General features: G+C 37.3%; 8 protein-coding genes and 1 non-coding gene across 16 annotated transcripts; 3 read left to right on the forward strand and 6 right to left on the reverse strand.

The window, feature by feature from the left end:
* Positions 1 to 10198: 10198 nt before the first annotated feature.
* Positions 10199 to 74085, forward strand: btsz (bitesize). Of its 4 annotated transcripts, none has more exons than XM_069502086.1 (10): positions 10199 to 10658; positions 31359 to 35221; positions 38008 to 38034; positions 38265 to 38490; positions 63315 to 63442; positions 69765 to 69959; positions 70496 to 70750; positions 71244 to 71413; positions 72012 to 72220; positions 72573 to 74085. In XM_069502086.1, the coding sequence occupies exons 1-10, from the start codon at positions 10199 to 10201 to the stop codon at positions 72704 to 72706; spliced, it is 5667 nt and encodes a 1888-aa protein (XP_069358187.1). In that variant the 3' UTR covers positions 72707 to 74085. The 4 variants fall into 4 exon arrangements, with proteins under 4 accessions (XP_069358187.1, XP_034829865.1, XP_069358189.1 ...); XM_069502088.1 differs by lacking the exon at positions 10199 to 10658 and adding an exon at positions 21491 to 21648; XM_069502087.1 differs by lacking the exon at positions 10199 to 10658 and adding an exon at positions 21496 to 21656.
* A 1454-nt stretch (positions 74086 to 75539) lies between these two features.
* On the forward strand, positions 75540 to 78636 carry bou (boudin). The gene is made up of 4 exons (XM_034973981.2): positions 75540 to 75736; positions 75837 to 75992; positions 76428 to 76568; positions 76948 to 78636. The coding sequence occupies exons 1-4, from the start codon at positions 75673 to 75675 to the stop codon at positions 77148 to 77150; spliced, it is 564 nt and encodes a 187-aa protein (XP_034829872.1). The 5' UTR covers positions 75540 to 75672; the 3' UTR covers positions 77151 to 78636.
* Positions 78637 to 79324: 688 nt separating this feature from the next.
* On the reverse strand, positions 79325 to 107203 carry LOC117987016 (coronin-2B-like). The gene is made up of 12 exons (XM_034973977.2): positions 106879 to 107203; positions 100077 to 100274; positions 97088 to 97204; positions 95056 to 95205; positions 94664 to 94828; positions 93889 to 94095; positions 93019 to 93123; positions 92765 to 92902; positions 91951 to 92053; positions 87222 to 87388; positions 86616 to 86771; positions 79325 to 85881 (listed from the first exon to the last, which is right to left on the reverse strand). Exons 1-12 carry the CDS (start codon positions 107005 to 107007, stop codon positions 85759 to 85761), a joined length of 1758 nt encoding a protein of 585 aa, XP_034829868.1. The 5' UTR covers positions 107008 to 107203; the 3' UTR covers positions 79325 to 85758.
* A 2135-nt stretch (positions 107204 to 109338) lies between these two features.
* Positions 109339 to 119482, forward strand: LOC117987018 (probable phosphoserine aminotransferase). Its single transcript, XM_034973980.2, has 8 exons — positions 109339 to 109591; positions 109679 to 109809; positions 114458 to 114573; positions 115482 to 115643; positions 116988 to 117082; positions 117620 to 117789; positions 118308 to 118574; positions 119186 to 119482. Exons 1-8 carry the CDS (start codon positions 109541 to 109543, stop codon positions 119289 to 119291), a joined length of 1098 nt encoding a protein of 365 aa, XP_034829871.1. The 5' UTR covers positions 109339 to 109540; the 3' UTR covers positions 119292 to 119482.
* A 762-nt stretch (positions 119483 to 120244) lies between these two features.
* On the reverse strand, positions 120245 to 239008 carry uif (sushi, von Willebrand factor type A, EGF and pentraxin domain-containing protein uif). 3 transcript variants are annotated; one of them, XM_069502084.1, is made up of 36 exons: positions 238839 to 239008; positions 169362 to 169440; positions 163970 to 163994; positions 141235 to 141316; positions 140624 to 140937; positions 139399 to 140520; positions 139118 to 139297; positions 138849 to 139031; positions 138425 to 138709; positions 138057 to 138334; positions 137275 to 137705; positions 136856 to 137172; positions 136590 to 136771; positions 135582 to 136467; positions 135000 to 135493; positions 134692 to 134905; positions 134114 to 134584; positions 133187 to 134028; positions 132147 to 133030; positions 131320 to 131699; positions 130996 to 131161; positions 130506 to 130757; positions 129878 to 130419; positions 129577 to 129789; positions 129339 to 129494; positions 128903 to 129044; positions 128506 to 128577; positions 127816 to 128006; positions 126811 to 126984; positions 126173 to 126349; positions 125641 to 125802; positions 125010 to 125134; positions 124131 to 124281; positions 122587 to 122785; positions 122065 to 122381; positions 120245 to 121650 (listed from the first exon to the last, which is right to left on the reverse strand). In XM_069502084.1, exons 2-36 carry the CDS (start codon positions 169431 to 169433, stop codon positions 121619 to 121621), a joined length of 10713 nt encoding a protein of 3570 aa, XP_069358185.1. In that variant the 5' UTR covers positions 169434 to 169440; positions 238839 to 239008; the 3' UTR covers positions 120245 to 121618. The 3 variants fall into 3 exon arrangements, with proteins under 3 accessions (XP_069358185.1, XP_034829863.1, XP_034829864.1); XM_034973972.2 differs by having other exon boundaries at positions 122056 to 122381; XM_034973973.2 differs by lacking the exon at positions 128506 to 128577 and having other exon boundaries at positions 122056 to 122381.
* On the reverse strand, positions 226873 to 226945 carry TRNAR-ACG (transfer RNA arginine (anticodon ACG)). Its single transcript has one exon. It is a non-coding gene; the product is annotated as a tRNA-Arg (tRNA).
* Positions 239009 to 252647: 13639 nt separating the features above from the next.
* Positions 252648 to 257579, reverse strand: LOC117986835 (cytochrome b5-related protein-like). Its single transcript, XM_034973757.1, has 5 exons — positions 257364 to 257579; positions 255890 to 256302; positions 254526 to 254714; positions 253628 to 253852; positions 252648 to 252942 (listed from the first exon to the last, which is right to left on the reverse strand). Exons 1-5 carry the CDS (start codon positions 257577 to 257579, stop codon positions 252648 to 252650), a joined length of 1338 nt encoding a protein of 445 aa, XP_034829648.1.
* A 3781-nt stretch (positions 257580 to 261360) lies between these two features.
* LOC117986833 (cytochrome b5-related protein-like) lies at positions 261361 to 269628 on the reverse strand. Of its 3 annotated transcripts, none has more exons than XM_069502112.1 (6): positions 269623 to 269628; positions 265266 to 265486; positions 263933 to 264345; positions 263480 to 263668; positions 262916 to 263140; positions 261361 to 262582 (listed from the first exon to the last, which is right to left on the reverse strand). In XM_069502112.1, the coding sequence occupies exons 2-6, from the start codon at positions 265479 to 265481 to the stop codon at positions 262288 to 262290; spliced, it is 1338 nt and encodes a 445-aa protein (XP_069358213.1). In that variant the 5' UTR covers positions 265482 to 265486; positions 269623 to 269628; the 3' UTR covers positions 261361 to 262287. The 3 variants fall into 3 exon arrangements, with proteins under 3 accessions (XP_069358213.1, XP_034829646.1, XP_069358212.1); XM_034973755.2 differs by lacking the exon at positions 269623 to 269628 and adding an exon at positions 267912 to 268078; XM_069502111.1 differs by lacking the exon at positions 269623 to 269628 and adding an exon at positions 265999 to 266029.
* A 14038-nt stretch (positions 269629 to 283666) lies between these two features.
* LOC117986836 (ommochrome-binding protein-like) lies at positions 283667 to 285691 on the reverse strand. Its single transcript, XM_034973758.2, has 2 exons — positions 285610 to 285691; positions 283667 to 285256 (listed from the first exon to the last, which is right to left on the reverse strand). Exon 2 carries the CDS (start codon positions 285254 to 285256, stop codon positions 284414 to 284416), a length of 843 nt encoding a protein of 280 aa, XP_034829649.1. The 5' UTR covers positions 285610 to 285691; the 3' UTR covers positions 283667 to 284413.
* Positions 285692 to 288358: the final 2667 nt, after the last annotated feature.

Genomic DNA, 288358 nt, shown 5'->3' on the forward strand with positions numbered 1-288358 from the left:
TGTTATCGTCAAGAGAGGTGTCAGGAGGTAGGTAGTAGCAGTTATTTATAAAATGTAGGAAATAAATTAAATACGGGATCATACTGCGTAACGGAAGACGTAATTCACTAAAAACTTAAATTGTTCTACATCAGTAGTAACTACAACTTTGTTACCAACCATTCTCTGCGATCTTCACACTTAGCAAACTCAATGTCAGTGCAAAAAGTTGATAAAATATTAAACGCAATCGTGAAGAAAGTAATCTACATCTTATATAATTAAAATTATTTTCATAATCTTTTTCTGGTCATTTGTTATGTAGGTTAAATACCAATTTGAGTAGGTTCATGTATTACTTTTTAATTGCAGTAAAATATATGGTGCGACGGTATTGTCTCTAACTCGATACAAATGAGAATTTTATCAATACTTAGCGGGGAGGCTTGACGTAACACATTGACCATAGTTCGCGACAGGTCGAGATAGCAATCGGAGTATGAGGCGGTGGGACACCCTGCAAGCTCGCACGTCATCGCATTCATGCGCACCCTTAAGGCCCCCTCGCTAACCCGCACCCGGTGCGGGTTAGCGAGGGGGCCTTAAGGGTGCGCAGTGTGTTACAGTAAAATGGACCTAAACAGCCTTGAATTGAAGTCAAATATTCAATGCCACTGATTTTAATTTCGCAATGTTTCCGCTTGGAGCGCTGGCTGTAGAAGTGTAGACAAACTTGAGCTTTAAAACAAGGCCTTTAAGATCCAGTTTACTGTAACGCGGAAGTATTTCGACTCTCGAATTTGGTTTGGTTTGGCGAGACGTAAAATCTTGTACTACGGCTACTTGACTTGTCGCAAACTATAGGTATATCAAACATGAGCGTTTTCAGCAGCTGAAGCGCCTGGTTTTCAGAAGCTCTGGCTTCCATCCAAAGCTTGGCGACTACTCGGGCTTCAACGGAAGCATTTGCATATATTTTGAGCATTTCATATCATAAAGAAGCTTAAAACTTCTTTTGCTGCTAACGCGGCGGCAAGAGTCAGCTAGACAGTTACCCTTCTTGGTTTTGTAACTGTAGTTAGTAGGTATATAGATAAGTACTACCATTACAGGTGATTCTTTGCTTTGCTACTACGTGTTTCTGCGTCAATTAGCGTAGAGTTTTTCAAGGTTTTATGTCACTACCGCGTACCTCAGTGGATAACGGCACGTATTTTTATTTTAGTTTAAAAAAAATCTTATTTATATGGTACTGTATAAGTAGATGATTACATACGATGGTTGTGAACGGCATAGTGACGTAGAATATCCTTAAATAGCAATCAATCTATACAAATATTATTGCTGACTTTCATACGCATCTGGATCATAATAATCTCTGCAACTTGTCTCTGCAATAATCCTTTATATACCTAATTAATATCAGTATTACCATTCTAAGTTTTATGAAAGTAGGTACTTGCACAGTGAAACTAAAGATTCCAACGCTATTTTAATTTATTAATTATTAAGTAGATACAGACTACAGCAATTGGCGGGACACTAACTAGTAATTATTTATAGGTAAAGATATAGATGGGCTTAGAATGGAAAGTGCTTTATGCTTGGCTATTGATATTACTTGAAGACTACAAGTAGTTATCTGCACGGCCTATTATTGACTGTACCTACTTCAGATTAGAATACATAGAATACATACTACAATAGCTACAATATTCATTAGGGTTCCGTACCTCAAAAGGAAAAAGGAACTTCGTTGTCTGTCTGTTTGTCTGTCCGTCTGTCGTGTCTGTCAAAATAACCTAAAGGGTACTTCCCGCTGACCTAGAATCATGAAATTTGGCAGGTAGGTATTTCTTATAGCACAATAAAGGAATAAATCCGAAAACCGTGAATTTATGGTTACATCAACCACATCACTGGTTACATCACAAAAATAATGAAAAGGTAAAAATGAACAAATAATTAGTATTTTCAATTTTTCAAAGTAAGATAACTATACCAAGTTGGGTATCATAATGATCTAAAACAGAATTTTGTTTATTTTTATGCAAAATAGTTTTTGATTTATCGTGCAAAATGTCGAAAAAATACCCGAGTACACCTCGGTGCGCGAGTCGGACTCGCACTTAACCAGGTTTTTACTATCATAGTTTTAAAAAAAAAATTTGATTTATTTACACGATGACTTAACAAAATAAATTCTGCGAAGTTGTATGTAGGTATAGATTTTAATTATATTTTAATAGCCAAGCTTAGGTAGATACTTAGGTACCTATACCTACGTGTGCTGATAGAATATTGCCATTTACTTGTCCTAGATATTGTCTAAGCCATGTTGAGCAAGAATTGGCACATCCTGTCTTTTGCTGCAAATAGCTGTATGACATAAATATTGTAATTAAATCGTTAGCGATTGCTGCAGTTTGATTTTATACAAGTTTTTATAACATCGCATGTAAAAACTTGTGACCTTTGCATAATTTTATGATGCAATTCTTAGACATAGATTCACATACCTACTTAGTTGTATCTACTTCCTCCGAGCTCAAATTAATCTATATATAAAAGGAAAAACTGACTGACTGATCTATCAACGCAGAGCTCAAACTACTGGACGGATCGGGCTGAAATTTGGCATGCAGATAAAAGCTAAGAATTCTACGTGACATTTGCGAAGTGCATTGTGCTCGGTGTGGCACTACTGAAAGCCATAAAGCAAATTAAGAAGAAGAAAAGCTAAGAAAGAATTTTTGAAAATACAATCCCTAAGGGGGGTAAAATAGGGGTTTGAAATTTTTGTCGTCCACGCGGACGAAGTCGCGGGAATAAGCTAGTTTATTATCATATATTTTAATGGACAGAAATCGTTCAGTTACAGTTCGATTAGGTACAAGTAGTACAAGTGAGTGTAGAATTAATCCATAGAACTAGATATTGCAAAATTAGAAATCTTATTCAGCTGTCAGCAATATCTAGATTTTAGATACTTAGGTATAGTTGCATAATAAATAGAAATTATTATTTATCCTCCTTATAGATTCACCTACTAATACAAAAATTTACAGGTACCTACCGTCAGCACAAAAAACATGTTTAGACAATAAGCATATTAAATAGCTACTATTGTTTATACAAGTGTCACTGTTTACTTATGCAATTTTATGTTCACCCATCGAACTAAGTAACTTTATTTTATATTTCGTTGTATTCACCAGAATTATTATTATAAAATAAGTACCTAGTAGGTACGAGGTATATTTCAGAATTTTACAATGTATGTCACGATTCTCAATTATTTCTACTCTATAGATTTTTCTTAAATGCGAGCATCTAGTAAGGGAAAAAAATCTATCACTATTCCAAAAGTTACCGTTCTTACATTATGTTATAGGTAGGTACCTACCTGACGATCAAACAGGAAGGTTTTACTAGGTACTCTACAACTTATCTACGCATAGGATTTCAATACGAATAATGTGAAAGCAGATAATATTACTGCAACCTTTCCGGCAGCTGATTATGTAATAGCCTATAACTAATCTTAATAAGATTGTTTACTACCTATAGATCGACCTACCTGAGCTCTTATTGTAAATCAAGTTAACTATAGTATAATAGTATAGTAGTTAGCGTTAAGTACTATTTATATACAGGCATACTTCGTCAACAGTTTTGACATTGTAGTCAAATTAAATGCGATTCAATCGGTGAATCGCACCTTTAGCTTTTCAGAGTTACTTATGTGCATTTTAATTAGAAATTAAGTATCCCCTGCATTCCTGAGAATTCTCCATAATGTCTCAAAGGTCTGGGTGATGTCTGTGTCTGCTAATCCGCAATTGGCCAGCGCGGGTGGATTGTGGCCAAAGTCCGGCTTCTCATTCTGAGAGGAGACCCGTGCTCAGCCGACAATGGGTTGATGATGAGATCTATAGAGCGCACTTTGAGAGCGAGTTAAAACGAGACAGGTTTATGTGAGAGATATACCTCTGTCTTGTTTTAACTCTGTCTTAAGTCTAAGTAAAGTTAGTAGAGTGCGCTCTATAGATCTCACCCTGGGCGTTTGTGCACTCATCCGTATTCGGTTTGTATCCGTGATTTTTCGAAGTGGCCGTCATACAAATATGTACTCATTCTATTCGTATTATTACGGATTCAGTGATTTTACGGATGAGTGCACAAACGCCCTAAGAGTTCACACGAGTTCAGCGAAGATTGACATAGTTGCGGGCGAGCTTTTGTAGAAAAATAAGCAGGATAGATTTGGTGTTCTTTTTAATTACGATATAGGCTTGCGCTTGACGACAGTCATGCTGTAAAGAGCAATGATGAGGTCTAGGTTGGAGCGTGCTTGCCTAGAAGATGCCTATTCACTCTTGCCTTGAAGGTATTTAGGTTACACATGGCAGGAAACACGGACGGACGCGTTTCAGCTATACACATAATTCTTGCATTTCTTTGTTTACTAAATCCTTGACAAGTGTATTTATACCTACAAAATAGTTGGTCTACACTTAGTGTTGTCTTAGGCATATACAGGGTTACAGGAAAAGAGGACACGATCCCGTTAGGGGGTTATAGTACAGGACATAAGCTATCAAACGACCCCTAAAGTGCTTATGCGAAAGTGTATTTTTATTGCCGCTATAACAACAAATACTAAAAATTACAAAATGGCCGCCATAAAAATTAAAAAAAATTAAAAAGTGTTATTTCTTGTACGATGGTACGGAACCCTTCGTGTGCGAGCCCGACTCGCACTTGACTGATTTTATATTACCTTTTGACCTCATTGAAAAATAATCTTTAACCATTTTGCATTAAACTCGTTTTTACATTGATTCTGATTTAATTCTTTGGCAATAGCATTTGTTGAAATTTTTTCTTGATTTTATGGTTTTTTTTTGTAATCTTTTGGTACCAATGGATAGCCAACAAAACGTAGATGTTTTTAAAATAATCCGCAGGATAAGTGCCACAGTAATTTTTACAGAAAATTTGCAAGTTATTCAAAGTATTAAATTTAAAAATCGAAAACTTTTACAGTTTTTGGGCTGTACTTTTAAAATGCTTGAAGATTTTTCTTGTTTTATAACTGTTTATTATTAACAAGGATATGCACTAGCATGAAATAAAAAAAAATCTGATGAAATACATTGTTTCTTTTTTTTACTAATTTATAAAGTGGCAAACACCCCTTTACCTAAAAAAAATAAAAAAATTAATAACTCGAAAATGATACACTTTTGCATAAGCACTTTAGGGGTCGTTTGATAGCTAATGTCCTGTACTATAACCCCTTAACGGGATCGTGTCCTATTTTCCTGTAACCCTGTATAAGTCATATCTAGATTCTAGGTACTAACTCATAATAACTCTGGGCCAAGGGCGTGAAATTGATCTCTAATAACTGACGGGTATGTTGTTATGGTCTCATGGCAATTGGTTTAATTACATATTTTCCGGAGTAATAAGTACCTACCCTTATTATAAATGCGAAAGTATGTTTGTTTGTTGGTTTGTCCTTCAATCACGTCGCAACGGTGCAACTGATTATTGTGATTTTTTGCATGCGTATATAGATAAAGACCTGGAGAGTGGCATAGGCTACTTTTTATCCCAGAAAATCAAAGAGTTCCCACGGGATTTTTAAAAAACCTAATTCCACGCGGACGAAGTCGCGGGCTACATCTAGTATTTTAAAATAAAAAAACTTTAGGTCATCATCATCATGATCAACCCATCGCCGGCTCACTACTGATCACGGGTCTCCTGTCAAAGAGAAGAGGTGTAGCCATAGCCTACCACGCTGGCCATGTGCGGATATGTGAACATTATGGAGAACTCTTAGGCTTGCAGGTTTCCTCACGATATTTTCCTTCATCGTCAAAGCAAGTGATATTTAATTACTTAATACGCTCCGAAAATTTAAGTAGATGTGCGTACCCGGGATCGAACTCCCGATCTCCGATTAGGAGGCGGACGTCCTAACCACTAGGCTATTACAGCTTTTAGGTACTTACTTAATTAAGTTAAGGTACTTAAAACCGACATAAATTTTTATCGATGTCACAATTTATTCATCAACAGTTACGTTTTCAAAGAAGCATAAGTAAGTATTATGATGAGTTCACGTTCCCATAAAAATTCGCTCGGGTTACAGATTTCTCATGCCCTCAGACAATGCGGTAGGTGTCGTATGTAAGTCCATGGCTCTTTGTTTGTATGCCTTATCTTGTGCTTTGTATCGTTTAAATGGTACCTTCAACTTGTCACCACGTCCGGTTTGCTAATTGCTTCTTCGAAATTAGCACGGCCTTTATAATATCAAACACATTAATTTCTGAGATAACAAGTATCCTAATGTGTATCTCTGGGATGCAAGTCTCGAGATGATATCTGTGACTTCCTGCTCGTGGATTTAAGAATTTTAAATTCACCACAAACATCAATAAATGTATAATGTACTAGCTGACCCGCCCCGGCTTCGCTCGGGTGGAATTTAGAAAATCGAGGTGGGGGTTGAATTTCCAAAAATTCTGAAATACATATTTCTTCATTTGTTGCCGAAAACCCAAATACCAATTTTCATGCAGATAACTTGAAAAATGACGGACTTTCATACAAACTTCCATCCCCTATTTAACCCCCTCGGTAGTAGAATTTCCAAAAATCGTGAAATACGTATTTTTTTATTTTTAACCGAAAGCTTAAATACCAATTTTCATCGATGTAACTTAAAAATGACAGACTTTCATACAAACTTCCACCCCCCATTTAACCCACTTAGGGGTGAAATTTCAAAAAATCCTTTCTTAGTGGATACCTACTCTTTACAAAGAACACACCCTCCAAATTTCATGTCTCTAGGACCAGTGGTTTAAGCTGTGCGTTGATACATATGTCAGTCAGTCAGTCAGGACTTTGAATTTTATATATATAGAAGATTATTCTCCGTTTGGACAAATTGTATTACTACTTACTACCTACCTAGTCATGTAATTTTATCCAAAATCATACCTAAACAGCGCAATACGTCGATGTGCATATATTCCTTAAAGTTCTTAGTTCACTACGACTTTCGCAAGACCAATTTAGGTTAACAGATGCTCTGCGTTCAAATTCAGGTTAACGCAATTCCGTTAATTAGTCTCCTAATTGCCTAGGCTAGCTATTAGATAGATTAACCACTTAAGATTCTCACTATGGTAAAAAGTATGGGTAAGTATGGGTACCATGAACGCAGTAAAAAATATACTTAGCTGCTGGAAAAAAAGAAAGAAAAACTGCGAGATATTATAAAACTTGAGATAGGCAAAGCTCATATTATATACTAGCTTATCCCCGCGACTTCGTCCGCGTGGATTACACAAATTTCAAACTCCCTTATGGGTTGAATTTTCAAAAATCCTTTCTTACCGGACGTCTACGTCCCTAGCTTCCCAAAGCCACCATGATCCAAACAAACGTTCCTCCCAGTGTTGGGGACAACAAACTTTCTACTTTTATAGACAAGAAATATCAGATTTTATAAAAATATAAAGTAGGTCTGGCACGCACTAGCTCTCTCTCTCTATAAGTTGAGATCTAAGAAACAACTCTAAATTGAACTAACAATAACCAAATGCAATGGATGAATGAGCAAATTAATGACGGCCAATAATAATAATAAATAATTAATTAGTAAGCAATAGAATATTCATTCTATTTTATTAATTAAGTTAACTGATTTTCTTTTTAATAAATTAAGTAGTAGGTAACTAATTAGAATCAAAAGCATGATTGGATAGGTAATTTCTATAACAGTTTTATACAAGGTAGTTAGTGTAACTGTTACTTATGATGGTGTTTATGAAAAATATTCCCCGTTTTGTTAGCGGAGTAAATGTTATCTTTTATATCTTATCACTAGACCAAGGAAAACGCAATGTTTGCATTATCCGTTGTACCTAGTTGACGCTTGCACTAAATCCATTATTATAAGTACGAAAAATTTTCTGTCTGCCTGCTAGGTGCTTTACACGCCATCTGTTCCTTCCATTTTGAAAAACCTAAATCCACGCCGACGAAATTGCGGGCATCATCTGCTTTGTACAGAGATTCTCGTAGCTTGCGTCCTGGAGACGGATATAGGCTACTTTTACTGCCGGAAAATCAAAGAGTTCCCACGTGATTTGTGGAAACGTAAATCCACGCAGAATAAGTCGCGGGCTTCATCTAATTTCCGATATATCACAAACGTTCTGTTGTTTTCATTAACAGCTATGGTTATATTTTTAGAGTTCCGTACCTCAAAAGAAAAAAGGAACCATTAGGTATATGATCACTTCGTTGCATAGCTTCGTTGTCTGTCTGTCGTGTCTGTCAAGAAACCTACAGGGTGTTTCCGTGACCTTGAATCATGAAATTTGGCAGGTAGGTCAGTCTTATAGCATCATAAGGGGAAAAATCTGAAAACCGTGAATTTGTGGTTACATCAAAAAAAAAATGTGTGTTCCTGAACAAATAATTAGTATTTTCAATTTTGCAAAGTAAGATAACTATATCAGGTCGGGTATCATATTATGAAAGGGCTTTACATGTAAATTTTAAAACAAATTTTTATTTATTTTTCATGCATAATAGTTTTAGATTTATCGTGTAAAATGTCTAAAAAAATACCCGAGTACAGAACCCTCGTCGGTGCACGAGTCTGACTCTCACTTGGCCTGTTTTTCCTGTTTTAATTTATGCAGCGTCAAGTACTTACTGCGTACTAGAGCCTTACGTTACTAGAATCTAGCGCTCTACTCGACAGTTGAACGTACTAACCTGTAAGATACGGTCGCCTTTCTCGCGCTTATAGCTACGTCTATCGCGACCTTTCGTGAATAAAACTGTAATCGTTCATACCTTACAGATTTCAAAATGAAATTGAGCAGTTCTTGTGACCATACAAAAGTTAACTGGTGTAAATGAAAATAAATAAGTGCCGTACTTACATGGTTTAGATCTTGAAGTGATAACTAAGTGACGTAAATGTTTGTTTAGTGAAATTGATGAGATAGGCAAAGATGCGGTGTACAATACGAGTATATTAAATTTCTTGGGTTTGCGGTTGCGGATTACATTTGAAGGTATTTTTGTTGTAACATTTTGGTTTTCATAATAATCGTCAGAATTCACAACCCATCGCCGCGGTCGCTATTGAGCACGGATCTCCTTTCAGAGTGAGAAGCATTTAGGCCATAATCCACCACGCTGGCAAAGTGCAGATTGGTAGATTTCCCACACTTTTGAGAATATTATGGAGGTTTCTGAAGTTTACATGTTCCTTCACGAAGTTTTCCTTCACCATTAAAGCAAGTGATATTTATTTAGATACCTACTTTAAACGTGAGAAGAGTGTTACCGGGATTGAACCCCTTACCCCCGGAATAGGAGGCCGAAGTCTTACCCACTAGGTTATCACTACATTTTTTGTGGTTACTAGTTCATAAATTATGGAAGTAAATGTAGATAATATAAAAAGGCTAGGGAAGTTCTGCACGAAGCAAAGGTCACACGAACAAGTCAATCGGAACAAATTACTTGTGCCAAGGAATATTTTATGCAGCACAATTTCTTTGCTCTCTATGTTATATAATTAGGAATAGGTAATTAACATAAATATATATAAAAGTACGTAAGTATACTTAAGTGAATGAAAATTGTGTAAAAAGTTAATTAGATTACTTAGGGGGCGTACGAAAATAATTACATATCTACCTAATTGAGCAAGTACTTAAATAAGTACTTAATTAATTTTGTCGTAGAACTCAGAATTATTAAGTATCAAGAAATAAATAATATTAATGAAATTAACGAAGCATGCCAAATAGATAATACGTACCTACCTAGATAATAAAAATAATAAGTTTATTGAAATGTTTATTCAAATTATGTACTTTGGTAAGTACTTACTTACCTAAACAAATTTGACTTACCTGAACTAACGATCTATTTCATTGTAAGCCTTGTAAGCAGATACCCAGTAAGTGTCTACTTATTAATGTCACATAACGCAGATAAAAGTTGAATGATTAACAATTATTTCCAGTTCCTCTGATAGCAAATAACTACTGAGCTATAAAAATATTAGCACAAACTGATAATTCAATTGAAGAGAATTTGCACACAATAGGACTCGTTTAACATTATTTTTTTTATATTGCCAGATCGTGCCAATGCAGCAACAATGCAGGCCGCAAGAGACTCGAGCAGACAAAAGCGGAGCGTAAAAAGGCGGAATTCCAGAAAAAAGTCCTTATCGCCATCAGACCTAAAATGTGCTCGAGGGGACACCAAAAGCGAGAACAAATTGAACGGTAAACGGTCGTTATCCGAGGGGTCAGTGAAAGTGCGACATAAGAAAAGCAATATACAGAGGACTTTGACCCACCCGATATCGTGTGCCGATTTCGAAGATGTCTCAATGGATGAAGTGTTTACTATGAAAAGTGTTGTGCCTCCTGAAAGTGACGAATCTAATTTGCCACCGACGAGCAGTGATAGAGATACCGAGGATGATGTGCGTGTTCTGCCAAAACCTGTGCCACCTAGACCCCGATGGGACTCGGGGAGCGAGATGGATTCCTTGGTGACGATTGCTGTGAAGAAAGCATCGGCGCGACGACGCCGAGCGCCCACTAACCTTGGTAAGTATCTTTGAAACATTTGCATTAGAACAGGCGTATCTAATAATGCTAAGCATTACAAGCGAGATCCACGGAGAATACGAGCAATAGGTACGTTATCGAATACTACCTTATTACAAAACACCTTTATCTTTTGAACCAGTTTCCAGTATGCTACGAACCAGAAACCATTGTAGTACTTAGTCCATGAACATGATTCTTGCGACATTTTAAAAGCATTTCGTGTACTGTGAAATCCTAGACTTCATCAGGCTTCTTAATTATATTGTATCTTGTCAGAAATAGTCTAAGATAGAAATGAGTTGAAATAGCATTAAAATCCGGATAAAATTAAAATATTTAAACAGTTACAATCCGGGTATCTTCAAACAAGAGTGAATATCCAGAAGGCTATTAGAACATAAGCACGTAAATTACATATGTACGACGTCGCGGTCAAACTCAAAAGCTAGTAAAGAAAAAAAACCGGCCAAGTGCGACTCAGGCTCGCGCAATGAGGGTGCCGTACTACGGTCGTATTTTTTCGACATTTTGCAGGATAATTCAAAAACTATGATACAAAAAAATAAATAAAAATCTGTTTTAGAAAGTACAGGTAAAGCCCTTTCATATGATACCCCTCTAGGTATCGTAATCTTTAAAAGTTGCAAATACTAAATATTTGTTCAAAACACATTTTAATTTTTTTTCTTGTATTTTCAGATTTTTACTCTAATGTCTGATATAAGAACTACCTACCTGCCAAATTTCATGATTCTAGGTCAATGGGAAGTACCCTGTAGGTTTCTTGACAAACCAACAGACAGACAGACAGACAACAAAGTGATCCTATAAGGGTTCCGTTTTTCCTTTTGAGGTACGGAACCCTAAAAATACGTGGATAGGACATGTTTATTTAATTTATTAAGCTTAACAAGTTCACCAAACTCCATAACCGGTTCAGGGTGGCCATTCTACCGAGAAGTGCCGGCAAGAAATCCAGTGGATACTTACCTACTTTATGCAGCAACTCGCAGCCATAATATCATACGAGTATTATAAAATTAACATTAAATAGATGATTACTGTTGCGCAATTCATTATATTTGCTACAGTGCATACTTATCATTGGAATAAAGACCAAATATATCGTAGTAGAGCTGACTTAATATTCTATCTAGTATGTTTACGTGATGTGTATCTAGTCTTATCAGTATCATTATATCAACCGATAGATGTCCATAGGTGGACATAGGTCCACCAAAATTGTGGAAGAGCCTACTCTTCCACAAGCCACAATTTTGCACCGCCTGAACCCAATGGTTCCTTGCGACTCGTTCGATGTCGTCTGCCTACCTAGTGCGGGGGGTCTTCTAACGCTATGCTTTCCGGTGCGAGGTTGCCATCTTAGCGCCTATTGGGACTATGTGCCCTGCTTATTGCCGTTTTAGCTTCGCAACCCATTTAGCTATGTTGGTTACTCTAGTTCTCCTACGGATCTCCTCATTTCTGACTTGATCACATAGAGAAACTCTAAGCATAGCTTCTCTCCATCATCCGCTGAATGCCTCTGAGCTTTCTTATGAGGCCTATAAATATTAAATCTGCTAAGTTAAAAAAAAATTGTGAGCAAATGAGCAGGCTGGCCATCTACTGATGTTAAGTACTTACGCCGCCCCTGAACATTTGCAGCATCAGTATTTACTTTTTTTTTTTAAGAATATGAGCCAAGTTAAAAGCTGACTAATATTCCCCTTTCCCCTCCAAATAAGCGTAAAGCTTGTGCTAGGAGTAGGTACGACAATAGTGCAACGGGTGGGATTTGAATCGGCGACCTTTCGGTTTTCAGTCTACTCCTTTAACCGTTGAGCTATCGAGGCTCTATTTAATAACATCCACATAACAAAATGCGAGTTTAAAAAACTTTTTTTTCAGTCAATAAAAGGCTTAAAAGGCTTATTTATTTAATCAATGGTTTTTGGTGCAAACTCACGGTAGGTGAAGGTAGGAGATGTCTTTTCTAGTTACGTTTTTCGTCCCATTCCTGTCCATATTAAATGACAGATTTGTTTACTTGAAAAAATACACCCCCTGAATCTAAACAACTTTCTAAAGAATGTTTATTTTATTAAGTGAAATATCCAACAATTAATACGGCAACTAAAATTTTAATCGAAGTATACAGGGTCAATTAGAATTTCTCTTTTACGTAATTATACGTTCTTTTGTTCACTACAGATAATATAATTCTTTAGACAGAGTAAAGAATTTTTGATAAATCGGTCAAACTATAAGTTTAGGTAGACGTTTAGTCTTTAGAATTCAGCTAAACTAATTTCAATGTTTGTTACAAAGCTCAACCCTTTTGTACCTAGAGAAGAAGTAGAATAAGTCGTAACATAGGATATTAGACAAAACCAGATAAAATAGTAGCCCCATATGGAAGACAGAAGAAAGCAAAGAGCTCCTTCGGTATTTTGAAAAACCTAAAAAAACTAAGAATAGTAGCCCCATTCAGAAGACAGAAGAAATCAAAGGCTTACTGCGGAATTTTCGAAAAACCTAAAAAAACGAAGTACCTAGTAAGTACGTAAATATTTAAAAAATCAACTTGTTGAGAAATAGTTGTCCAAATAGCATGGTACTTTCTTACAATAAAATAATTAACAGCTAAAAATTGCATTCTTAAAAAGCTACGAGTAGTATACCTACTTTCCTATTATGGAAAAAGACAGACAGTAGACTAAACTAATCAGGAACCGTTTGACTAACTGCAAGTGGGCGCTGACCTTACCTCTAAGGCTTTATGATTACAATAGGTATTGTTACAGATGGTAAATAATTAGTAATAGTTTCTTGCTGGTTCTTCTCGGTAGGAAAGGCATTCCGAACCAGTAGTAGATGCATTCGACTATTCGAAAGTACTTGTAAAAGTCTATTTGAATAAAAAAGATTTTTTTTCTTTTTTTTTAATCATAGCGTTATGAGAGCTGATAGGCAAATTAAAGGATGTGCTTTGATAGTTTGTAAGTTGGTTCGAAACGTTCACTATTTTTTTTCGATGGATTTACCTACTTAAATTCAAAACATGAACGTTATGATATCATCAGTGGCAGAAATATTAAATAATCGAGCTGCTAATATAAAAATTACAAGCTTTCAAAGTCGTACTTCATCTCGGAATAACTCCAAATCTGCAAAACCTAGAAAGCTCCGTCCCTAATGACCTCCCTGGCGCAGTGGTAAGCGCTGTGGTCTTATTAGTGGGAGGTCCCGGGTTTGATTCCTGGCAGGATTGGGAATTTTATAATTTCTAAATTTCTGGTCTGGTCTGGTGGGAGGCCTCGGCCGTGGCTAGTTACCACCCTACCGGCAAAGTCGTGCCGCCAAGCAATTTGGCGTTCCGGTACGATGCCGTGTAGAAACCAAAGGTGTATGAGTTTAATAAGAACTGCCATACTCCTTCCAGGTTAGCCCGCTCCCACCTTAGACTGCATCGTCACTTACCATCAGGTGAGATTGCAGTCAAGGAATAACTTGTATCTGAATAAAAAAAAAACTGAAATTATTACCTACAATATTAGGGGATAAAAAAGTAAAATGTTTCTGGTAGCCACTGACGTCACGTGCAAGATGAAGGCAACAATCATCAACTCTATTCATCATTATAAATTTAGAAGAATCCGGCTGTAGGTACTCACGTATTTAGTCGACGTAAGCCCGACTAGTTTAGTAGTATGAACCGAGTAGTAGGAACCACCGGGTGCTTTTTCACAGGGACTCAGCTCTATTCATCATCATTTATCCATCATCAATAACTTCATCATTTATTCGCCGATTTGAGTTTTTTTGCACCGATTTAGTAGTTATGATCTGTATTTAATTTATATATTATAAATAAGTGTTATTTCTTCTTTCTTAATTATATTTCAAATATGTACTTACCTACTTAATTGCTCAACTATTGGTTATTGCTACATAGACATACCTAAGTATTTATATGATTATCATAAAACCTGTGAATGGAAATCAAATAAAATATTGAAAAGTATAAGAAAAAGCTTACTTACACTAAATAACTACGTAGGTAATGGCGTGGTTCCTGTTTTATCAACGTTTTAAATTTTAGGGTTCCGTACCCGGAGGGAGGGAGTCAAAAAGACCTTATTACTAAGCATCCATTGTCCGTCCTTCTGTCCACCCATCTGTCGGTCAGCTGGTTATCTCGTGAACTGTAATCTGTGACTGTAATAGATAGAGAGTTGAAATTTTCACAGAATGTGTATTGCTATTGCCGCTATAACAAAAAATAAAAAATAAAATCAAAATGGCCACCATGCAAATTAAAAATTGTTATTTATTATACGAGGTACGGATACGGAACCCTTCGTGTGCGAGTCCGACTTGCACTTGACCTATTATTTATTTATTTTGATCTGGACTCTAGGTGCTCTAGGTTTAAGGTCCTTCCTTCCTTTGCTAGATAAAAATGCTTATTTTTTACGCACTAAGTAATTGTTGGTAGGTACTCTTGCTACTCTACCTACTGATCTTTGTAAGTATGTGGCTTAATATACTGTTGAGCTTCAAATTCAATCAATTATTTTACCTTTTATATTGGAGTACGTACTTAAATAAGTAGCTATTTTATTTTGATGAGGTAGGTATATTATATTCGTCATAATAAATCCTGTCTGTTAAGTTTATAGTGAACTTCGAATGAATTTTATTTAACTTAATAAAATAATATCTCATTTAGAGGACTTTTGTAAAATTCAATGTAGATTCAACGCTTTTTGTTTTTCTATTGATTACGCATTTGTTTCGCATATTATAAATCATACACCGCCATCTAGGGAAGAATGCGTAAAAAGTTGCATATGCTACAAAGTTGTTCCAAGTGGTACATTACAGTGGTACATACAGTTCGACCACGGACCAATAGGAGAAGACTCGGGGCAGTTGTACACGGGACTTTAAACAGATGGCGTTCTAGGTGTCGAAAATCGAAATATAAAATTATAATTTCTGCTCGTATAAAATTTATACGAAGTAAATGTAGATAGTAAAATTGTTTTTAACTGTAGCTTAATATATTTTAATATTGTAGGCACTATATGTATATAATGAACTCACATTTTTTTCCTCTTTCATTTGAAATCCCACTTGACACGACAGAAAAAAAATCAGTGGTTCCTATTTTTGTAACCGACTTCATTGGATGTAATATCCGCCATAATGATGTTGTTCGTATAAATTGTAGTTTATATAATGTCGCCCGAATCGATTGATACCTTATTTGTCGAAAATCGAAATCAGCTCAGTAGTTCAGGTGCTATGGTAGAACACATAAATAAATATAATATATGTATTACATATATAGTATATACATAGACTGCTAAAATCATAACCACTCCTTATGGCTTTGCCGTATTCGGGTAATTACTTACTGACTGAGGTGCGGAGGAAGTGCTTATCAACATCCCGTAGGCAGTGCGTGGGGCCGCCCTTGGGAAACGAGCCAATGCAACGTCATTTCAATGCGTAGGTTTTGGTAGGTCACACCATAAATGTTTATGAAACTAATCCTACCTATGCTTCCATAATCCATACTTCCATATCAATATTATAAATGCGAAAGTGTGTCTGTCTGTCTGTCTGCTAGCTGTTCACGGCCCAACAGTTTAACTGATTTTAATGAAATTTTGTACAGAGTTAGCTTACATCCCAGGGAAGGACATAGGCTACTTTTTATCCCGGAAAATTAAAGAGTTCCCACGGAATTTTTAAAATCCTAAATCCACGCGGACGAAGTCGCAGGCATCCTCTAGTATAATATAAGTGAGCGACTATCACACTTTACCTAAAGGTCTGGGCCCTCACAGGCTCTACCTCTATGCGTCGTTGTTTAAAATTATTTTCTTGAATAAAAAATAAGTTCTTGAATTTATTTAAGTCTAACACTAAGTAGGAGACCCAATGTTAAATACCTGCCTACCTAAAGAAAACAATATTGGTGTACCTACATAATATTATCTCTATTCTCTACAGTCTACTGTACCTACTGTAGACAAATTATTCGCGGTATGCTCAAATTAACAAGCTCGCGTTGATGTCTTTTGTATAGGAGTTCCCGTCTTCCTGTATAACAAACAAAATTGTAAACTAATATTTTTTTATTTTCATAATCTCATAATTTTTATTATAGCAGTTAATTGCAATTGCAATCGACAATTTCTACTAAAATCTATTTTTGTTGATATATGTTTGAATAAACAATCTTCGAATTACGTAGATACACAAATATACTTAGTGGACTTTATTCAAACTAAATTACCTGTTTAGGTAGGTGCATGTTTGCCCAGGTATATAATAATTGAGACGAGAGAACTTCCTTTATTCAAGAGAAGATTGAAAAACTGCTAAAGATCGCAATCGGGTTAAGAGGCGGGGGACGGACGACCCGCACACCCGTACGTCACCCGCGCTATCTCACTCCGGGTTAGCGGGGGGGCTGTGCGGGTGTGCGGGGCGTTCCATCCTCGATTGCCATCTATACCTGTCTCGGTAAAAGTAGAAAAAACCGGACAAGTGCGAGTCGGATTCGCACACGCAGGGATCCGTCCAAGAATTGACACTTTATTTTTTTATTTTCATAGCGACCATTTAATTTTTTTTATTATTTACCTATTTTTTACTATAGCGGCAATAGACATAATATACATTCTGTGAGAATTTCAAATCTCTATCTATTAAGGTTCACGAGATACGGTCCGTTAACAGATAGATGGACGGGCGGACAGACGAACGGACGGACAGACGGACGGATGGATAGCGGAGGCTTAGTAATAGGGTCCCGTTGGCAGCCTCGGGTAGGGAACCTTAAAAAAGAACTCGCTTTTTAAAACTGTATTTATAAGATAACTTGTTCTAACCTAATAATAAAGTGCCCAAAAAACTGTTCCGTTATATCACGCAGTAAAGCGATTACCTGCAAGCGAGAAGTAGGGTGCTTGTCCTACCATTTATACCTCTTACTACTGTATTATACTGAACATATAGTGCGTAGGTACATTTTGAGATCTCACTCGCCATTTAGCTCTACCTGTCAACTGCCATGTCAAAAGTACGATTTTAGGTCTTATTTCAAGATGAACCGTACTCTCAAATGACAGTTGAGAGAGCTAAAATGGCGAGTGAGATCTTAAAATGTACGTACTTTCCGTGTGTGGTTAACTGCAGTCATCTTGTTATAACTTAGAACTTAAACAAAGTAACCATAACCAACCATTAGTTCTGAAGTGGTCTCTGTATACAAAACTGTTTTACCACGCAAGCTGTTTCGTCTAGTTCGCCATTGCAAGTTCATTGTTCCGATAGTTCTGGGATTCGGAAAAGTCGTAACCGCCGGTAATCTGTTCCTGTTTTTTATACACCGAAGTTTGGCCCTCGACAGAGGTAAAGCTTTTTTTGTGTAGTCATCACTGGGGTGCTTACGACATTTTACTATTTAGTTATGTTTTGTTGTTGGCGTTCATATTGCCAGTGAGTCACGATATTAGTTACCTGCACAATTCGATAAAACATTATCGATAACTTTTAAATATTATCTCCACTTTGAAAGACTATTTTGTATCCATACTAATATTATAAAGACGTAAAGTTTGTAAGTTTGCTTGTAGGAAGTAATCTCTAGAACTACTGAGCCGACTTTGAAAATTCTTTCACTAATAGAAAGCTACATTATTCTTGAGTGACATAGGCTACATTTTATTTTCAAAAATATAGAGATCCCTACAAAAATTGTAATAAGCTACCCATGCGAAGCCGGGGCGGGTCGCTAGTCAGTATTTTTTTTCTAGTCCGAATGATCGCTATCAGCTCTGATTGACTAATACTCTTTCGGTATTGGTCAAAGTCCATTGTCGCGAGAAGCATCCAGCATACAATAAATTCAGCCAAGCACAACAATCGAGATTACAGTCAGCTTTTCCGCAATCGAGCAGCGCTATTTTTATACTGATTCTATAGAATAAAGTTCTATTAAACGCTCGGAGGGCCGCTGCTCGCATGATATCTTACATACCTAGATTAAAATAGACTAAAAATATACTTGTAACTCTGCTTTCATTAATATCAGTATCCTTATTATAAACGCGAAAGTGTGTTTGTTTAATTCAAAAATTCAATATGTTGGCTATTTTCAAATGTAAATGTTTTTACTTTTTAGCTATTTTCTGGCAGAGCAGTCGTGTTTTTTTAAAATTATCACTTGTTTTATTGAAGATTATTATAAGTATTGATTCTATTAGCTAGCTTCGCATAAAGTGCGAAATGGCTCTTTTGGCACTTGAATGACATTGACAGGGGGCGCTGTTGGAAAACAAAACGACAAAGGCTTAGACTATCAAAGAGGACATCGTCTAGTCGATTATCGGGCCCGGATTTAAATCGGACGTTCCAGTGGCAGAACATTTTATGTGAAGCTATTCAAACTTGTCGGAAACCGATTTCGTGTTAAAATGTACAGCCACTAAAACATCAAGCGATAAACGACAAACGACAAGTGGAAGCGTGGGGTAAGAACCTATGAAAGAGAGTATCGATAAAAAAAAATGTCGAGCAGAGCCCACATCACTACACTAGCGGCACGCTATGATGGCCGGTTTGACACATTACAATAGTGATGTGGAATGTCAATTTATTCTCGAACAAAAAACAATTAAGTTTTGTTTTTGTACCTGATTAAATAGGTTTAATAAAACAAAAATGTATATGTTTATTTAATTTATTTGAACGAACTGAATATTTGAACGAAAATGAATATACATACTTTATATGCACACAAGAAACATATGAATACAAAAGATACCGAAAAAGGTGCCACAAAAGGCCATAATTAATCAGATTCGTCCATACTACTATTTTCACTGTCGTCACTGCTATCATCACATACATTAATAATTATATGTTCGTTTTCTATAATATTATCTATTTTCACATCTCTTTCATAATCTTCCCTTATTAATTTAACAGTTCTATTCACAACCTTTTCCCAGTCTCCTTTAGTCACATGTTCACAAGCTTCTTCTAATAATTTTAGCATTTTTTTTGTGGTAAATGGGGGTTCTGTATTGTGTCTTGCAGCATATCCCTTAATTTGAGCCCACACCAACTCAATCGCATTATACTCACAATGGTAAGGCGGTAACCGTATAACTCTGTGCCCATGTTCTAATGCTATTTCGTCAATGACGTATCGGATCTTGGTTGGTTTGTTTTCTTTTAAAAGACGTACTAATTCCGCTTTTAACATATTCATGTTTGCATCTACGCCATTTTTACGAAGCCATGCGACGATATCAGCTTTCTTTTGGGATTGGGCAGGTGGCTTGTCAATTTGCATCGAGTGGTATGGGGCGTTGTCCATAATTATAATAGATGGTTCAGGGAGGCTACACAACATTGAGGTAAACCATTCAGTAAACTTTTCTCCATTCATGTCTTCATGATAGTCTCCAGTGGTTTTTGACGCAAAAGCCATGAGAGAACCTTCGACAAACCCGTTGATGGTTCCGGCGTGACAAATTATAAGTCGCGATCCTTTTCCTACAGGAACTTTGGAAGTAGATGCTGCTGTGTCATCGTTCCAAGAACGGCCTACAGTATGGTTAGCATTAAGCCATGTTTCATCCAAGAACACAACATTTTGCCAATTTTTGATTTCTTTCACTTGCCGTAAAAAAGTATACCTTGCCATCGCTATATCAAATCTTTCCATCAATATTTTGCGTTTGTTACATTTTTTGTATCGAAATCCAATGGTCTTCAAAATCTTCGTTAAAGAACTTTCCCCACCGAAGAATAATCCAGCTTCCTTCAGTGAATGCACCAACTTTTTTCTTGTTGGATACTCCTTCTGTAAATAGTAGCCGTAAACATGTCTTCGGATAGCATCGGCATCAAAGCTATCGATGCCTACGACTGGTTTTGCTCGTTTTCTCTTTTTTGGTGTGTGAAGTTTATTTTCTTCTGTGCCAGTCTCGCCATATTTTTTTTTAGTTATCCGTCTAACAGTTCGTTGTCCAATATTAAGCGCATCAGCTACGCGTTCAACCACTGACGTTATAGGTAAAATTGGCCCTCCATTTTGAGCTTCACGATCGAAATAGTTACGAAGGCGTATTAGGAACTCACGTGTCTGACTATTTAGAACAGTTCTCTGCGTACGTTCGGTCATATCGACGAAATCCACAACAAAGGGCTTGAACAGAGTCCAAATTAACGAGCAAGGGTCAACAGTAATGCAGTATCAATATTTGAAATCCAAAGCCAGGTCAAAACTATATCACAATCGCATTGCACTGACAGTTTATACTTTTCGAAGCAACGTCAATTCGAAACTGCTTTGTTTTGCATTGAGCATTGACGCGAGTTTGCCGGAGGTAGTAGTTGTGCTAGCCAGCGATCCTATGTGACGATCGTATTAGATTCCATTTTTAAAAATTTATTGATATTTTTTTGCGATTTCAGAGGTTTGTCCACATAGTGAAAATTGTTCATATTCACAAGTACATTCACCCCTTAAATGGTGCAAACTGATTTTTCTACACTTGTATACATTTAAGAAATCAATTTAATAAATAAATTTTGAGTCCTAAACCTAAAACTACATTCGATAAAATTTATGAATCTCTGCACATCACTATCGTCAATAAAGTAATACAATTATTTCCTTCAAAGTCGTTATCAATTAATACGGAACTTCATGAGCGGACAAACGTCAAACCGGCCATCATAGCGTGCCGCTATTATAGAACAGCGAGCGCAGCAGTCGGCCGGCTCCCTGCGCACATCCGCTTGTGCCTTCAGCCCCGCGCGCAGCTTCGAGCAAACAAAACACATCCAAAAACTTTACACATCAACTCCATACCCGAGTTCCTTACTCATACACCGTGTCGTTTAGTTAACTTGTGCCAGTGTTCAGTTTTGTGACCGTTATACCAAAAAAGTACGTAGGTACGTACAATAACTCTTTTAATTTCGTTACTACAGTGCATTTTTTCTTATGTTGTTCTATGTAAGTATCTATTATAGATGCGAAAATGTGTTTTTCTTGTTGGTTTGTCCTTCAATCACGTCCCAATGGAGCAAAGGTTTGACGTGATTTTTTGAATAGGTAGAATTGGGGTAGAAGGAACCTCGTTAAAGACCGGACCGAAGAGTGACATAGGCTACTTTTTATACCGGAAAATCAAAGAATTCCCACGGGTTTAAAAAAAAAACTGAATAAAGGAAAACTTATCTGGGTATATATTACGGAAGACTATAAGTATCCATGTATATACCTAGTTACTTTTTGTTTCCATAAAAATAAATAGGTACATTAAATTAAAAATTAAAAGACTATTAAAAATATGCCATGTGTGTTTTATATGACTTACTAAATATATATAATCGCTCTACAATACTTCTGCTTCAGTGTTTTTCTTTATCTTGTTCTAATCAGAAAACACCAAGAGAAATAGGGAAATGGTTCGTCTAATAAATGCCTAACCTACTTAGGTACTATTTCGAAATATGCTAGCTTGTTCTGTGACTAATACCTACAACATTATCAAGTAACTAACAATGACTTTGTTACCGTGTAATATATATGTATAATATATGTATGTATAATTTGTACATTAGCAACAAAGCTAGGTTTGCAGTTTGCACCCGTCAGTACAAGCGGCTATGGACGGATGCAAGCCTAGCTTTGTTGCTGACTGTATACCTAGTCGTCACAAACTAAAAGGAAATTAGAGAAGCAAGAAGCCATAAAAATCCAGTAAAAAGTAAGACCTAAGGTAAGGTAATAAGTACCTAGACCTACCTATAAGTACGTAACAGGTTGAGATGGCAATCGGGGAGGAAACGCCCTGCACACCCACACAGACGTGTGTGGGTGTGCGTGGCGTCCCCCCCGCCTCATACCCCGATTGTCATCTCGAATCTCGAACTGACTTGTAAGTAGAGTAAGTAATACATAATTGGATAGTGTAATACTATCTTTCTCGGTAGTACTTCTATACTATACTATACTATGCCTATCTAAATAAGTGAATTAGAAAAGGAAACCCTTGAGTTACCTTTAAGTGGATTAGCAGCTTTGGGTGTTAGAATGTATGGTCCCTACATAAGTATTCTACCACGTATGTAATGTGTAGGTAAACTGATACCGGACGATGCTCTACATTTCCCGCGTTGGTTATTATAGAAACTATCAAGCTATTTTGACTTGTTTCAACTGTCATCAAACTAAAAGTAAATCATCAATCATCATCAAATCAAAAAAAAAATTACTAGATTATGCCCGCAACTTTGTCCGCGTGGATTTAGGTTTTTAAAATCCCGTGGGAATTCTCTTTGATTTTCAGGGATAAAAAGTAGCATATTATGTCCTTCCCTGGGAGCTAACCTAACTCTGTACCTACCAAATTTCATCAAAATCGGTTAAACTGTTGGGCCGCGAAAAACTAGCAGACAGACAGACACTCATTCGCATTTATAATATTAGTATGGATAGTATGGATTTATTATTTACCTACTTTATTTCCTCGCGTTTATTCGCCGCGGACGAAGTCGCGAGCATAAGCTAGTAAAGAGATAAAATGTAATTTTGTTTTTCTGAGTAATTGAATATTCTAATCTCTGCATCTTGGAATTTTCGATAAGATTATCTGTGTACCTACCTATATATAACAATATCAAGGTACATATTATTATTATAACATTGATAAGCATTTAGGTATATTGCATTTGATTGTCCGAACGATAATAATAGAGTTCAAACTCCAAAATAAAGGAGAGATAGACTGAAAATCATGCACTTCGTATAAGAAAGAAAATAAGGAAGAAGAGAAGGAAGAAAAACGATAAGCTGTGATAGCCCAGTGGTTAGGACGTCCGCCTACTACTCGGAGGTCGGGGGTTCGATCCCGGGCACGCACCTCTAACTTCTCGGAGTTATGTGCGTTTTATAAAATCAATCGTCATCAAACATCGATGAAAAAACATCGTGAGGAAACCTGCACGCCTGAAAGTTTTCCATAATGTTCTCAAAGGTGTGTGAAGTCTACCAATCCGCACATGGCTAGCGTGGTAGACTATGGCCAAAACCCTTCTCACTCTGAGAGGAGACCCGTGCTCTGTAGTGAGCCGGCGATGGGTTGATCATGATGATGATGATTGATTTTCTCTGCGTTCTAGGGCCTACATTGTCCAAAGGTTGTCTATCGCCTTTCAGCGTGGCAAAACTGCCAGCTTGATTGGGCACCTTTGACCCAGAGCTAAGCAGGCCAGGAAAATAATCCTGCCCGGTGCCCATGCGCAGCTTGTAATTCCGTGATCAACCCATCACTGAGCACGGGTCTCCTCTCAGAGTGAGAAGGTTTTTGGCTATAGTCCACCACGCTGGCATGCGAATTGACAGATTTCACACCGTTGTAAACATTTTTTTTTAATTTATAGACTAGCGCTTGGCTGCAATCAGACCTGGGTGGCTAGTGATGATGCAGCCTAAGATGGAGCGCGCTTGCCTAGAAGATTTCACACTTGTCTTGAAGCTTACATTATGGAAAGCTCTCAGTCATACCTACAGGTTTCCTTACAGCAAGTGATATCGAATTGCTCAAAACGCACGTAACTCCGAAAAGTTAGTGACATATTTGACAAGGTTGCATGGAAAATGTCGGCTTTGTAGTAGAATCTGTTTTCCAAACCGGTGGCTCGGTGGTAGAGTCTTGACTCTTGAGTCTTGCCATTCATAAGTAGCACATGCTGTCCTATCACACGAGTAGATCGTCTAATCTACTCGTGTGGTCCTATATCGTAAGTCCTACGTGAAATAAATACATTCATTTCATTTCATAGGCCGATGTCTTAAGCCACTAGGCTATCATGGCTAATACTGCTTGTCATCAATAATGCTCTGAATCTCATCAGCTCATCAGCTTGTAATAACTCTGCCATGGGTAAGTCCACCCATACTAATAAGTCTGGGCGAGTCGGTTAATAATTATGAATAATAAGTTAATAAGTCGGCTAATATTATAAATGCGAAAGTGTGTCTGTCTGTCTGTCTGTCTGCTAGCTTTTCACGGCCCAACAGTTTAACGGATTTTTATGAAAGTTGGTACAGAGTTAGCTTACCTCCCGGGGCTTAAAAGTAGCCTATGTCCTTCGTAGGCTACTTTTCATCCCGGAAAATCAAAGAGTTCCCACGGGATTTTCAAAACCTAAATCCACGCGGACGAAATCGCGGGCATCCGCTAGTAATTAATAAAAAAATATTTTTCAAGTTTAGTTGCAAACTTGCTCCATACCATTAAATAGCTTTAGGCACGGCGAATAAATAAGAAATCAATTTGTCATGGGTTGGGGAAGATGACGTAAGGTACAGCCAGCATCACGGTCTGTTACTATGGCATAGATCTCCTGAGGATGGCCTAGAAAAACCTCTACCCATTTTAATTGAGCGATTTCGTGACTACGATGTACTCTATTCATCGATATTCCTACGTGTTTTCTTATCTATAATTATAAACACAATATAAATTGCTATAGAATAGAAAAAATAATAATAATTATGTAGGTTTATTATGAAAATTGATGTAGGCAACCACATCCAATACTTATAAATATAATTGAAAAAAAAATTAGATAGATGCACTGAAACAGATCTAAGTATTTGCATTTAGCACAGAGTTAGAGCGATCACGCACTCATCCGATCCGAATCCGTGAAAATACGTTCGTAAGGATGATGTTATAAAATGACTAGATGATGTCCGTGACTTCGTCCGCGTGGATTTAGGTTTTTGAAAATCCCGTGGGAACTCTTTAATTTTCCGGGATAAAAAGTAGCCTATGTCCTTCCCCGGGATGCAAGCTATCTCTGTACCAAATTTCGTCAAAATCGGTTGAACGGTTGAGCCGTGAAAAGCTAGCAGACAGACAGACACACTTTCGCATTTATAATATTAGTATGGAAGTATGGATTATAAAGAAGATATGTTATTTTATAGATAGGATAAATATTTTATTGTACCTATAGGTGTAATTTATAATTTAATTCAACTCGTCCAATACTCCTCAGTGCTTGAAAATCTAAAGTCTTCGGACAGTGCATGTTGACAGTGATGATATAATATTATGCATCCGAGACATGGTCGCTATTATTTATGGGTCTCACATAAGAAAGCTCAGATCCATCAGAGTCACTCAGCGAACGATGGAGAGAGCTATGCTTGGAGTTTCTCTACGGGATTAAGTCAGGAATGAGGAGATCCGTAGGAGAACCAAAATAACCAATACAGCTCAACGGACTACGAAGTTAAAGTGGCAATGGGCAGGGCACATATTTATAAAAAAAGATAAACCTTGGGGTCCTAAATTGTTAGAATGGCAACCTCGTACCACAAAGGGCAGCGTTGGAAGACCCCCACTTAGGTGGACAGATAACATCAAACGCGGCGCTAGTTGCAGGCGGCACAAGACTGGCGTGTGGATGAGACCTATATATATATCTAGCAGTGGACGTCTGCTTGACATAATATTATGATCTGTATAGAATCTTTCGATCATCAGTTTGATATTCAACAATGAGAAACTGTAACGCGGGCACATTTGGAGCTTGTTGCCAAATAAACTAGTTCGGGCTCTATATAAAGAAAGGACAAGCTTAATCGCCTTAGCTCGGCCTCGCTGCCTTCTCTCCTCCCACGCGGGAGCCTTGGCCAGCGCCAACGTCCTAAAACGTGCTTTAATTGTTTAGTTGCATTCGATTTACCGATACACTACATATACCGATCTAATATTTTAGTCATTTAGGTACATATAACTACCCCTATTATAAATGCGAAAGTGTGTTTGTTTGTTGGTTTATTGGTTTGTTGGTTTGTCCTTCAATCACGTCGCAACGGTGCAACGGATTGACGTGATTTTTGCATGGATATAGATCTGAGACCTGGAATGACATAAAGGCTACTTTTTATAAAAATCTTTTATCCCGGAAAATCAAAAAGTTCCCACGGGATTTTTATAAAATGTAATTCCACGCGGACGAAGTTGCTGGCATCAGCTAGTTTATAATATTACTAGATGATGCTCGCGACTTCGTACGCGTGGATTTAGGTTTTTAAAAATCCTGCGGGAACTCTTTGATTATCCGGGATAAAAAGTAGCCTATGTCACTATCCAGGTCTTAAACTATATCCATGCAAAAATCACGTCGATCAGTTGCTCTGTTGCGACGTGATTGAAGGACAAACCAACAAACAAAGATTTTTGTTTATTTTTACGCAAAATAGTTTTTGATTTATCGTGCAAATGTCGAAAAAAATACGACTGTAGTACGCAACCCTCGGTGCGCGAGTCTGACTCGCATTTGGCCGGTTGTTTTTTAACCGACTTCAAGAAAAGGAGAGATTTTTTTTATTTTTTATGTATGTTCCCCGATTAGGTACTCGAAAACGCCTGGACCGTTTATGAAAATTATTTTTTTGTTTGAAAGGGTATACTTCAAATGTTTGTACCACCGGCACCAAAAAGTATTATTATGTAACTTTTTTTTTTTTAACGCTGGGAAATGCGTTTACGCATCCCCCCTTCCTGGAAGCCAGCCAGCTAGCCAGCCAGCCAACCAACTGGAGGGAAGGTATGTGGGACTCGCCGGCCGATAGGCGACCGGAATACCCACTAAAACCCAGCGGCATTCCTGCATGTCGCCTGGTGACTGGGTCACGGGAACGGGTCCCAAGCAAACCACCGCGACCCAGTCAGCGACGTCCGCCGAGGCGGACCCTCCACCGAGGACCCCGCTCACGAGGTCCCCACACCGCACGTCCGAGGCGCACCGACCAAGTGCGTGCGCCACCCGACCCGGGGACGGGGCGACAACTGCACTCCGCGCACGTCGCCCGCGTCCCATCCTCCGCCTCGTCCGCTGTGCCCTCTGCTAGTCAGAGGGACACGCGGAGAAACCTTCCCCCTGCCAGGTCATTAGCCATGGCTAACAATATCCCCGAAGAGAGATTATTAGCCATGTTACCGGGGTGCACCGGCCCGAATACTGCTCTTCCCCTCCCCTTTTGGATGCCCGAGGCATCCAAAAGGGACCAGCAGCACCCAGGCACACTGGGAGGTTACCTGGCTGGCACCCCATTATTATGTAACTATATTAACTCTTACTACATAATGATATTCGGTAATAAATTAAATTATTTTCTAATTTTTAGTGTTTGTGGCTAGGTATTGAAGTCGGTTTTTATTTTTTTTGTAATAGCAAATAAGTAATTATAACTACACTAGCGGCACGCTATGATGGCCGGTTTGACACATTACAATAGTGATGTGGAATGTCAATTTATTCTCGAACAAAAAACAATTAAGTTTTGTTTTTGTACCTGATTAAATAGGTTTAATAAAACAAAAATGTATATGTTTATTTAATTTATTTGAACGAACTGAATATTTGAACGAAAATGAATATACATACTTTATATGCACACAAGAAACATATGAATACAAAAGATACCGAAAAAGGTGCCACAAAAGGCCATAATTAATCAGATTCGTCCATACTACTATTTTCACTGTCGTCACTGCTATCATCACATACATTAATAATTATATGTTCGTTTTCTATAATATTATCTATTTTCACATCTCTTTCATAATCTTCCCTTATTAATTTAACAGTTCTATTCACAACCTTTTCCCAGTCTCCTTTAGTCACATGTTCACAAGCTTCTTCTAATAATTTTAGCATTTTTTTTGTGGTAAATGGGGGTTCTGTATTGTGTCTTGCAGCATATCCCTTAATTTGAGCCCACACCAACTCAATCGCATTATACTCACAATGGTAAGGCGGTAACCGTATAACTCTGTGCCCATGTTCTAATGCTATTTCGTCAATGACGTATCGGATCTTGGTTGGTTTGTTTTCTTTTAAAAGACGTACTAATTCCGCTTTTAACATATTCATGTTTGCATCTACGCCATTTTTACGAAGCCATGCGACGATATCAGCTTTCTTTTGGGATTGGGCAGGTGGCTTGTCAATTTGCATCGAGTGGTATGGGGCGTTGTCCATAATTATAATAGATGGTTCAGGGAGGCTACACAACATTGAGGTAAACCATTCAGTAAACTTTTCTCCATTCATGTCTTCATGATAGTCTCCAGTGGTTTTTGACGCAAAAGCCATGAGAGAACCTTCGACAAACCCGTTGATGGTTCCGGCGTGACAAATTATAAGTCGCGATCCTTTTCCTACAGGAACTTTGGAAGTAGATGCTGCTGTGTCATCGTTCCAAGAACGGCCTACAGTATGGTTAGCATTAAGCCATGTTTCATCCAAGAACACAACATTTTGCCAATTTTTGATTTCTTTCACTTGCCGTAAAAAAGTATACCTTGCCATCGCTATATCAAATCTTTCCATCAATATTTTGCGTTTGTTACATTTTTTGTATCGAAATCCAATGGTCTTCAAAATCTTCGTTAAAGAACTTTCCCCACCGAAGAATAATCCAGCTTCCTTCAGTGAATGCACCAACTTTTTTCTTGTTGGATACTCCTTCTGTAAATAGTAGCCGTAAACATGTCTTCGGATAGCATCGGCATCAAAGCTATCGATGCCTACGACTGGTTTTGCTCGTTTTCTCTTTTTTGGTGTGTGAAGTTTATTTTCTTCTGTGCCAGTCTCGCCATATTTTTTTTTAGTTATCCGTCTAACAGTTCGTTGTCCAATATTAAGCGCATCAGCTACGCGTTCAACCACTGACGTTATAGGTAAAATTGGCCCTCCATTTTGAGCTTCACGATCGAAATAGTTACGAAGGCGTATTAGGAACTCACGTGTCTGACTATTTAGAACAGTTCTCTGCGTACGTTCGGTCATATCGACGAAATCCACAACAAAGGGCTTGAACAGAGTCCAAATTAACGAGCAAGGGTCAACAGTAATGCAGTATCAATATTTGAAATCCAAAGCCAGGTCAAAACTATATCACAATCGCATTGCACTGACAGTTTATACTTTTCGAAGCAACGTCAATTCGAAACTGCTTTGTTTTGCATTGAGCATTGACGCGAGTTTGCCGGAGGTAGTAGTTGTGCTAGCCAGCGATCCTATGTGACGATCGTATTAGATTCCATTTTTAAAAATTTATTGATATTTTTTTGCGATTTCAGAGGTTTGTCCACATAGTGAAAATTGTTCATATTCACAAGTACATTCACCCCTTAAATGGTGCAAACTGATTTTTCTACACTTGTATACATTTAAGAAATCAATTTAATAAATAAATTTTGAGTCCTAAACCTAAAACTACATTCGATAAAATTTATGAATCTCTGCACATCACTATCGTCAATAAAGTAATACAATTATTTCCTTCAAAGTCGTTATCAATTAATACGGAACTTCATGAGCGGACAAACGTCAAACCGGCCATCATAGCGTGCCGCTAGTTTAGGTATGTAAGAAATTTGAGTTTATTTAAGCAGCATTTGCGTTTGAATTCAAAGAAGGAAACAAAATGTAATAATGGTTCGTGTTGCATCTCGCTTTCGAGTCACGGCGCGCGGGCCACCCATCCGTGCTGCTTTCTACGGCAGACAACACTAGCCGACATAGTGATACGTAGTTATAGTTCGCGACATGTCGAGATGGCAATCAGGGAGGAAACGCCCCACACCCTCACAGCCCCCGCGCTAACCCGATGCGGGCGAGCGCGCGTGACGTGCGGGTGTGCGGGTTGTCCCCTCGCCTCATACACTGATTGCCATCTCATTCTGTCGCGTACTACAGATATTAGGGTTTCAGGGTAGTGAAATGAGACTAGCTTATGCTCTCGACTTTGCCCGCGTGGACTGCACAAATTTTAAACCTTGTTAGGGGTTGAATTTGCAAAAATCTACCTAAGCGATGTGATTGAAGGACAAACTAATAAACCAACAAACACACTTTCGCATTTATTATATGGGTAGTGACCAGATGATTTTTGATATTCCGGGATGAAGAATAGTCTAAGTCAGTCTACAGGATGCAAGCTATCACTACCTAGTACCTACCAAGTAGATGATGCCAGTAACTTTGACCACGTGGATTAAGGTTTTTTTTAATCTCGTGGGAATTTGATTTTCCGGGATAAAAGTAACCTAGGTCTTGCCCCGGGATGCAATCTATCTCTGTACCTTTTCAATGGGCAGTGAAAAGCTAGCAGATTGGTAGGAAGTGTGTATTAAAATTATTAAAAATATTTCCTACGAAAAGTTTTTAAATCTGAATAGGTATTAGGTTAATGGATTTTAAAATAAATTTATCTTCAAAATACTTAAATGATCAAAGATTGTTACTTCCTTAGTTTATCGTTTAAAATAGGTAATAATTAATTAAGCATTAGACAACTAAGTAATTGCGTTGGTTTCTTAACAATATTATGTACCTTGGTACAAGAACGCCTTATACTTTGTGAATACTAATTTTATGTCCGAGATTGTTTGCTGATTTCAATGAGTAGAAGTGGGTTAATTTTCTTCTATGATCAATGATCGTTGAATTGAAATACTTAAAGTAGGTGATAGTTATATCCACATAAGAAGCTGAGATGATTTCTAATTCCGTGGTTATATCTGTACCTATATAATAATCTAACTATTTTTTAATTTCCAGATTGGGGCGTCAGTTGTGAACCAGGAGAAGTGAGCGAGCCCGAGGCCGGTCGTATGCGTCCCGAGGACTACCGTCTCGTATTCCTGAGTTCGGACTCGTCGTGCCGAGAGGACACCGAGGACTCGGCCTCGACCTCGTCCTCCGCTGCGCCGCCCGCGCCCGATGACTGCGACTGGGACTACTTCGAGCCGGGCGCGGCGGCGGCGCAGCCACTCCCGCTCTCGCCCCCCAAGCACGCGCCGCAAGTGTGCCAGCGCGCCTGCTCCTGCGGCGCTGAGCCGCGCATAGTAGCCGTCCCGGTCCCCGTGCCAGTGCCGGTGCCCGCCGCGCTCTGGCCGGCTCTTCTCGCCTTCCCCACTTCCGCGCCGCCCACGCCCCACTGGAACACATATCCCGGATTCCCACCCCTCGATGCCGCGACCCTCGCTCGCTTCACGACGGCCGCCGCCGTCGCAGTCACCGCCGCCGCCACCGCGTCCGCTCTACCGCAGAATAGACTCGAAATGACCGTAGAGCGAACCGATAAGGCTATACAGTCCGAGATACAACTACCTACGTCGACCGATACTGATAACATCGATAAGAATATCGAACGCGCAGTCGAACATAAAACGTTGGACGGAATCAAGGTGATCGCCGAGGACTCTGTGTCGGTTCTATCGGGGTCAGTAGACACAATGCCGGACCACCTCGAGGCGGAGAAGGCGTTTCCGTCTTCGAACGAATCTGCTAATTCGAGTGATTCGGAGGCTGGAGTGGCTCGCAGAAGTTATGATCTCAGAAGTGGTGCCCCCGAGGAGCCGGCGACGACAGACGAAGACTCCGACGACTCGGGGGGAGGTGGGGGACAGTTTTCGCGAGTTTTCGTCGTCAATCCTGCGGATTCTTCTTCGGATATGGAGGACAATGCCGACAGCAGTGGAATCGATTGCGATGACTCTTACGACAAAAAATCTGATAGCATAGAAATAATGGCCGCGGATATGGTTATGCACAATGGCCTGAACATGGAAGCGGAATCTAACGAAAATGTGCCTCAAAATAATAATGAAAATATCGTTATTTTGGAGACGGTGAATTTTTCAGAACATTACCCTGTGAATTCTTATAGTAACAATAGTGATGAAAATAGTGAAAGTTCGACAAGAAAGTCAAATTTTATTAAATTTTGTGATGAAAACATGCTCCGAAGTGAAGTTTGCGAAAAATTTAACAGCTTTAACACAGTGAGTGATAGTTTAGATTACCAAAGTAACGTAGACAATAATCAAAGTAGTGGTATTTCGGACAATATTGAGTGCGATTCATTAGATAACTCTTTCAAGTCTGATTGCAACATAAAAGTGTCAGTCGAGTTGTCCGATTGCAACTATGACAACAATACATTAGTTTCAAATAGATCACAAGGCCAACCGAGAAAACAATCATTCTCACCGGAACTAAACCAACAGGAAACAAGTTTGCCGACCTTATCGTCACCGAGGGAAGAAAAAATTGACTTATTTAAAGGTATCGAACGCACGCTGAGTGAATTATTGAAGAAAGAATTAATGGATGATCAAGGGAAGGAGAAAATACACGGATCGCGGCCGGTTTGCGACCAAACGGGGGGGAGCGCGGGCACACCTGTGCCGACAGCAGTTAGCCGCTCGCGCACGGCCGGAGCGGACGGCGCCGCGCGTTTCACGAGCCGCGTTATGATAACGCACGACAGCGTCTCCGTGGTCACGTCCGACACGACGCGGCTCATGCGTGACATCGTAGTGCACCACACCAACTCGCAGAACGAGCCGGAACCGGGCGCCAGTGAACAACCAAACGAACCGAACGAACGATCGCTGTCAGACGACGAATCGCCGCAACCTTCGGGCGGAGTTACTGTAGTGAGCAATTCCGACACTCTCTCGGCGGTCGTGTGCCTCGAGGAGGGGCTCGCAGACGATGACTCGTGGGTCGAGGACGTCAGCCACGATGACGACGACGCCACGTCGGCCTCGGACTCGGACTCCGGGGATGAGGCCACGCTGCCCACCCGGGGCGAGGAGTTCGCGTACTGCCGGCGCTCCTTAGACTTCACATTACACACCATAGTGGAAGAAAGTTGCGAAGAGAGCGAAACCGAGCCCACAATAAAAAAGCGGCCGATATCAGCCACTGAACTAGATAAATACTTTTTCTACGACTTAGGCGATGGAAGAAACGTTCGAGACGATGAAGACGCTGTGTCGGAAACGTCTAGCGTGTGCAGTGAGGATGGAGAGTCAATTGTCGATACCGAGCAACCGAAACGCAGTGGTGACAGTGATGAACTTGTATCGTCACGCTTAGAAAAATATTTTTTGTCCGGCTTTATGGGTTTTACTCAGGAAAGACGCGATTCCGACGGATCGGGAAGTGTGGGCAGTGACAGCGAAGGTAAACAGAGTCCGGAACAGAGGCGAAAACGATTAGTTCGAGCTCGAGGTACGCCTCGATCGCATTCTAATTCCTTGGATAACCTTTTGGCCGGAGACGAGCCGTCTCAAGATCCCCAAGAAATTTCAGACGGTTCGAGTACTGAAACTGAAGATCGCCATGAATCCCTCGAAAGGCTTGACATGCAAGGTGAAACAAAAAGAAAAAAACAAAATAAGAAACCGCGAGGATCGCCTGATGAAAGGCGCCAGTCCGTCGAGTTCCCGGAAGAGACTCGGGATGACACAAGGTCGGTGTCAGAGGGCGAGGACGGTCGATTGACCCCAAGAGTGGAATTCCCACCCCTCGGTTCTGAGCTTTCTGAATCCAAGAAACAAACCAGCAGAGATAGCGGTTTTGTAGGCAGCTGTGATGATTTGTTAAGAAGTGGTGATTCGAGCTCAGAATTCAATAGAACTCATGAGCCCAAAACTGAATTAGAAGAAATAATAGAAGAAGTGAGGCCGGATGTAGATGAACGAATCGAACGACCACCTTCCCGACCTCCTCCGAGTCCCCTGACGCGAAAAGATAGCTTTAACAATTGGTCTTCTGACGAGGAAACGAATTTAATGATGACAAAAATGCGACAGTTTTTTAAACAAATGGTCAACTCCGCTAATGTAAAGTCGACAAATTTGGTGGTATCGCCGAACGCAGAAAGTCCCCGGCCACCGAAACCACCACAACTTCTTTACTTTGAAAGTGAGTTAACAAGGTTAATGAAAACAGTTCCGGGTATAAGAGACGAGGAGGTGCGCGAAATCGTTGAATATTTATCGAGCGAAGACACTTGGAGTGACTCTTATGACTCGTCAGATTACGCCGGTTCCGACTTGGAAGGCACGGCTAACAGGTCAGCATTGAGAAAGCAAATATCGGACAGTTGCCGCGAGATAATCGACGAATTCGATCGCGGCACCAGCGAGGCAGGATCCCTCGAGCGGGATGCGGTGGGCGCGTATCAAAGACTGGCGGCGACTCTGGGGCGGGCGGGAGACGGCTCCCCGCCGATGTTCGGGAAAGTGATGCGTCACATTGGCGGGAGACTAGTGGCTTTAATGCACGAGGTGTCGGCCGGTGCGTCGCCGAGCACGGACGACGACAGTGCGTCAGAACCGGGTGCGTTAGCGCGTAGTCGATCTCATGACATTCTCGAAGCTACGGCTAGCAGGGGCAGTGTCGCGAGTGACTGTGAGAGGTTTTCGTGGCGCGGCAGTTTCGAATCGGCGTTGCTCGCCGCTGACTCTCGGGGAACGTTGGGTGGTGACAGATGCGAGGCCAGGCGGTCCCCGGCGGGGGCCGAGCTGGCGGCGCAGAAGTCGCACTCCAGAAGTTGTGGTGCGATCAGTGGAAGTGAAGATCGATTGTGGCGGGGCAGACGGCGAGCTTCGGCGCCCGATGCAGAGGTAAAAGATAAATAACATACCTACCTACCTAATCTTACCAGCTTTTGACCGAAGAAAACGGGCCGATTTAGAACCTTTTTGTAAAAATATCGGTAATATTCTCCAGGACCTATTGTTTTCCCGGGATATAAACAGCTTTAACACAGATGAACCTAGATGACTTGATGGCTACCTGCCAGCTAATATCAAAATCTGTTTAGCCGTTTCGATGGTCACAGACAGACAGACAGACAGATAGACAGACTGACAACAAAGTGATCCTATAAGGGTTCCGTTTTTCCTTTTGAGGTACGGAACCCTAAAAACGTTGAAAGGACATGCACAAGGACTTGGTAGAATTTTGCAACTAAGAACTTACTCCTAACAAAAATATTTATTGAGTACCTACCCACTTAGTTAATTTCCTAAACGTTTATGATGTCTATCTCGGTAGATATTATGAAAGTCTGTTATCAGGATGCTTTCTTTTAAAATCGATCAAGAATCAAGATATCATTCATACGTTTGTTATCTCAAGTAGGTAGGTACGTTTTGATCTGATATTTAGAAAATTAATGTCAACGTCAGTTTTCCAAAGATAATATGGAAGCCACTTAGATGATTATAATAATTATGATAACATATCACATTGATTTTATGGACGAGAATATTTACATAAATGACGGGTAAGTATCTTGTGGCACACATATTGGCTACTGTTGTACGGTTGTACCTATAGGTATTATGGCCTCTCTAGCAGCCATAGTGGCCATAGAGATGTATAAGTATAACGCGTAAAAACTCCGCACGCGCCATTTTAACGCTTTGTGTCAAATTTCCAAAGTACGTTTTTAATCCGTATTTTAAAGGTTAATCATGGGTTAATCGTACTTTTGACATGACAGTTGACTCATTGAGTTAAAATGGTGCGTGAGGAGTAATTTTTGGGGTTCCGTAGTCCGTACCCCAAAAAGAAAAACGGAACTCTTATAGGATCACTTCAGTGTCTGTCTGTCAAGAAACCTATATATGGTACTTCCCGCCTCCCGTTTACCTAGAATCACGAAATTTGGCAGGTAGGTCTCATAGCTCAAGTAAATGAAAAAATCCGAAAACTGTGAATTTGTGGTTACATGATGCATCACACAAAAAAAATGTGTTCATGAACAAATAATAATAATTAGTATTTTTAACTTTACCTACTAGCCACAAACGCAAAAAATTAAAAAATAATTAAATTTTTTTAGGTACCGAATATATTATGTATAAGTATATGTAATATATTCGGTACTAAATTAAATTATTTTTTCATTTTTAGTGATTGTGGCTAGGTATTGAAGCCGGATTTTGTTTTATTTTGTAAAAAAAAAAATTTTCACAATTTTTAGTGGCCCATTGTTTTAAAATAATATGCTATGCCTGGTTAAAAATCTACTGTTTACTATTACACTGATCGCGAGAAATTTACTCTTATCCGTGGAAGAGTTAATTATCTATCTTCGAAGATGTTCATCAGATCTTTACCAAATTTATATGGGACCACCTTGAAAGTATATCCTTTTTAACAAAAAAGAATTTTCAAAATCGGTCCAGGCGTCTTCGAGTAATCGGGGCACATACATAAAAATAAATAACAATAAAAACGATAGGCTACTTTGCAACATTTTTATTTGTCAAAAATTATATGGTCTTTTTGACTAACAATGGCGTCGCTGAGTAACTTTTATTGAAGTAGATTTTATAAATTCGACTGCTATATGACAATTAACGAACCATTTATGTAGTCATAACTAAATTGTTCAATCTATTTGTAATTAAGTATGTCTATTTACTTAATTACACAAACCCAATTGACTGATCATAAAACACAAATGATGTCTAAATAAGGATTTTCTAATGTATTCACCTATTATCGTACGTAATTGGAAGTAACTAATTATTAGTAGGTAATTGTAGTTTAAAATTTGCATAATTTTCATACAATAATAATGTAAAATACATAAGACTGCGTAATTTTTCCAATTAATCTCCTAGATAAGCCTAGAAAGTAGAAACTATTCAATTTGTATAATTCTAAGTAAAACTTTTGATTATAGTTAAGGATATATCTTATATTATGTTAATAGTTAATTAGCTATGTACTTACACACATCTCTGATCTCATATTATCTAAAAAATATGTAGGTATTAGTTAAAATATAAATATATTATACTAGGTGATAGCGGCCTTCGTCCGCTTGGATTTAGGTGCGTAAAACCCCGTGGGAACTCTTTTCCATTTTTCGGACTCTTTGATTTTCTGGGATAACAAGTGTCCTTCCCGGGATGCAAGCTATCTCTGTACCAAATTTCGTCAAAATCGTAAGACGTACGTTTTTTAGCGTTTAAACTATCGTGAGTGATTTCCATTATATATAATATCTGTCCCGTCCCGGCTTGTTGTTAGCTCGACTAGTCGGGCTAACGTCGACTAAACACGTGAGTAAAGCCGGGACAGATATTATATATATATTTTTTTTTTATTTATTTTTTTTATTTAGACAAAAAAAAGCGAATAATTCACACCACACTTCCAGACCAAAGCACTAGACAACGTAAGTTTTTAGTAAGCCACCATGATCCAAACAAACGTTCCTCCCAGTGTTGGGGAGAATACGCAGAGAAACTTTCAGCTTTAATAAAATAAGGAAGGTCTTGCATGCGCTGGCTCTTAGGCTATTTCTAGTTATTACATAATGTTTTCCAGTCTCTAATTCTCGAATTAATTTTTACCATCGATTTTACTTGCGGCTTTGAACGCGTTGAAGTCGCGTGAAGGAAATACGGTCTTACAAGTAAGTAAAATAGGTAATGGGTTCCGTACCCAACAGCTAAAACGAAGCCCTATTAATGTCACTCTGCTGTCTGTCCGTGTGTCACGGCTCTCTAGCTCGTAGACGTAAATGAGTTAGAAACCTGAAATTTTGGTCAGAACGTTGACCCAAAATCGAATATTGAATTTGAAATTCAATTAAATTATTTTTTCAACATGTTCCATGTCTTAAATAACTGTTTCTCGTAACAGTCGGAGGAAGAACAGCGCGCTGGGTCGCTACCCCGTCTGCCGTCGGTCACGGGCACCAACACAGTACCGGCTGGCCCGGTGAAGTCGGCCCGCTATCGGGCTCCAGGGTTCCGGACGGCGACGCGAGCGGCGTCCGCTCCCGGCCTTCATGTTCCGCGGAGAAGACGGCCGGCCCCACCGCAACCTTCGGCACCGTCTGCACCCGCGTCCGCTCCTAGTTTACAGGGTAAGTTTTAATTTTCAGTACTTTTAACGTCCGCAACAAACGTCGATACTTGCATCCTGCTGTGTAATGTGTATACTGTACACAAACAGATGGGCTATGGAGTGATGCATGCCGCCGCGTCTACTGGGTATTTACCTGTGTCAAAAATAAATTATTTCTCAGTGATTATTAATTTGTGGGTCTTCCAAAATATTCTAAAATCCACACCCTTTGTTAGTTTTAAGTGTAATAACCATTTTAAATTATCGATTAAACCAAAAAGCACATCAAACGATTGTGACGTCACATTTCAGTATTTAGTAGTGTTCATTTCATAGTAGCCCGCTTACCAGCGCGCGTTTTGACGTTTGATACAAGTTACTGATTTGACTAGTTGTCAAATACTTGCAGTGTGGGTGGGTGGTGGTATTTAACCTTTCTTATTGATTAGTCAGATCATAGCCTATGTTCTGACTTCTGAGTGATAAATAAGAAAAGTTTACATACCTACTCGGAGCCGGAAGTGCAAAATGAACACGTTACTTGAGCATTGACGCATTTTCCAGTTATACTTGCCTCGCTGTAGCTAAACGTGTGAACGCTACATAAAATGCGTTAATTTTCACTTTAAAATTGTACATCTCATAAATAATTGTGCCCATATGCGAGTGTAGATTTTTTATTCAACGAAATTATATCCATTTACGGATACTCTTATGACATTTTACTCGTAGCTTTAGTTAAGACATCCGCCGCCTATTTGGAAGGTCGGGGTTTCGATCCCGGGCACGCACCTCCAACTTTCCGGAGTTATATGCGATTTAAACCTTAAATATCGTGAGGAAACCTGCATGCCTCCGGGAGTTCTCCATAATGTTCTCAAAGGTGTGTGAAATCTGCCATGGCCAGCGTGCAGGACTATGGCCAACCCCTTTCTCTCAGAATGAGAACATTCTGAGAGAAGACTCGTTCTCAGTAGTGAGCCGGCGATGGGTTTATGGCGATGATGAATGACAATTTACTTGAGAGAATCGCATTTCGCCAAATATTTATGCAACATTTTGTAACGTAGAATCCATCTTGACATAAATTACCTACCTACGGTCACACATAGTGTTTGTGTACTCTTTGTAAATTACGATGTTTCAAAAGAGTTAAGCCTACTTGAAAAGCATACCTAAGTGTTTCGATTTGTATGCCGCACTCTTTCAAATTATAAGTAATAGGTATTTGTTTATTAATATGCAATATTGGCTAAAAGAAAAACCTAAATACAGCAATCCTTGAATTAAGTTAACATTACAATATGGTATCAATACATCTTTGTAATATTATTATACCGGTCACATTATTGTGAGTTTCGAAATAATGATTTATAGAATGTATTGTAGTGTATATTTTAAGCCTGTAGTTTAGGGTATAAGACATATTATTGTCTAGGAGATAATGAACGCCATTACAAGCACCTAAAAGGCACGTTTACTAAACATTTATTTTAACTATGAGGCTTATCACATAACAGTTAGAATGTTTAAGATGGAAATTTGTAGATAGATGCAATTTATCTGAGACTTTTTATACTAATTGAACTCTCATAGTAAGTTCACAATTCCGGAAAATTAATAAACATAGCTAGATATAGAAAACGAAAATCTAAAATTACGAAACTTATTTTAACTTGTCTAAAGGTACCTAATGTAAATATCGTGTCGAATATGATTGATGCCGCTTTGTACAGTTTTTTTGCCTCTTTTGTAAAATTAGGTTATTAGAAGTCATGTTTTCTACTCCAGCTGTTCCTCGTCTAAGATCTACTCGTATGTGAATATAAAAAAATCTAAACTGTATATTTTGTTTGACGTAAAGCTAGACTAGTTGTAGCCAGTGTACTTGGCTTCTTCTCAAAAGTACATTATCGGCTCGGCACGTTTTACTTTCGCCACGGTCGGTTGTATAATAAGCAAATGTCAGAAATTACAAGTTGCCCTAGTATCTTCGGAGTTCCAGATGCTGTTTAAATTGTAATCGTTTTTAGGGTTCCGTGCCCAAAGGGTAAAACGGTACCCTATAACTAAGACTCTGTTCGTCCGTCTGGCTCTCCGTCTAGTTACAGTCGTACAGGCTGTATCTCAAGAACCGTGATAGTTAGACAGTTGAAATTTTCACAGATGATGTATTTCTGTTGCCGATAAAATAACAAATACCTTACTAAAAAACAGAATGAAATAAATATTTAAGGAGGCTCCCATACAACAAAAATTTTTTTGCTTGTTTTTATAGATACGGAACCCTTCGTGCGCGAGTCCGACTCGTACTTGGCCGGTTTTTTATTCTCATAGCATCGTATCTTTAACATTCTTGCTTGCATAATAGCTTGAGAATACAACCTTACGACTATACTTATGATTCTGACCTGTTTGCAATGTTCTGTATACAATATACATACAAGTAAGTGGCCTCCGATTAGGCACAATACAGTTAAGTCGTCAAGCGCAAGCCTATCTCATAATTAAAAATATATACGAAAGGCTTGGGCTGCCGGCTTTGATCCGTCATCGTTCACGGTAGAAAACGTTTGTTTTTTTTTTTTTTTTAAGTAGGTAGGTACATGACTTGTTCAGATTTTTAAACTATATTACATTTCATTTATCTTAATTAATGTAAGACACAGTATGGTTGGGAAGTGAAAAGACATATTATGAAGTTACAGATAGACAAACCTAATATTGTTAGTTGAATTTCTTTCGTCATAAGCTCCTGAGGAATGTAAAGAGATAGAGATAGATGATTTTTCACGCGCTTTCGACACTATGAACCATAATCTTCTGCAAAGTAAATTAGAAACATGCGGCGTTCGAGGTCCGTTGCTCGCTTGGTGCGTAGACTATCTCCGTAATCGTACATTCAATGTACGGATTGGTAACGCCTACAGCGACACCCGTGTGGCTAGTGAAGGCACGGCTCAGGGCTCCGTCCTTGGCCCGTTGCACTTTTTGTCGTATGTGAATGACATGAGAAACTGTATCCAGCATTGTTCATGCTACCAGTTCGCGGATGATACTTGCATCCTTTTCGCTGACCGGGATCCTGATAAGATATGTGATGCATTGCAGACGGACTTCAACACCCTGACCATGTGGTGTCACGATGCGGGTTTAGTTCTTTATGTCAAAAAAACCAAATTAATTCACATCAGATCAGCCTATCTAAAATATCTCCCCTTTAAAAAAATTATAGCTCACGATCATGTCTGTCTACACAGTGATAATCTGAACTGTTGTAATTGCCCTTCGATTGAGCTAGTCGACCGCTATACCTATCTCGGTCTCACCATTGACTGTAAATTCAACTGGGGTTTGCACATAGATTATGTATGTAATAAACTAAGGCAATTTCTCGCTAATATAATTGTCTTGAATCGACGGATTCCATTTAAAACCAAATTAATGCTATATAACTCGTTTGCTCTAACCTACGTACAATATGGTCTCAGTAGCTACGGTCGAACTTATAAAACTTACCTCAATAATATATATAAGTTACAGTTAAGAATTTTAAAAACTATTGTCTCTAGTTCCATTAAATCGAAATACGACGGCAATGGACTAGGGCTATTTAAACATTGTAAAACATTACCCGTTCAGGAACAGTTTAAATGCTCATTACTAAAGGAGGAGTTCTTCAACGAGAAGATACTCCGAAAAATAGAACATCCTGTACAGACGCGTGTGATGACGGCTAACCGCCTGCACACTACGCGCGCTAACAATACGGCGAGCGAACCACCGCGTACTTGGTTCCGCGATTCATAAATGAACTACCTCCAACGCTGATTAAAAAAATACATATTAAAAACATTAAGTATAAATTAAAAGAATATTTTTTAGCAAAGTTAGATGGCTGAGTCTTTTGTGTCTATGTAGATTATATAATTATTTATATTAGTGCTAATCCTATTCACCTAATAAATTTAATAAACCTACTCACGATTATAATATTATGTTACATACTTACGTGATTCTTCGCGTTATATACCTACTGTAGATTATTTCTTTTAAGTAATTAGTTAATAGGTATCTTCGTTGCAGATAGGCACCGAGGACAAACCTCTGTGGTTTTTTCGGTGTTTTTAGTTTAAGCTTTTATTTGTATGTATTTTTATTTGATAATAAATTTAAAAAAAAAAAATATATACCTAGGTATACCTACCTACTTAAATAACGTCTAATTCCAAAGAAAAGTAAGCTAACTTTGGGGTTTCTAATTTAAAGTCATTGAACTTTTTAATCGAAATGTTAACCACGCGCCAATTAGCGGTCACAGTTTGTGGTTCTACATTTTCCATCGGCATGGAGTAAGTATAAAATCTTATTGTATCTAGTCCTAGAAATTATTTTTGACCTCTTCGATACGTCAAGGTAAACATTAGTGTCATACACTAGAATAGAATAGAATAGAATGTTTTTTTATTCATGTAAACTTTTTACAAGTACTTATGAATAGTCAGGTAGTTTTAATTTACCACTGGTTCGGAATGCCGTTCCTACCGAGAAGAACCAGCAAGAAACTCGGCGGTTGCTCTTTTTAATTTTTCACTACACCCTTAATTTATGTGTATTTGTAAATTGTGTCTGATAAAATAGCTGAGTTTGTTGTGGGCTCTTCTCTGACCTGAGTGCGTTTGGAACCCTCGTAGATTTAGTTTTAAGTTCGCGCAATAATTATCACCGCTATATCTTACAAATCCAATAACCGACCATCAAAAATTGTAATTTATTACCTATTTTGAATAAATTATTTGAATTTTGAATATAATGCGCTTGAGTACCTACTTAGTTATAGCTTTAGCATCAACTTTTAAAACCTAACCTAACCTAAACCTAAACCTAAAGCCTACCTATAACAAGCAACCTATCTGACAGTACAATTTTTGTGAAAATCTGTTAAGATTTGACCTTATATTAACAGGGTTATATCGACAAAAATTACTATTCCCATTTCGAACTAACCCTAGGTATTGTTCGGTATAAAAACTATTACAGACAGAGACAGATAGACAGACATATAGACGGGCATACCCGAAATATATATAAAAAATAGTTTTGGGGTCTATATCGATAATAATGCTTCCTCCGATTAAAATTTTCAAAATATATTTACTGTAATAATATATAATAATATATAATATATATAATAATCGTCCAGTTAGTTTTATCATTGTTAAGGATGGGTGGCCTGGGTGATCGCATTTTTTCAGCAGCTGAACACTGAGTTTAAAATATCCCATATTATATATGTACATAATCTACATGTTCCCCTACTACAAAATCATGCGCCGTCCGAACAACATAACCAGGTTAAAAAGTGGACCTAACCGTTGTTTAACTACATATTATCTATTTTCACTCTTCGCGGCTTTGATGTCAACACACCGACCCTAATGTCTAACTATAACTACTTACTACTGCGGCACAATGGATAGAACTCACTTATGAGTGGGAGGACCTTTTTTATGTTGACGGGGGAAGATCGCTTTGGGGAGAAATTGGGTTATGTGCCTCTAAACAACGTGCACCGGTGCCTCTCTTGCGCGACGCCCATTGTGCTCATCCGGGGGGATGAGTGAGGAGGGCTTAGATTCGACTACCAGCCGGCAGGACTTTTAAATTGGCTTAGGTCTGATGTAAGAGGCTTCTGCCGTGGCTAGTTGCCGCCCTACTAGCAAAGCGATTTAGTTTTAGAGTTACGGTACGATGACATTTTGAAACCGATTAGGTTTAATAAACTACTCCTTACATAGCCTGCTTACCTAGCTCCTTAGCCTGCTTCAATCTTATGTTACTGATCACAGGACACAGTCAAGTCAAGGACTAATAGGTGAGATTAATATAAAATTAATCAATCCTATCTGTACCTATCGATAAGTTACTTAGCAATGGTGTTATTTGTCAAAATAATTAATGTCCTTTTTAACCGACTTCAAAAAAAGGAGGAGGTTCTCAATTCGTCGGAATTTTTTTTTTTTTTTTTTTTTTTTTTTTTTTATTTTTTATGTATGTTCCCCGATAACTCGAAAACGCCTAGACCGATTTTGAAAATTATTTTTTTGTTTGAAAGGGTATACTTCAAAGTTGGTCCCATTTCAATTTGGTGAAGATCTGATGAACATCTTCGAAGATAGATACTGGAACTCCTCAACGGATAAGAGTAAATTGCTCGCGATCAGTGTAATAGCTTAGTAAACAGTAGACTTTTAACCAGTCATAGCATAATTCCATGGGGCCACTAAAAATTGTGAAATAAAAAATTTTTACAAAAAAAATAAAAACCGACTTCGTTACACAAACACTAAAAATTGAAAAATAATTTAATTTATTACCGAATATATTATGTATACAAGAGTTAATATAGTTCCATAATAATATTTTTGGGGTCGGTGCCAATGAGGTGCCATTGTGGAGTCCCATAAAAATATGAAGTCTAGACGATTCGCGCAGCTAAAGCTAATTGGCACCGGCACCAAAAAGTATTATTATGGAACTATATTAACTCTTGTATACATAATATATTCGGTAATAAATTAAATTATTTTTCAATTTTTAGTGTTTGTGTAACGAAGTCGGTTTTTATTTTTTTTGTAAAAAATTTTTTTAAAAATAACAATGTTGTCAAGTAACTTATCAACAGATTTTAGCTAGGTAGATTGATTATTTATTATTTTATTATTCATTTCGGCCATGGAACTATGAATACCTTGGCCGTAACTTATCAAATAAAAAAATCTGTCTAATTCCGAAAATGCTTTACTTTTGTCATCGTATGCTATCGATATTCTTGCAATACAATTTAATCGAGATATCGAATATTAAATTAAGCGAAAGTTGACATTAGCGTTAACGACAACTAATCAATTTTCAAATTATTTTTTATCAGCTGTGTTTGTAGCTACATTTATTCTTATTTTTTGCACCACTTGTCGAACCATAATCCGCAACGTACTCGTAACACCTTTCAAAAACTCCGGATACCGGTTTCCTGATAACATTTCCGGTTTATCCGATGTAACCGTACCTATATAGGTACTACCGCTTTACCTACCCAGATTTTGGCTTCGATCACAATCGGTTTCGGCTTCTGTTTTTACAGTTGAGCTTATTAGTTAGACTGACCTTACAATGCAGGCTTAAGTCAGCCGAAAGCATTACTCAACTTGAATCGACCCGGATGCAAAAATAATTGTTTCTGAATTATTTTTCGTAAATGTTCATTGTACATTGGCTATAAAAGATTGTTATGTACTATGGTTCTTCAAACAATTGAATAACTATCTACTCGCTCCGACGTCCTTACTACAGACACAGAGTTGCAACTTTGTAATTTTGTTAGTCGTTGAGTTGGTAGAGTGGTCTCCAAATCAGTGTATGATGTTTTTATGAAGTAAGAAAATATAAGAATTTGGCGTAATTAACCTATAGATTAGAAATAACCTATAGATTAGATATACCCTATAGATTAGCAATAACCTATTTTTCATTAGTCACGTCAGAGTTGTCTCTAAATTAGTGTATCGTTCGCCATTTTAGCTCTATTTGTCAACTGTCATGTCAAAAGTACGATTTTAGTCAGGTGATTTTAATCCTTTATTTAAACTTGAACCGTACTTTTAACATGACATACACGCACTATAATGAAGTTTTTACTGAACCACCAACCACCAATGAAATTTTCAATGAAGTAACAAAATATGTACCTATCAGAAATTAGCGGGATTAGAGCCAAATTACTGGAATAAAAACAGTCTGGAAACTACTCAGTCACGGACAAGTTTAAAAACTAGTTGACGGACCTTCAATAATGGAAAAGCACATGAAGAAGAAGCAAAGCAAATCTGACAATAAATCTTTTCTGTTATTTTCTTTATCGAATAGTCTACTCTAGTCAGTTTTAGTTCTGTATATTTATTAGATACTTGTTGTATGACAACATTTTACAGTAGAGGTGACCATTGTAAATATATAAATGGAAACTAAAGTACGTACGTGTCAATTGGTAGGTGATTGGAATACTTAAAATGTTGGCACCCATAAACATGAACAACCTATGAATGTAACTCGATCCCTAATCAATCCTAATGATTGTGACGGTTTCTAGATTATCACTGGTGAAATAAATCATGTTTCATTTCAAGCCTCGAATGACGTATCTGGTGATCTTATTGCCTAATTTCACGGCTAAATGGCTACTGTTCATTCTATCCGGTTTCAGTTTAATTGTATTAAAACTACACGATGCCCGCGACTTGTCCGCGTGGATTTAGATTTTCCGGAATAAAAAGTAGCCTATGTCCTTCCCCGGGATGTAAGCTGACTCTGTACCAAACTTCATCAAAATCGGTTAACTGTTGGGCCGTGAAAAGCTTGCAGACAGACAGACAGCCACTTTCGCATTTATAATATTAGTATGGATAGTATACTGTTGTGCCGAGCTACTACTTACATTATGTTAACAGAAAACTAAAAAGTTAAAATTGTGGAGGTGGACCGATATCAGAAAGCTCTTTTCACAAGAAAAGTGAAAAGGTAACCATGATTAAACAATTTCAAAGCTTTTTTGATGATGATTATGATTGAACAATTTCAATTTTAATAGATACGCCAAAATAGAAGTCTATTTTGGCGTATCTATTAAAATTATACTATAGCAAATCGTCTTTTTTTAGGGTTCCGTACCTCAAAAGTAAAAACGGAACCGTTATAGAAGCATTTCATGGTCTGTCTGTCTGTCAAGAAACATAATTATAGTGTACTTCCCGTTGACCTAGAATCAAGAAATTTGGCAGGTAGGTAGGTATTATAGCACAAATAAGGGGCAAACCGAAAACCGTGATTTTGTGGTTCACCATCACAATAAAAATGTGTTCATGGACAAATAATTTGTATTCTCAACTTTCAATAAGGTTACTATACCAAGTAGGGTATCGTATGAAAAGGTTTTACTTGTACATTCTAAAACAGATTTTTATTTATTTTTATGCATAAAAGTTTTTGATTTATCATGCAAAATGTCGCAAAATACGACTGTAGTGTAGTACGGAACCCTCAGTGACTCGCACTTGGCTGGTTTTTCAGATATTCTATCCATTTTGTTAGTAATAAAATAAATTCCTTATGAGTTATGACTGACTGATGAAACAGTGCACGTGCTTGCCCGCCTGTTAGTCTCATAAATGGATTACTTATCCAGATATAAGTCCCGCAAATTGCTAATGCGCGTGGCCGCTATTTTGGTGACGTCAGCACTAGACTGAAGTTTCGAGCGGATGGTATATTTTTATTTCGGCTGACGTCAAAATGACGTCATTTCGATCTTAATGAGACATGGTTCCAACTTCCAGTGCAGTAGCAATTTGGGGGACTTATAAGTACCTTAAAATAAACGAGAAATTATCTTCTATGAATTTAATTCAAAAGAAAAAGAAAAAGAAAAATGGAAAAGCATTGTGATAAAATGCACAATTGTGCGACGGCTATTATTGTATATCGAAGTGTTGTTAAATGCTTTCACTTGACTCTTTCAGACATTCCGCGAGATTCAATCGAACGGGCAATAAAGTTGAATAAATAAAATTGTTATGAAATAATGGCGGCATGCATTCCGATATTACACAACCAGTTGAAGTTGATATCGCGACGACCTGAAAGTTACGATTGGTGTTGTATGGCAACTAAATACCAGCCCTTTGACGCATTTACCTACACGATTTATTTTAGTCATAAAATAGTTACATTCTCCGATTAGTCATAGGCTGAAATCTATAGAGCGAACTTTGACTTTGCTCAGACTTAGGATTGAGTTAAAGCGAGACAGACTTATGTGAGAGATATAGCTCTGTCTCGTTTTAACTAAACTTAAGTAACGATTAACCTACTCTGAGTACGGCTGTTAGTATTATGGATATATGTACATACTTTATTAATCGAAATATATAAAAGTATTGACTGACTGACTGATCTATCAACGCACAGCTCAATCTACTGGACGGATCGGGCTGAAATTTGGCATGCTATAGCTAACATAAACGTAGACATCCGCTAAGAAAGGATTTTTGAAAATTCAACCCCTAAGGGGGTAAGATAGGGTTTTGAAATTTGTGTAGTCCACGCGAATGAAGTCGCGACAATAAGGTAGTCTACAATAAACAGAATCGGAGAGAAACGTGAGGACTCCATGTTACTTATGGACTGTTAAGGGGTTCCTTGCTGCGTAAATACGCACGCTACGCATACTACGTACCTACGCTAGACGCAGCGTTATGTGGCCAGTGTGTCTGTCTGTAGGTATGTCTGTCTGCTAGCCTTTTACGGCCCAACCGTTTAACCGATTTTAATGAAATCTAGTACAGAGTTAGCTTACATCTCGGGGAAGGATATGGACTACTTTTTATCCCGGATAACTAAAGAGATCCCACGGGATTTTAAAAACCTAAATACACACGGATTAAGTCGCGGGCATCATCAGCGGGGCGATTGTCTAAAACCTGCATCAATCATTATTACAATCTCAATTGTTCTGTTTGGCTGAATTTGTGCGATTCTTGTTGCAACAATGAGCAACAATGCATTGTGGCCAATAGTGAGCGAGCATTAACCAATCAGAGATGATTGCGATCGTGACATTGTAGCTGTCAAACAACCGCGGTAGGGCCACTGGTATCTAGGTAATCATTTTATTATGCAGAAGCGTTCACTAGATATGCAGCGTTGCTTGCTGTGGACATTGCAGATTTAGGTAGGTAAAGGTGTGTTTGGTAAACCAGACCACCTGTCGCCATATGTTTGTATGTGCGTGTGTCGCCGCGGGCAACGATGTGGGCTTCATTGCAAGTATCACCACGCTTCACGCGTTTCCCTGTAAACAGAGAATTCACATAGCGCGACGCGACTACTTTTAATTAGGTACCATAAAAAATTAGGGGCAAACGCAGGAAAAGTGTGCAATCGCATTTTTTAATTTTAATTTAACAAAGTTACTCGTACTTATTAAAGTTTATTTTATTTTGTAAATGGATACGAATGACGCGCATCACAATATGAAACGCTTGCAGTATATTTTGACTAATTACTAAGTATTGCTATTTTTATGTATATTTTAGGAAACTCGATTTAAAACTTAAACTGCTTACTTAATCTACCAGATTTTTTTTATTAAAAATTAGTGGTGTGCATCGTACTGCATCTCCATGAACGAGCCCTTAGAATATGATCCAAAAGCCGATCTTTGCTACGGATCAGTGTTTGATCTTGCGGTTCATTAAACGTTTGGCTCTTAAATCCATATTAATATTATAATTAAAAACCTAAATCCACGTGGAAGAAGGGGGGGGGGGGGGGGGGGTTTATCTATTGGTCTAAGAAGTAAAGTTAGGTACCTTTGCGATCTTGGCACTAAATGACCGTCTGGATTCATATCAGTATAGGTACCTACTGTTAAGAATAGTGTTCGTGTTGGTATCTAAATTAGGGTCAACGAAGTTAGCAGTCATATTTTAAAGAAACGTTAAATTATGACCAACGCGAGGTTATTGTGCTGTAGTATAGTCATCGACCGCAATAAAGAGGGTGGGAACCCTAACGCAATGAGAGGCAAGCTGTCGACTCGTGACCGCCCGAATAAGGCTTATATTTCGATGAAGTAACATGCAAATCTCATGCAAATAGCGTGGAGTGCACCTCAAGCAATACTACGCTCCAAATGTCACACAGATTAACTCATTGATTAGCAACACTGTAATGGTGCCGCCAGATGCTTGCGACATACAACATACAGCAAGCAGCTGCAAAGACGGCAAACACAACTGAGTATATTTTTGGCTTACTTGTCAATGGCAAACGCTCCCAAGTGTTGGCAAGCATAAGCAAATACCCGTCCACACGCTTGCCATGCCAGTGCTTGTTGTTTGCTATTCGTCGCAAGCATGCCGAACCGCCATAAGGTACCAGCTAGGAAGTATATTCGTAATTTTGAAGTGACTAAGCGCAGCGTGCAAAGTTGCAAACACATTAAGAAATTAATCTGATCGTACGGCATACTAGATTGAAAAGAAAAAAGAAAAAAAAGTTTATTAGGTAATTCTGAATCGCGGTTACCTATTTCGCATTAAATATGTAACGTTTACAAGTAATTGTCGCTCACTAAGGTATTAATTATCTAATTGTACCATCATCCAACATGGAACGATTGATTCCTTTCCGTGTTCAACGATGTTCCTATGTGATCGTAGATATGGCACCTAAGTTGTTTGAATTTTTACGTAAAGATACGTTCAATTCAGTGATAGTTAATCGAGCTGGCATTGATTAAAAAGTTCATCATCAAGTTAGGTACTAATAATTTGGACGGAAGAGAAATGATATCACACATTGAAAACAAAAATGGCACTAAGGATTTTAAGCTTATTTCGTGGTTGTACGACATATTTTAATGTAAATAACGGGTTCAACTAGCAAGTATGTGGAATCCAGTGGTAGAATTATGCAAACCAAGACAGCATCGTACAACATCGAAAGTTAATAGTGACGTTGAGAGTGTTTTTTGCCGGACAGCTCGTGAAGTTCCAGCGAAAAGAACAAGAAAGGGGGCAGTTCGCTACTGCTCTTGTCAGCTCGAACTTCATTCCCAGCACCGCAGTCCCGTCGTGACCACGACCCGTGCAATTGGGTTGAAATATCGACAAATAAAAACGTCAAATTAATCGTGGTATCGTGTATTTACATAAAAAAAATAGCACTATCCATAAATTGGCAGTTATCTTCTGTAACCGGCGGGAAAATCACATCTAGTGCCTCGTCATACTTTGTTGCTAAACCAATAACCGGCACTAAACAGAAAGAATCTTTGTTTGTTTGTAGACTGGCTGCAATCAGACTTGCTGGCAAGTGATGATGCGCTTGAGATGTAGCGCGCTTGCCTACTCTTGATTTGTAACTACCCATATTAAAATTAGAGGGAAAAACTGAAGCCAGATAGTCCAGCATTTTTGCCTTTTTAATTAAATAATTGACGTCGTAGGTATACCTACTAAAACAAAGAAGATTATTTTATTTCAACTCCATTTTACTTGATCTTGACCTTTGCAAGCCTTGTGTTTTTTCCTGTTTCTGTCGCATCAGTTGTTCACGTTTCTAAGATTTATTCGAGGTCTGTGTTTAAGTTTTTGTCAATTTGCGATCTTCAATCAGCGTAATTGAAACTGATTGTTTATAAAATCTAGTAAATGTGCGGTAGACGTCTCAATGAGACTCGCGCACTACCTACCTATTGTATAGTTCGCGACAGGTCGAGATGGCAATCGGGGTATGAGGCGGGGGGATGTCACATCCACACGTCACCAACGCTCGTTAGCGCTGGGGGTGTGCGGGTGTGCGGGGCGTTCCCTCCCCGATTGCCATTTCGACTTGTCGCTTACTATACCTACATACATTGATAGTACTATTTGAGAAACCTTTCAAAGGTTTTTCTTCGAGGAAGTTCCAAAAACAACTGCCCAAAATACCAACTCAATCGTATGAACCATGTGCGAAAGCATGGGCAACGAACAGATAGACAAACAAATTCTTTTTATAGGTGAACAAGTAGGTATATTAAATTAATTGCCTGTAAACTGAATAAACTTAAATAAAATGCGTAGGAAGAACACACCGTAACGCTTAAAGTTAACTTGGTATAAGGAAGGCAATTTATGTCAGAACTCAGAAACTAAGATGTATCCGAGGTCAACCAGTATTGTAGTGACGCAACTGCCCAGCACAGTAAATAGGTACATTTTAATAAAATTTATTAGGAAGGTAGGTAGTAGGTACCTACATACTTTGAGATCAGATTTTTTAAAATAGTCACCTACACAATAACAACCAAATAAGCCGGCAATGCATTTAATTTCGTAAAATTAAAACATACATAGGTACTTTTTCAGTATTTATATTACCAACTACCAATATCAACTAAATCAAATAAAATTATTATAAAAATATATAAATTAAAATTAAAATTGCGTCTGTCGAGATGGCTATCGGGGTATGAGGCGGGTGGACGCCCCGATTGCTATCTCGACTCGTCGCGTACGTGTGTACAACACAACAGTGGGGGCGAGGAACAAGTTTCCTGCAATGACATAGTGCCGCTGTGGGCCAACTACTACGCCTATATTAGGCGTTACACAAGAGCCACTTGGGGCCTGACAAGAGCCGCTTGGGGCCTTCAATGATCACCACAATACGTGGTGCCGACAATGCATAGCTAGAGAACGTCTCTAGTCTAATAAAACTGAATAATCGCGTGCAGCAACCGCAAACTGCGCGATACCGAATACGGAGATTAGCGCAGCCCTCCGTCAACACTGCCATACTGTGTAGAAACGGACTCTCCCGTCGTATAGACTATAGGTACTCGTACATCCGTGATCCCACGGAGTTAGTGATAAGCTGGAACTACCTATCATCAGTAGATGATATAATTTTTGGCTCTCTGATATTATGTATATTCATCTGATGTAGGTCATAGGAGAGGGGGGGGGGTGTCATACAGGTACATATATATTTAATTTTGAACTAAAGAGTTGTAAATAAGTTAGGTTGCTTGTAGGTTCTTTAACCATGTTTTTAAAGAACACTTTATCACTTTATGTTGCTGGAATCTAATTTGTTCTGCAGAAACGTCAGAAACCCATAAATATTAAAGTCAATAAAATATGTAAAATTACAGCGTATGAAACAACAAAGTACAACATAGTGTTCACAGTCTGTTACGAAACAACTAGCTACATCAGCTACATGAAATGTTTAGTTTACAACGTGAGTTTACGCGCCAGTCGTTGACCTAACCTGAGAGATAAAGTTGAAAAGGTACTTACTTCCACAACATTGTTTCTTGTCATATTAACGAGCGACAACTTCAGTGCTATAGGGCACCAGAGTTTCGTTTTGTATAGAGTCTATATATGTATGTATATACAAGGAAAAGGTGACTGACTGACTGATCTATCAACGCACAGCTTAAACTACTGGACGGATCGGGCTGAAATTTGGCATATCTCTTATGACGTCGACATCTCCTAAGAAAGGACTTTTGAAAATTCAATTCCTAAGGGGGTAAAATAGGGGTTTGAAGTATGTGTAGTCCATGCGGACGAAGTCGCGGGCATAAGCTAGTTATCAAATAATTTAGGCCATTCATAATATAAAACTACACATTTATAGAACTAACCCTGCTTCCAAATTTTTAACTCAAAAACTTACATGCTTGAAAGCATGTTATCGCATTAAATATGAATATTTAATGCGATAACTTTCGTAATAGCAGTACCTACTAGTTAGGTTGGTATATCTAGAGCTATTATTATTCATTAATTACAATCTGCCATAAAACACGAACAAAAAAGAACATTCGATTTGACTATAATAGCCATCTTTTCACTCTATAATTAACACGGAAGCGTTAAGCGTTACAATCGTTGGTCAAAATATGTAGGCAAGATTAAAACATAATAAAGGCTTCATTAACCATGGTTTTAATATTTTATTGTGTTAACTTAGTTACTCGTTAATTTATGTACCTACCTACATGTTAAGAAATAGCAGAAAATCATTAGAATGGAACTAAGCATAATGCATGGACATCAAACTGTAACTTTTACAAATTGTTGTAAAATAACTCTTTTTTTAAATGAAATTATAAATTCAAAGTTTAGAAATTTAAATGCAGTTTCTTTTAAAGTGATAAATATTATTCTGATTTCTAAAATCAGAATAATAATATTATTAGTCTTACTTTTACCTCGTGAAAAATTTCTTTAACGTACAGTATAGGTAAAGTCCTTTGGTGTTACTTTTTAACACTTTTTCATATTAGATAGATACATTACAGAAATACGTTAACATTTTTAAGACTAATAAAAACATCATTAAGCTAATAAAGGTTCCCGCTTAACCACTTTCTCGTCATCATGGGAAAACAGCATTCGAATGTTCACCCGTGTTTACCGCCTAGATGAGAACTTTCTCTGACTCCACGGTGGTAACTCGCTAAAGCTGATTGCAGATTACAGTTGCAGCGCACTAGTTGCACGCGCACGCGGCGAATGGAAGATATTTTTCCGTCTTTGCTATTTCCACACTCCACGGTTAAGGCTGCTTTTATCCAGCCGCTTCCTGCTATTCGTTTGATGTCGCCTGTCTAGGGGGAGTCACCAAAACTGCGATTTCCGGTGCGGGTAGCCGATTTCTGGCACCTTGTACCCGTAAGTTTATCGGTCTATCGTTCATTTGTCGGTAGGTACTGGAAATGTGACGTCATGTCTAATGCTCATGTTCCGCTCCACCCAGTAATCATTGAGGGCTTTGCACTCGAAATTGTAGACGAAGATAATATTTATATACCTGGGGGTTGGGACACACGATCCAGCTAGGTAGGTTCAATATTGAGAAAGAGCGCATGCGCATCATTATGCGCAGAATCTAGCTCGGCTGGGTAGCGTTTGGTAAGATGTCGAAATGTTTCGTCCAAAATTTCTCAGTGCCTGAAGATCAAAGTCTTCGTCGAACCGTACGCGTGTGTGAGTGATACTGATGAAATATGGAACCGTGACAAATGATCGTTCAGAGTCATTCAGCGGTCGATGGAAAGAGCTATGCTCCGAGCATCTACTATGTGATCAAAACGACATGTGGAGATCCGTAGAAGAAACAGAATAATCGACATAACTCAATGGGTTGCGAAGGGCGCATAGTTCGAAGAACGAAGATAAAGAGCAAAGATAGACGTTGTGGCTCTAAGGTTCTAGAATGGCGAGCTCGCATCGGAAACTGCAGTGTTGGCTGTCCTAGTGGAACGACATCAAACAAGCCGCAGAGAGCGTCTTCCGGCTTCAGGCAGGGTAAGACCGCGGCGACCGCAGTCCTTACAAGAAACCTATGTCCAGCAGTTGAGGGCTACTGACGTCTATCAGTCGACTTAGCGACAACGATGTCTGAAAATTTTCATATCCCATCAACCGCATTTATTTGGTACGTGTGTACTGTGTAGGCGGACGTTATTAGCACTTTCAGTAGTTACGAACTATACGAGTAAATACGTTACGATGCGCGTGCGGTATTTGCGGTTCACATATTTTAGTGTGCGCTCTGCTTCTCTTTGTTGTCAATAAAACTGACACATGATGCATTGTTCATACACATTTTCTACAATATACTCTAAAAATTAATGAAGGTATTAAGTATCGTTTTACGATTACAGTTTCTTTTTAATATACTTAGAGCGACATTTACTTGTTCACTTTCTTTGAAAGATACCAGCATGGATAATGTAATAAAAGTCTAACTTAGAGTGATTTTTACGTTTTTAGAAATCTGCAAAATCACGTTGACCAAGAAAGAAATAGTAAACTTCACACACCTTTGCGAACATTATGCAGAACCCTTAGGCATGCAGATTTCCTCATGACAGATATATAATATTCTTTCATTAATGATCTCTAGATTAGGAGTTCGACGATCGCCGCTACTTACCTAGATACTTGAATCAAAATAGGTACCTGGTGCCAACCTACTAAAATAACCAGTTAAATATTTAATTAAGTTCATCCGCAATCCTACTACCGCAGTTTTTGTATTCTTTTGCAATCTGAATTTTTTTACCTACTTACCTATTTTTTTTTTCATATTCAAGTACAAAAAATTATGACCATTTTTAGATATTAAATTGTTTATGGTCAGAGTAGTCAACGATGTATGTATACCACCTTAGGTATCTACATAATATCTTAAAATTTAAAATAGAGGACCTAGATAGGTATTTTGTTCACCTTAAACTGAGATATAGTCCGCGACAGGTCAAGTTGGCAATCGGGGTATGAGGCGGGGGGACGCCCCGCACACCCGCACGGCTGTGCAGTGTGCGGGTGTGCGAGGCGTTCCTCCCCGATTGCTATCTCGTCCAGTCGCTTACTAGGTATAGGTAGGTACGTTACGCAGCCTTCAAACAAAATTATTGCTAGTGTAGTCAGTATGTCTACCGTAGCAATAAAATGAGGATCAATAATATAAAATTCTATGATAGCTTTAGCATATAACACTTGATATACTTGTTGCCATAAGCCATTACACACGAGTGGCGCCTGCGCAATTACCAATACCAATTACGTTGAGCAACACTCGCGCGGATTTGATGGTGACTGTGATGTAATTAGTCCATAAGCTGTTATTTATTAGCTAATCAGCACGCGCCGAACTTCCGACTACCTGAACCAACCAATTGAAACAATTGAACCAACAAATTGAAATTCTGAATGACGTCATTGTTTTATTCGGCGTGTTTTACACGTACTCACCTGGCTGGTAAAGCTTGAAGAAACACCAACTGCCATGCATGAACTATTGTACCTACTACCTACCTAAATATACAGACTAGTTCAGAAATCAACCTAACGGTCTTTTCTTACATTCGTATGAGCCGTAACACACTGTCTAATATAAAGGCGAAAGTTCGTGTGTGTGTGTGTGTGTTTACTCACGCAAAAACTACTGGACGGATTTGGCTAAAATTTAGAATGGAGATAGATTATACCATAGATTAGCACATAGGCTATTTATCATCCCGTAAAATCCATGCTTCCCGTGGGAATGTGAAAAACCACACTTCACGTTTTTACTCCTTCATGCCACAACTAATGAACTGATTTAGCTGAAATTAGGATAAAAGATATTAATTAGGGTAAGCGAAACCGTGGCCGAGTTTGTCAAGGCATCGGGCGCGAACCCAGAAGATGCAGGTTCAATTCCTGCCGGTTACGCAATTTTTGATATGTATTTAAAATAACCCATCATGTTTCATTATCTACATGTCTGTCGATTTTTCTTTTGAAAAAGACGATTCCCTTACTTAGTGTGCTGTGTGCAGCATGCAAAAAAAAATATGTTTCACTATGGCGGTGTGCTACGTATATAATTGTTTGAGTTTGTTTCTTCACGTTTTGAGGCCAAGGCTTATCTGCGTCGATTGGTTATCATACTTATTAGTAAACTTCTAACTTACACAATCATGACACTACATGGGAAAATCGATTGATAAACAATGGTCAATACTCAATACTCACTTATTGTATATTGGTTGTGTTATTGTTTTGTTGTTCATTAGAAAATTCAACTTTGCATTATCGGTTACTAGCTGATGCCCACGACTTCATGCCTAAATTTAGGTTGTAAAAATTCCGTAGGAATTCTGATTTTCAGGGGTAAAAAGTGTAGGTGACCTATAGAAATGTCATTCTAAAGGTCATCCATGCAAAAAATAACGTCGATGTGTTGTTCCGTTGTGACCTGATTGAAGAACAAATCATCATGTGGAGACAGACTGTTTTTTATCCCGTAAAACCGTAGGATATTTTTAAAACCATAAATCCACGTGGAGGGAGTCGCAGGTATCAGCTAATATGTGATAATAACTCTGCTCTGAATCGATAACACTATTAAATATAAAATTTGCTACTGTACTGTACGTAGTTAGATGGCCGTGACACACATATCACCTGAGACCAACCAAAACCATACCAAGTCGTCAATGATGACGAAACAGAAGCTAAGTTTCTGTAACATGAGAATCTTAAAGGTCCTATTTATAAAATACAAGTTAGACGTTTTTATTACCAGCCGATAAAATCAGTTGATGTGAAAATATTTTATTAATTCTTATAATATTAAATCATGAAGACAATAGGTTCATGAATGTTAATTATAATAAAATATATCTACCTACCTATATTTAGAATAGTAAAGTAAAAATTGATAAATAAATAAATAATTCTCTATTTATTTTAAAATTTACAAACCTTAGAATAATACTGACTCCATATTCTCAATAATTATACTTAAAGGAGGATGGAGGACTAGTGATCGCTGCGCTCGTAGGTTCAAATCTACTATGTCGTACCTGTTAGTCCAAAACATTTTCCACTTAGTTCGAGAATATGTTATCACGTTTTAGCGTTTAAACTATCGCGAGTGAGTATAGCCGGTATCATCTAATCTATATCATGTTTGATGGCTAAAATACTTTCATCTGACAGCCCTAACGTTATGAATCGTCCTGTAATGAAACAGCCCTAAATATTGCATAATTTGCTCGACCCATGATCTAATTAAAACCACCTATATGCTATTTGTGTCCGTTTCTACGGTTAGACCACAAATTTTCATATTATACTTACATAAATAATATGTATATATTTTAAATAATTTGATTTAAGTATAAATTGATAAAGCTGTTTAAAAACTATTTATTGGATTCCTTAAGTATTTATTAGTATTTCCTTTTTAAGTATTCATCAGAATATTTTATCTAAATCTACTTATCTCCAATTATTGTTACAACTGCACACTAACTAATGGCATAAGATAGCTTATACGTTAATTTCGTTCATATTTTTGCGCGTAAGCCCACTGTAACATTGAATTTAAATATATTTTATGGGTAGCAACTGTATTTTATGTTGAGTTGATTTCCTAATCATATGCTTTCATTTAGGTACCCACATAAGTTTATTTTCAGAACTAGTTTTATACCTGTAATATAAGCAAAAAACGAGGGTTCCGTAATACAGTCGTATTTTTTCGACATTTTGCACGATAATTCAAAAACTATGATGCATAAAAATAAATAAAAATATGTTTTAGAATGTACCTACAAGTGAAGGCCTTTCATAATATGATACCCCACTTGATATAGTTATCTTAGTTCGAATATTGAAAATACTAATTATTAGTTTATGACCACAATTTAATTTTTTTTGTGTAATGTAACCACAAATTCACGGTTTTCAGATTTTTCCCCGAATGTCATCTATAAGACCTACCTACCTGCCAAATTTCATGATTCTAGGTCAACGGAAAGTACCCTGTAGGTTTCTTGACAGGCCGACAGACAGACAACAAAGTGATCCTATACTATAAGGGTTCCGTTTTTCCTTATTAGGTACGGAACCCTAAAAAAGATATTATTAAAATGAGATAGATAAGTATTATGGATATTGGATATAGTTTCCTCAATTAATTTTAATTTGTCTTTGTGAAATTATCTCTCATGATCTTGTGGTTTGTACTTACATCAAAACATGTTTAATATAGTTGTTGTTTAATATTATGTAATATTTTCATTGGGAACATTTGAGTGTCATGAATAATTAAGTCGTTTAAAATACATTATAATTTATACATACCTGAATGAGCGAGCCTTATTTAAAGTCGTGGACACTTGGAAATAGGTTTAGTCTCCGTAGGGCGGTGAAGCAATCAGTTTATACTTAGTGATATAGTTGGTGAATAATAAAAGTTTAAACATGAGTGAAGCGAATGGAAATAAATCTAAAAATAAGAAAAAGAAAAACCGCAAAGATTCAGACGTAATGTGTTGGAATTGTTTCACATCAGAAGGCAGCGACAATGATACTAATGATACTATAGATATAGAGCCAATATCTTTACCAAAGGTACGGGAGGAACACAGGGAAAAATTAAAGGTGTATTCTTTTTTAGCATCGGAGTTATCTAAGCCTAAAGCAGTGTCTCTTAAGCAAAAAATTTCTGAACCCTATAAGATAGGAAAAAAGATTGATGAGGAGATTTTAAAACAACAATCACTAGACCCTAAAAATATTGAAAAAGAATGTAACAGTTTAAATCATAACATAGAATCTTGTCAGGGTATATCTGATGAGAAAAGTATGTCTGTAAGTATTACCACAAATAAAAAAGATGACAAGTTAAAAAATAATGAACAAGATGATTCGAAAAACAATTTAAAGCTTTTTTCAGAAAAACCACTCGAAAAAATTTCGTCGCACAATGTGATGAATGTAAAATCAATTACTCATCCACAAGTGGAAACAAGTTTACCTAAAATAAATGAATCAAAAATTAATAATGATAAAAAGGAAAATACTGACATTATTATAAAAACGACAAATCAGAATAAACTTCTGTCAGACAACTCTTCGTTAAATTCACAGCAGCAATTTTCAAATCAACAACTTCAAAATCCCGAAAAATGTAATGATACCAATGAAAAAATTAGAGATGTCCAGAGAAGTAGTTTTGAACAAACTACTCCAACGACTGTATTTAAACTGAAAGAATTAGAAAAATTTACCCCATTATTAAGAAGCAAAGTGATAGGAAAGACATCCGTTGAAAAAAGTAGTGAGGAATTAAGCCCTTACAAACAAAATCCTTCTTCTAAAACTTCAATATCACCATCAACCTTTAAAAAAACAAGCAATATATTAAATTTGAATAAAGCTTTCGAAAAGACCGACTTTACTGATAAGTCTGTTGAAAAAAAAGTAGTTCCACGCGAACTTCCAAAAATAACTCCCATAAAATTTAGAAATATAAACACTGACTCGAAAATTCCAGTGTTGAAGCAGTCACCTGCTATAGTGATTAATAAAACTGTAATAAAAGATAATTTAACTGTTAGAAGTAAAGATTTTAATGAAGTAAAATCTGTTCCTACAAAAAATACTAGAGAAATAAGTATAAATGGGGAAGATACACGTTTAAAAAGAGACACAAACGAAAATACTTACCAGGACAAAATTTCGTTAGAACACAAAGAGAAGGCTTTCACAGATAGTAATAAAATAGTACATAAAGTACAAATATTAACTTCGACTCCCAAAGAAAAATGTATAGCTGTCAGCAAAACTCCTCTCGAGGATGATGTAGTTAAAAGTGAAATAAATTTGCCAGAAACAAAAGAAGAAATAGCACTAAGTAGCGATAAAATTGACAACGCGAGTTCTAATGGCTCAGAATCTGGATACACAGGATCTTTAGCAACAGTACAAGAGTTTGTTATCGACAAATCTCAAGAGATATGCATAAAGAATGAAAATATTGAAAACGAAGTCAAAGATACGAATAAAGACTTAACTTCATACTTATTATCAAATAATACAGTAAATAAAAAACCCCCAACACATTCATCATCATTGTCAACTGGCATGAACAATGTGGGGAAGAGACCAATTAAATCTTTGAGATGGAGTACTCTCTCTATGGTGCCAAGATCGGTCAGTTTTGAAGGTATCTAAAACATACTATTATCGAAGAGCTAAAATTGCTCACTTGCTAATTATAATTCGTTATATCAGTGGTGGTCTTCCTAGTACCATGTACGTTTTGAAGCTATTAAGGTTCGTACGCACCTGAGCGGCGCGGCGCGGCGCTTCAGCGAGCTGCACGTCGCGGCACAGAGCTTCAAAATATCATTTCTATCATTTTGTATGGCGCATATCGCACTAGAGCGGCGCTGCACAGCGCTTCACCGCGCGTTGCCGCGCGGCACGGTTGGAGAGAATATTTTGAAGCGCAGCGAAGCGACGCGCAGTGCAGTGACGCTAGTGCGACATACCCAGCGGCGCGGCGCGGCGCTTCGCGCTCGTACGCGAACGGGTATAAAAGTGACGCGCAAGTGACGCGAGGTGCCGCGTACTGAAGTTGTAGTGCGGTAGGCACCGTCGAGCGGCCTGAGGTGACGCGTTCTGCAGTCGGACTGAAGCGCCGCGCCGCGCCGCTCAGGTGCGTACGAACCTTTAAATTAATGCGTCAGGTTCTAAATTGACTTCAATATTCGTATATTACGCGTGCAGTAGACTAGCATAACGTGTCGCCTGTTATACGTAACAGGAAACAATCGTGCCACGCAGGATGCGATAATATTTGGATTAATTGTTTCATTAAAACAAATACAATTAAATTATACATAATTTAGTTTAGTTTTATGGCAGTCACAGACAGTCAAGTTTTTGTTTTTTGTGAATAAAATATGGCAGCTTTAATAAGTTCAGTGCCAGAATCTCGATACCAATCTTTTGAAAGTAATAGCGTTAATGCTAAAAATGAATCTGTGTCATCATATCAACCAGTTAATATTTACAGCGTAAATTCTAGTGAAGTTGAGAATGAAGAGAAAAGATCTACTTTCGACATGATCCGTCGTTTGTGTTGTTTTTGTTGTGTTTCTACACCTAATGATGTTCAAGACTCGATATTGGATGATCCTAATTCTTCGTTAGCTGGGCACGTTGGGCGTAGTTATACATTAATCAGAGAAGAGCATAAACCAGTACAATGTTTAGAACCAACTGTTACGGTTACTAGAGTCATTGACAATGATTGCGTTGATAACAGAATCACCGATAACGATTCCATTAAATCTACAACAACTCTTTTGCTTTTCAACGAACAAGCAGCCAGTGCTATAAGTCTTTGTAAAATAAAAGTAAAAAGACAAAAGTCGTGTGATACTCCATACGACTCGGGGAATAATAGTCGAAGCAGCACTCTTAAAACTGGTGAGAAAGTGTCATTCATTCGTGAGATTCTGTCGTGTCGGGACTCGTTTCTGCGTTCACTGGAATGGTGTGACAACTCCCTGACGAGGGGCAAAAAGTATCGCTACATAAAACGTGATGAATGGCTAGAAATAGAAAACGGTACCCAAAAATCTATAGTGATGTCATGGAGCACTCATCACCTATTAAATAACACTGTTTTCTTTTTTTCCTGTCTACTTCAATGTGATTTATTTCTACTGAATACTATATGCCTAGCCAACAACTTACACAGCACTCAGTGGAATATTGACCACAACTGTACTAATTTAACATTAATCACGTTTGCATTCTAATGCACCTCACAAAATTGAACGTTTACCTTTAGCCAGACAATCTTATAATAAGTATTTTAAATACTTTCAATTTGTGCTATATACTGACCAGAAAATTTTGTTTACAGATGAGGTGTATATGTCAGAGGCGGTGTCTCCTGGCCACGCCACATTGCCGAGACGATCAAACTCTCCGTTGCCTCATGAACGAGAAACGGACCGAGACAGATTCCCAATCAATAGGAGTGGTCTGCAGGTATGTAAATTCTTATTACAACATGGTAAATATCAACTAAAATAGTATCAAATAGCGGATGTATTTTCCTTCTTACAAAATTTGTAGGATGGACAAAAAACGACACTATTCTATTAATAGTTTGATATCACACATCCAGATTGAGTGTTGATTCTTCTTCTATTAGGTACTTTTGTTAATCGTTGTATATAAGAGCTTCAAGTCATGCCATAGATTGGGACCACAGAGTTTTAAATAAGATAATGGAATCGTGGAATGTAGAACTTTAAACTCTAGAATTCTGAGGGCTCCGTAGGCCCGATGGGCTGGATGCCAAAGTGTTTAGTGGAATACAATAAGTACCTATAGTTACTTTTTTTTAAAGAATATTAGCCAATGATGACTAATATTCCCCTTAGCCCTCCAACTAAGCGTTAAGCTTGTGCTAGGAGTAGGTACGACAATAGTGCAACGGGTGGGGTTTGAACCGGTGATCTTTCGGGTTTCAGTCTGCTCCTCTAACCGTTGAGCTATTGAGGCTTTAAACTCTACCTAAACTAACGCTTTTAATTTACAAAAGAATCTTGAAGTAAGTAAATAGTATTTCAAAGAATGGCATGGTACAAAATTGCAAATAGATACATTGTGCTTTATTTCCAAGTTACCAGAGTGGAAAGAACGGATAAGTTGGACGTTTTATCGGCACTTTGGCGTTAGTTTGTATAACTGTAAAGTTAGAAACAAGTATTGTTTCGGAGGCCGCGTTCGCAATTGTATTATGTTACCAGTACATTGTCATGGCGCTTGCGACATGCCCTGCGAACATTTGGGTTTGCAAACTATTCATTGCAGATATATTATTTTAAATTTTAGATAGGGAGCTGGTGCCAAAAAAAGCTTTTGTGTTTAAATTTAAATCGAATTAATTAGCTCGCGTTTCAGCAGTTATAATTAATAAAACTGATTATTAACTTATTACAATAACCAACTCAATCAACATCTGACATAGGTATTATAGGGACCTACATTTTGTTGCTACATTATGATGTCCTGCTCGCGTCTAACATTTTTGAACTAATGCTCCTGCCTCCTTGGCAACTACGATATTATTTGAAAACATTAAAACAAGGTAAAAATCAATTGAGTAGGTACTAGGTGTAGCCTATAGGTACCCACCTACATACGTAATATGATGTGGGTAAATGCGTAGTTTGTATGTTTTAATAGTAAATTATAAATCCTGGATGATTAATGAATAATTAAGAGAGCTTGTTTATTATAAAACTTGCAAACGACAAGTAGGTACCTATATTATTATAATCTTTGTATATAAAATACCTAATACATTAAGGTAGTAGGTATGTACTAAAATATTATTAGAAGTACATTTAAGTTTATTAGGTATTACATAGCTATATATATGTAGGTAAATATAAAGAAAACCTTTACAGACGTTTATACGAGAGACATTGCGATTGACTAATTGTTTGGGTAGAACTTCGGCAAAGTAGATTTTGGTACCTACAAAGGGGCTCACCTTATTTACTAGTATGTAGATGTATTAATATTTCATCATCATCATCATTATCAACTGATAGACACAGGTATCTTGTAGAGACTTCCACACGCCACAGTCGTGCGTCCGCGACCCGTGTCTTCTGAATCCAGCGGCACCCTGCGATTCGGTTGATGTAGTCTGTCTACCTAGAAGAGGGTCTTCGAAAGCTCACCATTCTAACACCTTGGGTCCCCAACGTTTATCGGTTTTTCAAACCCGTTGAGCTATGTCGGTTACGCTGATCCTCCTACGGATCTACAAGTTACTCATTTCTGATTTGATAGAGAAACTTCAAGTATAGCTCTCCATCTCCCTCTGACTGACAGCTTTTCATCTTTGATCGATTCATATAAAAAAATACTATTTACTTATGTTGATGGATGCAGGCGTCAACATAGTTTACAATTTGTGGTTAGTTTAAGAAATGCTGTAGGTAACATTATTCTCCTATACTGCAGATTGGAGTGGGCAGACTCAATAAAATGTATTCAATGCCATATGCGGTTTTCTGACCCGTTTCACATGCACGAGTGCCGCCATTACTTGAGGTGAAATCGTACAAAGTCATTTTATAGAAAAGGTCTAAGTAGTATTTTTCGTATAGGACAATTACCTATCTAAGTACTGACTTGATAAATCAATGATTTTACGTCCCTAACTTAGAATAAGCCCCTCATATAAAAACCGGCCAAGTGCGAGTTAGGCTCGCTCCCCGAGGGTTCCGTAGTACAGTCGCATTTTTTCGACATTTTGCACGATAAATCAAAAACTATGATTCATAAAAATAAATAAAAATCTGTTTTAGAATCCACATGTGAAGCCCTTTCATATGATACCCTACTTGGTATAGTTATCTTAGTTCGAAAATTGAAAATACTAATTATTAGTTTATGTCCACAATTTTTTTTTGTGTGATGTGATTTACAGTTTTCAGATTTTTCCCCTAAAGCCAGCTATAAGATCTACCTACCTGCCAAATTTCATGATTCTAGGTCAACGGAAAGCACCCTGTAGGTTTCTTGACAGACAGACGGACAGACAGACGGACAGACAGACCGACAGACAGACAGACAACAAAGTGTCCGTTTTTCCTTTTCGGATACGGAACCCTAAAAATTAAAAAAGAGAAGGGTTATTAGTAAGGTACGGTAGGTAGGACATAGGTGGTTAGGGTATGTCGTGTTCTATGTAGGTACCTAAGTTAATTTTGTTTTTACGTAGTGGTACGTTAGTATTATTATATGTATATTCTGTGCCGTTGGTAACTCCCAAATTCATAGGTTTTAAAAAACCGGCCAAGTGCGAGGCGGGCCACGCGCAGTGTAGGGTTCCGTAGTCACAATTCAATCACAAATACAATAGATACAATAAAACTTCATAATATCAATTGACTTGAATAATTTTAAAATCTATGTAGATCCACACATCACTAAAACACACACACAAACACTCACTACAGCTCTAAAAACCTACATTCTTTCAAGGTGAAGGACTGTTTTATTTTTGTTATCAGGCAGGCAAAACAAGGACATTCTCAAAGTCAAAATGAGCACAAATTATCAACATGCATTACTTACTTATTAAATACCTATAGTACGCGACAGGTCAAGATGGCAATCGGGGTTGCTAATCCGGTGCGGGAGAGCGCGGGTGACGTGCGGGTGTGCGGGGCGTCCCCCCCGCCTCATACCCCGATTGCCATCTCGCATACCTACTATAGGTAAGTACCTACAGAAAGGGAAGTGTCCATAGGTAGGTTCTATTTTCAAGTCTGTAGGTATATCTAACATAATGTGTATGTAAATAACTGATAAATATCTTAGGTATGTTGTATCTATGTAAAAGTCAGTTCCGTCCAAAAACTAGTTTATATTGGTCGTTAGATTTTGCCTATATTATTTTGTTGTAAAATTAAAGGTCAACTAAAAATAGATACTAGCTATTTGAATTAATAAAATTATTATGTACTTACCTATTCATATATTTACGAAGAGACGTAAAAACCAATTTTACTTCGTAGTTTAAAACAATATTTCGCAATATTAAATTAATATCAGTACCTAAGTAAGTAGGTACCTAGTTGAATAAATAGACAGGTAGATATACCTATCTTACTATCTCTATAATATAAAAATGAATCACTAAATGTGTTGCTGATCGCAAATCTCGAGAACCGCTGAACCTATTTCACTAATTATTTTTTTATAATATTCCTTGAAGTACGAGGATGGTTCTTACGGAGAGAAAAATTAAAAAAATTTGAATCGACTGCTAGGCGGAATGAAGTTCGCCAGGGCAGCTAGTATTGAATATATTGTGATTGGGCGCACTCGTGATGTATAGTATGATGAACGTAATCTAAACGACTAATTAATTAACCAGTTTTTATATTTATTTTATTTAATGTTAATGGCAGCGGCGAGTTGGTAGGCAGAAATTATTGTCAACCAAACAATAACTACGACGGTAGTTATTGTTTGGTTGGCTACGGACGGACGGACTTGGGCTGTTTATTCTTTATTTTAATTTAATGAGAAGTCAATTAACCAGTTTTTATAGGCACGGAGCGATTGACATAATATCTGAATTCTGATTTCTACAATTTACCTACATATTGATATGTCGGTAATACCTACCTATATAAGAACAATTTTTTTCCCCATCTACGAATGGTGAGGTAATAGGTTAGAACTTACAATATTTATTTAGACCGTAGCTATAATATGTCTCTATTAGATAGATGAAATTTAGAATGGTTTTTAGGGTTCCATACATCAAAAGGAAAAAGGAACCCCTATAGGATCACTTTGTTGCCTGTCTGTCTGTCAGTGGTACCTGTCAAGAAATCTATAGAATCATGAAATTTGGCAGGTAGATCACCAAAAAAAATTAAAATGTGTTCATGAACAGTTAATTAGTAACTTTTAAAGTAAGATATAGCTATACCAAGTGGGGTTTCATATGAAAGGGCTTTACCTGTACATTCTAAAACACTAACAGATTTATTTTTATTTTTATGCATAACTAATAGTTTTTGATTAATCGTGCAAAATGTCGAAAAAATACGATTGTAGCACGGAACCCTCGGTGCGCGAGTATAACTCGCACTTAGCCGGTTTTTGATTGATGCTTCGTTAAAATTTAAAAATGTATTTTCTACCTACTGATGAAAATCTATATTAGTAATTAGTTACATCTAATATGTAACTGTTAAAACCTCGATATCAGCTATCGCGAAAACGCCCACTACTAACATTGCCAAGAGTCTTGGGTTTTCTGGACTGTCCCGAAATTTTATTTAGCTACCCAATTTTTCACTCACTGATGATAGTTTAAACGCTATAATACTCAATGTTTCCCGATGATCTCGAAAATGTTAACTAGAGACCAAGAATCTCTTAATTTTTCTAGTGGGACCAAGAATCTATTAATTTTTCTTTTCTTAGATTTTTTCCTAGAGAAAAAATAAAGGAGAGATATAAAATTGTCACTTTTACTTTTATAAGCAATCAGTAAAATCCACGCTTAAAGAAAAAAAAACTGTAGCCATAATAATCTTCCCAGTCAATTCCTGTCACCTTAAACTTCTTGGGGATGCCTTTTTTGTGGCAATGAACTCCCATTGTGATTCAGGTTCACAGTAATGGATTTAAGTTTCATATTCCTCAGTCAAAATTATTCTGTTTAGCCCTGATCGCGGTTCTCGCTCCATAACTCACAGGCCCAAAAAGTTGCGCGAAAATTCAACGCACAGAAGAGGTACCTACCTACTAAGCATTCTCGGCAGTTAGATTACTAGGTAGCATCCATCTTGCATTGACAAAATGCCTAGGTATATCGGCCAGCCTATCGTTTTCAATTGATCTATTGAAGAGACTATGCCACATGTAAATCATAGTTTTTCAAGGCAAGAGGTCCTGTGAACAGATGACATCTTTCTATAATGATCTGCTGCTTTTTTGCCACCTTAGTGAAGAACGGCACGCAACTCTGTTTTCTCCTGTTGTCTTCCCGTACCAAAAATATTTTCTGCGCTCTCTGTTCCGCGAACTTTTTGACTGTCAAAAATTCAATTCATATTTGTATGAAAAAAAAATTAAGTAGGTGAAGGAAACTTAAATGCATTATTAACAACAGTGATGTATTGTGCATCTTATCGCTAAAATTTACTCTTAAACATAACAGCAGCGTACTATTTCCTATGTACACAATAACACAGTCGCGAATGTTGTCATTGTATTACGATGGCATGTCGTGTGGCAGGAGATAATAGTTGTAAACAAAAAACAGTTCAGTCTCATGAGCTCACTGTTTCGACACAATGTGCAAAAGGCTGTAATCTGACATTTCATTGTAATGCATAGTGAGATTGGTATCTTCTTTATTTCTATCTTGCTTAATCGGTTTTGTTTGGCCGATCCTAGTACGTTTATGGTGGTACCTATAGATAAATTGACTGCAGCACGGTGCAGTCGGCAGAATTCTTTTGCGAGCATTATCGCCTTAATAGATGATCGGATATGGTTCAGCAGATTTGGTTCGTACGAACCATATTCGATCATCTTCAAGGATCGTAGGACTGAATATGGCAGATTTGGAGCGGCAGTTTTCATTGCCAACATAAAAAATAAATAATGTTAGCTTGCTGTTTGTGTTGTTGTTAGTTTGAATAGCAATTCTATCAACAGATACAACTTCTGATGATCATTTGAATTTATGTACTCATGTTTATTTCAAAAAGAGGAGGTGTTTTGGGTTTTAACAAATTTTTTTCGTATTTTTCAGGCACGGTCAGAGTCCATGGCATCCGTATATTCAGGGGCCGGGGAAGGTTTACGCGGCAGCGTGACAGTGAAGGGCGAGGTTCAGTTCTCGCTTCTGTACAACTACAGACTTGGAGCTTTGGAAGTGGGCGTCAAACGATGTCGGGATTTGGCGCCGGTCGATGTAAAAAGAAACCGTTCTGATCCATATGTCAAGGTAGGTAAAACTTAACCAAGCTATATTCTGGATGCGCTTCTTTTTCAGAGACCGGAGATATGTCTATAACAGTCGATTTTTCATTATAAGCCTACGTCCAAAACTTTTTTGTAAATCCTCCATTCATCTCCTTCTATCTATACCTACTAATATTCCATTTCTAAATGCGAAAGTGTGTTTGTTTGTTTGTTTGTTCCTACAAACTCCTGTGCTTCCATACTCCTGTACGGATTTAGTAAGGAATAATCATATAAGTAACCAAACTAAGTTAACGACGTTATAAGAGAAGTAGAAATGGGCTGGTCAAGTTATGCAATAGGTGGACGCAGGAGTCTGGTGTTTACGCTACATAACACGTCACCATAGCAGGCTTCGCTGCGGCGGCGGGCAGAACTGGAGGAATTTGATGGCCTTGGTTTGCTCTGGACGCGTCTAATCACTAACAGGAATACGTGGAAGGAAAGACGGGGGAGCCTTTGTCCTCATTTGGGATGACCTCTTTTAGTCGATTAATATCGATCATATATTGTTTCCAGGTGTACTTGTTGCCAGACAAGTCCAAGGCCGGCAAACGGAAGACAAAGGTGAAGAAGAACACCCTGAACCCCGTGTTCGAAGAGACGCTGAGCTTCGTGCAGCCGCTGGCCTCGCTGTCCGCGCGGACACTGTGGCTGAGCGCGTGGCACGCCGACATGTTCGGCCGCAACGACTTCCTGGGCGAGGTGACGCTGCCGCTGGCCGACGTCGTGTTCGACGACCCCGCGCCCATGTGGTACAAGCTTCACGAACGGGTTAGTTCTGCAAATCCTTCTGCATTAGTCGCGCTTAGATGCATCTTCGTACGAGATTCACCCGAGCGAACACTTCAGACGCTCTTTACGGAAGGCCTATGTCCAACAGTGGACGTCCACAGGCTGATGATGATGATGATGATGATGATGATGATGATGATGATGATGATGATGATGATGAACACTTGAGAACAATAAAACAAACAGACATGAACGATCCTGATCCTTCAACTACTGTGGGAGCGCTCACACGCAGGATGTTAATTATTAGTCGTAGGTATACGCTTCTGACATTTTTTATATATTTTTTTTCTTTACTTATTTTATATATTTTTTTTCTATTTTTTTGTCGATAAGTCATTGTCTAATTTCACCCCCTTTCAGGGTTTTATTTTATCGATTGACACGCAGTATAAATTCGTACCCAAAGTGAGTGTGGCCTTACACACCGGGTGTGCCAGTGCTGTGTGGTAATCAGTGGTTATGTTTGCAGACGGAACAGTTTGACGAGCAGCAGGGCTCGCGCGGGGACCTCATCGTGGGGCTGAAGTTCGAGCTGGCGGACGCGGCGCGCGGCAAGGGCACGCTGCACGTGCTGGTGAAGGAGGCCAAGAACCTCGTCGCCACCAAGCCCAACGGCCTCGCTGATGTCTTCTGCAAAAGGTTCCTTTCTCATTTATTTATTTATTATAGGCTTGTGCAGATACAGCTGTGATAGCCTGGTGTTTAAAGCGTCCGCCTCCTATTTGGGAGGTCGGGGTTCGATCCCGGCAAATTTAAGTAAAGGTGTGTGATCATACACACGTCTACTTAAATAGCACATAACTCCAAAAAGTTAGAGGTTTATCAATTGCTTTAACGGTAAAAGAAAACATCGTAAAGAAACCGGCATGCCTGAGAGTTCCCCTTAGTATTCTCAAAGGTGTGTGGTAGTCTGCCTGTCTGCATTTAGCCAGTGTAGCCTATAAAACCCATCTTATTCTGAGAGTAGACGCGTGCTCAGTGGTGGGCTGTTGATGGATTGTTCGTGATAATGATATGATGATGACCCGACCATGAATCTACATATATTTATGGATAGAGCACTTCCAATACGGGTACTTATCGCTATCCCACTTCGACTGCCGAGGTCGAGTCGAAGTGTAATTAGTATACATATAAATAAGGAGCTCGGCGCTCGATGCACCTTCATGGTCCTGACATACCTACCATTTATTTTTTTAATATTAATTGACAATCGGATTAAAAACCTTTTTTACAGTTACCTCCTACCAGAGCGTGGTCGTCTCGCGAAGCAGAAGACGACAGTCGTGCGCCGCTCGCTCAACCCGCGCTGGGAGCACACGTTCACGTACCGAGGCCTCACGCTGCAGGAGCTGGCGACTCGCGCGCTCGAGCTCAGCCTGTGGGACCGCGACCGACTTGCTTCTAATGACTTCATGGGCGCTGTTAGACTTTCACTGGCCACCGGTACGTACTTCATTATCGACCGATAGACGTCCTAGACATAGGTCACTGGTACTTGCAGGGACTGCCACAGGCCACGGTCTTGAGCCGCCTGAATCTAGCGGGCTCCCTGTGACTTACTTGATGTCGCCTGTCCACCTAGTGGGGGGGTTTTCCTTCCAACACTGCGATTTGCGTACGTGTCGCCGTTCTAGCACCTTGAGAATGTCTATCTCCCAACTCATTCTCTAAACTCGGTTGAAATGCTTAGAAAATTTTTTGGTTAGTAGTAATTAGGTTTGTCTATAGTCACTGTGTCGCATATATTATATTAAGGTCTCAAAAAGATTTTATTTTTAATATTTTTTCTTTATAGGTACTTACATGGGTGCAAGTGTTAACTGGATGGACAGCGTGGGCAAGGAGATCACCCTGTGGCAGAACATGATGCAGCAACCCAATCTGTGGGTGGAGGGCTCGCTGCCCTTGCGGCCTCAGCTCATCAACTAAGCAACCACTCCTGAGACTAACTGCTGAAGGAACTGTGTCGAATGCGGCCCCTTGAAGGTGTGATACAAGTACCTAACTGTATAAACACGTTCACACTCTAGAAGCGGCTCTCAAGCCGCGCGAGTCGGTGCTTTATAGTTCCTGTATTACAATGTGGTTTATTTTTACTTTTTTTTATGTGAAGTCTTTAGGCACCATGCGCGATTTTGGAATAGAGGTTGGTCGCATCATCATAATTTTATTAGCTTTTATAATTTGTTCATTTTTAAAGGTCAGGCAGTTGCCGGACTGTAATTTTTTAATGTTCCCTGGAGAGTATTCGATAACGTTGTTGGTAGGTACCTATTTTAGCAATGCTCGAGTACTATCTCATACAAAACGCATACAAATCTTAAAAGGGGTGAGCACTTATTACATGACAGTTTTGTTTAAGATGATAAATCTCTACCGTACCCGACTGGATTTGCCTATAACAAAAGAATAAATGGGTTGATAGAGTTAATCGGGTTAATTGATAAAACAACGTGACATTAGAAAGTTTTACTAATCCACTTTTAATTTTTTTTTGGAGTTGGCTTTTACTTAACAAAAAAAGACGTTCAGTAAATTATTTCAGTAGGAACTATTAAATACTCTTGTTAGGTTAAAATATACTTTTTTTTTATATAAAATCGATATACTTAACACATATTGTTATACCTTGTAAGTATGTCGGCATAAATGTCTACCTAATTATATCCGTAACATCATGTGCCAATCATGTTAAAGTGTACATTTTATTTGTGTTTCGATCTAGTATAGGTTGTAAAAAAATACTGTAATATGTTATTTTTAAAGCCTTTATTCTACTTGTATCTTCTCTTTTTTCTTGCATTCCAACACATTGTGATGTACCTAAATTATTCTTAAGACTTATCTCTAATGACAATAATATCCATTTATAAACTGCCTATTAGGTAAGAAATAGAGTTTATATTTTTAAGTAAGATTCGCATTTAAATTAGAATCATCATAATGTACAAATTTAAGCTTGTATGAGTCCACGTCTGCTCATGCATATTGTGATTTATAATTTACTGTTAAGTTGTAACTTCTAAGCAATTCTTAAAAATAATGACTGCGCATTAAATAATAATTGTATCTTGTTGTTACATTACATCGAATTATACGGAAACGTCTGTAGTTCGTAGAGTTTAAATATTAATTCACGAATTTAAGCCTACCTACTTAAATACATATATAGATAGATACCTACACGTATATTAGAATGAATAAAATATATTTTGTAATACCTTCTTAAGTATTTTTTTATAAATAAAATATTATATTGTGAGTGAAAATCTAAAACGATTTTAAATAAATAATTCTAAAGTGTTGAATGGCCTTTGTTTTATTCTCTTTCTCTCTCTCTTCCTCTCTCCCTCCCTCATTCCCACACAACTTCGTGTTCCTCATTACTGAGGGTCGTGACCCCTTCCACGATGTCGCCCAATTTCCCTCGGTTCTTTGCAACATGCAGGGCTTCGTGGGTCTTGCTATCATTTTATTTTATTAGATGGCAGTTTATTGAAATAAAGATTCAGAAAATAATATTATACTATAGTAGGTACGATGTTTCTATCAATAACTATTATTAGTAAAATATACTTAACTGAGATACCTACCTACTGAATAGGTATTCGTTTTGTGGTGATTAAGTATTAAAATAATTTCAAACAAAGGGTTTATGGTGTGGAGGTCATTAACTCATACCATTATGGTCATGTCATGTTGCACCGGTATTTGTTCTGAGTGTTGCACAAAAGCCCAACTTGAAAAAACCTACGAGTATTGTTACAAAACAGTTCCATAATAATTTACGCAAAACTTTTCACATGGCAAGGCATTCTAAAAAACCCGCTTATGTTACCCATTTCTCCTGTAGGTTCAGATAAAAGCCGAATACACGATCGGAACCAAACATCAACCAAGCGCACCTTGGTTGAAAATTAACAGCTGTGTAGACGCAGGTTGATGTAAATTTTTGGTTGGACTACTGAGTGACCTTCAATCACCGTGGTCGGAAGCGCATCCGATCTACCAAGGGCATTTGCCCTCATCAAGTTGAGCTACGAACGGGTGGACGCCTGTTTGCGCTTTAGTAGTAGGTATACACTGTCAAGTTGATCCAAACACACTGTTGTCCCCGTTAGCCGTGTCCTCGTTAACGGGGACAGTGGGAATTGGATAAAATGATTAAAAACTCATCCCGTTGTCCACGTCATCTGTCACCGTTTAACGGGGACAACGGTAATTGAATAAAATTATTGAAAATCATTCCCGTTTTCCCCGTTCTCTATTCCCGCTCAACAGGGACTGCGGCAATTAAATAAAATTGTCAAAACTATTCCCGTTGCTGAAAGTAAGGTGAAGTTTTGGCAAGCAGCACCATACAAAGAACTATGCAGAAGGATGGAACGCAGTTGGCAAAAAAACCAACCATTTTGAAACTGCTTACAGTTTCATAATATGAAGATGCCAATGGAGTGTGGAACTGTGGACCATACGAAGTAGTACGTCTTAAAAATTCATTGGATCATGTTAGTGATATGTGGTTAGACTCATAGAGACTAGAGTAAAGTAATAATATGAACTGATTAGAAATAACATCTGTGGATTAGACTATGATCCGCGATTGCGGGAGAATGACAGCTACAATGTCACGATCGCAATTATCTTGGTTGATGCTCGCTCGCTATTGGCTCCAATGCATTGTTGAAACAGGAATCGCAAAAATTCAGCCAATCAGAACAATTGAGATTGTAATAAAGATTGATGCAGTGCTTTAGACAATCGCCCCGCCCTACTGGTCTGTCGTCTGTGATTAGCATAGCAAGTAGCAACGGAAATCAAAATTATTTCTTCAAAAATTGTGAATGCACGTCAATATTTTGTAATCATATTTAAACTTAATTAAGTGTAACATTATGAAGAAATTAACCACGAAAACTCTATTATTTTTTATAGTATCAATAGACACGTTAAAATCAGGTATGTCTAATGTCGCTAAGTGATTGGAATCAACGCCCAGTTTGTAATTTTGTTCATTTGTTTTTTTATTATATTTCTGTTGATTGTTTATTTATTTTAGTGCACTCTATTAGCTGTTATCAATGCTCAGGCACAGATTCAAACAAACCATTTGAATGCAATGAATTCTTAGATTCTAATTCACAAGTAGTTCCAACAGACTGTGAGGGAATACATGACGCCCAGTTTTGTATTAAACATGTTGGACGGTTTGAAGGTATAAATAATTTAGAGTCGTGAGATTAAATTAGAGCTATCTAACACTAATTATTTTTATGGCTGAATTATGAATATAACATTTAACCTAACCTGTGCATGTACCTACATTAATGTTTTCTAATTTCTTGTGCCTACTTAAGTACTAACTGGTGGAGTTGGTACCTAAAATATTAACAGTAAAAAGTAATTAAGGTGCATATTTAACAAAATTTAGGTTAATTTTGTTTACTTATCAATAAGTAGATATATTACGTTCGTTTTTTTTTATCAAAATCTTTTTATTTTATACTTTCATTTATCACTATTTTTATCTACACTATACAATTATTTTATTTTTGTCTGCACTAGTCTTAGAAAAGTGATAATGATTGTAATTTACTTAATTGTATAATATCCACTAAATAACATTCATCTTTATATTGTAACTATTTAGGATTGGCTATAGACTGTTACCAGTGTAATTCTTCAGTCACAATGGAGTGTGGCGATGGTCTTATGAAACTGGATGATGGTGTACTGGTGCCAGTACCTTGTGACCATGTGTACAATGCACAGTTTTGTATTAAACGGACAGGTTACTAATATTTAACATACATAGTGTGATTATTGAATAATAATATGTAAAGTAGCTCATTTGGAAGATATGGAAATATTTTTACTTCACTTTTTTTGTGTGAATTTTAGTGTTGTTGCACAAATATGAAGGTTACACTATGCACTAACAATTGCTATTAACACTTGGGTTTTGCAAAATTGCATTTGGTAAGTAGCCTATTTTGGATATGCGTGGTTGACTTATATTCTGTACACATAACTTTTAACAGGCACTAACTATTGAGTACTATTAATTTAATAGCATGAACACAATGCTTGATTTACTTACCACTGAATTAAACTAGAATAAAATTTTGTTTATTCTTATTTATTTATAAAATTATGATTTTATTTTACAGGAGGCATAGGAACAAAGAGATACTGTTCATCTTTGGACTTGGGAAACTATTGCAACTATGTTCAGCAACCAGGAGATAAACTTGAGTATCGCACATGCATCTACACTTGTAGCACAGATGGCTGCAATGGCAGTGCTGCATTAAGAATATCTGCAGCATATGTAGTTTTAGCTTTACTTGTATCCAAATGGATATTATCGTAAGACTTCAGTAGATTGCACTATCTGGTCTACATGCAACAAAGTTTGGAATCAGCTGTCAAACAGTAGATGTATGAAGTTGGCTCAGATTTCAAGCTAACTTCAAAAGATAACTACGGTGGACCCCCGGTAATCCGACATGACAATCTTCGCCAATGCATGATTGAACAAGTTATAACTTGTACGCACCACCACTAATCAAAACAATACACTACGCTCGATGCGTAGGGTAAGTGTTGTTTTGATTCTAATTGCTTAGTTTGAAGAAGATAGCGGTGCGGTTTGATTTACTAATTTTGACATTTATATGTACCTAATGAAGTATGATTTGCACTTCAGAGTACATAATATATATTATAACATGTATGATCTTATCATTGGATCTGTAATTTGTCGGATTACAAGGTACTCTTTTGTAAAAAAATCCGGACTGTAGGAGGCCTTAGGCAGTACTCTATAATCCGACAAATTCGATAGTCCGACACTGCCCTGCAAAATGTTTGTCGGATTACCGGGGGTCCACTGTATGCTGTTTCATTGTGTCCAGATGGATGATTTCTAATATATTATGCATTTTGGTATTTATAGTTAGGTACTCCGTACTATTATATAGGTAAAGATGACTCTTGCTATGACATTCCACTGACCATTCTATTACATTAAGATTAAATTACTTAAGTAAGTTAATTAATTCGTCCAACTTTTATAGATCACAATATTATTTAAATACTGCTGCTAATTTTAAGGCCGCTGCCAAATAGTACCTGTCTGTGTAATGCCGTCCATTTACGTTATTTTTGATGATACTGAACTTTATTTTTTTATATTAAGTATTATAAAATAATTTTTAATTTAAATGAAGTCCTGTTTGTGCATTTTAATTAAGTATATATTTTTTACTTAGTAGCTACAAAAAAGAGCAAGATATGGTAAGGTTCAAATGACTAATAAGGCCCTTCTCACACGGAGAAAAGGCGACAATCTAAACTAGTTGCAACCTATGTTCTCACACAGTGCAACTCATGTTGTAAATGTTCGGTCAATTCAGTCAAATATCTCGTGGCACATGAACCAATCAGATTCTTAATAGATGACGTATAAAATTAACACGTCATCTATTAAAAATCTGATTGGTCGACTGAACATGTCATCTGTCTGATCCACTTAGGTGGAAACTGCATCCAAGTCTAGACTGCTTGGATTTGATTAAAATGTTAAGACGTACAGAAAGAAAATGATGCTGAAAACAAGTTTTTGATATATTTATCCCACACAATTCCTAGACTTTTCATCATCACATTCACATCAAATGACCTCAAGTTACAATGCTAGATCTAATGAAATGCCGTCCATTTTTATGTACATAATATAATATTATATAGATACATTTTTTTTAGAACGTGTGATAGTTCCAGTTTTATATCTTAAGATTATACAATAATTATTTCTTGAAGTGTGTATTATTTTATAATATATACATACATTTTATAATAAATTTGTTTTTTATTTCAATTTATGTTAATTTCAGCTATACAAACAAGTCTTAAGGTAGCTCAGTTCGGTGCTTTCTCCATACAAACGTAGGAGGGAAAATACAACAATATTCGATATTGTACGCACAAAACTAAGAATTATATCGATTTATCTCGTCATTATCTAGGTTTATTGATATATAAAATATTGAAAAAAATATTGATTTAAAAGTTACGAGGCTCAAAAAATTCCTATTTTAACACTAAATTAATGACAACTTTGGACGTAAATAAATAAGATTAGGAATATGAAAATACTAAAACAATTTATCATTAGACGTTGTTTATTTATTCATTAGTTGAAATAATTTTACTTTGCAAACATAAATTCAGCGGTTTTTTCTCAAAAATACTTTTCCTAAACCCTTTTCGCGCGCTTGATTTCAGTGAAAATCATCGTGCCTCTCAACTTTCTCATACAATGTCAAGTGAAAAGCAAACATGTTACCCACGTGCGCTGCCTATTTTGGTCGAGCGTCCTGCGTCACCTTAAGCCCTGAATTCCCATTCCTATCTTTCGCGTAGCAAATTCTTGATTTGAATGAAAAACTCAATAATTAATGTATGTTAGATAGTGATGTATGACATAGCCTACTATTATACCTAAAGCTATAAGGTATAGGGATAAAAGGACAAACAATAAAGGATTCGACAAACATTTATTCAAAATTTGTGCTACACAAGCATGATATAAAAATACACAATAAATATTAAACGTCGACTTAGCCACAAAACTAAATTACTAACTCAGCTTATACACAATAATACTTTCAGATTAATTTTCACTTACCCTAATGTCGATGCATATTTATGGAATGTAATAAAACTGAAAATACATTAGTTAAAGATATTTATACCTTAGATAAAATTTTCATCCTGGCACTAGCCAAAATTTTATTGCTATGCTAAAGTATTTTTTGTCATATTGAGCCAATTGAATTTTTTAAACATTTTTAATCAATGTATTTATTGGATAAAATATGAAATAACTATACCTACATATTAAATAAGTGTTGTTTATTATGAAATCATTTAAAACACTAAAATGTTCACAACAAAAGCAACCATAAAATGCTTTGTAGGTTAGAAGGAGCTTTTTTGATCAGGCTACAATTTAAATTAGTATTTCCCTCAAATGTAGCTTATTAATAAAATAATTTAGATATTGGCAATAAAATATTTGAGAAACTGCTGTATCATCAAGCAATAGATTGTAGCATCTAGCACCTATCTAAATATAAATCAAACAACTAAATGAAACTATCATTTTTTATGTACAAAAATTTCAGGTAACATTTTTTGTACAATTTATTTCAAAATCGTTCTGGCAGTACATTTTTAAGCAGATAATTAATTATAAATAGTTGTAAGTCCTACTTAAAAAAAAGTTTAAAATTAATATTGAGACAATAAACTATTGTATGAAAGAATATTATAAGTTATAAAACCTTGCAAAAGATACAATATAAAACGGAATATCCAGATCATCCTGTGATCATTGAATTTCATAAAGTACCTAATAAAGAATGGCATATTTTTTATGTGAAATGTGAATAAAATATTATATTCGCATAATATTACACTACAACATACAATATGTCAGAGATATATCATTCTTAAAATAACTAAACTAAATAAAATTACATAATAGTAATAGTCAAAAAAATAAGGAACAAACATTGAAATCAACAGTTAACACTAATGTAAATCAGACTATAAAACAATCACTAACAAATTAATTGCATCATAAAACGGCATAAACTATATCATGTGCTGAATAAAATAGTGCTCTACGCAGCCGACACTTACAGCTGAAAGCGTAATAATATAATTAATCAATTTGTAATCTGGTGAGACGTTACTTTAGCAATGTTGTATGTTAAAAAACCATTCAATACTGAAATAGACATCCAGGGTGTAATTAGAACGCTAGCAAAAACTTACCTAGCGCTATTATATTATACTAGGTCCCTATACCAAAACACAATCCAATAACCATTTGCCTTATACTTGTGGTTTTAGTGACTTAAGTATTTTTCAAACCAGCAATGTACCTATGGCTAAAACTCGGGGTCACGTCCCGACATTGACCCCGCGGGCGGCATCTATTTGCGCAACGTTCGTTGACCTTTAGCATCAGTTAGATGTTTTATATGCATTGCGAACTTTAAAAAATACAGGTTTTTTTTGTGGTATAATCGTCAGTATTATCACCTGTCTTCGTTTTTGCTAGAGTTCTAATCACACAACTAACATTTAGTTCCGATTACGCTCATATAATGCTTACTGCTGCCATCAGCGCCAAAATGGCAAAAATCAAGTTGCTTCAAAAACAGATCGGCAACCATCTTTGAAAAATAACGTGCTTAGAAAAATAACGTAAGCAACTTATCGATTACAGATAGATTTATTATTATTATTTGCCGCCGTAACATATTGGCATGACATGCAGTGGCGTGCACAGGGTTTGAAGCCAGGGTAGGCATTAGTTAGGTAGGAACCTGTTTACTGGCAGGTCATAATGAAAAATTTGCATTGAGCTATTACAACTGGGGTAAGCAGTGCATTTATGCCTCTACGACCTGCACGCCACTGATGACATGGAATACGCAAACCCAGGAATTGAGAACAAACAACTCTAAGACGATTTCACACCAATAAAAATAAATATGTGCAACATCCGTAGCATTCGACACAAATTATTTATTGTGTCTCACTTTTCGTCTGACCGTGAACATTTTTTTCGGTGAAAGTTAATGTGTTTATAATAATTTTCGCCACGCACTATACAATATATTTGGTGTGGACTTTGCTTTAGAGCCCATTCACACAGCTTATGCATTGCGTTGTAATAGAACAAAATATGTACTCATAGATAACCATACTTATCTTACAATCTTTTCACTCGACACACTTAAAACGCGTCGTCGAAAAAATTCAATTACTAAAAAGTAATTGAATTTTCAACGCTCAGCGGTAGGAGCGGTAGGCGTAGAATCGAAAGTGCCCTGTGCCAAAGGCTTTATATTGGGTATGTTGGAATATATTTATTTTGGAATTATAATAAATTCAACTTATTTCCTTGCTCTTAGGCCTTTAAAATATAATTATTGAAAACGTCATGTAGGCCAGAAAATACGTAATATCACATTCAATAAAAACGTAGTAGCAGTAGGTACCTACTTCTGCGAATTACTGGAAAAAATTCATATAGAATGAATAAATTTTGAAAAATGTTTCTAACTTTAATTCAGGTACCTACTTAAAATATTTTTTGACCCATTGATAAACAGTATGGAATACTAAAGTGCATTATAAAAATAAATAGGTACTTAATAATATTCTATCAAAAAGTAAATTTTCACCTAAGTATATCACTTTTATTATTATTTAGGTAAAGGTGATAAACTACGCGTAGTAAACCAATAAAATATGCATGATGTCAGTTAATCTAAATCTAAATAAATGAAAATAATATAATCCATTACAAAATAATAAAAAAATCGCAGCCAAGAAAAAGCAACTGCTTATTTTTTTTAAATTAAGCATGTTTAATGAACGAGTGTTGGGTAAGGAACTCTAAACTTAAATACTAACGGCGATATTTATGTTATCTTTTTATGTGATGCAGATCCTAATTCGGTACCGGGCGCGCGGTGGTAGGATCCTGTATGAAGTGGTACAAGTCAAGTTGTCCTAGATGAAATAAAATATACATTTCATTACAGTTGTACACAACTCTAAAGTCTAACTTATAAACACTTGTCTATAACTCTAAATTAAATTGACACATCTAAATCCCTATTCGTTTCCCGAATTCCCAAAAAAATCCTACAGAAAAGAAAGTCAAGGCACGACGATTAGACCCGTTAATTTAATTTAACTTAGAGTTGCATGCAAGCAAATTAGATCATTGTCTTAATTTTTTAAGTTATGTATCAAAAAAACTATAACAAAAAATCGGTGAAGTGCGTGCGAGGCGGACTCGAAGGGATCCGTACCATCGTACAATAAATAACACTTGAATTTTTATGGCGGCCATTTTAATTTTTTTATTATTTGTTGTTATAGTGGCAGTAAAAACACACATGCGAAAATTTCAACTCTACCTATTGTGGTTCACGAGATACAACCCATTAACAGACAGACTGACAGCGGAGTCTTAGTAGTAGGGTCTCGTTGGCACCCTTCGGATACGGAACCGTAAGAAGTAAATTACGATGACATAGACAACATATTTGATGACATTATTATCACATCACAAGTACAGTCCGTACAAATAGACTTATCACGCGCCACTTTAACTATCATGTCAAAAGTATGGTTCACTTTAAAATAAGGACTAAAATCGTACTTTTGACACGATTAAAAACACATACACATAAAGTTAAAATGGCCCGTGAGAAGTCATTTTGTACCCATGATACACAAAGCATACATAAACATTTTGGTCATAACCCATAACTTTGAATATGAAATAAAGAACATATTAATATTTCGACATTTAAATTATTCAATTTTAACCTGAGTTCGATAGTTATTATTTATTATACTTACTTATCAATAATAAGATACTGGTTTTCATATCCCCATTTGATTAATAATGATATTGATCGCATATCGCGCTCTCAATATCGGCAAGGAATGTAAAACGTTAAATTACCAGAATATCTGATACACCTAAATTCTGTCAGTTCGACTGACTTTGGTACCATCCAGTTATCCAGTATTTAACCAATTCAATCATTTTGGCATCATCGCCTTAAAAACATCGGTTTAAAAATTATTATAATAATTTTAGACTTATGTCCGTGATACCACATTAAACAATTTTCTAAAAAGGTCGATATTTTGATCTAGTTGCATGGATGGATATAAACAGGAATGAAGAACTGGAAACTTAATAAGCCTTGTACGATATCAAAACTAAATACATACAGTGTGACAAGACTCTCTTGGCACTAGAATGACATTGACAGGGGGGCGCTGTTTAGAGAACAAAGGCTTAGAATATACAAACAAGAACAAAGGGGACACTCGACGGCAACGTTAGTTCCGATTTTCACCACGCGCCAAGATAGCTTTGTCGCACTGTATGTATCATGCACTTTGCTGAACAACCCGTAAAATTCCTTCAAAATGAAGGAGTGTAAATCGATTCTATATTAAGGTATTTAATTCAAGTAGGTATTAGAAGTGCCCTATTCATATAACATACATATAAACAACAATAACTCTTAAAGTATTAGACATACAGTTGTAAATTTAATGTTGTATTATAGCTTAGCTCTAAATCTCTCGATGTAATAAAAAAATAAAAAGGGTTGTCGGGGGTGTTTTTGCAGAGATTTACAATAATTTGTGTATTTGCATAATTTTACGATAATTTTTTCGAGTTTCTTATTTTTTTCAAAAGTTATGGAAATGTGAACACTTTGTTTTGTAATATAGACGATAGGACAGTATTGTTGCCCTTGCTTGGAATAAGCCCATTTTTATCTCAGTAAGACCAAAGCTTTCGAGAGATATCATTTTTTTCGTACACGTATAAGAATATTTCAACAAAAAAATCAAAATGGCTGCCACAGGTAGGAAGTGGATTGGGCCCAAGTTTATAGTGTATTTGTACTTAAAAGTAGTTTTATATAAGTGTTTAAAATATCGCTAGTTCTTGTTCAGACACACTGTATAATATAGATTCATGGATTCATGCAGCTGGGTCAAAATATTGACATGATATCTCCAAAAACTATTGTATGATAACTATTGTATGATACCTATTGTATCAAGTATGTTATAACTACATGTCAAAGGCGCATTTTATTATTGCGTGCCTTTTTTCACATAATATTACTTCCTCCCGAATCTCAAGATTTCAAAGTGAAGAAGCATGAACTTTAAAAGTTAGCTTGTTTGACAAGCAAATAAAGCTTTATTCTTGCTGGCTACTTTGTTTAGCTATCTAAAGCAGTCAGCATATTAAATCTCCATTTCGAAGGCCTTTAACACTTAGCTCGCAAGCTAGCTAGCTTTAACGAATATAATATTATATTAGCTTTAATCAAATCGTCAATCGTCAATCAAATTATATTGTGTTACAAAAATCCGATCTCGAAAATCGATCGATCGTTATCGATCTTGTTAACTCACATGGATATGCCTTTTTTCAAACAAATATTTGTTTTAGATGATTTGACAGGTCCTTAAATTGTTCATGGCCTTTCTAGATCTCAATGTACATAGATTATAGATTATTTATAATTAATGTTTTCTTCATTCACTACATTTTGGAATGTTATAAGAGACAATTAATAACCAATATTTTATAGAGAGCAAAAGAGAGCACATTTCTCATCATAATTGGGATGATGACTGTGTCAAAAATAAATTATTTCTTAGGGATCACTAAATAGGTCTTCCAAAATTCGTAAAATCCACGTCCATTGTTAGTTTTACGTTTTTCAACCATTCTAGATTATCGATTAACTAAAAAAAAATACGTCAAATTACGCCAAACGTGTATGACGTCATAACTGTGAATTTCATACAAGCTTCCTACTAAGCGACCGTTTTAACGTTTGATAAAAAGCCGCTGGTTTGACTTGTAGTCATCATCCCTATTATGCAGTTTCAATATTATGCTCTTGCGGTGTGAATTTAAAGGAAAGCATACAGCCATTGCTTAATGTAAAAGCCTTTCCACATTGCCCAATCCAATATCGATACCAGACACACTGAGCTGTTACAACAGTCCGCTCATTGCATTTTTTGACATTTAGCAACTCTAGGGGATAGAGTACTGAAGTTGTGATTATCCACTAAAATGGAACTATGCGTAATGGAAAGTAATGGTAAAGTGTAGGTTGGAGAAATGCGCTTGCCTAGATTAAGATACCCATACATTCTTACCTTGAAGGTACTCAAGATATATGTGGCAGGAAACAAAACGTTTGAATGGCATTCCCCTAAAAAAAGAATGTCTAACTAAATGTCAAAAGAAGTTATGGAATAAGTCCTCTGATTTTACGTGCCACAGATCGGATAGTGTGAAAATGCCTTAACTGTTAAGGTGCGCCTCACTACAGCCGCGCCTGAAGCGCCGCGATGTGCTGCTCGAGCTCGCGCACCCTTTGCTGACTGAGCTGCAGCTGCCGCTTCACGATCCTCAGCTCTTCGCCTTGCCGATTGAAAGCCAGGCGTAGCTGAAATTGTAAAAACCGGTCAAGTGCGAGCCGGAAACGAAGGGTTCAGTACCATCGTGTAACAATTACGATTTTTGTGGTGTATTCACGTTTCATGAAAAATACAAGATATTTTAAGAGAAAATCGATAAAGAAAATGATTTTTTTTGTGTACTTTAATCACGTGATCGTAAACGGCTGTAATTGGCCGAGAGGTTTATGATGTCAACTACTCGTAAATAGCTTTGGGTGTATAGTATAGTCAATACGAGCAAGTGACGTAACGATGACGTATGAGGCGCCATATTGTCAGGAAAGTGTTTTCGGGGGATTTTAAGTATTATTTTTTGTTTTCATTTTTTCTTGCACTTATGTAATGGAACGTAAAATATACATTCTCTGTAGAGTTCTTAGACATCAGTGATTAACGTAGAAGTTTTTAAAAACCTGTCGATACCGCACACTATGGTGTAGACGAGAAAAAACAATTCATCCCCACTTTACATGTTAGGGGAGCTACCCCAAAAAAATATTTATCACAATTTTATTTCACCACTTTGTCGGCGTGATTAGTATTTAAACCCATGATAAACTACAGATTTCTAGCACTAATAGTCTCTGAGATTAACCGAGGACGGACGGACGGACGGACATGGCGAAACTATAAGGGTTCCTTGTTTACTACGGAACCCTAAAAATTATTAGTCGTCAAGCACAGGCCGATCGGGAAATAAATTAGTTTAAAAAAACTGTACCTCGTGCTCAGTGTTGAACACATCTCCCTGGTTGATCTGCTTGTAGAGCGGTACGGGCTCGCTCTCGCCCGTCTGCTTGCCGAACATGCGCTGCAGTTGGTGGAACTTAGTGTTTTGGTTCGCGGACGTCTTCTGACATTTCTCCGTTACTTGAACCTGGGGGACGCAAAATACTGCTCAGTAAATACAAAGAAATCGATTTAAACTCTAACACAGTGAAATAATTGCGTATTTTTAGGATAGGTAGGTTTTTTTTCTTTATTTCAACCAAATAATAATTGTACATTTTTCCGCTTGACACCTAGAAACTCCTTTTGAGTTTATGTCGATGTCACACATTATTGTCACATATATAATACTGAACTAAGCTAGATAATAACAAGGTACAAATCAAAACTGAACGGAAAAACGAATCAGATGCCGTCGTGGGTAAATTCATACTTCAACCTTGGGAGGTCGTGGAGTCCACGATTCCTAAACAGAGGTTGGGTGATTGGAAGATTAGGGAAATTGGGAGACCGGTGTTGGAGGTTATGCGGTTGGTGGTCGTGCGGTCGGGAGGTTGTGGAGGACGGAAGTGCCGTCGGAGGTTCGGGAAGTCGTTACCTGCGGCGCGTCTTGGTCGTGGTTGTCCTGCCACGTGGCGAGCGGGCGGTAGTCGGGCGTGGTCTCGCGCGACAGGAACGCGAACTTCTTCCTGTTGTTAGCGTCCTGCGGCTGTAGCGCCGGTGTGTCCTTGTTTGTACGCGGCTTGTGTGTGGATATGGTTACTCCTAAAAATAAACAGACTGTATTAATGCTAAGCATTTAAGTATCAGTGTTCAATATGAGTATCAGCATTATGATCCCGATCAAACTATTACACAATAGGCTACTTGACAATTTTTTTAAGTTGGTCTTAAATGGTTAATATTTGTCCTATTATATCAAAAAAATTAACACTATATTTTTTTGCGCCCTAAAAACCGTAAAACTTTAATTTAAAAAAATATTTTTCTTAGACAGGTGAAAACACTGTCGGCCATGTTTGGCCTTGGACGATCTAACCTATGGACTTGTAACGCGCCTAATATTACGAATAAAAATTTCTGTCACTTTTGGTGCGGGACGAGGAAACACTACATAGACAACTTGACACACTCACTCAACAAAGTTTTGTGTCATTATTAACACACACATATCTAAATCTTCAACACTACTACATTTTACGCACACTAATAAGTTATATACATCAACATACAAAGACATTACGAGTGTAAGACAGTCAAATTGATTTGCGATGCTACCGTATCGATATTTTAAAATATATCGATAGTTTTTCAGAAACAAAAGTAGAAGTAAGAATTTATTACTCGTATTTAATTACTTAAAACCAGTGTTTGGTCAGCGTAGCGTATTCTTGCATACATTCACCTCACTTAATAGGTAATTATCCCAAAAACTAATAATGCAACGTAAAAATAAGAAAAATATTTATTTAAAAAATATGCACATACTTTTTTACTTATTTTATATCATTTTTAATCTTTTGTATTTTTTTATATAACGAAATTTTCATTTAAAATTTCGATAGTGAAAATGTGCTTACGTCCAAGTTAATGACTTATATTATTATATAATACAAAATAAACCTGACCGCACAAAAGCCTACCAAACATAATTAGTAGGTATATCAATCAATAAAATGTTTTTTTCTTTCCAATCAATCATTTATTTATTGCACATTGGGTTTACATGGTAATTCCAATATGGTGTAGGGTCAGGTGGTAAACAGTGGCCCAGTAGTACACAGTGCACCACCACTCATATCTCAAAAACGCGACGTTGCTAAACCGTACTGCAAACGCGAAACAATTCGCCTTCTACCACCTCCCGCACTCCCCAGTCGACGGCGCTCTCCCGCCCGTAACAGTGGCACAGTGTATGGTTTTGTCCTTGGAGCCAAAAAAAGTAAGTACACGTGTTTTCATTTATTTTCTTTCTAGAATCGTTGTATATTTAGTAACATTATATTGCACTGTTTCCATGTGTAAAGTAATTGTTCCTTAATAACTTAGATATATAAATATCCTTTGAATTTGGTATGTTTAATAGTTATGTAACCTTAAAGGTTAGAAAGTGGTGTCTGCACACAGTGGCTCAAAATCGTAGGGTACACAGTGAACCATGGTTCACTGGGTACCAATCACTTTGTTCATTATGTCCGATACAATTTATGCATTAACTTTCAACTGTGATTGTTATGAACAAAAAGGCGTTAAAAGAAGATCTACTACTAATTAATATAATAATAGTAATCTTTTTGTTTTAGAATGTGTCGAACTACAGTAAAAAATCGAAAAATTGGCGGACATGATGCAAAAGACATGAAAAAAACTGTAGATCTTGTAAAGAACGGAATGAGTATACACAAAGCAGCACAAGAATGAAATTTAAAATATTCAACTATGAGAAGATTGATGTGAAAATACTAATAAGTGGAAATATAAAAATCCAAGCTTTAATTTATATAATCAGTATTCCTAATTAGATTTGTAAGTTAAATTATTGTAGATTTTATGTGATTGTTGCTAAAGAATACAAATATATAAAGAAATGATTAAATATTACTTTACTGTAGTTTTATTTAACGACATTTATATCAATAAATATTTTTAAATATGTGATAAATGTAGGTAATTAAAATGATGATTCACTGTGTACACATTGGTTCACTGTCGACTCACCCCCTGATTCACTGTGTACATATACTGGTACACAGTGAACCATTCGTCATCTTTTAAATAAAACAATATTACCTATAAACTATTACAATTAGTGCTGAAATTGATATGCAAAACACACGTTTAATAAATTACCTTTCGTCTAATGCCAATAGTTCTTAACTACATTCACGTACGGTGGATCTATAAATGTTTGAAATTTTAGTGGTTCACTGTTTACCATGTCACCCTACTCTTTGTCCAAAAAAATTAAACGTAAGTTATTAAATATTACACGTAGGTATTGCCCTTACAAATTAGCAATGCAAAAATTTTCTCAATACCTGCCGCTTTTACCCCACAGCAAAATTCCATAAGACAGATATGATACTATGAAAATAAATTAGTAAACACACACGGTGGCCTCTTCTATTTTTAACACGTCATTGTGGCTAATTCCTTTGTACACAATCTCTAAACTAAACTAAATTATCACGTCTAAATCTATTGCTATCCCTTTCATAATGTTGCTTGCGGAAAAGGAAAGCACTAGATTTAGACCTGTTAATTTAGTTTAGTTTAGAGATTGTGTACTAGAGAATCGGCCCCATTATTTACCATTAGGTTAATGTTATGTATATTCTTGGCGATTCTCTCTGTAAAAATATCGAAATCTGTAAAAATAAAACGATTATGATAAATTATTACCTAATCCTCATCCTTGAGAAAGGTACACCTTTTAGCTACATATTACCCAGTTCAGAGACACCCTACCCCGTTTCTCGCCTATCACTAAAATTGCGTTGCTTTAATATTTTTTAAATGTATTAAGTACGTGAAATCACAGAAATCGACCAGTTTTATTACAAGTATAGGTAGCGAAAAAATTGTGGTAATTAATAATAACTATTCTTTACTTGACTTGAAGACGGTAATTTAGTCGTTAATAATAAAGAAAATGTTTTCATCGATATCGATAATCGAACCGCAATCACTATCACATGATTCTTAAAAATCGAACCTTATGTCCTATGCAATTAAATCTAATACTGAAAAATTTTGTAAAAATAACACTATAGTCTCGTGGGGAGTGCGGTATACTATAGACGGAGAGCCAGGGCCCAAAATACTGTTTGAATTTACTAAGGCTAATTTTTTTATAGTTCATTAGAATGGTTGCGTACACAAACATACTGCGGTCAGTCAAGTGAACCTGAGAACAGTGACTCAGGTGCGCTATCAAAGGTGTCGTACCTGCGAGGTAATAAAATGAATTTACTAAGGCTGAAAATTGTTATATAACTTGTATATTGCATATAAATAAAAGTTGTAATGGTTAGTCAGCAGAATATGGGGACAGAGCTGGTCAGTATGCGCAAAAAATTAGCCTTAGTAAATTCAAACAGTTTTTTGGGCGCTGGCTCTCCGTCTTTAGTATACCGCACTTCCCACGAGACTAGTGTTATTTTTACTACTACGTAATTTCATGCTGTTCACGCGTATTCAAATTTTAACCTAATTTGTATATAACGAGGGTTGCAATTGTTTAGAAAAAACAAAATATAGTCTCGTGAGAAGTGTGACTCGTTTCTACCGAATTATTACGTACTCAATTACTGAATCGGTAAAGTTCTCGATTGTTATTTTATTATAATAATTTATGTAATTTAATTTATAGAAAGCGTTTATTACACCAAAAATACTTACTTATGAAATGAAATTCCATCTTTTTGTAAATTTGATGTGTTTGATTTGTTCTTGCACTCACTAACGGCACAAACAGGCATTTTTCACCCAGCGTGTAAGACGTCGTCACACATCGAAAACGATTCTGACAATGACAAAATCGATTCCGCAAACAGTGTTTATAAACGCAGTGGATTAAAAATCCATTACTATTGACAGAGGGGAATAATCATGCGAGGCGCGTCCTTAGGTTAGATCGTCCAAGTGTTTGGCCGATAGATTATCTGTGCTCTGACGTCATGCATTTGTAAACAACAGTATAACCACAGGGTTATACTGCATGCTATGTTATGCATTTGTAAACAACAGTATAACCACAGGGTTATACTGTTGTTTACAAATGCATGACGTCAGAGCACAGATAATCTATCGGCCAAACATGGCCGACAGTGTTTTCACCTGTCTAAGAAAAATATTTTTTTAAATTAAAGTTTTACGGTTTTTAGGGCGCAAAAAAATATAGTGTTAATTTTTTTGATATAATAGGACAAATATTAACCATTTAAGACCAACTTAAAAAAATTGTCAAGTAGCCTATTAATAGAAAGAGGTCACGACCTTTAGCAATGAAAACTACGATACGAGCTTGGTATAAATGCTTATACAGGTATTTATATAGGTTGCTGAACTCAATCTGAGTTTGAGACAGCATACCGATAAGGAGTGTACCACTGGGCTAGAAGAATTTTGCGGGACACTAATAGATGGAATACAATCGAATACACAAATCTCTACATTTAACTAAATTGACATAAATCTAGTGCTATCCTGTTCTGCAGGGTGCATTATGAAAAGGATAGCAATATATTTAGACCTGTCGTTTTTGTTTAGAGAAAGTAATATTACGCAGGGAACATTACGAGCAAGACAGCACTAATGTTGCATACCGGTCTTCAAGCTGATGAGCAGCGGCGGCGCGTTGATGCCGCTGAGCCAGTCGCGCGCGCTGATGGCGGGCTGCGGCGCCGCCGTGTCCGGGTACAAGTCCTCCTGCATCACGACAATACCGTGAAACACACGACAGAAGTGATGTTTTCATCGCGATGTATGCAAAACGCCGTGGTCACTAACCTCAAATGTTCGCCATAAATATGATTCCATGTCAATTAAAGAGATGAATATAGTTAATCGTTGACTGTGCACATTGCCAGCGAGAAACTGCGACAAGAGCTGTCAAAAGCTATCAAATGCCCGCTATACATTTCAATATAAAGCAGTAAGCAAGTGTCGCCTACTGTTAAACTGGTGGCGATCACAGTGAATCGGAGACAATCAAATGATACAGGGAATCCAAGGACCTGCTAGCTCCAAAGAAGTGTCGCCTTACCAAGCGTCACTTAGCCTGCGGCCCAGGCGGGAGCGGGACCTGCGGGGCGGTTAGCGTGTAGAACAAACTCTTAATATTTACAAGAACTTGTAAGGAAGACGCGCGGACGTGTCCTAATCGAGAGCGGGTATCGAGCGGCAGAGAATGTATGGTATCGAGCCCGCTGCTCGCCCCACAGGACGCACCCGCTCCCACTTGCCGTGTCCGTGAGTGTCGCGTGTCGCAGTTGCATAACGTCAGTGAAGTTCTCGATGCGTAAGTCAATTTTGGCAGGTTTTAACATTCTAAGCATTTGATGAAGAAGATTCATCCGCTTTCATTCGACCAATCAGAATCATGTCTTTTAGTGGCTCTATAGACCGCAAAACCCTTACCTGGAAGCAGTCAGACTTGCGCGGCACGATCATAGAGATGGGTTCGCAGAGGCCGCGCGACGTGTGGAGCTTGTAGAACCGGAACACTTCGCAGATCGACGTGTTTACGCCACGCTTGGGCATGAAGCCTAGCCCGCGCTGCAAATTAAGTTGAACCATTTAATATATTGAAATATATTTTTAAAAACTTTGATTGTGAAAACATTGATACCTGTCTATACATTTTATGAGAAAAATAACATGGAAATACTTACTTGAGGATTTCCAGAAAGGAATTGATTGAGGAAATGTACGTATGGAGGCTCGTCGACCACTTCGTAGTAGCGAATGTTGCCGTCGCCCTTGCCCGCAAGGTATACCTATTGATAGATTAAAATTTTCAGAATTTTCTTAATTTGTGAATTGAGAAATTATGGTCCTTCGAACCGAATATAGAATACGTTGAATACATTATGTATTGGTTTTAATATCAGATAACATCAGAAAACTCTTCCGTGATTTGTTTCCTACCAACCTGGGTCTCATTAAAACAATAATGAATAGGCATCTTCTCAAACGCGTCCCATCTTAGGCCACATCATCACTCTTGCCATTAGGTGTAAATGTGGTCAAGCGTGTGCCAATAGTGAATAAAAAACCGGTCAAGTGCAAGCTTGACTCGCACACGATGGGTTCCGTACCATCGTACAAGAACCGCACCGATCGCTGTAGCGCGAGAACCCGGTCGTCAGCACTTTGCCCTGGCTTACGAGGAAGGTGTTATATTACCATGTTAGTGTCATAGTCGTAGTACGGGAAGACGACCCCGGAGGAGCTGTCGATGGTCTCGCACAGCAGCGGCTTGCTGAGGTCGTGCTGGTCCCACACCGCGTACTGCCGATCGCTGTAGCGCGAGAACCCGGTCGTCAGCACTTTGCCCTGGCTTACGAGGAAGGTGTTATATTACCATGTTAGTGTCATAGTCGTAGTACGGGAAGACGACCCCGGAGGAGCTGTCGATGGTCTCGCACAGCAGCGGCTTGCTGAGGTCGTGCTGGTCCCACACCGCGTACTGCCGATCGCTGTAGCGCGAGAACCCGGTCGTCAGCACTTTGCCCTGGCTTACGAGGAAGGTGTTATATTACCATGTTAGTGTCATAGTCGTAGTACGGGAAGACGACCCCGGAGGAGCTGTCGATGGTCTCGCACAGCAGCGGCTTGCTGAGGTCGTGCTGGTCCCACACCGCGTACTGCCGGTCGCTGTAGCGCGAGAACCCGGTCGTCAGCACTTTGCCCTGACTTCCGAGGAAGGTGCATTTCGAAGCCTTGGTGCCAGTGTGGCATTGACCTTCCTACGAAAAAAAAGTTATAGGTGTATATTCTTGATGTAAAGAAAACCGGCCAAGTGCAAGTCAGACTCACATGGAGGGTTCCGTACCTTGGAAACATGAGTGTGATTATTTTGTTGCTTAAATTATATGTAACAGCAAATGTAATTTTATGTGATATAGCTACAAATTAACGATTTTCAGATTTTTCATTTACTTGTACTGTGAGACCTTACTTCTTGCCAAATTTTACGATTCTAGATCAACGAAAAATACTATGAGTTGTGATTTATTCGCGAGTGCCAAAGTTGCGGCAAAAATGGCCGTATTTTCTGAGTGTATTGACTTCGAAGATTGACTTTTATAGCTCCAAGATACCGTAGATATAGTATTTAATATTGATTTCTACTTGATGCCTTCACGCGTTCCTGAGAAAACAGGTGTTGACCGACTCACAGACAGATGGACAATGAAATGATAGGGTTTCTTTTACCTTTCAAGTACCCCATAAAATAACTGTCTACTCTTGTGTAGTTTACATTTAGCAGTGCGAAAGCATCACATTTTTATTAAGAGAAACTTTAATACTTACCGAAAGAACGATCCCACGTCTAGGTTCGATCACTCTCAACTTCTTGTCTTTGGAAGTAGTAGCAATAAGAGATCCGTCGCGATTGAAGGACATGCAATATATGACGTCACTGTGGCAATCGATCACCTTCACCGCTTCGCCTTTGCCTACGTCCCATACAAAGATCTGAAATAAAAAACTGACCATTTTATTTGGACTATTGGTAAGTTTTTTTTGGATAATGTGACTATCGCAAAAACTCCCGGCTAAATGCGAAAGTGTGTCTGTCTGTCTGCTAGCTTTTCATGGCCCAACAAAAAAAAAATTATCATCCGTCATTTATCATAGTCAAGGGCTAATTTGTATCGAATAAATGGTGGTGATGGTAGTGATGACGAAGCTATATCACTTACCAAGTAATCAAATCCAGCACTGAGCAGAATGTTCTCGGCGGTTGGATGCCACTCGATGTAGGCTACACGTCGCTTGTGGCCGTGAAGTTCCACGAGCCAATCTGTCAAATGCATCGACAGCCCTCCGTCTGGGATGTGCCATAGTTTTACCTGGAGATTGGTAATAATAATATACATTTATTTTAACGAATAGTAATTATTAGTAGTTATTATAGAGCCTCAATAGCTCAACAGTTGGGGAGCGGACTTACGATAGGGAGAGTTACGAAATTGTTGCCGCCCGTTGCACTATTGTCGTACCTACTCCTAGCACAAGCTAAGCTTAGTTGGAGAGGAAAGGGGAATATTAGTGCTGAATCCTGATTTAGCTTGGCTAATATTCTTTAATAAAAAAGTAGTGAAAGTCAAATCCATTTATTCAAACTAGGTACCATTGTACGTTTTGATTGTCAATTGTTGAATTTTTGAGATAATTGTAAATGTGCTGATAAATTAATTATGTAAACTTAAAACTGGGTTTCCAAATGCACCCTGGTTTTAGAAGAAGCCTACAACAAACTCAGCCGGGTATTCCTTTTATTATCAGTTTTAGAATATAATTTAAAACTTATTAGCACTATTAAAACTCTTAAAGTAATCAATTCCCAAGCTTTCTTATCATTTAAATAATTCTTTACATTGGTAATAGGAATTTTCAATAAGTATTTCCGTTTTATGAAAATTTTGAACTTGTTAAAAGAGACGTAATTAATAATACATTTTCTTTTACTGTTAAAAAATTATTGCTTGTTTGAAAGATAATAAAAAACATTGCGTATGCTACTTATGTATTTTTCCTTTTTAAAGTAGTTAAAAGCCATGTAGAATGTAGATAGTATGACAGTATTAATATTTGAGTGCTGATAGTAGATATCATGTTTTCCAAGTATGTACTTATTAATAACCAACAAACCAGACATCCTAGTTAAGTGTTTTTGGCATAACATAAATGCTTTATTTTACACATAGAATGTGTAGAAAAGCCAAATTGAAATTGTAAAGGTACAGACTAAAATGGGTTGCACAGCACTAAAAACATATTATAATAAGTAGAAATTATCTTGCAGATGCAAAACAATTTCTACTTATCTAATATACGTTGCACTAAGATTAGTGCAACGTATGGCAATTCTTATATGTATAAACTAGCTTATGCTTGCGACTTCGTCTGCGTGGACTACATAAATTTCAAACCCTTGTTTTACCTCCTTAGGGGTTGAATATTCAAATATGATCTTTTGCTCGAACCGTCCAGTGGTTCGAGCTGTGCGTTGATAGATCAGTCAGTCAGTCAGCTTTTTCATATTTATATATAGAAGATACAAAGAAACCATTCATTTAAAAAAAATCTTAACAAGAAAATTAAAATGACAGAGTTGATGATAGAGACTGATTTCTACGCTATCGCTAGGACACCTATATTACAGTCAACTAGTATGATAAAAAACCGGTCAAGTGCGAGTCCGACTCGCGCAAAGAGGGTTCCGTACTTCAAGTGTCATCCTATAAGGGTTCCTTTTTTTCCTTTTGAGGTAGGTACGGAATCCTAAAAATACTATGGAGCCCTAAAAACAAGGAGCGGATTTAGAAATTCCGGGCAGCCTACTTGGCTTCCCCAGCAACACTTTCTGAAGTTCTCGCTGACGCTGTCATTCTGGAGTGAGCTCGGCTGGCTGGAGTGACCCGGTGGGTAGCTACAACCAGCGGTCTCAACTCTCACGTATGACGGATAACTACGTCTTAGTGCGTAATATAAACCCAGGATAAAGTAGAAAAAGAAACATATTCCAGAAAAGCCGGCAATGCATTAGCGGTTTTCCTGTTGCTTCATATGTTCATGCGTTGCATTAATAACATCAGGTAGACCCGCCTTCTCGTTTGCTCGCTACATAAAAAAACATTTAAAACGGGATATGCAAGCGCGCAACGAGTGCCATTTTTCACGGGATAATCGGATTTATTAGTGAAACTAAAATGGCGGTAACAAAATTACCGTGCAGTCATCGGAACACGAGGCTATGATGTTGTCGTTGAACGGATTCCATTTGATATCCAGCACCGGCCCTTTGTGGCCCGTGACGCGACTCGCGTTGAAATCTAGACGACCAGTCTGAAACAAATAGCACATATTATGTAAAAATCTGGGACTCGATTGCGTTAGAATGATAGCTACAATGTCACGATCGCACGATCACCTCTGATTGGTTGACGGTCGCTCACTATTGGCTACAATGCGTTGTTGCAGCAAGAGTAGCATAAATTCAGCTAATCACAACAACTGCGATTGTAATAATGATTGAAGCAGGTTTTTTGCAATCGACCTGATGGTTAAGCAGCCCGTGACGTCAGCAACAAGGAGCATCTCTCTACGTCGTCTTAACCCCCTTTTTAGAAATTAAAAGTCGGATTTTTCGACTTTTAGGTATAACAAATCAAATGTTAGTGATTTGATAATAATCGGGACCGACGGCTTAATTTGCTCTCGAACGCATGGAAGTAAAGAAGAGGATTTGGACCTCCAAAATTGATCACCCCTGATAACTTTCCGGTAGGGTGGTAACTAGCAACGGCCGAAGCCTCCAACCAGACCAGACAAGAGACAATTCAGAAATTATAAACTCCCAAACTGTCAAACTTACAAACCCGCGAGCTTCCATTTATTAAAACCACTGCGCGCTGTGGTTCGTCAAATCCGTCCTTTTATCAACATACAGAATCTGCCAATCGGCTGACTGATTGCGAGCGTCACACTGTGCACCGAATGCTGCCTGCAGCTACCTCGACAAAACTCCATGTAGGAGGTATCTCATTCCTAATTTGTTCTTATATTCAATTTGACTTTTATTATTATTATCCACTACATGATGCCCGCGACTTAGTCCGCGTGGATTTAGGTTTTTTTTAAATTCCGTGGGAATTCTTTGGTTTTCCGGGATAAAAAGTAACCTATGTCCATCCCCGGTATGCAAGCTATCTCTGTACCAAATTCCGTCAAAATCGGTTGAACGGATGGGTCATGAAAGGCTACAGACAGACAGACAGACACATTTTCGCCTTTATAAATTAGTATGGATTTACAGGCAAACGCTTAACCACAACCACACCTGATGGAAAATGTTGATGTGGGCTAATTCGGGACGCGTTTACCTAAAAGATGCCTATTCACTCTTGTTCTTAAAGATACCCGGATTCTTGGTAGGAAACACAGACCGTGGAAGAGTGTTCCAAACCTTAGCCATCCGTGTGACGCAAAACGTTTCGTGCGTGTAGATGGAATGTCAACGACATAAGGATGGAAACTCACCCGACGTCCTGCTGTACTACTGTCGATGTTGTCACGCTTCGCTTCCGACGTACATAAGGACTTTAAACAGTTTTTTTATTTTACACTTCACGCAACAGTTATGAAAGAGAACTGGTAGTCGACGGGTTGCCAAATAAAAGAATGGATTGTTATTGTATATTATGAAAGAAAACCTCTAAACTCATTTTCAGGGTTCGCCGGCCCCTAGTGGATTCCTGACCTGATATGTCACAATTTTCTGATTCAGTGGCATGATAATAATATGGACTTGATATAATATATGTAATTATATTTATAACAAAAACATTTTGCTATATTAAATTACTTTTGCTTTGCAATGATAAAACTTGGCCAGCGTATTAGATTATGACCTAAACCCGTCTCATTCTTAGAACTGAAATATAAAATAATAATTTCACATTTTTGATTCGTTTGTGGCTATATAGTCTAGATTCTAGACTCTTACTTTATAATATGAAAAGTGATTTACCACCCTTAAATTTTGATTGAAATAGCGTACTTTCCATGCACGAGTTGGAGATAACTAAATAGTTCTTAATTTAATTAGTTCTTTTTTTATGGAGGCAATATTGTGTGTGTGTGTTATAATAACATGAAGCAATAAGGTCGGTATTTCATTGGCGTACATTTAATTCCAGTTAGCGTTAGATTGCGCTTTAATGCGTAGACGAATTTTGCTCATGTGTCTTATAAATGTGTCTACTGTGGTGATTGACGATTCTAGTAACAATAAATATTAATTTCGGCGACAAAACATTCTTTTGATTACATCATGCATGAAATAGAATTAATAGCAACGAGAGATGACTTGCTGCAAAGTAACAAACGACAATTTTTATGTTTACTACTTCAATATAGTATGTGCTCGAGCAATTACGCCCAAATGCCAAAGTAATTACCATCGCGATTCGACACACGTACACGGATGTGTCTTGGGACTCACAACTGTAGCAATGGTACTGTTATATTTATTAGAATTCGGTGTCGGATCCTCACGCAAGCTCTTTGAATTTAGCATAGTTATAATCTCTACATAGTATAAAACAAAGTCGCTTTCCGCTATCTGTATGTACGCTTAGATCATTTAAAGTACATAACGGATTTTAATTCGGTTTTATAATAGATAAATAGTATAATAGGTGATTCAAGAAGAAGGGAAGAAAAAGGGTTACTCGATAAAATGTAAATAATTATGAGAATCATTTCCGTATAAATGTCATTTCTGTACATTCAAAATTAGGTCAATATTGTTTTGGTCATTGCTCTTTCAACCGAGCAAAGCCGGAGGGATTAGCTAGTGTTTTATAAGTCGTACGTATAACATTGATAAGAATTCTTAAAATCTGATTGAATTAAATGGGATTAAATAAATCCGATCAATATCATAGGTGTAATAATGTATTCTGTTAATTTGTTTAATAGGTAGGTACTACCTACTAATTTGAAGCCTCATTAACTCAACGGTTTAGAGGTCGGGATTAAATCCGGAAGGTCATAAGTTTCACACGTAGGACTATTATATAGTTGTAACCTTTTCTAGCACAAGTTTTCCGAATCAGTACCCTTATTATAAATGCGACAGTGTGTTTGTTTGTTGGTTTGTCCCCTGGCGCGTATGAAGCATATTATTTATATAATTGAGTCGGTAGATACTCACGTGATCCAATGGTAGAACCAGAAAGGCGCCGCCGCCAGCGACTTCTGTGACTATAGCGACAAATTTAGGGTTGACCGCGCAAAAGTTGGAGTCGTGCGCATTCCTGGTGATTTTTATGTTGTCGTAACAACGTTCCCGCTTGAAGGGAACGCCGTACACATGGCGGAACTTAGAGCTTCTCACGCCACGGAACCACACCTGAAAAATTATACATACAATTATCGTCCGCGTCATCCGATAGATAGACCATACTATACATAAGAAATCGAAAAGAGTTTTCCTAAAATTAATTTTCAGAGACCAACTAAGCAACTCTTCACCATCGATATAAATGACAAGATATGGTCAAGCGAACAAAATTTTTCTGGTTTAGGAACCAAATAAATCAGCGCCACCTCTTAGATACTAATGAACGACCCGTTTGAAATCCAGACGTCAGTGGAGGTTGCAGTGGTGCTAAAGTACCACTGAGTCGGTGCCATTTTGTTTGTTCAATAACCCTGTCCATACGAAGTAATATATAATGCTCTTCACTGTATTAAATATTTTCCTTTACAAAAAAATTATTATGTATAAGAATGCATTTTGTAATTAGAAACGAGCATGACGTTAGGTTTGTAGTGAGCCGTTTTAATTATAATTTTTTATGTACACAAATTTAGTATCCGACCGACCGGTCGATTTCTGGCCGAAGCCGCAGCTGAAAGTTTAATAAACCTAATAAATTCAATTCAAAATTGGCAAGTTTATGTTGACTGTTGTCTTGTTGTACATGTCATAAACGATAACACTTCGAATTCGTCACGGTTTGTTCAATTGGGTATTTGCCTGTGTCAAAAATAAATTCTTAGTGATTATTAAATAGAGGGTCTTCCAAAATATGCAAAATCCACGTCCTTTGTTGGTTTTAAGTGAAATTACCAATTAAATTATTGATTAAACAAAAATGATTGTGACGTCATATTTCAGTATTTCATAGCAGCTCGCATACTAAGCGCGCTTTTTGACGTTTGATAAAAAGTTACTGATTTGACTAGTTGTCAAATACCGAATTTCGGCACTTGTTAGGATACCTTCGCCTTCAGCCAAAGCTTCTGTCCATTTTTACCGCCGAAGGTTCAAGTCGCTAGACTCGCAGACCAATATGTAATGTGAATTTGCGTGTGTCTATGATTAACTATACCAAAATGCATTGTGTGGTACTCTACTACTGATTGAGGTCCATTCTTTTTTGTTATCTGGCATAAGTCATAACCGGTATCAATATTATTAATTTAGGTGTCGACGACTCCGTCACAGCCTGAAGACTTACGATTACAGTTAAATCTATTTTTAATTATTATTGTAATCTTCTATCTATATAATAAAAGGAAAAGCTGACTAACTGATTGACTGACTGATTATCAACGCACAGCTCAAACTACAAGACGGATTGGGCTGAAATTTGGCATACAGATAGCTATTATGATTAAGATTTTTGAAAATTCAATACCTAAAGGGGTAAAACAGGGGTTTGAAATTTGTGTAGTCCACGAGGACGAAGTCGCAGGCATAAGCTAGTCAGACTATAATATCACCTGAAGGTGAGTTTTTTCGACACAGATTTTTAACCAAAAAAGGCGGACTCAGTTCAAACCGTATGTAGATTTTGTGTATGCATAACTTTTATTGCGTGAATTCGAATGTATTTTTTATTAATTTTTTTTAATGTTATGTTTTATGCAATGATTCTGAATCAATTCGTTTGTTTACTAATCCAATTAAGCCTGTTGTTCCCGTTGGCCATATCCCTATGACGGAGATAACGGTAAGGAATGACGTTCAGTCGTACCCGTCACTACTGGGATAGGATAACGAACATCATTTTAACTTTTCAAACCTTTTCTTTATCTCCTTTAAACTTTTATTTGATAAAAGGTGAGCACCCCAACTCCACGCGCTCTTGTTGATCATACCCATAGTGTTTTTGTAATGTGCGAAGCCAGAAACTCGCGTAGGAGGTTCTGAACGAAGCGAGCTTACGAGGCTGAGTCAAGCGAGCCGCCTACATCTCGTACCGAAACGAAGATCGCTTTAATGAAGCTGAATGAAAGGAAGGGAAGCGAGTCTTCTGGCGTAGCCCATTTAAAAATTATTTGCCACTCTTCGGCCCCCTTTGTCAATGGGGAGGACGGGCATAATTTTAAGTTATTTTATATCAGAGTACAGTGAAAATGGGAAGAATTTGTAATAATAATTTTAATCAATTATCTACTGCTCTTCCCGTTAAACAGGGCCAAGAGGATCAAATGACATGCAGGCATCTAATTAACCAATAATGGGGGAAAAATTGTTTTTGTTGCAGTTTTTACACGATGCAATGTAATCGACCTTATGAAGCAAGCGATGGAACCAAAGCTTTTTAAACCTTATAATTATTAGGATTTAAAAAGTCTGTCATACATAGAAACTCGCATTTACGGATAGGTCGGTACATAAACACGCAAGTAGAGGTGTGATAATTTACACTATTGTTCAAATATTTTTCTCATAGACATCGAAAAACGTGTAGAAACTTCAAAGAGTAAAAGTGACGAAGTGTTTATTAATGCAATTAATTTGTAAGTTCTTTGAGCGAGACGTTTCAGGGATCTTTTTTATTTTAAGTAATACACTTTTTTAGGGTTCTGTACTCAAAGGGTAAAACGGAGCCCTAATGTCACTCTGCTCTGTCTGTACGAGTGTCACGGATCTCTAGCTCGTATACGAAATGAGTAACAAGCCTGATTCGGTGTAGAACCTTGACCCCAAAACCGAATATTGAATTAGAAATTCAATTCAATTATTTTTCAGGGGGGTTCCCATACAAAATTTTTTTTTTACCCTGTAGCATGTGGGATATTTCCTTTAGGAAAGGCTCGTTGAGTAGAGTATGAACTACAAATATTTTATTTTTGTTAATTTCAAAAAATAGGAGCCATCAAAGTTGTCAATTTAAGACCTTTTTGTGACGAGATCTATCTAAAAACTAAAGTTTTTAAGAATATGAAATTTCAGTATATTATATTGTAAGCAAAATACTGTATTTAAACAACAGATAAGTACTGAAAATAACGATTCATGAAGTAGTTTGTATGTTGTGACCAAAACATAAATATGTACGGAACCCTAAAAGAGCGAGGCCTGACTCGCACTTCGCCGGATTTTTATTTTTTAATCCTTAGTTTTATCAGGCAAGGCATACTACTGGAACGATTTTATTGACGGAACGATATTACTGAGGGAAGAGGAACTGTCATCGTGTTTTATCAATATCGGCTCAGTAATACAAAAACGCGGTATAACACAGCGAATTTTTTTCTTAAGTTTCAATAGTTCAATTCATTTACAATACAAATACAATTCATTTACAATACAAATACAATTCATTTGTTCATAAAAAGGCTCTTATTTCATAATTGTAAATTTTTTTAAGTAGAGTAACTATTAGGATACGGCAGATTGTACGGTAAGCAATAGTTTTTCTTTCAGCCTTTGGCTAGTTCGACGTTGTATATTTTTACAAATGAATTGAAAAACCTGGTAAAGATTACACCCCGGCGTGTTCTTTAATAAATAATTAATTTACAGCGCTTTTAAAACCCTTGTCTACAGCTCAGATTTACCACAACCGTTATTATCAAATCACTACACTTGTAAGACAAATTGAAATAAGTAAACTTTAAAAACAAATGCATCAAAAGAAATTGTAACATGCCAAATCAAAAAATAAATAAGAAGCACCTGTACCTGTGAATTAGTCATCTCGGCTCCACTACTCTGGTGCAATTTCAAGACATGCACTACATAAGATTCACACTCCAAAAACTATGAACACAGTTTGTGCATTTTACAATACATTATGTAAACAAGGAACTGAAAATTTAGGCGCCCTCAACATCACGAGCTGCGAAATAAACACTGAAAAATTTCAAAGAACAAAAAACAAATGATAGGACATAACATAGAGAGCTGCATAAAACGAAATTGTGCAAATTAAGAGTAACAATACGTAATAGCTTCTACATGACGAGTGAACACTTAAGCAATTCCAAACTATTTTATTATTCGTGTGTGATTATGACAGCGACTGAGGCGCAGACGCGTGCCTTGAGCGGCAAGCGAAAAAAAAGTGAAATGTAACTACTATGTAGTCAGTGATGCTGGGAGAAAATATATCCATTGTGCGATGTAGCGGTAGACAGTATATCAATTAAGTACAATTTACCCAAAACATTTTTGTTATGCAATGCATGTTTTATGTAATAACCGTTTGAAATATTACTTTCAAAAATGTATGCAAATTTTATGCCCGATGTAAAATTTTAACTTTTTTTATATTTGAAAGTCATTCTAAATAATTACTAGTTGTTTGGAGATCTTTTATAATTATTAATTAATTAATATTACTTACTTTTCTATGTATAATGCTATGAACTGAATGGTCATAATAAAAATTTAGTACTAAAATATTATCATGTAAGACACTTCTGTTTTAACAAAATAATTAAGTAATAAATGGTACTGATTCTGAGCACAACTAGAGCATTCGCATTCTTACTAATATAATATGAAAAGGACAGACATAGTTTGACAATTTTAAGTTTAATTTAAAGTCGTCGAACCTCGTGACTTTAGCTGCCAGTCACGAGAGTATCATTTAAATTTGTAGCGTGCACTAAAATTTAGAGCCTTTTAATGTAAAAATCATGTTCTGTAATTTTTTAGCAATATTAAAAAGAAGAGGATGCAGATACTCTAAATTTAATTTAGCGAAAAACAACAGAATCAGCGCCAATTGTAACTATTCCGAAAATTCCTGTCAGGTGTTTCACCTATAAAAATTATTCTAGCTGGGATATCAAAATATAATTTTATTAAAGATTTTAAGGATTATGATGCAGAGAAAGCGATTCGCCTCTGTATTATTAAATTGACCCTGCATTCCTATGAAAGCCCTATGTCCCATGGGAGTATAAACATTAGTTAAACACAACATCATCATGATCAACTCAACGCTAGCTCAATACTAAACATGGGTCTCCTCTCAGAATGACAAGGGTATAGGCAATAGTTCACCACGCTGGTCCAGTGTGAGTAAGCAAGTGATATTTAATTGCTTAAAATAAAACATACATAGCTGCGAAAAGTTAGAAGTGCATACCTGAGATTAAAACCCTAACCTGCCGAATAGGAGTCCAACGTGTTACCCACTCACTCTTAGTGAGTGGGTAACACGTTCACAAACTGAAAAGCATGGATTTGGATGAAGCACAACTCACTCCAGCAATGCGTGGGACTGCAATTACTTTGTAAATGGCATAATATTAATGTAAATCAAATGTCTCAAAACAGCAATTGCTGAGTTCCTCGCTGGCTCTCCTCGTTAGGTCATTCTGAACCAGTGGTAGGTAGGCATTTAACAATTCAACAGTACTTAATTAAGTACTTGCAAAAATGTATTTGAATAAAAAAACTTACTATTTCTTTTTCAGGGCATATTAAAGATTATCCAATCAATTATACTTTGTTTATGGCAAGCTATTCTAGAAGAATATAATATAATAATAATGAAAGTGTTAAAACATCGCTGGCTTAACTTCTAAACCATTACAAATGGAATAAGTAATTTCTTACAGATAGGCATAATTGTTTGCTCGCTTATGTAACAGACTGCTTTACAACACTATTACACAAAGCAAACTTGTTTCCAACAATAATTGGCATTCCTAACTATCACAATATGCTTTTTGCAATTTCTTTTATAAAAAGCATAGATAACTTATTATCATTAGTCCTAATTACTTCCTTAGGTAATATTTATTGCAGTTGTAACATTCTAAATATTGTATTTTACAATAAGTAACTAGTCTTGAGGTAATCACAACAAATTAGAGACGGTCAAAGTGATACAGGGTATCCAAGAACCTGCATAGCCCCAAAGAATAAGAAAAAGAACTAGTTTTGAAGCGGTGATGATTTAGGGTCTTCTAATGATTTAGGGTTTAGATGTCAGCCTCCTATTCAAGTTCTATCCCAGACACGCACCTCTAAATTTTCAGAGTTATGTGTATTTGAAACAATTAAATATTATTAGCTTTAATGGTGACTGAAAACATCAGGAGGAGACATACATGCCTGAGTTCTCCATAATTTTCTCATATGTGTGTGAAGTTTGCTAATCAGCACTTGCCAGCATGTTGGCTTGCTTGGCAGCGTGTTTGGACTACAGCCTAATCCCCTCTTGTTTTGAGAGGAGACAATCTTATCTTACGTATCAACAGATTACAGATACTCAGAACAAATATTAATTTTTGGAATGAGAAGTTTTAATTAAATACACAGAGTGTAACTATCTTTAAGTATAGGTATAAGTAAAAGAAGAAACTGACCAACACATACAGGCATAGCTTAAATCCATGGGTCTAGAAAGTTAAGATTTTAAATTGCATGGAGTTTTTCTATTTAAATAAAAAATCTAAATCTGCTGTAATCAGACATTCAAGTCATATGATAGAGTGAACCTTCTTTTAATACTTAACAAAATTACATATAATTTATAATAATACTTAATTTTAATTTATAATACTTAAAAGCCTGATGATTAAGGGATATATTTTCTCTTTCTGTTTTTGGTGTTATATAGATAACACCAAATGCAAATACACGATTTCAAAACATTTAGAAGTACAAAAGACAAAAGTATTTAGTGATCACTGATTACTCGATCTAATGTATACAAAAATCTTGGTGTATTTTAAGTTTATATTGGTGGGATACTTACCTTAGCGGCGGGCTTATTACACGCTCTCACATCTACAAGAACAGTGCCTTTTGAAGGACTCTTTTCAGTTATAATATCCAAACAACTAATTTCTCTCAAATCATCCTTTACCGGAGGCATATCCTTCATAAAAAACAAGCCTACGATTTAGAAGATTATGTCCTTAAAATAACTTTGTTATTTAATGTTGGAATGCGGGCACTACAGAATTAATGGTATTTCAATTGTACAGAAAATGACATGAACAAATTATAGAATATTAATTTACAGGATTTGATTCAAAAGTTCACATCACGGCTCACAGGCAGGCTCACGCTCAAAAAAATCGAATCTGCAAAGGCCAAAGATAATAGATAAGACAAGACCAAGACTCATTGAGCGACAAGAGGTACCTACTTCAAGAGTACCTTACCTACATAGTCTGTGGGTAATTCAATGTTTCGACTTACGATTTTGGTTTTTCCCAAGTTTCTGTAGAAAATTATTATTCTTAAAATTCCCTTATGATGTGGCACGCAAGGTGCAAGGCTTATTATTATTATACTAGCAACCCGCCGCGGCATCGCACGGGTGTTAAGAACAATTAATTAAAAAACAAGTTAACACAAAACAATATTAAAACTATAGAAATCTTCCTCTTGAAACACTCGATCTAATGGTGAAAACCGCATTAAAATCCGTAGCGTAGTTTGAAAAATCTACGAGTTCAAATATACAGACAGCGGTAACAGACAATATTAATTTATACTAAGTAGAGATTACAAACTGTAAACAAATCTATAATTCCAAATTTTAAGGGGTCAGTTTACATTACTTACATTTTTACCTAAAAGCTTTTATTAAATTTTAGACCGCAGACCTGACGTGTGAGCTGTATTGCACTTTATTGTGCCATTGAAAGAGTTATACGTAATGTTAGACGTTTTCCCTCAAAAAAGGGCGAAATCCCTAAAAGGGGAAACACTGGGTGCACAGTTCACCCATGTCACCGACGAGGTCATGTTCTATACTCTTTGACTCTTGTAGGGCGATTTCGTAAAACCCATGTAAAACTTGCATCAATCATTATTACCTACAATCTCAATTGTTGTGATTCGCTGAATTTGTGCTATTCTTGTTGCATCAACATAGTGAGCGAGTGTCAACCAATCGGAAGTGATTGCGACCGTGACATTGTAGCTGTCATTCTACCGTAATCGCGCAGTTGTGTACGTTTATGCCGACCGAGAACGTAGAAAGTATATATAATTTTATACTCTTTGGTATCATGTATAACTCGTAAAATTTAACCAAATTTAACTTTTAACGCGCCATTTTAACTTTTTGTGTAAAATGGCGCGTGAGGACTCATTTTGTATGGACACGGACTACTTGTGAGTGTTTTTATTCCACAATCCACCATAACTTTAAATGCCTAAATAGATTGAATGTTTGGGGTACCGCGGTTAGAATCCTAGCACATCGTGCATCGTCCCGCCCCCCGAGTGAATAGCTTGATTTTTGAAAATAAAATGGCGGCCATGGCGGCTGTATGTAGGTAGTATGTACCTACCTACCTAGTACCTACCCTACGTACGTCTGGACTCTAGTGATCTGTGGTCCGACTAGCCCTTGATTGGTTTTAAAAAAATCATAAGGAGGTACAACTTGTTAATACCAATTCCCCAAGCAAGAACTTCTGAACTCCCCTGATAGGTAGCGGGGTACGGGGTTCGAGGTATGTATAGCCTCTTTGCCTGGATGTGGCGCGCGGGTATGAGGTGGGGGGACGCCCTGCACAGTGCACACCCGCAGGTCACCCGCACTATATAACTATAGCTTAGGCTTATATATGGCTTAGGGCCTCATGCTCTTGGTCGGGCGTTGGGTCCAGGCCTCCAGGGCCTCCAGGCTGTGGGCGATAGGCACAACACCGTGCGCGTGATGTCGTCGAGTCCGGAACCTAATGATCGCATCGTCTTCATCTCGGCCATCTTTACCTGTGAGCTGCGTTTGCGCTGGTGAGGGTGATCGCAGGAGCTTGCGAGGTACTGGACATCTATTCAGTGGTCTGGGCTCCATTGGAAATAGTACGAAAAAGTTTTTTTTTAATTGGAAACATGAAAATGCACTTAACTATAACTTAAAAATAACGGCTTTTCCTCCACTATTCAGCTCACCTTCATTATTGAAATTTCCAAAAACAGGTATCTATGTTCTTATTGAGAGCCATCGCTCATCATAAATACGTTTCATATGGAGGTCATATGGACCCTATTATCAAAATTTTAGGTTTTAGGCTGTGCGTTTATACTTAGTACCTAGATATCAGTCAGTGAGACAGGACTAGTGTTTTGTATGTACCTACTGATAGATAGATAGATAGATAGATAGATTGTGTGCCCGACACTAAATTTGGATTATGTAATAATAAAATTATTGTATTCATAAATCATAATAGCAACGTCATAACGCACACGGCACAATCGCACACGGTACAGTCTATTCTCTTTAAGAACGAGCTACGATTTACGAATCGAGATAATTTATACCGAGTCGCGACTCACGAGTTATCAAACGCGAAACGCCAAACGACGTAGGTACAGCCGACAAACCAGTTGAGGTCGATAACTTAGTTCGCGCACTTGTGTCCATCGATTTTACAAATATACTTAAGGAGATCATGGGCAAAATACATAATTTCGGAGCTGGACCGGCCAAATTGCCAGAAGAGGTAAGTTCACTAATCTTACAAGAAAAATACAATTTTTGTTAAATACTTTTGGAGTTCATATTTATAAAGACAGTGATTGAACTTTAGGTGTATGACATACTAAAGGATGAATTTACAAACTTCGATGGAACAGGAATCAGCTTATTGGAGACAAGTCACCGGTCTCAGACTTATTTCAAGTTGAATAAAGAAGTTCAAGATGTTGTCAGGAGGTTAATGTAAGTTACTAATGCAAGTTATTCTTAGTTTTTATAATTATTAACTTCACTCCCACCTAAATACAAGGTAGTTTCCTTATAATATTGTGATCTTGGGTTACAAATAGGATTAGGTAGGTAGGTACCTACTTATTTCAATTTCAATATCATTAAACAAACTGGACTTCACTTTATTTTGATACTTAGGTACCTAGGTACATAATTAGCGAAGATAGGTGATTAGTGAGATGCCTAATGTAGTTATACTATTTTTTAGTAGTAACCTATTAAGTTATACTATTTTTTTATTGAAGGTCAATGGGTTTAAAGAACTTACGTTGGGACTTGATAATAATTTTTATCTGTTTTTGTAGGTATTCGAATAAACAGAAATAAGTCGAAAGTTTCGTAGTCTAATAATATAAAAGTTATATGGTATAGTCCGTACAAAATGACTCCTCACGCGCCATTTTAACTCTATGGTTCAACTGTCATATGAAAAGTACGGTTCACCTTTAAAATAAGGACCAAAATCGTAGGGGAAAGCAGGTAGGATTCGTACACTTTTTACTCTAGGTCATGTAAAAACAAAACTAATAAATATTTCAAAATAATTTCAACGCTGCTGGATTACCTAGTTATCTGGCTTTAATTATAGTGTAGTTCAGTGTTGATGCTAAGTAAGATGACAAAGCTATGATGAATTTCCCAAAAAATGGAAATCGTACGAAAGCACCCCACACGCGAGGTAGCTTCGTACATCGACTAGGGTACATTCGTACATAGTGGGGAGCTTTCGTACACAGGAATTAAAAAGGCTATTTTATATGAAATTAAACATTTATTGCTATCAAAATTAACACACAATCAACCTTAAATATAGTAATAATTAACAATATGGTGTTTACAAACAATTTATTACAATTTAAGTCATTCATTAATCAACATTCTAATTTACCGTTATAGTAACTCGCGTTTCATCTCTTTAGCCTTCTGTTTTCTCTCTTGTTCTCCTTTTTTCATCTTTTTTGCTCTTTCCTTTTCTATCAGTCTATTTTTTTCGGGATTATATGTTATATCCTTAATTTTTCTAATACTTTTCCTTTCTTTGTGTCTTTTTAGGTGCATGCACTTTAGGCTAAGGTAAACCTTAGCCTAAAGTGAATGAGAATGCACCTTTCTGGAGTCACCTTTCTGGTTGCATAATTTCTGGCGTCACCATCCCACAGTTGATGTAGATGGTGATGGAGGTGGCAATCTTGATGATAGATCTTGTTGAGTAAGAGCTATTTCTTTGGGAGTTGAATTGGGATAGCGCCTATGTCAAAAATAAACGATTTCTTAGTAATTATTATTAAACAGAGGGTCTTCCAAATTTCGTGAAATCCACGTCCATTGTAAGTTTTAACCATTCAAAACTGATTCTAAAGTTGTTGATTTAAATATAAAGAGTAGGTACGTCAAATGTTTATGACGCCATATCTATGTATATCTTTTATACAAGCTGCCATATGTACTAAGCCAGCGTTTTGACGTTTGATAAGAAGTTGCTAATTTGACTTATAGCGCAGCTCACGACAGGCATGAAACTTCGAAGAAAGAAAACATCGAGGTTTCACCCACACTGGCAGGCGTCAAATGTCGCCTATATTTGACGCTCGGTAGGCTATGAAACTACTAGGTATTTTTGATTTAACGACACCCCTAGCCTAATATTTAGCAGATGTCGATTTCAGGATCAAACCGAAAGTTTCTTCACTCTAGTTCTACTCTGCTAGTCTAGGCACCACCACTATTTGTTGCATGTTATCATCTGGGAGTGGTTTAGAATTGGAATCCCATAACCCAGTTAGTGCAAAAACGATCTGAACTCACGCGGGGTGCATTCGTAAAGTACGAATCCACCCCACTCCTAACTGCACGAAGGTACCCCAACCAAAAAAATCAAACAATAAATTTAAAATATAAATAACGGTGAAGGTTATCCCAAAATTAATGTTTACACATGAATCTAAGGCACTTATCCAAAGACTATTATATGTTACTTTAACAATTTGAGCCAAGCTTATTACGAATTAATGTCGTCAAAGATGAGTCGAAAAATTATTTTCGCGGTGTGAAAACACGTTATGACTTATTCTAAAAAAACGGACTGTTTTACAGCCACTGCACTTAGCTGTGAGCCTATGAATATGAGCGGGCCTCACATATACAAAAACACAAACGCGTCACTATGTAGCATAGTGTAGATATGACTGTTGTACGAATGCTCCCTCTGTACGAATCCTACCTGCTTTCCCTACATTTGACATAAAATTTGACACATAAAAAATATATTAAAAAACCGACTTCCAAAGCCACTACAAAGTAAAAAATATTTTTATTTTAAGCTTTTTAGTGCAAACAGTTATTGCTTCATCTGAAATATCAATTCACCAGCAAAACTTTCCAAATGCACACGGCTTACGAGTTGAGTACTTTGCAGCATCAGGATTGAAGAGTTGGAACTTGGAATTCAATAATGTTCGGATGCAAAAATGGGTGTAGGTATAAGGTAATACATAAAAAAGGGCTGAATTGAGAACCACCTCTTTTTTGGAAGTCGGTTAATACGCGTTATAACTATTATCGCTCATATCATGATTACCTACTATAATCGTAATCATGGATAAGTTTTTAGATCTAGTTATTAAATTGCTCTAACTTATTATTCTGGCTCAAAATTCAAATTATTAATCTTTATATTTTATGCAGATTAATTCAACGCCGCCGTAAGAACGATGACATGATTGTAATTTGTATACCTACCTCCTATCGAGAGAATTTGACCGATTAAATTATTCTTATCAATGAAGTGCGGGTGTAATTCTGAAATACTTAGTACCTAGTTACAAGATATAGTACGCGACAGGTTGAGATGGCACTCGGGGTATGAGGCGAGGAGACGCCCCGCACACCCGCACGTCATCTGCGCTCGCCCGCACCGGGTTAGTGCGGGGGCAGTGCGGGTATGCGGGGCGTTCCCTCCCCGATTGCCACCTCAACCTGGTCCTGGACCTGTCGCTTACTTTATCTAAATACATATAAATATCTTTAAAAATCTATATTTATTTTTTGTCACTTTACGATAAAGAAATGACACGATAGATTAACAATTTGTTATTTAAATACTAGCTTAAGGTCGCGACTTCATCTGCGTGGACAAATTTTAAACCCCTATACCTCCTTAGGGGTTGAATTTTCAAAAATCCTTTCTTAGCGGATGTCTACGCCATAATAGCTATCTGCATGCCAATTTCAGCCCATTCCGTCCAGTAGTTTGAGCTATGCGTTGATAGATCAGTCAGTCAGTCTATCAGTCAGTCAGTCACCTTTTACTTTTATATAATTTAGATAAACATTTTAAGGAGGACTTCATGGACATCCTCATTAGACGCTTAAATAAAATCATATATATCATCATAATAGTAATATCTACCTACTTATTATCTTATACTTCACACTTAATTACGTGAAATCATTAGGTATTTACTTCATAAATAATTATATTATTACCAAATACGATAATAATAGTGAGGTGACAATAGTAATTTATAGGGTTCCGTACTCGAAGGGTGCCAACGGGCAGTGGCGTGCATAGGGTTTAAAGCCAGGGTAAGCATTAGTTAGGTAAGCAAGCCAAAGGATAATGAGCATTGAGCAATTTCAACTGAGTTAACTATTTCTTGGGTAAGGAGCGCTTTTATGCCTCTATGAGTTGCACGCCATTGCCGACGGGATCCTATTATACAAAGGCTCCACTGTCCGGGTACTTGTACGATGGTACAAAACCCTTTGTGTGCTAGTCCGACTCGCACTTGACTGATTTTTTTACTCGATGTCAGTAAGAGATCTCCTGCTGCGCGATTGCGGTAGACTGATTAGCTACAATGTCACGATCGCAACCACCTTTGATTGGTTTACGCTCGTTCACTATTGGCTACAATGCATTGTTGCAACAAGAATAGCACAAATTCAGCCAATCACAACAATTGAGATTGTAATAATGATTGATGCAGGTTTTACGTAATCGCCCTACAATTTGTTTTAAAATTCAAATTTTCAAAAAGCACGTATAGATTTTTGCTTGAGCCAAGCATTTTGACCGTTTACAAAGTCAAGCATTTACGTGCTTGACGCGTGTTGATGCGATTTTATAATTTTGCTAGACGAGACGCTCGGACTGTGTTCGAACTTCGAGAAATGAGAAAAGTACCATTTGCTTGATCAAGCCGCTTGATGGGCGCATCAAGTGCGCATCGAGCAGATTGATCAAGCAAAACACTTAAATTTAAATTCCTGTAGGTACATATTTAACTATTTTATTTTTACCTACTGTTAATCTGTCAAGTTACTCTGTACATTATTAAGTCTGTCTGTTATTAAGTTAATCTGTACTCTTAATCTGTTAAGTTAGTGCATGTTAGTTTATAAGTAAAGTTTCACCTGTAATTGACAACCATACTGTTTATTGTATGTATTTAAATGTGCGGTCTTTTATGTATGGAAGTTGTTAGTGATAAATTAAAAAAAAAACACATCTACGTGCTTGACGTCAAGCCGCTTGACCGTCTCGGAATCTCTTTATATGTAAGTAGGTAATAGCCTAAACGCCTTCATTTCATTTTAGGGATGTCCCGAGTAACTACAAAATTCTCCTCTTGTCCGGCGGCGGGCAGGGCCAGTTTGCGGGAGTGCCACTTAACTTGATCTCTAAAACCGGAACGGCTGATTATGTAGTAACAGGTATTTATTGAATATTCTTTGATATAACTAGGTTTTTTCAAAAATAGACATACGGGCAAACGTGCAGGCGGATCACCTGATGTTAAGTGATTACTGCCGACCATTGCAGCACCAGAGAAACTGCCGATGCGATGCCGGCCTTTCAGGAATTTTATTGTGCACAAGTGTGTGCGCAAACACAGGTGCACTCTCTATTCCCGCACACTCATAGGCCGATGGGACGGAAATCCGATACTACCAGAGAGAGATCAGACGCAGGACGGCTTTACGTGCTCTCCGATGCTCGTGCCAAGTTGGTGGTATGACACCCTCGTGGGTGTCATACCATCAACTTCCTCATTCCGGGCTAGTAGGTACCTATTGATAATTTCATAACGCAAAAACCTAATGATTTTTTTCAGCTCAACCCGGGAATCGAACCCAGGACCTCGTCACCTGCAGTTGAAAATGCTAACCACTATACCAACGGTATAGCTCCTACAGCGCAACTAAACGTAACATTTAGATCTAGACCTACACCCAGGCGTCACGGTTTTTATTATAATAATGTATAGGTACCTACTTATTACATGCGTTGCAAGTATTATTTGCATTGTATTTAATTTACATCGTTGAGGAAGGAAAAGATCTTGTTACCATTATGACCTTACAATATTGATGTATGTATTTTGTTATTATCTGTCATTGAAATGGGTATTCAGTATTCACCCGCAAATATATCTGCTACTCGTAACTGCTATTCACAATCGAATCTTTCTCGAGTCTCGACAAGAGAATTGATGTTATCTGCGCTCTCGATGAGCTACAAATATACTGAGCTATATTTTGTATAATTTACCTTACCGTGGTGTTTAGATACATAGATTTTAATTTACTTAATTATACCTACCTGTCCTTAAATTTTCAAGGAGCATGGTCCGCAAAAGCAGCAAAAGAGGCAAAGAAATACGGCAAAGTGAATATGGTATTACCTCCCACGGATCGCTATGTGGATATTCCAGACCAGTCGACTTGGAATCTTGATCCCAACGCTTCATACGTTTACATTTGTACAAATGAGACGATTCATGGTACGTGGCAATTTTGTACTCGCGATAAAATCGTTCAAAGGCTTTCTTGTACCCTGAAAAGGACAACATACTTTTCCTGTAAAAAGCGAAATACCTAATTGAAAATGTGATTTGTATTGAAAGGAGTATTTTTATATTCGTTTTTATAAAAATATCTGAATATGTGTTTATTACAGTAACCAATTACCTACTTAATTCAGTTTAATTGGTAATTAGGTATTTAAGTGAATTTAAGATCCCTATCTCCAAAGAAACCCTTATAGAATTACTTAGTTGCTTGCCAGTCTGTTTGTTTAGTGCATTACCCGCTAAGGGCATTAAAAATTTAGTGTACTTTCCTGAAAGGCAGGTTGCAATGTCTTATATTAGCACAAGAAAGGCAAAAACCGAAAGGCTTGAATTTGTGGTTATTTTGATAACATATCTACATTCTACATGTAGGTAATTGGTGATAACATGCTTATAATGTTCATTTATTCAAGAGTATAGGAGTTGGGACCCCTGTTAAGTCAGTTATGTAAAGTTATCTTACGATAACCATTATTGTTAATAATACGTAATCGTTATCGTAAAAATAAATTACTTATCATGTTTTCACCACAGATCCTATAATAGTTTGTTATCATTATCTATTAGAGCTATCAGGTAGGTACTTAGAGCGGTCAACAATTTCTTCAAGTTTAGTTTTTATTTATTTACTAGCTTATGCTCGCGACTTCGTCCGCGTGGACTATACAAAATTCAAACCCCTATTTTACCCTCTTAGGGGTGGAATTTTCAAAAATCCTTTCTTAGCGGATGCCTACATCATAATAGCTATCTGCATGCCAAATTTCAGCCCGATCCGTTCAGAAGTTTGAGTTGTGCGTTGATAGATCAGTCAGTCAGTCAGTCAGTCACCTTTTCCTTTTATATATTTAGATTAGTATTAGATAGTTGTAACAATAAAGAGAAAAACAAATAAAAAGTGGACAGGGAAGCACTTATCGCTATAAGCAGATCTCCACCAACGACCCTGGGCAGTGCGAGAGTTGTAAATAGGCACAACAACATAGTAACATTATATTATTACAATGTTACTATGAGAAATTAATGACTAACCCCTCGTTCCCACTTGTCGTTTGTCGGGCCCGTATTTTAAATCGGATGTTCCAGTGGCAGAACATTTTATATAAAGCTATTCACACTTGTCGGAAACCGATTTTGTGGCAAAATGTACTGCCACTGGAACATCAAGCGATAAACGACAAACGACAAGTGGGAACGGGGGGTAATCTAGGTTGGTTTAAAGAGTGAAAATAAATTTTTGATACTGTCTATTATACCTACTCAATACAATTTCAGGTGTAGAGTTCGATACTATACCAGACACAAAAGGAGTCCCCTTAGTGGCTGACATGTCATCAAATTTTATGTCCAAGAAAGTTGACGTCTCGAAGGTAACTTCTGGTTTTTAAAGCTATGTACATATTATTATAAAAATAATATACTTATTTCATTGTGCAATATAAAGAAAGAGACGTTATACTCATTATTATTTTAACATAATCAAGAGGCAATTTTTTATAGAGGTGATAAATCATAAAATAAGTGCCTTCATTACATTTTCAATATACAAGGACGATATGCCAAGTGTTGTAATGTTCCTAAGGCATGTCTGTCCACACTAATAAAATTTGCGTAGGGTCACAGTAAAAATTATTGCATCGAAACACAAAATTTTCGTCAATGTGGATGTCTTTACGTGAAATAAGATGAGAATCAATTGCGTTGAAAACATTTGCGCGGTATGCTGCACGTTCAATCAAAATTTAAAAATGCAAACTTTATTATTGGTTTGAACGCGGCTGTAGATATCTGAGAACATACTTAATCATCTGCCTATACTAAGTATTTATAAGTATTTAAAAAATTACCCGCTTTGAATAATTACTAAACTGAAGTAGTAAGTTAAATAAGTCAAAATAATTTTGTAGTTCGGCGTGATCTACGGTGGAGCTCAGAAGAACATCGGTACCGCTGGCGTAGTCCTTGTCATAGTAAGGGAGGATCTCCTCAATCAGGCCCTTCCAATCTGTCCCTCCATCCTTGATTGGACTGTCAATGCTAAAGCAGACTCCATTCTCAACACGCCACCTATGTTTGCGTAAGCTTGCTTTTAGAAATAACATTTTTGATAAAGGATTGGACACACACAAGGCGCAAAATCGTATACAAACTCTAACGGTGTATTTCTAGAAGCTGCGGTTTACAAAATAATATTATGCGCGCGTTGTGCGTGCCCAAGCCTTAAAGATTTGCTATAATCTGCTCTTTATTAAAAAAACATTTCAAAAGTAATTCAGTGTTCTGAAGTAAAATAAAATAAGCTTTCATGGTCTAATAAGTAGGTATGTACCTAATTTTAAATAAGTAGTTACCTGTCTTTCTTACGTAGTCTTGAAACCTATACTGAAAAAATACAATATCTATGAGATCGTAAAATTTATAAGTATTATTTCATCAAAGTATTAATGTATGAGTATTTTTTTTAAAGTGATATAAGTAGGCATAATATTATCTATCCGTATACGGATAGATAATATTACTACCTATAGATAGTTCGTTTCTATACTATCTATAGATAGTATAGAAACGAAAGTTAAATATTAATGAAATTTTCAGGATTTTAGTAATGGGAAGAGTTTTGCAATGGATCGAAAGAAAAGGAGGTCTAGACAAAATGGCTGAATTGGCCACAAAGAAATCTTCTCTAATTTATAACATTATCAAAGGTTCAAATGGATTTTACTACGCACCAGTCGCTGAGAAAGTAAGAAGTAAAATGAATATCCCGTTCCGGATTGGCTCTGCAACCGGCGATGACGCCCTTGAAAAAGAGTTTTTAAAGGGTGCTGAAGCCTTAAACCTAATTCAACTTAAAGGACACAGGTAACTTTAGAACTCAATAACAGTTTACCTAAGTGACGAGTATAATGCGTAAAAATGATTTCTCACGCGCCGTTTTTACTTTCTGTGTCAAATTTCATGTCAAAAGTACGATTTTAGTCCTTAAGGTGAACCGTACTTTTGACATGAAAGTTGACCCATAGAGTTAAAATGGCACGTGAGAAGTCATTTTCTAGTCCCTCAATGTCTGAGAGCCCATTCACATTCTCCAGCATAGGCGTTCGTCGGAACGTATGACTTTGCGTAAACGCTAATCGTTGAAAATCACGTTATCGATCATTGACGAAATAGATTCCGACGTAGAAACTATTGGGGCCACCGATGTGTTCGTTAAGAGATCTCGGAGCCTTCCAATATGCGCTTAGGGTACCCACCGAGGGGTATTGAGGGTAAAAATTCTACATAACTCGATGTCTTTCTCTGGACCGGACGTCGTTATCTTAAGATTTCCCGCCCGTTAGATAACAAAAAAATGTTCAGGGTCAATGCAAATTAAGAGGTAGAAAAGAACCTAGTTAAATGATTTGATTGGTATCGTGTTTATCTTTAACAAAATTTCTATGAGATCAAACTTATTTGGTGATTTTGTTTAGGGACGTCGGAGGAATTCGTGCTTCAACATACAATGCAGTCACGTTGGAAGAAGTCCAAACTTTAGCCACCTACATGAAAGAATTTTACAAGAAACATGCTAAGTAAATTACAAGTATCTAGGTCTACGTATTATTACTAGAATTTAAAAAAAATAAAAGCTCGTATTTTGAATTTCTATTACTATTATATTTTTATTATAATATTTTTTATATCTAACTGTTTTTTCGAATAAGTAACGTGCCGTGCGTTTGTTATTATCTAATTATAAGTTTCTGTAATAAACAATTTTTATATCACTTTTGTGTTTTCTTTTTTATTAGTCACGATAGGTACCGTTTATTTTTGGTAATTTAAGGTAATGTGTTCATACCACAGATAATTCTGGTCTGTGGTTCATACTAAGAGGGAGGTTATATATAACCTCGTTTACCAAGTCGTTTACCCACGTGGAATGCAATTGCAGAGAGGTAGTTTTATATGAAAACAGAATTTGGATTTGACTTGCAGTTCGCTCTAGCAACGCGCATAATTGCAATTACCTTGTATTCACGGCATAATATTGTAAATCGAATCTTCAAAAAGAGCTAACGAGTTTTTTGCTGGTTCGTCACGGTAGGTAGGGTATTCCGAACAAGTGGAAGATGTATTTGCCCATTTGAAATTCAAAAGTACCTACTTGTAAAAGTTTAAATTAGAACAAAAATATTTCTATTCTATTCTTGACTTTTGCTTGAAGTCAGATTAGAGTCCCTAATGTAAATCCAACGCCAACGTCACGTCTTAACTTTTCAACTTACAATATTATTATCTGTGGTGCCACTTGCCGTAAATCATCCGTAAATCGTATACATTTGGCCAATCAACATGGTTTCATGCACCTAATAATACACTAGGTATACATAAGTACCTACCTAATAGTTTACTACCTACATCCTACAAATATGACAAATTTTTTAACTTGAAAAATTACACGTTGCCGTTGCCTTATATCGTAAGAGATAGTTTATTAAATAAATTATCTCCGATATCGTTTCACAAATTTGAAATAAAAGAGTTCATTATATATATAAAGTTAATTTATTTTTTGTAAAAAAATAATTATTATTGTTAACGTAATCACTAATGTGGTAATCATTGTGATGGAGTACAAACCACGAGTTGTAAACTTGAGTATTTTTACAATTATTAATTTATGTCAGTGGTTAAGGTATTTGTATTTATTTTCTTCTATAAAATCATTGTAAAAAATATTGTTCAATGTATAAAACTATTATTATGCTTATTAAATTAAATTAAATTCACCTTATATTCACGTAATATAAAACATTCTTTACATTCTTTCATAATATACACCCACACACATTTTTACATTTAATATTGATATAAAATACAGTAAGTACAGTCCGGTTTATGAGTTTATAATACAAAACATAAACATTTGACTTAAAATATCAACACAACTTTTATTGAATTAAACATCGTCCGCACAATGTCTGAACCTACATCTAATAGAACATTACAATAGAACTAAAACTAACACCACTTTTCTGAGGTCTATCATAAATATACAAATATTTAATTATAATTAAAACGCATATTTACATAGAATTGCTATAAAATTTACTTACCTATCTATAATTAAAAAAAATGGATGGAATGTTGCTGGAATGCCTTTTTGCTATCGAAATTAGAAATCAATAAAGACCCTGTCTAAATATAAAATTTTGAGCATTTTTCCTCGTTGATTCATTTTAATCTCAGAACATCAACACATTCACTGTTTCTGGTCGACAATCTAAATTGCTAAAGATTCTATAAATTTCGCTATTACGATATAGTGATTTGTGACATACAAAATATATTTGGTGGGGCTGCAATTTTAAACAGTGAGTGTGTTAATCCACGTGCTTGTAAAAATTATAACTAATCATAAAGCTAGCAGAGTACAAAGTTTTATCAAAACCTAAAGCTCTCGGTATAGTACCTACCTACTCCTTCATCGATGTATATTGATATGTCTATTCCACTCTAAATGCGTATATGAAAACGCGCTTGAATAGTGAATAATAACGTCTCTTATGAATGAAATGCAATATTCCGTCTCATTTCGTGTTTTCCTCGATTTTTTTGCAAGAATACGCACGAAGATTAAATTCGTATTATCAACCAAAAACACTAAAAGTGTGGGCTTTCATTCCATTGTCGACTAAATAAGATTAAATATAATCTGGCAAATCAGATTGATTTTTTGAGCGCGTTTTTTAACTGTTAGAGCTTATCGCTATACACATCGATGACCTACTCACATAAAGAAAGTAAATTCTTTATTTTAAATTGATTTTATTTGAAAAATTACCGAGAGTTGACCCTAATACGATAAAGTATTACGTAAGTTTGACCAGAATGCGACAAAACGTAGTCCTCCTCTATGTTTATTGACCCTCACTGTCGCTGTCACTCTTATCTGAAACGATAAAGGCACAAAGATATTGTATTGTTGCATCATTGTCTTATCGTCATGCAAGTTGTTATTGCGGGATAAGACAACAAAAATATAAAACAGTTTATCTATTCACGCACGCAACAAGTTTTAAGTATTGCTTTTTATTGAACGTAAGAGAAAAATACCAAGTCGAAATACTGGACAAAGAAAAAGATTAATCCCATGCTAGGAAATAAAAGATCAAGTACAAGTAAAATAGAAGAGGTTTTGCCAAGTGATGTAGTTACCTACATAGGTAATTTATAACTAGAAACCATATGGCATGTATTGCAAAGATAAATGCCCTAACCAGAAGCTATGGAATGTGAAATTGCTGCAAAAAAAGAAATGAAAGTGCGCACTACTCTAAGTGCTCCAAATACCAACCTTTCTTACCAGGGTACGCGTGCCTTTTTAATCTGTCATATAAATCTTCCTTTGTTCCATATATGCTGGCATTTGACCGCGCTAAACTATTCATTTTGCCATTCATTCCATTGTGCAAACTCTCTTTCATATACGTTTCGTTGTAAAAGTTGGGCATCTCCCACCCGTCTTCTTCGTCGTCATAGTAATGTGCGTAGGTAGAGTGGTGGGACGGCGCAATGGACTCTGCGTATGGCGTATGCGCTCCGTAGTAGAAGTTTACTTGTGATCCGTTTTGGTCTATAGCTGGTGTAAGCGTCTTCTTTGGTTCTCTCTTCTTCGTCGATCTGTGTGAAAAATTATGATGAATAAATTGATTTACAAAGAAGTTCATTTTATAGACACTCGAAATGCAAAAGAAAAAATCGGCTGATTTGCCTATGGGCCCAGTGCTTCCAAAGGGCCCGCAGTCCGTAAAAACTTTCTACTTGACTTAATCAAAGCCTGCGTCAAGGTAAAGTAAAGAGAATGATAATTTTAATGAAAACAAACCTGGCACAAATCATCCAAACAAGCAGCACAAGGAATATGATGAAGATGACGCCGCCGGCGACACCACTGGCGATGTATGCGAACTCGCTCTTGTCTTTGCAGTGACGGCCAGTGAACGAACCTGCACACCTGCAGGTCGGCTCTCCTCTCTGGTCCTTCACACACTCGCCGCCATTCTCACAGAAGCCCAGGCATACGTCTGAAATATCATAACCAAACCATTTTGAGCCTCAATAGCTCAACGGTTAAAGGAGCGGACTGAAATCAGAAAGGTCGGTGGTTCAAACCCCGCCCGTTGCACTACTGTCGTACCGACTCCTAGCACAAGTTTTACGCTTAGTTGGAGGGCAAAAAAGGAGAATTGATAAACTTTTCTTTAAAAAAAATTGTGTTGAACCATAAAATCAACTAACGCACGAGAAGAAAGGATTAGTAAAAATAACCAAATATACAAAACTTTGAAAATGGTATAATGGTACAATATACTAGGCTCTTTTACTAATCTTTAAACATAATCTATCGCTTAGGTGCGATTGATAAAATTGTTATTTCGTCCAATTGGTCCAAATTTTACTTGATTCACAATTTGTTCAATCCTCGATTAGTCTGATTTGCAAATGGTCCAATTCGTCAATATGATTCAATTCGCATATGTTCCAAAATTCATTGATAGACCAGTCGCGCCTAAGCGAAATAATAATTGTTCAATATAACATTTCGATTTTCGACCTAACCTATTGTTACGTAATCCTCTTTCAGACCAATGAATTTTGTCTGATTGTAGGTAATAACAATTATTATTAATATTCAACGTTTACTAATTAGCGTTAAATTATTTATATTGTTATGGCTATTTGCAGTGATCGCCAACATCACAATACAGTCACGGAATGAATACCAAAACAACATTAAACATATAAAAGCAGTGCAAATTTAACCAAATCATATAAATATTCATTATGCGTATTTGCATTTGGGCAATGTTGAATCAGTAATTTTTAATATTAAAATCGTGTAAAGTAGCGAGTCGCTACTTTACACTACTATTAAATAATTATAAAATTTAAATATTATTATTAAATAATTAGGTCGCTACTAGCGACCTAATTATTTATCCTCGATGAGATATTAATTGACGGTATCAATTTTTGTACATAAAATTACTGGAATGTTATGAATACATATTATTTTAATACTCGCTTTTGTTTGCGAATTCGTCGGATGTTTGCTTGTACAAATCCCATAGTAAAACTTTGATCTCCTGGCATAATATAGAGTACTCGTCGTCTATGTTCGTTTCTACATAATATTATAATGTAGGTATAAAGCAGGGCTATTTATTCATATTTTGTTGAAATCGGTTGCAAAGTAGACGCCTAACTTATTTACGCCTCCATTTTTCAATCCATAATAATATATCCATACTAATCACTACCCATATTATAAATCAGAAAGTGTGTGTGTTTGTTTGTTCGAATCTTTTGTCGATGTACCTAATCATTTGGAAGAGAAGTAGTGATTGATATACTATTAGAATTTCTTACCTATACAAACTTCTCCAGTGCCGTTGAAACCAGGTTTACACTGACACTTGAATTCGCTAGTTTCAGGGATGAGAAGGCAATAGGCGTTGGTATCGCAGTGCATGTTGGGGCCACTCATCTCACATGGATTTGTGCAGTCTGATTCAGATACCTGAAAACAAACGGCTTCATTATAAATCTGTTTCGTTTTTGCTTCGTGACCGGCCTGTCCACGCTAAAATAAGCTCACAAGTTTGGGCTTACCCTTCCGCATACGACTCGGCTGAGAGTACATAACGTGGTTTCTATTCTTAGATCAGATGTGCAATAATCATGACTTGGACTTATGTGCTCTCAGAGGCACGACGAATACCCATGACATCAGTTAACGACATGGATCAGCGTTGCCAACGCAATTGTCTGATATGTACTATTGCAGCTAGGATATGTACACGTCCATTATTATAATATAAAGTACCCACTACTTCATTCTCCAGTAAGCAATAACAACATTCTACAGTTCAAGGAAGTTATAGAAATTGCGTGCCAACTTGTTGACCCTAAAGTTACAATTTCAGTTTGAACCGGGTTCCCAAACTTCGTAACAAAGCAAGATTAGGTACCTACGTAGTTAGTAGGTACCTAATTGTAATTTTGTAGCCAACAAGCCTAATATTAATCTTCATTCAAGATTAAAGAGAATCTTGATTCTCTACCTAGTTCGTTGAAATTACAACTTGGACCGTAAAGTCAATTATTGTAACAATTTAAATTCTTGTGCTTCTAATTTTCTATTCAATAAGTAGGTATAGTCTGCGACAGGTCGAGATGACAATCGGGGTATGAGGCGGGGGGACGCCCCGATTGTCATCTCGACCTGTCGTTTACTATAATACTCACAGCTCCAGGTCCTCTTGTACTGGTGTTAATAGGGCATGGAATACATAGCGATTGTTGCGTTTCCGACTGGTATGTTCCCTTCCTGCATTGTATGCAGATGTTGAGGGTCACGTTGAGATAAGAACCTAAAAATATAATTTTTTGAAACAACTTTCCTTATGTGCTTTTAAAGACCTAGTGTCCCTTTCGATAGATTACGTGTTTTCCATAAAAGAGGTTCTAGGTGAGTAAGCGAGCATCGTTATTATTTATCATCAGGTATGAATGAAGTCAAGCGTAAACCTCACAGTTACAACTTTAAATTCTGTCTTGTGGGAGTCTCCGGTAGTAGCAAGCTTCCAGCGTACTGGGAAAGCCAAAAAACTTAATCGTCAAGCAATTTTCCAGTAGGTTGTGTGATGCGCGTAGAAACTCATAGGGGTAGGAACTAGGAACTGCCATCCTAATGGTATAAATCCTGTAATATACCAGAAAGGATATACGTCACCGACATCTAACCGTAGGTACAATAGATGTCAGTGATATACGTTGTTAGGATACGGTCCTCACTGTCCATCTAGTAAGATTGTGGTCAAGCGCTAACTATAGATTTTTGGCAACAAGCCTAATTTTTGTGGCTTGATAGGCTTACCTGGCTTGCAGACTGGTAATGAGCATTGGTCAGGTGATGCGGCTCCAGGATTGGGAGTGGTGGTGCCGGGCGGGCAGGGTGCGCAGGACGCGCCGGATCCTGTAGCTCGCCAAGTGCCTCGAGGGCACGGCTCACAACCCCCATCGCTGCTCAGTTGCTCGCCTTGAATACGATTCATGTTTTTATTAACACAAGAAATTCTCAATAGCGACCCAGAGTTGAGAAACTAACGGTGTTACACTCGCATAACTTGGGGACTGGGAACCTCAATTCCATGTAAAATGGTAACCGTGCATGGATCATATTATATTTATCTTCATCAAGGAGTTATCGGTTCTAACTTCTAATAGGTATAACATAAACTTAAAACGCATATCGAAAGAAAACTTGGCGAAGACATTTGCGTAGACCGTATATCTAAAAAAATTGCAAGATTTGCGTAGTTTACTGACAAGCATTAGAGCAACGTGGAAAATCTAGCCAAGTTTCCTATATGGAAGTGGAAGGTTGGCCTTAAGTGACATAATTTTACCTGATGGACAGTCATCTCTGCATTCAGCGGCGGATACCGCTTCGGTGGCGCGTGTCGTTTGCCCCCTTGGACAGGCGATGCAAGAGAATGCACCTTCTCGTGGTTGGTATGAGCCGTGACCACAAGGTCTGCACAGATCCGCCTCAGCATCGTAGTACTTGCCAGCAGCACACCTTTCTGAATTGTTGAAAATTTCCCTTGTTATAATAAATTGTTTTCAAATGATCGGTATAAATTGTTGAAAATAATATTTATGATTTTTCCTTGAGGTCCCATTTCAAACAACAGTTGGGGTGTAGTTTGAAATGTGATTTGAGATCAATTGCACCAGAGATCAAAAATCAGGCACGACGCGCAACGGAAATTTCTCCTAAAAGTTGTAACTTAGTAAAACTTAGTAATTCAAGGAACTACTTAGGTACCTATAAAATAAAGGCATCGCTGTCACACTTCAAGGAGACGTACTTCGTACGATTCCCTGAATTACAACACACATTCGCATTCAGTGAGTCGATCTGTCGTGTGATCGTTTTACTTTGTATTAGTTCAGACCTTTATAAAATTTTTTGGTCTTCAAAATGGGTAAATTTGTGTTACCCTTTTAAAAAAATGTGACGTATTTTATCTATATAGCTCACCTTTGCAATCAGCTGCGCTTCTGGCACCAGAGGCTTGCGTAACTCCTAACTGTCCCGCGATAGCTGGACAAGGCGTGCATTGTAATTGACCGGCTTCAGATTGGTAAGTACCAGTAGGACAAGGTTTGCAGGAGTCGCTTGCCGCATCAAGGTAGGTACCCACAGCGCAAGACACTGTAATGAAAAGTGGATGTGAAAAATAGATAATAATTTATTCATGAGAATGCATCAGTCTTGACTTGGAAGAGTCTTGTCTTATCATAAATGGCACCATGATGTCCAATATGAAATAAATAAATTTGATTTGATTTGATTTGAAGGTGACATACAGTTAGAATATCAGTTTGAGAGCCTTAAATACATTCTACCAATAAATTATTTTTAATGGTTAAATAGTAACAATAGTAAAATAGTAAATGGTTAAATAGTAATTGGATCTCCGAAAAAATTGTTAATACGGTATACTCAATTTTGTGGGATTAAAAATAGTTCATAAAAAGATTTTATTGCTACATGCTTGAAATTTAATCCAAGAGTTCTTCACGCGTCGTTTTTACTGTTTTGTGGATCGTGGCTACCTCAAGATTAGACGTTGTTTGTGATATCACGCTATTTCTATCTACTTGCTAAAGTCATGCTCGTGGTATTACCAGTTACCACAGGGCTTTACAAATGGGTGTGTCAATTGCATCTTTTTCTGATTTGACTAACGTTATGGACTACGTCCGCACTATTAGTACTATTTTGTTGGACAGATATGTACTCACATAATTATTATCTGTCCAATAAAATAGGAAAAAGCTTATACAGTAGGTACCCGGCAGAAAATATTGTACATCGAACTTTAGAAAAGGATAACGGTTTTGTAGAGCGTTGTCTCTGCCGTTGAGATCGACGGAACGTCATAGGTGACGTGTGATAGAGACGACGCTCTACGAAGCACAAATCTGTTTCTAAAGTTCTATATCTATTTACTGCTGGTATCTGTACTTTGGTATTACTTACCGCAATCTGGCGCCATGACAACCTGTCCCATGGGACAAGCATAGTCGGATTCAAGTTTCAAGCTAGCTGGATCTGGGACGGTGTTCGGCAAAATGCTTCGTACATCAAATTGTTCGTCTTCGAGTATAAGTTTCTCCAGTAATCGTTTTACAGTAGAGCGTTCGTTGTTACCGTTGTGGATTACTGGGTCGCTACAATACCAAATTACTGATTAGTACACCCTTTCACTGATAAATAATTATTATCAGTTTATGAATATTCGTAAACAAAATCAAAATGTTATGTGTATCAGCTTAAAAAATAGCAAGCAAATGAGCAAGCGGGTCACCTGACCTTTCCTTAAACCTGACCTGAGCTTTTTTTTAAATATCTATTAGGCATCTAATATTTTTATTAGTGTGTGTTATGTAATAGTTACAATGTAACTATCACATAAATTGTATGCTAGGAGTAATTAGCACCGACTTACTCCAATAGCATTACTCCAGTAGATACTAGATAGAGCTTGAATAATAGTTATAGCAACAACGGGAGGGGTTTGTTTAGTCTGCTCCCTGACCGTTGAGATATTGAAGTTGTACTTATACTAGTATAGAACTCTAGGAAATATGTTAGTTATATAGAACTTTAGGGAATATGTTATTACTTTATATTTCTATAGTGCTAAAGTGCAAGTGATGTGTAACTTACATAACTGCTGGGAATGAGATGTCAATACTGTAGGTATCCCCTACTTGGCGGCCCTCTCGATTGCTCCTTGTCCTAGGTGCCAAATAAAATTCATGCAATAGTGTTCCAAAAGAATCATGCCCACTCCATGATTAACGAAGTGATTTAGTGCTAAATTACTGATTGAATTAAAAAGTGATCCATTACCAGTGTGTAAGATACTGATAACACAATAGTAAATGATTTAGTAGTGCACTAAAATATATAGAAGTTCGTACTTCTACCGTATCAACTACGCCAACACCTAGGTATCTATTGAATTATTTCCTGCATCTTTAGACGTGACTACATATTTTAAAACAAACTACTTAGGTATTCAATTTTGTAGTAGGTAATTATTGAATAATATAGTACTTACTCTTCCACTGGTATTATAGCATCCAGTACATATGTATCTTTGGACGTTGCAGTTGGTGGTGACGATACTTGTCTTGTTTGTCGGACGTTTCCTCTATGGTCGCATTTCACATTGATATCCAATTCCTTGCATTCCCGCGTACCTGCGATTTTATTTTATCATAAGTATTCTGATAAGTTTTCATATTTTACTATCTGGTACCTAACAAACACCATAGGGATAAAATATATTTAATACTAGCCTATGCCTGCTTGAAACGTTTTAAAAATCTCATGGCAACTAGTTTTCCTGAGATAATAGTATTTTATATTCATCGCCATGATTAGCTATCATTGTACCAAAAGTTGTCAAGAACGTTTAAAAGGTTAAACCGTGTAAAGCTAACGGACATTATTTTCGCATTTATAATATAAAGTATAGATTAGTATAATCTTACCATCAACAGCGTAGGAGCAGAAGTTCCAGTCTCTATTAAGTTGATTGATAGCACTTCGCACTTTCTGTCTAAGCACAGCCTGTCCAGCATCATTACATAGGACTGAACTAGGGAACTGCATTGATATTTTGAACACACGTTGTGCGGGCGAAGCAGCTGCAAAAAAATTAGGATATATATCGATAATCGATCCACAATAAACAACGTCAATACTAGTAAGCTTAGAATTCATACTTACGGGAACATGCTGGATAAACAAGTGGTAACGATGGATCATTTGTAGGACGCCAGAATCCTTCAGCTCCGCAAGTATAGAAAGGTGGTACTTGTTGTGAGAATCTCAAGCCATCTCGACATGCGATCTCGCATACTTTAAATTGGCCGCCCGCACCCCAGTCGCGGCAAGACTGATATCCTCCCAACGGGTCAGGTAAAGGTGGACAGAATTCGACTGTAAATAAGAAAATAATGCTTGACATCTATGTATATTAATCGATTGAAAATGAATATTAAGTATTATAATACAAAATCAAACTTACACAAAACAGTAACTTTGAAAGTGCAAGTGGCAGCATTTCCTGCGTTGTCATAAGCAATGTATGCAATGTCGTACGCTCCCCAGGCAAGGTTTTGACCAGGTTTGTGTCCTGACTTTTCAACCACTTTGGTAACTCCAACATTATCGCTGAACGCTGGCATGTCCCAGTTGACAATTGTCGATCCATTTTTAGCAATAACCCACAAGTCACCGGGACAACGTTCTACTCTTGGTGGTTCCTTGTCAACTTGCAGTGTTTGGCATTTAGAACCGGTATAGCCATTCGGACAAACCCTTTGTCCGCAATGCGATGGAACGATTCTTTCTACTCCGCCAATAGTATCATCATATCCAGCCCATGTGAGTACTAAGCCGTTGTATAAGACGGGTTCAGTTCTGCAGTCACGAACTTGTTTTTGTATTTCATTAGTTACGTCTAAGGCACGATTCCAAATCTGTACCTTAGTTAGATGTCCTTGGAAGCCTGATTCAGTATAAGCTTTTGGATTGTCCGATTGTGGTTTTCCCAGCGTTACCCACACACTATAACGGAGATATAAGTAAATTAAATTAAATATTTAAAAAGTGTACCTAGGTACAAATTCTGTAATTTTTTTTTGTAAACTTACTATTGTGGTAGTGTTTTCCCACTGCCATATCCTTCTAGTTTACTGGCAATCAAACCTTCTGTGATGAGTGTTAATTCACCTCCATTGCTTCCATCCCATACTAATGCAACATGATGCCACTGTCCGTCGTTAACAGTTGCATATTCACCAAAGCTTAGATACACATCTTGAAGTTCAGGGAAAAGAGATACTTGTACACCATTGGAATGAGCTTGTATAATTGTTCTCTTATTAAGCGCGATGTATGAATTGCTGGAATTAAATATATTGTTGTATGGAACATACCAAGAAACTACAGCAATGTTCAATCTTATTGGAAGCTGTGAAGTGATTCACAAGTGGCGTCGCAATGACTTGGGTTACTGATATATTTTTGGTTACTGTTTGCTCACTGCGCAGACACGCTCTCATAGCTTACTTCATAGCCACCAAAAAATTGAATCAAACTGTACATTAATTAAACAATATTGGGATGGTGATGAAATCGTACCTTACACCATAAGCCGTGAAGAAAATACCACCTTCGTCTTGTTGTGTATACTGAACCCACATTCCAATAGTTAGGCTGTCAGCTGATCCTGTACTAAACGGTACTACCTGGGCAGCGCTTGAACGTAATGGATCACTGAAGTATAAATCATAATCTACGCTGATAGCTGGAAAACGAAAATGATGATGATAAATTTTAAGTATTTAATGGTGTGATTAAATAGTCTGAGCCACAACCACAACACGGCTTCGACTGTGTAAATAGTGTTGTAAAAATAATAATTTTATCTTTCGTTTATAATAATAATGTAAGTATAATACTTACATTTTCTACAGTCATCACCAGTTAAATTGAAAGGACATTGACAGTAAAATCGTCCAGGTAAATCAATACAGGTTGCTGATGGAGGGCATGAATTTTCTTTACAGTCGATGATATCTTCGTCGCAGTTCTTTCCTGTAAATCCGGGGGCACATGTGCAAGAGTAATCGTCTCCTTGGTCTATGCATGTTGCTCCATTTTTACATAGACCAGCCTCACAAGCGTCGAATTCATATTGACAACCGATGCCTGTGTAATCTAGCGAACAAGTGCAGTTAAGGCCAGAACCAAAATCTTGACACTTTCCACCATGCATGCATGGGCTACCAATGCAACGTTCTGGTGCAGTTTCACACTGTTTCCCATCTGTTCCACTAGGACACCTAATAAAAAAAATTTCTATAAATGGGCTCACATCTCATTTCATCAAAAAAACATAATGTTAACTAACTATGTCATCATGATCAACCCATCGCCGGCTCACTACAGAGCACGGGTCTCCTCTCAGAGTGAGAAGGGATTTGGCCATAGTCTACCACGCTGGCCATGTGCAGATTGGTAGACTTCACACACCTTTGAGAACATTAAGGAGAACTCTCAGGCATGCAGGTTTCCTCAGGATGTGTTCCTTCACCGTTAAAGCAAGTGATATTTAATTAATTAAAACGCACATAACTCCTAAAAGTTAGAGGTGCGTGCCCGGGATCGAACCCCCGACCTCCGTTTAGAAGGCGGACGTCCTAACCACTAGGCCAGCTTAATGTAGGTACAACTATGTAGGTACAATTTTTTTAAACAGGTATAAAGTATTTATTTTTGCTAATACTTACACGCAGAAGTAGTCTTGGAAAAGGTCGATACATTTAGCATTATTCTGGCAAGGTAAATTAACGCAATTTCCAATATCACGTTCACAACGTTTTCCGGTCCATCCGGGCTGACAACCACATTTATAGCCACCTATTTCATCTTTGCAAGAACCGCCGTTAAAGCATGGATCTGAGGCACAATCATCAACATTAGTTTCACACATTTCTCCTGTAAATCCTTCACGACATACGCATTGATATTTGTTGTCCAAGTCTATACAGCGTTCAGTTCCTGCTGGGTTACAAGGCTCGTTCAAGCATTCGTCAATAGCTGTCTCGCATTGTAGTCCAATAAACCCTGGTCGGCATTTGCATGTGAATCCATCAATTTGGTCTGTACATGTTGCACCATTTTGGCAAGGCTGGGAAGCACAATCGTCAATAGTGTGCTGGCATCTTTTTCCAGTGTATCCAGGTTCACAACTACAAGTGAAATCATCGATACTGTCAATACAACGGCCTCCATTTTCGCACGGTGAAATAACGCATTCATTAATATTAATATCGCAAGACGGTCCCGACCACCCCGGATCACAAACGCATTGATGAACAAATAGTTTGTCAACACAGATACCGTGTTTACATGGTCCATTAGAGCAAAGGTCTATCTTTTCGTGGCAACGTTTTCCGGTGAAGCCTGGTGGGCATGAACAACTAAAGTCATTAACTAAGTCTGTGCAAGGGGCACCCAGTAGACATGGCTTTTCAATGCAGTCGTCAGTATTTATTTCGCATAATTGACCTTCCCATCCTGGTAAACATTCGCATTTATATCTGCCTTGTTGTAAGGCTGTACAAGTAGCACCATTTTTGCATGGATTTCCATTAGCTGAACAAGGATCAATCTAAAATTATAAATATAATTAAAAGTTTACTTTATTTTATAGGTTAATTGTAATTTCAGTCTAAGAATTAGATAGTGTTTTTCGTAGACAACAATAATTAATTTAAATACTTATAACCATAGATTGCAAAATAAAATAAGGAATAGTATCCCTTACCGTAACATCGCAGTCAATGCCAGTGTATCCGGACCTACATAGACATGTGAAATTATTATAGCCTGGTTCGTCTTTACACATAGCGCGCTCAGGACATGTGTCATTCCTACAGTCAGATCTTTCTTCCTGGCAGTTGATACCACCATATCCAGTTGAACAGGAGCATCTGTATCCTTGTGGAAGATCAATGCAAGTTCCTCCATTATAACAAGGCTGGCTTTCGCACTCGTCAATATCTATTTCACACCTGCGGCCCGAAAATCCTGCTGGACAGTAACATTGAACACCATGTCCTTTTGGTACACAAAGTCCACCATGTTGACAAGCACTATTAGAACATTCCACTGGCAGACATTCTTCTAAACCTGTAGCACCGGTGCTTACTGTTTTCATATTTGTTGGACATTCCAGACACAACGTACTTCCAACTAAGTTTTGATAGAAATTTCTGGGACATTGAGAGCATGGAGCCAAACCAGTAGGTGAATATGTTCCTGGAGCACACTTTGCTCTACATTTATCTTTTCCAAAAGCTGCTGGTTGATAAGTAAAAGTATTGACTGGACACGCTTGACAGTCTTTAAATCCTCCTAGAGGTGGTTCACTTGTATAGCTATTGCGAGGACATTCTAAGCATGGAACTAATCCTGTTGGAGAATATGTTCCATATCCACATACAGGTACGCAGTCATTTAAGTCTTTTGATCCTTCTTCCCTAGTAAATGTTCCTTGAGGGCATTTAAGACACGAGCCTTGTCGTGCTTGGTTCTGGAAAAATCCTCGAGGACACATTGTACAACTTTTTTGTTTTTCACCAGCAGAAGTTCCAGCAGGACAGTGCACTGTAATGAAAGGAAAACATTATATGCAATGTTCAAAATATACACTAAACAAAAAAAACATTTGTAACATAATTATGTAACTTACGGCATCTGGGTACATCAGTAGTGTCCATGTTAAGTACTTCACCAACGCTGCAAGTAAATCCTCGTGTAATTGTACTTCTGATTGCTCTCAAAGGTGGACATTGATTTCCAATTGAAGAAACGTTTAGTACAGGTTCAATGAGTGCACTTGCGTAAGGCACAGATAGATCAAAAATAAGATTTAACGTAGAACCACAAAGGTCATATAACTGTGTTTGTCTTATAGCAGGAGTTATAGCCAAAACAAAGTCCATTTTGACTACATTTTCATCGAGAAGACTAGGCATTGCTTTGACGAACGTAACATTGATGTTTACGTTTACGGCTGAACAACGTTGCGATAGACGTTCATTTAATATGTTATCATACTGCGCTAGAAGATCTTTGTATTGAGGCAAGCAAGCATTTGAAACGGCTCCAAGAGCTCGATATTGTACACCTGCTACAACGTGGTACGTAGCTTGTTGAGTATCTGAAAGAAAACCTTGGATTAGAATTTTGCGTAGGTATTCGAGCAAATTGCAACTTTTAAATTATTTCCATTGTAGTTTTAACGTAATATTCAAAGTAGTAACTCACTTTCAGAAACACAGTCAGGCACTACTGCAGTTGGTACCCATTGACGTTTTGTCTCACATACGAATGTTTTGACTGGCTCTCCATCAGTAAATCTAAATCCCGGGCTACAAGTAGCAATACATTGTATTCCTCTATCGCCAGGAAGACAATTTAGAGAACCATGGGCTGGTGGCATAAGTTCCCAATCTACACAAGGTGTGGCTTGAACCGATACCTAAAATAGAAAGATAGAAGATATCAGTAATGGATTTTATACCTTACCTTATTACCTTAGAAAACAAACATTGTACTATTTATCAAGAATTTACCTGGAAGTGGCATTGAGCTTGATTTCCATATTTATCGGACGCTATAACGGTAACATTTTCATAGCCACGTATCGGTATTACTGCTTTTTCAGGAATGAACTTTAAGAATACTTCTCCAGAAGCATCAGTTGCGTTTATTCGTTTTCTAGTTTCGTTAAAGTTTACAGCATAGCTATCTTGTTTATCGACTAGTTCTATGACATAACTTTGTGGGCAACTTAATCTAGGTGGTGTGTAATCGGGTACCGTGATATTAACTTCACAAATAGCAACATTTCCATCAAAGTCAAATGCTACGTATCGTACAACCATATTGTGGAAAACTTGTATTGGAGTTTTAAAATGTTGCGGTGTAACTTCTAATCTAGCAATAGCACCAGAGTTATCAGTAGCAGTTGGTTCAGTAAAATTGACTGGCAATAATCCTCCATTGACATCAGTCTGCACTATAATCGGATGTTGTGGGCAATTTTGGAAGACCGGTGGTTCATTATCTATAAATAAATAGGTATAACACGTCATAAGTTGTATTTATATTTAATTGTATGAATTCTTAGTTATATATTAATATTATGTACTTACCGACGCAAGGAGAATATCCATAGTCATAACCTAATAATGGTTCTACAGCAGGCTCATCACAACCCATTAATTCAAATTTAAGGCAAGCATTGTCCATAAAACTAACAATACCTAATATAACAAATCTCGCCTGCACATATTTTGGCAATGTAATCATTGCTAGCTCTCCATAATTTCCGGGATCTCTCATTGTTAAATTGAAGTTAGGGAAGTAAACCACATAATTTTCATTTTCTGCTTGTTTGTAGAAAAATCTTATTTCTGTAGGTCGGCCAACAATATCAGATGTTACGACTCCTTTAACTAAAATAGCTTTAACTCTGTAGACTTTTCCTAAGTCAACACTAACATAAGTGAATGCTTCTTGTTTACCACACCAGCCAGTAACTGAATTGAGCCTGATATTTTTGGCTTCATAATTAGGTCTTTCAGAGGTCGCATTAATAGCAGAGTCGGGTATTCTTCCGGAAGCTAAACCAAGAGGTCTAATAACTTTACATTCTGGTTCACGTATGCATGTGATAGGTCTTGGGTTAATTAAAATGTAACCAGGTCTTGAACATCCAAATAAAACTTCAGATCCTTGTTCATAGCTTTTCGAGATTTGGATCCCATCTGCTGGTCGGCCTGGATCATCGCATACAGGTCCTTCGCATCTTAAATCTCCAAAGTCCCAAATTCCATTTGCTTGACATCTCACTACATTATCATGTTTACTTGTTTGACCTGCTAGTTTAAAAGTATTTTGGCATCCAAAGAAGAAAGAGCTCTGATATCTCGTATCAAGATATTGACCGTATTCAGCTCCAGGTGTCGGCATCGGTACACCACAATCTTTACGAGGGCATTGGGGTTGAGCACCAGAAAACCAATAATGTGGTAGACCCTGCAATAGAAAAAGAAATGTTACATGATATAGATTTATTAAAATGGTATTTGAACATATTTAAAAGGTAAATTTATCATAACATGTTATAAATATTTATAATGTCCTGTTTATAAACTTACTGGTTTTGGATCATAAACACATTGTCTAAAAGAGGAAGTAGCAGTATTGCGTAATAAACGACCTGGAGATGTACAAGTAATGGTAACGTTATCTCTATATGGCACCAAAACACTTTCAGAGTCATCTCTTATTACTTTTAAACCGTCTTTTTTGTCGTCAGATAATGTAACACAACGTGCATCTGGAAAAAGAGATAGCATTATTAATATTAACAATTTATAAATATAACAAAATGAAATAAAACTTTTAGTATAAAAAAACCTACATTGGCATTCTGGAGCTGTGCCGTTCCACGTTCCACTTGAAGTGCAAAGCAGTGAAGAAAATCCAGACATAACATATCCAAAATCACACTGGAATTCAACAATATCGCCGAAGTGATAAGAACTTTTTGTAGATAGTAATAGACCATTTTCAGGCGAGGCAAGTGGTGGACACATAACAGGGACACAAGATTTATTTCTTTGATATGTATCACCATCTCTTTCACCAGTTTCAGACTTCTCTATAGAAAACCCAGCTGTTCCGTTGGAAAAGTAGAGCTCATATCCAATATTACATGAGCATGAGAAGTTTCCGGGCCTGAAACGTACATAAATGTTTCAATTGGTATTAATTTCTTTTAATTATCTTGATCTCAAAAAAACTGTCTCGTAAAATTAAAATGCAATAGTTGTAACTTACGTGTTGATACACTTTTGATCACATCCACCGTTGTTTTCGTTGCACTCGTTTATATCTGAACAGTCAAGTCTTGCGCATCCCATAATTTCAATCTTTAAGCATGGTGCACCTACATAATCCTGTATTTTGAATTTAATAAATTGTGCCTCAATTGGCATTGGTAGATTTAATACCGATAATGTTGGTTCTAATATGCGGAACTCCACAGCTGTTCCATCAGGGTTAGTGTAATCTTTAAATACATCAGCTAAATCATTGGTGTATTGGATTCTTATTGCAGAAGTAAATGCAATATTGGCGTCTGCTCGCATAACACTCATGGTTCGGAATCCTCTTACAATTGTAGGTGCTCTTAAATCTACAAGAACCCAATTAGCTCCAGCTTCTAGATTGTTTCCACACCAACCTCCTCCGTTATTGAGCCGAATCATCTGCAATAAAACATATTATAAGTTATAACATAATTTTTTTCGTTAACAAGATAGCGCTCGTCTGCTATCTTTTATGGTGGTAGTACAGTCTAAGATAGAAGCGCGTAATCTAGAATGAGGTAATCGCAGTCTTATTTATTTTAATTCATACCTCTAATTTACACGGCATCATACAGGAACACTAAAATATCGCCTGGCGGTAGGGTTATGCTGGTATGCCGGTAGGATTGTAACAAGCCTCAGTAGAAGCGCAAAAAGCCTATTATTAAATCAGATGACTAGTTTATTTGAAAATTGTTAATTGCTGAAGTGTCCCACGGAGATCCTTAATAAATTATAAAACTTTCTTACCCCTTTATGATAACCAGGTTCAGACGTGGAAGTAGTTATAGACTCATCTGGTATAGCGCCATTAATTAATCCTAAGTCGCCGACTGGCCTGCAATCCAGACTAGGTGTGAATCCCGGCCGACAGGGACAGTAAAATCCACCTTGAGTATTTTTACATTCTGTAGACGTTGAGTCACATTGGCTGCTGATACATTCGTTGATATCTTCACAAGTAGGCATTGCATCAAATTCTTGATTAGCTCCACATCTGATTATGCTAGGGCCATTTATCTTGTATCCTTAAAATAATACGTACATAATTATAAAACCATAATAATATATAATTCACATAAAAATACAAAAGCAGTGAAAACTTTAATATTAATTACCTTTATGGCACTGTACACGTGCTTCATCACCAAACATATATGATCTGGTTTGATCAACGATGAATCCGTTTTTAATTTCAGGAAACTTAGGACACAATATTTTTGAGCATATTGGTACTTCACCAGACCATGTTCCATTACTCATACAAAGCAGCACCGGCTGTCCAGTCCGAACGTAGCCAGGCTCACATTCGTAGCGCACTATAGTACCATAACTTCGACCTCCGCCGTTAAGTATTGTAACATTAGCATGTGGTACATCAGGTAGTGCTACACACTGCGATGCTGAAAAAATAATTTATGGTTTTTTTCATAACAAAATATTTAATTTGTTAGCTCAAATCATTGATTTCCTTATCAATACGTGTATTTTTGTAAGCTTAGTAAAGTTTCTTAGTAGAAAAAAATATCATTTTCTATTTACCAAGGCATGTTGGCGTTCTTTCCCATCTTCCATCCGACAGACATGAGATTCTTTCTATAGGTTGTCCAGTTGGAAAAGCAAACCCTGCATAGCATTGATAAGTTGCCACGCCACGGTAAGTTACATTCGTTGAACCAATTGAGAAGCCGTTGTCGATTTGAGGTACAGGACCGCAATAAACCTCTGAAATTGATTGAACAAAAAAACTTATTTTAAAATACGATCAAAGAAATAAAACAGAGAAAAATGAATATAAACCGATTTGTTACCTTGACAGCTAGGAATGTATGTGGTAGACCATTTTCCTCCATCTAAACATTTCGTAGAGATTCGAGACTTTCCAGTGGCAAATTCTTGACCAATTGGACATGAAAATGTTATTGTTGTTCCAAAAGCAGTGTCTCTGTTAGATGCTAGAGCACCAATTCCGGATTTTATGGGAGGACAATCTAAAATAAATAAAAAATAAATATTAGTTTCAATTCTCATCAAAATAGCAACATAGTTTATTTAAAACAACTAAAATATATTGTAACGGAATAAAGCGTACCTGCTGAAAATGTAGCCTTCCAACCAGCTCCATTATGTAATGAGTCTGACATAAAACGAATAAGCATTTCTCCACTTGAAGCCGTTAAAGTAATTCTCGGTTTGACAGTAAACCCATTATCTGAATGTAATCGTAATCCACTTGGACTTGACCCGTCAAATACTTGAACTACATCAGAAGGGTGAATAGCGAACTCATTAAATTTAAGGGATAGTGGGCCACCGTTTGGATTCTTAATTCTGTATAAACATTCCTGATTATTTGGGTAGTTACTGAGACCATAGGCTGGAGAGGTAAAAGTTCCATTTGCTGCTATTATAGTTGCTCTACACCCCTGCGAGTACCTCATATTGAAGCCTTTTTTAGAATCTCCGAGGCTAGTTCGGAAGTACATATACATGTGATTCGTAGTAGAAATAACTACTTTTTCATTGTCTTCACCAGATCCAGTTAACCTTGCGAGAACGGGGCTAGACGGCATGTTGCCATCTTTGATTACTATATAGTCTCTATTCATTTCTAAATCTAAATCGTCAATTTCCAAAGATACTATCCTGCCAGGTTGTGCCTCGATAATGTACATACATTCTAAACCACCAGGATAAGTATTAGGATAACCAGGAGATGTTAACACTTGACCTTGAGGCGTTGCTCTGAGTATACCCCCACAATTTGATGATTCTGTTTTCCACGAGGCACGGAATCCTTTCTTTTCTACGGATCCATCAGAGCTAAATTTAATTATCATAAAGTTAGAAGCGGATACATAAGTTGTATTAGATAAATCTTGTTTTCCTGATAGTGTCGCTAAATTAACAGATTTGTCTTCGGTTCGTCCACCGACTAAGATTTGAACAGTATCAAAAGACTTTTCAGTTTCAAAATCTTGGAACTGTAGTACGATGTTTTGTCCCTGGGGTCCTTCGAGTGTCCATTTGCACTCGCTAAAGGGTGAATATTTATGAGGATAGTTCGGGCTCTCAACAACATCTCCACTACTAGCCATATAAAAATGACATTCAGAAGCGCAGTCCATTTCGTCAGACGCATCTCCACAATCGTCTTGCTTGTCGCACTTGAAGGCCGCATTTATACATCTGCCGTTCGAACAATGGAAGGTTCCTGTAAAATTCAATAGTATTGTATCAATTGTTTAAAGAACGCTGAGTTAATTTGACATTGTTTGTAAATACAAACTTGGGTAATAATAACATAAAAAGTTTACCAGTAGGACAAGCGTTTGCTCTGCACATGAATGGAAGAAGTGTTTCGCATGTTGTAAGTTCCCATGATTGACTGTCTGATGTAACATGAACATCCACACATTCACCATCTTTGGGATTTGGTTGCCTCAGGTCCCAAAATCCTGCGTATTGTGATACTAATGCTCCAGCAGCCGATTCCAAAGTATTAGTTCTAAGATCATCTACAGTCGCAAGACCAAGCCAGTAGTGATTGTTACTAGGACTAGATGGCACCATATTTGCAGTCATATTATTTTCTGTATAACTATCTATAACTATCAACTCGCTCCCGTACCTGAAACAAAATAAAAATTATCATTTACTAGATGATGCCCGCGACTGCATCCACGTCAATTTAGGTTTTTTTTAATATCCCGTTGGAAATCTTTGCTTTTCCGGGATAAAAAGTAGCCTATGTGTTAAGTCAAGGTATAAGCTATCTGCTTTCCAAATAGCCAAATCCGTACAGTAGTTTTTACGACAAAGAGTAACAAACAGACAAACTTTCGTCTTTATAATATTAGTGTGATTAGTGTGATACGTAAAGAATGTACAACTAAGTTATTTTTAAGTTATAAATTTTTTATCATACCTTCGACATAATTCCGCTGCTTTTTCCCATGAATGTCTGATATTGAAAAACTTATAACAATGCAGTCCTTTTAAGTCCCATCCTGAAAACAACAGAAAAGGGATTTTTAAATAAAATTTTCAAACCAAATTAAACCTACTAAACAAGTTGTATAAATTAAAAATTACGTAGGTAGGTACGTGTATAGGTGTGATCGTAGGATTACTTCCATAAATAACTACTTAGCTAATACTCGGCATGCGTTACAATCCCTCTTTGTATGAACAACTCACACGCCACCTACTGTACGTTGATAGTAATATGTCACAAACTATCCCACAAGTTCCAACAATAACTGTACAAAAATAAATGGATCGCGCGCATAAGGGACAAATAAACATAGATACACATTTTTTTTTGCATTAGTAATTTTTTTCCATCTACAATAGGAATTTTTTCAAGTCTTTCCGGATCGATCGTTTAGAAGTCAGAACCGCTTTTAATTTACGTATTTCGAAACATACATTTAAAAATGAAAAAAACAAAAATCTGAGACCAACTGAAGGAAACTGATGCACTCAAATTTTACGATGGCTAAAAGCAGGAGCCGATGGAAGAACATTATATTATATGTAGCGCAAAATGTTGACTCGCCAGGCGACATCACGACCCTTAGTCATGACTCATGAGGGACCGACTGGAGAGCTCTAGAGAAATCTTGTATGCATAGGCAAGTATTTAGGACATAGTAATAATATGTAGGTACTTTCTCTTAGTAAGGGCGAATTTAATTCTGTAGTTACACTTTTTCAAACAATCGTAGTGGGCATAATTATGACTTTCTCAGTTCTCACCCAAAAGAAAGTGCTGTACGGTATAGAATAATTAATTGCTTAGTATTACGGTCACGTTATAATAATTTGTTGCACTTTGGAGTATGACCTACTTTTATAAAATAATTTGAAAATCGTATATATAGTAGTATATATAGTACTAGTATAACGTGTTTAAATTCTATAAAATTTACTAATAGCAGAAAAGGTATTGCATTATGTAAGTTATAATACTCGTAGTTATTTCTCTATAATTTAAAAATGAATCACTAAATGCTTTGCTCATCGCAAATCTGGAGAACAGCTGAACCAATTTCGCTAACTATTTTTTTATAATATTCCTTGAAGTACGAGGATGGTTCTTACGGAGAGAAAAATTTAAAAAATTTGAATCGACTGTTAGGCGGAACGAAGTTCGCCAGGGCAGCTAGTCTTAAAATATTTATTTGTTATTTATAAGTGATATAAGGATTCTAATAAAACCCCATACATACAAATCAGTTCAAGCATTTAGAATGGTGAATAAATGAACCCTCAGAACATTACACTCCTTTTTTGGGCAGTCATGGAAGCACGTATGAGATCTCTACCAGTGACTCTTGGCTTGGCAGTAGGAGAGGTAAATTACAATATTGTACTAACGAGACAAGTAATATTGCACTATTTTAAAACAGTACTTCCGAGCACGTGAACAAAAAGCCAACAGTGGCAAATAGAGCGTGTGAGTTCGTCGATGATCGTGAAGACTGCGATGGATTTACGCATCACCGCATATTGCAATACGATGCAACGTTTGACCTACTTAAGCGAGTCAACAGCGAAAATCTGCGGAAACTTCACACCACCTTCTAATACAACTCTAATGGCATAATTTTTCCAACTTTCAAGATCAACATCTACAGCCTAATGAAGTTCACTGCTGGACTCACTTGCACGTCCACTCCACGGGCCACTCTTGGGCCACTATTTTTGAAGCATGTCGTAGGTGTCAAAGGGTGCGTACACACCGCGCCAATGTCTATGTAGTCTGTGTTGCTACCCGTATTTGTCACGCACTTGTGTGCGTACGAAATACGAATTTGTCTCACTTTTAAAATTTCAATTTTATGAGCTTTGCCTATTTATAATATGAAAATTCAATATAAGTAGAAACTAACAGAGAAAGTACAATTAGAAGTGATTAGGTGATTTCAGGATTCCTGAACAAGAATTTAAACTAATAAATAAAACGATCGAAAAAGTATTTAGGGACTCACGTCTGAAGAATATTTAAAATACATATTACTAAAATGTGTCAATAATCAATATCTTCTTTGGTTGATATAATATTTGTAGGTACATAGGTATTACCCATGGATGTAGGAAGTAATTTTAAAGGTATTGTAGGTAGGTAGGCTGATGTCAAAGTCTCAGAACAGTGGTTAATTAAATAGAGAAGTACATTTTAACTTAATAAACTACTACTATTGTTTATAGAGTTTAGTGTCCTATGTGAATGTAGTCGAGCAAGTTTGGTTGTTTGATTCTGGTTTCTAACTGGAAACTTGTTAGTGGTCACGAGTATAGGGTTACTGTAAGATGACAAGTAATTTTGGAATTGGAACTTTATATCGGAACAATTTGTTATTCTCTACCAAATATGTTTATGTGAGTGGAAAATATGACGTTAAGAGAGTGTTAATTACTGGTTTGTTAATGTGTCTTCATATTCAGTTAAACCTTCCTGTGTTATAGGTAAGTCCCGCAAATTGCGCTGGAACCAAGTCTCATTAACATCGAAATGACATCATTTTGACGTCCGCCGAAACAAAAATATACCATCAGCTCGAAACTTCAGTCTAGTGCTGACGTCACTAAAATGGCCGCTACGCGCATTAGCAATTTGCGGGACTTATACTTTATGCAGGTTAATAATCTTTTTTAATAATCTCCAGAAGTGTTGATGAACTAGTCAGTAGGTAGTGATGAATTTAAAAATCAAGAGTTCAAATCCATCACTGATAGAATGAATCCATGAATAATAGATTCATATATGACATTATCATAGATGATTCTATTATTCGATTCGATTCTAGAAAGGGTTAAATTTGGCTTGCATGTAGATAATATGACGTAGACATTCCTTAAGAAAGGATTTTTGTAAATTCAACCCCTAAGGGGTTAAATTAGGGGTTTGAAATTTGTGTAGCCCACGCGGATGAAGTCGCGGGCATAAGCTAGTTTCCTAATATAATATCTCTTGATATTTGTAGAAGTCGTCACCCAGACACTATTAAAAATGCGTTATAATTACCATTTCAATAGTAACGCAACAGTGATTTAAAATTATAATGAATGTAAAACTAGTTTGTGTTTGTTCTTCCACGACATTTAGAGTGCAGCAGGACTTGTATTGCAGTAAGCAATCCACAATCATTACAAAAGTCGAACTCGTAAAGTAGCCACTACTTAATAATTTTTTGCGTAGCATTGAGAAATCGGATTTAGTAAATAGTCTTCATTTTGTTTTCTTTTTGCGATAAGGCGGATAGAAATCAACTTTATAGGTATTAGGTAGATCTTTCGTTACGTCTAACTCTAACTTCATAAACGTAGTTTTAAATTTTTAATAAGGGACGATAAAAATATTTATTATTAAAAGTATTTATGTATTAAGAATTGAATTTGGATACTGACTACCGCCTAACATCGTAGATATTTAGTTGTATATACCCAAAACTAAGTAAGTATTTCTTTTTCTTTTGGAATAAAAAATGTGGGAAATACTTGAAGATAATTTCTTATACCTACAAATATTATGATCTAACGATCTAGGCACTCGAAGCACGATTCCCAGAGAGAAGTAAGTTCGAATCCTACCAGTTCCGCAACTTTTGATAGGTAAGTACAAGTAGTAGGTATTAAATTTATAATAATCCATACTATCAATACTAATATTATAAATGCGAAAGTCTGTCTGTCTGTCTGATTGTCTATCGGCTAGCTTTTCACGGCCCACCCGTACAACCGATTTTGATGAAATTTGGTACCTACAGAGATAGCTTGCATCCCGGGGAAGGTTCCCTTTTATCCCGGAAAATCAAAGAGTTCCCACGGGATTTAAAAAACCTCGCTGGCATCATCTAGTTAATATTAATTTCGATCTGAAGAAATCACAGTCTTGGTGAACCAATCATAATAAAATAAACGTAGTCATACTAATGTTTTAGACTTCTAACTTCTTACAGATACCTACATTTAATTCCCATAACGGTTGCGGATGAGTTGCTTTCAAACTGAGGGAATCTGAATCGAATAAGTGAATATCTCGAATATCTAACTAGTAACAGTTCAAATCGCAGTCGCGTAAACTGTAAAGACGTGTTCTCCTTTGAGGAACTATTGATCTGAATGTATCGGAGATTGAGTTACAGACTATTCTCCGAATAGTGTAATTCAATTTTCTGCGGTCATTTTGGCTACGACAACACATGAGATTTGTATCTTCTGTTGAGAATATTCTAGTAACTTCCGGAATATGCACTTTAGTGAATAAGTCTCTTACTGCCGTACTCAGAGTCGCTTAATCGCTACTTAAGTTTAGTTAAAACGAGATAGAGCTATATCTCTCACATAAATCTGTCTCGTTTTAACTCAATCTTAAGTAAAGATTAGCGACTCTGAGTGCGGCTTTTAGTTGATATAATAATAATTATTATCATTTTATAATAAAATGCCACAAGCAATTTTAGACTTGCCTTTACACAAGTTAAAAAAATGTGTTAAAAGTATGCTCCTAAAAAGAGCATTTATACAGTCGCAGACTATGTAAACGATAAAAAAGCTTGGATTTGACTCGCTCCAGCAATGCACGGGGCTGCAATGGCTTGTATAGTACGATATAATAACATTGTAAATTGAAAAATTAAAAAGAGCAACCGCCGAGTTTCTTGCTGGTTCTTCTAGGTGGGAACGGCGTTCCGAACCAGTGCTAAATTAAAACTACCTGACTATTCAGAAACACTTGTAAAAAGTTTACATGAATAAAAAAACATTCTATTCTATTCTATTCTATTCATCATCAGAATCCATCGCCAGCCCATTACTGAGCACGGATCCCCCTTTAAAATGAGAAAGTCTTCGGCCGTAGTCAGCTACGCTGGCCAAGTGCGGATTGGCAGATTTTACTTTGAGAATAGGTATTATTGAGAACTCTCTGGCATGCAGGTCTCCTCGCGATATTTTTTAAACAAGTGGCATTTGATTGCTTAGACGCATGAGCTTTCGCGCACATGTACGCATCTACAAAAAGCTAAAGGTGTGTGCCCAGGATGGAAGCCGCAACCTCCCGATTAGGAGGGCGAATGTCTTAACCACTAGGCCATCATAGCTACAATAATTTTAGAATTTCAATAATACAGTTTCAAGCAGTCATGACTGACGATTAAAACTGCAACTGCATATCGCACTACAATCTTCCTTTGTTGTCACACTACTCGAGCAGTCGCGATCACTCCAAGCGATGCGATAGTGCGGTCGAACAGTTGCAACACATACCCTGACTGCTCTCGACTCCTCGAACAGTTGACAACGACTGCTCAAGCGGTCCACGTACGTTGATCGACGATCAAAATATTCTAAATAAATATATATCTATTCTCAACTACGAATTTTAATTTTAAGAGAAACTTTTCGACCTATTTCTGCTGACGTTCTACTAATTTTCACAAAGGATTTTGCTACAAACACCATAAGGAAATAAATAAAATATTCCTAATTCCTAAGTTAGCTCTTTTGGTAATTTTCCTTTGACTTTTAAAAATTTAAGAATTTAATAAGATAAGAATTTAATTACCATTTTTAAGCACAATTAATATGGTCTTAGCAATAAATATAAAATAAAGCTATTGTCTAATGCATAGTCTTTAAAAAAGTATGAATTAAAATAATTTAGAAGGATAAAAGTAAATCTAAGTTGGTTTGTTTTGAATTTCATGTTTAGCTTTTGAAAGGTTTGTGATTGTGTTTTAAATTTTTTTCTATTTGCGATTCAAAGCAGTAACACGGGATTCTTTTTATTTCCCGTAAGTATTACTTCTTACTACTGCAGTAGTAGCAAAGGTCGGTTTAAAGCAATGCAATTACCCGTATTACTACTGGTAGTAGGTTTGGTAATACATACCACGGGCAATAAACGGATATTCCAATCCAAATAGGATGTAGACATTGGGGCCGATTCTCTTGTACACAATCTCTAAACTAAACTCAATTAACAGGTCTAAATCTAGTGCCATCCTTCTCCGCAAGCAACATTATGAAAGGGATAGCAATAGATTTAAACGTGTCATTTTAGTTTAGTTTAGAGATTGTGTACAACGGAATTAGCCACATTGTTCACAAAAGTCAATCGTGGTCCGTGAGTCATACATTGTGTGTGACGGCAAGACGGCAACGATAAACCATCGTAGCACCTTTCACTTATGAATGAGACTTCAAGGCTGTAACGCCTACTCATATTAAGAGTCATTCTCAGACTGATAGATCCATACTAATATTATAAATTCGAAAGTGTGTCTGTCTGTCTGTCTGCTAGCTTTTCACGGCCCAACAGTTGAACCGATTTTGATGAAATTTGGTAAAGAATTAGTACATCCCGGGGAAGGACATAGGCTACTTTTTATCCCGGAAAATTAAAGAGTTACCACGTGATTTTTAAAAAACCGAAATCCACGCAGACATAGTCGCGGGCATCATCTAGCACCTTAATAATACAATAATGAATATAACTTATAAATAGAAAAGTGTGTTTGTTTGTTGGTTTATTGGTTTGCCCTTCAATCACGTTGCAACGGAGCAACATATCGACGTGAGTTTTTGTATGGCTGGAGAGTGACTACTTTTACACCGGAAAATCAAAGAGTTCCCAAGGAATCAAAAAAATCAAATCGACGCAATTAAAGTCGCGGCCATCCACTGGTTTTTAAACGTATGTGTGGGAACACCGTAATTGGTTCCAGTGAAAATGTAATTTAGGAATAAAAGTTTTTTTAGTTCTACAAATTAATATAATTCCACCAAGACCCTTGGGAGAATATAAATTAATTTCCTTGGATAGGTATATGAAAATTCAGGTAGCCAAAAAGTGAAATCTTACCATTTTATTATAGGTACCTACTAATCCTTATCTTAAAAACTGTAAGTAGGTAAGTTATACAGGGTGTAACCAGAACGCTAGCAAAAATGAAGACAGGTGATAGTACTGATGATTACTGATATGGTACCACAAAAAAAAAATGCGAAAAAAATAATACAAAATCCTACATTTTGTAAAAGTTCATATGCAAATAAAACATTGACTGACGCTAGAGGTCAACGAATGTTGCGTAAATAGGCCACTCGGAGTCAATGCCGCGTCGTAGGCGGGGCATTGACCCGAGTTTTGCACGCTATACATTGCTGGTTTGAAAAATGCTAAATCACTAAAACTACAAAATGAGGTAAATGGTTATTGGTATTGGATTTTGTTTAGGTAGTATAACAATAACGCTAAGTTTTTACTAGCTCTCTGGTTACAGCCTGTATTAGGTATAAGCAGCCAGACAAAAGCATATTAAATTGTACCTAAACCAGCTTTCACGACAGCAATTTTCTCCAAATCCTGTGTTAACAAATGCATTGTTAGTAATTCTGAATACTTACCTACTATATTCTTGTATAACTTGTAACAACTTACATCGCGAGACTTAAGCTCGCTTTTCAGTAAATAATATGTAAAGCTCTCCTTAGCTGCTTTCATCCCACGTTTAACAAATAGAAATTCTCATGTCGTCGTGGTATAAGTTCATGCTGTTGAAATTCGTATTAGATGCTCGTATGTAAATGCTTTTAGAAGGTAGATACTATTTACATATGGTATAAGTAAGAAAATTGTTGATATTATGGTAGTAGCTAATGCCCAGCATTGTCGCTATCGCAAATTCTCTGGGAGACCTTAATGCAATGCTCTATGACCTCAGCAGAGGTTCTCAACGATGAGGATGGATGTATGGATAATTAGTCTAGTATAAACATCATAAAATTATAGTAGTTATTGATCAATCCAGCAATGATATATATACTGATGATTTTAGGCGTGTTTTGTGGTTCAACGACATAATAATATATCGCGGATCCACGGCTCATGCAACTGGGTCAAAATATCGATAATTCAAAGTCATCTTATTAATCCTTGTATGTACCCACTATTTACGTATAATGATATACGGGTATCCCCAAATTAAAGCACATACTAATCATAGATCGAGTAATAACTAGTAGTTTGAATCGTCAAGTGCAGCCTTGTTTTCATCAGAAACAAAAAAAATACCATTATGGATAATCATATTTTATTCTCAACAACAGAAGTTATATTATTGTACTCTCATACATAAGCTGGCTTACTAAGCAACTGACCCAGATCGTGATGCTCCGAATATCCATGTGCCAAGTTGTGAATGATCTAATAGACCTATTCTCGACGACCGTGAGATGAACGGGCTTCGATTTCAACATGTGTAATGACCAACAACCTCTACGTACTATGCATATCCGTATAGTTCCTGTGCTTTACAATAAAAAAACTGGCCAAGTGCGATTTGGCTCGCGCACCGAGGGTTCCGTACTACAGTCGTATTTTTAGACATTTTGCACGGTAAATTTCATGTCTCTAGGACCAGCGGTTTAGGCTGTGCGTTGATATAATAAGTCAGTCAGTCAGTCAGGACTTTGAATTGTATATATACAGATTGTAAGCCTACTTCTATTGGCAACTGACTTGAAATCAAAGTAGTTAAAGTTGTGATTACATGAAAACATAGTTGACATTCTTTACATTAATGACCGAGGTAACTTGACAATTTTTGACTTGACACATTAACTTGAGATAGCTTTTCTGGTCAAACGATATCTAGGTAGTAGCAGAATCATCGTCGTGGTGCGATTAAGTTCTAGGCCAGTGTAACGGAATCGTGTAAAGCGGTGTTTAGGTATAGGTACCTACCACAAATAAATATAAGATACTTTAGACATTGAAATTGGTTGCAGCAATTAATATTTACCAGCTAGGAGATTCGCTAATTTAGTGTTCAACGATAAGTGATAGCCACGGAGCTCTTTTGACAATGGTTTGTTTCCCATTGCTGCTTCACTGAGTGATATGAAAACGACCTTTTCTTAAAAACCTTCAATGGATTAAAAATGAATGAGAAGTGAGCTTAGTGGCTATCATTCATCGTTGAACACTGAGGTAGCGAATCACGCCGCTGCTTGTACATTTACCTATTTCTTTATCTTCCTTACACTTACACTTTTTGAAATGAAAACTTCTTTAGGCACGATGGGCGATTTTCGGGATGGGTAAAAACTTCAAGGTCACAAGCTAATTTTATTAGCTTTTTTGTTCCACGCACACATTTCAATTAATGGAAGTAACAAGTTTAGTATGCTCCTGGCTCCTTATTTTTTTTTTAAATTTTTTAAGTTTACACTACTGTCGGCAGTCCCGACTGACTGCCAATTTTTTACATTATCTTATTTTTAAAATATAGCGTGCCATAAGTCATTTCATCGAATTGATTACAAAATATCAAAAAAGCATTAATTACTTGATCATTTATTAAAAATATATCTATAGTTTCAGCCTAGCTTCACGATCATACGTTTTTTTCGAAACGCCTGGCAACTTTATGAAACTCAGTAATTACCTAGTAACGTTGACGTTTATATTGCAGCTAATCGAATGTCCTCGCCCCACCTTGGGTGAGGGATGCGGTGAAAGCTAAGGAATTTCCGGCCTCTAGAAGTGATAGTAGCGTAGACCACACGTTCAGTTTGCTCTTAGTAAGCTCCTAGTTCACAATTTTGATTCCTAGCTTCTCATTAAATCGAATACATTGATGAAGAAAGTTTTTGCTGCAGAATGGGTATTTTTTCAAACGTTTTGTTAAAAAAACTTTTTAGAATTTGTAATCTGCTTTCAAATTGATTTGATAGTTTCTCTTGCGTGCATGTAAAATGTGGAACGAACTTTTAATTGCAATTGTATCTAGAACGCCATCTTAGGCCACATATGAAAATACATCTGTTAAACTCATATTAATTTAAAACTAGTAGGTATTCGAAGTTAGTAAAAATCTTAACTAATTCGTAATTCGATCTCTTAAAAGGATTTCAACACAATCTTGGCCTTGTGCCGTTAGTGTCCAGTGGCTCCCTACAAATGTCTCTGACCACTTAGGTCCTAGTGGGGGTTTTCGAATATTCCGCTATCCCTTTCTGGGTGCAGTGGATTTAAATAGAGCTAAGTATTTTTAACAATGATGATCTATAGTGGTTAAGCCCTCAGCCTCATCGACGGACGGACTTTGGACGGTAGGGGGTTCGATTTTTGGCACGAAGTTATGTGCGTTTTAAGCAATAAAATATCACTTGTTTCAACGGTTAAGAAAAACATCGTTAGTGTAGCTGCATGTCTGAGAGTTTTCCATAATGTCCCCAAGGATGTGAAGGTGTGAAGTTGGTCAATCCGCACTTGACCAGCGTGGTGGACTATGGACCCATTCTCAGTAGTGAGCCAGTAATGGGTTGATGATGAGGCAGTATTTTTACGAAATGGTGTATTGTAATAAAAAATCTCATAGATCAAGCCTGTTAGGTCTCCATTCAGCGTGGCGCGGCTGAATGAAAGAGCAGGAATTTCAATTCAAACCTCTCGGCTATGACAAAGCGTCCGTAGTTAACACTTGTCACTACGGCTTCGAATTTTCAGCGCAGAGTTGTACGCTTGTATTCGGTTTTTTAACGAGAAAACTTTTGCTTTTTGTACACTCCAATAAATCTATTAACTTTTATAATACTTAATTGCGGAAGTTTGTTGTATGAAAAAAAATAGGACTTCCTTGCAATTTAAAACTTTAATTACAAAAGGTAAAGAAAATATCTACTCGCGAACAATCTTTTTTTCGTACAATTTAAAAAATAAAAAAAATCTATTATTTGGGATAGCGCCCCAGTAGAGAAAATTTCATAGCAGTTAGTTTAATTTTAAGTAAGTGAAGTTTTGTTCACATTATTTATTAGTTAATAGGCCCGCGACTTAATCCGTGTGGATTTAGGCTTTTAAAAATCCCGTGGGAACTCTTTAAATTAGTAGATAAAATTAGTGAGGTAGGGATTTTAGACCAATTTGACGTTTCTTTTACGGCTATTTCATAGCTCTCGACTGGGAAAACTCCAGTAAAGGTGCAGAAATACTTGGCATCTCAGTTCTAACAATAGTGTCTGATAAAGTTCAGGGAGACAATCATCTTTATTCCTCGCCAAATTTGAGACACAACTTTCAGCGCACAAAATGAATTAATTTTAAGCGATTTGGATCTTTGACCACCTTTGACTACGCAAAATTTTAAATATTCAAAGACTACATGTCAATTTTTTAATTTTGACAATATACTTACCAATTATTAAAAGAAATGTATGGATAAGTCTCTCTATTTTATTTATTTCAGGCTTATTAGTTTCAGTTGCATAACTTTGGTAGCTCTACATCCATAAATTTTACGATAAGTACCTATTTAATTTTTACGAGAATTTTCAAAGATAGTAAAAATAATTATTTAGGATTAGAAAAATTGGTTATTTATTTTTAAAGCTTATTTATATACTTACTTATAATATTTACTTTTGTTATTATACTCAATTAACACCTGCAAAAACTACCCATACCAATTTCCAAGATAGAACTTAGATACCTACGCACGTTGTTTGCAAAATTTCTATTACATTTTTAATTAATTTTCCTCAGAGATTTCTTTCAGAAATCCACTTATAAAGGAGCGCTGAGGCTCCCGGTTGATGGCATTGTAATTGTTAATTTACTTCACACTTATAACAAGACTAGATGAAAGACCCTTGCCTTTACAGGACCAGAAAATAAAAAAATAAGCTTCCGTTATCCATGTGATATTAAATCTCGTAATCACTACTCATATTATAATTGCGAGAGTGTGTTTGTTTGTTGGTTTATTGGTTTGTTGATTTGTCCTTCAATCATGTCGCGACGGAGCAACCGATCGGTCTGATTTTTTTGCATGGGTGTAGTTAAAAACCAGGAGAGTGACATAGGCTACTTTATATCCCGGATTATCAAAGAGTTCCCACGGGATTTTTAAAAACCTAAATCCACGCGGATGAAGTCGCGGCATCAGCTAGTTTTTTAGGGTTCCGTACCTCAAAAGGAAAAACGGAACCCTTATAGGATCACTTTGTTGTCTGTCTGTCTGTCTGTCAAGAAACCTACAGGGTACTTCCCGTTGACCTAGAATCATGAAATTTGGCAGGTAGGTAGATCTTATAGCTGACATATTTTGGGGAAAAATCTGAAAACCGTGAATTTAGGGTTAAATCACACAAAAAAAAATGAAATTGTGGTCATGAACTAATAATTAGTATTTTCAACTTTCGAAATGAGTGACTATATCAAGTGGGGTATCATATGAAAGGTCCTGACCTGGTACATTCTAAAACAGATTTTTATTTATTTTTATGCGTGATAGTTTTTGAATTATCGTGTAAAATGTCGAAAAAATACGACTGTAGTACGGAACCTTCATTGCGCGAGCCTGACTCGCACTTGCCTGGTTTTTTATACAATAGAGATGATTTATGCTAGACCGTGCACGGGCCCGAGCCGTGCCACGGACGAGGCTCGGATAACTCGGACACGGCACGTCTGATGTGACCTCATACAAATTCTCCATCTGGTGCCTGAGACGCGGCACGGTCTAGTATAAATCATCCCTTTAATCGTTTATTATGCGTCAGTTTTAATTATGCACATAATCTTTCTAAATACACAGTGTACTTAGAACGCTAGCAAAAACGAGGACAGGTTATAGTACTGATGATTACTAATAAGATATGTACCACAAAAATAAAACGCAAAAAAAACTGTATTTTCTAAAATTTTGCAATGTATCTAAATATATAAAAGGAAAAGGTGACTGACTGACTGACTGACTGACTGATCTATCAACGCACAGCTCAAACTACTGGACGGATCGGGCTGAAATTTGGCATGCAGATACCTATTATGACGTAGGCATCCGCTAAGAAAGAATATTTGAAAATTCAACGCCTAAGGGGGTGAAATAGGGGTTTGAAATTTGTGTAGTCCACGCGGACGAAGTCACGAGCATAAGCTAGTTACAAATAAAATATCTGACTGTTGCTAGTGGTTAACGAACGTTGCGTAGATAGGAACCGCGGGGTTGATACCACGTCGTAGGCGGGGAATTAACCCCGAGTTTGCACGCTATACCTTGCGGGTTTGTTAGTGTGTCTAATAAAGATTATCATGTTTTCAAATAATTTGTATAAGTAGTAATCATACCCGTGAATCATACCTAATATAATTACAGTTGAAATTTTGATTCGTTTATTATTATTATCAGTTGTTATTGATAACTATTTCCTAACAACAATATCTTCCAAAGTTTAGACTAGGTAAGTTAGTGCCAACGATATCGTGTAGGAAAGTTTATATCAGCTACAATAACACAGACAAAATCAATAACGTGTCAGTAGTTTCGTGAACTATCAAGCTATAAACAAAATTTCCTACCAATACTAGTTCGGACTACGTTAGTAATTAGTCGAGTGGAGAGTATTTTAATAGTTATAAATTTATTTCACAAAAAAAATAAAAACTATAATTAGTATGGAGTATATGGATTACTTAATTTACTGTAGAATAGTGTGAACCAGTGAGCAGTAACGCGTCGTGAAAAGCTAGCAGACATATTGTTTGTCTGCAAGCTTTTCACGACGCGTTTGTTGACAGTAAAAGACGAGAAGAGAGATATTAGTATGGAGTATATGGATTACCTACTTAACTTACTGTGAGATTGTATTTCCCAACGCGTAAAATATGCCTTTGGGAATAGAACAGATAGAATAGAGGATCAATTTAACACCATACTCGTACATTGTTGTGAACAAAACTTTGTTATCCACATAAAGACAATGTCGTGAACCTAGTTTGTAAACTACCAGAAGCTAAACAAAAGTTCCTCGGAGAGAATCAATTGGACTTTCATGACAAGCGGAGCGTACGTTCGTACCAGTGGAGTCGACTCGTACTTTACTTGTGAATTTCGTTTGCAAAGGATAGGGATTTACTTGGACAGTTTTTCCAGATTTACGGTGTTTGCAGCCTTTTCATAAACACATTTTGACTGTGAATTACCCATTCCATTCTTCAGGTACCGTACCTTATTTACTTATTGAATTTATTGAGAAAATGGGAAATACCTATTGTGTTGAGGTATTTTCTGCAAATCAAGCGTACAAATTTCTAAATAAAAAACCTAAACAATTTTAAACTATTATCTACTAGTATTTCCTTGCAACTTTTTTTTTTACAAATTCTGAAAGAACTCCGAGCTATAATTATATTACGCTATGAGCCGTGAAAAGGTAAGCAAACTTCCCGTTTATAACAACGAGTTTGCACCAAAAAACGTGTAATGTTTGCAAATCATCATACTTATGTGACGAATCTCTTATCTTGTTTTGCCCAATTTCCGTTCGCACTGCTAAAATCAAAGCTGTAATATGGTAAATTCTTTGACAGATTCCGAGATTCAATTGAAATACCAAACAAATTCCTCGCCAACTAATTTGTACGACAATCAAAACGCAGTTCAAAAAATATACAAAAATCCAACAATCATTTTGTTGCAAAAAATCTAATGGATGTTCGATCTAGGGAATGCTAATGTGTAGGACTTTGCAAATTGCAAGGTTGAATCGGCAATATTCGAGTCCAACAGATTCGTGATTAGGCTTCCAAATTACGTAATTAAGTGGTAAATATCTATTCAGTCCGCAATAATACCCGCGCCTCATTTTATTGTGCCTGGTAATGTCTCCCTGGAGGTAATTGTTCTTTGGGAATAAGTAGGTCAACGTTAGCGATTCTATAAGATATATCTTACAGGGTCCCGATCGTTGAACTCCCGAGCAGCAGACTCACTCAATTAAGTTTTCTATAAACCAGCTGATAATATATCAAAGGACTGACCAACTGATTATTATCAAAATATGCATAGCTCAGTTATCACTGGGTCTACAAACTTGAGATTTAGAGAACTTGAGAAAACCGTAAACGTAGACTCCCACTAGAAAAGAGCAGATGGCGAACCAGCGTAAACTTTTTATTTAATTTAATTTAAATAAGTACAAGCTAGCCCTTGACTGCAATCTCACCTGGTGGTAAATGATGATGCAGTCTAAGATGGAAGCGGGCTAGCCTGGAAGGGGTATGGCAGTTTTTATTAAACCCATACCCCTTTGGTTTCGAAAGTAAGGTGATTAAAAGAACACTGGAGAACATAAAAAAGGTAATAATATAATATTTAAAACTTTATTATTTAATGTACGAAACCTCAGCCACAAAGTTTATTTTATTTTGTATCATTAGAAATTTTATAAATCCCCTCTTCTAACAATAAGAACCAAATCTTATGCTATCATTTTCCTAATTTACAGAAACGATTTTGTAAATTGGAAAAATACTGTTTCTTTTGTATTTGTTGTGTTGTTGTATTACGTAGGCAACGGAAAATACCTGTTATATAATTTGCACTTTATAAAACATTTTAATGGGACATCTGTTACTTTGTTAAAGAATAAAAAAAGCTGTGTAATATTTTTGAATTCTCGTAGTATTAGGAATATATTTGATCTCGATATTCTACTTTGAAATAGTTACAACAATTCATTTATAACTTCATTGAATTTCAAATTTCTTTCTACAATATCATAAAATCTCAGAATTTGATATTCACTGAAGTTCTCCTTGAAAATGTATTAAAATGTTAAACCTTTCTTGGCGTCAGAGTATCTAGGGTATCTACTTTCGAATAGTGTCAGCCATTGGGGTTATTGATAGTGGTAGTATGATGAATTGCTAAGATCAATATTGACAAGACGCTCTTTCAATTTAAACTTACAAACTAAAATGACTAAAATGTGTAACAATATTATGATGTTGTTACTAGCTCTCTTCATCGTCCTCACTAGACGTCTTATGATTTTAGCATCAGCGATCGCCGATCGGTGATTTTGCGACTGCATCGATGCTGAATTGTGTTTTGACGACTTTTTGCGTTCGATCGCCGCGCCCCGCGCCCTGCAGCTGTATTGAAACCACACGTTTTAGCGATAGTTTCGATGCTGCATCGCGTTGTGACGACTTTTCGCGTTCGATGCTCTATTAAATAAAATAATAGGTTTTGACTCTTGAGATGTCTTTAATTTAAAAAAAGAAAATAAAACATTTTAATAGGGTCTATTTTTACACGAGAGAGAAGACAATTGTCACTATTTAGATACTAAACTACTTAGATAGATATTAAATATGTTAAGTGATAGATACTTAGATAAATTTGACTCAACAAGTTAACATAATAGGTGCGTACTTCCGCCCGGTTTAAAACAGAATTGCAGCCCTAAATTACATTTTCACTTCAAGTATTAGATTATACCCTTTAACTGCGTGAACTGTCGCTCGCAACGCAAGTTACTGGATAAGGGCCGTGTCACATTTTATTATTTAATGCACATCAACTCAAGTAGAGCATCGAATTATGAGCTTTATATTTAGCCACGTACGAATGGTAATATTTCCAAAACTTATAGATGGATAAACTAATAAAAGGAGTGAACGATTCGTTGTCAACACGTAGCGCACGCGTCGTAATTTCAGACCATCACGGCTCTTCGGCTACACAGTAGGTAGGTAGGTATGTGTTGCGCGGACTTTCGCCTAACTAATATTGTCAAAACTGACAAGCTTTTGTATAGTAGATAATACTATTTAATGGTACGTTCACATTATGGGCCATCGCAAGCAGGTGCAGGCAAGCGCACCGATTAAAAATATCGCAAAAGAACGTACCTATCGTAACAATATCTGCTGAAAAAGCAGTGCTTACAATGTGTTCATACGTGCGAACTGAAATTCGCTTTTTATGGACATGTTATAATTTTTGTTAGCGGCAATCGCACTCATTTCTAATATCGAAAATATCATGAATACTATATGACATAATAGGTACATATCCCTTGATTTCGATATTAATATTCCATGCAATATGTGACAGTGAAATACGTTCAAATTCAAATACGTGTTTGTCGCTACTCCTTTGGTGTAAAACACTCTTTACATGTAAAGCCTGAGTCACACACAACGCATGGCGTGACGAAGATGAGACGAATGGGGTTCTTAGAAGAAATACTTACAAGAAACTGAATGAAGGGGTTCGTACTGCGAGGCCTTAGAAAAGGGCTGAAGCAAATATAATGGTAGCCAAAGCAACCTTTATGACATTCCTGGTTATGAAGACAACACAAAACCGCGAGGAGCGGGTGTAGCAGCGCTTCTGTGATCGCCATTGCGCTCTGCGTTGTGACGTGCTTCAACCAGTCTTTTAAAAGAATATTAGCCATGTTAATCATGACTATTTACCTTTCCCCTCCAACTAAGCATTATCTCGTGCTCGGAGTAAGTACAATAATAGTGTAACGGGTGGGGTTTGAACCACCAACGTTTTGGATTTCGGTCCGCTCCTGTAACCGTTGTATTGAGGCTTCTTTGTATCATAAATTTAAAGATATTATAAAATTCCCGATAGGCAAAGCCATGGCAAAGCTCTTACAATTATTATATTATTTTTTAAGAAGTGAAGACAAATTCGTACCCTCGTGTGAATGACATACCCGTAACGACACAGATATTGGCACGAGGTTTACGCACCTTTTGATATCTTCAAGTGTGCTTCAAAAATGGCAGTCCGTTAACCGAGTTGCATAAATTATGCAAGCTTACACGCGCGTTCAATGTAACATCCTGTCATGCAGTTGCCAACATGCCGCTCTACCATTACGCGTTGTGTTTGTTTTAGGCTTATCGCCTGGGAGGCAATTTCCTTACATTAATTATGCGGCTGATGAAGATCCTCCAGACTGGTAGACCCGCTCATTTATTTGCCCCGGCAGGCAGTCTGTCTGTCGTTAACAAAATATTAGTGCTTAAATGTAGCTGTACCTATTTTGTCTAGTATTTGAGAACTAATATTTTGCTAGCTAGTCCATCTTATGCAATACGGACTATATTACAAGGACATTTATAGCAAACCTAAACATGAGACCTATAGAACTTAAGGAATAACATTATGTAATTTAAGTGTGTAGTTCTATGGGCGATTTCGTAACAAAAAAACTTAGGTAATTGTGTGTTAGCGTTGAAAAGCTAGAACAACGCACTACAAAACCGAAATGTCATTCATTCTAAAGGCCGATATTTGTTGCCGGCTACTGTACGTGTTGCAGCAATTCTATATAAGCTTACGAGAGATACGTTTAAAATAAAACGTACTTGGACAGCTTTTAGCTCATGAAACTACTGTCTAAATTAATAAGTACATTTGAATGCAAACCGTGAAAATGGTGGATTCGTGTAGTTTCATTATGCTGATGTAGTTTGGAAAGTTGAATAAGGTTCATAAGGGTAGATTCACTTAGCCATTTAATTATTTAAAAATGTTCTTCTACGAGTATCTCACGAAGTCTGTTTGCTTACGTTTGTTGGCTTGCATTTCAAACATAATGGACATTGCTTTAGTAGTTGTAAACTCGGTTCACTGATGGTGCATTCGCCAGACCCTCGTATAACTTTCAAATAAACGGCTCTTATATGTTGCCGTAAATCTGTCATATATTATGGACGGGCTAGTATAGTTATTTAACAAATTCATACTTTAGTAGATTTACGTACCTAAACTTCGGACTTATTGCGTTCTTCATTTTCAAAAGTTATGCTAGGCCCTCCGATGATAACGCTATCGCGCAGGCCGCAACTAAGTACCCTTGTGTGTAAAGGACCTTCTAGATACCAGTATGTAGGAAATGCCAACCATGGCTTCGAATTCTATAGTACGCGACAGGTCGAGATGGCAATCGGGGAGGGAACAACCCCCGCGCTAACCTGGAGCGGGCGGGTGCGGGTGACGTGCGGTGTGCATGGCGTCCCCCTTGTTGAGTTTTTAATTTTTTACATTTTTAATCGACGTCAGGTCCATTCTTTTAGTAAACGAGTTGTATGTAGGAAACCCGCATCTTCGCCCACGACTTCCACGAGCAGTAGTAAACACGCTATGTAAAGACTAAGATGGCAACATGCTAAGCTAGCAATTTTAGCATTATAGCAGATGGCAAGAAACCTTACACTTGAAAAGCCACTCGAGAAGTAATTAATGTACAACGTACTTTCATATAATTTAAAGGATATGGGGATCTGATACGAAGTGTCTTCCTAATTGGTATAGGTAGGTACACGGCTTTGTATACGCTAGTTTCCAAGTTAGCACACAAGTTAAATTAAGCAAGGCAGTATCGGTTGCCTGCTACCGACGGATAAACTTAGTCCGAGCCAATTAGCCCTAAACAATCATCGAGGTATATAATGTTTTAGACACCATTTTTACGTTTTATTTACATGAAATCGAATCTGTCGAAAAAAAATCTTTCTCGATTGTTACTTTATAACAATCGAGAAATTTTATCTACTAAAGTCAGTAAAAATAATATTTGCTTAATTATGAGTAGGGAGCAGGTATACATACTATTAGGTACCTACATAGTTTTCAGCATTTCCGTAATATCAACATTTTTTTATTAAAAAAAAATTGATAATTTGGTTTTATCTCTCTTTTTAAAAACATGTTTTTTATTTAATAGGAAGATACAAAAAACAAAAATACCAAACTTATTCTAGAACATAAAATTACAAATCGAAAATATCATCTAAACCACCGCAACGAGGCAGGGTGCCCAGAACGCTGGCAGCGTTACCTCGTTGAATGGCCAGACTAATATGCTGACCGAGGTAACTGCCAGCCCTCCGGTCTCTCTTTTTTGTTTGTTTCTCGAAGCAAGGCAAGTAGTGACTTAGTAAGTTACTCAATTTACAATGCTGAGAACTATAAAATCGTCTGCAGGGTCATCAATCTTAGAACAAATAGCATGGTACTTCAATTCATTTAGTACCAAAAGTCAATAGCAGACCGCGCTACTGTGACTGGACAAATTCGATATATTATTCTGTGGTCAAGGCATCCCATGTTTAATTTTTCTACCAAATTGGTAGTTTAGTTTACATTAACATATTTGTATTTTAAAGAAAAAAATATTCTCTAACAATTAATTTCTATATACCAATATTTTATTTGGTTCTACCTTTGGTATGTATCATTGATTTAATAAATATTCTTCAAAATAAAATTGTCAGACAATTTTTTGCTATTGATATGGTAGAAATTGGGCAAACAACCTGGTCTGTGCTGGCGGTCGTAATGTTTTCTGATTTTGCTATTTTCAATACCTTTTGTAACTATTTAAAGCCAGTTTTTAGTGATTTCACGCTACGTTTAGCAAACCAGTGAACCTAACCCACGCTAAGTAAGCTGTCAGAGATTCTAGTGTTTTGAGACCAAAGAAATTTTAAGTTTTCCGTACCCATGTTTGAAACAGAGACTTCCAGTGTTTTGAGACAGGACTCCAGTGTTTTGAGACAGAACTCCAGTGTTTATTTACGAGACAGGACTCCAGTATAGTTGTAGTTAGGTACTAGTTAAGTTTAGTGAACATTTCTTACAAGAGGGGCTGTATTCCAGGCTGTTCAGGTTCACTGCAGGTTTGTAAATTCCATTGTAATACCGGTCATATCTACTTTAATCCTTGAATGCAATTTTTATTAAATTCCTTGAACTTGATGACAATATGGTTCACGCATAGGTTTTTCTTTAAGTATTGGGCGTTCCGATCCAGTGATAGATTCTCTTGACGATTCGAAAGCACCTATTTACAAGTTTATTTGCATAAAGAAGTAGGTATTTCTTTAGTTTTTCTAGACCAAATTCCTATCATGATCAACACATCGCTGGCTCACTACAGAGCACGGGTCACTTCTTAGAGTGAGAAGGGGTTTAGGCATAGTCTACCACACTGGCCACGTGCGGATTGGTAGACTTCACACCCTTTGATAACATTATGGAGAACTTTCAGGCATGCAGGTTTCCTCACGATGTTTTCCTTCACCGTTAATGCAAGTGATATTTAATTAGTTAAAACACACAACTCCGAAAAGTTAGAGGTGCATGCCCTAGATTGAACCCCCGACCTCAGATTAGATGTGATTAGATTAATTGAGTCAGATTTAGTGAACATGTTATGAACTTGTGACCATACTAAGATACTCATATTTTTACTTTTCAGGTTTAGAAAATGTCCTGCATGAATTTCCAAATCGTGCAAAAGATTTGGATCGTTTTATGACCTGGATTCATAATATTGATATCTTGAAACTAAACTACTCGGCACCAGACCCCAGTCCTCAGGCAACTTTATAAACTGTTTTAGGATAAGGAAGAGTGATTAGGATTAATTTTGGTAAAAATAAAGATTAGAATCCAAAAATTTCTATTATTTAAAAATATGTGTTCAGATTAATTATTATAGATTTTTTTTAAATTTACATGATATGTTAAATTGTAAGGGAGTCAAATATTAATAAATAATTAATCTGAACACAATCCTACCTTCCATAGCAGTCCTATATGTATGTATTATATGTATAGGTATGAACCTATAAAGCAGTCTATATATATAGGTAGGTATGTACATATTATAAATATTAGTTCCATTCGTCAGATACAGATGGCGCTACTAAGCTGTTGCCACTATTAGCTCGCGAGATAGTACTCTATTTCCATATGTTAAAAGTACTCTGTGATCGTCTGTCACGTCAGTCTATATTTTGGAACATTTTTTTTTGAATTTTCTTACAACTTTCTTAATACTTATTAGGTAACCCTTGATGTCGTCAATTCGTACTTCGTACCTAATTACTACGCATACCTATACATGAATATGCAAGAAGCGGCGTATTGTAATTAACCAACATGAAGCACGAGCGACAACCATATTTCATGAATATAATAATGAAATACGGGGATCGCAATCATTTGTCTGGTATAATGTTACATGTGTAAATATTAACTAAGCTCATCTAAACGACGACGGCGGTAATCTGACAGTAGTGTTAGTTTTGGATATTAAGTTCCACATCTAATCTGATTAGTTTGACAACCTTAATGGTAATAATACTTCCCCTGTTGATTTCTGCTCTATACTCGTATGTATACGGTGACGAATTTCTGTTACATTTCATTCGGATCCAGGAGAACCAACGGGGTCAGGGCCAGTAATTTTTTCTAAAGAAATATTTGACACAACACTTTAATTATGTGAAAGTGTCTGTCACGATTTATACGGCCAATTAAATTTGATGTTTGGTACAGAGATAGCTTGCCTCCCGGGGACAAGTATAGGCTAGTACATTTTGGCTCGGAAAAACAAAGAGTTCCCATGGAATCTTTAAAAACCTAATTCCACGTGGACAATGTCACGGGCATTATTTATTATTTGGTATAAAGTGATAGCTTGCATCCCGTATTAAAAAAAACCTAAATTCATGCAAAAGGAAAATATATTTTGTCCTTGTACTTTTCGGAGTTATGTGGCATGTGCGTTTAAGCAATTAAAATATCACTTGATTTAACTGTAAAGGAAAACATTGTGAGGAAACCTACATGCCTAAATTTCTGCATACCTTTTGTTTTCAAAAATGTGTTAAGTTTGCCAATCCGCATTTGGTCAGCGTGGACTGAGAACTGGTCTCCTCAGATCAAATCCTTCTCATTTTGAGAGGAGATCTGTTCTCAGGAGGGATGGAGATGGTGATGATGTGTAAGTTTGTAATGTGTTGTACCAAAATATTATCTTACCATTTGGACACGTGAAGAGGTTGGTCTGCAAAAAAAAGAAAAAAAAGGACATTAGTTTCTAAGCACGTCAAATAGTAATATTATGCAAATTTGTAATATACATATATTATAATATACTCAATGGCTTAGATGCACAATTTATCATTTCGGAAGAGAAACTTGTCATGAGCAATTAGGGGCGACGAAGCATCGTTTTCTCCTGAGACAATAATATGAGTTCATATCGTATCAACAAATGACCATGACTTGCATTGCAATAATTGAGCGTTCTAACCACTTCTAAGCATTATTTACAGGTTACTTGTGAATAACGTACGTAACTTTTGTATACCTAATTGATAGGATAATTTTTTATAGTATTCAAAAGCTCCTTCCTCGGAATTATCTTTGCTAGAATCTGTAAATGAGGAAGACTAAAAATATAAAATTATTTTACCGTGGTCAAAAGCTAATAGGAATACCTTGACAGTTCCTGAGGCAAACGTCATTTACAAATGAGAGAAAGAAGGTACTAATAGCTGTCAGGAGTATTTGGACTTGTGCCTCTTCAGCTTCGCAGCCCGTTGAGCTATATTGGTCACTCGCTGGTCGTTCTACGGATCATTCCTGATTTGATCAGGTACAGAAACGGCGAGTATTATAGCGCTCTTCATCGCTGGTTTGCGTGGTTTAGTGTATGTGCTTTAAATCTAGTGGCTGTGGAAGCCCACACAGCTTTGAGGAGCTATAGAAGTTGGAGTATTAAGGTGTTATAATAGCGAATAGCTGACAGAGGATATTGAGTCAGTTGCAAGGAGCCGCTGGATTCTAGAGTTGGGATCACTGTTTGTGGACATCCTTTCAAGTGATGAGTCCATTGTAGTATAACAGAACGCGCAACCAAAGATAAGCTGTTATTACTTATCTCAGAGTCACTCAGCGGGCGATGGAGAGAGCTTTGCTGGAGTTTCTCTACGTGATCAAATCAGAAATGAGGAGATCCGGAGGAGAACTAGAGTAACCGACACAGTCCAACGGGTTGCGAAGCTGAAGTGGCAATGGGCAGGGCACATAGTTCGTAAAATCGATAGACGTTGGGGCCCAAGGTGCTGGAATGGCGACCTCCGCACCGGAAGACGCAGTGTTGGAAGACCCACCACTAGGTGGACGGACGACATCAGACGGGTCGCAGGGAGCCGCTGGATCCAGGCGGCGCAAGACGGTGGCGTGTGGAAGTCCCTACAAGAGACCTATATCCAGCAGTGGACGTCTATCGGTTGATGATGATGATGATAATGACTTATCTCTGGCGCAACCGATATCAGCGGAGAGTGTGCTGAGGAACTATTTGATCTACTTACCTTTTCGCTATTTTATTATCAGGCCGCGAAGCATTGTAAAGGTCTGCACACATATATTATCGAAATTCCATGGATTCGTACGAAGTTATTCGCTTTCTCGTTTCTAATACGCACTGCTAGAATATGGAATGCCCTTCCGGCTTTCGTTTTCTCCGCCAACTACAATATTAGGACAATAAAAAAAGCCACCTCACGCTCCACCTTAGGCTGCATCACCACCGTTCACATCATCACATATTACAGTCATGAAAGCACATGCCTATCATCATCATCATCAACCGATAGACGTCCACTGCTGGACATAGGTCTCTTGTAGGGACTTCCACACGCCACCGTCTTGCGCCGCCTGGATCCAGCGGCTCCCTGCGACCCGTCTGATGTCGTCCGTCCACCTAGTGGGGGGTCTTCCAACGCTGCGTCTTCCGGTGCGAGGTCCTATATTTAGATAAAAATAAGGAGGAATTATGCCTTCTGTTTTCCATTCTAAAATCGGTATGCAAGTCGTGACAGAAACATTTGGAGTAGCTTGCCAAAGGGAAAGTGCGATCGAGGACACCGCCACCACCCGTGACCGCAATTTGATACCTAAATTTCAAACCAATAAATGTTTTATGATTCGGAACAAAGTAATTGGACTAAACGTGTAATGGCATTGTTTTATGATGGCTGTGGAAATTGTAATTAATGTAAAGTTCTCGAGGCGACACTGGTTGATTTACCTACTTCGGTTATTGTCTTCAGAATGTTGTGTTAGCTGGCTGGCTTTGTGCCTACCAAGATCGCTTCCATTCATCCATTCATCCATCCACCCATCCATTCACCCATCCATCCATCCATCCATCCATCCATCCATCCATCCATCCACCCATCCATCCATCCATCCATCCATCCATCCATCCATCCATCCATCCATCCATCCATCCATCCATATCCATACAACCATAAATACGAAAGTGTGTTTGTTTGTTCTTCTTCCACCATACCGCAACGAAGGAACGGATCAGCGTGTTTTTTTGCATTTTGCAAGGGGTTGACATATTATTAGGAACTTTTATCTCGGAAAGTCAAGGAGTTCCCACGGGATTTAAGAAACCTATATCCAAGCGGACGAAGTCGCGGGCATCGCTAGTATGTACTTTATATTTTTATATTCGATGAAAAGTTAGCTCTTGACTGTGATCTCACCTGGTAGGAAGGATACAGTGTAAGATAGAAGCGGGACCGGCCAGCGCGGAGCGGAGCGGCGCGCGGCGCGGCGGGTGATTCTCTAGCTCAATGATCAACACTGAATTATAGCCACCGAGCTCATTTGACATTTATTTTTGATCCATTGAATGTTTTCTACCAAAAATGATTTTAATATCACTCAGTGAACCAACCAATGTTAAATGAGCTCAGTGGCTATCATTCAGTGTTGATAACTGAGTTAACGAATCATCCAGCAGGACCTATATATATGACCCGCAGGGAAAAGGTGACTGATTGACTGATTGATCTATCAACGCACAGCTTTTAAACTACTAGACGGATCCGGGCTGAAATTTGGCATGCAGATAGCTTTTATGATGTAGTTGTAGGCATCTGCTAAGGATTTTTGAAAATATAGCCCCTACGGGGGTAAAATTTAGGGGTTTGAAATTTGTGTAGTCTACGCGGATGAAGTCGCGGGCTTAAGTTAGTAGTCAATACTATGTAAATAAGTAAATAGTTTGAAAGACATAGATATACCTACTACACTGAGTTGTGCATTTATTTTAGAGGAGATGACCATTATAAATGCAACATCGGATATGGCTTTTACCTAAATCAAACACAGTGTTGAAAGTGGCCACTGCGGACCAAACTCATTATTCAGGTTGAATTTAACAAGTTATTACGTAGTTGGCAATTTGCATCAGCCTCAGCAGGATGAAAGTTGTTTAGATTTCGATCTGTTTAGCTAGTTACCTACTCGTAACTCGCCTACAGACCTTTATGAAAATGATCATATCAAATGAACGACAGTTCTTTACTATTTACCTACATGCTGCTTCTTTCTACAATTAAAACTGTGAACGCATAATACTTATTATAGAAATAATATAGGTATTACATTTTAAACTTATAATTTTTTTTAACAATTTGTACCTACCTATATTCATCTATTACTTTCTGCCTAATATAAAATAAGAGTAAGTTTTTGGCTAATTCCCTGAAACGTACTAACAATAAATTAGGTGATTTTAATTAAACGGATAATACCTACTGTTCTGGCCAAATTCTGGCAGTGAAACTGCAGTCGTGGACCCAATTTTTCAATATAATTAGGTACTCACAGATAATAAACGGTTGCTCATTGTTTTTCTACGATTATTTCCTTTTTTTATCAGACATAGCATTGTCACGTTTTAACTCTGTCTTAAGTCTAAGCTAAGTTAGAGTGCGCTCTATAGATTGCAGCCTATGTCTATGTCGGCGCTGTCTAGTTTTAGTTTCTTAAGTCTGAGCAAAGTCAAAGTGCGCTGTATAGGTTTTAGATCTCTATGGGTTTTATCTCTAAGTATTTGACAGACTTATGTAAGAGATATAGCTCTGTCTCGTTTTAACTCTGTCTTAAGTCTAAGCAAAGTTAGAGTGCGCTCTAGAGATCTCATCCTTAGATCTATAGACAGAGCGTACTTTGACTTAGCTCATACTATAGATTTTAGTCTGAGAAAAAGATCATCTTTGGATTATAATGATTACTAAGTCTAAAAGGTGATTTTGTTTCTTTTACAATGCAATGCAAGTCGGACAAAATGAAGAGAACTAACTACTACGGTATTCGAACAACGTAATATTTTTCAATTTAGTATGGCAACAGCTCCAACAGCTGCATCCAGTGTAGCTCTATTGAATTACGTGTTTTACATTTTACATATCCGCAAAAGGGATTTATTCTCTCCGTGTGAAACAGATGTGATAATTAGTTTTCGTTACACAAAACTGAAATTCGGCTTTAAAATTAGGAGATAGAAATGATTTTAATTCTAATAACAATTCAAATAAATAATAATTTATCTTATTGAAGTAGATGTCATGATCAACCTATCGCCAGCCTAATAGTACGGGTCTCTTCTCATTTAAGGTTGAGGCCATAGTCCCCCATGCTGTTCCAGTACGTATTGGCAGCCTTCACAGTTCACACACCTTTGAGAACATTACGAAGAACTATCAGACATGCAGGTTTTCTCTAGATGTTTTCTTTACAGTTAAAGCAAGTGATATTAATATAAGAAAACAATTTAAAAGCTCCGAAAAAATTAATTGCAAACGAACCAAAAGTTTTAATTTAATACATTACAGTGATGATAGTATAACTTCTCGATAGCCTATTTCAGTTAAACAAACTTTTGCTACTCAAAAGCTACAAAGTTTTAGTCTTCTAATGATAATTTTCATAGCTTTATTATTCAAAGTTATGAAGCGATTATGTGAGCCGTAAATCTAATAACTTTTATCAGAAACTTTTTTGGTATTTGCTTCGGGGCTCGGTAATTAGTTGATCTAAACTCCTTTTGTTACCATTGATTTATGGCATAATCTCTTAATTTAATACAATGAATGGTCTGGCAAGATTAAGCTCCCTCCACACGAAAGTTGTGATTATCACATATTCACATTGCTACAATCTCAATTGAATATAATATGTTCGTTGTTCAAGCGGCAGTAAAAATACACACTCTGTGAAAATTTCAACTCTCTACTTATTACGGTTCATAAGTTACAGCCCGCTGACAGACAGACGGATGGATAGCGGAGACAGATAGAAACAGTTTATGTCAGTTAGGGAACTTCTAACAAAACGTCGAGGCTTCGACGTCACTGGCAGACGTATTTGACGCCTGCTAGTTAGTACATTTGACGCAGGTTGCCCTAAAGTAGCCCTATTTTTCTTTGATTTCACGTCACCATTGCCTTACATATTTTGACATATCGTCGATTCATGATCAGACCGAGAGTTCCCTCACTGTATTTCACTCTGGTAATAGGGTCCCGTTGGCCCGTACGGAAAATGACGTAAAAACTCTCACCTCTGAAAAGGAAGGCGCGACGAGTGATAGGAGTACGACGACACTCAGTGCCGTCCGACACCTTATCAGCATCGTAAATCTGAAACAAACGTAACACATTAATTATTCGCCGGGAACCTTATTAAATCGTATATTGAACTCTAGTGTTTAGTACCTTACTTTTTTAAATTATAATACTAGAGGATGCGCGCGACTTCGTCCGCGTGGGTTTTTAAAAGTCCTGAGGGAACTCTTTGTTTTCCGGGATAAAAAGTAGCCTATGTCCTTCCCGGGGTTGTAATCTAGCTCTGTACCAAACTTCATCAAAATCGGTTAAACTGTTGGACCGTGAAAAGCTAGCAGACGGACAGACAGACAGACACACTTTCGCATTTATAATATTAGTATGGAAGTATGGATTATGTCACACCACACTGTATAGTTTACAAAAGCTTTTTTTTTAATATTTTCTATTTTGCTCCCCAAGAGTGACCGCCGTTTTCAAAATTAATTTAATACGTTATACGGACGAAACCCTAAAAATTCATGAGTTCATGAGATCATGAGTGAGCTTCGTATTTAAATGATATTTTTTTCATTTAAATACGAAGCTGTAGTTAGTTTCTGAAGAAGCGTTAGGTAGGTACTGGAAGTCCAATTAACTTTGCGAAAAGTTGAGGCGACCAATTTATCTCAATACCGGGAAGCGACACTAGTGCTGGGTTTTCGGTTTACTAATTAAGAAAATTGCTTTACATTATTTACGTAGTTTGGTTTTCATTTTTGGTTTTCTAGCTGACTCGCCCCGGCTCCGCTCGGGTGGAATTTAGAAAATCGGGGTGGAGATTATTTACGAAAATAGGACCGAAAACCCAAATATCAATTTTAATGGAAATGACTTTTAAAATGACAGACTTTCATACAAAACTTTCATCCCCCATTTAACCGCCTATACAGTGGAATTTCGAAAAATCCTTTCTTAGTGGATACCTACTCTTTACTTTAAAGTTCAAACACACCGTCCAGCCAGCGGTTTATGCTGTGCGTTGATATAATTATGTCAGTCGGTCAGTCAGAACTTTGAATTTTATATATATAGATTAGTTCCGCTTCAATTTTATTACAAACTAGCTGACCCGCCCCGGCTTCGCTCGGGTGGAGTATTTCGGACTGGGAGTGTCATCGTGAAGCCGTTGCTTGATACCTAAAATATCAATTCACTATCAGAAATTCTAAAATCCCCACGATTTAGGACTTTAGTACTTGGCAGCATCAGGATTGAGGAGTTAGGATCCGAAGTTCAATGATGTAGCCTATGCTTGGTACCTAAATTAATTTTGCATCATCCGCAGTTACTGAAACATTATAGTTTAGGAGTGCTGTACCCTACATCATCAGGGTTGAGGAGTTGGGACTTGAAGTCTGAGAGTAAAGTCGTTGCTTAGTACCTACAATATGAATTCACTATGAACACTTCCTGAATCTTGATAACTCAGGCGGGCAGTAACCCTGCAGCATCAGGATTAAGGAGTTGAATCCAGAATTTTTATGTGACCACCACGAAAACTTTTTTTGTTGATTTAAAAAAAAAATTGCAAATCGGTCCAGAAACCTCGAAAAAATCGATGTAGAAAAAAGAACCACCTCCTTTTTGACAGTCAGTTAAAAACCAAGACCTTGAAATATTTACGGAACAATCTTTAAAATATCCCCTTTCTAACAAAAAAAGAATGAATGAAATCGGACTACGCGTTAATGAATTACAACTCAGTATACATTTTAACTTTCATCCCCTCTCCTACGGGATCCATGCTGACTTTCGGGATAAAAAGTATCCTATATTCTTCCTCATAGTATGACCTCAAATCGTACCAAGTTTCATTGGAATCCATTCAGTAGTTTCAGCGTGATGCGCGGCCGTGATACAGACAGACAGACAGACAAAAATGAAAAAATTACAGTTTTGGGTTCAGTATCGATTATAGAGTGCCCTCGAAAAAAAAATTTCAAAATATCTTCAATGTACAGAATTTGACCTGTTACAGTTTTATTATAAGTATTGATGATTGATGATGATTGATGATTTTAAATTAATGTAGGTATAAGTTCTTTTTGACATTAGAGGCAAGATACTTCTTTATAGAGTAGATGCATCTAGTTTGTGACGTTGATCAAAGAGAAAATGTATACTTATTTTTTGAAAAATATACTTACTCTAAATTAAATCTTACTAAAATAGAATATAATACATATTTTATTAAATTCTCTTTTAATTAGCAACGTAGAGTTAGGTATATTAACAAAATTGCAATACATTTCCTCTTGGCTCTCAACGTCACAAACTCGTATAATCAATACTTATAATATCCATACTAATATTATAAATGCGAAAGTGTGTCTGTCTGTCTGTCTGCTAGTTTTCACGGCCCATTGAAATTTGGTACAGAGATAGCTTGCATCCCGGGGAAGGACATAGGCTACTTTTGATCCCGGAAAATTAAAGAGTTCCCACAGGATTTTTAAAAACCTGAATCCACGCGAACGAAGTCGCGGGCATCATCTAGTTATTTATATTTTAGACCGTCGCTCATTTTATCTAAGGGCTCTTGTTAAGTTGAAATATTTGGGTTCTTCGTTATTAAGGCGGAAAATTCATGGAAACAGTCCGTTTAAAGGTCCAATTGGTTCTCAAGATACACCTATATTAATCTTGGCAACCAACAATTAATCGTCGCGCGTCCTTTTGGAGCAACAGCCGCAGGGCGTTGGAGGAAACCGTACAAAACGAAATTGGCGCTACAACCCGCCCGGAGAGCTTACGCGCTAGTCGTATGATACTATGAATTTTCTATGCAATCGAAATCTGCAATACTATGAATGCGAAAAGAATAATTTTCGCCCACATTTATGGATACTCCCATCGTGCCGCCCACATGCCTGACAAAAAAAGATTTTTTTTGACTAGACTAGCTATTCTATGGGCTACAATCAGACCTGCTCGCAAATTATGATGCAGCCTAGGTGGAGGCTGGAGCGCGCTTGCCTAGAAGATGCCTCTTCACTCACGACTTGAAGGTATATCTACCTATACTGAAATGTTGTTTTTTTTTAATTTGTACACTGTTTAATCTTACAATATGAAGATTATTAGTTTTATTATAATTCAACAATCTGAAAATCATGTGTACAAACTCTGCATAGCCTGAATCAGCTGTAACGTTCGTTGTATGGTCTGTAGGTCGCCTCGTCGATCTGTGACGGAAAATAAAACATTTGCTAGCATTTCGCAGTCACGTACATTGCTAATGGGCTTTTAAAGAAGCCGAATTCATTAGAAGGCCTAAATTGGTGCGAGGGTGGCTTCTTAATGTGCAAATTTGGTGGGTCAGTTGCGTGCCTAGCGAATATTTGATTACAAGTGACCTCTAAGTTGTTAAACAATTGAGGGATTTCTGTAATAGCTGTCAACCAAGTGTAGTTGTGGTATTTATCTCACGTATTGATTTAAATAATGCCTATCCTGATGTTGGTCAAGCCTACTATTTACTGACCTCAGCGTTGTCAATTGTAGACCTGTGGGGCACATAATGGGGCTAATCCGGTTGAATACAACCACTAAAATAAACTAAACTGACAGGCCTGATAGGTAATCATGGGGGAGAATCTCGTCCGTGTAGGTAATATTGCAAAGATTTTCTAAATGAAAAGAAAGTCTATTTGGCAATAATTATTTAGTTTACATAGATTTTGTTCTAAATAGTACCTACTGGCAGCAAGCGCAGTGTGGGACGAATGGACTGACAACCAAGAAGCTAGCAGGAAGTGCGTGGGCGAGGAGGGCAGAGGACCGTGTGTGGTGGCGTTCTTTTAGGAAGGCTTATATTCAATAGTGGATATAAATAGGCAGGCATAGTAATTATAACATGCACAGCCAATAAACGTTCGCGACCGCACGGTAGAAGTGGATACATAAACCAAAAAAATAAATAATTATTTTTTGTTTACAGTATATCTCAGTATTGTTGAACATGCATGTCTTGTCCTTTCATATTTAATTTACAATCATGAGTTAGAATATAGACAAAGGGCTGCGAGAACTACCTATTCAACTTCTTGCAATACATTTTCGAAGTATTTTTTAGTTTATTTCTCAAGTCACAGCATCCGCGGTTTGCCAACGTGAACCGGCGGCGCGGCGGTTTCGTAAGCGTCCGTCAGTCAGATGATATCATGCAAAGCCGGTTTATGATCAGAGTCAAGAGTCATTCCAATGACGCGAGCCGTACCTAATACAAGTATAGTACGCGACAGGTCGACATGGCAATCGGGGTGGGGATGCTCCGCATACCCGCACAGGCCCCGCGCTCACCCGGTGCGGGATAGCACGGGAGACGTACGGATGTGCGAGGTGCGTACTGTACCTACCTACCTAAGTTGTTGAAGATTGCAACAGCCATTGGCTCGAGACATCGAAACAGCTCGCTAGGAACATTACTTTTGCCAGACTAGCGCTCACGCCGGGCAACTTTTTATCTATTTTTTACATTTACGAGATTAAAAGCTAATAGCTCGATACAATCGCTACTATTGCGAGACCTACGCTCGCGGTGGTCATTTTTTTGCCATTTTTTATGTACCTACAATGTTTAAAATCTACTTTGCGGGACCTCTTCCCAGACTATGCTGTGTAACGTAATATTATTTTGTTACCATAGTAGAAATCTATTTAAATTATATATCGAATCAAAGATAAGAGAAAAACCTGTATGAACACTCGTTTTCGATACTTACTTATTAGATGCATGCTTAGATACTAAATAGAACTTATTGTACATACCTACTTGTAAGATGCTAGATAGGACATAAGAAATAATGTAAATACTTTCATTTTAAGACTAATTTTATATACTTACTCATTGGCCAAACAGCCACCCCCTTTTAAAAATGTATAGAGGCATCGCCATCTCCTTTCATAATTAACATAAGCATTTTTATTAAAATACTACCAAAACTGTGTAACACTTACTCTCCCATAGCTGTAAGTTACCGCTTCAATTGTTAAGATTAGACTGGGAGCCATATTTACCCCCACCACACAAATTTGCTTTGTATGATTTTTTCAATAAAGAGTTTCGGAATTTCGAACGCCTCCGACCGAATAAAAGCGGGCACTTTCAGTGCTCGAGACGCACTTCCACTCTACGGCTCGAGGCGAGCGGACTTCCGTCCGCCAAACAAGAAAAAGGTGTTTTACTTCACCCCTCCCCGCTGTGGTCTCTGATCAACCGATCCACCACAGTGCATGGTCCATCGAGCGCCGGATAATAAGAAGCTGGCAACAACAATCAACATCGAGCCGTCAAGAAGTCAACGTCACCAGAAGTCTGCCTAGCTGAGAAAAGGAATCCATCACGAGCTGCGGTGCATTGAAGTGGACTCCGAAGAGTGCCGCCGAAGACGCAACAAGTGAGAAGATCGTTTCGTCGACTACAGACTCGAAGGCCGACAAGCAGAGGAAGAGGAATCCAACACGCTGCGGGTGCATTGAAGTGGGCTCCGAAGAGCACCGCCGAAGACCGCAACCGTGGGAAGATCGCTTCGCTCCGCAAGACCTTCACAGTTCGAAGTACAAGAAAAGGTATCGACCCATCGCTGCGGGTGCATTGACGTGGGGCTCCGACGAGTTCCGCTGAAGACCGCGAAGCCTGTTGGGGAGGTCGTTTCTTTACAGCGAACACCCTAAGCGGTTTTACCGCGCTTTTCTGTCTGCCACCTAACGGTGCCAAACGGCAGACAGTTAAGTCAACGCCTCACGGCGGGAGCAGTATACCGGACGATACTGCCAGCTTGCCTTCATTGGCTGTTAGTCTGGAACAGTCCGACCGCGCCAGTACGGTGCACGTGAGTTGGTGGCCTCCTGGAGGGCCCGCACTAGGGTAGTCGAGCGTTCCTCTCGCTACCTGCGCACACCAACCGCGTGTTACTCTCTGCTGGGCGGTTCCTACCCCTACCCACTCCTCACTTTCCATCCCTGGGAGAGCGTGTTCCTCGGGACCACTCGAACAGGTCTGATAGGGCCGATAGGGAGGTAGGGAACGTAGGGACGTAGGGAACGTAGGGAAAAGAAGACCAAAGATGAGCCACGTCGAAACAAGGAGCAAGAAGGCCAAGAAGGACTCATCCGAGGAAGAATCAACACAAACTAACAGTACGGACGTTACTGGCAACACAAAAAGCACGGAAGACTCCGACCGAACCGCCAGTACCGACCAAACGGAAAACACAGAAGAAACTATAACGATGGAAAAGAAACAATCTAGAAGAAAAGCTGGTTCACGCACCTCTGTAAGCAGACGCGCCGAACTACAAGCTAGCATACAAGCCCAGGAAAAAAGACTAGAGGCAGCAAAAATCGAGGCCGAGCTAGCCCAAAAAAGACTAGAGCTAGCACAACTAGCAGACAGCTCTGACCAAGAGGAAGACCCAGAACAGATCGAGAGAGTAAACAATTGGGTCAACAAAAACCCAACGACCCCTCGCGAGAACGATGCTGGAATAGAAAACCTAATGAAAGCCTTCCAACAACACAAAATAGAAGTCGCACCTAGAAAACCACCAACCTACATGAGCGACCTTCCATACTTCGACGGGGATCCCATCAACTGGATCCCATTTAGCAAACATTTCACCAGCACAGCATCACACTTCATGGACATAGAGAATATAGCTAGAATAAGAAGAGCCCTCAAAGGACAAGCCAAAGAAGCAGTGAAGTCACTCTTATATACGAGTTCAACACCAGACAACATTCTGAAGGAACTGGAAAGACGATTCGGACAACCAACATACATCATAAAGGGACTACTAGCTGAACTACACAAGCTACCTAAAATGACGGAAGACCTGAGAGGTATAGGAGCCTTCGCCAGCGCAGTATTTAATGCAGTGGACACCATCAAACAACTAGACCGAACAGAATATCTATATGCCACCGAAATAGCCGACAAAATCATCGACAAGATGAATACGCTAGTCAGATTCAGATGGCAGGAGTTTAGAGCAGACAGAAAGAGAGAGCCTACCCTCAGCCTGCTCTCCGAATTCTTAACCAAAATATCGAACGACTTCGACGAACCTGGCCCAAGCTATTCAAGACCAAAACCAGAAAACAACAAACGCCCATTCCGAAAGGCGAAAGTCAACGTCGTCCAAATAGAAAGTGAGTCAGAGCAGTCGGACGACGATTACGACAGCGAATTCGAAGAAGAAATGAAGATAGTGCTAGCCGCCTGCGCAATCGACGAAGAAAAGTGCCTCTTGTGCGAACAGGCACACGACATAACAAAATGTAACACCTTTCTGAGAGAACCCGTGAAAGATAGATGGGAGACGGTGAAACGATTAAAAATGTGTTTTAGATGCTTAAAAACAAACCACAGGCATCTATCATGCAAAGTGAAACAATGCGCAAAAGAAGGTTGCAGCCGGAAACACCACGAGCTTCTTCACCAGGAAAGAAAACTGGAAACAAATAAAATTGTATCAGTGAACCACATAGGCACATCACGAGCCTTTCTCAAAATCGTACCAGTAGAGCTGCACGGACCTAAAGGGTCGACGCGAGTGACAGCCCTACTCGACGAAGGGTCCACAGTCACCCTACTATTAGAAGAAGTCGCCTCACAAATAGGAGCCACAGGCCCCAAAGGAAGCCTACAAATCGAAGGCATCAGTGGCCACCAGATAAGGACCGAACAATCTTCACAATGTAAATTAAGAATAAGAGGCTTGTGCTCAAGGAATTACGAAAACCTGCAAGCCCACACCATTAACCAGCTGAATCTGAGACCTCAATCTGTAACGAAAAAAGACATCGAAGACTGCCCTCACCTCAGAGATATAGAAGACCAACTCATATACGACGGCTCGCCACCCACGCTACTAATCGGCCAAGACAACTGGCACCTAATAGTAACACGGGACCTCAAGGCAGGCGATCCAACGAAACCAGTGGCGTCGCTAACCAGCCTGGGTTGGATCCTACACGGGCTCAAGACGGAAACGCCCAAACCAGTGCTTTTCACAAATCACACCTTTGAAAAAAAAAACTGAGGATATAGACGAACTAATCAAATCTCACTTCAGTCTGGACTCGTTAGGAATAACACCCAAAAAACCAACAAACGATCCCGAAGAACGAGCACTAGCAATACTTGAAAAAACAACTCGAAGATTGCCCGAAGGCAGATTTGAATGTGGACTGTTGTGGAAAACAGACAACGAATCCATGCCATTGAACCGCCGAAGCGCACTGCGCCGACTAAACGGCATAGAAAACAAGTTTAAAAAGAACCCAGAATTCAAAATAGACTACAGCAAACAGATTACAAACCTTTTGGCAAACGGATACGCAGAACCAGCTGCCACAACACCAACATCACCGCGAACCTGGTACCTACCCCATTTCGCTGTAATACACCCGCAAAAGGGAAAATTAAGGGTTGTATTTGATGCCGCCGAAAAGACAAACGGAAAGAGCCTAAACGACGCCCTACTGGCCGGACCCGACCTACTTCAATCCCTGTTCGGAGTCTTATTAAGGTTCAGGCAAGGACCCACGGCTGTAGCAGCCGATATAAAGGAAATGTTCCTGCGAATAATAATTCGCGAAGAAGACAGAGACAGCCTACGCTTTCTTTGGCGAGAGACCGAAAACGAGGAACCAAAAGAGTACCGAATGAAATCCCTGATATTCGGAGCAACATCGTCGCCCTGCTCAGCGATCTACGTAAAAAACCGGAACGCAGAAGACTTTAAATCAAAACATCCAAAAGCAGTGAACGCAATACAAAGGTGTCATTACATGGATGACTATCTACAAAGCTTCGCAACCCCCGAAGAAGCCTTGGAAACGAGCCGCGAAGTGGACAAAATTCACAAAAGCGGTGGATTTGAGCTGAGAGGTTGGACATCGAACCACCCAGACGCAATCAAAGACCTAGAGACTGACCAACCAGAGCACAAACATATTGGCGATCATGACAAATACGGAAAAACTCTAGGAATGATATGGCAAATAAACAACGACGCCTTGAAATTCACCCTAAATCTCCGCAACACGCCGGAAGATGTGATACACGGTTTACGGCCGCCTACGAAGCGAGAAGTAGCAAGCGCCGTCATGTCGGTATTCGATCCTTTGGGCCTAGCCACTCCGGTCCTCATCCAAGGAAAAACGCTTATACAACACCTATGGCGCACGGGTATAAGCTGGGACGACCCCATACCCGAAGACATGATAAAACCGTGGACAAAATGGGTAAACACCCTAGAATGCTTAGAAGACCTGAACATACCACGATGCACACATTCCCAAGACGAGGGGGAGCTACACACTTTCGTAGACGCCAGCGAAAATGTTTACGCAGCTGCAACATACTGGAGAACGATCGAACAGGGCAAAGTCGTCGTCAAACTCATAGCGGCGAAAGCAAAAGTCGCCCCGCTCAAGCCAACTTCGATACCGCGACTAGAACTCCAAGCCGCACTGCTGGGCTGCCGCCTAGCCTCGAGCATTCAAAACGAAATGGATAACTCCGTCAAAAGGAGATATTTCTGGTCAGACTCACGTACGGTGCTAGCATGGATCAAATCTGACCCACGCACTTTCAAAACGTTCGTCGCGCACCGACTAGCCGAAATAGAAGATCTCACTAAAACCAACGAATGGAGATATGTACCTACGAAACATAACGTAGCCGACGATGCCACCAGAAACCCACCTAAAGACTTCAATGTCGATCACAGATGGTTCAACGGACCCGAATTCCTGAAATACGATTCCGAAGAATGGCCACAAGATAAAAGCGACCGTTCCTTATTACCTACGGGCGAAGAAAAAGTACAAACAGTCGCAACAATACATCACAACGAAATGCCGATACTTGATGTAAAAAGGTTTTCATCATGGACACGATACCTACGAGCCACAGCCCGCTTCTTGCAAAGCGTCGACCGCTTTAAAGCACTTACCAAGAAAACCGAGAGCACCGCCGCTACGAAGCGCATCACGAAAGACAAAAGCTGGAAACCTCATAAAGATAAGACGAAGCGACAAAATCCACCGACCAATCAAACTCAAAACAAACCGGCAACCCCGCATAGAATAAAGCTAACACACGATTACATCGAAAAGGCCGAGAACCTGATAATCCGAGCCATCCAAAACGAAAGTTTCAAGACTGAACTCAAAACTCTGCAAGAAAATAAACGCCTCAATAAAACATCACGCCTTGGAAGACTCACCACCGTCATAGAAAATGACATACTGCATCTGCAAACTCGTCTTTCTGCTGCTAAAGACATAGCGATCTCCTACAAAAAACCTATTATACTCGACGGGAAACACCCAATCGCTCGACTAATAGTGAAACACTACCACCAGCAGTACAACCATGGCAACCACTACACCGTGATGAACGAGATACGCCAAAAATTCTACGTGACATCTTTGCGAAACACTGTGAAATTAATAGCAAGAGAATGCCAATGGTGTAAAACTCACAAAGCTATCCCTGCTGCAGCACCAGTTGGAGACTTACCAATAGAACGACTGAAACAGAAACAGCATCCGTTCACGTGTACAGCTGTAGACTATTTCGGTCCGATAACCATTACTATCGGAAGAAAGACCGATAAACGATGGGTGGCACTATATACATGCCTAACGACGCGCGCCGTGCACCTGGAAATCGCAACATCATTGTCAACCGACAACATGATACTCACCCTGAGACGCATGATAGCACGCCGAGGGACGCCAAGAGTCATATACAGTGATAACGGAACCAACTTCATTGGAGCCGATAAAGAACTTAGATACGAATTCAACAAAATGATAGAAAAAACAGAAGAAAAAGGAATTCAATGGAAATTCATACCTCCTGGAGCCCCCCACATGGGCGGAGCATGGGAAAGACTAGTGCGATCAGTAAAGACTGCATTAACTGCAACTCTGAATACTCGACACCCAAAAGAAGAAATACTGCATACGCTGTTGTTGGAAGCAGAACATCTCATAAACTCGAGACCAATAACAGACCTCTCGCTAGATCCAGATGAGCAAGAAAGCTTGACCCCCAACCACTTCCTTATCGGGCGATCAAGCGGCTCTCATCGCATGGGCGATTTTACCGACAGCGAACTTGTTGGGCTGACTACCTGGAAGACAGTACAAAGGCTTACCGACCACTTTTGGAAACGCTGGCTTCTAGAATATCTACCTACCATAACTCCAAAATATAACAATGGCAAAGGTGGATTCATCAACCCATCCATTGGAGACATTGTCATCATCATAGACAATTCTCTTCCACGTGGTACTTGGCCAAAAGGCGAGATCGTGAAGACTTATCCCGGTCCGGACGGAGTAATCCGAATAGTAGACGTCCGTACTGTTGCCGGAATACTGAAGAGATCAACTTCCCGCCTGGTGAAAATCACACAATCTTCTTCCGCAAATAATGGTGCTCCAGATTCCATCTTCGCACGAGGGGGAGACTGTTGAAGATTGCAACAGCCATTGGCTCGAGACATCGAAACAGCTCGCTAGGAACATTACTTTTGCCAGACTAGCGCTCACGCCGGGCAACTTTTTATCTATTTTTTACATTTACGAGATTAAAAGCTAATAGCTCGATACAATCGCTACTATTGCGAGACCTACGCTCGCGGTGGTCATTTTTTTGCCATTTTTTATGTACCTACAATGTTTAAAATCTACTTTGCGGGACCTCTTCCCAGACTATGCTGTGTAACGTAATATTATTTTGTTACCATAGTAGAAATCTATTTAAATTATATATCGAATCAAAGATAAGAGAAAAACCTGTATGAACACTCGTTTTCGATACTTACTTATTAGATGCATGCTTAGATACTAAATAGAACTTATTGTACATACCTACTTGTAAGATGCTAGATAGGACATAAGAAATAATGTAAATACTTTCATTTTAAGACTAATTTTATATACTTACTCATTGGCCAAACAGCCACCCCCTTTTAAAATGTATAGAGGCATCGCCATCTCCTTTCATAATTAACATAAGCATTTTTATTAAAATACTACCAAAACTGTGTAACACTTACTCTCCCATAGCTGTAAGTTACCGCTTCAATTGTTAAGATTAGACTGGGAGCCATATTTACCCCCACCACACAAATTTGCTTTGTATGATTTTTTCAATAAAGAGTTTCGGAATTTCGAACGCCTCCGACCGAATAAAAGCGGGCACTTTCAGTGCTCGAGACGCACAGAAGGGCTCTTCACTGCACTCCTCTCGATCCTCCACAACTAACCAATATGGAAGCGTCCATATGTCAGGTGAGTATGACTGGCCATCCGTCGGTCATACTAGCATCCGTCTATCTCTCTCCCTCGAAAGATCTGTTAGAAAGTGACATCCGCGCACTTCTCTCATTAGGAGACTCCGTTATCGTGGCCGGAGACCTTAACGCCAAACATCAAAGTTGGAATTGCCGCTCCCCGAACTCACGAGGACGCCAACTCGAAAGACTGACGCACCGCCCCGATCTTAACTTCATAGTTATAGCCCCTGACACACCGACTCGTTATCCAATGACCGACAATTCAACAGACAGACCGGACATACTCGATATAGCTCTTCTAAAGAACATCGCCCTTCAGGTGAGTCCTTTGGAGGTGCTGTCCGAGCTAGGTTCAGATCACCGTCCCGTCCTAATGCGGCTAGGACCCCCGCCCACCGCGGCCCCCCCGACCAAAACAGTCATTGACTTCAAGAAGCTCTCAGAGCATCTTAAGTCTATAGACTCAGTGCACATCTCTCAAATTCCTGACATTATAGGTAGTCTAGATGAAGCGCATGCAGCCTCACTGCACCTTACTAATCATATCCGCGATGCTCTAAGCGCCTGCTCCCGACAGATGCCGAACGGTTTCACCCGTCGACAGTTGCCGGACGACGCCAGAGAGCTCATCACCATCAAAAACGCTAAACGTAGAGCCCATGACGCATGTCCTAACGCCGACAACCGGAGAGAACTCTGGAGAGCCCAGAGGGAGGTAAAGGCTCGCCTTGCCGAACTCCGCGACGAACAATGGGACAGGAAGCTGAGTGAGCTCAAGCCATCGCATGTAGCCTACTACAGCCTGGCGAGAGCTCTCAAAGCCGACCCTGTCTCGGCCACTCCTCCGCTTTTACGTCCCAATCAACCGCCCGCCTTTGAAGATGTCGATAAGGCCGAATGCTTGGCCGATAGCTTAGAAGCCCAATGCTCCCCGAGCACCATCTCTGTAGACAAGTCCCATATAGAACTAGTCGAAAACAAACTAGCATCTATCTTCTCTTCCGCCCCAGGTGGCGATCCAATCCTCCCGACGAATAGCGGCGAAGTTCGTCAAATTATCAAAGAATTTCACGCCAAAAAAGCCCCAGGCCCCGACTCTATTAATAACAAAACTCTAAAGTTACTCCCCGACGTATTAATCAACCTCCTGGTTGTCATTTTCAACACCCTCATGGCGGGATGCTCCTTCCCCGACAGGTGGAAAGAAGCTACCGTTATAGGCATCCCCAAGCCAGGGAAACCTAGGAACCTCCCTACTAGCTACCGCCCCATTAGTTTGCTCAACACCCTTGGCAAGGTGTATGAGAAAGTCATCCTCAACCGACTTAGGTCCGTCGTAGAGGAGAAAAACCTCCTCAACGACGAGCAATTTGGCTTTCGAACCAGACACTCATGTGTTCATCAAGTGCACCGCCTCACGGAGCACATCCTTCTCGGTTTCAACCGATTCAAAACGAGAGGCATCCCAACGGGAGCCCTCTTCTTCGATGTAGCCAAAGCCTTCGACAAGGTGTGGCACGCCGGCTTGATCTACAAGCTTTACCATCTAGGCGTGCCCGAAAGACTCGTACGTTTACTACGAGAATTTCTCACCAATCGAACTTTCCGCTACCGTCTGGATGGAACCCTATCCTCCCCAAGACCTCTTCGAGCAGGAGTCCCTCAGGGCTCCCTGCTCTCGCCACTTTTGTACGCGCTGTACACCAGCGACATTCCCAGATCCCCTCATGTTCATATAGCCCAGTTCGCGGATGACACCGCTCTATACAGCTCCGACTTAAACTACCGGAACGTTAAAGCTCGACTCCAAAAGGCAGTCAGTAGCCTAGGCCACTGGTTCCGCCTTTGGAGGATAGAGGTTAACCCGGAGAAAAGCGCAGCAGTGCTCTTTCAAAAGTCCAAAAGGAAATCACAATACAAACTTCGACAGACTGAAATAACTCTTTACGACCGCCCCATTCCCTGGCAAACTAATACCAAGTACTTGGGTGTAACCTTTGATGACAAGATGAGCTTCGCCGCGCACATTCGTAGAGTCCGCAAGAACGCAGCGTATGTGCTCTCCCGTCTTTACCCCATGATTTGCGCAAAGAGCAAAATGTCACTTCGACATAAAGTCACGCTATACAAAACGTGCATCCGCCCAATAATGTCTTATGCCTGTGTTGCATTTGCACACCTGCCGCCCTCCTCTCTCAAACCTCTCCAAGTCCTACAGAATAAGTTTATGCGTACGGCCACTGGCTCCCCGTGGTACATGCGCAACGTGGACCTCCACAGAGACCTCCAACTCCCGACAATAGCTCATTACTTTAAACAGCTTTCCAAAAATTATTTTGAGAAAGCCATTAGACACCCCAACCCCCTAATAGTTGAGGCAGCGACTTACACCCCTGACCGAAACGACCCCCCAGATAAAAGACGCCCTAAGCACGTCCTTAACGACCCCGACGATCAAATCATGACCGACAATGCACCCTATCTCGTAGGGCTACACAATTCAACCTCATCACAGCGTCTTCGCCGGCGAAGACGAGGTCCCCGATTTCTAACGTCACCCGGACGTGGGCTCACGCCACGGCCTCGGGGGCGTACGGACTAACCAACAAAACCGACAACTCCACCCATCCCAACGTCATCCTAAGCCGTGGTCCGAGCCTCACAGGAGGCGCCCTTAGGAGGACGTTGCCCCCCGACCTCTCGAATTATTTCTTCGAGCCCTAGGGCTCACCCCCAGGCGGAGCTTCGCGCTCGCCAACCCCCCCGGTGACGCTGTAGCGGCCAGTAGGGCCTACGCAGCATAGTCAATCCGAAACAACACACAAAAAAATGCTCGAGACGCACTTCCACTCTACGGCTCGAGGCGAGCGGACTTCCGTCCGCCAAACAAGAAAAAGGTGTTTTACTTCACCCCTCCCCGCTGTGGTCTCTGATCAACCGATCCACCACATAAGTTATAATGTTAGCTTTCATTTTTATAAGCAACCTTCTGAATACAAACTAATATTTTAACACTGATATCAGCGGGAAGAGAAATTTTCCGATTGCATAATTTTAAAATAAGTTTCCAGTTTTCTCGTTGAATAAAAAACTCGTCGGCATACTTTTTTGTAATTTCCAATTTGTCTTTTACGTAACTGAAAAGGTTTTCCGGAAAATGCTTGTTTGAACATTAATATCTACTACAGTGCGGGTACTAGTACGATACGGGTGACTTTTTCAATTAGATACGGTATAGGTACCTACCTATATTTTTATACTATATACTAGATTATTATTATTGGAAAGCAAGCGTTAGTATTAAACTTCGACTAGTAAAACGTCGAGAACTTTTGAAATACTGAGACTATATATATATATGAAATCCTAGCTGACTGATCATTGCCGTAGTCAAGAATTGATTGGGGGGAGGGAGAGCTTTAACCAAATCCATTCATGAGAGGAGGGTAGGTTATTATCGCCGAATGCTATAAGGCTATAAATTGGCTATAAAAGGCTACTCGCACAAAGACGCGGGCAAAAGTTAGTAAAAAATAAACACCAAGTAGGTAATTAATAATTATGTAGGTGTTAAGAAATACCGGCATATTATAATTTTAGCACTAAGTATTATCACTGACAACGTAACTACGCCGATAGCAGATAATTGCGCGCACTTAGGTTCTCATATTTATTTCTACCTACTAAACATTTTGTAAGAAAGGAAACGAATAATGTATCCAGTAACATTATTGACAGGATATGCGGCAATAGCAGGAACGCTGAGTTTCTGTGTTAATTACCAATAAATAATTGAAAGATCGTTGAGAATAACCTTGTTCTAGACTTTATGATTAGGTATATTTATTTCAAAAGTACCTAGCCTAATGATATGAAGTGCAACGTAAGGCATAAACTACACCTAAATAGCTCAGTACACATTGGCCCAACGCACTCGGCCAAAGCCCTTGTTAGTAATTAGTACCGTTTGGCGTAAATAATTGTGTCGCGTGTGGCCTGTGCTCATAAAAGAGCTCAGTCAGTCAGTGGGCGAGTTATGCTTGGAGTTTCTCTATGAGATCAAATCAGGAATAAGGAGATCCGTAGGAGAACCAGATTAACCAACATAGTCCAACGGTTTACGAAGCTGAAGTGGCAAACAGCAGGGCACATAGTCAGAAAAACCAATAGACGTTAGGGCCCCTAAGTCCACCGTGGCGTGTGGAAGTCCCTGCAAGATACCTATGTACAACTGATAGACGTCTATCAGTTAACGATGATGACGATGATGATAATCATGATATAACCAGCGCTGAGTTGTATACGGACGTTTGTAGGTTTTCATACAAACATTATTGCCACAAATTGATGTGTAAACAGAGTTTACGCATTGGCCGGCGTTTGCCGAACGCATTTTGCCCTGACCCTACTATACTGCCTTCATGGTTCATGGGTCGTTTATATGTTTTTTGTTCCTAAGTGTTAAATCGTTGGACAGGATTTTGCCATTAAGGTGTTGACCAACGGACCGAATCGACTAAGAAGTAAGTGAAGCTTGAAAGGAAGGAGGGAATTAATGATTTGAGAGGATTTTAGAATTATTTCGTGGTTGAATGGCATAATACTTTAAGGTGAATAGGGGTACGCACTGCTATAATTAATATAAATATCAATATCTACTGATAATTAATTTAAATTGTACGTACCTGCTATTTACCTTAATATTATTAAGTAGAGAATAAGAGCAATTAAATGTAGAGTAATAAACGTAGATTATAAATGCCGGAAAATAATACAAAAGACTTGTAGTGTAAGTTACGGTAAGTTAAACGCGAATTCGTGTGACATAGACAAATTCCATAAAGATCAGATAAGATACATCTACTTGTTAATGAGCCAATTCAAACGTGAAGTTATTCGGGAAGCACTTCTGAATATTACGTTTATGCATAATTTGCTTTCTTGAAACTATTTAGTATAATTATAATTAATTTATTAACAGTGTTTTGTTTTTATGTTACTTGGTGTACCTACAAATATAATATTTCATTTATCTACCTATTTATTATTTTTTGGTAAAATATTTAAACGAATTATTGTCATCGCTTTTTGTGGCATTTGTACTAATATGCATATTATTAATATTAGGTAAATTGAATAAGTAATGAATACTACACATTATTAATAATATAATTTACTGCACAGCTTTGACTTTGCTTTATAAAGGAAATTAATCTTGTACTAATTAGAACTACCTTCTTTGAAGATGAATTTAATGGCTTCAAATAAAACGTATTTTAATAATGTCTTGCCGAGAAGAAAAGCTAGGGAAGCTATTCAAAATTTCTTGAGTTTGACTAGATTTAATAGCTCCGCTTGACCTAGAGCAACTTTTCTCATTTTGAGCAGCCATTCTCAGTAGTGGGTCGGTGGTGGGTTGATGATGATGATGATGATAACATATACGACGCTACGCTTAGTAAGGCTACGAGTTACTTTCTTTCCAAGTAGCAAACAAAAAGCGTAAAGTACGGAAGTCATACTTTCTCTAATTATGTAGACAACTCGGGTGTGTTTTGATGAGCTTTATGAGTGCCAACGAAAAAGAAAATGGAAACGTGTGACTGACTGACATTCAATGCTTAGATATTCATACTTTTACTTTAATAGCATACCTACCTATTTATTTTACCATTGGTAGTATCTAAGGTGGGTGGTATCACAGAATCCCTACCAATGGAGTAAGAGAAAAAATCCTTCATGTTATGATAAACAAAAATCACAAAAAATAATTTGAATTTACAGTTGCTTTGAAGTAGAAAAATATTAACGGAAATGTCTGTTACCAATCTAAAAAGTTCACTAGTCGTCCATTTATTATTAACTAGCTGATGCCCGCGACTTCGTACGCGTGGATTTAGGTTTTTAAAAATCCCGTGGGAACTCATTAATTTTCCGGGATGAAAAGTAGCCTATGTCCTTCCCCGGGATACAAGCTGACTCTGTACCAAATTTCATCAAAATCGGTTGAACAGTTGGACCGTGAAAAGCTAGCAGACAGACAGACAGACAGACACACATACATAGGTGACATAATACCCATAGTCACCAAATCTATTTTATGCATCAATGTATTTTATCAAAAATGAATAAGTATTATTTCATTTCATAAACAGTAACAGTTTTACACAATGTGTACTAACTAAGTTACAAACTCTGAGTGCACCCGCATTGAGCAATGGAATGTAATCTCGCTAAATAATCATTTTGCCCCATAGACAACAACGATTGTTACATTTATCTTTAATCAAACGGCCCGATTGTGCTACATTAGGCTTGAGAAAATGCTGAAATGACACTGTGAAATATTAAAGAACTAGATGATGCCTACGACTTCGTCCGCGTAGATTTAGAGTTATAATAATCCCGTGGGAACTCTTTGATTTTCCGGGATAAAAGGTGTAGTAAAGTAGCATATGCCTTCCCCGGGATAAAAGCTATATCGCTGTACCAAATTTCGTCAAAATCGGTTGAACGGATGGGCCGTGAAAGGCTAGCAGACAGACAGACAGACAGACACACTTTCGCATTTATAATATTAGTATGGATGAGTTTAAAAGTTTGTTTTGGTTCTGAGGATTAGAAAGATTAATGAAATTGCTCACTGATAATTAATTGTTAACTCGCATTTAAATATCATAAAGATGTTTACGGATTATCTTTAGACATCGTAAATATTTGTAACAAGAAGATATTGTTATCGGATTTTATGATAAACTAGCAGACGCCCGCGACTTCGTCCGCGTACTGGTTTCACATGAGATCTGAAATTTTCCCGCTGCAAAAGGCCTCACTTACATACTCACTCAGTCTCACCTTAAGACACGGAACCCAGAACACCTAAATGCCTATTTTCATATCTCTGACTTCAAAAACGTAGGATTTTCATATAACCCTTCCACCCCCATTTTACTCCCTTATGGGGGAATTTCGTTAGATCCTTTCTTATCTGATACCCACCCCCTAGAAATAGCCTACATTTCAAATTTCAAGTAAAAATAACAATTGTTAAAACTTTTCTATAAAAATATTGCCCCCCTGTTTTACCACCCTTGAGGGGGGAATTTCCCAAATTGAATTATACAGATTTTTATTATTTAAAGCTAATAACCTAAATGTCGATTTTCACGTCTCTAACTCCAAAAACATAGGACTTTCATACAACCTTCGACCCCCCCTTTCGCACCCTTGGGGGGGGGGGGGGGGGGGGAATTTTCAAAACCGTTTCTTAGCTGACACCTACGTCCTAAAAAGAACCTACCTTCCAAATTTCAAGTTTTTAGGCTTTATAGTTTCTGAGATTTCGTGATTAGTCAGTCAGTCAGTGAGTGAGTGGTATTTCTCTTTTATATATTTAAATTAAATCAGAAGAATATTCTGATTACCGAGCTTTTAAAAGCTAAGTAAAATCATCATGATTATCCCACTACAGAGCACGAGTCTCCTTTTAGAGTGAGAAGGGTTTTGGCCATAGTCTACCACGCTGGCCATGTGCGGATTGGTAGACTTCACACACCTTTGAGAACATTATGGCAAACTCTCAGGCATGCAGGTTTCCTCGCGATGTTTTCCTTCACTGTGAAAGCAAGTGATATTTAATTACTTAAAACGCACATAACTCCAAAAAGTTAGAGGTGCGTGCCCGGGATCGAACCCCGACCTCCGATAAGGCGGACGTCCTAACCCCTAGGTTATCACAGCTTTTAAGGACAATAAGTCTGATTAATTAGACTGCGAAAGTATCGTGTTGCGTGCGCGATATACGCGCACATGTAATCAGACAAACCATTACAATTATTTTTGCAGAGAAAACTCTAGGAACTCAACTTTTTAACTTAAAAACCATATACGACTCGAACTAATTACGAGTAGGCTTTGAAATGCAGCGTTGAATCACGCTATTTATAGACAATAGAGGAGGAGTTCTCAGACACCGTGAGAAGGGGCCACGGGGGCACACAAGAAAGAAGTGACGAATCATTAGGAAGTTCCTGTCTTATAGCTTTTTATTTCCCTGTTCTCGTAATGGGTAACATCATAGATAATATGGTTAACATAACTGTTATGCGTGGAGTAGATAAAGCTTAGTCTAAACTCAGAGAATTCTAATTCATCATGAGCAACCCATCGCCGGCTCACTACAGAACACTCACTCACTTCTCAGAGTGAAAATGATTTTGGCCATATGCTAAATAAAAAATACATACATTCGTACGCTACTCAATAGTTCTAAAATAAATTCCGGCTCCTTTTTCATGTATAGAGCCACCCTGAAAAAGAATTTAATTAATTTTTTAATATAATATTTGGTTTTGGCCTTATGGGTCAACGTTCTAAACTTCCAAAATTTCAGGTTTGTGATTGGTTTATAATCTAATCTTCTACGAGCTGGAGACCCGTGACACGCGGACAGATAGAGAGACTAGGGCTACGTTTTACCCTTTGGGTACGGAACCCTAAAAAAGAGAGTAAATCATGAGAGTAAATGCCCGCGTAGTAGACTAAATTATTACTCGTATTCCGTGTACAGTATGTTACTTAATTAAATGATGCTCTATGAACTTTGTATTCCATTTTCAACGAATTATTAACTTTCTACTATAATACGCCGTGTGGCAAGTGGCAACAGGCACGTTTTATCCTATTTCACAATATAAACCATTATAATCCTAAGTAAAAGACGACGTGCTAAATAGAACATTATGTGGAAATTGTACTCTAATGTTCGAGTGAGCTTATTACTAACAAAGAAAAAGTTTATTGTTTTAAACTTGTAATCAGATATTTTTCTTGTTCTAATTTTATAACAATGTTTGTATTTTTTTTAATGAATAAAGGTGTGGACACACTATACTTATGTTACGAATAGCAAAACGTCATATCAATGCCGGGTGTCACTTGATAATGATAATGATATGATATTTAGCATAATCCATCAAAGGTCAGAGATTGAATATTACATAGTGTGAGTTTTAATGCATTTCCCTTATATGTAGCTACGAATTCAGAATCAGGCTAGAAATTTTAATGAATAATTATGAATATTTTAACATCGTTGATATTCCATTGAACCCATTTAATTAATTTGTAGACACAGTTCTATTATTATTACCTGTCTATGTAAATTTGAGTGAACCATAGTATTCGCAGAAGATCGAGGGATCCAAACTACGTTGAAGTTAATTAATTTTGTTCCGAAATTCCGTTACAGAGGTAAATCTTAATTGACCATTGTCGTACTGAGAAGATTGCTTAAAAGTGACCTCCTTATTATTTCGTGTTTAAGAATGAATGTTTTGAAATTATAGCGCGAATTCTCTCACGCTTTTAAATATAGGTACGCTACTAGGCAAATGTGTTCAAACTTCTACATCTCTATTAGACCCGTTCTATACTAAATTCATCATACATTCTGAATTTATTTCGTGATCTCAAAAGTATTCTTTTTTAAAAGCAGCTGCTATTATTTATCAATAGTTGTTTTTCAGTATTTACGTTATACTTGAGTGGAATTTGTACATAAACATTTGTTGCGACTAAAGTCATATTAATTGAGAAAAATAATTAATTTCATTGAGTGCCGGTTACAGTAACTAATTGAATGATTAATTGAATGCTGATCAGAGACGAAGAGAAAATCGTGGAACCGATTACGTAACATTATCATTGCACAATATCAGCTTCTTCAGAGAATCGTAATCACATTGTCATAATAATATATATGCTTTTACTGGTGAATGCATCATATCAATATGAATATTGCAATTTTAAAATGTCTGTTATGAATATAATAAAAACGTTTGAACCTATTAATAAAAAATATTCATTTTACGAAAATGATCAAATAAATGCAAAAGTGCGTCTGTTTCTGTTTATCTATCTGTCACCTTTCACCTCACCTTTTCACAGCCTATCCTTTTAACAGATTTTGCCGAAATTTACTACAGAGATTGCGTTTCGGAGACGGATATTGTAGGCTACTTCTTGTCTCGGAAAATCAAAGGGATTTTTGTGACACCTAACCACATATCCACGTCCACGTGGTCTACGTGGACGAAGTAGCGGGCATCTAGTTATATCTTAAATGTAAAACCCGGCATACTTCCTCGGTAAGATATGTATATGACGTTCCCTTAACATAACTATCCGAATGTATGTCATTGGTGTACATCCGTTATAAACATAAACAAGGACTGGTTACAACGGGATCTCTAATTATTTTCGTCCTGAATACCAAATTTATTAGTTAAATAAATTGATGTTTGTATACGTAACGTTTTAAGGAATGTTATGTGCCGTTATAGACGAAGAACGGGTATCTAATCAGTCTTTGGTGTCAACGATCATGGCTTATGACTATGTACGATGAACTTTACACAATTATACTCAAAATATTGTTGTATATTTGTTGTGTAAACTAGCCATTGTACCCACGCTAGCGTGAAAAGACGGTCTACCGTGAACCAAATGCGGTAGAGGTATCAAGGTCAGCTATATAAGATGGGTAAGAACTTAGGAAGATTGTAGATAGAGATAAAATAGCTACTTACCTTTTTTATATGAGTTGTGAGCAAACGAGATGGCGGGCCACCTGATGTTAACAGATTACCGCCATGAACGTAACATCCAGCACAAAAACAGCCAATGCGCTGCCGGCTTTAAAGAATTTGTTTGAATGCGCCCATCATATTACACAAAACTAGATGATACCTGCGATTTCTTCATAATTCATAATTTTGGAAACATTGTGGCTAATTCCGTTCTACACAATCTCTAAATTAAACTAAAATGGCACGTCTAAATCTATTGCTATCCCTTTCATAATGATGCTTGCGGAAAAGGATAGCACTAGATTTAGACCTGTTAATTTAGTTTAGTTTAGAGATTGTGTACAAGAGAATCGGCCCCAGTGTATTACCAAGTATGGCGTGCAATGTTATTAAGTAGGTACAATAAATGTCAATAATATATACCTAATTTAAATAAGTCATCAATAATAAGTATTTTAAAGGAGAATATTGAGTACGAAACAAAATAAAATATTGCGATTACAAAATGTCAATTATTAAAATTAATAAAATATTTTGTAAACAGACATCAAAAGTGGAAAAAAGTATGTCAACTTCTTCTTCACATCTTCCATGTAACATTCGTAGATTTTTTTGAGATAAACAATAGGTACTGTATATCCGTCTCGGGGATTCAAGTTATCTATGTACCAAATAGCCCGCGACTTCTTCAGAGTGGATTTGGGTTTTTAAAAATCCCGTGGGAATTCTTTTATTGTTGGGAACGAAAATTACCCTATATTCTTTCCCGGGATGCAAGCTATCTCTGTACCTATCTGTCAAAAGTTAAACAGATGGGCCGTGACAATCTAGCCTAGAAACGCTTTCTCCACTATAATAATATTAGAATGGATGTAAGGATTACCCCCAGAAATCGGGGAAGGAGTAAGTTACGAGTTTAAATATTACTTACAAAACTGAAATAAAAAAACTATTGTGATGTTATTTTGGATAAAAGTAAGAACATTACTTTCATTCATTGTAATTGTAATTCATGTTAAAATCACCTGCCTATAAAATAGGTACTATTGGTATTAGCAATAGGTAGGCTAGAAGGTACTTTATTTCGCGAAAGACCCGAGCAACCATGTTTTATTACAGGCGAACCCACATAATATAGGCAACAAGAGCACAATAAATTGCGTGGATCTGGAACCATGCCATCCATTCTACAGTATGAATACGTTATCGTTGTATCTCAGTTTTATTGAATCGAATAGTAATGAAGTCCCGTTGCAGTATTATTCAAAAGATATATATTCTCGGTGTTAATGGTACAATGCAAACAATTAAATTTTAATACTTAATTCCAACTTAGGCTACGATTACATCTGTAAGTTGTATCCACGTAAGTAGCTTACCTAAATAACAAACTAGATAATGCCGGTGACTTCGCCCGCGTGGATTTAGGTATATTGAAAAGCCCATGGGAACTCTTTAATTTGTCGGGATCAAAAGTAGCCTATGTCCTTTCCCAGGATGCTAGCTATCTCTGTACCAAATTTCATCAAAGCCTGTAAAACGGATGGGCCGTTAAAAGCTAGCAGACAGACAGACAGTTGAACAGACAGACAGACAGACTTTCGCATTTATAATATTAGTATGGATTCACTAGTGTAAAATATGTACTCAAAAAAGTGTTTACGTTAGTAAAATTGTCATAAGTTAATCACGTAAGCTACTTACGAGAGTAAAACTTACAAGCGTGATCGCGGGCAATCGTACAACGTGTAAATGGTACAAGTTATAAACTATTATTATCAAACCAGCCAGGCGTGTGGTTACACTCGTGATTAAGTACCTAGTTATAGAAGTTATGACAAGATTAAAATATAATATGAATATTGGCCTCGCGACTTCGTCGGCACGAATTTAATTGTTTTTAGATTCAATTGGAATTTCCGACTAATCTATAGAACGCACTTTGATTTTGATCTGATTGTTTGATCAGCCTTAAGACACTGTTAAAACAGAACAGAGAGTTAATTGCGGACATAAATTTGTCTCGTATTAACTAAAACTTAAATCTGAGCAAAGTGAAAGTACTCTCTATAGATCTTAACCAGTGGGAGTAAGAGAGAACTTACCTACATGCAAAATCTCAAGTTGTTGGTTTGAGCTATACAGGGTGTAACCAGAACGATAGCTAAAACGAAGGTACAGGTGATAGTACCTACTGATGATTACTGATATGTCACCACAAAAATAAAAATAAATCCTATATTTTGTAAAATTTCACGATAATTTGCAAATAAAACATCTGACTGGCGGTAGATTGTCAACGTAACTAGGCCACTCGTCAATGCTGCGTCGTAGGTGGGGCATCGACCCGAGTTTTGCACGCTATACATTGCGGGTTCAAAAATACTAAATCACTAAAACTACAAAATGAGGCAAATGGTTATTGGTATTGGATCTTGTTTAGGTAGTATAACAATAACGCTAAGTTTTTGCTAGCGTTCTGGTTACACTCTGTAGGTATATGTCAGTCAGTCAATTAGATGTACCTACTCTACTGGTATTTGCCAGAGAACAGATTTCAAGGTTTCATCACTTAATGAGCCTGAATAACAACCTACTAAGCGATATGGTTACGAGATAGCCTTCAATTCCTGTGTGGGCTGTACTTTGTCCTAGAGGCTTGTACCTACATAGTAAAATATTTCAATGACGTTCTGTCAAGACTCAAGAGCCTCCTGACAGTTTACTTCTAAGTTCACTAAGTTCAAAAGGTCGGAGATATTTGTTTGATAGTTGGAATATGCCTAAAAGATTTTTGGATAACATTTTAGAGTGCTTTCGAAAGTGTTAATAAACTAATGTAACTTTGACATGCAAAATAGACGCTTTGTTTCATTAATAATTCTGAATTTCTATCTAAAGAAGCTTTTATATTATAGGGGCTGCTCCTTAAAAGCTCTTACTTGTAAAATAACTAAGTAAAACTGAGTACCTACGGCAGCCTGATTAAACAGTGTCAGCGCTTCTACTTAGCGTTTATATAAGCTCTGGGTTCATTAACTTTTTGTTAAACTGCGGGAATCCTTTCATTTTAACGCTTATTACAGTGCAGCTTTTTCATCTACAATCAGGTGTTGATTTTTTTATTTACTCTATAATTAAGCAGAAAAATAGGTATGCATTTTTCAGATTTACGACCTGAAACTCTCGTGAGTTTATTCTTAAATGAACTTTTATACATATCATAACTGATGATGCTAAACCAAAAATATAACATAATTGGTAGAATGTGTATAGGTAACTTTATTTTGCTATGAAGCGTATAATTACATGAGTTCTCTATATTCAGTTTATTTTTAGTCTTATCTAATTTACTATTATACAGATGATGCCCGCGTGGAATTTCGCCAAGAATACTGGCTGCATTTCCGCACTGGACAGCCAGGCTGATCCGTTGTGCAAAAAATGACCCAGCCCTTCTGTCAACAGACGAGGCGGTGAAATGTCTCGTAATTTTTTTTAGCACTAAGACTCCATAGCCCTAGGGTCCCCACGGCAAACGGAACAAAAATGTAACTCTTGATAACAGAGGCAAACTTGCGCCGCTTGTATGCCTCGAGTATTTATTGTTTTCAACATGAAATATCGATATACAAGCTTTCTGACATTTTTGTGAATGTTTACATACCGAGAAACTCGAATACAAAAGAGGAATATGTACGTCCGGATTAGGTATGGGTACTGTTTAAAATCGGACGCATTTCTGACGTTGTTTCATAAAGCGCGAGCTTAATGGGAAAGTTTCGCTGGTTTTCCAGACGATCAATAGCAATAACTGGTCCGCTGGTAGGCAATAATTGTGGATTGGCCGGCGAGAATCGCTTGTTGTTGAATATTCACTTTCACATAACACGTGCGGGTTAAATTTTTAGATGTAATTCGAGGAAAGTGAGAGGCCCTCACTTTTTCTTTGCACAATGTGTTTGAACACTCACGGGCCTTTACTACCGGCGTGTAATAGAAAATCCAGTAGTCCCCGCCGGCGCGGCGATTGGAAAGCCATTTACCTGGAAAGATAAATAAAGTTTATTTGTATCGTCCATGTTCATTGATTTGTAGGAATTACATGCTACGAGTAACCGCTTTTGTGACTATAAACTTTAATGAATACCTGCAGGGACATATACACTCAATTAATAAAAAACTTTAGAGCTATATGAAATAACTAGCTTATGCTCGCAACTTCGTCCTCGTGGACTACACAAATTTCGAACCAATATTACCTGCAGGGAACTAACTACTAACACAGCAAGTTATATAAAAGCTTGTGATCAGTAGGCACCCTTATTATAAATGCGAAAGTGTTTGTTGGTTTGTCCTTCAATCACGTCGCAACGGTGCAACGGATTGACGTATTGCATGGGTATAGATAAAGACCTGGAGAGTGACATAGGCTACTTTTTATCCCGTGAAATCAGAGAGTTCCCACGGGATTCTTAAAAACCCAAATTCCACGCGAACGAAGTCGCGGGCATCAGCTAGTAAATTATAATGTTTTGCCGTTGACCTAGTCCAATGTGAATGATCTCGAGATATCGTGTCCGTTATGCGAAGTACGCTTCGCTAATCAAGCATCCTCGCGGTTTGCTCACATCGCGAGACGGAATTTACTTAGCTCCATTATTGCTTACACAAACCAATTACCACAACAAACAAGTTGTTGATTTTTCTTAAAGTATTTCTCACTCTCTTATCTAATAACCAGGGTTGGAAAAAAACAATTAAAAAAACCAAATCATTCTTGATTAAAACTATATTTTTTAAATTTCAAACATATTGTTTGAAAACATTATTTTTTGTAAACATATTCTAAACCAACGAGGGTTCCAAGTATGCTATGGTTAAAATTATCCCCACCGCAAATGCAGCCGGGTTTTCTTTTCTTTCAACATCTTACTGCTATTTTGAACAAGTTTACTCTCATACAATGACTTAAGATCCTTATGAGGCCACTAATGAACGCCTTATTTATCAAACGAAATTGTACGCCGAAATTGCCGCTTGTTTGCGTACTGATGTATAGTACGCCACCGGTCTAGATAGCAATCGGGGATATGAGACAGGGGGCTCCCCGCATACCCATACGTCACCCGCACTATCCCGCACTGGGTTAGCGCGGGGGCTGTGCGGGTGTGCAGGGCGCCCCCACCCTGATTGCTATCTCGACCTGTATAAAATAAAAACATATGAGCCTTCCCGGTCATTTTACTGCTCTTGCCTTTCGTAAGTAGGTTCAAAAGAAGTTTGAAAACAAAGTTTATGTGGCCTAGTAAATTTTCAGGCGAGACGCGGTCGGCCCATGGAATGCCTTAAACTAAAGCTACTAATTTTAAGTCTGTTACCCTTTGGGAAAGACTCTAACTAATGTACATACTTTGTACCCCACAAAGGATCTCACGTAAACATAGTTTGTCAACTAAGTTGACTAAGTTAATGGGATTGCTTAAGATAGTCAGATAGCATTGCAGCTTACTGAGCTTGGCCACACAGACGAAATGCTAATGAATGAGGTATGTGCTAAGTCTACCAGTTACCTACTACCTACTTACTGTCGTCTAACTATCTTTTTTATATATAAAATTCAATGTACTGACTGACTAGCTGACTGACTTATATATCAACGTACAGCCCAAACCGCTGGTCCTAAACTCTAGAGACATGAAGTTTTAAGGGTGTGTTCTTAGTAGAGTAGGTATCTAGTAAGAAAGGATTTTTCGAAATTTTACCCCTAAGTGGGTTAAATGGGGGAAGTTTGTATGAAAGTTCGTCATTTCTGAAGTTACATTTATAAATTTTTATTTCTTAAGAATTATTAGTATTTAGGTACGTATACCTACTTAAAAGTAAGAAATAGTGGAACAATTTTTATTCTTAGTATCTTTTTATTAGTAACAGTTATCAGTTTATGTATGCAGTAATAAAGATCGTTTCGTGGAGTGAGCAAAGAGCGAGTAGGTAGGTATAGGTACACTGTAACTGTAAGTTACGATGCACTTAAAACGTGGCTTCTGCATCGGGTATTATGTACAACGTTCTATGTAGAAGTTACGCTGAGTTTTATTGCATTATTCCGTGCAATTGTGACAATATCAACTGTTAACATTATTGGTTAAGATTTTTTGTTTTTTGATCAGAATTGCACGGAACAATGTGTACGCGTCAGGTCGAGATGGCAATCGTGGTATGTGGGGAAGGCTTAGCGCATGGTCCGTGTAGGTGTGTGGAGCATCCTACCCCGATTGCCATTTGGATCTGTCGCGTATTGATAGTTGAATCCACGAAGACGCGCCCCACTATTTTTCGTGCGGGGAAACCACGGGTGCGGGGAGTGATCTCTACCTAATTTATCTTCTTGTGCGTGTGCCCACATCACTGATCGATCGTTACGACTTCCGATAGAACTCAGTCTCAGCAGATAGCATATTTTGCATTGTGACCGATTGGGACAAAGAGTGGGGCGCCATAAAATATCATGGTTTTTAGGAAGAATTTTCAGATTTGAAATTATCCAAATTTAAACATTGTGTAAAACAAACTTATTAATTCGAGGCTAATAAACAATTGATGAATTTCTTAACAACAAAGTTGCTTTTTAAAATTAAACTTTGCAACTTTGTTGCAAAGTTTAATTTTAAATTTAATTATATTTAATTTTCCGGTAAAGTATGTCCGTCTCCGGAATGCAAGCTACTTTTGTACAAAATTTTGATAAAATCGGTAAAAAATTAAGCCGTTAAAAGACGGACAGACACACCTTCGAATTTATAATAATACTAGCTGATCCCCGCGGCTTCGCCCGCGTAGATTTAGGTTTTTAAAGATCCCGTATAGCCTATGTCACTCAGGAATAATGTAGCTTTCTACTGGTGAAAGAATTTTTAAAATCGGTTCAGTAGTTCTAAAGATTACCCCCTACAAACAAACTTAACGACATTACCTCTTTATATAATAAGTGTAGACAACGCGACGGGCCGTGCAGCAGAAATCGTAATATTTTAATTTCGCCATAACTTCAAAACCAAACGTCCAATTTTAATCATTCAAAGACCAAATATTATCTCCATAAACTGTTCTTAGTGATGAAATCATTTATTTTGATAAGGATTAATAGCATGAGTAAAATAAACGCGTTTAAATGTAGTCCAAAAAAATTCAAGATTTTTAAATAAAAAAATGGTTGCTGTGCCTCACTCGACATAGATGGGTATAGTGTGTCGCGGACTTTTTTGTAGATATTTATAAGATCTACAATTAATTAGAACATTTTATGGTTCTATCTTTTATAGTTTAGGCAGCGTACGCAAAATAAGTAACTTTTCTGGTTGATTTTTTACACCTTGTGTCCGAAAAACCCAAATATCTTACGGAACCCAATTTTTTCCAAAATAAAATATAGCCTATGTTACTCGTGGATAATGTAGCTTTCGAATGGTGAAAGAATTTTTAAAATCGGTCCAGTAGTTTTTGAGCCTATTCAGTACAAACAAACAAACAAACAAACAAACAAACAAACAAACAAACAAAGTTTTCCTCTTTATAATATTATATTAAATATTATTATTATAGTGTAGATTAAAATATGGATATGTAGGCCCTGCCGCAAAGTTGATGTGAATGTGACATTTTATGTGTGTTAGGTTCTTTTGATTTTGACGATTTTTGGCCAGAAATGGTAACACACACGCGGATACATCCATGGGCATAAAAAGTTATAAATACAAAGCGATTAACTCGTCTAACCTACAGAAATATGGGCTAAAGATAAATTGTGTTGTTGCATTCATGCTCTGTGAACACAGAACCACGGAAACAAGTCACTGTTGCGATCAGCACTTTGCTGTGGCACAATATTAAAACGCTCATTTTAATTACACAACTTATTCATTAATTTCGTTACTCAAAATTAGCATGTTAGGCCATTTTATTACTCAAAACAATATTACGATCCGGAAATTAAGTAAGACTAAAATTTATGTGAAACGAGTGCTATTTATTTTCTCAATAAGAACCAGTTGGTTGTGAAAATATAAGTTCCAGTGGCTGCCGGCTGAGTAAAGATGAAGTAAAAACAGACCAAAAAGATAATATCACAGAATAAGTAAGTACTCGTATGAATACATCCCACCGCTGCCACCATGTTGTGTTAATAAAACGCGTATCGGATGACAACTGACTTTATTCTTAAATACCCACAACAAATTTAATTAATTTTAGGAATGATTAAATATAATTTTGTTGTACACAACAAAAATTAGTACTTACTGAAAAATCACAAAAAGTAAAACAAAAATATAGGCAAGTAAGTAGGTAGGTAAAATTTGATGGCCTTATCGCTACCTAGCGATCTCTTCCGATTTTATGTATCTACTAGCGAATTTACTCTCATGGGAATTTCGAAAAATCCAGCCTTATTCCTTGTCTACACTATAAAGGGAACGCAATTCAAATGGGGGACTGCCGACAGCAGTGCAAAATTAAAACTATAAAATAAATAAATAAAATAAATAAATAAATAAATCATTTATTGTTCCAAAGCGTTGGTACAAGTATAAGAGTATTTTTCCGACATATTATCACGACAAAAGACGTGATAGGTAAGTAATAGGTTTATAATATTTAAATTTTAAATACGTATCTAGAATTAATTTCTTAGTAGGTCAGTAGGTAGGGGAATTTTTAACAGTTTATACTAGGTATTTAAACTTTAAATAGTACAAAATCATTATCATACTAACTAACTAATTAGTTACAACTTTACTACTTGGCTTAAAATTACCCTCGACCCCCAAACTAGGTATAAAGGTGTTTTTTTTTTGATTTCAATCGAACGTAATAAGATAATATTATATTGTTAACATTAACATATTGGTGCGGTGACCTTGAGGTTTTTAACCATCCCAAAATCGACCAATGCAAGAACCTTAAAAAACCATACAAAAAATAGTGAATGTTTTGCGAATATGCGTTGGAAAGTCAGCGCCGTACGTGCTTTGATCCATTGAAGTCAACCACGTACCACAGCATACGTGACGGTCACCTAATACGGAATGCCTCATTGTCAGTGTCATGCGTTTGTTGACTGTTTTACAGTTACCGCCTTTTCCTATCTCCTCGCCGATATGGTGGCGGACGCGTATTCCATATTCATATGCCATTTCCAAGTGAAAGAGTTCCGAATAGTCATCGATGAAACTGTTTCAGAGTTTTGGACAGTTCAGTGGTTTGCAGTTTTGTTTTGTTTATCTTTAGGTATAAGTATAACACGAACATGGTGTAACCAGAACGCTAGGAAAAACGAAGACAGGTGATATTACTGATATGATACCACAAAAAACCGCGATTTATTTTCCTATATTTTGGAAAAGTTCACGATATATTGCAAATAAAACATCTGACTGACGCTAGAGGTCAACGAACGTTGCGTAAGTAGGCCACTCCGAGTCAATGCTACGTCATAGGTGGGACATTGGCCTCAGTTTTGCACGCTATACTTTGCGGGTTTGAAAAATACTAAATCACTAAAACTACAAAATGAGGCAAATGGTTATTGGTATTGTATTGTGTTTAGGTAGTATAACAGTAACCCTAAGTTTTCGCTAGCGTTCTGTTCATCCTGAATAGTCCACGACTGGTCGAGATAGCAATCGGGGAGGAAACGTCCCCAAATTCGGTCTGTAAATACACTTTCGCATTTATAATATTAAGTATGTACTAATCTAATAACAAAATAAAAAGACAAAACAAGAGGTAAGGAAATTATATTCCCATTCAAGCAATAATGTTCCGTCTAAGACATATTCCACGGAATATTTACGTAGAGAGAGCGCAGTAAGTTTGACACTGAGCGGCTTAACGCGCTCAGTAAGTAATTACATTGGAGTTCACGTCACTGTGTAAGTAGGTGTTTCCGCACCCTCGCGAGAGCTGAGACACGGGTTTAAGGGAATTACTCGGTCAGTAGGCCGAACTTTTCCAATTGACGAGCTTAGATATCGGTCATTAGCTATTGTCACCTGAGCTTCTTTTCAAGCCTACACACGTACCTAAGCGCTTCGCCATTCAATAATTAACGCAATTTATAACGTGTACAACCCAAGAAGAGGCTGCCATGACCACCATATTGTGACATTATATTATATAACGTGTACAAACTGGGAAGGGGCTGACATGACCACCATGTTGTGACGTTATATATAACGTGTACAAACTAAGAAGGGGCCGATATGACCACCATAACGTTGCAGTTGTGACGTTATATTACGCTATATTATATAACGTCACAACATATTTTGTACACGTTATATTTGCATTTGTTGAATGCTGATCAAATTGTCAACTACAAAAATACTTAATCTTTTATGTAGTTGTCAATTTGATCCAATTTCTTATTTTCAAATGACCGGATAGATAGAGCAAATACCTAGGCGTTCCCATTGTTACTTTGTACGCGTTAAAGGTGTTCAAACTATTTACATTGACTGCTGATGCTGACGACGCGACATGCCTACAGTAAATAAATATATACCTACCAGAAATTATCAGGAAGGTATATAATTTTTTCAGCGCACCGGTATTTTCAGTTTAATCAATCTGGAGCTTTTTGAAGAAAAATACTTTACCTCAGGCCAGACTTTTAAAATTAAAATTTATATTTTTTTGTTTCAATTTAAAAAAAACATTATTGGTACAAAATACAGGGCCTCAATAGCTCAACGGTTAATAGAATTACGAAAGGTCGGTGGTTCAAACCCCACCCGTTGCACTATTGCCGTACCTACTCCTAGCACAAGCTTTGCGCTTAGTGCTAGGAGTAGGTACTACTAATATTCCCCTTTCCCCTCCAGGGAAAGGGGAATATTAGTCATGATTTACATGGCTAATATTCTTTAAAAAATAATATGGCATACAAAAATGACAATGTTACATTGCCGTAATGTTGTCAGTGATTTGCAGGTACGAGTAAGTATTCACTAGTTGATCAGGAAATAAGGTCGACTCTTAAAGACTTTCCTGCTTTAAAGCAAAAAAAAAACTCGTTAGAAAATGGGAAGTCAACAGTTAAGAACTGGTTGCGTTATGTGTATGTTTGCTTTTGCTAAAGCAATCCGCTTTATTTAACAACATTGATACTTACTACTAATGCGAAGGTGTGTGTCTGTCTACATGTCTACTATCTTTTCACGGCTCTGCTTCGCTGAACTAATTTGAACATTTGGACATTTTGCATTCTGGAGATGGACATAGGATATTTTTGATCTAGCAAAGAATTACCGGGGATTTTCGAAATCCACGCGGATTAAGTCACATATTATTAACTAGCTATGTGCTCGTGACTTCGTCCGCGTGGACTACACAAATTTCAAACCTCTATTGAAAAATTCTCTATTCTAAAATTCTAAACCCCCTTAGGAGTTGAATTTTCAAAAATCCTTTCTTAGCGGATGCCTACGTCATAATCTGCATGCCAAATTTCAGCCCGATCTGTCCAGTAGTTTGAGCTGTGCGTTGATAGATCAGTCAGTCAGTCAGTCACCTTTTCCTTTTATATATTTAGATTAATAATGCAACTTTGATTTTCGTTTCTGATGTAAGGATAAAATTGAACATTAATAAATTCAAGTTTCTACATGTAATATTTAATTTATTCTAAAGAAAGTCTTTTTATTTAAATTTTAATATTATCGTTTTAATTCTTCGAAAACTGAATCTGAAACTGAATCACAATATTGTGCAATAGTCACATGTTACGCGATCGTTTATAATTTATTATATTGAGGATGCAATAATTAACGTAAACATCTCACATTATTCATTTGTGTGGTATTATTACAAAAGGAAAACAGTTTTCTAAATTGTTGTTTGCTAAGAAACGAAAGTGTGACTTACCTGCTATAGAACGTATGTACTCACAAGTTTAAATTTATTGTCATACGTCTCGAATAAAAGTAAGTTAAGGCACAAAAGCCTCATTTTCACACTCACGTATCAAGCGAAATTGCGGTCTGTTATTGCAGTTTTACTTTTATTTCGAATCTCATTTTTCAACAATGATCTACATAGTTTTGGTGAGGAAAAGTGATGATGCATTTCTGTTTCATATAATAACGTATTTAAATTCGTAGAGAAAATTTTAGAACAGATTTTTAAACTATGGACTAAGAGCCAGCGCGTGCCAGGCCTTCGTTGTTTAATAAAAGCTGAAAGTTTCTCTGCGTATTGACCCCAACACAGATAGGAACGATCTGCGACTATGAAGTTTGGATCATAGTGGGTTTGGGAGAACACAGCTCAGGTTATAAAGGTATAAAAAATCTTACGTCAAAGTATAAAGTCTAATCCTAATCCTAATATAATATTGGGGCCGATTCTCTAGGCGGTTTTCTAATTTTAAAATGTCTAATATTAGACTTAGAAAGGTGTGTTATTCTGAAAACCCACTTAAATGACAGGTCTAACCTAAAATTGAATTTGACAGCACTAAACTATTCAATTTAGATTTTAAAGAGCAAAAGTTATTCTGTTGCACGAACTAAATGCCTAAATTAAGAAACGTCAACCTAAAATTTTCTAAAATTAGAGTGGACCTCGCGAGGTGCCCACTAAATTTAAAGAGTCTGCTTAAATGGCAAAATGGACGTGTTTTGAAAGAAATATTTTTATTTGAGTTTAGAATTGTTATATTTAAGATAAAAAAAGTATCTTTTAAGTGTTTTAATTTAATTTAAACTTTATAAAATGGAAATATACGTGGTTTCTCTGGCTCGTCGTTAATTCACAAAAAATAATTAGGTTGGTTATCTACTTTGTTGTCTAAGAGTATCAGACACCTCCACAGACATCCTGGCGGCTTCAGCAAGGCAAACCTAAGATCCTTAAGTCTCCTTATTTCTTAACTAGCAAGTGGCAGCTGTTCGAAAATCCTGTGGGACTAGGATACTTTTCTGTAGGTACTTAGCTTACCTACCTACCTAATAAAAGTAGCCTATAAGTATATCCTTCACTAGTATGTGTCCTTGTGAAAAATCTCTGTGCCCAACTAGGTTAGATGCATAAAGGAACATACCCAGAGACAAAAACTTGCATAGGTAGCTACCTAAATATTAGTGTGAACATAAATCTTTGCCAATTAGGTATGCCAAGGTAAAACTTGATGCCTTGTTATCATTATCAATGAGATTAATTCCTACTACCTACTACTTATTGCTAAACATATCAAAAATAAAGCAGAATAAGTGTGGTGGTAGAGTAGGTACTTATAATAAAGTTTAAGTTCTAAAATCTTAATGAGTTCACCTAAAGGTTTATTTATAGGCTAAATTAACAGATTTTACATTTAGTTATGTCTTATACTTACATACCCCTAGTATTGAACTAAGTACTTGAGTAGTACCCAGTTACTTCTTTATTTTCCACTCAGTAGATACCTGCTTGAAAGACTACCTATTACATGCATAAGTAGGTACTTATACTAGCTACAGTACAGTATAGATAACTACAACTAACTGACATAGCCTGGGTTCACTTTAATCATCTGATAAGTTTTAGTTGAGAAGTACCTAGTAGATACATCTTGTAATTCCTAAACATATCATGATAGGATCTTGTTGAGTTTACCTATATAGGTATACCCATACCCATATGGGTATCACATTTCAGGTTAACTAGCTGACCTGCCTGAGTTGTACCTGCCCCAGCTTTGTTCGGGTGGAATAAGTACCTATGTAAGTATCTGAAAATTATGTCGTAGTGGTCTATATAGGTACTTAAAGTAAACGTTCCTTACATGCAAATTCTCAAGTTTTTAAACTCAGCAGCTTAATAAATTACTAGACTCAGGAGTCAGCAGCTTATATGCTGATGTCAGTCAGTCAGTTTATATTTTTACATTTACATAATATGTACAGAAGAGAGAGAGAATAGCTAGGACTTCTCCATAACATCCTCAAAAATGTGTGAAGTCTGCCAATCCGCACTTGGTCAGTGTGGTAGATTATGGCCAAAACACCTTATTCGGAGAGGTGACCCGTGCTCAGTAGTAGTGACCCGGCGATGGATTGATAATGATGATGATGATGATGATGTACTGACCTAGCTACCTGCCTTTAGGTCACAAGAAGTATATAGGGTACTTCTAGTACCTAAAGTGATCCTATAATGGTTCCTTTTGAGGTATGGAACCCATAGTTAGAAGAGAAATAACGTCAAAAAATAATTTGATTTCTTTTATCTTTTCTAGATCTATTTTATTGAAAACGGACTAAAGTTTTCTACACATTCCTATAATTCTACAAATTAATACAGAAATCTATAGACTCAACCTTTATTTAGTTTGAAATCTATAGATCTCTGACTTTGCATAGACTTAAGATACTGATAAAAGAGACAGAGTTATATCATTGGCATAAATCTGTCTCGTTTTAACTGAAACTTACGTCAGAGCAAAGTCAAAGTATGCTCTCTATACATATCTGTGCTTAAAGTATTATGTTTTAACTATGTATAGTCTGAGCTAATTCAAAGTATAAGTACTCTATAGATTTTAGCCAAAGAATATGCAAACCTCAAAAAATGATTTTATAATTGTTATGGTGAAGACTGCATTGAAATTGATATAAATAGGGACTGAAAACTAATTTTGAACTATTTATACCTATAGATTATAAATTTCATTTTTCAGGTAGTACTAGTACAACTAAGTCATACTACAGCTGCTCAGTATGATGAAGGCAAGAATTTCCTAACAAAAGCAAGAAAACTTCAATCAGATACTTAATTAACAATTACTTTTATTAAATAAAATAATAAAATATATACATATGTTTCATTCTGTACTGTACATAATTAATATTTATTTCAATATGTAGCGTGGGCTCATAGTACAGCCAGCGTGGTTTCTTAGAACACGCGGGTGCTGGCGGGGGGGAAAGGGGTATGCGGCGCTCGCGGCGCGCTCCCCTAAGAAAAGTCAGTCGGGTTCGGTTACTAATGGGATGTACACGTGGTGTGGTGCCATACTTACGTTAGTTCGCGCGTTTTTCCTGTTTTTAGTTACCGATTTTTAAGTGATTATAATGGTAACTCACATGACTCTTTTTTTTACAACCCAACCCGCCACAAATAACATTTAAATAAAAATTAAGTTTAGGAAACAACTGTTTATTTTTGGTAGATGAGTGACGGAACATCTTTTTAACTCGCAGACTCCATATACTTGGTTTCATGAAATGGGCTGAAATAAAAATTATCAACGTTGAAAGTTTGTTATGATGATGTGTTGAAAGGTGTACCTAATGTATCCTACACTTCAATTTTTTGCTATGCATACTAGCTGTTTACTATGCAATTAAGCATCACTTTCTTTAACGGTGAACCAAACCATTGTGAGGAAACCTAAATGCCTGAGAGTTCTCCATAGTGTTCTCAAAGGTGTGTGAAATCTGTCAATGTGCACTCGGCCAGAGTGGTGGACAATGGCCAAACTCTTCCCGTTTTGAGAGGAGTCCCCTGCTCAGTAGTCAGCCGGCAATGAGTTGATCGTGTGATGATACTAACTGTTGCCTGTAATTATTATTTTTATATAGGTATGCTACACTTCCATTTTTTGCTATATTATAATATGTACTAGCTGTTTAATAAGCAATTAAGTATCACTTTCTTTAACCGTGAAGGAAAACATTGTGAGGAAACCTACATGCCTGAGAGTTCTCCATAGTGTTCTCAAAGGTGTGTGAAGTCTGTCAATCTGCACTTGGACAGAGTGGTGGACTATGGCCAAACTACATTTTGAGAGGTGAGCTGGCAATGAGTTGATCATTATGATGATACCAGCTGTTACCTGTTATTATTATTATTATACACGTAGGTATATACATTCAATCTTGATCTTGTAGGTACTTTCATGCCTTAAATCACATTACCGCCTTAGTTTGTTGAATTCATAGCAGAATTCATGGATACCTCGTTCCACGTCCTTGCACGCCAGATTTGTAAGTATACCGCCAAGTTTCAGAACTTCCTCGCTGTATATTCCTTTACCTGTATATTCAATGTACTCTGTGGCAGTCAGTTATTTAGGATGATTGCTTTTCATCTGTTTGCATTGATTTCCTAGCAAGAGTTTGACAATTAGGTACCTCGGTGATTTCAAGGTAAGGTAGGTAGGTAAGATTCCAAGCAAAATTCTTTGCTTTTATCTATTTTATGCACATAACCACTATTTTCACAAAGTTTTGTAACAAAAACTAAGATTCTTTAACCACAAAACATAAAGAAATTAGGTTAGAAATTATATTTGCAACAAAAATAATAGATCTGTTTTTTTAACTAGTTTTACGGCTCTGGGTTCTAGCACTTTTGATCAAAGACTTAAGCCTACTTCACACGATAAAATGAACAAAACTTCAATTTTCGACACTTTTATTGTGATTCGACCTAAATAAATCAAGTAAAGTTATTATTTTTGTATTTCAAGTAACATCGTTCGATATTTTTCGCAAAAAATAGTTTTAAGATTAAAGGGGAAAATCAAACACAAATTTAGTGCAGTTCTTGTTATCTTAAATAGCAACACTTACTATTCAATTGAAACGTCATTTTAGACGGCCATTTAGGATGTTTAAATTTAGTTGAAGCAAAAAAGCGAATGCAGTTTAGAAATAGAAATCCTAAAATTAAAGAATCTAAAATTTAGTTTAGGTTTAGGTTAGGGTACAACAGAATTAGCGCCATAAATGTGAAAGTGTGGATGTTTGGATGTTTGTTACTCAATCACGCAAAAACGGCTGAACGGATTTGGATGAAATTTGGAATGGAGATAGATTATACCCTGAATTAACACATAGGCTACTTTTTATCCCGGAAAATCAAAGAGTTCCCGCGGGATTTCGAAAAATGCAGCGGACGAAGTCGCGGGCATCAGCTAGTTTTTTATATTTTCTACGGAATAGTATTAGAAATCACTAACATCCGGGAGATAATCCTTCATCCAAACTTATAAAACCTCTTTATAATATTAAGTGTAGATAAACGCTATTGCAACTAGGCCCTGACACTATTGAAAATTTTTAAGCACAGCGTAACCATTTGTAGTGAACAAACCGCTTCCTCTCTTCCTGTTTTATAAAAGGACAGCATATGCGATACGGCTCCGATCAGGCTTCCTTGTGTATGGCAGGTGGAGATATTATTATTAGTACCACTTTCAGTTCGTTGAACTAGCACCGTTACTTGCTTTACGCATTTAGTTCTCGCTATTCGAGAGCGACATGACACTAATAACAATCGGCCAATCGGTTACAAGTTGTGGCTACAAATAGGATTGTATTAACGGGCTCTAGCCTCTAACCCTGTAGTTATTGGGTCAGACACTTTCACCGTATGAAATTCAGGGAAACTAAAATGAACAAACTTTACCCCTTTTCGAAACAGTCCTATAATTACCTATTCGATTCAAGGTGATCTAAAACCGCAAATGTTTATTGAACATAAAAAATACTCGTGATATTTTTTCGAGAATTTCGGACAGTGGTTTTATATATTGAAATATTTTATAAAAACCAATAGGTATGCCTTTTTACTTTTTTTTTATAAAACCTTTTAATATCGCAAACGGATCCATGCTAAAAGTTTATTCATTTGTATCAACTGTCGTATTCATTCCTGCGGGCATAAAAAGTGCAAAGAAACACTTTTGAAGTTTGACTTTTTATATAAGTCGATATTGTCATGATCATGACAATACACTACGCACAAACACAATAAATCTCCGTCAAGGACACAAAGATTAAGCGTGAAAAGGCTTAGCAAATATAGCAATGATCATAGTATTTTATATTTTTTAAGTTTAAATATAGCAAACTATGTCTATTACAACACAGCAAAAAGTTTACTATAAGACTCTAGCGTACTGTTTCCTCAACAGTGCAAGCAAATAGACCAAACTTGGGTCGTAGTCAAAAATTATTCAAGTAGAACGCAACCATTCTGAGTTATGCATAATGTTGGCATTAGTAGATATTTCGCTTTTGAACGACTTTCTTTGTGGATTTTTTTTATTATGGTAAACAACGATTAAATTGCACTTTTTTAGGGTTCCGTACAGCGGGACCATCTTACTAAGTTTCCGCTATCCGTCTACAACAACAAATACCTAATAAAAATTTCAAAATGTCCATGAAAAAAAAGTGTTATTTCTTGTACGATGGCACGGAACCCTTCGTGTGCGAATCCGACTCGCACTTGACCGGGTTTATTATTCTATTCAAGTGAAATTACTTGACAAAATCATGTTTATTGAATAGACCAATTTTGCTCTATTCTTGGATATTACTGTGATCCTAGCTTTTCATCCTCGGCTTCACTGCGTAAAAACCGGGATAAGATTTATTATTTTGAATAAAATTAAAGTAAACAAGTTGACAGTTAAAATAAATCTGACCTCGAAACAAGGCAGTGGTTGATTTTTCAATCTATTTTCAACCCAGTGGTTATTGCATGATGCAAATGTTAATAGAATACCATTATTTCGACTTGAAGGCCCCATTACATTTTATCAGCTGTTTTTGCGCATATAAAAGCATATGGTGTCAACATCCGCGTTATTCTAACATAAGCGCTTTTCCCACTTATTTTCCTGCTGTTCAAGGCGTATCTACTGCGGAATAGAATTTTTATGGTAAAAGTGAAACGCCACCACAGTAGGTTGAATGACACTAAACATTTCCTACGTATTGGCACAGTTTCCTTACAGCTACGTCAATAGAAAATAAACAGTGATATATTTATAAATATACATTGGGGCCTATTCTCTTGTACACAATCTCAAAACTAAACTAAAATGACACGTCTAAATCTATTGCTATCCCTGTCATAATGTTGCTTGCGGAAAAGGATACCACTAGATTTAGACTTGTTAATTAAGTTTAGTTTAGAGATTTAAGACAAGAAAATCGGCCCCTGACGATACATAGGTACACAATTTGTATAGATACATAAGGGTATCATATTTATATTATTCTCTATTGAAAAAAAAAAAAAAATTACCTTATACCTTTATTACCTATTATCTCCCATAGCCACCATGATTTAAACTTCGTAGTCACTGATCGTTCCTCCCTTTATTGGGGACAATTACGCAGATAAACTCAGCTTTTATAAAATAACGAAGGTCTCGCACGCGCTGGCTCTCTCTATATAAACGCCACTATTATTTTTGTAGCTCTAGGAAATCTTAACTATGACTACATCCTAATGAGTCTGTTCATTGGCTGGATGCTTATATCACTTGTAGAATTAATTAAATACATTTTGTAATGACTCATGTCAATAAAATAAATGAATATTAGGCAGGTATGCTGCTTAGTCATAGATGTGGTATTTGTAGGAGATTGTACTTTTGTTTGGTTTATAAAGGTCATAGTTTAATGTTTATAATGACGGTAGAGCATGACAAGATAAATCCAAATTCTTAAGGAGCAGAGCTTAACATTTTCACTTTTACTTTTTTGATAAATTAGCGTGTGTAACTTAAAAAAACTTTTACGCACCTTTTTAAAGTACCTATTATTCGTTTATATTTTAGTACCTAAGTACTAAAATATAAAAGAATATAATTATAACTTCTCCACAAAGTCAATAATAATAAATAATTGTAATACAACCCGGTTGGGAAACGTCGGCACGGATATTTTTTGGGTGTAGCGTTGTATTCTTTAAAAAAAAATCTACCTGCCCAGTGCCATCATGCTTTACCGGTGAATCATCAGGACTTTAATATCCGTGAATGAATAATCACGACTTTTGGAAATATTGTATTTACCTACTTACTAAATATTTTCTGTGGTAATTTTTGTAACTGTCTCCTTTTGTCCTGGAATCGGAATACTTGTGTATTCAGATTTAAGATACCTACTGTTGTTGAATCATCATCATCATGATCAACCCATCACCGGCTCACTACAGAGCACGGGTCTCCTCTCAGAGTGAGAAGGGTTATGGCCATAGTCTACCACGCTGGCCATGTGTGGATTGGTAGACTTCACACACCTTTGAGAACATTATAAAGAACTCTCAGGCATGCAGGTTTCCTCATTATGTTTTCCTTCGTTTTTGTTCTTGAATAGGTAGATAATTACAAATTGCAAAAAATACCTACAGGAATGTTATTGATTTAACCTTTACAGGGGACTAGCTGATGCCCGCGACTTCGTCCGCGTAGATTTAAGTTTTTAAAAATCCCATGGGAACTCTTTGATTTTCCGGGATAAAAAGTAGCCTATGTCACAATCGGTTGCTCCATTGCGACGTGATTGAAGGACAAACCAACAAACCAATACCCCAACAAACAAACACACTTTCGCATTTATAATATGGGTACTGAATACTGCGGATAAATTCAAAATGGCGATTTAATTACACTGTTAATAATTTGAGTAAAACGATCTAACTGTTATGAGCAAATTCTTATTGTCACTGCAAATAAGATGTCTGTAGCTTTAAGTTTATTGTCCTAAATAAAATAAAAAAACAATACTTTACCTACTCAAATATATTCATAAAACAGTAGGTATCTGCATATACCTAGCTATATAATATGCATATAATCTATATAATGCAAAGCTATGTTATGTTATATGTTTAAAATTCTACCGTTGAACGTTCAGGTAGGGTATCGTGAAGGCAAACGGGTTTCGTGTTAACACTACTTATCTCGATCCTTCGAGTACCTATTAGGTATATTCTGAATTGCTTTTTCTGCAATTTCAGATATTGTGGAGATGATCAGACAGAGACAGATCACATTTTATTAGTAAGAAAATGATTAATTAATAAATGTTTTACAAATAACTCCAGTATCAACTGAATTTGATTTTATGTCGATTGATACCACCCACCGATACAACCCGTATTTTCGTTTACAATAATTTTATTTAAGTATAAGTTAAGGATAGATAAACATTTTTTAAATAGCCCTCGAGTTCTATTGACTTTATTAAGCATATTTTGTATCATGTAGAGCTTATCTTTATACACTTCCTAGAACACATTAAAAATCATATTAATATTATATAATATGTATTCATAATATACCTAATCATAAAATGATATAAGTAATCGCTAAAAATGCCAAGCTAGTTTTTAGACATAGTATAAAAAATATATAAAGTTAGGAACTTAAAAAGGAGATTAACAAAACCAAAATGCAGACGAATTATGTAGATGCCTACTTTACTAAAAGAATGGTAAAAAGCTTTTTTATTATTATGAAGGTATATAAAATATGTTTTGGCTTTTTAAAAAGAGTATTTCATCCATATTTTATGTTAATGCGCACCGGTTGGGGTTTTATTCTGCGAATTAACAATTTTCCCTTGTCGTATGCTACATTTTTGTCGCAATTTATGAACGTGGCATTCATTAGGCTGCAGAAAAAACAGTACACATCTGCTATTTACTCACACCGATGGACGAACAGGGCGTTAATAAAAGCAACAGAAGAGTACAAAAAGGCCTTTCTAAAGTCCACGGATGCTAGCTGAATGGCACTAACGAGTCAGCCCAAACGAAGCCTGTTTTTTGAAGCGAAAGATCTTTACTTTTACGTTTAGCGGACTTTCGTGCTTAATTTCAGTTGTCGCTGTCGCCCAAAGCTAGTGCTTTGGTTTTGAGGACAATACTATTGTTGAGTACCTTCATTGTTTACTTTGTAAGTACAAAATTATTTTGCAGCCGGTCTACGTCTTTGCTTTGACTTGAAAGTTTTCAATTTTTAGTCTGGATGGTATTTCTTAAATTACGTTTTGCTCTCCGTAAATTATTCATCCTTATCTACCTAGCAAATAAAATACATACAACATTACATTCGTGGAATTTGTATTCTGTTAGGGATGAATTAATTAATTTGGAATACCACTATAGAGTTTTGATAACAATGTCCTCATCTCATATTTTCATCTTTCTAGAAATAAATTATGCTTTGATTAAATTATTATTTCTCTTATTTAAACATGGCTTTTAGATTCTTCAATTCAATTATAAAAATATAGCGCCAGAAAAAAATGCCTTTTATTATGCCTTTGCGTGTCAGCTTTATAAAATTTAACGGTTCTTACCTAAGCAAAATCGTATAACAATGAGCAGATCATTATAATATAATTTTGCTTTGGTAAGCCATTTTGCTACCTTTAATGGCGGATGATATAATATTTTATATTCGAGGCGTTATAAATAAACATTGATGACGTAACTGAAATGACTCATTATAATATAATTTAGAAGTCATGGTTTTTCACACTGACCACATTATATTTAGGTATATTTTGGTACCTGCAACGTGGTTAACGTTTACTTATAAATAACAATAATATGCATTGTGAATCTTACTTAATAAGTAGGAAAGATTAAATTTCTTTAAGGGATTTAAAATATTCGATCCTGCCTGAGCATAACGACAACGACGTGATGTTATTATTTAAAAAAGATACATAATTATTGTCATTTTTTATTTGTTGTAAACTTGCAATAAAAGAAATAGGAACACATCGGTATATTAAATTATTAGATTAAGAATTTACTAAGTAGGAAGTGGAACCTTAGTGAGTATACTAGGTACCTAGGTATACCAATTAAAATTCCTTTAATTACAATTATCAATATTTTATGAAATATACATAGATAATCCATCATAGGGAAAAATCCCGCTAGTTATGTTTAGGTGTTTTAAACAGATTTTCTATAGTCTGTTTGGCTGACTGTACAACATGCAGTAGGTACTAACAAAAAACTCGTTTTCAAGGAAAATAACTTTTGCCTTGAACTTTCCGTCTTCACCGAGACGCTGCATATCTTGTTCATAGTCATTGAGTCGTTTGAGTTGTATCGCAAAATAAAAATTAATGATTAAATAAAAAATGACCTGACTGCGAAGAAGTCTGCAAAGTCAGTGCTAAAGTGTATAAATTCCGCAAATTGCTAATGCGCGTGGCCGCCGGTGGATTTTAGAGACGTCAGAACTAGACTGAAATTTCGAGCTGATGGTATATTTTTACTTAAATATACGTTAATGAGACATGGTTCCAGTGCAATAGCAATTTGCGGGACTTATATCTCAGCCGAAGATATAGGTACATCATCATCATCATCAACCACTTCTGAGCACGGGTCTCCATTCAGAATGAGAAATGTTACAAAAGAACAAGGTTACGAACACATACAAAACTTCCAAAAAATATTTCACTCTTACTTCGTTGCTTCGCATCTAAATAACAGAGAAATTGGATTTCTGATGATCTCACTCTGTCGCTGTTATTGTATCATTAAGATAATAGTTTCATTAACGTTTGTATAAAGGTTCATTTCGTAGACTGCTTCTTAGCGAGTAGTATTAGATATATGAAATCTGTCTGAAGAGGTCACTTATAAATGTCATGCCGTCCATCCCACGCTAAAGGTCACGTAACTAATAACCTTCATGCCATAATCGCTATTATCCCATAACAATAAAGCCTACACTAGCGTGTATAATTTATACTTTCTGACCTTTTCGTTCAATAAGGTAGGCGAGCGAAAGATCCACCTTTTCATAGGATGGTGCTCGCAGCCTCAATTGTTTTTTGGCTTGTAGAGATTCTTGTATGAATTAGGTACCTACATAAGAAATGTTAGCCAAAAATGTGACAATGCACTCTAAAATACCTAATATTTTTTCTAACTGATCAAAGCACTAACCAGCAAATGACCTTGCAATTCTTCCGCTGACATAAGCATAGGCAAGCATCAGCCAAGTATTAAACGGTATAAAATTGCGAGTTGCGATGTTATTTTTATTAATGAAGATTTCTCACGTATTGAAACGCGTTCCTATATTTACCTGCTTCTATTTCTTAATATTTAAGTATGTCTTGAGTGATATCATAGAATCAAATGGCTAAAAATAGACAAAAATATTTAAATTGTCATAATTTAGTACTCTCACGAATTCATTTTCGTAAAAGTGCTGACTTTTGGTAGGTTAGTAGGTAGGTAATCAAAATATGTAGGTACATGTTAATGATATAACAGCTATATATAAACACTAGCTTATGATCGCGACTTCGTCAGCGTGGACTACAAAATTTCAAAACCCTATTTCACCCCCTTAGGAGTTGAATTTTCAAAAATCCTTTCTTAGCGGATGCCTACGTCATAATAGCTATCTGCATGCCAAATTTCAGCCCGATCCGTCCAGTAGTTTGAGCTGTGCGTTGATAGATCAGTCAGTCAGTCAGTCAGTCAGTCACCTTTTCCTTTTATATATATAGATTACTGAACCCATACATAATATTATAAAAGCGAAAGTGTATCTGTCCGTCGGTCTATCTGCTAGCTTTTCACGGCCCACCGTTTCACCGATTTCATTCATTATTATTACATTCAGATTCATCCTTAACCTTAAGACGGGCATAGACTACTTTTATCCCGGAAAATCGAACACTGTTCAACTCGAATCATCTAGTAATTAATTTTTAACCGACTTCAAAAAAAGGAGGAGGTTCTCAATTCGTCGGAATCTTTTTAAAAAAACCCATATTATTTTCTCATAATAAAGTACCTTACTAGGTACTTTATTATGAGAAAATAATATGGGTAATTTCGTAAAAGTGCGGATTTCTGGTAGGTACGAGTATGGCAATAAAAACAAATGTATTACGATAAAGATATAACAGCTATTTAAACATTACTGAATACGTAATAATATTACCAATATTACGATTTACGATATTCCTCAAAATATTTTCTCACGAAACCAGCTGATGATTATGCAACGTCAACTAAGTAATGTTCTGAATTTGGCTGTTCAGGAAGCAATAAACTGCTAAGCTATGACGAAAAATAACATCGGTTTCGAGTACATCTGGAAAGCGGCGATATCGTTGGATATTTAGCACATTTGCTCTGCTACGAGATTTATTATTCTGACCACATTCAGACAATGGCTTATGGACGAAAGTGGAATAGCAAACATCGCGTTTGGACTGCCATCTTTAGGGCTTCTGTTTGACTCACGCTTTGAAATTGTGTTATGGAATATTCAACAGATTGAGGGCCGTTGTTATTTGAATCACAAAAGTACTTAATACGAAATGTTTTTAAATCATTTTTATAACAATACTAGATGATATCCACGACTTTGTTCGCGTAGAATAAGTTTTTAAAAATACCAAACCCTTCGATTTTCGGGATTAAAAGAAGCCTATCTTCGCCTCCCGAATGCTATCTTTGTATCAAATAGATGCCCCCGAAGTCAACCACGGGATTTAGGTTTTTTAAGAATTCCGTTGGAACCCTTTGATTTTCCGGGATAAAAAGTGTTCTTTCCTGGGATGCTATATCTCTGCCAAATTTTTGTCAGAAACAGTTAAAGCAGATAGTTCGTGAAATAATATAATTTCTTCTTATATAATTTCTACACAATTTCTTCTTTTATCAGGCACTTATTCCTATTGAAAGATTACAAATATATCTATATACTAGTTACGAGTGGGTATATTAATATTATAAAGATGTGTTTGTTTTGTAATCAATAAACTCTGACTATTGGACCGATTTTAATAAATCTCTCACCATTATAAAGCTACTTTTTCCAGAAGTAAGGCAAGTGCAAGCATGATTGTCGCCAAGCGCAAGCCTATCTTGCAATAAAAAAAAGAAAGTAACATAGGTTTTGAATTATATAGGTAAGTACCGCGGACATAGTAGCGGGTAAAAGCTAGTACAAAATAATGTCGTTTCATTTCTCCACAAATACCATCTTTTCCAGAGCTTCTTCTTTCAATACACATAGATATTTATTATTGGAACAAATAGGAACAGATGTTGATTTTGCTAAATAGAATGAGTATTGTGGGCAAGTCACGTAAGAAAAACGAGCGTCACGTTTTCAGTTGATGTGGCTACCATAATATAGCATACGTGAGAATATTTGTTTGAACTATCTCCTATGCTATTTACTGGTTAAATAATTTTCTTCAATGCAAGTTCTCTAATCTAAACATCTTTCTCTATACCTATGGATGTAAAATTGAAGTATCTGTCTGTTATATCAAAATCATCGTCACCATTGCCGGCTCACTACTGAGTGGGTCTCCTTTCAGCCCAAGGAAGGTTGGCCATAGTCCACCACGATGGCCAAGTGCGGATTGGCAGACTTCATTCACCTTTGAGAATATTATGGAGAACTCTCAGGCATGCAAGTCTCCTCACGATGTTTCCTACACTGTTAAAGCAAGAGATACGTACGTAATTGCTAAAACCGGTATAGTTTCCGAAAAAGCTAAAATAATTTTAGCAGCCATAGAGAAACAAAGGGTTTTTACAGGAATTTAAAAATCCCCGTATCACATACACTCGCTGGCGCTGGTAAAAGCTAGACCATAATATTGTTAAGCCAAAATATCTTCGAAGAGCTCGAAAAATCTTAAAAAAAAATTAACCTCTACATTGTGATAATTTAATCTACTATAAGTAAGTAATTACTCTTTATAATTTTTGATCTTACGAGACTTATCACTAATTAATTATTTTCATCCGTAATTATACAATGGCGACTGAGGTGGTTTAAAAAAGGTTAAATTCAACGAGTCTCGTTTTATTTTTAAATTCTGGCCGGAACAGATTATAAGATCTCCACTCCACGGTAAATCGGGAATTTACTAAACCTATGGTATGGTAGTTATGGTATACGTGGATTATGTCATTACCTACATTTTACAAAGTACAAACCGGTATAACTGTTACGTGAAAGCGTTACCTTTGCAATTGGTTTTGATTTATTTGCTCTCGTCTTGACCCAAAAATCGAACGTGATCGACTAAAAAATTAATAGTGTATTGTGACAGCAAACCAACAATGGTCTTTAGAGGTTGCCTCGAGCCTGAATAAAAAAGATTATTTATAGAGCACTATTGTCGTTGTTTGTCGATTTTACTAAATGTAAGCATAGTACGCGACAGGTCGAGATAGCAATCGGGGAGGGATCACCCCGCACACCCGCACAGCCACCGCGCTAACCCAGTGCGGGCGAGCGCCGATGACGTATGGGTGTGCGGTGCGTCTCCCTGCCTCATACTCCGATTGTCATCTTAACCTGTCGCGTAGTAAGTAGGCGGTAGCTCGAGATAAAGCCTGTATATCTTTAGTTATCGTTAGTTAGTATAGTATCGTTAGTTTCTGAGTAAAATAATGATGGAACAAATGACACTGTAAAAGAGAAATCTTAGATTAAAATATAAAGAGTCAAACAGTATAATAACAACAATAGAAGTTAATGATGTGGTTTCAGCGCAGCGCCGCGGTGTGGGCTAGGTTAAGAATAACTTTGTGCAATAACGCCTTGAGCACTTGAGGTAGGTGATTAGACAGTGTCGATTATTGTTATGTATATTGTACACAATGAAAACCAGCTTGTCGTGTAAGTACTTGGATTGTGTAAGCCTTTTATATACTCACTTCTGGAGGCGTTCAATGACACGAATCGTTTTTGTTTCAATAAAATAATATGCAATGTTAATTAGCTCGGTATAGGATACTTTTGTTGATGTTAAGAACAAAATACAAACGAGTCGAAAAATATTCAAGACAGTTGCATTATAAATGATCAAGTCCACCCCTGCGTAGGCCTTCTAAGCCAAAATATTTGTAATACAAAGTAGTGCATTTGTCTTTCTTATGGATACAAGGCACGGCAAGGAATCCTCTACGGTGCTTAGGTACTTGAATGGTCGTGCCTCAATTTTTTAGCTTAGTCTTTTACAAGTAACATTTTCGGCTCTTTTTAATAAAAAAAGTAGTTCTAAGTGAAATTGATGAACAGATAATGAGATGGTTATCACTTATCACCAACAAAAAGAATAACTGCTTCTTGTCAGACCAGGATGTATTTAGAACCCTTTTAGCTTTAGGTTTAACTTAGCTTAACTAGTTATCAATTATCACTTAGGTTACCCTTAGCATTATCATGAACAAGATGATGCCCGCAACTTAGTTCGCGTTGTTTTTGGTTTTTAAAAATCCCGTGGGAACTATGTATTTGATATGCCACGAGAAAAAGTAAGTAGTACCTATCTCTGTACCAAACGTCAAAATCTGTGGGCCGTAAGAAGTTAGCAGACCGACAGACAGACACACTTTCGCATTTATAATGTTAGTATGGAAGTATGGATAATTTTGATGATCCCATTAAATATTTTTTAAATCAAAAAACTTTTACTGTTTTTTTTTTATACCATAAAGCATCATTATAAAATGGCAGCTTTTACTGATGCATAAATTTATTGATTGATTGATTATTTTTCCAGTACATGCACTATCGAACGGCAAATTTATTTCTGTTAAACAATATGAGTTGAGTGAAAAATCAACTTTCATTAAATAAAATTGAGTCTGAGTTTAGTTTCTGTCTAATATCAATAGTCCAAACTATCTACAGGTTAAATGAATAGGTTTGTTCCTCAATAGGCTACTTGACAATTTTTTTAAGTTGGTCTTAAATGGTTAATATTTGTCCTATTATATCAAAAAAATTAACACTATATTTTTTTGCGCCCTAAAAACCGTAAAACCGTATAACCCTGTGGTTATACTGTTGTTTACAAATGCATGACGTCAGAGCACAGATAATCTATCGGCCAAACATGGCCGACAGTGTTTTCACCTGTCTAAGAAAAATATTTTTTTAAATTAAAGTTTTACGGTTTTTAGGGCGCAAAAAAATATAGTGTTAATTTTTTTGATATAATAGGACAAATATTAACCATTTAAGACCAACTTAAAAAAATTGTCAAGTAGCCTATTTGTAATTAAGTAGGTACCTACAGGCGCGAGGCGGTTCATTTAACAATATGGCGGCGGCATTCCTAGCGAAGGTCGACAGCGTTGTACATAATGATTTAATAAATCACAATTGAAAACCTCTGGGATTAAATATTCAAGAGCCTTATCAAAGCCTATAAGTAATGGTTAATTTCAAAATGATTTGGCTGTACCTTTTTTTGTTTTTGTAACATCTGCATTGTTTACCGAAAAGCATGATTTAATAAATCAGAATTGAAAATCTCTGGGATTAAATATTCAAGAGCCTTACCAAGTAATGGTTAAATGGTTGGATTTGGCTGTACCTTGTTTGTTTTTGTAACATCTGCATTGTGTAAAGGAAGACGCAGCATTGGTAAGCCCCCACTTGTATAAGGACGACATCAGACGAGTCGCAGGGAGCCGCTGGATTCCGGGAGGCGCAAGACCGTATGGAAGTCCCTACAAGAGATCCATGTCCAGCAGTGGACGTCTATCGGTTGATGATGATGATGATGAATTAAATTATCTTTAAATGAATGAAGTTCAAACTGATCGACCTAGAATTTCTTTACAAACATTAGAAAATGAAAACCATTAGATAATAATAATATGATTTTTTAAATTCTACCTCAGTGAAATTAAAGTGGGTCAGCTAATCCATGCTAAAATTATAAATACGAAAGTGTGCCTGCCTGTCTGTCTGCTAGCTTTTCACGGCTCAACGGTTTAACCGATTTTGATGAAATTTGGTACAGAGCCTCAATAGCTCAACCGGTATAGGAGTGGACTGAAAACCGAAAGGTCGACGGTTCAAACCCCGCCCGTTGCACTATTGTCGTACCTACTCCTAGCACAAGCCTGACGCTTAATTGGAGAGGAAAGGGGAATATTAGTCATTTAATATGGCTAATATTCTTTAAAAAAAAAGTAAGCTTACATTCTGGGGAAGGACATAGGCTACTTTTTATCTTGGAAAATAAAAGCGTTCCCACAGGATTTTTAAAGAACCTCCACGCGGACGAAGTCGCGGGCATCATCTACTCGTAGTACAATATAAGACCGTTTAGTTAATCTCCATTAATCTATTCAAGTAGACTCAAGTTATCGAAGATTTGGTCGTCTTCAAGCTCGATTAGACGATTATTACCTACTGGCGAAGTTCCGCTCTTGGGAACTGTAGACTGTAGAGTTACAAATCAGAAGTGAAGCTCAACCTGTATCGATAAATTACGAATAAATTATTAACATAGAAAGTTTGGCGAACGATGATAGCATTTAATTTTATTATTAGTCTTGTATAACGCAGTATAAGTTTAAACATGGTAATAAATTAAAGGATTCTAATTTATTTTCTATAGTTCTTATCAACCAAGGTACAGTTTCAGACCATCCAAGGCAATCCGTATAATATTACCTCTTATGCTCGCGACTTCGTTCGCGTGAACTACAATCAAACCCCTATTTCACCCCCTTAGGAGTTGAATTTTCAAATATCCTTTCTTAGCGAATGCCTGCGTCATAATAGCTATCTGCATGCCCAGCCTGATCCGTCCAGTAGTTTGAGCTGTGCGTTTGATCAGTCAGTCAGTCACCTTTTCATTTTATATATTTAGATTTGATGATACCCGTGACGTCATCCGCGTAGATTTAGGTTTTTAAAAATCCCGTGGGAACTATTTGATTTTCCGGTAATAAAGTAGCATTCTGTACCACGTAGATAGATGATGCCTGCAAGTTTATCCACGTGGATTTAGGTTTTCTAAAAATTCTGTTGGAACTCTTTGATTTTTCGGGTTAAAAAGTAGCTTCCTGTAAGCTGTCTCTGTCCAAATTTCATTAAAATCAAAACAGACAATCATACAGACAGACGGATAGACATACTTTCGCATATTTTGTGATATTAATTTAGTTTGGATTATTGGGCAGATATTTTATAGGTGTCCACACTAGTTGATATATATTATACAGTCTTATCATATTGATTAGGTACCTATAGTCCTACAGGTATTGCTAACCAAGCTATAAGGCACATACTCATACAATTATTTATCTACAGTTGTCAACAAAGCTGCATTATTGGTCACATTCCTGCGAGGTGAACGACAGCGAGCCTTGCGTGGAGGCAAGGTCATACAAGTGAAGGGAGTCGAAGGAGGCTATACTACACCATCTATGTATGAATAAAAACCCGACCAATCCACTGATAGGTACCTACTTCCTATTCTGTATTTTGATCTGAACTAGTTCACTGGATCGGTTCTATTTTGAAGTTTTATTTTTACACTCGTCGCGACTCGACTCGAGAGCATCCCAGACGGCTTGGGCTTACGAGCTTAAAATAAAGGGACAAAAACAAATCCATTTACATTTTCTTGATGCTCTTATAGAATTCCTAAGTTAAGCTTCTCTAGGAACAACTTTATAACTTACTGGATGATGCCCGCGACTTTGTCCGCGTGGATTTTGGAATTTTAAAAATCCCACGGGAATTCGATTTCCGGGATAAAATGTAGTCTAAATCCGTATTTGGAATGCAAGCTATCTCGGTACTAAATAGATGATGCCCGCAACTTCGTTCACGTGGATTTAGGTCTTTTTAAGAATCCCGTGTCCAAAGTACCAAAAGTAGTCTATGTCCATTTCCGAGATGTAAGTTATTCTGTACCAAATTTCGTCAAAATCGGATAAACGGATGGGCTGTGGAAAGCTGGCAGACACATAGATACACTTTCGTATTTATAATATGGATAACATTCAATTTTATTATCTAAACATATAAAAGGAAAAGGTGACTGATTGTCTGACTGATCCATCAACGCACAGCTCAAACTACTGGACGGATCGGGCTGTATAGCATGCAGATAGCTATTATGTTGTAGGCATCCGCTAAGAAAGGATTTTTGAAAATTCAACTCTTAAGGGAGTGAAATAGGAGTTTGAAATTTGTGTAGTCCACTCGGGCGTAGTCGCGAGCATAAGTTAGTTTGACAATAATTACCTGCTTACGTTTGGATTTTAATCCGTTTTTTGCTACAGTCTGTAGTAATAAAACATCTAACGACCTCTATGTAGTACTACAAAACATAAGTTTTATGGGTCTGCCATAGTTTTGTGACATGAATATGATAGGCCAGCAAACCGTTATAGAGAAATTCCTTGGTGCTGCCTAAATGCGTATGGGTCGAATGCAAATCAGGGTGAATGTAGGTGAAATGGTGAGACCGGCGCGGTGGATCGTTACTAAACGGTTGATGTCTTTCCTTCATTCCCCACCATCACCATCACACGACCCCAAGAATTTAAGTTAATTACAATATTTATCCCGTAGGAATGTAATATTATAAGGCGACTACATCTGCAAGTATTACTCACGTAAGTAGCTTACGTATGTTACCTAATTAATTGACAACAAAACTAAGGAAATCACGACCCCTATTATAAATGCGAAAGTGTGTTTCTTTGCTGTTTTATTGGTTTGTTGGTTTGTCCTTCAATCACGTTGCAACGGAGCAACGGATCGACGTGATTTTTTGCATGGGTAAAGTTTAAGACCTGGGAGAGTGACATAGGCTACTTTTTATCCCGGAAAATCAAAGAGTTTCCACGGGATTTTATAAACCTAAATCCACGCGTATGAAGTCGCGGACATCAGCTAGTGTACTTATAAGAGTGTTTACATCAGTAAAGTCGTAACTTAGTCATGTAAGCTACTTACCTGAGTTAAACTTAAAGGTGTTTCCGCAGTCTTAGAATCATCTTGGAATAGGTTATTTTCACACTCTTGTGTGTGGTTCCATGACAAGAAAGAAAATCGTAAACTAAAATTATAAAATTATCTACCTACAATCAATAATATGAAGATTCGAAGAATAACGGCGAATTCAGCAATTAAAATTTTATGGTAGGTATGTGATAAACATTTGCACAATATGTTTGTAATTGTAAAAACGTAACAAAAAATGGTGATTTTAATCCTTTTCCGGAAAGCTATTTTAATAAATCAGACGTGTAAACATCCGTTGCAAAACATTGACGCTCAGCGGTTGTTCAAATATTTTTGGAAGATTTGTAAGGGTTTACTGATTGTCAGCTTTGGCGGATTGATGTAGGCACAATATGCAAATATAATTTGGAGCTTTTTCGATACTTTATACAGGTGCTTTTTGTCCGTGTTCTTTATTCGCGTAGAATTAGCCTAATACCCTATACTTAGAAATCTTTGTTTTCGGGATTAAAAGTAGTCGGGATTAATTTTAATCTCGAAATGTCCGCAGATTTTCCGTGAAAATTGGATTACGTTTTTTGAAGGTACAAAAATATAGACTTCTATAAAATTTAATAGTGGTTGGGTTTTGAAAACGTGTAATTAATTATAGTGACGTATGACGTGTAATTAATTATAATTTGTAACAAACTTAATAAAAAGCAATTATTACTAAATTATAGACAAGCACTTTGATTTTATTTGTTTGTGTAAATAAATACATAGATTAAAAAGCTGTTTAAAATACAACTGCCAACATTTCTAGCGAATGCCATAAAAAGGAGTGTAAAAAATTAAATAAAAGGAATGGCTAAATATTATCTACATATAGGGCAGAAACTATTCAATAAATATTAATTATTCAATGTAATATTTTTAGAATTCAATGTAATATCTATGACTATAGCATAAGTAAGGGGAAAAAAACCGAAAACTGTGAATTTGTGGTTACATCACAAAAAAAATTAAAATGTGTTCATGAACAAATAATTAGTAGGTATTTACAACTTTTAAAGTAAGATTAATATACCAAGTGGGGTATCATTATGAAAGGGCTTATACCTACCTTTTCATTCTAAAACAGATTTATATTTATTTTTATGCGTAGGTAGGTACAATAGCTGTTATAATAGTTTTTAATTTATCGTGCAAAATGTCGAAAAAATACGACTGTAGTACGGAACCCTCAGTGCGCGAGTCTGACTCGCACTTGGCCGGTTTTTATATATATTATTTGATGGTTCATAATCATAACTAAATCAACCGTAGATATAGCCCACAAGAAAATATTATAGTCATAATTTTATTTAGATAGACTGCTAAAGGTACCTATGAAGAACGTTTATAAAATAATATTAACGCCAACCACATTTTAGCACGAACATGCCCATCCTTTAAATTCACAAATCCACTTTTAAAATTTTAAATAGGTGCCTACTCAAGAAACCAGTTAGACGAGTGAATTTATTCCGTGCCAGATACCTTAGATGCCGCAGTAAACTTGCGTAGTGTCTGCGATGACTTGCGAAAATAAGTCTTAGTGTATGGAGTTAGAGTGCATGTGCTGGATTAGAAATTGTCCTAGTTGTTGGTTGAAGTGTTGGGAAGTTGAAAATCCTCCTAGATTATTCATTAGTGCACTTTGTGATTCCGCGGCGTGTGAGGATTGAGTCGAGGATGTTTAATTTGCGTTGTACTTAACTGTCGCCTGTTTAACGGCTTAGGGCTGTTTTTACAATCACCAAATGATCTGACGTACCTACCTATACATTTTACATTCCTTTGCAATAAGTAAAAAAACTGTCAAAACATCATAGTAGGGCAATAGAGTTATAAATCGGCTTTTTGATACATTAAAAAAGTCGTTTAAAATGAGAAAAAAAATAAAAAAAGTAAAACATTTTTTCTTGGAAAAAATAAGTTGCGATCCTGCCAGGATTCGAACCTGGAATCTTCTGATCCGTAGTCAGACGCGTTATCCGTTGCGCCACAGGACCGTTGAGTCATTTGTTGAAATTGTGTAACTATATAAATGTACTTATTTAAGAATGGTGCTAACATTGCGAAAGTATGACAATGGGGCCGATTCTCTAGGCGGTTTTCTAATTTTAAAATGTCTAATATTAGACTTAGAAAGGTGTGTTATTCTGAAAACCCACTTAAATGACAGGTCTAACCTAAAATTGAATTTGACAGCACTAAACTATTCAATTTAGATTTTAAAGAGCAAAAGTTATTCTGTTGCACGAACTAAATGCCTAAATTAAGAAACGTCAACCTAAAATTTTCTAAAATTAGAGTGGACCTCGCGAGGTGCCCACTAAATTTAAAGAGTCTGCTTAAATGGCAAAATGGACGTGTTTTGAAAGAAATATTTTTATTTGAGTTTAGAATTGTTATATTTAAGATAAAAAAAGTGTCTTTTAAGTGTTTTAATTTAATTTAAACTTTATAAAATGGAAATATACGTGGTTTCTCTGGCTCGTCGTTAATTCGCAAAAATAATTAGGTTGGTTATCTACTTTGTTGTCTAAGAGTATCAGACACCTCCACAGACATCCTGGCGGCTTCAGCAAGGCAAACCTAAGATCCTTAAGTCTCCTTATTTCTTAACTAGCAAGTGGCAGTTGTTCGAAAATCCTGTGGGACTAGGATACTTTTCTGTAGGTACTTAGCTTACCTACCTACCTAATAAAAGTAGCCTATAAGTATATCCTTCACTAGTATGTGTCCTTGTGAAAAATCTCTGTGCCCAACTAGGTTAGATGCATAAAGGAACATACCCAGAGACAAAAACTTGCATAGGTAGCTACCTAAATATTAGTGTTAACAAAATCTTTGCTAATTAGGTATGCCAAGGTAAAACTTGATGCCTTGTTATCATTATCAATGAGATTAATTCCTACTACCTACTACTTATTGCTAAACATATCAAAAATAAAGCAGAATAAGTGTGGTGGTAGAGTAGGTACTTATAATAAAGTTTAAGTTCTAAAATCTTAATGAGTTCACCTAAAGGTTTATTTATAGGCTAAATTAACAGATTTTACATTTAGTTATGTCTTATACTTACATACCCCTAGTATTGAACTAAGTACTTGAGTAGTACCCAGTTACTTCTTTATTTTCAACTCAGTAGATACCTACCTGCTTGAAAGACTACCTATTACCTGCATAAGTAGGTACTTGCTAACTACAGTACAGTATAGATAACTACAACTAACTGACTTAGCCTGGGTTCACTTTAATCATCTGATAAGTTTTAGTTGAGAAGTACCTAGTAGATACATCTTGTAATTCCTAAACATATCATGATAGGATCTTGTTGAGTTTACCTATATAGGTATACCCATACCCATATGGGTATCACATTTCAGGTTAACTAGCTGACCTGCCTGAGTTGTACCTGCCCCAGCTTTGTTCGGGTGGAATAAGTACCTATGTAAGTATCTGAAAATTATGTCGTAGTGGTCTATATACCTACTTAAAGTAAACGTTCCTTACATGCAAATTCTCAAGTTTTTAAACTCAGCAGCTTAATAAATTACTAGACTCAGGAGTCAGCAGCTTATATGCTGATGTCAGTCAGTCAGTTTATATTTTTACATTTACATAATATGTACAGAAGAGAGAGAGAAAAGCTAGGACTTCTCCATAACGTCCTCAAAAATGTGTGAAGTCTGCCAATCCGCACTTGGTCAGTGTGCTACATTTTGGCCAAAACACCTTATTCTGAGAGGTGGGTCGTGCTCAGTAGTAGTGACCCGGCGATGGATTGATAATGATGATGATGATGTACTGACCTAGCTACCTGCCTTTAGGTCAACGGGAAGTATAGGGTACTTCCCGTTGACCTTGGGTTTCTTGACAGACAACAAAGTGATCCTATAATGGTTCCTTTTGAGGTATGGAACCCATAGTTAGAAGAGAAATAACGTCAAAAAATAATTTGATTTCTTTTATCTTTTCTAGATCTATTTTATTGAAAACTAGCTGACTAAAGTTTTCTACACATACCTATAATTCTAAAAATTAATACAGAAATCTATAGACTCAACCTTTATTTAGTTTGAAATCTATAGATCTCTGACTTTGCATAGACTTAAGATACTGATAAAAGAGACAGAGTTATATCATTGGCATAAATCTGTCTCGTTTTAACCGAAACTTAAGTCAGAGCAAAGTCAAAGTATGCTCTCTACACATATATGCTTAAAGTATTATGTTTTAACTATGTCTAGTCTGAGCTGTCTAGTCAAAGTATAGGTACTCTATAGATTTAAGCCAAAGAATATGCAAACCTCAAAAAATGTTTTTATAATTGTTATGGCGAAGTCTGCATTGAAATTGATATAAATAGGGACTGAAAACTAATTTTGAACTATTTATACCTATAGATTATAAATTTCATTTTCAGGTAGTAGTAGTAGTACAACTTAGTCATACTACAGCTGCTCAGTATGATGGAGGCAAGAATTTCCTAACAAAAGCAAGAAAACTTCAATCAGATGATTAACAATTACTTTTATTAAATAAAATAATAAAATAATAAACAAATGTTTCATTCTGTACTGTACATAATAATTATTTATTTCAATAACATTTAAATAAAAATTAAGTTTAGAAAACAACTGTTCATTTTTGGTAGATGAGTGACGGACGGGACATCTTTTTAACTCGCAGACTCCTTATACTTGGTTTCATGAAATGGGCTGAAATAAAAATTATCAACGTTGAAAGTTTGTTATGATGATGTGTTCAAAGGTCTAATGTATGCTACACTTCAATTTTTTGCTATGCATACTAGCTGTTTTCTATGCAATTAAGCATCACTTTCTTTAACGGTGAACCAAACCATTGTGAGGAAACATACATGCCTGAGAGTTCTCCATAGTGTTCTCAAAGGTGTGTGAAATCTGTCAATCTGCACTCGGCCAGAGTGGTGGACTATGGCCAAACTTCCCGTTTTGAGAGGAGACCCCTGCTCAGTAGTGAGCCGGCAATTAGTTGATCGTGTGATGATACTAACTGTCGCCTGTAATTATTATTTTTATATAGGTATGCTACACTTCCATTTTCTGCTATATTATAATATGTACTAGCTGTTTAATAAGCAATTAAGTATCACTTTCTTTAACCATGAAGGAAAACATTGTGAGGAAACCTACATGCCTGGGAGTTCTCCATAGTGTTCTCCAAGGTGTGTGAAGTCTGTCAATCTGTGGACTATGGCCATACTCTTCTCATTTTGAGAGGTGAGCTGGCAATGAGTTGATCATTATGATGATACCAGCTGTTACCTGTTATTATTATTATTATACACGTAGGTATATACATTCAATCTTGATCTTGTAAGTACTTTCATGCCTTAAATCACATTACCGCCTTAGTTTGTTGAATTCATAGCAGAATTCATGGATACCTCGTTCCACGTCCATACACGCCAGATTTGTAAGTATACCGCCAAGTTTCAGAACTTCCTCGCTGTATATTCCTTTACCTGTATATTCAATGTACTCTGTGGCAGTCAGTTATTTAGAATGATTGCTTTTCATCTGTTTGCATTGATTTCCTTATTAGCAAGAGTTTGACAATTAGGTACCTCGGTGATTTCGAGGTAAGGTAGGTAGGTAAGATTCCAAGCAAAATTCTTTGCTTTTATCTATTTTATGCACATAACCACTATTTTCACAAAGTTTTGTAACAAAAACTAAGATTCTTTAACCACAAAACATAAAGAAATTAGGTTAGAAATTATATTTGCAACAAAAATAATAGATCAGTTTTCTAACTGGTTTTACGGCTCTGGGTTCTAGCACTTTTGATCAAAGACTTAAGCCTACTTCACACGATAAAATGAACAAAACTTCAATTTTCGACACTTTTATTGTGATTCGACCTAAATAAATCAAGTAAAGTTATTATTTTTGTATTTCAAGTAACATCGTTCGATATTTTTCGCAAAAAATAGTTTTAAGATTAAAGGGGAAAATCAAACACAAATTTAGTGCAGTTCTTGTTATCTTAAATAGCAACACTTACTATTCAATTCAAACGTCATTTTAGACGGCCATTTAGGATGTTTAAATTTAGTTGAAGCAAAATTGCGAATGCAGCTTAGAAATAGAAATCCTAAAATTAAAGAATCTAAAATTTAGTTTAGGTTTAGGTTAGGGTACAACAGAATTAGCGCCAATACCTGCGATTTCGGCCGGGTGGATTTCATTTTTAAAAAGCCCGTGAAAACTCTACAATTTTCCGCGATAAAAGCAGCCTTATATAAATAGTGTCCGGGAAGCTAGCATCTGTACCATGTAGATGAGACTCACGATTTCATTTGCGTGGATTTAGGTTTTTAAAATCTCATTAGAACTCTTTAAGAACTCTTTAATTTTCCTGGATATAAAATAGTACCTAAATTACTAGCTGTGTGTATGTATGTGTATGGAGATAAGGGTTGTGTGCACGGTATGTGTCTTCATAACAACCCTGTCGATGTTCCACAAAAAACAGGTATAGTACGCGACAGGTTGAGATGGCAATCGGGGTGAGGACGCCTCGCACATCCGCACAGCCCCCGCACTAACCCTGTGCGGGATAGCGCGGGTGACGGGTGTGCGGGCCGTCCCCCGTCTCATACCCCGATCGCCATCTCGACCTGTCGGGTACGTGTACCTACGTGACAAGTAATCTGCTTTTCAAGTTAATTTCAGGAGTTTCGTTTCGAGCAAGTCATATTCATATTATTATAGATAACGACACGATTCACGAATAGATATTAATTGAATTATACTAAAGTTAATTGAACGACCTTGTTGCCCACTTCGCATGTGGGATTGCAAGCATTTATCACTATTTCAGCAACCACCTAATACCTACTTGAACAAGTGGTACCTACGCACGCGACGTCAAGCCGACGACGCAGGCGCAGCGCATGACCTCCTTAGCAGTTAGCACTAACGGACTCGATAACCGTTTGCGTCGAGCACATCTTCGACAGATGTTTTATTTTACGGTATTCACAATTCACACTGTTATGTAAGCTAAACAAACAAATTCTTGATTCTTGCATGCTCGATTATAGTGGTTCTTTAATAATGGATAGCAAAGGTTAAGCTATTTTCATGAAGAGTCACATACAAGTTACAAATTATAATTTTGATGACTCACGTAATATTAGCACCTCTAGCACAATAAAGAAGAAGAAGAACAATATAATTTATTTGCTGAATATACCTACCTGCTGAGTACCTTCATATGTAGTATGTTTACTATAAGTTATAACTAAGTTTAAGCGACCTTCATATTCGACTACATACCTATCTAGCATTAAAAAATTCAATAGATTAAAAATGCTATATACATATATTATATTATATTTTATTACGTTATATATTATTATGTCGTCAATACGCATTTAATACGAAGCAACCACGTGGCTAGTTTCGATTCATTTTCATCTATATATATATATATATATATATAGATGAAAATGAATCATATATATATATATATATATATATATATATATAAAATTCAAAGTCCTGACTGACTGATTGACTGACATATATATCAACGCACAGCCTAAACCGCTGGTCCTAAAGACATGAAATTTGGAGGGTCTATTCTTTGTAAAGAGTAGGTATCCAGTAAGAAAGGATTTTTCGAAATTCCACCCCGTAGTGGGTTAAATGGGGGATGGAAGTTTGTATGAAAGTCCGTCATTTTTCAAGTTATTTGCATTAAAATAGGTATGTGGGTTTTTAGTCACAAATGAACAAATACGTATTTCAGGATTTTTTGAAAATTCGCCGATAAGGGTGGTAAAATTGGGGATGAAAGTTTGTATAGGACAGTTTTAATCATTGATATTATTAACTTGAAATTTGGAAAGTAGGTTTTTTCTTGAGGTTAGGTGTCAGCTAAGAAATGACTATGAGAAAATCCCCCCCCTTAAAGGGATGAAATGGGGGTTGGAAGGTTATATGTGTTATTCGGTGGTGGTGCAGCGTGCGTGTCCTGATGTTATAATGTTTGTTTCTGAAAAAAAATGCCATTTGTTCCTGTAGGTCACGCAGGCGAAGCCGCAAGCAGAAGCTAGTTTTGTACATATTTTATTAAATTAAAAACTCGTACCTATTACATAGTAGTAGAAACCTGAAGTCCTTCCGCAATGTTTCAACATTGTTTTTTTCATTTTTAAGAAATTCAATTTAGAATTGGTGAAAGATTATGATAGCAAGCAATTCAATTACATAAGTCTTTTGTAATTATCATGATCTATGTTAAATGTTAATAAAAACAGCTCCTTCTTTCCTTTTTTCATTTTGAACTACGGAACCCCAAAAAGCTGACGAAGAAAATTGTTTGCAAGAGTACTCATAGCTACAGGTAGGTACAGTCAGCACGGTGAGGATATAATCTATCCAATTAGTTACTCCATCAATCTTTGTTTCCTACGCATTTTGAGAAAACAATACTTAACTATGCGTCGTATAGCATTATATTTACCTGAAATACACTATGCTATTTAAATACACGATGTTTTAAATTAATAATTTTATTATTATTATTATTGGTTGTCCCTTAGCCCAGAATTGACGAAATAAAGGAATTCATCGGAAATGGAAAAGGCATTCCAAAACAACATTTTGTGGTGACGTAAAGTAAGACTTTGGTTACCAGTTCAACCTATCTAATTATTCGGCCTGGCCGCCCGAATGAAATTAACTTTGCCGGTTCCCAAATAGTTAACGTCGTTCGGGTGGGGCTGTAGGTGTACATAATAATAGCTTTCCAACAACTCGTCCTTGCAAAGCACCTGTTCTCATTCTCATCTGTTTGATCCTTTTATACATTGTGCCCTTTTAAAATATATCACCTATTGTATTTAAATTTTCCAATATGGGTGAAACAGGCTAATACTTAGTACTAAGTAAGTAAATATGCTATCAATATAACATTAAATTTAGGAAATACTTCAAAAGGAAATATCAGAGTTATGAGTATGACGTAGGTATTGGCATAGGTTTGTATTGGCCGCAACTTTGGTTAGACCGAACTTAAAAACTCTATCAATATTCACAGTACAAGTTTAGTATAGTCCGCGACAGGTCGATTTGGCAATCGGGATATGAGGCGGGAGGACGCCCCGCACACCCGTATGTCACCCACGCTCGCCCGCACCGGGTTAGCGCGGGGACTGATGAATATCATATTATGAACTAATTTAGTTCATAGGTTAAATTAACTTTGTGGTTGTGTCCCACTTGAATATGTTTTTAATAAAAAAATATATTAATTTTATTACGAACAAATTTTAGTTTACTTTAGCAATAATGCTCTCATTCTAAAAATTTAAACTTCTGCTTGCAACGTAGCACCTAAATATTTTACAAGATACTCATAAACAAGTAGAAATTCCAATTAGCAATATATTTTTGGAGATAATAGGGATAGCGCATAATTACGTTGCCTCCCTCGAGTAAATTCGAGGCGACGCCTTTTTTACCGTGAGCGGGATTTACCTTCATCACTGGGCATTAATTATATTTTATGAAGTTATTTCGAAATATTTATAATGTCCCTTTTACGTGCGGCCAAATGTATAAGGTTCTGGTATTTTCCTCGTCACACCCTAAATAAATATTTATAAGGTTCCGTACCTCAAAAGGAATCCTTATAGGATCACTTGACAAGAAGTAATGTCTTATAGTATAGCACGAGTAAAGGGAAAAATCCGAAAACCATAATTTTGTAGTTATATCACATGCGATTATAAAGTTAGTGTATTTGCAGTTTTAGTTAATTTAAGCAACAAAATAATTAGATTTATCCTTTCAAGGTATGGAAGTTCTACTCACAATTTGCCGGTTTTTAATCTGTTGCAGATTTATAATCACTTGAATAAAATCAGTTCACGAATATTTTTATATTAAGCATCATGTGGGTTTAATCTGCCTGTAGAATAACTTTGTCGGTAGGCACTTATAATGCGCAATGGCTGATGGGGTGATTTTATATTTATTACTAGGTTGGTGTCGATTTAACACGATTATAATTCGTTTTTGTCGCAGGTTTATGATGCTTTTAGTCAGAAACAATAAAGTTCTAGAACTATACACTTTAAAGGCACGTTTTACACAGAATTATACAGAAAACCTGATGCAGTGACTATAATATAATAGTAAGAGTATAGTATAGTAGTAAGTATGTATAGTAGTATAGTAGGAAGTAGTAAGTAAGTATAGTGTAGTAGTATAGTAGTAGTAAGAGTAGTATAGTAGGCAGTGGCGTGCACAGGGTTTGAAGCCAGGGTAGGCACTAGTTTTAATAAGAGCCTGTTTACTGGCAGGTCATTATGAAAAATATGCATTGAGCTATCCATCTGGGGTAAGCAGTGCATTTATGCCTCTATGACCTGCACGCCACTGATAGTAGGTGGCACAGGCGATTTGTTACGATTTTGATTAGTTTTTGTCGCAGGTATACTACTTACTATAATTTTTTCAGATACCTACAAGAAAATTCTTGAATGACATATTTTTACCACATGACTACTTTTTCAATAGGTACTTAGATCCTCCTTCCCTATTCTAGTTTGTAATTTAGTTTATAGAGAAATTATAATTTTTATTCAAGCTTAAGCAAGCTTTGCATAATAGTAGAGGCCAAATAAAAATATAAAAATAGCGCTGTGGTTTTGTACTGCACTTTTCCAAATCCACATAATCCGTATGCTTGCCTCGATTCGGGACTAGTTAATTATTTTGTAACATATTTGGTAGAAATTCCAGTACCTAGTCTCGTTTTCCTTGTTTCGAAATAAAAACTTTATAATACGAAAATTAATTTTTGCAAGTCGCTAATGCAAACTTTACTGTAAAAATCTCAAGTTTTTAGATATAGGTACCTAATCAGTACAAAATGACTTCTCACGCGGCATTTTAATTCTATGAGTTAACTTTCATGTCAAACGTATACGTTCATCTTTAAAATAAGGACTAAAATCGTACTTTTGACATGAAATTTGACACAAAAAGTTAAAATGGCGCGTTAGAAGCCATTTTAAATTACGCATTATACATCGAATTGTTGGTTTATTAAATTTATAGTAGCATAGTGTCTAAAGTAATAAATACTAAGTACTCAACGGAAAACTCAGTGTGGCAGTCTAGACTCTAGATCAGTGGTTCCCAACCTTTTCTTGGCCAAGGACCACTTCAATTTCTTTATTGTTAGCAGGGACCACTATGTACAAGAAAAATAAACTGAATCAATCCAAAAATATATTTGCGTCTGCGTCTATTTTAGTGAACAGTTTTTTTAAAAGGCGTGTAATTAAGGCGCTGCTTTTGATAACTGCATTTGCACGTTTATGACTATTTGCATTGTATTCTTAAGGCATCCAGAGGAAGAGTCTTTGAATCTAACGCCTGACGACCCCGCGCCTAGCGCCACCAGCGCTCTCGCCACACAGAACGTGCGGCGTGCACGATGGTATCGCTCACGAAATTTGAAATCGGTTCGCGGTTCGCGGACCATATTTTGACACCTGCGGACCACTGGTGGTTAGGAACCATTGCTCTGGATAGAGTGACGACATTAAGCAATTCTCAAGAGAAATTCCTAAAGGAGACCACTGTCCAGAAGTGTAAATTCATTTTCATTTTCTTAGATAAGATTAGGTTAGGTCAGTATGTATATTGCTTTTAGTATACAGACGTGTTAAGATATGTGGGTTGAAGCAAACTTACGCTAGACAATAATGCGGTCACGATGGAGCAATATAACGTCATTAGAGGGGCATTTGATCCACACGAGTTGATGTTGTGAAGGCGTTTATGATACATGGACTTATCTTAGCGTTAAGGTAAGTAAGTGCTTATTACTTAAGTGAATTATGAAAGTATCTTAATAATGATCCCTGTAGTCTATAATAATATAATATTATTACTAGATGATGCCCGTGACTTCGCCGCGAGGAATTAGGTTTTTATAGTCACGTGGAAACTCTTTGATTTTCCGGGATAAAAAGTAGCCTATGTCCTTCCACGGTATGCAAGCTATCTCTGTACCAAAATCGGTTGAACGGTTGAGCCGTGAACAGCTAGCAGGCAGACAGACAGACAGACACACTTTCGCATTTATAATATTAGTATGGATAGTATGGATTATAATATTCGGGCAATCTATATATTATCTTTGAGATTTCCTAAAAAGTACAACGGCAGTGATGCGCGATGTAAACTGTACGATAGCACATCAAATTGCACGCGCGCATACTTGTGTACGATTTGTTATTAGGAACTGTATGAAAAATCAATAGGTAGGTACCTACCTACCTACCCAGATTATTCTGCAAATTCTTAATTAATATTATAATTACTTTATATTAATTACCCACTGAATTGAAATGTGGCAGCATTAACCACATTATGATTTCCCACAAAGCAACGACCGTAATACATTAAAGACTCATTAATTTTCATATCATTATACGAGTAGACACCTACCTACTTCCTTAATGTTGCAAATGTACCTACCTATAGGTAGGTAGGTACCCACTCAAGCAAATTGCATCGTAAAATCGAAGGTTACCCTGTACTAGTCTAGCAGATGCCTACTTATTGCCGTCATAAGACTAGAAGAGAGTATAAAGTACAGTACGCGACAGGTTGAGATGGCAATCGGGGTATGAGACGGGGGGACGCCCTGCACATCCGCAAGTAACCCGCGCTCCCCCGCACTGGGTTATCGAAGGTGCTGTGGGGGGCGTTGCCGCCCCGATTGCTATAATATCAACCTGTCGCCGACTATAGGTAGTAATCTAGGTAGGTAAGTACTGAATTACATAACTACTTACTGCATTTTAGGTTTACCTATGTTCTAACAAATTTAAGGAATGAGCTAAATGTCGGTAAAATTATTATTATTTGTAAAAAAAACAGTCAAGTACGAGTCGGACTCGCATACCTACGAAGGGTTCCGTACCACGGTACAAGTTATATCTAACACTTTTATGTAGAACACTGCAAGTAAGTAGATTTAGTAAATCAAGTTCTTTATTTCCTTTTAAGGTACGAAACCTTAAAAAGGCCTAAAAGAAAAAAGGAAAAAAAAACAGCCAATGTTTAAAAAGGAAAAAAAACAATCTAAAGAACTCATCTTACAGAATTTTAAATAGATAGACAAGAGAGGAGACGGAGGGGAACGACCGGTTAGGTTTCAAACCGACAGCAGCATACACTCAACTGTCCCCGTTTTCCGTGCTCACAAGTCGAGACATTGTTTGTATTGCTTTCCTTCAGCAAAAACTGATAACAAGCCCGACTGAGAATCGCTCTCTAAAATCATATTTTTTTCTAAAGCATTTTTTTTCTATTCACCACTTTTTTCAACAGGAAATCCGCCTGTTTTTTATATGTCTACAAGTTTTAGTTCCTTATGATATCATCATCAGAATAGGTACATAATCGTAGAGCTTAAGTGCGCGTTGATGTCTTCCCTATAGTGACGTGAGCGTTAACGTTTTTTATGAATTTTACTACGCTATTAGCATTTATTTTTATTTTAATTAACAAATTAATAATATTGCCGCATCAAGACGTACAAATTCAATAGAAATTTAATAGGTAAGTATATGCAATAGCAATAGAATCGTAGAAAGAAAGTTGTCAAACCCAAGTCAAACCAATCTCACAAGATTGGAATTTTGGTCTGAAGCGGCGCGCCCACCTGCTTGCACCACACCTGAGTCAAAAGTATGTCAACACTGACTCTTCGAACTCAGCGATCGATCGTTGAAACTTTCACATTACCTTAAATTAACACTCGGCTGCGCGCACTACGTCTAAACCGTAGCATGTATAGAAGAAAAAAGGTACAAACCTTTTTGCACGCCGCGGGGCGTTCCAAATATGAAATCCGGTTTGCACTATCAGGGGTTGGGGTTAATGCACGGGCACTGTGCTGTACACACTCACACACTAGAGTCACAAAGTCTGGCGCATGGTCGCCAGGCCGGTGCGGTCGCGACGGCCGCCAGGTCAGCACTGAGGCTTTCTTAGAGACAACGCGCGCACGCGCAGGTAAGAATGAGACTATCGTAATTACACGGCACACTATCACAGGCTTTGTGTGTGTACGCTGAATTTTACAAAAGCAAGGTTCAGTACCTTTGCAAATGCCATATCTATTTTGCAACTATGGACTCTACATCTTCATTAATGAATGCAATATGCGATGTAATGCGTTGCCTGGAAGACTTGTTGTTTAGGAATTCTATCGTTCTAAGCTCTATAGATAACATGAGATTCATAATCATCATCATATCAGCCTACGTCGCTCGTAGGACATCCACTGTGGTCGTCCACACCTTGTCACTAGCCCTCCTCATCCAGCTGCTTTCCGTTATCCTGTTTATGTCGTCAGCCCATTATGCTGGAGGGCACTCCATGCTACACTTACTACATAGTAAGCGGTCTCCACTTTGGGACATTTTGGCTCCAACGGCAATTGCCCCTACGACAAGAATGACCTGCCCACTGTCACTTCAGCTTGCATGTGGTATGTGCTAATTTAGCCATGACCTTGGTTCTCCTGCAAATCCCGGATCCATCAAGGAAACACTTAACCCTGGCCATAGTTCGTTGAGCGGCTGAATTTGTGAATCAGGCCGCTTGTAAGTGATCACGTTTCAGCGCCACAAAAGTCAGGACGGGTAAGAAGAACACACCGGTCAAAGTGTTTCCTCTTAAGGCATTGAGGTATTGACGCCGAGAAGCCTTGATACAATTTACAGCCGCCCAGCCCAGCCATACCTACTGTTGGCTTCCTCGTTGAAATACTTTATTATTTCTACCCAGTTCAAAAATATGGGCATGATAGTTGTATTGAGATTGCATGGCGAGATTATAGGATGGCGGTAGAGCCTCCGCGATCCAAAGAATATGAAGGCACTAAAATTAAGATCACCATACTCCCCATTGTTGAAGGATCGACAAAGAGCAACAAACGCGGATACCGAAGGCATGACGTGCTTTCCAAGGCACGGTTGAAACAAAATGGCAACTGGGAGCTTCATATCAGTCGTCCAGTTACCAGGCCACGTATCTCTCTACATCTGCAAGAAATAATACAATATCACTTGCTTTAACAGTGATGGAAAAAAAGATGCGGACGAATTGAGAACCTCCGCCCCTGCATGCTTGAGAGTTCTCCATAATGTTCTCAAAGGTATGTGAAGTCTGCCAATTTGCCCTTGACCAGCGTCATAATCCAGCGTGGTGGATTATGGCCAACCTTTCTCAATCTGATAGAAGACCTGTCCTCATTAGTGAAGTAAGAGTTGATGATGATCCCTATACATTATCAATAGGTAACTACTTACTACCACATAATATAATGGAATAGAGACTTAAAAGTGTTACGTTAAAATTGAAGCTTTTCAGTCATGTTAGTAATGCATTTATAAGTTAGTTGTATTTTGCCATGTGGAACCCTAACGCTTTACCAATCGCCGTCACGGGCTTCTTACTAACTGTTATCCGTACCTACTCACCACTACATAGTAACAGAGACGCGCCTTTAAAGATAACACAATACACATACTAAACAGGTGGAGCTTCCAAAACATTCTTTCATCTATTTTGTGAGTGTATGAATTAAGCTTTACCTTGCCTACATCTAATACAAAGAAATAAATGGATGTCTCTGATTTCGAAATAATCATAGCCATATTTAACAACATAATGGATAATCCATACTAATATTATAAATGCGAAAGTATGTCTGTCTGTCTGTCTGCTAGCCTTCACGGCCCATCCGTTCAACCGATTTTGACGAAATTTAGTACATCGATAGCTTGCATCTCGGGGAAGGACGTAGGCTACTGTTTATCCCGGAAAATCAAAGAGTTCCCATGCGATTTTCAAAAACCTAAATTCACGCGGACGAAGTCGCGGGCATCAGCTAGTTTTATATATTTTTTTGAATTTTTGACTGGCTGTCTATATTTTGTACGCCAATCTAAGACTATTTTTTAAAAGGCTCAATCGATTTTTGGTTATGACAGAGATTCCGCAGGTACGCATGGAGTGATCTAGGCTACTTAGCTACTACTAAATAATGCAATGAAAGCACAGAGTTCATACGGGGTTTTTGAAACACGTGAAAAATATCCAGGTGGGCGATGACTAAAAGGTAATGGTTGCCAATTATGCTGAAGGAACTGGGATCCTCTGATCCCAGATCGGTATTTGATTAATATATAGGAAGGAGTCCGGACTCATAACTTTCAGAAATGCGAAATACGATGCAGGGAATGAGAAAAATACTATAGTTAGTTGACGTAAGAAATATATCGCTACAAGCAATGTCTGATAAATGAATGGCATCCGAACAATTACACAAGTTTGGGCTCTCGACGCGTATGCGGCACTTTCTCCCAAGGCTTCTGACGTCAGTGTGTGGGTCAACGCCGAAGTTTCATTTATGAATCAAGGAGAAAGAGTTCCGACTATTTGTCATGACTTAGCTGGGACTTTACTTAGAAAACAGCTTTGTTTAGTAAAGAGCTTATCTGTTTGCCAACCTTCAATATAAAAAATGTTTGACTAAATATCGCTAAACATAATTAATGAAAATCATCTTGACCTACTATTGATCTATGTCTCAGAGATTATTATCTAAATATATAAAAGGAAAAGGTGACTGACTGACTGACTGACTGATCTATCAACGCACAGCTTAAACTACTGGACGGATCGGGCTGAAATTTGGCATGCAGATAGCTATTATGACGTAGGCATCCGCTAAGAAAGGATTTTTGAAATTTCAACCCCTAAGGGGGTGAAATAGGGGTTTGAAATTTGTGAAGTCCACGCGGACGAAGTCGCGAGCATAAGCTAGTAATTTATAATCTACATATACCTACTAAAAAATTGTAAACTGCTCATTTCTCATAAATATACAATATATTCTCATAAATATGATTTGAATTCTATTTATGGCTATGGCTATGGCTATGGCTTTCTATGGGGCTAGTGGCTGAATAGCTGCTGTTTTAGTGCCTGATTTTTGATCTAATCTGACTTAAGCAGCTATTGTTAGTAGAGTATAGACCATTATAGTATTAGTATAGTGTAGTTGCGTAATTTAATTTTTATCCATGCATTATTCTCTTAAACTATTACCAGAGTGAACTATGATATTACTTTGAAGTTAAGCAGAACTAATTTAAATAATAACCTGTTCAACTTTCAAATCATTAAATTAGCACATTCTTTATTGAGCAAATCGTCATTTCTAACAATTGATTTCGCAATTATTAGAAACTAAATGATACCCGCGACTTCGCCCGCGTGGATTTAGGTTTTTTGAAATCCCGTGGGAACTCTTCAACTTTTCGGGATAAAAAGTAGCCTATGTCCTTCCTCGGGATATAAGCTAACTCTGTACCAAATTTCATCAACATCGGTTGAACGGTTGGGCCGTGAAAAGCTAGCAGACAGACAGACAGACACACTTTCGCAGTTATAATATTAGTATGGATGACAATTTAATTTGTTTACCTAATAGAATGATTAAGTACTAGTACCTAAATAGTAAGTAAATACTTCCTAATTCCATGGTTTCCTATCAACCCTGGTAACCAGGCCGTTATTTCTTGAAGCACGCTTGAAGTTTTCAAAAGTTGCGTAAACCCCGCGCCAATATTAATTACGTAGGTAGTTACACGAGCGTACGAATTTGTCTTCACTTTTTAACCGACTTCCAAAAAGGAGGTGATTCTCAATTCAGCCCGTTTCTAAAAATAAAATTGAATCAGCCATGCATATAATCTGGAGTTTTAGAATATCTTTGACCTATATTTATATCTTTATATTATATTGTATTAAACAAAAAATACGTAGACTATAAATACATACTGTATAAATAAAAAAAGTGTGTCTCAGAAAAAGTACCAATAAGTTCCTAAGCCGCCAAAACTGAACATCCGATTCCAACTAAAATTGAATAAATTGCTTTTACAAGTACAAAAATGTACCCCTCGAGGCAACAGAAAAGCGGAAACCTTGTTGATTGTTAAACCCAAAAGAAAAACGGAAAAACGTATCGAGCCAATATAGAACGTACCTTGGAAATTGCTTACAAATTTGAAGGTACGCAAGCCAAAGTTCAGCGGAATCTATTATTATCGGAAGAAATATTTTCGCTCTGCTTTTTTGAATGAAGCGTTATTAGGTTACTTTTTTAATCTTTTGTCTCGGTTTTCGTTTGAATAGAACGCTAATGACTTTACGAAACTGCAGAATGCTAATTTGGTGGGAACTACGACTATTTTATAACAATTAAAACGCTGCAGTTTCCTTACTTCTTACTGTCTGATTGTATACTCGTATCTACGAGTATGACGATAGTTCCTCGGGTATTTTGTGATTAAGATAATAATTATACTTAATATTATATTTTATCCTAGCATTTAGGTTAATAGTTTTATACAATAATTGTCGCGCGCATCGGTTCGTTAAATATTTGAAATGTTCAGATATTATCGATACGATATAGATTGATACGATTAGAATGATTTCATATAGGTTACATTACATAGACACCTGTTCTTTGACGAGGTGTTTTGGTGTGACAGACAGATAGACAGACAACAAAGTGATCCTATAAGGGTTCTGTTTTTCCTGTTTTAAGGTACGGAACGCTAAAAATCAGAAAACCGTGAATTCGTGGTACATCACAAACAAAAAATTAAAATGCGTTCATAAACAAATAATTAGGTAGTATTTTCAATTTTTTAAGTAAGATAAATATACCGAGTGGGGTATCATATCGTCCGTCCCCTCGCCTCATACCCTGATTGCTCGTACTATGTATGTACTCGTAGGTACATGAATTTCCATAAGCTTAGTGAGTAGGTATAATAAATAATTTACGAGTCCGAATTTTTAGGTGACAGCCTTATTGAAACCGTTTCCAATAAGCCACGCCTCTACAAATTACATACTCCCCTGAGGTACGAGTACCGGTAGTAGAGTCCAATTTATAACACAACTTTATGGTACTCTAGTTACATTTCTTTCACAAAACTCCAAGAGGATTTTAGTGATTAATTAATTTCATTGAGGTGGAGGCACAGCAACTTATTATGCTAGAGATAAATCTATACTATTGCGCAACGTGCAGCATGTTACCTACAAAACATCCAGGAAAAGGTCTCTAGGTAGGTAATATGTATCAGGTACCTACTATAGTAGCAAGCGCAGTACTGATTTTAATCTTATTATGCTTATGCAGTGAAAATTGAGGGCTGGCGTCGATCTATTATTCCCGGTTACAATTTAATTGTGCATCGCCTCGGCAGACGCATCCAGGGAGTAATTGAACAGTTGTGTTCCTATTGATTGAATCGTTAAATTGTTTCATTGTCTACCGTATTGAAGGATTGGCGATCGTTGAAAAATATCTGAATAGATTTGGAATAATGAATACGGTTTCTATTTTCACCATAATATTATTGGATGCGATATCTACAACCGGTAAAAAAGAGCCGGTTTCTATAATATTAATATTTATTTATTTATACATGATGACGACGACGATAATAATAATATGATAATATGGGCTGGCTCATTTTTTGCGCAACGGATCAGCCTGAATATCCAGCGTGGAAATGCAGCCAGTATTCTTGGCACCATTCCACGCGGGTATGATTTGTAGAGTGATTAGATAAGGCCAGTTTAAGTTATATTTTAATATTTTCGATTTAGAAAATTTATAATTAATTTAAATATAAAAATTATGAGAAAACTAGACAACAGTCACGTGTTGTCGTGAGCGGTGTGATCACCGATGATTTGAACTTTACTTCTATTGCTTCTACTTCATGAGTTGAACTCATTGGAGTCATAAGTGTTTACTTCTCGTGCCTTTAACTTTTTTAATGCCTTGTACAGCGGCGTCATTGCTATAATTTTTTGAAATGTTGACTTTAATAAAAGTTAACAATGAACTGACTTGATAATAATTTTGTTTTGATAATAAGTAGGTAATTGGTGTTATAGTATTACGTATTTTAGTAATATAGTCTCTAAAGTAGGTATTATAGGTATCGTAAGTAAGTACCTAACTAACTATAAGTTAGCAATTAAAATACTGCTTTTCTTGTGGATTATAAGATAAGTTAGTTATGGTAGATTCAGATAAAGGCAAATGTACTTGTACCTACCTACTTACTTATCTAAATACTTATATAAAAGGAAAAGGTGACTTACTTACTGACTGACTAACTAACTGATCTATCAACGTTGCAGCTCAAACTACTGGATGGATCGGGCTGAAATTGGCATGCAGATAGCTATTATGATGTAGACATCCGCTAAGAAAGGATTTTTGAAAATTCAACCCCTAAGGGGGTGAAATAGGGGTTATTTGGGAAATTTGTGTAGTCCACGCGGACGAAATCGCGAGCATAAGGTAGTCTAAATATATAAAATAGAAAGCTGACTGACTGATCTATCAACGCACAGCTCAAACTACTGGACAAATCGGGCTGGAGGTGGCTATTATGGTGTAGTCATCCGCTAAGAGAGGATTTTTGAAAATTCAACCTCTAAGGGGGTAAAATAGGGGTTTGTAAGTTTAGTCCACGCAGACGAAGTCGCGGGCACGAGCTAGTCGTACGTAAACCTATTTATTTGAAAAAAGTTCGATTATTATTTCTACAGTCTGATCATTCAAATAATTCACGTCAATCATTCAAAAATAATCTAGATAAAATAATATTTTCCATGTCACAGTCAAATAGAATCGGAAAGCATATTGACTAAAATTGACATGTTTTCAGATATAATGATACTTATCAAGTTAAGTACTTATTAATATCAAAGAATTAGCATAATATGGAAATTTTGGGTTGGGGAAATAATCAGACTAGTAAAAAGACCCTTTTGCGACAAAATTGACTGTTTTAATTTAAATGGGCCCTGTAGTTTCAGTTTAATAGACTACCTGTAGGGATAAACATAACTTCAAAGCTTTCATAGAGGTAGGATGTTACGTTGGACGGTTAGATTATACGAGTGGTAGGTTCCTCCTACCTCGATTATCATCCATCCATCCATCATCCATCAGCCTGTTTGCGTCCACTGCTGGACATAGGCCTTTCCAAGAGCGCGCCACCAAACACGGTCCTCCGCCTTCCTCATCCAACCGCTCCCCACCACCTTCTTCAGGTCATCGGTCCATTATGTATTTGAAAAATTACAATTTAATACCTATTAAGTACGAGTTTTTGATTTCTAAGAAATGGAGGTTTTTAGGGTTCCGTACTCGTCAACGTCTGTCTGTCTGTCAAAAAACCTATTCCCGTTGACTTAGAATCATGAAATTTGGCAGGTAGGTGGGTCTTATAGCAGACATAAGGGGAAAATTCTGAAAACCGTAGGGTTACATCACACATAAAAAATTAAATTGTGGTCATGCTAATAATTAGTATTTTCAAATTTCGAAGACAACTACCTATATCAAGTGGGGTATCACATGAAAGGGCTTTACCTGTACATTCTAAAACAGATTTTTATTTATTTTTATGCAACACAGTTTTTGAATTATCGTTCAAAATGACGAAAAAATACGAGTGTAGTACGGAACCTTCGGTGCGCGAGCCTGACTCGCACTTGGCCGGTTTTTAAAAATTCGATTGCAGTAGGTTCTTTTAAAAGCCTTTATATCTCAACTGTGAGAGTGAATTGCAATTTGCAATACGAGTGGTCTACTGTGCAAACTCCACTTGTTGGGAAAAGGGGATATTATAGTCATGTTCATCATCGCAAGGTTCTATAATAATAATAATAATCTATACCTGCTTAATGTAATGTAATCTTAAGCATATCTTACAAACAAGAAGATTAGGAGCAGAAGGACTTTCATCAAAGGATTTTAGATTGAAAAATAAATGAAAATTCTTTTTAACGCTTAATTAAAAAATCTTGGAGATTTCGTGGTACCTACTCAAAATGCTTTTAGCAAAAAGAAGGGACCTTTAAAACATTTCCAGCATGATCAAATAAAACAATCTAAACCCTTTTTGGGATCTTCTTTAGATATTTACTTTCAGTTAGGGTCTCGCGGGCTGTTTTGTATAAATTTTAATATTCAAAATCGTTGGCTACCTTATACCTATATAGATGAAATTTTTTAAAAGTAAATTCACAAAATGATGTTGGGATTAGCTAAATAATCGTTGTCAAGTACAATAAAATTATTATCTTATGCCGGGTTTTAACATTAAATCTATCTATTTTTTGAAAAATAACATCGTTGCTAAGTTTGTGAATCATTGCCAGACTAGCTGATGCCCGCGACTTCTTCCGCGTGGATTTACGTTTTTCGAAATCCCGCGGGAACTCTTCGATGTTCCGGTATAAAAAGCAGCCTATGTGTTAATCCAGGGTATAATCTATCTCCATTCCAAATTTCATTCAAATCCGTTCAGCCGTTTTTGCGTGATTGAGTAACAAACATCCAAACATCCAAACATCCAAACATCCACACTTTCACATTTATTATATTATTAGGATTAGGATTACATAGGTACAGATTACAGATATCCATACTTAATATTATGAAAGTGTGTTTGTTTGTCTGCCTGCCTGCTAGTTTTTCACGGCCCATCCGTTTAACCGATTTTGAGGAAAATTGGTACAGATATAGCTTGAATATGTTTTTGTTCCGAAAAATCAAAGTTTTTACGGGATTTTTTAAACCGAAAGGAAACATTCGTCAAAAAAATTACGTAATTAAAAAAACCAAAAAGCCGACTGCTAATAAATAGATACTCGTAACTGAAAAGCAAAAAACAAGCATTGCATTCTATAGAATAGAATTTGACAAGGTCATAAATATAAATTGAATAGAAAATGTATTATATGGCAGGCGGGGGCAAGCTAATAGTCCTAAGGAGTTTGCTAAGTAATGTATTAAGTAGTTTATTAATTTGTTTGAATAAAGCTCAAATTTTGTTGAGCTCAATAACATCTTAGTATTGTAGGTAAACAAAATTTAATAATATTTATATTGAAAAATGTTCCTAAATCTGAAAACTCTAGTTAGTCGTCCATTCACCAAGTTAATGGACTTTAATAATTTTTATACAGCGTCCCATGATTTGGCAGTTTTTTTAATTTTGTCATCGCAAAAGGACTCTAGATAAGGGTCTGACAACGGCATTCATTGTGTCTGTCTCAAACCGGCCTTTTATAGTACAAGTAAAGTGATCCCTGAAAATAATTTACTTTATCGTGTCAAGATTATTGAAAAATATTCTGCAGGTTTAGATGATATTCCGGATAATATTATTCAATACAAAGTCTATTCATATAACTAAGTATTATTTATATATTTTATGAAAAGAAAAACTGACTAAAATCAACGTAAGTACAGCTCAAAAGTCTCATTAGTGCACCTATTGGACAACCATAGTGAATTTGAATATTTTAAGTCATACTTGTATGGAAATTGTTAGTGTAAATAAATTTTAAAAAACCGCTCAATTAAGTAAAAAATCTAACTAATTTTAAGCCATTTTCTTCTGGTAAAATTATAATATTTCTTGACACTGATTTTTAGGCGACTTTTTACGGAAAGTTGTTTTTCTATTTTCGCATATAAAATCATTTGCTATATTGATTTAGCTAGGAATTATGATCAGGATCAATAGCGCTGATATTTTCACAGATGGATTTTCACGAACAGTTAGTTTTTGTATATTGTAATTGCATTTTTCAATATTAAAATCATGAAATCAGACCTTTTCCCTTTGTAAAACGAAATGATGCGAGTGTTCTTGCTCGCGTGGTCTTTAGCGTCTTAGCTCGGTTATTTAACGATTCATACCTACGCAAAATTTAAACAGTAAATCGGGATTAGTAATTTTCAACCTTTGTGAGGTTTTGCTTTGTGTTTTTCACAAGCTACTAAGTAAGCTAGCAAGACGTGTTATAGATAAATGAAAACGCTTTTCACATGAATTTTCATATGCAACCTATGAAATCGTAGTACGCGACATAGTAGTATGGCAATCGGGGAGTGCGGGTCGGGGGTTGCCCTCCCACCTCATACCCCGATTAGCATCTCAACCTGTCGACTAGTTGGTAATATGCTATACCTACTACCACTACTTATTACTTATTTAAAATGACCTAAGCCTGTGTTCATGGCACATACAAAGCATGAGGTCCTAAATCTCTTTAATGTGTCACAAAAGGACTGCTCGCCGAGCTCACGTAGCTGTGGCAGAGCACTCTGTACTTACCATTAACTGCGCTATTATGAATTTAGTACTAGAATGAATTAGAGGTGGGAAGTGGTATTAGTTTCTTTAGGAATATATAAGTAAGTTAAGCACATTGATCGTACGAAAGCAAGTAATAAAATCATCATAATCATCATCATGATAAACCCATCGCCGCCGGCTAACTTGGCCAACTGCGGATTGGCAGACATGCAGGTTTCCTCAAGATGTTTCCTCCACCCGCCTAAAAACACTCCGTAAAGGTGTGGAGGAACATGCCTAGGACCGAACCCTGGACCTTTCGAATAGAAGACCGATTGTCAATTTTCATAGATTTCAGTACCTATGAGATTTTACGTTTATAAGTTTAGGTTAATATAATATTGCTTATTAGCCTCTCTCATAGGCTAGATTGTAATGGTAGTAAAGTACTGGTGTCAGTACTTTACGATAAAAATAAAATAAAAAAAAGTATGAGATTTTCACAACAGGCTCTTTCATTTGAACACACGGTACCTACAACTGCAAAACTTTTTTTTAAAATTTCTAATTTGCCCCCCCAAAAGTGACCCCTATATTCAAAATTCATTTATTTACGTTACAAGTCCATGTTTGGGTCTCAGAAAACCTTTCAACTTAAGTAATCGGTCCACTAGATTCAGAGCAAATCGATTGTGAATGACGGACGGACACGAGTGATATTATAAGGGTTCCGTTTTTTTCATTCGGATGTACGGATCCCTAATAACAACGATAATGTCTTGATTGGAGTGCGCTTACCTAGAATATCTAATTCTTTAATATCTTGAAGCTACTCAAGTTATTCGTGACAGGAAATACGGATACCAGAACAGAAAGGATATGAAAAGAGCAAGGGCGTATTTACTGATATTATTGAGGAAATGTACATTTCAAATAGCTTAATGCTGTGTCCACGTTCTAACGCATAACATAAAGGACATCTGTTTTGTTTTACGCAAGTGCAATTAGTAATGATATATATTATGTAACAACACTCGTATGTCAATGTACCTATGTCACAAAAGGATCGTTCGTAATGAGTTTGAAATTAAACTTCATCAGTAGCTCTATTATTTGACTTTAGCGTGGTAGTGGTATATTTGTGATAGGACGGACACCTGTCTATTTATAGGGTACCGTACCTCAAAAGAAAAAAGGATCACTTCGAAGTGAGCCTAACGCTGTGATAGCCTAGTAGTTAGGACGTCCGCCTTCTACTTAATCGGAGCTCGGGGTCGATCCCGGGCATGTACCTCTAACTTTTCGGAGTTATGTGCGTTTTAAGTAATTAAATCTGCTTTAACGGTGAAGGATAACATCGTGTGGAAACCTGCATGCTTGAGAGTTCTCCATAATGTTCTTAAAGGTGTGTGAAGTCTACCAATCCGCACATGGCCAGCGTGGTAGACTATAAACCCTTTTCCCTCTGAGAGGAAACCCGTGCTCTGTAGTGAGCCAGCTATGGGTTGATCATGATGATCTAAGTGTATTGAATATTAGGCGGCTCAAGAATGTAAATAGAACGATCGCATACATTTACAGTTATGGCAAACTGGAGTGACCGTAATTTGCATTTTACTTTGATGGCAAAGTAAAATGCAAGTTACGGTCAGGCCATAGGTTCTAAACACATAAAGTTTCATCAAGCTTAGCCCTTGTAAAGCATTTACGTAATTATTAGAATAATGAGGAGCCACAACACGATGCTACGTAAATCTCTTTAATGTGCCACTAAACGACCACTATTGTGTAGTTACATGGAAGCCGGTATTACCAGTAAATAATTTGTGATAATGAATTCGTTTATGCGTAAATTATTGTAGTTTAATATTATGTCAAATATTCCATTAAGGTGTAAGGCACACCGACGGAGTGGAGCAGTAGTATAGGCTTAAGAAACAAGAGTAGTAGCGAGACGCGGCTACTATGTGAGGCTTTTTTATATTGGAACACATACAGTACAGTATTTACATGGATACTTAGCAACTTATTCCTACTTAGTCAGTACATACCTACGCTTATTAAGTACTATCTTATGCTCGCGACTTCGTCCGCGTAGGCTAGAAAAATTTCACCCCTATGACGTCAAGTTCTATAGAATAAAATTAAATGGGACTTACATCTTTTTCTGTATATTTAGTGTGGTAAGTAGTTGTGGTAGTGGGAGACCGGGCGGTGCATATCGCATGCGGCACGTTGTATCATATACAGACATTTTTCTCTGTTTTGGCGCATTATAAATAAAGTTTATGGTTCCTTGTATTTGATGGACTTTCGCAATGTAAAGCTTGTTTCTATCCTGTACATTTGCACATTGTACTTACCTACTTAATAAACTAATCACATTGGTTTCTCAAATTATTCAACCTTTGTGTTCGTGATTAGCTCATGTAATGGTATATAAGTTCGCTCAAAGGCCAGCAAAAACGTTGCGGCGGGGTGCGACCAACTTAATTACTTTGTAATTCCGAGCCGTGGTCTAATTATTCTGTCTATCATGTTTCAATGAACGAATGGTAGGCGAACCACGGTGCGGCGAGTTGCAGTGCGTTTTAAAATCCGTAAATTTGAATTTTAATGTATAAAAATCCGGTTCGAAATTAGTTCCGCGCGCTTCTATGTAGTTCACAGATTTTGCGAAAAAAAACGTACGGAAATTTACCGTGGCGCGCGCTAGCTCTTAGTAACTTCTTGTTTGCTCTGCTTATTGTTTTGGTCCCTATATCTTTTTTATAGCTGTTGCCGCGACTTCATCCGCGTGGATTTAGATTTTCTAAAAATCTCGTGCCCATTCTTTACTAATTTTTTCAGGTTACAAAGTAGTAAGTAGATATATATCCATCTCTGGGATGCAAGTTCTCTGTACCAAAATCCATTAAAATTAGATAAGTGGATGGGCTGTTAAAAGGTAACAGATAGATAGAAACAGACACACTTTCGTATTTATAATATTAGTATGGATTTTATTTAAATAAATTAAGTTTACCATTGACGAAAAACACACTAGGCTTCTTAAATACTGCCTCAACATGGCTTTAATAATATTAATATGAAATGCGTCACAGGGAAATGGCGTTATCAGTGATTTTGAGAATTTCCTTGGATATTATGAAATCCTAGAAATTATTAATTATGCAGGTACTCAATTCCCAAATTAATTACTTCATTTTACTAAACAAATCCATTGAAATAGCAAAACACTACAAAGTATAGTTAAATGATCATCAAGCTCACAATTTAAAAATGCATCTAACATAAGTAGAGATAGAATCAAAAGTCATTTGAGTCAACGATCTTTATTTTATTTATTTGAGCATTCTGTTTGCTTCAACTCAAGTCGGAACTGCTCGTGATGCGAATCTTGTTTTTAATATTTATTTGGTACATTTAATATTTTTAAAATTATTCGGCCATTTCCTTATAAGCTGTTTGCTGTGGCTTATCAGCGCGTTATAAAACGTCGTCATCCGGAGTTGAGTATCGAATTTTTCACAGTGTTCCAATAGAGTGGGATATAAATATTTTAGCTCCGCGTGATCCAACGTCGGAAACAGATGATGTAGTGCATGGTCCCCGAAACGCGTGATTGATTTGAAGTGGTCTTCCATGTTCTCGACCCTTTCGATTACCGTATCCAGTTGATGAATGCCCCAATCTAAAGACTCATCCCTGGAAGAAAAGACGTCGAATGTTTTTTTTTAAATTGAAATTTAATTTTCTGTTATTTCTAAATAATTGCCATTTAATCGTTGTTGAAACTTGAAACACACCTTCCCAATTTTTCTGTCTGACTGTTTGAATTAGGTAATATTCGAAACGGCAGAACTGATTTTATAATGAGACTAGCTTATGCTCGCGACTTCGTCCGCGTGGACTACACAAATTTCAAACCCCTGTTTCCTTTGGGGTTGAATTTTCAAAAATCCTTTCTTGATAGATCAGTCAGTCAGTCAGTCAGTCAGACACCTTTTCCTTTTATATATTTAGATTTTACAATGAACCAAAAGCTTAATTTGCTATAATCCGCTGAAACAGGTCGAATCTGTATGGTGCAACATGCAGCATGCGAAATGCACCGCCCGCCCTCCCACTGCTAAACATGCCACCAGGCAAGCAATACGTACCACCACCACGCGGCACCACATAAATCCTAAACACACTCGACGCACGTTTCGCCCCGACACCGGAGCATCCTCAGGAGATGTAGACCTTACAATGCACAATTGCAATTTTTTTTACCTTTGGTTCATTGTATATCATGGACTTCCGCAACGTAACGCCTACTTCTATACAATATTCAGATTTTCGCAAGCAAGTAGAGGACGAAGGTCGAGTGATCTAGACAACACCTTACCTCGGTACATCGCCCTCAAAAAAGTTAGTGTGCGCGTGATGTCCAGCTGTCAGTCCAAAGACAACGAAGAAGATACTTGATGCCATGACTGTCACCTGCCATACAACGATAGCCCAAGCCAGAGATACTCCACTCAACAACCACATCCATACAGGCAAAAGAAACAATATCATACTGTCCCATGAGAGGTTTTTATTATTTAATTTGATGAAGATATCTGCAAAGCTGTAATATAAACATTAAAAAAATAATTTATGACGTTATGCAGTGCGTTTGTGGCCATCAAAGAAAATAACCCAGCACCTACGAAATTGATATTCGTGACCCAGCACACTAAAATAATTCAAATGAACTTATTCGATTGTGCGTTGCGTGTTATTTGCACTGCGTTTATAATGCGCCAAGCATAGCCTTACTAATACTTAACACTTGTTTTATTTTATTATTGTTTTGTTAATATTTTATTTATTTAAATGCAGCCAGTATTCTTGGCACCATTCCACACGGGCATGATTTGTATAGTCCGTAAAATTTGACTTCCCAAAAATCCTTTCTTAGCGGATATCTACGTCCTAATACCTATCTATCTGCATGCCAAATTTCAGTATCCGTCTAGTAGTTTGAGCTTTGCTTCAATAGATCAGTCAGTCAGTTAGACAGCTTTTTCTTTTATATTCATACATATTGTATCATGAGTACAATGCGTAATTTGAAGCCAAAGTAAAATACGGTTGAATGGGTCCCACTAGCAGTAGACAGAGCCCATGACGCCGATAGTCAGAGCTTCAAACTGAGGAGTATCTCCACTGTATAGTGATACACTGTACGAGCCGTCTCAATACCGCTTTCTGTATCCTGCCCTTGATTCGACTGTAGGAGTGCAGTTTTGAATACTCACTTTTTCACCATAAGAACCAAACCAAAGAATACAAATATGATAGGGTAGAAGACTCCTGCTGCTTGCGTCCATAAGGGTTTGTTTGGGCTTGGGAAATAGTTCAGAAGTGGCAGAAGGAAACTCAACTCTATATCATTTGCTGTATTTGTGTGCAGATGGTGTGATAAAGCATGAGAAATCCGGAATTCACTGAAATGTATTTTATATTATTTTAATTAAATAAGATTAAACTTTGAATAGAAACTTAATATTTAATTCAGACCAGATTAATCAATCTGAATAATTCAATAAAATAGTAGTAAAGTTGGCGACTGACCTAGAATTGTATTAACATAACATTCGCAATGAGCGTGCTACTTGAGTGAGTGACTTGGCTCACTGTACTAACTTATACGAAGGGCTCATTCGGGGAGACGCGGCGCGTTACGCTTTTCCTCTGTTTACGGAAAGACAGCACGTGAAGCAGCAGGCTTATAAGGGAGACGCGGGGCATTGTCCACGAAGTTGCACATAGGTACATAGACAAACATAATGGCAAAGTGTGGCCCCATTTATGAAGACGTGGGGCGTTCTGTGACGCGTAGCGGTGGGCAACAACGATGTCTACGGTGCGGCGACTGCGATGGATCTCGCAGCTACCACTTTTGGCAGCCTTCCTCGGGCTAACGCTGACGTTTGAGTACGATTTTATCAACATAGTATTACTATAATTATAACTAGCTGATGCCCAGTGGGAACTCTTTGATTTTCTGGGATAAAAAGTATATAGCTTGCATCCCGGGGAAGGGATGCAAGCTAAACTACTAAACTTCTAAATAATGGGATGCTGTACTAAATTTCGTCAAAACCGGTAGAACGGATGGGCGGGGAAAGGCTGGCAGACAGACGGACAGACAGACAGACACACTTTCGCATTTATAATATTAGTATGGATTTTAAAAGTTTCCGGGCCCTGAAACTAACGTCATAGGGACGCATAGGTACACTTCCGCGGGAGACGCGACGGCGGTAGCTGCGACACACACGGCGGTTGCCAGCCCGTTCTCTGCCACGAATATCCTAGATATCATACAAAAGGTGCCTAGATAAGTTTCTACAAGAACCCTTTCATATATTTCGTCAAATCGCGGTCAAATCAAAAGTGTTCCCCACGCAAAGCCCCGTGTGGGAGACAAGGGGCTTGTTACATACAATCTGTTCAAATTATACAGGTCAGTCACCAGATTTAAAATATTTAAAAAGTAAGAAATTAAATGTTATTTAAATATTTAAGATATTGTTCTATCATAATTTGAGCTAATCTATTTAAAGAATGTCGGTGTCGCTTTAAAAAATGTAGTGAATATAAAATTTGAATGCCTTACGCGTAGGAATATCCACTAAAATTTAAAAGGTACATGCGCCAACTATCCGACCTATGAATATAATTGTGGGCACAAGTAGTGAGCCCACTCAGTATAAAGCCAAGGATCACTGTCAAGGCCGCTCCATATATTAAATTCTTTGTCCAAAGCCAGCAACAAAATGGGCTTAGTATCAACACAACCCCTAAGAGAAAGTCTGTGACATAGTCACTTTTCTTTCTCAAATTGTGTGGTAATTCTTTAAGTTTTGCAGCAATTTTAGGTTTGAGAGTTTTATAAAATCCATCCCCTTTGAATGTGAATGGCGAATTTCTCAGCGATTCTGCTCTCTTTATAAAGTATTTTGGCAGCAAAACCTCAACTACGGCACTATTTATGTGGTGTGTTTCAAAAGCCTCTGTTATATCCGTTCCCTGCAAGCAGGAAAATTGTAATCAATAATATAATAACTGATAATAATAGTACATGGCAATATATAAAATGTTGCTACAGTAGCCGGCAGGAAATATTATAGATCGGCCTTAAGAAAGAGATGGCGATTACTCTGGTTCCACAACTACTGCTTCTCCTACAGATCTCCTCACTCATTAAATGTATAGTAAAAACAAATTAAAGAAACATTTCTAAAAAATACGGTTAGCAATTATTATTTATACTGACGCAAAAGACAAAATAGTTTTCGCTTGACTGTCGAATTAAGGGCAGGACACAGAAAGCGGTTTTGAGACTTAGTAAATAAATTATTCAATGTATTGAGACGGCCCGTAGGTACTTGTAGTAAGGTTATTCCTGAATTTGGAGCCCTGACCACCGATTGCTTGGGCTCTACCCCGCTGCTAGTGGGACCCATTCAACCGTATTTTTAAAAATGTTTCTTTAATTTAAAAAATATAATAATTTTATCGGCTGAATGAAAGATGAAACTAGAGGTCACAGCCATTGCACTGGCTACCTCTTTTCAATGTAGATAAAATATTATATTGTCACTAGATGATGCCCGCGACTGCGCCCACGTGGAGTTAGGTTTTGAAAATTCCGTAGGAACTCCGGGATACAAGCTATCTCTATACAAAACTTCATCAAAATTTAATTTTATACATTCGTCAAAATTAAGGTCAAAATCAATTAAAATGATGAGCCTTGAATGACAGTTCACCTACTTGACGCAATACGTAGAAGAACCAGAACAATCGACATAGCTTCACGGGTTGCAGAGCTGAAGTAGCAATAAGCAGGACACATACTAAGTTTGAAGAACTGATAGACGTTGGGATCTCAAGGAAAGAACAGCGTTGGCAGACCGCCCACTAGGTAGGCAGACGACAATAAACGAGTCGCAGTGACCCACTGATTCAGGCGGCGCAGTCCAAGATCGTTATACCTAGGTATGTGGAAGTCCTTACAAGAGACCTATATATCCAGCAGTGGACATTTATCGTGTGACAATAATGATGAGTATAAATAATGTACCTACCTTTGTTAATTCAAGCCACTGTGATCCGCCAGGATGTGACGAAACGAAATCAGTCAAATCATAAATATTATCATGTATTCTCCACAGACCTTCGGCACCGTCGACTTTCTGCTTTCCAGATATCCATTGCTGGGGTGTTCTAGGTTCTATGTTTTTGTGTAGTGGGTATAAGAGCTTAGGGAAGCTAATCTGTCGTTTGTGAGGATCTGGAACCATTGTATCTTAAAAAACAAGGACAAACTTTTAAGAAAGGTAAGCACAATAAAGTACCGACTAATCTAATCTAATCTAAATCAGCCTGTACTGTCCCACGTCTGGGCAAAGGCCTCCCTCCGATCCTTCCACAATTTTCTCTTTCGTGCCTCTTCAGGCCACGTAACTGTAAATTTATCTAATTCATCACGCCAACATCGTCTCGGCCGACCACGCTGGCGTTGATGATTCTGAGGCGTCCAAAAAGAAGCAGATTTTGCCCATAACTCATCTGGCATACGGCACACATGACCTGCCCAGTCCCATTTACTCAAAGTACTCAAAGCACTCAAGTACTTTTTACTCAAAGTACCTACTATTATGTTTTAAATAGTGTTGGTGAAATAGGGCTTTGAAATTAGTCCACGCGGACGCAAGTCGCAAGCATAAGCTAGTTATAAGATATCGTAAGTTATTTCATAAAAAGTAACTAATACTTAATCTATTTTAAAAGCGTACAAACTTGCCAAATAAATATAAGTATTACTTTTTATACAACTATTTTATAAGGACAATTTAATACTTACTTACCTTGCTTTTTTTAAATTCAGGCACAGTATGTAGTCGTATCCAATTTATGTTTCTATATTAGGTATATAAATTTTGTTAATTCAATGATATTTTCTCGAACTCATGGTTTCGAATGATTACAAATTCTAACTATATAGATAATATTTATAAATTATTTTGTTGATAACGAAAAAATATACAAACAGTGATGGGTACGCGCTCAGATCACAGAATAGGTTGGCTGTGAAAGGCCACAGCAATCTAAATAACTTCATAAAGAAACCGGCCAGGTGCGAGTCAGGCTCGCGCACCGAAGGTTCCGTACTACAGTCGTATTTTATCGTCATTTTGCACGATAAATCAAAAACTATTATGCAAAATAAAAATAAATAAAAATCTGTTTTAGAACGTACAGGTAAAGCCCTTTCATATGATACCCCACTTGGTATAGTAATCTTACGTTATAAGTTGAAAATACTAATCATTTTTTCAAAACACATTTAATTTTTTTTGTGACGTGACCACAAATTCACGATTTTCCGATTTTTCCGCTGTCTGCTATAAGACCTAGCTACCTGCCAAATTTCATGATTCTAGGTCAACGGGAAGTACCCTGTAGGTTTCTTGTCAGACAAACAGACAGACAGACAACAACAATCCTATAAGGGATCCGTTTTTCCTTTTGAGGTACGGAACCCAAAAAATGTTATCTGCTGTCTTTTGGGCAACTCACTAATTATGTACTCAATCGAATGAATGTTTATCATAATTGTTATCAAAATTCAAATAGGTAACTATGTCTATTTTTTCATATTCATCATGCTCAACTTATCGCCGGCCTACTATTGAGCACGGGTCTCCTTTGAGAATGAGAAGAGTTTAGGCCGTATTCTGCCATGCTAGCCCAGTGCAGATTGACAGACTTCACTCACCTTGAGAACTTTATGGAGAACTTCCGTTTTCCGTACCAAATTTTGTTGAAATCGGTTGAACGGATGGGCCGTGAAAGGCTAGCAGACAGACAGACAGACAGACAGACAGACAGACGGACGGACAGACAGACAGACAGACAGACAGACAGACAGACAGACGGACGGACAGACAGACACACTTTCGCATTTATAATATTAGTATCATCATCATCATGATCAACCCATCGCCGGCTCACTACAGAGCACGGGTATCCTCTCAGAGTGAGAAAGGTTTTGGCTATAGTCTACCAGGCTGGCCATGTGCGGATTGGCAGACTTCACACACCTTTAAGAACGTTATGGAGAACTCTCAGGCATGCAGGTTTCCTCACGATGTTTTCCTTCACCGTTAAAGCAAGTGATATTTTAATTACTTAAAAACGCACATAACTCCGAAAAGTTAGAGGTGCGTGCCCGGGATCGAACCCCCGACCTCCGATTGGAAGGCGGACGTCCTAACCACTAGGCTACCACAGCTTAATATAATATTAGTATGGATATGGATAATTTTTTTTTAAAGAATATTAGCCATGTTAAATTACTAATATTCCCCTTTCCTCCAACTAAGCGTCAGGCTTGTGCTAGGAGTAGGTACGACAAAACTGCAACGGGCGGGGTTTGAACCGTCGACCTTTTCGGTTTTCAGTCCACTCCTTTACCGGTTGAGCTATTGAGGCTCTCAAATAAGTAATAAGCTAATTAGTACTTAGTCTCTAGAAGCATTAATTTTATTTCGATACTAGGGCCCAGTATTTTGTTGAATTTCTTTGCCAATGTTAAAACTACTACATACATACTATCAAGTCCTTTATTTTATGAACGCAAACCGCACGCGAATAAATTTTAAAGGTTTGTAGACTGTGGCAGGAGTCCCGACCCGTCCCTTTGTAATTTGCTCTGTAATACAATTAGGTTTAATGGTCGATGGCCCTCTAAAACGTTGTGGTAGCTTGTAATGAAAGTGCTAATTGCACCTCACGATACAGCTAAACAATTTTAATATCGAAAATGGTCGATCATGTTGGTGACCAAGCAGTGGCGGATTTGCAGTCTTGGCCGCCCTAGGCCCCAGGATTTCGTAAGTACCAGCCGCTCCTTTCTCAACACCCATTAATCATAGTCATAGCTATGAGTTGATTGGGGAGGGAGGAGGGGGGGGGGATTAAAAATGTTTCTTTTGATTTGTCAGTAAAATACAATCCAATGATAAATAGGAGCGCAAGCGGAGCAGGCGCAATTTTTTTTGTTGTTAAAAAAAAGTGATTTTTGTCATGATTGGCCGCCTCTAATATCTAGCCGCCCTAGGCCCGGGCCTACTGGGCCTTAGGGCAAATCCGCCACTGTGACCAAGTCAATAACTGGATAAGTTACCGACGAGAACAAGATTTCGTCCCTAGGTCAAATTACAGTTAATATCAGATGTTAGTGATAATTAATAACCGGGACCGATAGTTTAATGTGCTCGTTGAGGCATGGAGGAGGCGAAAAAGTCCTAAAAAAACTATCATAGTCAGTCACCCTTCCAGTTAACGACTTGGGTCAACGTAGCTTATTAACGATCGCAATGTGATCGCAATCGACTGATATGTGTTCTAACAACTACTTAGGCCACATATCCCTCTCCGGTCTCGGTTATTATCCTTGATATCTGATAATATTATCTAATCGTTAAACCAGGTTTGAAATCGTAAATGGCCCTCCCCGCAAGCCCTAGCCCTCGTGAGGATCCGTGGATGATGGACACGGAGCGGTCCGTCGCTCACAATGTGGTCCTCGGGTTGGTTGGCGTGCTGTGGTTCCGGCATGCCTCTAACGGTGTTTGGGAGCACGTAGTGCCCCAGTGGTGGGTCTGCTGCGGCGGACATTCGCTGACGGAGCAACGAGGCGTTGTTGGTCCCTTGTGCTCCGTCGTCAGCGGTGGGGTGGAACTTCGTGAGGTTTTTAGTCGGTAGGAGTTCGACATTACCACTGTGCACCCCCGTGGCCGGTGGATCCATGATGGATTTTCCTCACGAAAAAAAAAGGTTTGAAATCGTACTTTAGGCGTACCATATTATGTGGTCAGGGATCAGGAAGCCCTCTTGCCTTATTCTCTGAACCCCAACCATTATTGAAAGGGTTTATTACCCTTAGCAATGAATAAATGGCGGCGTACAGAGAGATAGACAGGTATCAATGTTTGCTCTATTAAATTCTCAAGAAGAGAAGAAGTTGATGTTGAGTTGAGAGATGGGAAAAGGGGTCATAAAATACACGACATCACGTCACTATTATAATATTTATTTTAAGGATTAATACGCATTACCTTAAAACCTTACCCATACAATGTACATTCTCATACTTAAACCACAGCCATAAAAAATATCAAATATCACAAACCTTATAATTTGTTAAATAAATTCCAAGACAGTAAAGTGAGGTTATTTTAATTTTACAATTATTTTTTAAAGTTTGGTACATTTTACCTACTATCGAAATTTTACAGTCTTGTTTAGTTTTAAGTCTTCTTGCTATACCTACTTATTATTTATAACGTGCAAATTTTTAGTTTTTAATACATTATAAATAGAGTGCAAATGAGCAGGGAGGTTAAATATCTCTAAAATATCTGTTATGTGTGTGTAAAATAAATAATGTTATGTAAGTGCACCGCCCATGGAAATTTGCAGCACCAGAGAAACCGCCACTGCGTTGCCGGCTTTTTTCAGGAATTTATTGATACCCCCTTGAATATAAAATCTAGTGGAATTTGCAGTCATGGGCTAACTTGTAACTGAATAAACAAAATTAGACGCGTAAATTATGATTAAATACTAAATAAAATACTTATTGACTTAATCTTTAATACACAGTCAAACACAGTGTTTTTAAAGTCTTTTAAAGAACACTTACTGTGTACTTTAAAAGAAAATTTACCTCTCAGGTGACATTTTAGTGATATTATTAGAAAATCCATGCTTTCGCCATATTTTGTCTGTTTATCGTCGCTGGAAGAAGCCGCAACCGTTGTTGTTGTCGCAACACGGTTGTTTTGAGACAGAAAATCTAAAATCTTTCGATCTCTATATTTGACAAAAGTCTTTTGCGTCAACGGTCTCTATAATATTATTTGGGCAGCCTTAGTCTGTTGCCTCAGCCCTCAAGACGTAGGAACTGCTCGTGAATCGTGATGCGAATCTTGTTTTTAATATTTATTTGGTACATATAATATTTTTAAAATTATTCGGCCATTTCCTTATAAGCTGTTTGCTGTGGCTTATCAGCGCGTTATAAAACGTCGTCATCCGGAGTTGAGTATCGAATTTTTCACAGTGTTCCAATAGAGTGGGATATAAATATTTTAGCTCCGCGTGATCCAACGTCGGAAACAGATGATGTAGTGCATGGTCCCCAAAACGCGTGATTGATTTGAAGTGGTCTTCCATGTTCTCGAGCCTTTCGATTACCGTATCCATTTGATGAATGCCCCAATCTAAGGATTCGTCCCTGGAAAGTAAGACGTTGAAGCATTATAGCGTAAGATTATAAAGTTATTAGTGAATAATTGTAGTTGTACGTATTTATTTATCTAAAGGCGTTTATAAACTTCAGTATTCACTAACTTGTATTGAGCATTTTAGCGAATGTTACATGAAGGCAAAAGCTCATATTATGAGAACCATTAAACAACATTAAAAAACGCTCTGTGTTTTGTTCGGCGTGAAACTGGCTCAATCAATAATTGTTCGTTCGATTAAAATTTTCAAAATAGCTTTAATGTACACAAACCAGTTACAGTTTTATTATTAAGTAGGTATAGATATAACAAAGACAAAGTACCTCGGTATATCACCCTCAAAGAAGTTAGAGTGTGCATGATGTCCAGCTGTCAGTCCAAACCCAACGAAGAAGATACTTGAGACCATCATTGTCGCCAGCCATACTGTGTAAACCCAAGCCAGAGATACACCACTTAACAACCACATCCATACAGGCAATAGAAATGGGATCATACTGTCCCATGTAAAGCGTTTATTATTTGAGTTCGTGAAGATATCTGCAAAGCTGTAATATACAAACATATAAAACAATATATAAAACTTTAATGGTAAAATAAACAGAACATGCGACGGAAACATTTTTAATGTTGCATTTTGTTGTAACTAGAATAGAAGTTGAAATTACTAAGTACTTCTAGGTATACAAGGGCATGGGCTTCGCTTTTATGGATTTCATACAAAATCAAAATCAGAATATTTTTATAAACATCAAAAGATATTATATTGTGAATTCGAATGCTGAATTTCATATATTAAGTATAATTGAAATATTCAACACGTCAACGAAACGAAGAACAAAAAATGAACATGCTTGTATGCCGTGAAAACAAATTTGAATACTCACTGTTTCACCATAAAACCCAAACTAGTGAATGCAAATATGACAGGGTAGAAGAATGCCCCCATTTGTGCCCACATGGGTTTGTCTGGTTTTGGTAGATATTGCAGGAATGGCAGAAACATACTCAGCTCTAAATCATTTGCTGTGTTGGTGTGCAGGTGGTGTGATAAAGAGTGAGATATCCGAAAATCCCTGAAAAACATTTTTTAAAAGGACAAAGGACAATGGACGCAAACTCGCCATCCTCACAAAAACGTCTACAGTTTCTAGAGGATGGCGGTCTGTGTATTTTAATGTACCTACTCAACTAAAATTTCTGTTAACAATAAATTAAAAAAAAGTAATTATCCAAAGCTAAAACTTACTATGGAAAAAAGTTACGAGACAAAATGTGGTTTAACAATGAGTCGCTTAGTTATTTTAACAAATATTGCGTACAAAATTCAAATGCCTTACGTGTAGGAAAATCCGCTAAAGTTGAAAAGGTACATGCGCCAACTATCCGACCTATGGAAATAGTTGTGGGCACAAGTAGTGAGCCCACTCAGTATAAAGCCAAGAATCACCGTCGAGGCCGCTCCATATATTAGATTCTTTGTCAAAAGCCAGCAACAAAGTGGGCTTAGGATCAGCAAACATGCAAAGAGCAATTCTGTGATATTATCACTTTTTTTCCTCACGTCGTGTGGTAATTCTTTAAGTTTTGCAGCGATTTTAAGTTTTAGAGTTTTATAAAATCCGTCCTCTTTGAATGTGAACGGTGAATTCCGCGGTGATTCTGCTCTCTTTATAAAATATTTCGGCAGCAGAGCTTCAGCCACGGCGCTATTTATGTGGTGTGTTTCAAAAGCCTCTGTAATATCCGTTCCCTGAAAGCAGGAAAATTATGAAATTATCCATATCCATACTAATATTATAAATGCGAAAGTGTGTCTGTCTGTCTGCTAGCCTTTCACGGCCCATCCGTTCAACCGATTTTGACGAAATTTGGTACAGATATTGCTTGCATCCCGGGGAAGAACATAGGCTATCCATTTTTATCCCGGAAAATCAAAGAGTTCCCACGGGAATTTTAAAAACCTTAATCCACGCGGACGAAGTCGCGGGCATCATCTAGTAATCAATATTGCTTGCACATGATATAAGAAAATGTGGATATAAAGTCTAAAAATGAAGTAGGTACGTAAAGAATAAATAGAGATCACTTCTAAGCGATAAGGCCGCCAGATGGTCTATTTTTGTTCTTTATTGTTTTATAATGGTGTACAAAAAAAGCATAATATTTCATTTCATAATCTAAAGAAGAGCTATATTTTTAGGGTTCCGTACCTCAAAAGGAAAAAAAAGGAACCCTTGTAGGATCACTTCGTTGTCTGTATGTCTATCTGTCCATCTGTCCGTCTTTCGTGTCTGTCAAAACCTATAGGGTACATCCTGTTCACCTAGAATCATGATTGACAGGTTGGTAGTTCTTATAGCACAAGTAAAGGAAGATCCGAAAATCGTAAATTTATGGTTAGATCACAAAAAAATGTGTTCACGATCAAATAATTAGTATTTTCAATTTTCAAAGTAAGATAACTATACCAAGTGGAGTATCATATGAAAGAACTTTACCCTTACATTCTAAAACAGATTTTTATTTATTTTTATCCATAATAGTTTTTAATTTATCGTGCAAAATGACGAAAAAATACTGGAGTACGGAACCCTCGGTGTACGGACCTATATATACAGCAGTGGACATTTATCGGTTGACAATAATGATGAGTATAAATAATGTACCTACCTTTGTAAATTCAAGCCACTGTGATCCGCCAGGATGTGACGAAACGAAATCAGTCAAATCATAAATACCGTCATGTATTCTCCACAGACCTTCGGCACCGTCGATTTCCTGCTTTGCAAATATCCATTGCTGAGCAGTCCTCGGTTCTATGTTTTTGTATAGAGGGTATAAGAGCTTAGGGAAGCTAACTTGTCGTTCATGAGGATCTGGAACCATTTTATCTGAAAAATAGACAAGAAAGAAATTAGGATTGGACATAACACGCCATAGAGTAGTTAGAGCTTTTTTAGATATGATAGTTTGAAAAACCGATAGACGTTGGGGTCTGAAGGTGTCAGAAGGTGCTGGAATGGCGACCACAGCATTGGAAGACCCCCCACTAGGTGGACGTACGACATCAGGCGAGTCGCAGAGAGCTGCTGGATTCAGGCGGCACAAGACAGTGTTGGTATTTATTTTTATGCGTCACGTTTTTTGAATTATCGTGCAAAATGTCGAAAAAATACGACTGTAGTACGGAACCCGAGCGTCGTTGCGCGAGCCTGACTTGCACTTGGCCGGTTTTTTAAACAAAAAAAAACCAACAAAGTAATCGCTCTTTTAGGGTTCCGTATATAATTATTACACTTTACAGCTTACAAACTACTTTATAAATCGTTGTTTTCAGTATTTTTGTTTAAATACAATGGTAGGTACATAATAATTATACTTACCGATATTTCGTATTACTAACTATTTTAGTCGATCCGAAGAACCAACGCGCGGGTTAATAGGAAGGTGAAGAGACTACTTTTTTGCACTATAATGAGGCACTTAATAGGGCATAGCTATTACGTGACGCACAAAAAATTCTTGTCAAACATTAGGCTAAGTGTCCACTAGCAATAAAACTTGCACTAGTTCTGACAAGTCACTTTGTAAACATTCGCAGCTAGTTAACTTATGAATACTAAAATAAAACTAGCTGAGATTCACCATTATATTATTCACCATAAAAATCACAACTGCTGTGGACACATTAGGTAGTACGAAATCTCAGGAATAATAAAGTCTATAAACTGGAAATATGGAAGCTAGGTTCTTTCTAGGACGTTGATGTCAGCTAAGAAACTGTTTTGAGAAATGCCCTCCTAAGGGGGTGAACGGGGGGGGGGGGGGTTATATGAAAGTCCTATGTTATTGAAGTTAGCGACGTAAAAATCGGCATTTAAAAAATCTGCATAAGTTATTGTGGAAAGTCCGCCCCAGGCTGGAAAAATAGGGGATGAAAGTTTTCAAGTTTTAACTAAGTACTGTTAACTTGAAATTTGGAAGGTAGGCTCTTTTTAAGAAGTACCTATGTATCAACTAAAAATTTTTTTCGAAAATCCACTCTTGTGAAATGGGGGGTTGAAAGGTTATATGAAAGTCCTATATTTTTGAAGTTAGAGATATGAAAATCGGCATTTAGGTATTCTGGGTTCCATGCCTTAACGTTAGACCGAGAGAGTTGGTAAGTGAGGCCTTTTGCAGCTGAAAATGATGATCTCATGAGAAACCAGAAATTTTACACGGACGAGGTCACGGGCAACTGCTAGTATAATAATAATTAACTGTTGGGATAATTCATGAAGTCATTAAAACCTGTTGTATACCTACTTCATATTATAATGACTGACTAACTATGTAAGTATCATAATAAAAAAATATTAGCTACCAACTATTTTTTTGCCTTAAGGTTCGTACGCACCTGAGCGGCGCGGCGCGGCGCTTCAGCGAGCTGCACGTCGCGGCACAGAGCTTCAAAATATCATTTCTATCATTTTGTATGGCGCATATCGCACTAGAGCGGCGCTGCACAGCGCTTCACCGCGCGTTGCCGCGCGGCACGGCTGGAGAGAATATTTTGAAGCGCAGCGAAGCGACGCGCAGTGCAGTGACGCTAGTGCGACATACCCAGCGGCGCGGCGCGGCGCTTCGCGCTCGTACGCGAACGGGTATAAAAGTGACGCGCAAGTGACGCGAGGTGCCGCGTACTGAAGTTGTAGTGCGGTAGGCACCGTCGAGCGGCCTGAGGTGACGCGTTCTGCAGTCGGACTGAAGCGCCGCGCCGCGCCGCTCAGGTGCGTACGAACCTTTATGCTACGCGATGGAAAATTTTAATATTGTGTTATTAAGTCATTCTGAAAAAAGGCGATGCAATGATGATGTTTCGTTGTAGTGTTATCCATACTTCCATACTAATATTATAAATGCGAAAGTGTGTCTGTTTGTCTGTCTGTCAGCTAGCTTTTCAAGACCCAACGGTTTAACCGATTTGATGAAATTTGGTACAGAGTTAGCTTACAAGCCGGGAAAGGACATAGACTACTTTTAACCTAAAATAGAAATAAGAAGAAATCGCGGGCATTATTTAGTATAAAATAAGTATTTACAACATATATTTTAAGAGACGTTTTCAATGAAAAAAAAAATGGATAAAATAAAATAACTAAAAATAAACGAAAGCGTTGTCTAAAAAATCGTTGGCTGTCAAGATAGGTCTCGTAGTCGTACATAAATCTGCTGCGTGTGACGTGTCTAATAAATTACCTGCTATTCAAAGTTCAATAAAAGTACCTACTTAGTATATTATAATACAATGAAGAAAAACAAATGAATACTCACTCTATTTTTATAAAACCAGGCACAGTATTCGAATCAAATTATTTATTTATCAGTTTGATAAGCCCAATGATATAATTTCCTTGAATTCACTGTTTTGTTTGATTTCGAATTGTAATTATAACAATTATTATTATTGTTGATAACGAAGAACACAATCGTGTAGTGCCCGTTAGTGATTGGCTGTGACTGGGGGCCGATGGCCTTGCGCCCGCGATTCATTTTAGGCTCGTTTCAGGGTTCAGTATATGTATACCTATCTACTCTAGGTATATTAGCGGTGATAGCCTAGTAGTTCAGACGACGGCCAGATTCGGGAGGTCAAATGTCGATTCCGGGCATGTACCTGTATCTTTTCGGAGTTATGTGCGTTATAATAGAGCAATTAAAAATCTCATGATTTAACGGTGAAGGATAACATCGTGAGCAGACCTGAGAGTTCTCCATAATGTTCTCAAAGGTGGGCGAAGTCTACAAATCTGCACTTGGCCAGCGTGGTGGACTATGACTAGAGACTCGTGCTCAATAGTGAGCTGGCGATGGGTTGAAATGATGATGATATATTTTGTGTTGATAGAAGTATATTTCGATAGCGGCGGGTCAGCTTAATTAGTAGGTGTATGAAAGCACCAGCTTTTACCCCAACTTCGTCCGCGTGGACTACACAAATTTCGAACCCCTATTTTACCTCCTTAAACTTTGAAATTTGGTATGCAGATAGCTAATACGACATAGAGATCAGCTAAGAAAGGATTTTAGAAAATTCAACTCTGGGTAAAAGTGGGGGTGTGAATTTGTGTAGTCCACGTAGACGAAGTCACGAGCATTAGCTAGTTAATAATATTTTTTTCATAGGAGCACCCCTCTCAAGTAAATTAAAAAGTAATGTAATAGATTTAGAAGTTTTTGAAAACATTGAAACCTTCTATTTTAGACAGAGAGCTAGCACGTGCCAGACGTGTGTTATTTCAAAAAACCTAAAAGTTTCTCTGCGTATTGTTAAAGAGTGAAAAATCTTACGGCGAAGTGAAAAGTCTAATTTTTTAGGGTTCCGTACTTCAAAAGGAAAAACGGAACCTTTATATGATCACTTTGTTGTCTGTCTGTCAGTCTGCCTGTCTGTCTGTGTGTCTGTCGGTCTGTCAAGAAACCTACAGGGTACTTCCCGTTGACTTAGAATTATAAAATTTGGCAGGTAGGTAGGTCTTATAGCAGACATGAGGGAAAAAATCTAAAAACCGTGAATTTAGCGTTACATCACAAAAATAAATTAATTAAATTAGTATTTTCAATCGAAGAAGACAACCATAATAAGTGGGGTATCATATGAAAGGGCTTTACCTGTGCATTCTAAAGCAGATTTTTTATTAATTTTTATGCATCATAGTTTTGAAATTATCGTGCAAAATGTCGAAAAAATACGATTGTAGTACGGAACACTCGGTGCGCGAGCCAGACTCGCACTTAGCCGTTTTTTTTTTTAATATTTTCTTCGGAATACCTACTATTCGAAATCACGTCATGCATTGTCAGACACTTAGTTTGGTGGCAACCCACTGCCTTTAAAGTTTGATAAATTATTAACGTTTAATGGCGGGGGTCCCCACAACACTGAGTGTCTGTCAATGCATGACGTGATTTCTAATACTAGTCCGAATTTAAAAAAAAAATTAGACAGTACACTTTGACGTAAGATTTTTTACACCTTTATTACCTGTTATCTCCCAAATCCACCGTGATCAAAACAAACATCCAAACAAACGTTCCTCCCAGTGTTGGGGACAGTACGCAGATAAACTTACAGCTTTTATAAAATAAGGTTACTCTGGCACGCGCTGGCTCTTAGGCCATTCACATACTTATCTTGAATTAATTTTAAAAGCATTGACAACTTCTGTTTACCTTGTATTAAGCAAAATGTCGTTGTTTAACCTTCTCAAAGTCAAGTTTGCGAGAACAGGCTTTTTTTATTATAACATTAAGAATCATAATATATAAGGACATTTACGTGTGTAAACAATGAACACAAACTTTATTACATGTCTGTGCATACGGGGTGTAACCAGAGCGCTGGCAAAAACGAAGACAGGTGATAGTACTGATGATTACTGATATGACACCACAAAAGAAAACGCGAAAAAATATAAAAATATCCTATATTTTTGTAAAAGTTTACGATATTTATCTAAATATATAAAAGGAAAAGGTGACTGACTGACTGGGGCTGATCTATCAACGCTCAGCTCAAACTACTGAACGGATCGGGCTGAAATTTGGCACGCAGATAGCTATTATGATGTAGGCGTCCGCTAAGAAAGTATTTATGAAAATTCAACCCCTAAGGGGGTGAAATAGGGGTTTGAAATTTGTGTAGTCCACGCGGACGAAGTCGCGAGCATAAGCTAGTTGCAAATAAAACATCTGACTGACGCCAATGAATTCAACAAACGTTACGTAATAAGGTCATTCGGAGTCAATGCCGCGTCGTAGGCGGGGCATTGACCCGAGTTTTGCATGCTCTACATTGCTGGTTTGAAAAATACTAAATCACTAAAACTACAAAATGAGGCAAATGGCTATTAGTTTTGGATTGTGTTTAGGTAGTAGGTACTTATAACAATAATGCTAAGTTTTTGGTAGCGTTCTGGTTACCTACATCCTGTATAGTAAAGTTTATTCATTGTTCCCAGATTACGTTGCCAAAAAAAGCCCGGTATTTCATGAAATGACTAGGTATTCTACAGAATCGATGAATAATTATAAACATATCCGGTGCACCTACCCACATAACGACAAACGAAAAGACCGGCCAAGTGCGCGGCAGGCAGGAACCGAGGGTTCCGTACTACAGTCGTATTTTTTCGACATTTTGCACGATAGATCAAAAACTAATGCATAAAAATAAATAAAAATCTGGTTTAGAATGTACAGGTAAAGCCCTTTTATATGATTCCCCACTTGGTATAGTTTTATCTTACTTTGAAAATTGGAAAAACTAATAATTCATGAACACATTTGAAACCACAAATTCACAGTTTTACCTTTGTGCTTTTGCCATAAGACCTCCCTACCTACCAAATTTTATGATTCTATGTCAACGGGAAGTACCTACCCTATAGGTTTTCTTGACAGACACGACGGACAGACGGCCAGGGAGACAGACAGACAACAAAGTGATCCTACAAGAGTTCCTTTTTCCTGTTGAGGTACGGAGCCTTAAAAATACAAAGGAACCGTTATTTCTTCCATACGTCCATTTTAGATCACTGATAAACCTATTATCGTTTTCAGAATACAAGCCTCTATGACTTCAAGATCTGTTACGTGGTTGAGTCGTGAAAAAGCTAACTGGCAGATAGAATATATGTATTGGTACAGGTTACAGACACACTGTTCATTTATAATACCTATTAATAATTTCTTCTTCTTATAGTGCCGTCTCCTATCAGAGGTTGGCAACCATTAGGGCTATCTGCAGCTTGGACGTTGCAGCGCGGAATAAAGAACGGGTACTCTTCCCGTACGTAATTTTTTTTAATTTTTATTTTATTCATTATAGATAGGCAAACGCTTGACCACAATCACACCTGATGGAATGTGATGATGCGGCCTAAAATGGGACGCGTTTACCTAGAAGATGCCTATTTACTCTTGTTTTAAAGATACCCGTTGTAATTGGTAGGAAACACATATCGTGGAAGAGTATTCCAAACCTTAAGCTATGCGTATGAGGAATGATGACGCAAAACGTTTCGTGCGTGTAGATGGAATGAGTTTTTTTAAACAATTTCTTAAGCCACGATGTTCTTCTTCGGCCAGGTGGCCTTCTGCCGGCTATTTTCCCTGAATTATGAGCTAAAGGAGGTCGTACTTGTTATTTCTCATAATATGGCCAAAATTCTCCAACTTCTGCACTTTTACCGTTTTCAAAATTTCAAGATCTTTGAAAAGCCTTTGTAGTAGGTACTGTTGCATTCTTGACACGCTGTATCCAAGAGATTCTCAACATTCTTTTTATAATATGGATTTAGTTATTTTATACTTGTGTACTCCATAAGATACTTGTATTTTATACTCCATAAGATTTCATTATCCTCTTTACGTGCAACATATTGAAAGAATATGATATTTTTAAAGCAGCCATCAAAAGGAAAGGTCTGAAAATGTCATAAAAGAAAGCAATTTTCACTGAAGAAGCAGCTTCGTAAATTCGCTAGAAGTTAGTGAAAATTAAGTGCACTTTTGTTTTCTTCATCTTTTCTTGTGATAGTGGAAAATACAGGCTACGGGAATGGCAGGGTTTAGGACTTTAGGTTAAAATATTGCAGTATTAGATTATAATTAGGTACCTACACATAAATTCTCTATATTGCTGTACTAAAGTAACAAAATGTTATGATCCTTTTTCTAGCAGTTTAAGCACGTTCCCCGACTTAATGGATTAAATAGAAGTTCTAATGGAAACAAACACTATTTTAGAATTGCTTATTGTTTTATGGACCATTTAAGTATTTTATAAAGTATGAACAATTTCATTAGATATTCAGTCTGTCTGTAAAGTTTTGTTTAATCTAGCACAGTTTTAATAGAATTAGCTCGTAATATAGACAATTCAAACGATATCGGTAGGTACCTACGGCTACTAGGTAGCGTACATCCCTAGCTACCTAATTCTTTTTCTGTAATCTTTCAAAATGTATGAAATAAAGTCACATTCCAAAGTCAGTTTTCGCTTATAACTTTTAAATGGATTATACTTAATGTAGTTTTCACTAAAACTAAGTGTATGTAAATAATAATGTATATTGTATAGCTCATACGTCATAGGTAATACCTAAGCCATTCCGTACGAAGGCGGGGCCGCTCAGCTAATTTCTTTTAAACCTATAAGTTATATGAATAAGAGCATTTTATTATTCGCCTATAGATTAGCTCTTCAGAGCAAATAAACTTTAATGGACGGTGTATCATAAAATACATATTGCAATGGATTTTATGGCGGTCACTGGTGGTTCCATTATTATTATATTTCATTTTACGCACCACAAAGATCTAATTGAACATTAGGTATTAGTCAAGAAAGAGCTTTTACTTACAAACGTTAGTTTTTGAGATTTGGTGCCAAAATGCAGACACGTACCTATAGTATAAGTAGGTAGGTATATCAAACTTTTAAACTTTAAGGGCGTCTGGCAGGCGGTTGCTACTACACTTGCAGCCGTACTCAGAGTCGCTTAATCGTTAAAACGAGACAGAGCTATAACTCACACATAAATCTGTCTCGTTTTAACTCAATCTTAAGTAACGATTAGCGACTCTGCATGACGTGATATCAAATACTATTCCGAGTAAAATATAAAAAAATAGACTTTATGCTTTTATTTGAGCAAGATATTTAAACCTTTTTAGACAAGATTTTTAAAGCTTTGTTACCTGTTATCTCCCAAAGCCACCATGATCCGAACTTCATAGTCGCGGATCATTCCTCCCTACGTTGGGGACAATACACAGAAAAACTTTCAGTTTTCATAAAGTAGTGATGGTGTGGCACACGCTGGTTCTCTCTTTACTAGACAAATTTCCGTAGGCGTTAGTCTAAGCTTGATTTACTATTTGCTTTGCACCATTTAGTACACAACTGAGTTTGTATAGTTAATCTAATACATGTTTGTTCACGTGCGTATAGCGTTAAATCTAACTTTGGCAGAAATACAGTATTTAGTGTAGTTAATATCCATTGATAATTTTCTGCATTTTCAGCTTTTGGGAAATTGAGTCAAGTCTTCTCATCGTCAATTCCTCAGTGCCTCAGGACGAAAGTCTTTAACCAGTGTGTTCTTCCCGTCCTCACCTATGGTGCTGAAACGTGGACACTAACAAACGGCCTTGTCCACAAACTCAAAGTCGCTCAGCGAGCTATGGAGAGGGCTATGTTAGGAGTTTCCTTGAGGGACAAGATCCGAAATGAGGAGATCCGCAGGAGAACCAAGGTCACTGACATAGCCCAAATTATTAGCAAGCTGAAGTGGCAGTGGGCAGGTCATGCCTGTCGTAGAGGCGATGGCCGTTGGAGCCGGAAAGTGCTTGAGTGGAGACCGCGTTTAAGCAAGCGTAGTGTGGGACGCCCTCCAGCACGATGGACCGACGATATAAAGAGGCTGGCGGGAAGTGGCTGGATGAGGAAGGCTGAGGACCGGGTGTGGTGGCGCTCTTTAGGGAAGGCCTATGTCCAACAGTGGACGTCCACAGGCTGATGATGATGATGATGATACTGTATGTATATACGACGTAACCACAAGTAAAGTTTACTCGCCTTCGTGAATTGTGTACCTACTATAAATAATAAATAAATAAATAAATTCATTATTAAGGCAACAGAGACCCATATTTTGTTAGTATAGACAATGCTTAAAAAACTATGTTAGTATAATAGTTATTAAGATTTATTTTTACAACTTGATACTATAATTAAATACAGTCACAATAAGGGCGCAAACAACAAGATTTTGGGATCACTTTCAAGCCCTCGTCCGGTCAACACTCTGCGTATTTACCGGACGAGAACTTCAATGAAATGCTGGAGAATTGGCGAATCCAGCTTTCCCGCCATCATACTCAGGACACTGTTGGAGCTCGCACGCAGCCTTGCTAGGATGGATGACGTCCTTTTCCTTATTATGGCATATAAATCATCCGTTCGTGCTTCTGCAAACATGCCTGACGCCGAACAAAACCGCGGCAAGCCCAACAGTAAACTATAAATGTAGTTAAAGTTTCGAGCAGATTACAAAGTAACCATCAAAGTAAGGCACCAAAAGAGCTGTGAAGCGGATTATTATTCAAGTAATAGCACTTAGTGCCTGGCGCCTTACGGTAAATAGTCAATTTTCCTGAGAGTCAAAATTGCTCTGATGGCAAGATAAGTTCGAGCGGTACTTTGAATGAGGAAATTCTCCAACTCATGCGTAAGCGAATTGTTTAGAATTATAACGCCCCGCAAAGTTATCGTAGACGATGAAAATCGGAAAATGTATTAAGGGAAGAGAGTTTTAGCTTTCTAATAACGATGCTGAAGTTAAAAAGTGTACGCCCTTCCAGTGTTTGTTTTCGTTAAAAATGCGATGGGTCCTGATGTTTTTATACGAAGCTATTTTTAAGACAAGGAATCTCTATTATAAAAATGAATCGCTAAATGTGTTGCTGATCGCAAAACTCGAGAACAGCTGAACCGATTTCGCTAATTCTTTTTTTATAATATTCCTTGAAGTACGAGGATGGTTCTTATGGAGAGAAAAATTTAAAAAATTTGAATCGACTGGTAGGCGGTACGAAGTTCGCCGGGGCAGCTAGTTACAAATAAATACTTAAGTATTTATAATTTTTTATGATAGCTGTTTTCAAACACTCCTGTTTACATAATTTACCCTATGCCTAGTTATAGTACGCGACTGGTCGAGATGGCAATCTGGGTGGGGATGCCCCGCACACCTGCACTGTCCCCAGGGCTAACCCGATGAGGGATAGCGCGGGTGACGCGAGTGTGCGGGGCGTCCCTCCGCCTCATACCACGATAGCCATCTCAACCTGTTGCGTTCTGTAGGTACCTACTACCTACCTTTATTTTATTTGCTACAACGAAGCGAGTACTAGGCTTATTATAATATTGCTTATTATAAGTGATATCTTCTATTATAAAATATTTTGTGACTAAAAGTAGATAGTATTAAAAGCGGAGATGGTTAAATATTGTCATTAAGGTAGAAAATCGTAATAAATATAACAACATAATATTATAGAAAGACGCGAGTCAGTATGCGAGAACCCATTAAATGTATTGATTTCAAACTAATACCTAGTTTGAGACTATACTGTGTTTTACTTAATTAACAAGGCATGTACTTAGTAGTAATGTAGTTCACAGTTCTCACGCTGGAAGTGGATTAGACAAGAACAGTTAAAGTGTAGGTAGTAAACCGTCTACTAAAGCTCCTGCATTTACATATATTTAATTACTACTGGGCTGATTGAGATTTAATAAGGATAATATTATGGTCGCACGGAGCCGCTGGATTCAGATTTTTTTAAAATACCGTCGGAACTCTTACATTTTCCGGAATAAAAAGTAGCCTTTGTTAGCCCAGGATGCAAATTCTCTCTGTGCCAAATTTTGTCTGAGTCGGTTTAACAGATGAGACGTGAAAAGCTAGCAAACAGACAGACACACTCATTTATAGAATCATCATCTCAACCCATCACCGGCCCATTATATGTAGAACATAAAGGCTCCTCTCAGAGTAAAAAGGGTTTAGGCAATAATCCACGGCACGCCTGCACAGGTGCAGACTGAAAGACTTCTTCTTTGAGAACATTATGGCCAACTAACAAGCATGGCGGTTTCTTTACGATGTCTTAATTCACCAATAAATCCTACCCTACATTATCCTATTCTATTATTATACATGCGAAAGCATGTTTGACAGTCTGTCTGTCTGCTAGCTTTTCACGGTTCCGATTTTAACGAAATTTGGTATAGAGATAGCTTACATCCAGGGGAAGGTCATAGGCTACTTTTTATCCCGAAAAATAAAAGAGTTCCCTCGACATTTTAAGAACCTTAATCCAAGCGGGCGAAGACGAGGGCATCACCTCGCCTCACCTTATTTATAAAGTAGCTTAACCTCCTTATAAAGTGGAGCTTGGAGCCGACGTGTGACCATTCCAGCAACTCTAGAGAGGGCTGTCCAGCTTACCAGTTAATAAATATTGCTTTTATCATCATCATCATCTGACAGACGTCCACAGGTGGACATAGGTCACTTGTAGGGACCACACACTACGGTCTTGCACCGCCTGAATCCTGCGGCTCCATGTGACTCGTTTGATGTCGTCCGTCCACCTATAGTGGCATCTTCCAACGCTACGCATTCTGGTGCAAGGTCGCTATTCCAGCACATTGGGGCCCCAACGTCTATAAGTTTTTCAAACTATGTGCTCTGCCCATTGCCACTTCAGCTTTGCAACCCACTAAGCTACGTCAGTTACTCTGGTTCTCCTACGGATCTCCTCATTTCTGATTTGATCACGTGGAGAAATTCCAAACATCTCTAACCTATTATTCACTAGATCCCGAGATACTTAGGTCGATCCAAACGAGGATGGTAAATAGTCAATTTCCATGAGAGGTGAAATTAAGCTGAAGCCGAGATAAGTTCCAGTGGTACTTACTTTGAATGAGAGCAATTCACACAATCTTGCTTAGATACCTATTAGATTTGTAAATAGGTATAAAATTATAGGTGTATCGCAATTTCGTCATTTAAAGCGATATTTATAGTCCGCGACAGGTTGAGATGGCCATTGGGGTATGAGAAGGGGGGACGCCCCGCACACCCGCACGTCACCCGCGCTATCCCGGGTTAGCGCGGGGGCTGTACCGGTGTGCGGGGCGTTCCCTCCCCGATTGCCATACAAGACTTACCTTTTTACATTTTTCTTCTGTTTATATTTAGATTGATTCAGCTGAAAATATATACTTACCAGAGTTACCTTACGATTAAAAAAATCAACTAGTAAGTCTATACATAATAGGTGCATTACATAATATTAGAAGAGAACTTATTATTCAATTAAATACGAGTTTATCTGAAAAAATATAAATGCCTAGATATTATGCTATATTTTAATTAAGAATTTGTCACCAATTTGTCACCGATTGCTCTCAAAAATTGAAAGATTTGTACTTTTTAATAATACTGATTATGTTTTATCTCAAGTAATCGCTAAGTAGTACAGTCGTGTACTAATATGGCTCTACTTATACCAGCTACTTAGATACTATTTCACCCAGAATTTAATTACCTCTTTCATTAGGGGAACGAATCTAATTATTTTTCCGTTGTACAATTTTTAGTAGGCATTTTTAAATGGAAGCGATAGAGCATCCTGTAAAGAACATCGGTAGGTAACTAAAGAATACAAAAAATCATTATACAAATCGATTGATTTTATTGTATTAGATACACTTGTTTATACGTTTATCAAGTGCACGAATTACGTCTTGTTTATACCTAAGTAATATAAGTATAGGATGTAAAGAATCTAGGCCAGTTCGTATTGTGAGTTCAAATATAAATAAGCAAGGGCAAAACTTATCAGTAAAAATAATAAGTAGGTACCTAGAACGTGTAAGAGAATAACCACACTCTTTTAAAAAGCCTTTTGCTAAAATAAGTTCAAGCTTGAATAAAGTTAGACTAAGGACTTCTATCTTCTTCTAAATGATTCTTACTGTAAGAATCATTTATTCCAAGAGCAGGTTGAAGTCCTAATATACATTACTTAGCAAGGTGTTACTAACTACATGTAGGTAACTAATCTTAAGTGAAACTACATTAGTAAAGGGCAATTAAATCGCTAATGCTTCTTGGTAAGTCATTCTAAATGCACTGCACGAATTTAATAGCACCTTTATTTGAAATATGGATGTTATACAAAAACGTGATTTGTAGATAAATAAAATATCTAGTAGCTTTGTACATAATAAATATAATTATGTGAGTAGATAAATCAAATATATTTTAAATGTAGTAAATGAGTACAAAAAATGTTTGATCCTCTTTAGTTATTTTTATTCATACTACTTAGTTTAATTAAAGAGCTCTTTAACAAAATTAAAAGACCTTTTATATGTTTTCAAAAGAGCTGAGAACAGAATGTAAATTCATTTTATCGTCAATGCCCTTCGAGTTAATAAATACCAAGTAAATTTTCCTGAGAGTCAAAATTGCTCCGATGTAGATGCCGAGATAAGTTCGAGCGCTACTTACCCACTTTGAATGAGAGCAATTCCCGTTCTCGTGTGTAGACAAATTATTTTGAATTATTGTTCCCCTTCAAGTCTGAGATGAAAATTGAAACCACTTTACTGTAGATATCACATTAAAACTTATAACAACTTATTACTTACCACAGAATAGTATTCTATAACTGTAGTACCTACGCGACAGGTCGAGATCGCTATCGGGGAGGGAACGCCACGCACACCCGCACAGCACTTGCGCAAACCCGGTGCGGGCGAGCCCAGGTGTCGTCCAGGTGTGCGAGGCGACCCCCGCCTCATACGCCGATTGCCATCTCAACTTGTCGCGGACTATACGTATTACGACTAATAACTTATTAAAATTGTACATGATTTTAAGACCGTGACGCGGACGTAATTAATTGCTATTAATCTTTACTTACATAGCCGTGGTCCTGGTCGCCTATAGTGGTTAAGAGTCCGCCACCTATTCGGGAGGTTGTGAGTCCAATTCCGGGCACGCGCACCTCTAATTTTTTGGGTTTATGAGGATAACCTGGATACCTGAGAGTTCTCCATAATTTCTCAAAAGTGTGTGAAGTGTGCCAAGTATGGATTTGGTCAGAGTGGTGGATTATGACATAATCTCATTCTACGAGAAGACCCGGCTCAGTAGTGAGCCGACGCGGCGACCGATGGATTGATCGTGATGATGATGACATATTCATTAGGTATTCTTTCAAACTTAAAATAACAAAGTAAGTAATGCTTTGTTCTTTCACGTTTATTTGATCAGTTTCCATTTTCTTTGATAACGAAAACAGTGCCAGTGGGCAGTGTGAAATCAGACGACACTGTACCTACCGTATGTAACTTTATAACCTTCAAGGTTACGCATTTTGTTCTTTTTATCACAATTGAGTTTATCTTGAAGTATAAGAGAAACATTATTTCTCTTTGACACGAACCTTATTATGAACAAGTCCCAGGAAATGTACGTACCTACGTTAAAGCATTGAAAACGCAATTTTCTCATATTTCCTTTTCATATTGTAAATTGAGTAAAGCTGGCGAAATAAATGGTTCGGTATAGCTGTTAGGCTATTTTTATTTATTTATTTTTATCCAGATACATGTTATATTAGCCCTTGACTGCAATCCCTCGTGGTGGTAAGTGATGATGCAGTCTAAGATAGAAGCGGGCTAACCTGCTAACGGGATTTTTCAAGGAGGTGCTTGATAAGAGCTGATAGATGGTGCGGCGCGGCGGTTCTTCTGCATTGCCTGATTATAGCAAACTAGACCTTGGGTTCACATTTTTCCATTTAAGATGGAACTGCTAGTTAGTTCGGGCATCTAAACGTAAGCAACATGATCTCGAAAAGGCGCTATGTAGTTTACATTTTGCTTCTATCTACCAACTATTGCTTCGGGATTTTTTATTTTACAACAGGCCAATCAAAATCAGTGCGACAACAAGTTTTCACGGGTTTTGCATCGTTTTGTCGATGCCAAAGTCTATTACTAGTTTCGAATAACTCAAAATTTGGTAGAAACGCGGTTTCTATGTTTGTCATTCACTGTAATTAATTTTTATGAATTGTCACGTGCAGTTATTTTACTGATTCTCAACTAAGGTACTTTCCTAAAAAACATCTTTAAACTTCTTCGTTCAATTCCCCGTTTTCGGTCTGTTAAAAAGTGTCAAAAACAAAAGGAAATTGAATATGTGATACGAGTGTAATATGGCGTTATTGGTGAAGATGTTTATCCAAGGACGCTCATAACTCACGTTTATGTGAGGATGAATAGGCAATTTACGGAAAACAAATTGCCGCGATCTAAAGATAACTCGGGTAATGCCTTTTCCACAGGAATCTTCGAAGCATTTACGACAGCATAATGAAAATTGTAGATGGATGCTTGGTTAAGACTTTACTTGGTAGTGTCTACTTACTTTGTCTAAAATATCTTCGCAAAATAGTTAGGTAGTAGAGCTGGAAATATTTCAATTCATGTAAGACTAATGCCCGGTTTCTGAGCTCGTCAGTTATGTTCTCATTAGCTGTTAGTTCAATAAAGTTATGTATAAGATAAACGTCGTTTAACTGTCCATGCGTTTCTGAATACAACAAAAATTATGAAACCGATAAGCAGTTCATTATTCTGTCACTAGATGGGTCTGTTACAGGAAACAAGTTTGAAATGCATATTATTATTTTATTTCGCAGCACTAGTTTTATTAATAACTAGCTTATGCTCGCGACTTCGTTCGCGTGGACTACACAAATTTCAAACCCCTATTTCACCCCCTTAGGGGTTGAATTTTCAAAAATCCTTTCTTAGCGGATGCCTACGTCATAATAGCTATCTGCATGCCAAATTTAAGCCTGATCCGTTCAGTAGTTAAAGCTGTGCGTTGATAGATCAGTCAGTCAGTCAGTCAGTCACCTTTTCCTTTTATATATTAAAAAAAATAGTATTTTTTCTATGCTAAATAAGTGGCTAAGCACTGTTTTTGCAAAGTAACGAACAACTTACTATTAAAATACTTTTTAACTAAAAATACGCAAACCATGAACTACCTACTGATAGATGAAACGTCAAATAACTTTATGGAATAGATAAACAGCGCACATTGGCCAGTTAAGTTTAAAAGGAGTTTATCTTGCATTGCGTTGTTCAGAAACGCACTATCTCGAGTTATCGGACTAATTATTAGACTATTGAATAGATAAACCGTCGATAATTAATGTACTCAGAAACCGGGCATCAGTTGGTTATACTAGATGCGTTAGGTCTTAGATCGTTACTCGTTAGTAGGTACCCAAAGATAAAACAGGACCCTATTACTAAGACTCCGTTCGTCTATCGGTCCGTTTGTCTATCCGTCTGTCACCAGGCTGTATCTCATGAAACCTGATAGTTAGACAATTGAAATTTTCCCAAATGATGTATTTCTGTTGCCGCTGTAGCAACAAAAACAAAAAAAAACTCCCATACAACAAACCGAATAGTTAATAGAAATAATAGTGATAATTTATAACGTTCGTCCTGTCGACTAGACACTTTTTGAAGAACAACATAGGGTTATTCAAAGGGCGGACCAACACATTCCTGAAAGTCCGGCAACGAATTGACGCGGGCGGTTTCTTTGGTGCTGCAAATGTTCATGGGCGGCGGTAATCAGTACATCAGGTACTTAATCCGCCTGCTCGTTTGCTCGCTACTTTTATTTTTAAAAAAAAGATGGATTCGGGAATTATGTACTTTAAAAGCAATCCTTTATAGTGTGAAGGTCCACAACTAATTCCATATGCTAAATTATCAAACCCTTTCACATTGCAACATTTTCGCCTTCAATTTCCATTAGCGAACTCATTACACGGCCGACATTTCAATGAACATAGCCATTTGTGTTACCAAATGACTTTCGGGCAAATAAAGGATAGCATCCTTTGTTTACTCCATACGATGAACAAATTGAAAGGTAACGTTCTATTCTTAGTAGTTCATTTGCAATAATACTTATTATTTTAACTTACCTTTGTTTGTACGTACTGAATTAACTACTTCTTATTTTTTGCATTTACTTAATTATTTTAAAACTAAAGCTATATAATATAGGTATCTACATATAACCACACTTGGTAAATCCGATTTTGACGTGGTGCAAAGATAGGTTGCATCCTGGGGAAGCACATAGGCTACTTTTATCCCGGAAATTTATTAAAGAGTTCCGACGGGATTTTAAAAAACTAAGATTTTAGACTCGCTGGCGCAGTGGTAAGCGCTGTGGTCTTATTAGTGGGAGGTCCCGGGTTCGACCCCTGGTGGGGATTTGGAATTTTATAATTTCTAAATTTCTGGTCTGGTCTGGTGGGAGGCTTCGGCCGTGGCTAGTTACCACCCTACCGGCAAAACCGTGCCGCCAAGCGATTTAGCGTTCCAGTACGATGCCGTGCAGAAACCAAAGAGGCATGGGTTTATTGAAAACTGCCATACCCCTTCCAGGTAAGCCCACTTCCATCTTAGACTGCATCGTCACTTACCACCAGGTGAGATTACTGTCAATGGCTAAATAAAAAAACTAACCAAGTGCGAGTCAGGCTCGCGCAATGAGGGTTCCGTACTACAGTCGTATTTTTTCGCCATTTTGCGCGATAATTCAAAAACTATGATGCATAAAAATAAATAAAAATCTGTTTTAGAATGTACAAGTGAAGACCTTTCATATGATACCCCACTTGATATAGTCACTCACTTCGAGAGTTGAAAATAATAATTATTAGTTCATGACCACAATTTTTTTGTGTGTGATTAAACCCTAAATTCACGGTTTTCAGATTTTTCCCCAAATGTCAGCTATAAGATCTACCTACCTGCCAAATTTCATGATTCTAGGTCAACGGGAAACCCTGTAGGTTTCTTGACAGACAGACAACAAAGTGATCCTATAAGGGTTCCGTTTTTCCTTTTCAGGTATGGAACCCTAAAAACCACACGGGTGAAGCCGCGGGCATCATCTAGTATTGAATATAAGGGAAACATTGCGAGGAAACCGGCATGCCAGAGAGCTCTCCTTAATATACTCAAACGTGTGTGAAATCTGGCAATCCTCGCTAACGCTACGGAGTTGACTATGACCTTATTCCATTTCCATTTTACTTCGAAATGTGTTCGATTGCATCACCAACTCATCAGTCATTGGGTTGACAAGATAAATGACTGAGCTTTACTTCATCTTATACCTAGGGGAATAGTCTAATGACAAATCGCTTTTCTATAAATGGCTTCCAAATATGTGCTTTATATACCTACTAGCTGATGCCCGTGACTTCGTCCGCACGGATCAGGTTTTTAAAATTCCGTGAGAACTCATGGATTTTCCAGGATAAAAAGAAGCCTATGTCACTCTCACAACAACAGTGGTGGTAGGTAACAAAATATAATAACAAAATGATTATACCACTATTTTATTGAATAGATCTGGTAATATAATATACGCATCGATATATAGATAGATAGATAGATAGATAGAAATACTTTATTGCACACAAAAAATATCGATCGATAATCGATGTATATACGTAATCATTATACCATCCATACCATATATACAAGCGGCGCAAGTTATACATCTACTCTTATCGAGAGTTACATTTTTGTTCCGTTCCGTTGAGACCCTGGGACCATGGAGTCTTAATGCTAAAAAAAATAACGAGACATTTCACCGCGATTAATAGCCACATCTGGTGACAGAAGGCCTGGCTCATTTATTCGGCAACGGTTCAGCCTGGCTGTCCAGCGCGGAAATACAGCCAGTATTCTTAACACCATTCCACTTGGGTATGATTTCTATAGTAGGTTTTTTTTTTTTTTTTTTAATAGATATAGCGAGCAAACGAGCAGGCGGGTCACCTGATGTTAAGTGATTACCGCCGCCCATGAACATTTGCAGCACCAGAGGAGCCGCCGATGCGTTGCCGGCCTTTTAGGAATTTGTTGGTCCGCCCCTTGAATAACCCCATGTTATAATCTAGTGGGAACACCGCCGATGGGAGTAATTAGATAAGGCTAGCTCTAAGTTGTATTGTAAAATGTTCACAAAAAAAAAACGTAAGTTTGTCGTAGTCATTTAAAGTACCAATTGAATAAATAACACACAGGAAAATTGAATACGAGATTATTAAAAAATTTAGAGATTTCACAGATTTTTCTTTTCATTATTAAAACAATACGTCTTGGTTGGTTTAAGTCTAACAAGACTATCTTCAGACGCGTAAATTATGCTTCCATCTGCTTCTATGGCTGCTCCATACAAATTGTCGATTGAAGTAAGTTTTTCCACTTTTTTTGTGTTTTCGTTAACGTAATATATGCCTTCAGGAGTTGAAAAAAATATTTCACCGTTTATGTCACTTGTAAAACCGTTAAGGTTGTAATCTCCAACGAAAGAGGTATAATCCTTGGCCTTCTTATGAACAAACAACCCAGATGAGTTCGAAAAATAGATGTTATCAAAATTATCGACAGCAATTAACATTCCTTTAGTGCCTGTTAATTCGGGCACTCTATAAGATTGGTGATTTTTAAATATATAAACCTCTTCTTCTGGATACTTTGAGTAATACAAATCTTTTTTGAAGAACAATTGCCAAATATTATGATCGGTTCCATCGAGGTGAGTTGCAACGTTGGTTTCATAATCAAACTTGTATATACCATCCTGGCCGCCTAAGTAAACAACGTTACCTTGTTCATCTACTGCATTAGCAAACCCACCTGTGATTCCTTTTATAATTTTGAATTCATTTGTTTTAAGATTAATATATGCTGAATCAAAAGTTGAATCTGGATCATCACTAGAATAACTGAAGAATAAAGTATTCGTATTATAATCGATTGCCAATTGGTATGGGCTTCTTATATTGCTTTTCAAAACTTGCTTTTCATGTTTAATATTATGAACTACCGTACCATTACAATTTTCAATAGTGATTCGTGCTTCTGCATATACTAAAAGTGCCAAAACTAGCATAAACTTCATCTGAAAATATAAAGAATGATTTGATCTACAAGTTCAGTTCAATGAACAAGTAAATTAAATAAATAAACCGAATATGTAAGTAGGTAAGAGACAAACAACAAACAACAGCTATTACGTAATAACTCATTATCTACTTATAGTATATTATTTTGTCTGTTTGATTTAGCGCAGACTAGAAAAACAACTATACAGTTTTAGTTTTTGTTCATTGGTTTAGAGTAAATTGATAGAAACTTATTAAAAAATACTTTATGCTTTTCTGTCCTTTTTAAATCGGTTCATTGATTAAGCCTTATTATAATATTTTGCTCGTCCTAAATGATAATTTTCATACAAATAAAAATGTTACTTACGATTTATCAACTGATGTCCAGCAAGAGTAGGTAAGCCACTACAAGTAGCTGCAACAAACTGATGTTTGTTTTTAAACGAACTAATAGTTTCCACAAAGGTGACAAATGTTATCAATTTGTAACAATTAATTATAATGTTCTAAATAAATGTTATTCAGAAATATGCTTTAAAGGGTAAGATATTGGTTACATCAGAAGGTTTAAAATTGAATGAGGACATTTTCTTTAATGATCTCGTACGTAGAACCTAAGTAAAACAAACATTTTATTACTATTGGGTATCAATGAACTAAAAATTAAGACTGGGAATACAAACAGCAAGATTGAGATCCCTATTTAGGCTTTTATAAATTGGAAAATCGTGGAGCTGCGAATTTTAAATTTAGTATGAAAATATTCGCCGCGTAACTCGGGCTGTTAACCGTCTAATTGGCATCCATTTTATTATTATCTAACCTTCTCGTACAGGGTTTTCTTAAAAAATATAGTTGGTAGAAAATAAAATGTTAAAAGAGATGGATAGGAGAGACAATTGTCTGTCAAATGAGTTCAGAATGCTTGTTTGACACAAAATTAAGTGCTTGATTTATTACCGACCCTCTTCAATGTTGGACAGACCAATCTATAAGAATAAAAGCAAAGTCCAATGTATTGGTTACTTAGATAGGGTTTCCTTAAAAGATTGCTGAAATAAATTTCGTTTCAAGATTGGTTTTATCAGTTTCTGATCTATCTTCTAAACTGTTTTTTGTTTTAATTTATGGACTAGTGCTTGACTGCTGTTAGACTTGCTAGTAAGTGATGATGTAGCCAAATATGGAGAGCGCTTGCCTAGAAGATTCACTCTTAACTTAAAGGTACCTAACTGGGTGTATTAAAAGTGGAGGACAGTACTCATGTCACAGGGGCGTTCCATATCCTACCGCATCGAATTAGAATAGAAACAAATTGTATAAATAAAGGGAGCTGTTAATTTAGTAAAAATAAATTCACAGTCATACTCTGCAGCTTTAGTTTAAAGCTCATTTCACATTACGGGATATAAATTATATTATAGCCCGGTCAAAATAGACATTCAAGGTTACAATAATTCGCATACATTTGTAACATTCTTCTTATCTTTAATACGCGCTCCCACAGAATTACCTATACTTACCTATACTGTATACAGAATTACCTAGGTAAGTAGCGCTGCTCAGCCAATAATTTGATTTTAATATTAATCGATTTTCCTGTACCAGCATGGATTTGTAGAAGTCCAACTCGATCCAAAAAATCGGGAATAATAAAAGAAATAAATCTATCGCACACGCAATCAAACGGACCTTCGTCGGAAAGGGATCTCCCCTGGGTACACTTCAATTGAGTTATGGCTTTATTTAGAACATAATAGGACTGACTTTGGTTGACTTGATTCATGAACACAGGTAAACTCCAACAAAAGTACATACTATCTCACTTGTCAGAAAAATACCTAATATTTTTTCTTCGGGGGAATAAAATCGGGCTCAAATGGGCCTAAATAATGTTCCTTGACGGCAAGGTCAGCACGGAACTGTATTGCATTACGTCGGGCTGACCCTCTAATTGTTCTTACTCTTTGTTTTTTCTTCCTATTGCCTTTATCATTTTCTTACCAATTTGGCTCTCAATATTTGTCTAAATATTATATACCTGTATCTACCTGAGCCACTTATTTTTACACGACTGCCTAAAAAATTGTATTACATTCAAAAAATTGATAAATAATAAATTCACCTTCGCCGCAGTCGAGTAATAAGCGTAGGATATAATATGATCAACCTAGGAGAAAAATTGACGAAATCGTTGCAACTGACAACTGGCCCTACCAGTCTACCCCTAAACTTTTAAACTTTAAGGGTGTCTGGCAGAAGGTTTGCCACGACTCTAAGTGTCTGCCAATGCATAATTATATACTATTGAAGTGAATATTGAAGAAAATATTGAAAAAATACACTATTCAAATACAAATACATATATACAATATTCTTTGACGTAAGATTTTTACGCCTTTTTACCTGTTATCTCCCAAAGCCACCATGATCCAAACTTCATAGTCACTGATCGTTCTTCCCTATGTTGAGGACAATAAAAGTCAAAAGTCAAAAGTCAAATGATTTATTCCAAATAGGTAATAAATTACTCTTATTGATGGTCTGGTATGGTGTTAGATTTGTAAGATATAGTGGTGATAATTATTATGCAAACTTAAAACTAAAGCTACGAAAATACACAAAGAAACTTTCAGCTTTTATAAAATAACGAAGGCCTGGCTCTCGCAGCCTCTCTCTCGCTCTCTATTATTTATTGTATACCTAATCTAATCTAACTATATCTATATAGATTTACTTAATATTGTAGGTTAAAATAGGATTTCTATCTTGAAAATCCCTCCAAGAGGCAACAGTCACAAATTGCAAAATTAACTTGCAAATGGCGTCTGGACTTTAAATTTTTAGTTTCTCGACTTGATTACCTAAATTAAACTGAAATGAGATTATTTAACATCTTGATAGCTTTTAGCTGGTGGTTTTGTGATGGTACGGTGATCTTTCGATTGATGGGCTATAATGAGGAAATTCAAAAACAAGTAAATCGGCTAAACTTTGGGACACTATTTGTATTCGGAGTCATATGTTATCTTAGGTATGGCCAAGTACATGGCAGGCACAATTCGTCGGACGGACATGTAGACCTTGCCAATCAAACTTCCAGATTTTCGCGGTTA

This window comes from Maniola hyperantus, chromosome 12, assembly GCF_902806685.2.
Source record: "Maniola hyperantus chromosome 12, iAphHyp1.2, whole genome shotgun sequence".
Classification (NCBI taxonomy): domain Eukaryota; kingdom Metazoa; phylum Arthropoda; class Insecta; order Lepidoptera; family Nymphalidae; genus Maniola; species Maniola hyperantus.

Bases quoted from the DNA above. Each gene is read 5' to 3' on its own strand.
- btsz (XM_069502086.1), top strand. From the start codon at position 10,199: ATGCAGGCCGCAAGAGACTCGAGCAGACAAAAGCGGAGCGTAAAAAGG. The intron at 38,491-63,314 runs GTAAGTTTTAAT...TTTTGTTTACAG, and splicing joins GTCCGCTCCTAGTTTACAGG to ATGAGGTGTATATGTCAGAG. The intron at 63,443-69,764 runs GTATGTAAATTC...CGTATTTTTCAG, and splicing joins TCAATAGGAGTGGTCTGCAG to GCACGGTCAGAGTCCATGGC.
- bou (XM_034973981.2), top strand. From the start codon at position 75,673: ATGAAGAAATTAACCACGAAAACTCTATTATTTTTTATAGTATCAATA. The intron at 75,737-75,836 runs GTATGTCTAATG...TATTTATTTTAG, and splicing joins AATAGACACGTTAAAATCAG to TGCACTCTATTAGCTGTTAT. The intron at 76,569-76,947 runs GTTACTAATATT...TTTATTTTACAG, and splicing joins GTTTTGTATTAAACGGACAG to GAGGCATAGGAACAAAGAGA.
- LOC117987016 (XM_034973977.2), bottom strand. From the start codon at position 107,007: ATGAAGGATATGCCTCCGGTAAAGGATGATTTGAGAGAAATTAGTTGT. The intron at 94,829-95,055 runs GTAAGTGATATA...TTTTTATTTCAG, and splicing joins GTGCTGGATTTGATTACTTG to ATCTTTGTATGGGACGTAGG. The intron at 92,903-93,018 runs GTAAGTATTTCC...CTTAATTTGCAG, and splicing joins TCCTTTCTGGAAATCCTCAA to CGCGGGCTAGGCTTCATGCC.
- LOC117987018 (XM_034973980.2), top strand. From the start codon at position 109,541: ATGGGCAAAATACATAATTTCGGAGCTGGACCGGCCAAATTGCCAGAA. The intron at 109,592-109,678 runs GTAAGTTCACTA...ATTGAACTTTAG, and splicing joins CGGCCAAATTGCCAGAAGAG to GTGTATGACATACTAAAGGA. The intron at 117,083-117,619 runs GTAACTTCTGGT...ATAATTTTGTAG, and splicing joins AGAAAGTTGACGTCTCGAAG to TTCGGCGTGATCTACGGTGG.
- uif (XM_034973972.2), bottom strand. From the start codon at position 169,433: ATGCTGATAAGGTGTCGGACGGCACTGAGTGTCGTCGTACTCCTATCA. The intron at 133,031-133,186 runs GTAAGGGATACT...TTATAATTTTAG, and splicing joins GCATTGACTGCGATGTTACG to ATTGATCCTTGTTCAGCTAA. The intron at 125,135-125,640 runs GTAAGCCTATCA...TTATATTTTTAG, and splicing joins ATTACCAGTCTGCAAGCCAG to GTTCTTATCTCAACGTGACC.
- LOC117986835 (XM_034973757.1), bottom strand. From the start codon at position 257,579: ATGGTTCCAGATCCTCACAAACGACAGATTAGCTTCCCTAAGCTCTTA. The intron at 254,715-255,889 runs GTAAGGCATTCA...AATACATTTCAG, and splicing joins TTTAGTGGATATTCCTACGC to TGAATTCCGGATTTCTCATG. The intron at 253,853-254,525 runs GTGAGTATTCAA...TTTATATTACAG, and splicing joins TTGGTTCTTATGGTGAAAAA to CTTTGCAGATATCTTCATCA.
- LOC117986833 (XM_069502112.1), bottom strand. From the start codon at position 265,481: ATGGTTCCAGATCCTCATGAACGACAAGTTAGCTTCCCTAAGCTCTTA. The intron at 264,346-265,265 runs GTAGGTACATTA...TCCTGCTTTCAG, and splicing joins AGTGGCTTGAATTTACAAAG to GGAACGGATATTACAGAGGC. The intron at 263,669-263,932 runs GTAAGGCATTTG...AATGTTTTTCAG, and splicing joins TTTAGCGGATTTTCCTACAC to GGATTTTCGGATATCTCACT.
- LOC117986836 (XM_034973758.2), bottom strand. From the start codon at position 285,256: ATGAAGTTTATGCTAGTTTTGGCACTTTTAGTATATGCAGAAGCACGA.